The sequence below is a fragment of the Mobula hypostoma genome, chromosome 27 (assembly GCF_963921235.1).
Source record: "Mobula hypostoma chromosome 27, sMobHyp1.1, whole genome shotgun sequence".
NCBI lineage: Eukaryota > Metazoa > Chordata > Chondrichthyes > Myliobatiformes > Myliobatidae > Mobula > Mobula hypostoma.
The window spans coordinates 32,867,460-33,088,237 of record NC_086123.1 but is presented as its reverse complement, the minus strand read 5'-3'; the positions used below and the strand labels follow the sequence as shown (position 1 = coordinate 33,088,237).

Below are 220,778 nucleotides of genomic sequence, written 5' to 3'. Positions count from 1 at the left end.
CCCCCCCCAATAAACCATTCTTGCTCACATTTTCTGCTGGTTGTTCAACATTGATAAGATTAAGGACACACAATCTATCAAATATCATTTCAGCTTGTATTAGGTTGAGGAATTGAACTTTGGGGTGATTTTGATGACAAGATTAAAAGAACACCAATGAAAACTTTCTCAAAAACGTACTAAATTCATATCAAGATAATATCAGTAATGTGCTTCAGCTGAAAAAACATCAAATTCAGAGAGGCCAATTATAAATATTTTTGTTGTAGACTTAAAATGGAATTTCCAATAAGCTTATCGTATTGGTTTGCCATCAGCGTCATTCTGTTGAATGGGGGAAAAGGATGATGTAATGATAATTATGGTTTAGTTGGTGAAAATCTTATCTAATTAAGATGTTTGTGCGTTAGTCCCACTTGGGCAATTGTGTTCAATCAGAGCAGCCATATCTGAGATGAGATATTGAGCTGCAGCTCCCCCAGTCCCTGCCCATTGGTGAATCTAAAAGATCCCCTTGGCTCTATTGCAATTAAGAAAGTCCTTTGTTTTCTTCAATGGCAAGCCATTCTATTGTATCCAATTGCTACACTAAATTGGGCGTCTGATTTGTATGTAACAATTGTAAATTGACCCTGTAGAGTCATTCTGTCTTCCAGAGATGCAGCAAAATGGGGAGATAGACGAGATATTCAGTGTTTGGTTTTATTTACAACTATATAAAAAATATCCAAACAGAAGCGTTGGCCACTCAATATGAACTTTTGAATTTTCAAGGCATCAAGTCAAGAAACATAAATCTGAATATTGCTCACTGCCTTTCTTTTGCTGATGAATCAGTATCTTCCATGAAAAATATCTTTTGAAAGAAATACTTGATGTGAAAGGCAGGAAATATAGAGTCAGTTGTACAGCACAGAAGTTTGTCTTTAAGCTCAACTTGTACATGCCAATAATGATGCTTATCTATGTTAATGCTACTTGCCTGCATTAGACCTGTGTATCCTCTACTGTCCAAGTAACTATATTCCAGTGTCTTCAGTATTGGTCGGTAACTCTACTGTCCGAGTAACTATATTCCAGTGTCTTCAGTATTGATCTGTAACTCTACAACTGGGCAACTGCTAAAGGACGCAGCTGCTAGTTTAGCTCAATAAGGGTGTTGAAAGAATTACCCATGAAGCACAATGGGACAGCACCAGAACTTTTTTGCTTGGGAATGTTAAAAATATTTACTTTTCTAATCAACAGAACAGGGAACATAAAGTGGCTTTCATAATTAAAAGAATGCTCAGAAAATGTCAATACCTAATCCAAATTAATTTTTAATATAAGGATAAAAAAGAAACAAAATTTTGATATGATAGTGTTAGTTATCAAAGTACAAAGTAAATTTATTATCAAAGTACATTTATATCATTATATACAACCATAAGATTAATTTTCTTAAGACATACTCAATAAATCCATAGAATAATAACCATAATAGAATCAATGAAAGACCTCACTAACTTGGGCGTTCAACCAGTGTTCAACAAGTCTGAAGACAACAAGCTGTGCAAATACAAAAAGAATGTAATAAATAATTAAGCAATAAATATTGAGGCCATGGGATGAAGGGTTCTTGAAAGCCAGTCCATTTGTTGTGGGAACATTTCATTGATTGGACGAGTGAAGTTATCCCCTTTGGTTCAAGAGTCTTATGGTTGATGGGTAATTAACTGTTTCTGAATCTGGTGGTGTGAATCTTGAGGATCCTGTACCACCTCCCTGATGGCAGCAGAGAGAAGAGAGCATGTCCCTTTTTTTTTATCCTTGATGTTCTGCCTTGCTGATTATTGCCAGTTTTATTAGCTCAGTCAGATTTTTGATAAGACCAACAATCGAAAGACATCTATTGCATGAATTGGTTTGGTAATGGCATTGATAGTATCTGAATTTTCATATGATTGATCCTTTTTGAAGTTCTATGCATTCCAAATTATAGAATTGTTTCTACAGTATTAGCTGCCAAAGTATTGTACTCATAGTCACTCCAGTGTACAACTTTCAACTGCACCCTTCCCAGCAAGCACCACCAGAATAGCAGACTTGATGCAAATATCACTGGAAATAGTCTATGAAGATTACTAGTAATTGAACATTGTTCTACCACAATGTTCTTGTATTTAATAAATTTTGAGAGACAGGTAGTCTCAGACAGTTTTTTTCTCTCAGTTGATATTTTAAATTTTACTCACCTATTCCTCTTAATTCTTAAACATTCCTTTGGGATTGTGGAGGAATTGCTTCTAATTTAGTGTGTGGATTCTGAGGTCACTTATAAAGTCTTTGTGTGATCTGCAGAATCTGCCACAGGTAGAGACTAAGGTCATTCCTGGATAGATTGTTTGTGAGAACCTGCCCAGCTCCTCCTTAATTTTGAGAGGCCACAATCCCAGTATTCCAGTGTTGATGAGAACATTATTGAAATATTTCTCAATACTCTGAAACAGTATTAAACTGTTCTGTGTGTTCATGGACATTCACTGGATTTGTGTGACTTTGGTCTGCTTACTCCGCCTACCGAATAAGAATATTTTGTAAAAGTGGCACTGGTGGTAGCTTTCAAGTACTTTGAGCTGCCTACTATATATACCGCATATCTCTGAAAGGGTAGGGATCACTGCTGCCCCAAAGTTCATGAGCTCTGAGCCGAGTCTGAAGTCTTGCTCTTTGAAAATGCTTCTTTCCCAGATTACTGGAGAGATTGTGCATGTGTACTGGAGACAGTTGTGAGTTTTGTCATCAGTATGTGCCTTCACTGAGGAATGGCTCCCAAGGGATGGAAAGTAGTTAACAATTTTCAGCGTCCTGCTATTGAATGTTATTGTTGGGTATTGGTGGTGTACAGTGAAGATGCTCAGTGGAGGAATGTTTCCTTATGAATGGTTAATGTAAGGCCCATTGCTCCATATACTTCAGTAAATAAGTCAGTGATGATTCAGACCTTGACCTCCCAAAAGTATTACAAACACGAGAAAATCTGCAGGTGCTGGAAATCCAAAGCAGCACACACAAAATTCTAGAGGAACTCAGCAGGTCAGGCAGCATCTATGGAAAAGAATAAACGGTCAAAAGTCAGGCTGAGTCCCTTCATCAGGACTGCAAAGGAAGGGGAGAAGTCAGTGTAAGAAGGTGGGGAGAGGGGAGGTCTTCTATACTTGCACATCAGATTCCTCCTCTCCAGCTCCTTATCTCTTTCACCAATCAACTATCCAGCTCTTCACTTCACCGCCCCCCACCCCAGTTTCACCTATCACCTGTCACCCTGTACTACTTACTTCTGTCTTCCAGGTGTATGTGTGTGTTGCCCTTAAGGCATTTATTTGACTTTGTTGGATCTACACTTTAAATAATTTGTTGGTAACTATATTCTAGTTAAAGTTAAAGGTTGATAATTATGTTACAGTTTAACAAAGGTAAATTGATTGTCTATGGTATATCGCGGCATGTGATGACGTCACCTCCGGTTTCGCCGCGTCTTGTGTGTAACTCCGGTTCGGGAAGGTGTAAAGGCGGGTGCCATGCGTGCAGCGTGATCGTGAAGAGCTCCGTTTCTACCCACAAAGAAACATTATACAAGCAACGCCGTAAGTTCATAAGAATGTATTTGAAGTAAAAATATTACGCAGTTTCTGTTAAGGAAGCAGCGGTTTGGGTGGCGCGCGTGCCAGCTTTTCAATTTCAAACGCGGGGTGGGTTCGGGCCCGATGGCGGTTTGACGGGACCCCCTCGCCCACTACTCGGAGCGGCTGGAGACACTCGCTAAAAGAAGAGAGCACGCTTGGTCTCCAGAATGAAACAGACGCTGTATATGTTTGTATTTTTTTATCAACAGTTTTCACTATACGACGTTAATGTGGAAGAGTGAACAGTAAATGGTTAACCTTACTGCGACTCTGTCTTCATTGGCTCCGGTTTAACTTGGTGTTTAGTCAGAATTTCAACACACTGCACGAGAACACTACAGTGAAAAGGCGAAATCATTAGACGTTTCGACAAGTGGTACGATGGCTTGGCGATCAAGCATCAAGTCGCTTGCACTCAGCGCCAAGAGCAGTAGGACATCAACAAGTGTGGCTGCCCTCGCAAGAGCTAAAGCAGAAGCCGCCAAGGTGCGAGCGTCATACGCTAACCAAGAAGCAAAACTGAAAACGGAAAAGGCTGCCAGAGAAGCGGAAAACCAGTTGGAAAAGGCAAGGATAGATACAGAGTTAGAAGTGCTGACACTACAACGAGAAGCTGATGCGGGTGCGGTGGAAGCACAAGTGTTGGAAAACACTGAAGAAATGCACATTCCAGAGGAAACAGGAAAATCTATGTCAGAAAGGGCCAAATTGGAATGCACCAGCGAATATATCCAATCTCAAATTGACCTGCAGATTCATTCTCCCTCTCCATACTTGCCTGTTGGCATCCCGTCTCATGTGAAATCACAGGGAAGCTTTGTTGCATCGCGTCCACCTGGGGAAGACAACTCACAATTGCACCTTGCCACAAATTCAAGTATGAAAGGGCTGACTACGAATACTTCCCGACACCAAACTTACCAGATCCAGCGAGATCAGCGACAAAGGCTGAAGTCAGAACATCAAATCGCATCATGAACGTACACGCTCAGTCATATGTTCCCCAACATATCCCTCCAGCTAGCACGCCACCTGCAGCAGAACCCTTGGCACAGTATTTAGCGCGAGGAGACCTCGTCAATTCAGTACTGTACCAGTTTGACGATAAGCCTGAAAATTACCGTGTGTGGTACTCCTCATTCACCAGTGCCAGCGGCGGAGTCCAGCTCACAGCAACCCAAGAGTTGGACCTTATGACTAAATGGCTGGGAAAGGAATCAAGTGAACAAGTGAAATGCATACGCTCAGTGTACGTCAACAACCCCAAGCTAGTATTACACAAAGCATGGGAGAGACTTCGGGACTGCTATGCAGCCACTGAAATTATTGAGAGGGCGCTATTTCGACGGCTGGACAATTTTCCTATGGTGTCAGCCAAGGACCACACTAAATTACGAGAACTCTGAGATTTACTTATGGAAATTCAAGGTGGTAAAGAAGACGGCTATTTAACTGTCATATCTGGATACCTCACGCGGAGTTGGACCAATTGTGGACAAGCTTCCATTTGGGCTGCAGGAAAGGTGGGTGTCTATTGGCTCAGAGTGCAAGGAAGAGAAGGTGGTCGATTTCCTCCCTTTGAGTATTTTAGTAGGTTTGTGTGCAAGAAGGCGAAGAGGTGAAAGGACCCTAACTTCATGAATCAAGGCAGCACCACAACTCACACCAAGCCAGTCAAACCCATTTTGAACAATTTTGTCATCAATAATCCCGTCTCAGTGCATAAAACCAAAGTCTCTGCAATCAACGATGACCCTAGCAAGAATTGTCCATTACACAACAAACACCACCCCCTCAAAAAATGCAGAATGTTTCGAAACAAACCCTTTAACGAAAGAAAGGCCCTTCTCAAGGAAAGAAGAATATGTTTTAAGTGCTGTTCCTCTACCTCCCACCTCGCTAAAGAGTGTACGTTCCCTGTAAAGTGCTCGGAATGTAACAGCACTAATCACGATGGGGCCATGCATCCCGGCCCGTCACCGCAAACTGCCAAGGCTCCTCCACTCCCACAAGGGGATGGCGGGGAGGGAGAGGGTCACTCTGATACAACTATTGTCAGCTCGAGCTGCACAGAAGTTTGCGGTCCAGGTCAGTCGAGCAGTTCGTACTCAAAGATCTGCCTCACTAAGCTATATCCTAAGGAAGCCATCAAAGGCCAAGGCCATCAAAGCCTATGTAATTCTGGACGACAGAGCAACCGCTCACTAGTGAGACCAGAGTTCTTTGAGTTGTTCAGCATAAAGAATAATCCATTCCCATACTACCTCAGAACTTGCTCTGGCATCACAGAAACATATGGCAGGAAGGCAGAAGGCTTCCAGCTTGAGTCGCTGGATGGCAAAGTCGTCATCAGTCTCCCTCCACTCTTAGAGTGCAATGAGATCTTAAATAACTGATCCGAGATTCCGTCAGCAAGTGCAGTGCTACACCAGCCCCATCTCCACCACATTGCCAAGCACATCCCAGAACTGGATCCAGAAGCAGAAATACTCCTGCTACTTGGAAGAGACGTTCTTAGGGTGCACAAAGTCAGGCAGCAAGTCAATGGACCACACAACGCCCCCTTCGCCCAATGTCTGGATCTGGGCTGGGTGGTGATAGGAGAGGTGTGCCTTGGCAACGTACGCAAGCCGACAGTTAACACGCTCAAGACTAACGTGCTAGAGAGTGGCCGCCATTCAATTTCTCAGCCCTCCACAAGTATTGCGTGTATCAAGGAAACACAACAAAGGCATGAGCATAGTAAAGTAACTGAGAAGACATTGGGACAGTCAGTCTTCGCTCAAACTAAGCATGATAATAAACTTGCTCCGTCTGTGGAAAACACCATCTCCTTAAAAATAATGGACAAGAAGGTCTTTAGAGACGAAGTGAACAACTGGGTCACCTCACTACCGTTCAGAGAACCATGCCAGCACTTGCCAAACAACAAAGAGTAGGCAGTCAACCGGTTCACATCTTTACAACAAACCCTGAAAAGGAAACCTGAGACCAGTTACAGAGCAACACACATCAAAGTTGCTGGTGAACGCAGCAGGCCAGGCAGCATTTCTAGGAAGAGGTACAGTCGACGTTTCAGGCCGAGACCCTTCATCAGGACTAACTGAAGGAAGAGTTAGTAAGAGATTTGAAAGTGGGAGGGGGAGGGGGAGATCCAAAATGATAGGAGAAGACAGGAGGGGGAGGGATGGAGCCAAGAGCTGGACAGGTGATTGGCAAAGGGGATATGAGAGGATCATGGGACAGGAGGTCCAGGGAGAAAGACAAGGGTGGGGGGAACCCAGAGGATGGGCAAGGGGTATAGTCAGAGGGAGAAAAAGGAGAGTGAGAGAAAGAAAACACCAGGAATTCTGCAGATGCTGGAAATTCAAGCAACACACATCAAAGTTGCTGGTGTACGCAGCAGGCCAGGCAGCATCTATAGGAAGAGGCGCAGTCGACGTTTCAGGCCGAGACCCTTCGTCAGGACTGATCCTCTCATATCCCCTTTGCCTATCACCCATCCAGCTCTTGGCTCCATCCCTCCCCCTCCTGTCTTCTCCTATCATTTTGGATCTCCCCCTCCCCCTCCCACTTTCAAATCTCTTACTAACTCTTCCTTCAGTTAGTCCTGACGAAGGGTCTCGGCCTGAAACGTCGACTGCGCCTCTTCCTATAGATGCTGCCTGGCCTGCTACGTTCACCAGCAACTTTGATGTGTGAGAGAAAGAATGTGTGTATAAAAATAAATAATGGATGGGGTACGAGGGGGAGGTGGGGCATTCTTTCTCTCACTCTCCTTTTTCTCCCTCTGTCCCTCTGACTATACCCCTTGCCCATCCTCTGGTTCCCCCCCCCCTTGTCTTTCTCCCCGGACCTCCTGTCCCATGATCCTCTCATATCCCCTTTGCCTATCACCCATCCAGCTCTTGGCTCCATCCCTCCCCCTCCTGTCTTCTCCTATCATTTTGGATCTCCCCCTCCCCCTCCCACTTTCAAATCTCTTACTAACTCTTCCTTCAGTTAGTCCTGATGAAGGGTCTCGGCCTGAAACGTCGACTGTACCTCTTCCTAGAGATGCTGCCTGGCCTGCTGTGTTCACCAGCAACTTTGATGTGTGTTGCTTGAATTTCCAGCATCTGCAGAATTGCTGTTGTTTACCAGTTACAGAGGTTGTTCTACTTCTACCTAAAGACTGATCTAGAGACTAAAGTTCTATACCATGTTTATAGTGACCTTACAAAGGTCAGGGGGGGAGTGTGTTGCCCTTAAGGTATTTATTTAACTTTGTTGGGTCTATGTTTTAAATGATTTTTTGTAACTATTTTCTAGTTAAAATTAAAGGTTGATAATTAAGTTACAGTATAACAAAGGTAAATTGATTGTCTATGGTATATCGCGGCATGTGATGACGTCACCTCCGGTTTCGCCGCGTCTTGGTTCGGGAAGGTGTGAAGGTGGGCGCCATGCGTGCAGCATGATCGTGAAGAGCTCCGTGTCCACCCACAAAGAAACATTATAGAAGCAACGCCGTAAGTTCATAAGAATGTATTTGAAGTAAGAATATTAACGCGGTTTCTGTTAAGGAAGTGGTGGTTTGGGTGGCGTGCATGCCGGCTTTTCAATTTCAAACGCGGGGTGGGCTCGGTCCCGGCGGCGGTTCGACAGGACCCCCCCACCCGCTACTCAGGGCGGCTGGAGACACTCGCTAAAAGAAGAGAGCACGCATGGTCTCCAGAATGAAACAGATGCTGTATATGTTTGTATTTTTTTATCAACAGTTTTCACCATACGACGTTAATGTGGATGAGTGAACAGTAAATGGTTAACCTTACTGCGACTCTGTCTTCATTGGCTCCAGTTTAACTTGGTGTTTAGTCAGAGTTTCAACACACGGCACGAGAACACTACGTGTATTTATGTATTTGACTGTAAATTTGGCCTTAAGATGCGATATTGCCCTAAATGAGTTTGAGAAGATGGTTAGAAAAATAACATCTCTCTGTTTAAACCCACCCCCCCCCAAACCAAGGCATCTCTTCATAATTACCTAACCTTTTCCTCTCTCTTTCAGTACTGGTGTCATCCAATTTCTCCTAGTCTCCACCCTATTTATTATCTGTCCACTCCCACTTTTTTCTACAACTTAAAATTTGTTTTATCTCTAGCTTTCCCAGTTCGAAAGAAAGGTCGTTATAATGTATTCGGAATGCATAGAGTACACGTATAACAAATGAGGTAATGATTGTTTGCAAAGTAGCACACTTTTACATACAGAGACTGAACCCATACTACAAATTAAATGTTTATGAACCTATATGAAAATCTTACATAACACTATGGTGCATCATCCTCTGATCTCAGCAAGGTAAAGGCTATTGGATTTCTGAATTTGTGTGAGTTCCTGAATTTGGTCATTATTCTATCATATATGAAAGCCCGCTGGTTTCCTTGGCTGCGTAAGTTTAGGGAAGACACACTCCGGTCCCGCCAAACCAGTGAGATCGAGACGGCTCTCCCACCCCAAACCCAGGTTTGTGTGGATGCTGTGTAATTTGCTACCCTGTTACAACTCCGTACCAAGAAATAACAGACAGCACACTGCATATGACTATAGGAATTATATTTATGAATCTTACTTAACTAAAGAGTTAGTAAAGAAAAAAAACCAAAAAGGGCTCATTCTAATTAAACAGTCAAAGGTGCACAAGTTGGAGCTCATCTTGGACTTCTCTGTCACTCACACGCTGGGCCCTTGGTCAATGCGAAAGCACACACCACCTTCCGAACGTCGCTCGCGATCCATCTTGAACAAACGGGTCTCCCATCGGGTCATATCCTATGACCGGTTCTCCCCAGCGTCTTCTCTCTTCATTCTCAGCCAGGCAAAAGCCCCAAGACCAACCATAGTGTCCCTCTCCAATAAAACCTCCCCCCCCGCCACCCCAGTTCCACCACCATCGGGAGGAGAAGATGGCGGCGCGACGCAGCTCGCAGCTGCCACTCCGGTGGTGATGTCTGTTGTTTGTCAAGTAGGGTGCCGTGCACAATCCTGATTTGATGGAGATGGACTTGAGAGCACGGAGGAACATCTGGTGAATCTTCTGAAATGCCTGCTTCGCTGCTGCTGCTACTGTGTGGTCCGGAATCTCCGGAGGGGAAAGCCCCGAGTCCTTGGCTTTGCTTGTTGCTAGGCGGCCAGGGAGGGGTCGAAGTGCTCGGCAGAGGATGGTGCTTGGAGAGGTTGTGTCGAAGGGGCTGGTCAGAGGCTCAAAGTTTTCGGACAGACTCAGAGTCCGCTGCGGTTGGGTGCTTCCAATGGTGCATTGGCAAGTTTGCAGCGCTTGGAGTTTCGTGGCAGGGAGAGTTTCTCCCTTCTACCGTCTGCGTGGGATGATGAGTCTATCGGGACTTTGAGACTTTTTTTTACCGTGCCCATGGTCTGCTCTTTATCAAATTATGGTACTGCTTTGCACTGTTGTAACTATATGTTATAATTATGTGGTTTTGTCAGTTTTAGTTTTGGTTTGTCCTGTGTTTTCTTGTGATACTCTGGAGGAACATTGTATCGTTTTTTAATGCATGCATTTCTAAGTGACAATAAACGAGGACTGAGTGTCCTCATAATCTAATTGGATAGCCCACGTTCCTCATCATCCTTCATCTTCAACAATAACCCAAATATTCTGAAAGCAGAACAGACTGCTCTCAGAGAACTGCTTAATGAAATACCTACAGCATAACAGTAAAGATGTGAACCAGGGCATTACATATATATTTGAGAATTAAATCTTTTTCCTATGCAGTTAGATACGCTGGTAGGTGAGGTGAGGGCCTCCGTTGGCCAGAGTTGACCATGGCTATTACATCCAAGCTGTCTAGATAGGCGAGTCCTGGCACTATGATATGGAGAGCAAGCTCCCCCTCTCCACGCAACTGATAAACCCAAATGACTGGCAGAGACCAATACAGTTTGGTACCAGCAGTGTCACAGGAGTTGCTAGTCAACACTGAACTCAATGTAGGACTGTCTTAGGGACTCTAGCTCCGGATTATTCCCTTGGAGTTTGCTCCTGAAGCCTTCCCCACAATTGGGCATAGCCGCAAGGCAGCGGAGGTTTGAGATCAGAATTTTCCTCCTCCTAGATGAGCTGCCAACCACAGCTGATGAGCCCCATCTGCCCAACGTAAGTAACATCTGTCAAATGGATAATCTGGTCACTAACCATTTCATGGACAATTTGGATCCATAACTTTCTGTAAATTAGGGGTTCCTAAGCTAGGCTTGGGAATAACATGATTTTACCTGAAGGACTTGCTGATAATACCAGCAACATAGTCTACTCTCATGTTTATTTGCAAGGTTCGTAAGGTTCTGGAAGCAACACCTCTTCAGATAATCTTGTCAATCCTCCTCCCAAGCCTTTATTTTTTAGGTAAAAATAATGTTCTGTGCCTAATAGTTTGTACTCTGAGCATAAATTTATTTCTGGAAAGAGAGCTAGGTGTTGCCATTACAATAATGTAAATAAATAAGAAGCCAGTGAATCTATTGCAAAAGCTGCTTGCTTAAAAATTGCTCTTGAAGTGACCCTGCATGTTCTTAGAATCAGAGTCATAGAAACAGGCAGCAAAGAAACAAGCCCTTTCAGTCCACCTTTGTTTATTTACCAACACAGAATGGAGTAGGAACTTCCGACCCTTCAAACAGCACCACCCTAGTGACCTCTGACAAATCCCAAATTTAACCCAAACCTAATCACGGGACAATTTACAACGACCAATTAACCTGCCCAGTTCATCCTTGTACCAGGGGAGGGAGCACCCGGGGAAGACCCATGCATTCCACATGGAGGATGTACAGACAACCGGATTTAACTGCAATGCCCTGACCTGTAATATAGTGTCGCGCTAACCACTATGCTACCATGGTGATCATCTTATTTTTCTGCATTAAACCCGTCACCTTCTGTATCTTTCCTGTCCATGTATTTGCCCAAATGGCTTTAAAACATTGTAATTATAAATGCCTAATCAATGCTGCTAAGGTCCCTGCCATTTATTCTCTATGTCCTAACATAATATGACCTCCTTAAATCCATCACCTAACACGTGATAGGATTATATTCCATGTGCATTAGGTTAGAATATATAATTTTTAAAAAATTGTTTGCCTGAATTATTTTATTGTTAGGTTGCCTGGAAAGTTTGGGTGTTTATTGTGGCCTCCAGGTTTTTGGTGCTACTGCCTATTATGGACTTAAATTGTGAAGTAAGTTAACATTGGTACCGACCCTTATAGGTCTTTGATTATGCACAAACATAAATTTGTTTTATGTACAGAGGAATCTAACAAGTATTTACTTTTTTTTAACCTCTAAGCAACTTGTCTGATGAAATTCGCACATCTCTCCTGGTTTTGTGGGTTCAACACCTTCAGAGAACACCTAACAACAAGCTTCTTGTACATCAACAGCACATAATTTGTTGGTTTTAACTATGCCACTCTTGTATTCATGGCTTGCTTCAAGATGTTACACTTCCATTCAAAACTGAGTTCTAATGTAGACACAGCTTCTGCAGATGCTGGAGATCTTGAGCAGCACACAGAATGTTGGAGAAACCCTATGGAGGGAAATGAATGTTTTCAAAGTTCAAAGTACATTTATTATAAAAGTATGTATAAATTATACAAGCTTGAGATTTGTCTGCTTACAGGCAACCACAAAACAAGAAACCTGAATGAACCCATTTTTAAAAAAACCCAATGCACAGAGAGGAGAAAAAGCACAAATTGTGCAAACAGTAAAAGGAAGCAACAGCATTCAGAACAAAAATGAGCCCATGGATACGAAGCCCAGAGGAGGCCACAACCTTAGCCTCAGTCTATCACACAGCAGAGCAAAACGTCACGGAGCTCGCAGGTGCAAAGGCCAGAGCAGGCCCACAGCCTCAGCGCCACGGAGGGCACAGTAAACGTCTCAAAGCAACGAGCAGAACTGGGCTGACCCTCTCCTGTCAGGACACCCAGCCTTTTCAATCCATGGGTGGTCTCAATCTGAAAGGTTGTCTATTCATTTCCCTCCACAGATACTGCCTGACCACCTGAGTTTTTCCAGTATTCTGTGTGTTTTGAGTTGTAATGTCACTGGTTACCCTTGCCCTTCTATCTTGGTGTAAACACATGTGGTTAAATGTTCCTTTATTAGATACATGGTACATTACTTTCAACTGCAGTTCTAAATTTGATTCTCTCTCTATCTCACCCACTCCACGGATGTTCGATATTCTCTTTGTTGTGCACTTCCTAAGAATTATTTTGCAGAGCACACATTTTTTTATTTTGGAGATGCAGCATGGATCAGGCCCTTCCGGTCCACCGAGGGATACCACCCAGCAACCTATCGAATTAACCCTAGGGTATTGACAGACAATTTACAGTGACTAACTAACCTACTAACCTGTCCATCTTTGGACTGTGGGAGGAAACCCACATGCACACAGGAAGAACCTACAAACTTTCTTACAGAGGACGCCAGAATTGAGCTCCAAACTCAGATGACCCAAGCTGTAATAGCGTTGGACTAGCTATTATGCTTTTCAATAAACATATAATATTCTTTCCTCAGCCACACATGTCCACACTCATGTTTCCTTGTCTGTATTGCCATTTTGCGTTTCATTTGCAAAGTCTGTTGCCTTGTTTGGTACGGTTTTGTTGCTTTGCCTATCATGCTTCCTTGACTGTATTACGATGCCATGCTTCCTTGTGGTAAAACTCTTTAATTCCAATTCCTGTTCCTATTCTCATGTGTCAGTCCATGGTTTTTTGTGCTAAAATGAGATTAGCCTCAGGGTGGAGGGTGACAACATTTTGTATTCTGTCCAATGGCATGAATATCTATTTCTCCTGGTAAACAAATTCTTCCCCCTTCCTCTCTATCCCACTGGACATTTTACCCCTTCTCACCTGCCTATAACTATCCCCTGGATCCCCTCCTTCTCCTATGGTCCACTCTCCTCTGCTATCAGATTTCTTCTTCAGCTCTTCACCTTTCCCACGCACCTGGTTTCACCTATCACCTATCACCTTCCAGCTAGCCGGTTTCTCTTCCCGCCCCCCCAACTTTTTATTCTGCTATCTTGCTCCTTTCTTCTCAGTCTTGAAAAAGGCTCTCCGCCTGAAACGCTGACTATTTATTCATTTCCACAGATGCCGCCTGACCTGCTGAGTTCCTCCAGCATTTTGTGTGTGTTACTCTGGATCTTCAGCATTTTCTTTCACATGCAGGTTTATTGATTTGCCTATCTGTATTCTAGAGTTGGGCAAGCCACAGAGCTAACTAATCGATGTAAAAAGGTGTTTGGTGGTCCGTGCAGCATCAGCTGTGCCAGAGATACGGTTTCTATGCTATAACTTTATTTAGCCACACGGGGTGGAGTTCGCCCCACAGGCCCTTCGAGCCACGCCACCTCAGCAGGCCCCGACAGCCCTGATTCACCCAATGACCAGTCAACCTACCCAGTACGTCTTTGAACTCTGGGAGGAAGCCCACGCATTCAGTGAGGAGGATGTACTAACAGGTGGTGCCAGAATTGAACTCCAAACTCTGGAACGCCTTGAGCTCTACAGTATCATGCTAACTGCTACACTACCGCGGCGTCCTGTGACACTACAGCTCTCAGAGAAGAAGCTCCCTCAGGTTGGACTCCCAGATCTGACAAAGAATTCAATCTCTGACTAGCAAGTTCTTAAGTGCTCCAATTAACAGCTAAAAATCTTAACTCAGTTAAAAAATTATCAGAATGTTCCCCCGTTCTTGGTTGAGACCTTATTAAGCACTAATGAAGCCTTACTTGGAGTATTGTGAGCAGTTTTGGGCCCCTTAGAAAGGATGTGCTGAAACCGGAGAGGGTTCAAATGGGGTTCATTTTTTTCCAGGATTGAATGGCTTGTCATATGAAGAGGGTTTGATGGCCCTGGGCCTGTATTCACTGCAATTCAGAAGAATGAGGGGTGACCTCATTGAAACCTATCGAAAGGAATCTTGTACTGGAACTGCTCCCAGACCTTTAATAGAATACCTGCTTTCAAAATAATATAATTCATGGCAGTTGGAGGCACTGTTCTCTCTAAGCTGTGCAGGTGCATGGCCACACAGTAACTGAAATGCTCCCATGCACATAGCCTTTGTTGCCACGCAGCTGGGATTGGATACAGCTAGAAAAAAATTACGAGAAGTGCAAGATTTTCTTTGTGCTGTATTTCATTACTCCCCTCAATAAGTATAATGAAATGTATATGATTTCCACTTTTTATTCTAAATATTCATAGTATGCATATTACAAAAAATATATAAATTGATGCTCACTTTTCAGGCTGTGTTAAATAAATAAATAAAATTCCTGTTCAGAGCAATGGTTAGTGGTTAGTCACTGCGGCTCTAAAAAAATATTGGGAAAATATTGGAGGATGATCTGCTTGTCTCTGTACAAACTACTGTATTTCCTTGTTTGTTTTTGAAACTCAACATGATAGTCATTGTTATTTAACATCCTTCAGTGGTTCTCAGGTTTGCTGTATGTTCTGATGTGAGAAAATAACTCATATTGGATTGGTCTTGGAAAACTTCATAGGTCTTCATTGTGCGATTTGGTTCTTTTGGGCTTGTCTTTGCTCTGATTAGTGTGTATATCATTGTGAAGAACTGGCATTTTTAAATGGTGCATTTGTCAACATTCAACATGACCCCTGTCTTTCTGTTTTTTGCCTCATTGCATCATGGAGATGATAGTATTGTTGTTTGTCATCTGGAAAACATCTGATATACCAACTGCTACTTTATACCCTCTGTGGGCCTCCACTCTATTCAGATGAAAGACTCCTTTGCGTATTCTAAGGCAAAAGGCAGAAATTGGATGCATCGTTCAAATAGTAAGTTAAATGTGGCCAACTATTAAGATGCTTCTATCAAATTTCAGATTCCAGTAAATTTCTGGCGCCAAGTGTGTTGAAAATTTATAATTGTATAAATTCTTTCAAAATCAGGGTTGGGTAATGACCCTTTTTGGATGTAGGTTAACCTATAGCTGTACTTTAAATTTCTCACTCACCTCCAGTATACAGATTTATTGAATTTGACTATTTACCTTTTTATTGCCAAACCTCTCAGCTGTTTACTTCACCCCCACCTCCCCCCTCCCAGCCAGTTTCACCTATCACCTTGTGTTTCTTCCTCCCCTACCCCCACCTTCTCACTCTGACTGCTCATGTTTTTTTTCTCCAGTCCTGATGAAGGGTCTTGTCCCGTCCCGAAATGTCGACTGTACTCTTTTTTGCCATAGATGCTGCCCGGCCTGATGAGCTGCTCCAGCATTGTGTGTGTGTTGCTTAGTTTAACCTTCCGTTCAGATCCAGGTGAGTGGCTCGTTCCAGATCCAATGCCAAATGTTCTGCTGAGTGACACTTGGTGTAATCAATGCTCAGAACGTTTTCCTTCTTTGAGATAGAGGACAAATTGTTTCCATGCCAGTTTTGTGGGGTTTGAGGTGGATGAGTTAACCCAGGGCTTCTGAGAGATCCCAATGCATGGTCTCTAGGTTCTCACCATTTTTTTTTAAACAACTTTGAGCACTCATGGGCTAGAATAGGGTTTCTCAACCGGGGTTCTGTGAGAGATTGTGATTGAGAAAAAATAAACATCGGTTTCTGAATTTCGTGTGACGCGCGATGCTGGTGCTCGCAGTGGTGGGTAGTGACTGAGCAGCCCATCACCGTCCTTATCAACTCCGGTGACCTTTCATCTTTAGCCGCTAAACTCATAATTCCCACACCCCGTACCGCTCGGTTTTACCTCCGCCCCAAGATCCACAAGCCTGACTGTCCCGGTAGACCTATAGTTTCTGCCTGCTCCTGTCCCACCGAACTTGTATCTGCCTACCTGGACTCCATTTTGTCACCCATAGTTCAGTCCCTCCCCACCTACATCCGGGATACATCCCATGCCCTCCACCTCTTCAATAACTTCCAGTTCCCAGGTCCCAACTGCTTCATTTTTACTATGGATGTCCAATCCTTATACACCTCCATTTCCTATCAAGAAGGCTTCAAAGCCCTCTGCTACTTTCTGGACAATAGACCTCACCAGTTCCCCACCACCACTACCCTCCTCCGGTCGGCGGAACTGGTACTCACACTTAATAACTTCTCTTTTGGCTCTTCCCACTTTCTTCAGACTAAGGGTGTAGCTATGGGAACTGGCATGGGCCCTAGCTATGCCTGCCTCTTTGGTTATGTGGAACAGTCTGTGCTCCAAACCTATTCTGGTACTGCTCTCCAACTTTTCCTTCGGTACGTTGACAACTACATTGGTGCTGCTTCCTGCACCCATGCTGAGCTCGTCAATTTCATCGACTTTACTTCAAACTTCCACCCAGCCCTCAAATTCACTTGGTCCACCTCGGACACTCCTCTCCCCTTTCTCGATGTCTCGGTCTCCATCTCTAGAGACAGACTGTCCACTGACATCATCTACAAGCCCACTGACTCTCATAGTTACCTCGACTATACCTCTTCCCACCCTGCCACATGCAAAAATGCCATTCCCTATTCCCAGTTCCTCCATCTTGGCCACATCTGTTCCCAGGATGAGGCTTTCCATTCCAGGACATCTCAAATGTCCTCTTTCTTTAAGGATCGTGGTTTCCCTTCTGCTGTCATCAATGATGCACTCACCTGCATCTCCTCCATTTCCCGCACTTGGGCCCTCACCCCATCCTCCCGCCACCACAACAGGGCCAGAGTTCCCCTTGTCCTCACCTACCACCCCACCAGCCTCCAGATCCAGCACATTATCCTCCGCAACTTCCGCCACCTTCAATAGGACCCCACCACTAAGCACATCTTTCCCTCTCCACCCCTCTCCGCTTTCCGCAGGGATGGGTCCCTCCACGACTTCCTGGTCCACACGTCCCTCCCAACGGATCTCCCACCCGGCACTTATCCCTGTAAGCGACTCCCTGTCCCTACACCTCCTCTCTTGCCACCATTCAGGGCCCCAAACAGTGCTTCCAAGTGAGGCAACACTTCACTTGTGAGTCTGTTGGGGTCATCTATTGCATCCGGTGCTCCCGGTGCGGCCTCCTCTACATCGGTGAAACCCGACGCAGATTGGGGGACAGCTTTGTTGAGCACCTCCGCTCCGTCTGCCACAACAGATAGGATCTCCCGGTAGCCACCCACTTCAACTCTGCTTCACATTCCCATTTGGATTTGCCCATACATAGCCTCCTCTACTGCCATGATGAGGCTAAACTCAGGTTGGAGGAGCAACACCTCATATACCGTCTAGGTAGTCTCCAGCCCCTTGGTATGAACATAGAATTCTCCAACTTCCAGTAATTCCCTCCCCTTCCCTTCCTCTATCCCTATTTCACTCTGCCCCCTCCTCCAGCTGCCTATCACCTCCCTCATGGTTCCACCTCCTCCTACTACCCATTGTGCTTTCCCCTATTCTTTCTTCACCTTTCCTGCCTATCCCCTCCCTGGTTCCCTCCCCCACTCCTTTATCTTTCCCCTTACTGGTTTTTCACCTGGAACCTACCAGCCTTCTCCTTCCCACCCTCCCCCACCTTCTTTATAGGGTCTCTGCCCCTTCCCTCTTCAGTCCTGACGAAGGGTTCTGGCCCGAAACGTTGACTGATCGTTTCCACGGATGCTGCCCGATCTGCTGAGTTCCTCCAGCGTGTTGTGAGTGTTGCCGTTAGCAATCTTGTTGGCGGTCTCCCAGCCCAGTACGGCAGTGCGCAGTGGAACTGTGTTTACTTTGGTTGAGTCCATTCTCAGTTTTTGATGCGAGACGGGGGTGGTGGGGGGAGGCTGTTGATAATCGGTGAGAGCTGTATTGCACAGAGGGGAGGACGGTAGGTTGTTGAGAAGTGTGAAGTGAGTTTTCCAAGACTTGCCCAACTTGGTCTGTGACGCCAGCCTCACCCTCCCAAATTACCTACCGGACTTCCCCTTGCATCCGCCAACTGACTTATGGGAGCAAATAAACTACCAGTGTAGTAGAAAATTGGAGAGAAATTTTCATTCTAAAGTCAGTCCAGTGTGGTGATTTTTGAAGTTGAGGTGTGAAATGGAAGAGGAGGATTCTAGCCCTAGGCCTCTGGACAATTCTGATAAGGTTAATGATGAAGAATTACAATCTTGTGAGTCATTTCACTGGACTAGTGCAACAATGCAGTCCGTCCTTACAATGAAATCTATTTATCAATGGGTTTTATATGGACTGGTGATTCAAGTGGTCCTATTCCATTGTGACTAGTCTGTGGCAAATAACATACAAATGTAGCACTGCAGCAAAATTGAAAAGACACTTAAAAGTGCTGATTATTTTAAATGCCTTTTGAAATCTCAAAACAAACAGATTAAAGCTTTCGCGGATAGTCAGTCAGTAAAAGGGCTCGTTATTTACTAGTGTTAAGACCAGTACACTCAAGCATGTTTTTAAAAAAAACTGTGAAAACTTGGACAAAGAGCACACCAATCTCCTGCTACAGACAGAAATCTGGTGGTTTAGCAGAGGAAACGTTCTCAACAGGGTGGTTGAGCTGAAAGGTGAATTGCAGGAGTACTTTCAAGAAAGGAGTAGCCCAGATTTTGCTGAGTGCTTTGAAGATTAAGAATGGGTGCAGAAGCTAGCTGATTTAACAGACATTTTTCATTTTATGAACCAGTTGAACAAGTCTCTGCAAGGCCCTGGAGAAAATGTTTTGACTTCAAGTGACAAGATTCTTGGATTTAAAAGGAAATGGAATCTTTGGAAAAAATCATGCTGCAAAAAGAAATCTTTAGATGTTACTAACACTCACAACGCGCTGGAGGAACTCAGCAGGTTGGGCAGCATCCGTGGAAACTATCAGTCAATGTTTCCACGGATGCTGTCCAACCTGCTGAGTTCCTCCAGCGTGTTGTGAGTGTTGCTTTGACCCCAGCATCTGCAGAGTATTTTGTGTTTAAATGTTACTACTCTTGCTTGGGCTTGAGAGTGAGGAAGGATATTAGAAAGACTTCAGTCTTATTGAAAACTACCTGGAAAAACTGCAGAACAAAATTGAACAGTATTTTACCTCCCTTTCAACACAAGTGTATGACTGGGTGAGGGACCCTTTCTCTGAATCTTCTGCTCAGCCTGAGAACTTGACTTTGAGAGAAGCAGAAGAACTTGGTGAGCTGCAGTCTGATCGTGTACTCAAGATGAGATTTACTGATTTACTAACCCTGGACAAGTTCTGGATTTCTGTGAAAGAAGAGTATCCTGCCATTCATAGGAGAGCAATGACCATCTTGCTGCAGTTTTCAACTTCTTACATGTGTGAGAAAGCTTGTTTAACAAACATCAAGAGCAAGGCTAGAAGTCATCTCATTTCAGTTGAAGGTGAAATCCGTGTGTGCTTATCTGAAGTTCGACCCTGAATCGAGAATGAATTCAGTTTGCCTTGTCAGTTTTTAAATTTTATGAAATGGAAAGAAATATTAATTTCAAGAAAGGTAAGCTAACTGTTTTTTGCCGAGAAAGTTTGGCTAAAAATTCATTCTCCACTCAAAAGAGCATTGACAATTATTTTTGGATTATTTTATCTATAACTTGTGTACACACATTTACATACCATGAAGTGTAGGTTTTTATACAGGGTTCTGAGACCTGAAAATTATTTCAAGGATTCCTCCAGGACAGAAAGGTTGAGAAGGGCTGGGCTAGAGATTCCCAGGACATGGAACATACTGTACCAGCAAGCAGCTCAGGTACAAAATATGCAACATCATTTCTTACACAATCTTATTGTAAATGTTAGGCAGGTACAATAATTTAACAGTTTGGGATCTTTTGTCCTCTACCCAAACCATTGGTACAGGAAGATCAGGATTCAGTTGAACATGTGCAAAGGTTCACTTAAAAGGATTTGCAGCCTGAGAAGATAACTGCTTTTCCCCATATAAATTAATAGTAATTGCTTCTGTGCTTTATGCCATTTTGGCTTAGGAACGGTTTCATAGGAATGCTCTACCTTAGAGGAGGAAATACGGGACAAGGGCAGTCCCGTATGGGACAAACCAATTTAGCCCAATATATGGGATGTCCCGGCTAATACGGACAGTTGGCAACCCTAGTTATACAGATACTAAAACACTGAGCAATGAAATATTTTGTTAAGGTATTCATTATTTTGCACCAGATTGCTTATTGGTGCAGTACATTCCATGTCCTGGGAACCTCTTACTGTTCAAAATTGATTGGAAAGGAGGATGGTATTCTTCAATTATAACCCATTTTTTGTGTGTAGATGTGTCTTGTTCTGAAATTTGCTCTTTAGAAATCATACTAAGAGGGGTGATTGATAAGTTCGTGGCCTAAGGTAGAAGGGGTCAATTTTAGAAAACCTAGCACATTTATTTTTCAACATAGTCCCCTCCTACACGCACACACTTAGTCCAGCGGTCGTGGAGCATACAGATCCCTTCTTTGTAGAAGTGGTCTACAGCAGGGGTAATTGATAAGTTTGTGGCCTTAGGTAGAAGGAGATGAGTTATACAGCTGTCATTACATGCACATGCAGTTCAACTCTTTGACTGAAAATGCAGAAAGTTTGAAGTTAATAACTCATCTCCTTCTACCCTAGGCCACAAACTTATCAATCACCCCTGCTGTGGACCACTTCTGGAGGTCCAAGACACTGACTTCTACAAAGAAGGGATCCGTATGCTCCACGACCGCTGGACTAAGTGTGTAAATATAGGAAAAATAAATGTGCTAGGTTTTCTAAAATTGACTCCTTCTACCTTAGGCCACGAACTTATCAATTACCCCTTGTGCAATGTGTGTTCTGGTTCTATTGAAACTTTTTAAAATAAAGGCTAGTTAACTTGTGTACATTTATCATGGTAGGATTTATTTCTATTTTTGCACTACTAATTTAACTATTTTTTATATGTAGTGGAAAAGTGTGTATAGAACCAGAGGAGATAGCTGAGATACTTAATACTTTGCTTCAGTATTCACTACGGAAAAGGATCCTGGCAATTATAGGGATGACTTACAGAGGATTGAAAAGTTTGAGCATATAGACATTCAGAAAGAGGCTGTGCTGGAGCGTCAAGTTGGATAAGTCTCCGGGACCAGATGAGATGTACCCCAGGCTACTGTGGGAGGCGAGGGAGGAGATTGCTGAGCCTCTGGCGATGATCTTTGCATCATCAATGAGGACGGGAGAGGTTCCAGAGGATTGGAGGGTGGCAGATGGTGTTCCCTTATTCAAGAAAGGGAGTAGAGATAGTCTAGGAAATCATAGACCAGTGAGTCTTACCTCAGTGGTTGGTAAGTTGATGGATATGATCCTGAGAGACAGGATTTATGAACATTTGGAGAAGCATAATATGGTTAGGAGTAGTCAGCAAAGCTTTGTCAAAGGCAGGTCGTGCCTTATGAGCCTGATTGAATTTTTTGAGGATGTGACTAAACATATCGATGAAGGTAGAGCAGTAGATGTAGTGTATATGGATTTCAGCAAGGCATTTGACAAGGTATTGAGAAAGTAAGGAGGCATGGGATCCAAGGGGACATTGCTTTTTGAATCCAGAATTGGCTTGCGCACAGCAGGCAAAGAGTGGTTGTAGATGGGTCATATTCTGCATGGAGGTCAGTGACCAGTGGTGTGCCTCAGGGATCTGTTCTGGGACCTCTTCTCTTTGTGATTTTTATAAATGACCTGGATGAGGAAGTGGAGGGATGTGTTAGTAAATTTGCTGATGACACAAAGGTTGGGGGTGTTGTGGATAGTGTGGAGATAGTGTGGAGGGCTGTCAGAAGTTACAGCGGGACATTGACAGGACGCAAAACTGGGCTGAGAAGTGGCAGATGGAGTTTAACCCAGAAAAGTGTGAGGTGGTTCATTTTGGTAGGCCCAATATAAGGGTACAATATAGTATTAATGGTAAGACTCTTGGCGGTGTGGAGGGTCAGAGGGATCTTGGGGTCTGAGTCCATAGGACACTCAAAGCTGCTGCGCAGGGTTAACCTGTGGTTAAGAAGGCATACGGTGCATTGGCCTTCATCAACCATGGATTGAATTTAAGAGCCGAGAGGTAATGTTGCAGCTATATAGGTCTCTGGTTAGACCCCACTAGGAGTACTGTGCTCAGTTCTGATCACCTCAGTACAGGAAGGATGTCGAAACTATAGAAAGGGTGCAGAGGAGATTTACGAGGTTGTTTAAAAACGCAAACACGAGGAAATCTGCAGGTGCTGGAAATTCAAGCAACACACATCAAAGTTGCTGGTGAATGCAGCAGGCCCTTCCTTCAGTTAGACCTGACGAAGAGTCTCGGCCCGAAACGTCGACTGTACCTCTTCTTAGAGATGCTGCCTGGCCTGCTGCGTTCACCAGCAACTTTGATGTGTGTTACAAAGATGTTGCCTGGATTGGGGAGCATGCCTTACGAGAATAGATCGAGTGAACTCGGCCTTTTCTCCTTGGAGCGATGGAGGATGAGAGGTGACCTTATAGAGGTGTATAAGGTGATGAAAGGCATTGATTGTGTGGATAGTCAGAGGCTTTTTCCCAGGGCTGAAATAGCTAACACGAGAGGGCATAGTTTTAAGGTGCTTGGAAGTAGGTATAGAGGAGATGTTAGGGGAAAGTTTTTTACGCAGAGTGGTGAGTGCGTGGAATGGGCTGCCGGCAATGGTGGTGGAGGTGGAAATGACAGGGTCTTTTAAGAGGCTCCTGGATAGGTAAATGGAGCTCAGAAAAATAGAGGGCTATGGGTAATGTTCTCTCTAATTTTTAGTAGTCAGTGTGCGCAAAAATATTATGTTCTGCAAATTTTTTTCCTGTGACAGAAGTATGTGCACACTGAATTCAAAATTACAAAATATTTGACATAAAACTGCACAGAATAACAACAAAATAACATACATATTTAAGTCAGTTATTTTTTTCTCTCTCCTGTCTTTGGCATTTACCCATTCTTTGTAAACTCCATCTAGAGTAATAGAACTTCCATCCAATTGATAGCTTTTGATTCTCATTAACTTATCCAAATGACATTCACCTGAATGGTTTCTCAGCTTGTTTTTGAGTTGATTCATTGGGCTAAAACCTCGCTCACAGTCCGCACTAGAAGCAAGAAAGGTTCCCCCAATGCCCATTCAACTGTGCAAGGTCACAAAACTGTTCATTTTGAAGTACAAATGCCGCCATTTGAGCAAAGTTTGAAATCGGTTTGGATTTAATTTTTTCTTGCATGGAAAATTTGAAATCACTAAACTGTCCAACTATTACAATATTTTTAGCTAGAAATTCATATTGTAGACACAAGGCATTAACTTGTTCATCGCCAAATGTGAAGTCACAATCTACAATTGCAGAGAAATCAAAAGCTGACCATTCTCGTACCTCAACTTTGATCTCCTCTGGGTTTGATCATTTTCACTCTCACTCATCTACACTCAACTGTAACATGCGTAGCACTCCTGTAATGGGTAATGACAGGTTCTGTTGTCTGAGCTTTTGTACACCGTCCAAATGCGACTTACTTGCCAAATGACTCTTCAAAAAGTCAAGTTTCTAAATATCATCCCACTTCTTTCCACTAGCAAATTCTCCAGCAACTTTCACATCACGACAATACAAACCGATAACTTCAGTTCCCAAATCATACAAAATATTTCTCGTAGCTGAACGTTCATGACCTCATGAGCTTTCGGTGTAGCAGTTTCTACTATTTTGTTAAGCGATTCAACTTTAAAGAAATTTGCAGTTCTTTTGTGCTTCACGCCCTTCGCTTCTTTTGAATTCGATCTAGTGAATCAATATTTTTTCCAACAAAAACTTAGTAAGCTATCTACGGGATTTGAAACAGATCTTTGTAAACTTTACGATATGAACACAGTCCGCAAAAGATGGATGCCGCCATGATGCAGCTGTACAAACTGAAACAGGAAAGGTGAGGTGATGTAAATTAGTGACGTGCATTGTGGTATTTGAAAAACCGACTAACTAGTTAACAGAAACAGCTAAAAGATTATTTGCAATAAGTGTAATATTACTACATTATTTTAGGTAACTAACCTTTTGTGTGCAAATTAATTTCCTTTGTGCTGTGCACTGGTTGAAAAATGTGTGTGCGCGTGCACAACTTAGAGGGAACTATGGCTATGGGTAACCCTAGGTAATTTCTAAAGTAAGTACAGGTTGACCTTCACTAATCTGGCACCATTGGGACCTGAGGAGTGCTGGATTAGTGAAAATGCCGAATTACAGAAGGATCACATCAAGCATAATCAGTGCCGGATTATGGAAGGAACTGGATTACGGGCAGTCGGGTTAGTGAAGGTCGACCTGTACATGTTCGACACAGCATTCTGGGCCGAAGGGCCTGTATTGTGTTGTAGGTTTTCTATGATTGTATATATATTTCATGTAATCCGTTTTTTCTTTTTTATTATTATGTATTACATTGTACTGCTGGCGTACAGTTAACAAATTTCACGGCGACACTGATCTGACACAAACATTAACGTTTTCTGATTTAATTTGTCAATGCTGCTGGAAATCTGGATAGCTGAGGGCTTGATGACAGTTCCTGTTGACATGAGAGGTTGTACTGTACAAGGACCGGGCCCTTTTCCGAAAGGACGGCGGTGACAGATTACACAACACACGCCGGCGCCTGGCTGGCCGAGCGGCCGGCCGCTGGCGCGCATGCGCGGACACGGAGGGCGCGCGAAGAGGAGGCCGCGCCGCCGCGCCTGCGCAGTGGGCTTGGTGGTTGCAGTTACTTTTAAAAGAGGGAGAGTGTGGGTGATGCGGTGGCGGGACCGACGGGGGACCGGGCCGTGCCGACGAGACACCGGAAGGGTTGGTTACGGGAGCGTCGTCGTCTAAAAAAAACAAATCAAGCCCCGGGTCGACACGTGCGCCCGCTGCGCGGTGAATGTGGCCCGGAGATCGGCGGACGCAGAGGGAGAGAGCCTGAGCCTGAGCCTGGGCCAGGGCCAGGGCCAGGGGAGGCCGGGTGCTGCGTTATCGGACCGGGCCGGGCTTGGGGAGGCCAAGGCAGGACGCCATGGCTGCATCCAACTACGGCTGCCTCAACCGCGCTCAACTGACCTTTGAATACCTGCACACCAACTCGTGAGTACCAGGGTCGGGCGAAAGGAGCGCCGCCCCTGCCGGGCCAGCCTTTACATCTTTATTTTAACCATACAGCAGCGTTATTTTCAATTTAGCTTGCATGGTTCCTTAAATCCACTCAACCTAGTTGCATTCTTCATGGATCGTGTGTCGCTGGTCATCAGTTATGATTCCATATTGATGTGCAAGTTGGTCTGCATTTGAAATGTATTCTGTGCAAATCGTAACTTCTGGGTCTCCTGGAGGTCTTTTAAAACAAAGGCAGGTCAATTTAACTGTATTTCACAAGGTAGAACTTGTTACGCAAGGTTTTCCTAAGGTAAACTTAAAAATGCAAGGTTTAGTAGTTTTTGACTGCAGTGATCAATAATTTGAAGCACTGGTCGTCTTGTGTTGAATGTCCATTTAATTGCCTGTTCTGTATGCGGGGGCATTTTATAAAAGTGATGGAAAAAATTATATGATTCCATTTAACGTCGATGTTGTGAAGAGTGTCTAATCGGATTTTTATTTTTTATTCTGCGGTTGTCAGCCATTTGCCAGGTTAGTTTAATTTATTGAAACGCCTTATTGTCTGATAAAAACACATATACTATCAGTACTCAGCAGGTAGAACGCTCACGCTCAAAGGAGTTAACATTTCCGACTGAAGTTGCTTGTCTTTGATTTGAAATTTTTTTTTATCAGCACCGGTAGTTTGTTGGTTTTCCATTACTGTTCCTTCATGTATATAATTTATAATTTATTCTTATTTTGTGAAATGATGGCAGGTTATCCTGGTGATTTTAATAGCAAGAGTAATTGGATTGTGTTCTTATTTTTAAGACAGTTTTTTTATTAAATATAGGAAAGCCATTCCAGTCCAGGGAAGTGATAGTTGCAACTGTGCACCAATTCAGTTGCCATGGTAGCATAGCAGCTATGTTCCTGATGAAGTATTCGTCCAGCTGAAGAATCTCAACCCAAAATGTCGACTGTCCAATTTCTTACATAGATTTTGGCAGAGCTGTTTTATTTCTCCAGAATCTCGAGTTGCTCCAGATTCCTGCCTCTGTGGTCTCTTGTATCTTCACGGTGGTTATATTACTGAACTAGCATCTAGAAGACTTGATGTGTGATCCTGGGACATGTGTTCTAATTGGTTCGTTTGCCATTCTATCATGGCACAATTAAATAAGTCAAGGAGGAGTTGGTGGGGACCATGAAACTAGTAGAGTGTTCTCCACAAACTGCTTTTGGAGGAGCAAATCTTTACTGATCAGCTCCATGCACAACTCCAGTCTCACAAATACGTTTGATACTTTATTGCTTAGTAGCCAAATTACAGTAATGAGGTTTTAGTCAACTACTGGAAATTTATTACTTTTCACCCTTGTTAATCCACTTGAGTGACGCTTTTCTTGAAATTGAGCATCCTGTCTTCCATGTCTTTCCTGCATTCTGCAGGTCTTATTTATCAGACTTTCCCACTCTTGCACTGCAGCCAAAGATCTAAGCTTGCCCTCTTTATTGCTTACTTGCTAACCCTTTGCAGTATAATTCGTGATCATGTCACATCTGTCCATCTCACCACTATCTCTTTGGACCACTTAATTCTCTCAAATTTACATTTTATCTGACATTTTGTAAAATGATCAGAAAATTCCTATAAATATAGGATTGAAAGACATTTTCTTTTTAGCTTCCCTCAGGTGCAGTATTGTATATTATCTTACCAACTCACCTAATTTGTTGCTGTAGAAAATTGGAGGATTGTCTGCTTTCAATGAGTTCATAAGAAACACCTCCTCTCACTGTAAAGTAGATTTTCAACATACCAAACCAAATGAAGACACAAGGGCATTCAAGACAAGTCGGAAATTATAATAGACAAGCACAAGTCTGGGGCAGGTTACAAGACCATCTCAAAGGCACCGGACATACCTCAGAGCTCAGTACAGTTCATTGGCCGGGGGGGGGGGGGGTGATATGAAAATAAGACATCCACACTGTCTAGGCCAGGTTGACCCTCTAACCTCAGCCACCAGGGAAGAATGGCACCTGTAAGAGAGGCTGCTATGACACCAGCAGTCAGTCTTGAGTGAGCTGCAGAATTGTGGTGGCTGCAACTAGAGATGAAGTTCATGGCTCTACAATCTAAGGCTTTGCTCCAAAAGGGAAGAGTGACAAGGAGGAAGCCCTGGCTTAAAAAAAACATATCTTCGACTGTAAATACTTTGCAAAGTGTTACTTAGAATATGTAAATATGTGGAAAAGGTCTTGTTGGATGAGACTAAAGTGTAATTTTGGCATCAACACTAAGTGGAAGGTGTGGTGTAATCTAATACTGCGCATCAGCCAGGTGACACCATCCCTGCTGCAAAGTATGGTGGAGGTAGCCTCATGCTACGGGGATGCTTTCAGCAGCAGGTACTGCAAACCTGCTCAGAATTGATGGGAAGATGAATGCTGCCAAATACAGAGATTCTAGATTAAAAACCTGCTAGCCTCTGCCAGGAAGCTTAAAGAGGGGAGGAAGTTTGTCTTTCAGCAGGACAGTGACCAAAAAAGCACACCGCCAGAGCAACCGTGGAGTGGGTTCAAATGAGGAAAATCGATGTTCTTGAGTGGCCTAGACAGAGTCCTGAGCTTAACCTTATTGAACATCTCTGGCAAAACCTCAAGGTTGCTGCCCGCTACTGCTCCCCAACTAAACTGGCATAGCTTGAGCAATTTTGCAACCTGGAATTGGCTGATCTTGTTCCTTCACGTTTTGCAAAGCTAATAGAGACTTAATTCAAAAAGACTACGGGCTGTAATAGCTGTGAGAGCTGGTTCAACTAAGTACTGAGTAAGCTGATATTTCGGCTTGATTTTTTTTTCATGCTTTAAAATTTTTCCTGTTTTTTGAGGGGGCTTTACATTTAGCAAATGGCTTTGGCCACCAGTCTTCTGTTCCCTGACAATGTACTGTGGATTTAATTTCCTAAAAACTGTGAATCCCAGTCCATTTGTAACAATGCATTTCCTAAAGCTGTGAATACCAGTTCAGACGCTGCTGTCGCCTGGGATGGATGTGAGCCAGAAGGTGTGAAGTTTGCATGTAGTTTTCAAGACAGCATTATCTATACTTTGTAAATACGGATTGTCCTTCCTGTTAAGCACATAAAATACCAAATAAATGTATTGTGGATTCAGTTTGGAACAATGCTTTTTCTAAAAGCTGTGGATCCCAGTCCAGACGCCGATGGGATGGATGGAATCAGAAGGTGTGAAGTTTGTATGTATCTTCAAAAGAAAGCATTGTCTGTACTTTGTAAATATGGATTGCCTTTTGTCTTTAGCAAATAAATATCGAGCCCCATACTGAGCCAGCAGACCTTTCCACCAAAAGCGTCTCCGTATGATGCCTGCTGTACCTTGTTTTGTCGAATAAAGAAGCTGCTTTGTATCTACCAGTAACTCTCTCTCTAGTGATTTCATCCACGCATCAACAGTGTTAATACTCATTTTTGTGAACAAAGGGTTGTGGACTAAATACTTTTTCAAGGCACTGTATAGTTACCTCTTGTACCTAATAAAGTGGCTATTGAATGTATGTTCATGGTCTTTTGTAGCCCATCCACTTCAAGGTTCAATGTGTTGTGCATTCAGAGATGTTCTGCACACTACCATTATAATGCTTGGTTATTTGAGTTACCCTCACTTTCCTGTTAGCTTGGACTATTCTGGCCATTCTCTGACCTCCCTCATTAACAAGGCGTTCTTATCTACAGAACTGCCTCTCACTTCTCCTGTCTCCCCTTCACTTACCCCTTCTTATGTCTTCAACCCTCCTCTTCTTCATGGACACCCCGCTCTGGATCTCTTTATCGCTAACTGCCGACGGGACATCAACCATCTTGACTTCACCGCACCTTGTTCCCATTCCAACCTCACTCCTTCGGAACGCTCTGCTCTCCACTCCCTCCGCATTAATCCTAACCTTATTATTAAACCCGCCGATAAGGGGGGTGCTGTTGTAGTCTGCTGTACTGACCTCTACCTTGCCGAGGCACAGCAACAACTCGTGGATACCTTCTCTTATTTACCCCTCGATCGTGACTCCACTAAGGAGCACCAGGCCATTGTCTTCCACACCATCACCGACTTTATCCGCTCAGGGGATCTCCCATCTGCTCAGGGGATCTCCCATCCACTGCTACCAACCTTATAGTTCCCACACCTCGCACTTCCTGTTTCTACCTCCTACCCAAGATCCACAAACCTGCCTGTCCTGGCAGACCTATTGTCTCAGCTTGCTCCTGCCCCACCGAACTCGTTTCTGCATACCTTGACACGGTTTTATCCCCCCCTTGTTCAATCCCTTCCTACCTATGTTCGTGATACTTCTCAACGATCTTAATCTTTTCGATGACTTTAAGTTCCCTGGCCCCCACTGCTTTATTTTCACCATGGATGTCCAGTCCATATATACTTCCATCCCCCATCAGGAAGGTCTCGAAGCTCTCCGCTTCTTTTTGGATTCCAGACCTAATCAGTTCCCCTCTACTACCACTCTGCTGTGTCTAGTGGAATTAGTCCTTACTCTTAATAAATTCTCCTTTGGCTCCTCCCACTTCCTCCAAACTAAAGGTGTAGCTATGGGCACCCGTATGGGTCCCAGCTATGCCTGCCTTTTTGTTGGCTTTGTGGAACAATCCATGTTCCGTGCCTATTCTGGTATCTGTCCCCCACTTTTCCTTCGCTACATCAACGACTGCATTGGCGCTGCTTCCTGCATGCATGCTGAGCTCGTTGACTTTATTAACTTTGCCTCCAACTTTCACCCTGCCCTCAAGTTTACCTGGTCCATTTCCGACACCTCCCTCCCCTTTCTAGATCTTTCTGTCTCTGTCTCTGGAGACAGCTTATCCACTGATGTCTACTATAAGCCTACTGACTCTCACAGCTATCTGGACTATTCCTCTTCTCACCCTGTCTCTTGCAAAAACGCCATCCCCTTCTCGCAATTCCTCCGTCTCCGCCGCATCTGCTCTCAGGATGAGGCTTTTCATTCTAGGACGAGGGAGATGTCCTTTTTTAAAGAAAGGGGCTTCGCTTCCTCCACTATCAACTCTGCTCTCAAACGCATCGCCCCCATTTCACGTACATCTGCTCTCACTCCATCCTCCCGCCACCCCGCTAGGAATAGGGTTCCCCTGGTCCTCACCTACCACCCCACCAGCCTCCGAGTCCAACTTATTATTCTCCGTAACTTCCGCCACCTCCAACGGGATCCCACCACTAAGCACATCTTTCCCTCGCCCCCCCCCCGGCCTTCCACAGGGATTGCTCCCTACGCGACTCCCTTGTCCACTCGTCCCTCCCATCCCTCCCCACTGATCTCCCACCTGGCACTTATCCTTGTAAGCGGAACAAGTGCTACACATGCCCATACACTTCCTCCCTCCCCACCATTCAGGGCCCCAAACAGTCCTTCCAGGTGAGGCGACACTTCACCTGTGAGTCAGCTGGGGTGATATACTGCGTCCGGTGCTCCCGATGTGGCCTTCTATATATTGGCGAGACCCGACGCAGACTGGGAGACCGCTTTGCTGAACATCTACGCTCTGTCCGCCAGAGAAAGCAGGATCTCCCAGCGGCCACACATTTTAATTCCACATCCCATTCCCATTCTGACATGTCTATCCACGGCCTCCTCTACTGTAAAGATGAAGCCACACTCAGGTTGGAGGAACAACACCTTATATTCCGTCTGGGTAGCCTCCAACCTGATGGCATGAACATTGACTTCTCTAACTTTTGTTAATGCCCCTCCTCCCCTTTGTACCCCATCCCTTATTTATTTATTTACTTTCTTTCTTCCCCCCCCTTTTTTCCCTCTTTTTTTCTCCCTCTGTCCCTCTCATTGTATCTCCTTGCCCATCCTCTGGGCTTCCCCCCCCTTTCTTTCTCTCTAGGCCTCCTGTCCCATGATCCTCTCATATTCCCTTTGCCAATCAACTTTCCAGCTCTTGGCTCCATCCCTCTCCCTCCTGTCTTCTCCTATCATTTTGGATCTCTCCTTCCCCCTCCCACTTCCAAATCTCTTACTAACTCTTCCTTCAGTTAGTCCTGACGAAGGGTCTCGGCCCGAAACATCGACTGTACCTCTTCCTAGAGATGCTGCCTGGCCTGTTGCGTTCACCAGCAACTTTGATGTGTGTTGCCTCTCACTATTTTTTTTTGTTTTGACACCATTCTCTGTAAACTCCCGTGACTTTTGTGTGAAAATCCCAGCAGATCTGTTTCTGAGTTACTCAAACCACCCGTCTGCACGAGTAAGCCCTTCCAGCCTTTTATTCCAGACCACCCCAACAAATACGATTAACCCTAACCTAACCACAGGACAATTTACAATGACCGTTTAACTGTAGGAAACTGGGGCACCCAGAGAAAACCCAGGCATTCAGTGAGAAGGACATATAGAGACGTCTTATTGAACAGATCTGGAACTGATCTCCAAACGTGTTGCACTGACTGCTTTGCTACTGCAGAGCACTCCTTTCTTCCCCATTCTGATGTTTGGTCTGATCAACAACTGAGCTTCTTAACCATGTCTGCATGCTTCTGTGCATTGATTTGCTGGCACATGATTGGCTTATTGCATATTTGCATTAACGAAAGGAGTACCTCATGGAAACCCTTTTTACCGGGAGTCTCTTGAGATGTGGCTCGCTAGCCCCTCACTAACAGCCACTGGACTCCGGTTAGAAAACCCACCTTCCTCAAACTCCGTACATCTGGGGTTGGTATGACTTACGTCCCACTTGCCCCATGATTGAACTTGGCTTCCTTCAGTTTGAGAGAGGTGAGACCTATCTCGGAAGGTGTTGTCCTGCACCGCTCTAATAGTGTGGCAAGTACTCTTGGAGTAACCAACATCAGACTCGTCGGTAGAAAAGGCATCTTTGCGGCCTAACATCTCAGTTAAACTCCTTTTCCATTCCTTGGACATTCTGGCATATTTTACGATTCCTGTCACTCTAGCTGCTGCTCCAGGATGTAACATGACAGGTTTAGACTGGCTGTACCACACATTTCCTCCTTTCTGCTCATCCTACTTAGGAGGAACTTACACCTTCTCAAAAGCAGCTCTGAAAACAGGGTGAATGGACAAGGTTTTCAAAAAGTTCTCTCCATTTCTTGCCTTGTATGCTCCAGCAATCTTTCTCACAATGACAGTATTTGTTCCCACAAGAACGAAAGCTCCACCCTTTTCAAGCAGATCTGGGCAGACTAACACTGGCGTTAGACTGTTTCCGAAAACTCCAGTTTCAACTGCAAGTAACCATCGTATGGGTACCCATTAGTACCAGGCCCCCGAGTCTCAAGGGCACGCTGTGGCATCAATGGTAAATGCACCAAATACCAGTTGTAAAAGAGTCTATTAAGCAAAGTAACACCTTCGATCCGCGTATGGATACACCAGAGCATGATCCCACTAAACCTTCAGGAATAGTGTTTTGCATTTTAGTATTTTCCTTGAGACATTGATAGGAATTTATCCTCTCCGAAGCACCAGCCTCTTCCTTTACTGTGTCCCCCTGTAGTTTTACCTCTTCTTCTCTGATTAACTGCTGAGTTACTTTTCAAAGATTTTCCTGCCCTTTACACTCCTGCTTGAAATCCCAATCTTCTCCACAGCTGTAACAGAAACTACTGGCAGCTTCCCTAGACAAGGGACCCTGCTCAGTAGCAGCCCTCGTTCTGCTACATCCCACCAGTGGGTCTGGCTTCCTATTGCCGTGTCGTGTTTGGTAGCAGCACCAACGTATAATCATCTGAAATACCTCGGCTCTCAGATCTTTCATGACATCCTACAAAAACCCCTGCATGTGTGGTATCAGGTGTCACCTCAGAAACGGGCTACTACTGAGGACTGTGTCCTGTTGATGGGGAGCACACCTTGTGGGTCATTTAAATACATAGAGCTCTCATGTCATGTGACAGCACACCCTTCATAACTTCCTCCATTCTCAAGCAATTTCTTTCACAGTGAATGCCCAAACATTGTGACCCAAACACTGCAGCAGCTTCTCTACCCTGAAAATATAGGTAGACAGCTTCTCTCCTTCCTCCTAAAATGACTCAATTCTGCCATCCATACACCAGTTGATTTGTGACACAGTGTAGTGTTACTGCACGTCCTTAGAAATATAGTGTTTCTCTTAAAGTACAGGAGTTTATGTCCATAATATATAAATGGGCAAAAACATTGACATTTTGGAATTGTTTGGTAAAGGTGAAAGATGTCATTTGCTGAAAGCAGTGTTGATGTGAGAGGAATAAGGGGTCCCATGGGCTAAAATTATTCTCTTTAAGTGCTTGCAAGTGTAATTAAAAATTGGTGCCAGTCAATCTAAGCCTGATTTTGTTATTATGTAAAATGTTCCAGTTATTGTCCTAAGAGAATGGATTGTTCCAGATTGTTTAATGAGCATGTGTTACATCATTCTTGAATATTTGTCTTTGACATTTCCACCTGTTTGAGAAGAACTGTACCTTGTAGTGGCAGTATCTGAAGCATAGGAACCAAAATAAACAGTACTAAAGCAGAATATATAGAGTTGATCTGAGCAAAGTTCCATTTATTGGACCTTGAGTTTCATGTCTGCTCATTTAGAAATGTCTGTATGAGCAGAACCTAGTCTCCAGTTGTGAACGCCCTCCACTGGTATTGATCTGTCTACATATTTATTTGACTTTCACTGTCCTCGGGGGTCAGAATTCCAAAGATCCACTACCCTCTGAGAGAAGAAATTTCTACTCACTTGAGCTTTAAATAACTGGTCCCCTACTTTGTAATGATCCCCTCCCCCCCAGGGTCATTTATGTTTGAATAAAGTCATTCTTCTAAGCTCCAAGGAAAGCAGTCATAGTTGATTACAAAAGGCTTACAGTTTAAGACTAGGGAGGACCTGTTATGTCTTTTACAGGGTATTGGTGAAACAGTCACCACCTTGCAGAGTTTTGCTCCTTTTACCTAAAAAGAATATTGTAGCAATGGAGACAGTCACAAGGAGATTCCGTAAGATGTAGGAGCAAAATTATGCCATTCGCCCTATGGAGTTATCCTCCACAATTTGATCATAGCTGATTTATTTTTCCTTCCAACCCCATTCTCATGCCTTATCCCTGGAACCTTTCATGCCCTTACTAATCAAAAACTTATCAACCTCTGCCTTAAGTATGCCCAGTGACTTGACCTCCATAACAGTTCTATTCAACAGATTAATTTGTGAAGTGGGAATGCTAACTTTTCCAGAAAGGCTGACAATTTGAGTCTGTATTCCTTAGAGCTTAAAAGAACGTAGCTTTACCCCACCCCTCTGTTTTCTGCAGGGATTGCTCCCTCCACTATTCCCTTGTCCATTCGACCCTCCCCACTAATCTCCCTCCCAGCATTTATCCATGCATACGGCCTAAAGGTTGATTTATGCTTGTGCGTACGGGCTACGCCGTAGCCTCATTTATACTTCTGAGTAGCACTGCGCCATAGGGAGCATGCGTAGTTGTGTCTGCGTCACTCTGCAAATTCATTGCCAAAACGCTAGTTGGCAGTGGTGTTTCTATGCCATTGTGTTGAGTTTCTTCGTGAGAGACATGGACGAGGAAATGCATTTCAAATATTTTCGGATTTGACAGTTTGGTTCATCGTTTCCATCCATTTATTTGACATGGCAGAGAAAAGCAACCGGAAATGTGATGCTACCAAGTGGACCAATCACAGTTGTTGCGGTCTGTGTCACTGCAACGCATGAGTTATATTTTTGGGGAGGTGCACGTCACCCTACGGCGTACATTTGATGCAGAAGTATAAATTGGGCTTAAGTCCTACACCTGCCCATGCACGTCCTCTCTCAACTCCGTTCAGAGACCCAAAACAGTCTTTCCTGATTATGCAACACTTCACCTGTGAATTTGCTAGAGTCGTTTGTTATGTCCAGTGCTCCCGTTGTGGCCTCCTGTACGTTGGTGAGACCCATCGAAAATTGGGAGACCATTTCATCAAGCACCATTTGCCAAAAGTGGAACTTGGTGATCAAACAGTTTAGTTTCCATGCTCATTCCTGTTCCAGCATGTCAGTCCGTGGCCTCCTCTTGTGCCAGAGGTGGAGGAGCAACACCTTGTCCTGATGGCATGAATATCGATTTCTCCTGGTTTTAAAAAAAACTCCTCCCCCCCCCCCCAATTCTCCTCCCCTCTTCCTTTATTCTCCACTCTGGCCTTTTACCTCTTCTTGCCTGCCTATTACTTCACTTGCTGGGTCCCTTCCTCCTTCCCTTTGTCCTACGGTTCACTCCCCTCTCCTATTAAATTCCTTCCCCTCCAGCCCTTTATCTTTCCCACCCACCTGGCTTCACCTATCACTTTCCAGCTGTCCTCCTTCCCCCCCTTCCCTTTTTATCCTGGCATTCCTCCCCCTTCCTTCTCAGTCTTGAAGTGTCTCAGCCTGAAATGTTGATTTATTCACTTCCATAGATGCTGCTTGACCTGCTGAGTTCCTCCAGCATTAAGTGTGTGTTGCTCTGGGTTTTTAGCATCTGCAGAAATTCTTGTGTTTGAATTGTCATTGTTTCTGGTCTGCCATAAGAAATGGCATTATTTTAATATTCTATCAAAGGACTGCATTACAAATTGACCAAACTGGAGCAAAAAGCTTGCTGCTGAGGAATGCAGTATCTGTAGAGGTAAAGGAATAGTTGACATTTTGTGTTGAGACTGTGTTAAGACAGTACATCTCCATATCAACCAGCCTGGGTAGGTTATTCTCTGAAATAAATAAATTAATCACTGTTTTAACCTTACAATCTTTATTTTATTAGTGAGAGGCCACAAATGATCAGGGAAGTGGTGCCCAGTAGGATTTGAATGTGTTAGGAGTTCCTACTACAGTGCCTTTAAGATTGTTGTGATCCTTTTTCACCATTCCAACCAGCTCCTTGGGGCAGCCTTTCTTAGTTACGTGTACCAATCTAGTTATAGCCATAGCCATAGACATAGACATAGCATCTATATGCAGTTTGTTATCTTCCCATGTTGTGCCATGTTGCTTGGAACCTTTTAAGTGCCCCCCCCCCCCGAGTTCTTTAATCCTTTGTTTGTGACCATGTATAAAAGTAAAATAATTGCTGAAAGCCAGTAATGTAATCCACAGCAACTTACACACAGTGTGTACTCAAATAAAACTTTGTAGAGCAAAGTAGCTCCACGGCACTGTGTGGGTTATATTTCTAATTTAAAACATCAAAGACAAATGAACATTTTTGGGTCTGGGTGTTACTGGAAAAGCCAACATTGTCACAGAGTTATAGAGCCGTATGGCATGGATACAAGAAGCCCTTCGCCCTGATGAGTCCATGGTGTTCACACTAGTCACAATTTCTTCGTTCGGCACATATCCAGCAGATGGGTGCGTGTCCTGAGGCTCTTGTACCTTCTACCTGATGGCAGCAGCGAGAAATCATTTTAGTCATTTCTATAAGGTTGCCCCTCATCTTGCATTCCAAGGAGCTAAGTTTAGTCTTGAGCTTGGCCAATTTCTCCCTTTCATTCAGGCCGTGTAGTCATGGCAACATCTTTCATATAAAAGGGTCAGCAAAACTGAACAGACACTCCAAGTGCAGCCTGAATAAAAACAACATAATAAAAATGAAAGCCAGTGTGCTAAACTTTTTAATTATCCTGTCTACCTGTGATGCTGCTTTCAACAAGCTCTACATTTGTACTCCTAAGTCCCTCTTTACCCATTACATCTGTAGTGCCTTACCATTCATAGTATAAGTCCTACGCTGGTTTGAGGTGATTTCACTATCTATATTCAAATCCAATTGCCATTCTTCAGGCCCATGTCCCTAACTGATGAAGATCCCCTTGTCACCTGTGATCACCTATACACTTATTAACACCTCCTAATTTTGTGTCATCTACAAACTTACTGATCTTGGAAAAAGTAGTGGTAGTCGCTGACTTGAGCATTTGTGGCAAGATGCAACAATTCACCATATAGACCCAGCACTGACAAAAGATCATAATGTATTTCTATTTTAGGACAAATTTTTTCTTTGCGGGGGTGTTCTTGCAGGTGATGCTCACAGACACATAGTTCATTGTTTCTAGGTGGTAAAATTCATACATTTGGGAGTTGACATTGGATGAGCCATATCAATTGGAGGGCGAGTTATAGCATGTACATGTTGCTGGTGATGGAGAGCAATCTGGTGTTAACAAACAAAGCTGCTGTGTTTGTGTGAGTCACCTAATCTTGCCAAGCATTCCTACACATACTTGACTTGTGCATTTTAAGTAGAGTTGAGGGGAGCTTTTGTGTGAATCTCTTTTGACATCTGAGCCATCAGACCACCTGGTCCACTTAAATAAGAGATAACCCTTGATTTTGGTGGTGCGAGACTAAAATCCATTGAATGTTATGAGGAGATAGACTGTTTTATCCATCTTCCATCTTTCCTCATTTAAGTTCAGCAACAGAACATACCTTTCCTTTTTACCTATAAATGATTTTACCATTATTTTTCGTCCTAATGAATCTACTGCTCATTTTAGCCACTTCCAATGGCGATGAGTTCCACATTCTTCCTGTTCTGAATTCCCAGTTGGATTTTTTTGTGGTGATTATCCTGTTGCAATTGCAATTTTTTTATAGTGTCTTGAAAAAGTATTCAATACGGCTTAGTCTCCACTTTAGTCTCATCCGACCCCAAGACCTTTTTCCACATCTTTACTGTATCTTTGCAAAGTCTTTACTGGCAAGGATATGTTTTTCTCTTAGTGGTACATGTGTAAATCTAATACTGCACATCAGCCAGGTGATACCATCCCCACTGCAAAATATGGTGGAGGTAGCATTATACTATGCTTTTTAGCAGTAGGGACTGGAAATCTGGTCAGGATTGATGGGAAGATGAATGCTGCTAAATACAGAGATCCTGGATATATAAAAAAAACCTGATGACCTCTGCCAGAAAGCTTAGACTAGGAAGGAAATTTGTCTTTCAGCAGGACAGTGACTGAAAGCACACTGCCAGAGCAACCATGGACTGGTTTCAAATGAAAAAAATTTATGTCTTTGGCCCAGTCAGACTTCTGACCTTAACCTGATTGTAAAGATTGCTGCTCACCAACTAATTTGGCACAGCTTGAACAATTTTGCAAAGAGGAATGGGCAAATCTTGCTCCATTACATTGTGAAAAGCTAATAGAGACTTATCAAAAAGAGACAACTGGCTGTAATATCTGTGAGAGGTGGTTCAACTAAGTACTGAGTAAACAAGGATGAACACTTTTGAACTGCTGACATTTCAGTTTTTGAATTTTTAGTTATGCTTTAGCATTTCTCCTGTTTTCTGGTTCTACTGTTGGGGGAAGGAGTATTTGATTCACAAATAAGAATTCTCAGGTAAATTAATCAAATCACTGGTTGTAATACTAATGTGAACAAAAGGTTGGGGGCTGAATACTTTTGATTCACTGTATGGTCTTCCCTGAATATGAGAGCATTGTAACTGCATTCATCCTGTCATTATCCCTTCATAATTTCAAATAACTTGAAGCAATATCTGCTGAGAGATCATCTTTAAGGAAGAGAAGCTCAAGTTTGTACATTCTTCCCTGATATGTAGACCTTTGCATTCTGACGTTGGTCAGAACTATGTGCAGTATTCTGCATGTTCAAGATGGGTGGCAGAGAGGGAATCCTATTGCCTTCCTGTGCATTGATAACCATTTCATATCCATTGAAATACTGTCACAAATGTTGGATAGTTTCAGCCAATGAAAGGTATGAGAATTGTTTAAAAATCATTACTACTACAGTATTCATCAGTATTCTTTGGATAAACCTTTAAATTGTTGAACCATATGTCATCTCTTTATCCTTCAAATAGTGTTTTATGCAGGAATTATATATTTAAAGGCTGACCTATTGCAATTCCCTCACCGGGCCGTTGGGCTGTTAGCCGGCTCTGCTAGCAGCCAGGTGACTCAGTGGTGAGAAGGCCACCTTTCATAATATAGGTCTAGGGTTGATATGATTTGGGTTCAACCAAACAGGAACATTGCAATGTCCTGATTAACGAAACTGCGATATGAGCGAATGCTATGTAAATGCTGCTCATGCACGATTGTCAGTTGGCATGAGATAACAGATCACACACTGCATAAAATTTTAAAGTATATTTACAGATTTCAGCTTTATAGAACAGTTAGTTGGAAAAATAAAGAAAACAAAAGGGCCCATTACAGTTAGTCCAGTCCAAATGCCCAGCTGGATTGGAGGAGGATACTAGCGGGGATGACGGCAGTGCATTGATGGCTGAAGTTTCTGAGAATAGTTCACAAAGTGCAGGATAGACATGTCCCACAGAGGAAGAAGTTCTCAAATGGCAGGGGCAGGCAACCGTGACTGACAAAGGAAGTTAAGGACTGCATAAAAGCTAAGGAAAGGGCACACAAGGTGGCAAAAGTGAGTGGGAAGTTGAATGATTGGTAAGCTTTTAAAATCCAACTAAAGGCAACAAAAAAAAGCATAAGAAGGGAAAAGATGAAATATGGGGGCAAACAAGCCAATAATATAAAGGACAATACCAACAGTTTTATCAGTTACATAAAGATTAAAAGGGAGGTGTGGTTAATATTGGACCACTGAAAAATTATGCTGGTGAGGTAGTAATGGGAGACAAAGAAATGACAGAAGAACTTAATGGGTACTTTGGATCTGTCTTCACTGTGGTGCGCCACAGATCCATGACTGTCAGTGAGTGCAGGTGCTATTACAAAGGATAATCTCAAAGGCCTTATAGGTGGACCAGATGGACGACATCCCCGATTCCTCAGAGAGGGTGCTGAAGAGATAACTGAAGCTTTGGTCGTAATCTTTCAAGAATCACTTGATTCTGGCATGGTCCTGGAGGACTGGAAGATTGCAAATGTCACTTCACTCTTTAAGAAGGGAGGAAGGCAAAAGAGGAAATTATAGGCTAGTTGGCCTATCCTCGGTGGTTGGGAAAATGTTGGAGTCTATAATTAAGAATGAGGTTTCAAGGTACTTGGAGACTAATGATAAAATAAGTTGAAGTCAGCATGGTTCCTGTAAAGGGAAATCTTGCCTGACATCTGTTGGGGTTCTTTGAGGAAGTAACAATCAGGGTGGAGAACAGAGAGGCAATGATGTCATTTACTTACATTTTCAGAAGGTGTTTGATAAGGTGCCACACACGAGGCTACTTAAGATAAAATGCTATGGTGTTACAGAAAAGTTACTGGCATGGATAGCAGAGTGGCTGACAGGCAGAAGGCAGCGAATAGAGATAAAGGGGACCTTTTCTGGTTGGCTGCCAGTGAGTAGTGGTGTTCCTTGGGTCAGTATTGGGACCGCTGTCTTTCACATTGTCAGTGATTTTAGATAATGGAGTTGATGGCTTTGTGGCAAAATATGCTGATGATACGAAGGTGGGTGGAGGAGTGGGTAGTGCTGAGGAAGCAATGTGATTGCAACATGACAGACAAATTGGAAGAATGGGCAAAATAGTGGCGGATGGAATAAAGTGTTGGGAAATGTATGATAATGTATTTTGGTAAAAGGAACAGTAGTCCAGACTATCTAAATGGGGAGAAAGTTCAAACATCAGAGGTGCAGAGGGACTTGAGAGTCCTTGTGCAGCACTCCCAGAAGATTAATTTACAGGTTGAGTCTGTGGTAAAGAAGGCAAATGCAATGTTGGTATTTATTTCAAGGGGCATAGAATATAAAAGCAAGGAGATAATGCTGAGCCTTTATGAGACACTAGTCAGGCCACAGTTGGAGTATTGTCTACAGTTTTGGGCCCGATATCTCAGAAAGGATATGCTCTCATTGGAGAGAGTCCAGAGGAGGTTCACAAGGATGATTCCAGGAATGAAGGGGTTAATGTATGAGGAGCATTTGACAGCTTTTGGCCTGTACTCACTGGAATATAGAATAATACGGGAGGGGGGGGGGTGTGGTGAGGAGAGATCTTATTAAAACCTACCGAATGTTGAAAGGGCTACTAGGATGGATGTGGAGAGGATGTTTCCTTTGATGGGGATATCCAGAACCAAAGGCACAACCTCAAAATTGAGGGGTCCCTTTAGAACAGAGGTAAGGAGGAATGTTTTTAGCCAGAGAGTAGTATATCTGTGGAAAGCTCTGCCACGGACTGTGGTGGAGGCCAAGTCTGTGTGTATATTTAAAGCAGAAGTTGATCAGTTCCTGACTGGTCAGGGTGTCAAAGGATATGGCAAGTGTATGGGGTTGAGTGGGATCTGGGATCAGCCGTGATGGATTGCAGAGCAGACTCAATGGGCTGAATGGTCTCAATTCTGCTCCCATGTCTTATGATCTTATATGGCTTCTGTACTAAGCCCCTGAATCTTAAGGGCACTGAGCGGCATCAATGCTAAATCCATCAAATACCGGTTGTAAAAAAAAATCTATAAAGCAAAGTAACTTAGAACCTGTGTCAAGTATGGTTCTAGCAGAACCATCTTTCAATCCGTATAGATAAGTTTGAGCTTGGTCTGACTAAACCTTCAGGAATAGTGTTTTTGCACTTTAGTATTTCCCTTGATACACTCACTGGAATGTATCCTCTCTAAAGTGCCAGCCTGTTCCTTCACTTGGTCTCTCCATTGTTTTGCCTTTTCTTCTCTGTTTGGTTAACCACTGACTTTTCGAAGATTTTCCTGACCCTCACAGTCTTGTTTAAAATGTGTATCTTCTCCACAGTTGTAACAAAAAAAAACTTGTTGCCTCTCTAGTCAAGAGACACTTTTCAGCAGCAGTCCACTGTGTCATAAGTACTATGGGTGGTTCGGATTTCCCAACGGGCGTATCATGTTTAGCTGAATCATTAGCAGGCGTCCATTGCATCAGTTCAGCTAGAGGGTTTTACAACTCAGTCCACAAAAACTCTATGTCCACTTTAGAGGCTACCACTGAAAACACTACTTGTTGGCTTTTGGTAATGTCCCGCTTCTCAATCATGGTTTCCTCCTCTCGAACTTCTCTGAGTAACTTGGTAAAAGATAGAGGAGGGTGCATCTTGTGGGTCATTTCAATATGCAGAACAATCACATCATGTGACAGTGTACTCTTCACAACTTGCTCCATCCTCAAGCAATTTCTCGCAGACAGCTGAATGCCCCCTTTGTGAAACAAACAATGCAGCGTTTTCTCCAGCCTGCCAACGTAGGCAGACAGCTTCTCTCCTTTCTTCTGGAATGTCAGATCAGCTGCACTTTCAGCATTGCCAAAAGCATCTTGGATGATATGACCAATGGATATTCTGCCTTTAGGAACTTCACTATATCATCTGCCAGACCCTTTAAGCTCTCTGCCTCTCTCTGTTTTTCCATGCTATCTGAACATGGCCATTCATGCAGTAACTGAGATGTCTGCTCAGCCCAAGCCCCCTATTCTTTTTCCCTGTCGGGTGTGGACTTGACCCCAGAGAACACTCCCAGCCTACAATAACCTTGGCTCTCCGCAGAGTCACTTCTGCATTTGTCAGCCAGTGATGTAATAGCCAAAACCAATTCAGAATTTAAATTAACTGCTGAAGGACCCATTAGACCTTTCACATCAGACAACTCTTCCCTCCCTTCGCAGAAACAAGAACAACTTGCCTTTACAGTCTTTGCCCTCAGGCACTCCGGTGAATGATATCTGTAATCAGTCAAGTGGGGTGCCGTGCACAATCCTGATTTGATGGAGACAGACATGAGAGAACAGAGGAACATCTGGAGAAACTTCTGAAATGCCTTTTTCGCTGCCACTGTTACTGTGTGATCCAGAATCTCTGGAGGGGAAGGCCCCGAGTCCTCGGATTTGCTTGTTGCTTGGCAGCTGGGACAGGGTCGAAGTGCTTGGTGTCGAAGGGTTGATCGGAGGCTCGAAGTTTTTGGACGGACTCAGAGTCGGCTGTGGTCGGGTGCTTCCAGTGCATCGACAGTTGTCGGTGCCTGGAGGTTTATGGCAGAGAGAGTTTCTCCCTTCTGCCGCCTGCTATTGGGGACTATCAGGAGTCGATCGGAACTTTGAGACTTTTTTTTACGGTTCCCATGGTCTGCTCTTTATCAAATTATGGTATTGCTTTGCACTGCGGTAACTATATGTTATAATTATGTGGTCTTGTCAGTGTTAGTTTTTGGTTTGTCCTTTTTTTGTGATATCACTCTGGAGGAACATTGTATCATTTTTTAATGCATGCGTTTCTAAATTACAATAAACGAGGACTGAGTTTCCTCATAATCTAATCTAAAAATAAGGACAGTCTTGGCCCTGCCTCTCCAGGGTCTCCCAACCTGTAAAGTAGTTACTGCTACTCTAGACTAACATGACATCCTTACCAGCTGATTGGTCAAAGTGCCGTTCAATCAGCATAACTTTTCCCAAACCTTTTACAGAAGTTAGCTCTCTGAACTCCTGTTCATCGGGAATTTGGAGATCCACCCCGCTCAAAACACAGGCATTATTTGTGGGAAATCTCTTTGAATCGCACCAACCCTTAATCCCTGTGGCGTCCATAATAAAGTACTTTAGTCATTTTCCCCGCCACTAGTTTAAACACAGGCTTAACATCAAATCACTTCATCAATTCTTAACAGCAATTACACTGCATGCAGTGAATTGCCAGATGATAGCCCCACAAATGCAACCCCCTCACTGGCTCTCATGCAATGCTGGCTTATTAACTAGCTCATTAGCTAGCTCTACTAACAGCCATGGGACTCAGTGGTGGGAAGGCCACCTTTCATAAACAGTGTAAAACCAAAAGATTTAGAGCAGGAGCAGAATTAGGCCATTTGGCCCGTCAAGTCTGCTCCACCATTCAATCATGGCTGATCCTCTTTAACCCGTCCTCAGCCCCACTCCCCAGCCTTCTCCCCATGACTTTTGCTGCCGTGTCCAATCAAGAACTTATCAAGCACTGCCTCAGATACATCCAAAGACCTGGTCTCCACAGCTGCCTGTGGTGATAAATGCCACAAATTCACCACCCTCTGGCTGAAGAAGTTTCTCCGCATCATTGTTTTAGCTGGATGCCTCTTTAACCTGAGACTGTGTACTCTTGCCCTAGACTCCCCCACCATGGGAAACATCCTTACCATATCTACTCTGGGTTTCAACATTGAAAGGTTTCAATGAGATCCCCTGTCATCCTTTGAAATTCAGCAAGTAAAGACCCAGAGCTATCAAATGTTCCTTGTACGATACCCCTTTCGATCCCAGAATCATCCTTGTGAACCTTTTCTGAATGCTTTCCAATGCCAGCACATCTTTTTTTAGGTGAGCCCAAAGCTGTTCACAATACTCAAGGTGAGGCCTCACCAATGCTTTATATAGCCTCAGCATCACATCCCTAATCTTGTATTCTAAACCTCTTGAAATGAATGCTAACATTGCATCTGCCTTCCTCACCACCAATTCAACCTGCAAGTTAACTTTTAGGGTGTTGTGCACAAGGACTCCCAAGTCCCTTTGCATCTCAGATTTTTGGATTTTCACCCCATTTAGAAAATTTTCTGCACATTTATTTCTTCTACCCTAGTGTATGACCGTGCAGTTGCCCACATTGTATTTCATTTGCCACCTTCTTGCCCATTCTTCTAATATGACTAAGTCTTCTGCAGCCTGCAGGTTTCTTCATCATTACCTGCTCCTCCATCAATCTTCCTATCATCTGCAAACTTGGCAACAAAGCCATCTATTCCATCATCTAAATCATTGATGGCATAAGAAGTGGTCCCAATGCCGACACCTGGGGAATACCACTGGTCACCGGCAGCCAAGCAGGAAAGTATCTTCTTATTTCCACTCGCTGCCTCCAACCAATCCGCCAATGCTCTAACCATGCCAGCAACTTTATTGTAATCCCATGGGCTCCTTTAAGGAAACCATGTTGACTTTGCCCTATCTTGACCTGTGTCACCAAGTACTCCTTAACAATTGTCCCCAACATCTTCCCAGCCACTGAGGTCAGACTAACTGGTCTATAATTTCCTTTCTGCTGCCTTCCTCCTTTCTTAAAGGGTGTAGTGATATTTGCATCTATGGTCAATATGATTTAGGTTCAGACAAACATAAATGTCATGATGTTCCAATTAAAGAAACCTCGAATCGAGGAAACGCTCTGTAAATATTGCTCGTACATAACATATGTACAAAATAACATTTTAAAGTATGCATAAAATTTTAAAGTATGTTTACAAATTTCAGTTACTAGGGAAAAAAAAGAAAAAAATAAAATGTCCCATTACAGTTAACTCAGTCCAATTGTGCACATAAAGTTCGAGTCCATTTTACTCGTGTGCTGGACCCATGGTCTGTGTGAAAGCACACACCACATTCCCAACCTCACTCGAACTCCATCTTGAACCAACGGGATCTCTCTTGGGAGTATTGGCCCTTCCTCCTTGGAGCCATTCATCTGCAGAAAGCACTTCATGCAACAAGGACGCTCCTTTCCACGGCATTCTCGATCATCTACCCTCATCTCCTCTCCACAGCTCCTGCCATCACAAATCTCTCTCTGCCCTGCTTTCCTGAACTTTCTCCCAATTCCATCATCCTGATTGGCTGACACAGCATTCTTAGGTTGAACATCATAGCCCCTCATCTTTTTGCCAAAACCAGAATGTGTTAAAAGCAGAACACATTGCTTTTATAGAGTTGCTAAAATGAAATGCCTGCAGCATAGCAGTAAAAATCTTAACCAGGGCATTATACCATCTTAATACAAAAGGAGGAAATTATAAATGATTCCATTTGCCATTTTCAAAGAGAAACTGCTAATCAGGTGAGAACTGCACGGCCCTGTGGCATGAAATGTCTGTTTACTTATTTTGCATTACAGTGGAAATAGAATTCACCATTTGAGCCTATTTACATAATAGCAGAATACATTGACTTTTACACATGGCTTAGTCTGGGCTGGGTTACCACTTAGTCAAAAATTGATCATAAATGTCAAAACAGACATGATGGATTATATGCTGGAAATCTGGATCAACACATACAAAACGCTGGAGGGACGCTATCGGTTAGGTAGCATCTGGAGTCACTGTTGAGCTGGCAAGTGACAGAGGAATTGAGTGAGGGGGGAGGCCGGAAACTGGGGGAGAACGGGATAAGTGGGAGAGACAAAGGGTGAAAGGAGGAGATCATGGACTAAAGGGAGAGAGGTAGGGAACCAGAGGGTGGAAGGTGAAGGTGATAGGTGAGTCATGATAGGGGAGTGGAAATAGAAGAGGGTAAAGGAAAATGGGGGAGCAGAGGGGAGTGGTTACCAGAAGTTATAGAAATAGATGCTGATGCCATCAGGCTGGAGTCTACCGAGAAGGAATACGAAGTTTTGCTCTTGCCATCTATGGCTGGCTTCACCATGGCAGTAGAGGAAGTCGTGGTCAGTGTGGGAATGGGAAGTGGAATTATACTTGATCGCCACTGCGAGACCCTCACTAATGTGATGGATGTAGTGAAGGTTCTTGATGAAGCAATCCCTCAGTTTGTGTCGGGTCTCACTGATGTAGACCCACCAGATACAATAAATGACACTGGTGGATTTGCATGTGAAGTGCTGTCTCACCTGGAAGACCTATTTAGGGTCTTGAATAGTTGTGAGGCAGGTGGTGTGTGGGTAGGTGTAACTTTTAGCACAGTTTCAGGAATAAATGCCTGGGGCAAAGGTGGAAGAAATGAGTGGACAAAGGCATCACAGAGAGGGCTATCCCTGTGGAAAGTGAAAAGGAGAGAGTGAGGGAAGGTACGTGATCGTGAGATTCTATTGGAGATGGTTAAAGTTGCATTGTTTTCACCTGCCCCTTCCCCACAGAATTCGTGTCCTTGTAGTTCTATTTTGTCCTCCCACTTTCCCATCCTACCTAATCATTGATACTTTGCATGCCCTGCACCACTTGAACAGTTTTCATTTCCTACCTCTGACTGCCTCATTTCACCATGGGCGATCAGTCCTCCTGTACTACTTTTTTCCATCAGGAAGGCCTCAAGTCAAGAAAGAAGAGCGAGCCAACAGACCCGACCAGTTCCCCTGCTACCATCTTCCTCCATCTGGCATCCTCCCACTTTCTCCAGATCAAAGGTGTACTCATATGAGCCTCAGCTTTGCTTGCCTTTTTATCAGCTATGTAGAACAGTCCATGTTCTAAGCCTAAATACCCCTCCAGCTCTTTTCACTGCTACATTAATGACTTTATTGGTCTTGCTTCCATTACCCATGTAGAGTTTGTAAACTTGATCAACTTTGCCTCCAACTTTCATCCTGTCCTTATATTTAGTTGGTCCATCTCCCCATCCTTGATCTCTGTCTCCTTCTCCAGGGACATATTATCTGCCAACATCTTTTACAAACATACTGACTTCCATAGTTGCCCTAACTACCCCTCTTCCCACCCTGTACTTGCAATGATGCCATTCCTTTCTCTGGGTTCTTCTGTCTCTGCCACATCTGTCCTCGTGATGAGGTTTTCTGTTCCAGGGCGTACAAAATGGCCTTTTATTTACAACCAGAGAATGAAGTTTTTCTTCCTTTGCTGTCAATGCAACAGTCAGCTGCATCTCCCCTATTTCCTGCATGTTCACCCCCGTTCTATCTTCCCTCCAACATAACCTAGTACCCCTCAAATCTCCACTTCTAACATGTTCTCTGTATCTTCTGCTATCTCTAACAGAATGTCATCACTGGGCACATCTTCCTTTCCGGAGGGATCGTGCTCTCTGTGACTCCCTTTTCCACTTGCATCAATCACCTTCCAGGCATTTTCCCTGCAACATGGACATGACTAGGTCATTTATTGTATCCAGTGCTTCTGGTGCAGTCTCCTCAACATTGGTGAGACGAGATGCAGACTGGGGGTATTACATCACCGAGGACCTTCACAGCCAGGGTCTCGATGTGGCCAGTTGTTTTATTTCCACTTCTCATTCCCACACTGGCGTCTGTTCACAGCCTCCTCCATTACCATGTTGAAGCCAGATCCCTCTCTGTTCATCACCTATCACCTGCCAGCTCGTGCTTCAACCCCCACCCCCACTCTTTTATTCTGGCTTCTGTCATCTTTCATTCCAATACTATAAGATCGTAAGACATAGGAGCAGAATTAAGTCATTTGGCCCATCGAGTCTGCTCTGCCATTTAATCATGGCTGATCCTTTTTTTTTCTCCTCCATTTCCCGGCATTCTCCCCATAACCTTTAATGTCATGTCCAATCAAGAACCTATCAGCCTCTGTCTTAAGTACACCCAAGGACCTAGCCTCCACACCCGCACGTGGCAAAAAATTCCACAAATTCACCACCCTCTGGCTAAAGAAATTTCTCCGCATCTCTGTTTTGAATGGACGCCCATCTATCCTGTGGCTGTGCCCTCTTGTCCTAGACTCTTCCACCATGGGAAACATCCTTTCACATATCTACTCTGTCTAGTCCTTTCAACATTCGAAATGTTTCAATGAGATCCCTCCTCATCCTTCTGAATTCTGGAGTACAGACCCAGAGCCATCAAATGTTCCTCGTATGATAACCCTTTCATTCCTGGAATTATCCTTGTGAACCTCCTCTGGACCCTCTCTAATGCCAGCACATCTGTTCTAAGGTGAAGAGTCCAAAACTATACACAATACTCAAGGTGAGGCTTCACCAGTGTCTTATAAAGCCTCAGCATCACATCCTTGCTCTTGTATTCTAGACCTATTGAAATGAATACTAATATTGAATTTGCCTTCTTCACCACTGACTCAACCTGCAAGTTAACCTTCAGGGTGTTGTGCACAAGGACTCCCAAGTCCCTTTTCATCTTGGAGTTTTGGATTTTCTCCCCATTTAGAAAATATTCCACACACTTATTTCTGCTACCAAAGTGCATGACCATGCATTTTCCAACATTATATTTCATTTCCCACTTTCTTACCCATTCTCCTAATCTCCTAAATCAACGAGCTCAGCATGCGTGCAGGAAGCAGCACCAATGCAGTTGTCGATGTAGGAAGGAAAATTGGGGGACAGATAGCAGTATAGGCTTGGAACATGGATTGTTCCACAAAGCCAACAAAAAGGCAGGCATAGCTGGGACCCATATGGGTGCCCCTGGCTACACCTTTAGTTTGGAAAAAGTGGGAGGAGCCAAAGGAGAAATTATTAAGAGTAAGGACTAATTCCACTAGGTGGAGCAGAGTGGTGGTAGAGGGGAACTGGTTAGGTCTGGAATCCAAAAAGAAGTGGAGAGCTTTGAGACCTTCCTGGTGGGGGATGGAGGTATATAGGGACTGAACATTCATGGTGAAAATGAAGTGGTGGGGGCCAGGGAACTTAAAATCATTGAAAAGAATCAGAGCGTGAGAAGTGTCACGAACGTAGGTAGGAAGGGATTGAACAAGGGATAAAACAGTGTTGAGGTATGCAGAAATGAGTTTGGTGGAGCAGGAACAAGCTGAGACAATGGGTCTACCTGGACAGGCAGGTTTGTGGATCTTGGGTAGGAGATAGAAACGGGAAGTGCAGGGTGTGGGAACTATAAGTTTGGTAGCAGTGGATGGGAGATCCCCTGAGCGGATATAGTTGGTGATGGTGTGGGAGACAATGGCCTGGTGCCCCTTATTGGGGTCATGATCGAGGGGTAAATAAGAGGGGGTATCCGTGAGTTGTCGCTGTGCCCCGTCAAGGTAGAGGTCAGTACACCAGACTACAACAGCACCCCCCTTATCGTTGGGTTTTATAGTAAAGTTAGGATTAGTGCAGAGGGAGTGGAGAGCAGAGCGTTCGGAAGGAGTGAGGTTGGAATTGGAGCAAGGTTTGGAGAAGTCGAGATGGTTGATGTTCCGTTGGCAGTTAGCAATAAAGAGATGCAGAGCAGGCAGAAGACCAGAGCGGGGTGTCCATGAAGAGGAGGAGGTTGAAGACAGGGGAAGGGGTCATCGGTGGGTGTGGGAGAATCCTTGCCGAAGAAGTAAGCTTGAAGACGGAGCCGGCGGAAGAAGAGTTCAGCGTCATCTGATTGATACTAATGAAAGTTCTCGGGCCAAAATATCAACTGTTCATTTCCCTTCATAGATTTGCCTGACCTGCTGCTGAGTTCTAGCATTTTGTGTGTAGTGATATAAATGTCAAAAGGACATTACCATTTATTGTGTTCTGGATACTCTGATAGAATTTTATCAGATTTCACATAACTTTCAAAGACTGGAAGCATCTTTGGAGAAGTAGACTTAGTTTTAAGATTTACTTTCTACACCTGACTGGATTTTGCTACCTCGAAATTACTGCAGTTATTTAGAGTGCCATCACTTTGATTAAAAATGTCTTGCACGACTAGTTTGGGGTAGGAGGGGAAAGTTATAGTGTTAGTATGGTGGGATATAGTGTGAGAGACAAGAGGTCAAAATCTGGTAAAGTACTTTGGCAATATGAAATTCCCTTGGGTTATGTTTCAGTTGGATACTTATTCCTAAAGACAGAAGATAAATAAGTATGGATATCTATCTGCCTGCTCAGCCTTTATTATCTAACTTTGAATATAATAGCGAGAGAGAGATTAGAGTTATACAGCACTCTTCAGCCCACTATGCCTGTGCCTGTGCCTGTGCCTGTCCAAACTAATCTGACTTGCCTCCGTTCATTCCGTATCCGTGTCTGCCTTGGTTGGCCACTTGGAAATTTCCTGCACTACTCTTGCTATTGTGCAGACAGTATATATGTCTTTATTGTTGTGAGAATATTTCAAATTTAGTGTATCTGGTTAAATCATCACATTTTTTTGGATCTGTAATCTTGAGATGATACTTAATTTTGAGAGGAAGTTTTTTGTTCAGATGTATGACTTGCTTCCCATTGTTTTATTTGTACACTAACCTTTGCTGTTTCTAGAAAAGTATAGTTAGGGTGATACATCTCATAGAGCATTTGGTGATGTGGGAATCTGATGTAACTGAAGCAGAACAATTTAATGGTGAAACTACAGACAGGCTTTGAGTCAGAACCCCAGGGGTTTGTGAACATTTAACATTGGTGTTGCCACGGGCTTTTCAGTGTATAAGGGAAGGAAACAAAAGTGCAGCAGAGCATTTGCTATATTGCAGAAGAAAAATAACCTGAAGGGTTCAGAAATAGAGCTACTACAGACATCCAAGTATTGCAGCAAATTAGTGTTTGCTGAAATGCTGATGGAACTAATGATATCACCAGGATTTAAGACGCTCGTCTGCATTTAATACAATTACATTGTGCCCACTTATATTCAAGGAAAGCATAGGTGTAGTGCGAAATGATTTGTTACTAGACTAACTACTGAATAGAGTAACTTGATGGAGTAAGAGAATTTCAAAGATTCAAAGTACATTTATTATCAAAGTATGTATACAGTACACAACCCTGAGATTCGTCTTCCCACAGCCAGCCGCAAAACAAAGAAACACTTGAACCCGTTAAAAGAAAACATCAAGCATCCAATGTGCGAGGGGAAAGAAAAAACAATTGTGCAATTGGCAAAAAATGAGCGAATAACACACTGAATATTAAACATCAAAGTGTATCCTTGAAACACTCTTGGAATGTTTTGTTTTGTTTAGTTCATTGAACTCAGCACTGTGTCGCTTGTTGACTACAGGTTGCACAGCCAGTCCACCCCGATCAAAATCGCATAAAAATGGGACCAGTCAAGAAATTAGAAACTCATAACATGAACTGCAGAGTCCTCTTAAAAACCACTCCAATCAGTAAACCATGCTGATCAAACCTTGCCCAAGATCCAGGACTCTGGTGGCAGCAAGTGAGAGTGAGAGACCAGTTATATCTTTGTCCTCATTGATTTCAGTCTTGCTCAACACTTTGATCGGCAAGTTGGATGAGAATTGTAGCTGATCATGGGTTTGTACTCTGCTGTTAGGCCACACACTCCTTTCCCGGTCTCGCTGTCAACCATGCCAAATTCCTTCGGAAGCAGGAAAAGCGCCAGATCTTTCAGTTGGCCCCAAAACATAATAACGTAATGTAAATTACAGGCTTCGATTGCACACGGATTAGTAGCAGAAGTATATTTAAAAGAAGTGTAGTAGTAGTAGTAGTAATCCCAGGTAAAACCATGCTGTTTTAAAGTACATTGAGGTGTACCACAATACGCAAATGCTTTTTATTTGAATGCACAGATAATAGATGAATTAATGGCACAAATTAAAAGGAATGGAAATTACTTAATAAAGGTCACAGAGACCTGAGTGCAGTACCCAAGGCTGGAAATTAAATATTCATGCGTACTTCGTTTTTAGAAGGGAGAAGAAAAGTGGAACATAAAGTAATAAATAATAAAGGATGGAAGAATCATAATTTGTGGAGTAGTTTAGTTGTGCATTGTACCAGTGGCAGTACTGGTGCAGATTGTCTATAGGCCCCAAATAGTAAGCCCCTAGGGCATGATATAATTCAGAAAATAAGAGGCGCATCTAATGATGATGATAAAATAATCGTGGGACCATAGACTGGGATAACCATATGAAAGATAAGTTCATTGAGTGTATTAGAGGTGACTTTCTAGATCAGGGTGCTGAGGAGCCGGAGAAAACATGCTAATTTAGACCTGGTGTTGTGCAGTGTGATTTGTTCGTTAAAGGGATGTTAAGGGAAGCACCAGCATGATTATGTTGAATGGTTGAAAATAATTTAGTTGAATCTGAAATCAGTACCTAACAAAAGAGCTACAAAGGTATGAGTGATAAGCTGACTATGGGAGATAGGAAAACTGAAATGAGCAGTGGTTAACATTTAAGGAATTTAAACAGCGCAACAAATGCAAATCCATTTTAGGTACAAAAGTGTGAAGGATTGTTTAGCCATAATTGTTATGCAGAGACAGATTTGGTTTCGGCTTGCCACTCTCTCCTGGTTATATACTGTATTATATAGTAATATTGTATCCAAAATTATTGGATAACCTGTAGGTGTTTTTAATTATGGTAATAGCCATTGATTTCTCAGCAGTTATTTGTAGTAATTAAGTAAAGTAAGTAACTGAGAATTTACAGAAGCTGGAGGAAAGAAAACAAGAAATGCCTATTTATTGAATAGTATTTACCAGTAAGATTTATAGATTTTTGTGGTGAATTAAAATCATCACACAACTGTCTTTCTGTGGGATAATAAAATGGATCTAGTATAGGATTAGTGAAAATGGATCTTTGATAGTGCAGATTCAGTGGGCTGAAGGGTCTGTTTGTATGCTATATAATTCTACAATCTTAATATTTTACCTTGATCTCTGCTTGGTGATCCTGCAGTACTTATCAATATAACTAAAAGATCACTGTACTTCTGCAGTGATGTGTTAATATACAATATCTAAGAAACTGAACCTATAAACTTTTTGCTGGAATCAGAGTTCATATGCATATGATATACAGAAGCTTCACCCATTCATTGTTCTATTTTACACAAGTTAACAAATAATGCTCAGTATGATAATGAACTTTTTTTTCTTGCTCATCTATATTTTGAAATTCTATATGGAAGAAAGTAGATATGACTGTATCTGTTTTGTTTTGAACATTTCAGAACCACTCATGAATTTCTTTTTGGAGCTTTGGCTGAGCTGGTGGACAATGCCAGGTAGGGTCACCATCTTTATAACTGTTATCCTCTCATTTCTGTACATTTTGTGGGTGTTTGCCCTTTGTAGCTGCTTTCATTTCATTTGTGTACTTATTTAGTTGAACATCATCTGTGTTTGCAAGTGTTACATTCTTACAATCCACCCTATTTGGTTTCTGTGAAAAATGCACAAAGAACTTCCACTTCTTGGTTGAATGTTATTTGACGCTCTAGTGCAGTGTTTTAGTGATGTTGGAGGTGCCATCCCATGGATGAAACTACTTAACATTTATCTGCTTCACTGATCTGATAGATATTAAACTTTTCTGTGCTGCTGTTTCAAGATGAACGAGAAGCTTAACACCCCTGTCTCTTCATCTGATCTGTTTGTGGAACTTGACAAGAATTGAATGGCTGCTGTGCTAGTATGCACACCACTTGCTACACTTCAAAAAAAAACACAAGTGTGTATATTTCAATGTGGTGGGATTTATTTAAGCATACAGCACGTTGACTGTTTTGAATTGCTGCCTGTCAGAAAGTAGTAGGTTCCAGCAGTGGTGTCTTGATGTAACACTTCCCCACATCATTCCCCAACCCCCAATTATTTTCAGCTTTGACTATTTTCATGATGTGTCAAAATATGAATTGGCGAACATTACAGATTGAAAACAAGCATACTGTTGTTTACCTTTGGGTATCACTGTATCATTTAAAGTTCCTTGCAGAGAAGATTATTGGGGAATATGTTAATGATTACTTGTGTATATGTAGTTCTTCAGAAATGAATAAGACTGTCTAGAAACATAGAAAACCTACAGCACAATACAGGTCCTTTGGTCCACAAAGTGGTGCCGAACATGTCCCTACCATAGAACTACCTAGGCTTACCCATAGCCCTCTATTTTCTAAGCTCCATGTATCCATCCAGGAGTCTCTTAAAAGACCCTATTGTCTCCGTCTCCACCACCACCGCCAGCAGCCCATTCCACGCACTCACCACTCTCTGCGTAAAAAATAGTTACCCCTGACATCTCTGTACCTACTTCCAAGCACCTTAAAAATATGCCCTCTCATGCTAGCCATTTCAGCCCTGGGAAGAAGCCTCTGACTATCCACACGATCAATGCCTCTCACTATCTTGTGGTCCTGTGGTCTGTTTTCTGCTTAACAAAGGAACTTGATGTATTCCATCAAATCTGCATTAACTGGCAATTTGACAATATGACACATTAAATATATTTTGTGCTGTTTTATAAACATGTGAAAGCTCCAGGTTACTATTATGGTATTCCATAGTTTAAGGTGAGACTAGGCAGCTTTCGTATATATTTTGCAGTTGTTTCCAGATATTGGTATGATCAACCTGTTCTCTGGTGTTCAAATACATTCAGAATCAGGTTTAATATCGTCAGCATATGTCGTGAAATTTGTTAACTTTGCGGCAGCAGTATAATGCAATACATAATAATAGAGAAAAATGCGTGAATTGCAGTTGTGTGTGTGTATATATATATATATAAATAGTAAAATTAGTGCAAGAAAAAGCAGTGAGGTAGTGTTTATGGGTTTAAAGTCCATTCAGAAATTGGATGACAGAGGGGAAGAAGCTATTCCTGAATCTTTGAGTGTGCACCTTCAGGCTTATGTACGTCCTCCTGATGGCAGCAATGAGAAGAGAGCTTGTCCTAGGAATGATGGATGTTGCCCTCTTGAGGTATCACTCCTTGAAGATGTCCTGGATACTACGGTGGCCAGTGCCCATGGAGTTGACTGAGCTCCATCATGGGCACGTATGGTGTTTGATGCCTAAATACTAAGCCCATGTACCCAGAATAGAAAGTGACATCAAAATTTGTGAGGAATATCTCCTTAATTTAATTGTCCTTACTTGTGTGTGCTTGTGCTCTTTCTTGACCTGGCTCTCTTTTCAGAGTTCAGATTTCGCTATTGCATTTATTTTCTATTCTAGGATCAAGCATGTTGGAGAAAAATAAGCTTTTTCCATGAATTGAAAAACCTAATGCTTTGAACCTTATTTTTGTTAACTCAGTTGGAAAGTTTGGTGAACAGTTTACATTATTTGGGAGGTTTCGCTACCTCTCTCTGCAACTGGTTCCTCAACTTTGGTGATTAAAACTTCCTCCCGTCTGACAATCAATGTAGGCTGTATGCTTAGCATAGTGCTCTGCTTTCTCTACACTCACGGCTGTGTGGCTAAGCAGGGCTCCAATGCCGTATATAAATTTGCAGATGACCCTACTGTTAGAGGCCCTCCTTTGGTTGGGATAGACCATGTATATTGTACGCTAGCTGTCTACGTGATGTGTGAGCCGAGGCAGTCCGATATGGCGAGCAAGCTGTTGCCCATTAGCAGGCTCCCTCTCTCCATGCAGCTGATAAATCCAAAGGAACAGCAGAGACCAATGCAGTTTAGCACCAGTGGATTGCATGAGTTGCCAGTCAGCATTGAACTCAGCATCCGACTGTCTTGGGGACTCCAACTCTGGAGTTTTCCTCGGGGTTTACTCCTGAAACCTTCCCCATGAGTGGGTAAAGCTGCATGGCAGCAGAGATTTGAGATCAGAATTTTCCTTCTAGGTGAGCTGCCAAGCACAGCTGATGAGCTCCATGTGCCCAGAGTGACTGGTTTTAAAGCACCAGTATCCCGTCTTTGCTCCTTCTTCTGTCAGTAGAAATGGTTCAGTTGGACTTGGTAGCTAAACCACATGTGCAGGCCAGGAGTTGAACTTGGATGTCAGAGGCTATTTGAGACACACACCATTGGGGGCATGTAATAAGTACTGGGATCTTATCCCCACCACCAGCCCCAGTTATAACAACCTTAAGGAACCATGACACTACTGTTGTTGGCAAAATCTCAGATGGCAACGAGGAGGAATACAAATCGGCTAATTAAGTGATACGACAGCAAAAAAAAACCCTCTCAACGTCAGCAAGACTAACGAATTGAATATAGATTTCAGGAAGAGGAAGTGGGGAGAAGACACACCAGTCATCAAAGAGATCAGCAGTGAAAAGGGTGAGCAGCTTACTTGGTGCCTACATGTTAGAATTAGATTAGATTCAACTTTACTGTCATTGTGCCAAATATAGATACAAAGCCAATGAAATGCAGTTAGCATCTGACCAGAAATCCAAAGAATAGTGTTATTTACAAAATAACTGCGAATAAAAATTAAGTGCTACAGCACACAAATATAAAAGTACTGAGACAGTACAATATGGGTGCAGTACTGCTTAGAGCTGTGATGTGAGGTTCAGCAGGGTCACAGCCTTAGGGAAAAAGCTCTTCCTGTGCCTGCTGGTGTGGGAGCAGAGGCCCCTGTAGCGCCTACTGGATAGGAGGAGAGTAAAAAGTCCATGGTTAGGGTGAGATGCATCCTTGATAATGCTTTTCACCATGTCCAGGCAGTGTTTATGGTAGGTGTTTTCAATGGTGGGCAATTGGGTGCTGATAATCCGCTGGACAGTTTTCACCACACACTGGAGTGCTTTGCGGTCCGATACGGGACAATTGCCATACCACACTGAGATGCAGTTGGTGAGTATGCTCTCAATGGTACAGCAGTAAAAGTCCGTCAGTATCCTGGGACAGAGGTGAGCTTTCTTGATGCTTCACAGGAAATAAAGGTGCTGTTGCGCCTTTTTGATTAGGATGGAAGAGTTCAGGGACCAGGTGAGATCCTCGGAAATGTGGATACCAAGGAATTTGAAGCTTGATACACGCTCCACTGCAGCTCCGTTGATGTAGATGGGGACGTGAGTGTGACTCCTGGCATGCCTGAAGTCCACAATGATCTCCTTGGTCTTCTGGGTGTTAAGGGCCAGGTTGCTGTCGGCTCACAATGCAGCCACGTGCTGGACCTCATCCCTGTATGCCGTCTCGTCATCCCCTCTGATCAGGCCAACCACTGTGGTGTCGTCTGCAAACTTGATTATGGAGTTAGAACCATGTACAGGAACGCAGTCATAGGTGAAAAGTCATTACAGAAGAGGGCTCAGCACACAGCCTTGAGGCACACCGGTGTTCAGGGTAAGAGTGGAGGAGGAGAGGTTGTCTAACTTAACTGACTGGGGACTGTTAGAAAGTCCAAGGTCCAATTGCCGAGGGATGAGCTGATACCAAGCTGGCGAAGTTTGGCGATCAGCTTGGAGGGGATCACAGTTTTGAATGCCAAATTAAAGTCAATGAGCAGCATTCTGACATAAGAGTTGGGGCTGTCCAGGTGGGTCAGGGCAGAGTGAAGTGCCGTGGAGATGGATCCTCTGTTGACCTGTTGGTGCGATAGACAAATTGATGGGTGTCCAGGGTAGTGGGCAGACAGGATTTCAGATGTGATAGAACCAGTCTGTCAAAGCACTTTGCAGTGATGGGGATGAGTGCAACTGGACAGAAGTCATTCAGGCCCGTGGCAGTGGAATGCTTCAGCACTGGCACTTTGGTGGCGATCTTGAAGCTTGTAGGAACAACTGCCTGGGCCAGGGATGGATTAAAAATATAGAGGATCTATCCTGGGTCCGACACATCAATGCAGTTATGAAGAAGGTGTGTAGGTGGCTCTACTTTGTAAGGAGTTTAAGAATGTGTGGTATGTCATCAAAGATTCTTGTAAATTTCTATGGATATACAGTGGAGAGCATTCTGACTTTGCATCACAGCCCAGTGTGGATGTTCCAGTGCACAGGATTGCAAGGGGCTGCAGTGTTGCAGACTCAGCTGGCTCCATTATGCGCATGCCTCCCTACCATCAAGGACATCTTCACGAGGTAGTGCCCAGCAAGGCAGCATCCTTCAGTAAGGACTCTCACCAACTGGGACGTGCCCTCTTCTCTTACTACCCAGTGCGGAGGTATAGGAGCCCGAAGGCCCACACTCAACGACTCAGAAACCATTCCCCCCCCCCCAAAATCAGATTTCTGAATGACCCACGAATGCTACCTCATTAATCCCTTAGTACTATTTATTTATTTTGTAATTTATAGGAATTTTATGTCTTAGAATTAGTAAAGTTAATTCTAAATTTTCAATTATGCTTTTCAGATTCAATTTCTCATTGTGTCATGTTGAATCTACCTACATCAATCTTGATTTTTCCACAGTGAAACAATTAGTATGTTAATCTATAGGAATGCCACAATGAGCAATTAAATCTTTTGAATTTTTAGTTTCTTGTCAGTTAGGTCCAAGCTCTGATAATCTGACACTGTGTTATGGGAGTAATGATAGGAGAATTAAAATGATGTCCTGAATACCTGTATTGTTGACCAGATATCTGTGCAGGTACCATATTGGGTGTTAATATGATTTGCATTCCTTTTCTGTGTAGGTGTTGCATAAGGATAATTTGTTGCTGTTGGATTAATTTTTATCATAAGTCATTCATTCACTTGGAAATATATCAACCATGTGTAATAGATACAGGGATTAAAATGAACATAAAATTGTTAGCATTTGAAGTTGGGTTTAGAGAGTTTTCAATTTATTAGGCTCACAGTAGGCGAGGGTAGTTTTGTACCTCAGAGCTTTGAATTGAACACATAATTGGGGTTAAAATATATTGTTAAATACTTGAGCCCTTTAGCTATCTTAACTCTTAACATCTGATTTGCAGTTTAATTGAGAATAAATTCTTAACTTTATGCTACTCAAACTGCAACAAGATTCAGTGTTTTAAAAGGCCTTCTGAAAAAATTAACCTTTTTATAGTTTGGGTGCAAATGCCCTTAATCTTTCATCTCTCAAATTTCAATCCCTTCATTAAATTTTGCAGAGATGCAGCTGCTACAAGAGTGGACATCTATACAGGTAAGTGGAGGTTTAATCACTTCTGTCCATTTAAATAGGCTGGTTACATGTTTAAAAAAAAAGTCCCGCTTTTGTCACAGAATATTGTTGGAAGTTCGCACCCATCTGCCCCTGAGTGGTATCTACAGATTTCCATTAAAATGACGTTAATATGACAGGAAAGAAAAATTGGTTAGCTCTTCATTCTAGGCTGCTATCCAACCCTTGAACTGGTGGATGAATTTGACAAATGCTTGGGAACAGGTCTACAACCCATGCAGTCAGGCAGGAAATTTCATTTGGATTTGCCTTGATGGCACTCAAAAAAACACACCAAATTCATAAAGTTTGAAGTAAATTTTATTATCAAAGTACTTGTATGTCATCATATACAACCCTGAGATTCATTTTCTTGTGGGCATACTCAACAAATGTATAGAATAGTAACTTTACCAGAATCAACGAATGACTGCTGCTCTAGGGCATTCAACTAGAGTGCAGAAGACAACAAACTGTGCAAATGCAAGAAGAAGAAACAGTAATATAAATAAGCAATAAATATTGAGGACATCAGATGAAAAGTCTTTGAAAGTGAATCCATTGGAAGTGGGAGCATTTTAATGATGGGGGCAAGTGAAGTTATCCCCTTTGGTTTAAGAGCCTAATAGTTGAAGGGTAATAACTGTTCCTCAACCAGATGCTAATAGTCCTAAGGCTATTTACCTTCTTCCTGATGGCAGCAGCAAAAAAAAGAGCATGTTCGGAGTGCTTGAGGTCCCCGATGAAGCTGCTTTCCTGCGACAGCGTTTTATGTAGATGTGCTCAATGGTGAGGGGATTTTACCCATGATAGACTGGGCCTTATCCACTAATTCTAGTAGAATTTTCTGTTTAAGGATATTGGTGTAGGGAAAATTTACTTTGAACCTTGATTTTTTTTTTTGGTTTCTTGCTAAGTGGTAGCATAACTTATATGACCACTGGCAGGGGTGTAGTAGTGTAACTGGTGAACCTATTTCCTCACAACACCAGGATTCATCCTGAACTCGGTTCTTTGTCTCTGCGGAGCTTGCAAGTTCTCCCTTTGACTGCATGGGTTTCCACAGCCAATTCCGGTTCTCTCCTCCTCCCCCCATCCCCTCCCACCATGTCCCAAGGACATGCAGGTTGGTCGGTAGTTAACACTGTAAATTGCCCGAGGTGTGTACACAAGTGGTACAATCTTATGGAAGTGATGAAGTATGGAGGTAATAAAATCAAAGGGGATTAATGTGGGATTAGTATAAATAGTTGGTGGTTGGTACAGGGTTACAGAGCTTGTTTCTGTGCTGCATCTCTTTGACTCGCAATCTTATGTTGGGAAAGAAAAGGGTGAGAACACAACTTTTTTTTGACCATAAGACATAGTAGCAAAGTTAGGCCGTTTGGTCCGTTGAGGCTGCCCTGCCATTTCATCATGGCTGATCCCTTTTTCCTCTCAGCTCCAATCGCTTGCCTTCTCCCCGTATCCCTTCATGCCCTGACCAATCAAAAATCTGTCAACCTCTGCCTTACATAAAGATTTGACCTCCATAGGTGCGTGTGGCAAAGAGTTCCACAGATTCGCCACTCTTGCTAAAGAAATTCCTCCTTATCTCCATTCTAAAAGGACACCTCTCTATTCTGAGGCTGTGTCCTCTGGTTGTACACTCTCCCACCATAGGAAACATTCTCACCACATGCACTCTGTCAAGGCTTTTCACCATTCGATCACCCCTCATTCTTCTAAATTCCAGTGAATACAAGCCCAGATTCATCATGCACTCATCATATGCAAGCTGTACAATCCTGGAATCATTTGTGTGAACCTTCTTTGCACCCTCTCCAGTTTCAGCACTTTCTAAGTTGAGGGGCCCAAAACTGCTCACAATGCTCCAAGTGAGGCCTCACCAATGCTTTATTAAAATCTCAACATTATATCCTTGCTTTTATGTTCCAGTCCTCTTCAAATGAATGCTAATATTGCATTTGTCTTCCTCACCACAGACTCACCCTGCAAATTCACCTTTAGGGAATCTTGTACAAGGACTCCCAAGTCCCTTTGTGCCTCAGGTTTTTGTATTTTCTTTGCTAAGCACAGTTTTGTTTCAGGTAGCTATTATAATTTTACTACTTTTCGCTTCTGAAGATGGCTTGCTGATGCAAATCTCCAATGTGGGCTAATAATTCTGAAAAGAAAACCCACAATTGGGTACCTATTTTTAATATTGAAGATTGGTTGGTTATGATCGACACCTTGCCCTTGTCTACTCTATTGCATGAATATTCCAGCAGCACTGAAAAGTGGAATCAGTAGCTTTGTGCTGGATTTTATTTACTTTATTATTCGACTTTTTGTTCTTGCTACATGAGCACACCGAATTAAAGAAAATAATCATAAAAGTACAAGTATTTGTTATATGTTAAACAGTTCTACTTTGTAAAAATAATTTGGATCAAGGGTTGGACAAAAGACTGCAGTGTCCTTAGGTTGCTAAGAACACTTAATTCTTGTTTCCACTACAATAAATTAGAAAAAGAGCTGTCTCCTTTGGTTTCTAGAGGCTGAAGGCTCATTTATGTTAACTACCTGTAGCTTGTCAATTATTGCACTAAATTGACAGTGCCACTAAGCGATGGTGTCCTGTGTGAACTTGCAACTATCATAATGTGTAGCAGGAGCTTTATTTGCCTCTATCCATGCTGCATCTGGCATATGATTGCTTCATATTGTCACCCTAAACTAAATTGATGAATTTATTTATATATGCTTTTTTTTTTCTTTTGTGCTGTCAACTAAAATTACTTGCTTATTTCTAGTAAGGAATGTAGATTTGCGAGGAGGATTCATGTTATGCTTTTTGGACGATGGAACTGGGATGGATTGCAGTAAGTAAATGTGATATTTCAAGATGGGCACAGATGTTTTACAGAAGCATATTATAGAGTAATGAGTCACTTTCAAAATACGTAGTTGTAAATGATAGCATCGGAAATGTACTGTTTGCAATAATGTACTTTTACCAGGGTGATATTGACCATTCTGCTCGGGCATGTTGTGTTTGTCAGTAGTACAGTTAAGCTGAGGACTTGTATGGAAAAAGAAAATTCATTGCTGTTCAAAAGCAAGCTACCAGGTGTGATTTCAATTTCATGGATCTAATATAACTTGTGGAAAAAGGCCAATATTAAACAGACCAATTTGTATCGGGCATTGGTCTTAGTTAAAACAAGGTGATAAACTATTAACCACGTGGAGTCACATTAGTCTGAGATTTCTTTTGCTGCAGCAATTACTATTTTAATTTTTTAGCACGACAGTAACTAATCTGTTGTCTGTGAAATCAGATTTTTTTTACATTAGATACTCAGGGTTTTGATTATTTTTCATAGTTTTCTCATCCCAACAAAACCAAAAATTAGTTGTACCAGTCCAATAGGCTTGCATTTGGAAGCTTCTTTGCTATGTCATGACCCACTACAAAGTGGTGCTCGTGTGTCACTCTCTGAAAGGTATCTTTCAGGGAGGCATTGAACTGAGGTCTCATCTTTGTTTGGTGGATGTAAAACAATCCATGGCACTGTTTTGATGAGCAATGTGGGAATTATTCCCAGTGTTGTGGCCAATAGCTTATTCTGAAATCATTATTAAATAAAAATACTATCAGGATTATCTGACATGTTGTCACACAAAGAACAGACTTCCATTTAGTATTGCTGGCAAACTTTTTAAGTATCGTCACCAGATAGAATTATTTTTTTTAAATTATGATTTCCATCATTGAATTTTATGGGCAGAAATTAAGCAAATATCTTTTTGGGCTTCTAATGTGAAATGATGTTTGCATTTATGCAGTATTTTTATTGAATCCAAAGGCTTTGCAAAGTGTTTCAAAACTTAAGAATATTTTTAAAGCAGAATTATTTTTTATAAGAAATATGCCAGTCAATAGGTGCATAGCGAGCTTCCAAATATAGCGATGTAACGAGCACAATTTTCTTTCAACAAATATTGATTACAGATAAAAATTGGGTAGATATCATAGAATAAATCTCTTTGCAAAGTATTATCATAGCTCCTTACATTTCATTTGAGAGGCAGATGATAACTGTAGAGTTGTAAAGTGACAATTTGTGCCACTTTCCAATTAACAATTTATCAGAATTCAGGCTTATATGTAAAATTTAGAGTTTGCTAAAATGTATCATAAAAATTAAGGTCTTCCTCCTCAGAAATGACACATGGAATTTGTAGAAGAATTAATGCAAAAAAAAAATCCCTCTGGAGTTTGAGGGACCCCTGAATTGCTGCTTTGAATGTGGTGGACAAATAATGATGTACAGTAAATCAGTTAATCTATTCAGTTGCATCTTGGTTTTCATTTTGTGTATTTTGATTTAATGAATGTTCTGTGCTGCTGCTGGCTTTAGTCTGCCTGGTTGTCGAGCTGCAGCAGTGTACAAGTTTTAATTGTTTCTTTGGTTAAGGTTATCTCCAGACTACTGACATTTGACATCACACCTGACAGTTTCTGCCTCTAAGTAGTAAGGCTTTCCTGATTGATGTCCCTTACTACTTGGGTAAGCCCTGGTGATTTTGTGATGGCATGGCAAATCTTGGTGAATGATGAGAAAATGCATATGTAAGCATCCTGCTCTGCAAGACATTGCATTGCAATTACTTGGATTTGGTTATAAAAGCATATGCAAATTGTAGCTGGTAGTGCTTGCACTCTATTCAGTGTGTATTCCTTACCCTTGCAACTTGTTGCCTTCTGACTGTTTTGAATCTGGTGGTACTGTTCTTTTAAGTGCTGAGTCAAGACAGAGATTTATTATACAGTATGAAGTAAATATTTGGCATGTTTTATTTTTTTCACAAAGGACTTTAACTTAACTTCCTCCCCAACAGATGAAGCTGCCAGTGTGATCCAGTTTGGAAAGTCTGCCAAAAGAACCCCAGAATCCACTCAGATTGGACAGTATGGAAATGGGCTCAAGTCGTAAGTTTTTCCAATTTCAGTCAGATTTGTCTCCTTTTCTTAAGTTAACTGTCCACAGCAAAACATTGCTGAAATTTTCTTGGGGTAATTTATAAATGAATAATGCTACCTGCAGGGGAAGTAATTTTACAGGATTAATACCCATTTTTAGCTTTACACTATTTTAGAAATACTGAAGTAATGGGAAAGATAAATGTTTTAAAGCAAGATTTTTCCTAAAAACTTTGATAAAGTTTGCTGGTGTTGGTTTCAGCAATTGATATGAAAATTTTCAGAAATTTTGCAATTGTAAACCTCAAATTTGCAAAAGTGCAGCAAAGCTACTGTACAGATAGAAGTTAATGTACTGTATTATATAATAAATGGCCATCTGTGGAATTGCATTGTGAGAAGAGCGATGCAATCTCAGTTTAAACCAAAGTTCCAAGCCTGGGGTCTATGGACCCCTTGCTTAATGGTATTGATCCATGCCTTAAAAAAGGTTGGGAACCCGTGGTTTAAACAAAGGATTGAAGTGGTGAGAAAAAAATCAGCACTTTAATGAACAAGGGTCCGAGTAGCTAAGGGCCGTATCATTGGTAGCTGTGTAAAGGTAATACGATCCAAAAAGAGCTATAAAATAAAGTAGTGAATGGTAATGGTAATAGTAAAGCATGGTCATCTCCAGAAAGACAAACATCCCACAATGTGTGATCAAGATCAGAAATACAAACATCAAACAAGTCAACAAATTCAAATATCTTGGCAGCCTAATAACAAATAATGGCAGGTGCGACACAGGTATCAAATACAGAATAGGAATGGCGAAAGAAGCTTTCCAAAAAATGAAGACTGTATTAACAGACAGAAAGATGAGCATGCACACTAAAAACAGAATACTGCAGTGTTACATTTATTCTATCCTGACTTGTGGAAGTGAATGCTGGACCATTTCTCCAGCAATAGAAAAGAGACTAGAAGCAGCTGAATTATGGTTCTACAGGAGAATGTTAAAAATATCATGGACCACACACACATCAAATGAAGAAGTTCTCAGAAGAGCCCAAGCAGTTCGATCACTCATACCAACAATAAGAGAAAGACAACTCAGATTCCTAGGACACATCATGCGGAAAGATGAACTAGAAAAACTCATACTCTCTGGAAAGATTGAGGGGAGTATACCTAGAGGAAGACCTCGGCTTATGTACATCAAAAACATAGCCAGGTGGCTACACATTGAGGAAATGGAAGTCATCCAAGAAACGAAGGATAGATCTATATGGAAAACCATGGTCACCAAAGTGTGCATCGGATATGGTACCTAGACAGCCAGACAGTGAATGGTACATATAGAGCTTACAAAGCTGTAAGATGTTGTAGTGAAAAGATGAACAAGACCAAGGAAGAATTTGAAGATAAAATTGACAAGCTAGATGTGCCATGGATAATTTGAGGTCATTCCTTTTGATTTTTGCACTAAAGATGAATAAAATCATTTTGGAAATATTATCATATTGAAATAAGAATCCACCATAACAAAACTGCATTTGGGATTTTTGCTTGTTGCTAGAGTTCTCAGTTCAGTGCCATTATGGAGTGCTTTCAACTCTAGAACCACACAGTTTCTTGCGAAAGTTAGATTAGAATGTTAATTATAGTCATTATATCTAATTGATATAAATGGTGCAGATAACATTTGCTCCATTTATATGGCAACAGCGTGGAAATTAAAATCTAGAGTTGAGGGAAGCATAATTAATGTAACATTGGTAGGCCCAGAGATCAGGAATATTACAGAGACATTGGAGATAATTACGTAAAAGAATTGAACCTTTAAAGTGTTGATAAAATTAAAATATTAGATGCAGAGGAGTGAGTTATAAAGGGATTTCTTTAGTTATCTTTCATTTATGCTATAGGGTGTCATTAGAATATGTTCCACGATGGGAAAACTATATTTGAGTAGCGACTCAGTTGACATACGTGAAAGATCAGAATATAGTGGCTGCTATGGCTTTCGTACAATTATACATGTTGGCAAAGCCACGGTAAAGTAAGGCATCACAAATCTATTGTTTGAATTTCCTCCAGATGTTCATCATGATAAACCACAGATCATTTATTGTGTGAACAGTTCACAAGGTGTATAGGAAGTCAGTAATTCTAACATAAATTATGTAGCAACAACTTTGAGAGGATAATTTAATAATGCACATTAAAATTATTAGGTACGTAAGAAAGTAATTTTGAACTTCTGTAAACTGTCAATATTTTGTTTTCATCCTCTTCAGTGGCTCAATGCGAATAGGCAGAGACTTTATTTTATTCACAAAGAAAGAGGATACCATGTCCTGTGTTTTCCTTTCGCGAACATTTCATGAAGAGGAAGGGATTGATGAGGTTGGTTTCTCCTTTGAGTTAAAGTTCTTCTATAAATTTTACAGTGCACTTTGTTTCCCCCACCCTTCATGAGTTACTTAATCCAATTAGTAATGCTGTCAGGTGACTCAGCTGTTTTGACTTGTTTTCCATGTCGCTACATTTTTTTCCCTGCCTCCAATTTGTGGGGCTGAGAACAGTTTTAATATGGCTACTGTCAGCTAGAGTGAGACAGAATAACATTGGAAGGAATCTCAGAGGTTTTCCTCAATTATATGTCATCTAAAAAGGAAATCCTTCATATCTGCTGAGTTATGGCCCACATGTATAGAAGTGGGTGGTGGTGGCGGCTTGAATGTACTAACCATGGTTTCTTCATTTTAATTGTGTGTTCTTTTTGTTTGGGGGGCAAAATAGGTGATTGTTCCACTTCCTACATGGAATTCCAAAACAAGAGAGCCCATGACTGATAATCCTGAGAAATTTGCCATTGAAACAGAACTTATCTACAAATATTCACCATTCAAGTCTGAGTCAGAGGTGATGGAACAGTTTGATAAAATCAAAGAAAATAATGGTAAGGGCATTTTTATATTCACTATCAACAATTATAGAGCTTTTTTTTTAAAGCGTAGTATGCCCAAAATACTTTATAGATGTAGTTATGAACTTCAGGCAGGAAGTGGGATCGAAGTTAAAGGTAGTAACTTTGAGTTATTGGAATAGAATGAGAATGCAAAGCCTCTGGTGCTGATGGGCTGGGAAATGGGGCTGGTTTACAGTTGACAGGAGGTGAAATTGATATGTTGGGTTCTGCACAGTGGAGGATTAAAAGCTGACAGTAAGTGCATTAGAATGGTCAAAACTAGTGTTCACAAATAATTGGATGTTGGATTTAGCAATTATAGAATTTGTTAAGCCAAGTTTTGGGTCTGGAAATGGGTGCAACTTAATGAGCAGACATGAGCTTGTAAGCTCATTACAAAGTCAGATAGGGCCATAGCGGAGAGCGAGCATGAAAAACTATGGAATTGCTCGTGGGCATGCAGCTTCTTATGGTATTGGTTTAAAAACAATGGCTTTTGTTATTTCCCATTTTTCACTGTAAGAACTTCTGGCTCAATCAGAACAAAATGCTTTTTAAAAAAATGTTCCAAAAGCACATGATATGCAAAGAGATGGCAGTGTGAATGTAGAAATTTACCCCTGTATATGGATGGTGTCATTAAAATGTAGAGATAGGGAGGTGAATAACAGAATGGTTGAAGATTCTGATACAAGTTACCTTGGATATAATAAAACTTGGGAGCAGGATTAGGCCATTTGGTCCAGCAAGTCTACTCCGCCATTCCATTTCCCTTTTAGCCCCGTTCACTTGCCTTCTCCCCATAACTTTTGATGCCCTTATTAATTAAGAGCTTGTTAACCTCCATTGTAAGTGCACCCAATGACTTGGCCTCCATAGCTGCTGTGGCAATGAATTCTAGAGATTCACCACACTCTAGATAAAGAGATTCCTCCTCATCTCTGTTCTGAAGGGATGTCCTTCTATTCTGAGGCTGTGCCCTCTGGTCCTAGACCCCCCACCCCCCACCCCCCACCATAGGAAACATCCTCTCCACATCCACTCTGTTTAGGCCTTTCAATATTTAACAGATTTCAATGAGATCTCCTCCCTTTCTTCTAAGCTCCTGCAAGTTCAGAATTAGAACCATAAAACACTTCTTGTACATTAGTTCTTTCATTCCTAATGGTAAAGAACGCTCAAATTACTTACCCTGGTGGGGAAAAGTCATTTATATTTTCTACTTATTAGCCTCACATTTCTATGATGTTGGTGGGGTCTTTTTTTTTAAAAAAAAAGAGCCTGGTAATTAAAAAAAAAGTTTCCTGGAGTTAAATGTAGTAAGAAGATACCCAAGCATGTGGCAGTGAAAAAGTATGAAGTGCAAAGGGATATCTATTTTTGAGGGTGGGGTGGGATGGTTATTGGTAATAGAGAGGCAACAGCAGTTTGGAGGCAGGTTCAGAAGAACATTTAATACTACAAATGTAGGCTAGTATTGGAAGATGCTCTTGAACAGAAAACTGAAGAAATATATTCAGAAAGACCATAAGGTATAGCAGCAGAATTAGCCATTTGGCCCATCGAGCCGGCTCTGCTATTTCATCATGAATGATCCATTTTCTTCTCGGCCCCAGTCTCTTGCCTTCTCCCTGTATCCCTCATGCCCTGACTAATCAAGAATCTATCAACCTCTGCCTTAAATATTATTCCCAGTTACTTTTCCTTCACAGCTGCCTGTGGCAGTGAATTCCACCAGAAATTGCTTTTCATCTCTGCTCTGAATGGACTTCCCTCTATTCTGGGGCTGTATCCTCTGGTTTTGGTCTCCCCCAGCATCCTCTCCACATCCATATCGGAGCATTTCAGCATTCGATAGGTGTCAATGAGATTTCCCCCCTCATCCTTCTGAATTCCAGTGAATACAGGCCCAGAGCCATCAAATGTTCTGGAAGGATAATAGAAGGAAATAGGTGGTTTTAAAGAAGGAAAGTGCATGTTGAGCTACACAGACATTTAATGGAGGTAGCACATTATGTACACAGCACTTTTAGCTTTGTATCTAAAGGTATCAAATATAAAACTGAAGAAATACATTGAATTTGTATTTGACTATTTACTTCAAAAACTTGCTTTGATTGGTGTGCTTAAGTGGACAATGTATGAATTAAATTAATATAATTTTGCCAGGGAAAATAAAAACTTTACGGTGGGGGAAAATTTTAGAAAGCAACAACAAATGAGTCCTCAACATATGGCTCTACCTCTATGAAGTGCCATGGAATCATGTCAGTCACGAGCCCCATTCTGGATGCAGAGTCTCATCGGAAACATTAACAAATGTTCTTCTCTTGCACAGATGCTTCATGACCCACTGACTTCTTCCAGCAATTTGTTTTTGCAATTAAATCTCCTTTTGTTTTCTACCCACTGTCCTCCCTCAACTGATGAATCAGTACTTCTCCATTGTGAACAACATGTGGAAGAAGCATTGATTGTAGCAATGACATAGAGTGTACTCTTAGGTTCGGGCACTTCAATATTATCATCAAGAATGGGTCGGTAGCATCACCATTGAGTAAGCTGGCTGTGGACTGAAGAGCAGAGTTCCCAGATTAGAGCTATGGAGGTAGTTATTAAAGAACAATATGGCTAAACCTTGTCCACTCTGGCAGATGCATCTGTCCATTAAATGCTGGTGGAGTGACCACTGCGCAGTCTCTGTGGCACAAAAAGCTGAGAACATCCCCCATTGTCGTAGGATAGACTTCAAACAGATCTGGCAGCACCGAACTGGGAGTCCCTGAGCCTCTGTGAACCATTATCAGCAGCAACAACAACAACATGTCCTGCCACAATTAGTAAGAGTAAGACAATGCTGCAGGAATTTGTCAGGGGAGGCACAATCGTCTTCAGTTGTGTCCCCCCAGTACATATAGAGATGTTCGCACAATGTTCAAGTCCATTCAGAACAGAGTGGAAATGGACATAGAATTTCTCAGCAAATGAAGTAGCCCCAGGCAACATAGAACAGAATGTAGACAGTATTCAGGCATGGACTGTATGAGATCAAGGATGTTTTTCTGAGATAATACTGAGCTCAGGTGTGCAGTATACTCTTTAAGTCTTCATATTTAAGGAATATACCTTTATTGGAGTCAGAGGAGTGTTGATTGATACTGGATTGAGAGTTTGAATGAAGGGAAATAACTCTGACCTAAGTTGATTTGGAGCTAAGATTAATGAGAGTTGATTTCATTGTGACGTAGGTGTCTATTTTAAGATTGACGGTAGATGTAGAGACTGGTTTTCTCTAGCTGGAGGGTCTGGAACTTTGAGGTAAATCCTAGGATGAAGGATAAAAAAGAAGAGTTTTAAATGTTTGAAGTCGTGGGTGCGACTGCATAGTCATTTGAATATATTAAGGGCTGTGATTGGTATATTTTTGGACACTGGGTTTGGGTGGGAGAATGACACATCAACTTGCCTCTGCTTGACTTTGACTCTGGGCAGCGCTGTATGGAGTTTGCACCTTCTTTCTATGACTCTGGGTTTCCCCCTGGTTCTCAGGTTTCTTTCCACATGATAAAGAGAAGCTGGTTGATAGGTTAATTGACTATTTTAACCTTTCCTGACTGTGGTTCGGTAGTAGGTGAATCAGGAGTTGATGGGCTGAGCACTAGAGAAGTAAATAATGCATGAATTGATGACACACCTGTGAGAGTGACATAGACTCGATGAGTTGAATAACCTCCCCTTTTAACATGAGAAAGAGGGTTGAGGCATAGGATTGCTGGTAATCTATAAGCTACGGTAGGAAACTTTGTCACATGGTGTGAGCAGAATTATCTGCAGCTTAATGTGAAAAAGACTAAGGAGCTGGTGGTAGACCTGAGGAGAGCTAAGGTACCGGTGACCTCTGTTTCCATCCAGGGGGTCAGTGTGGACATGGTGGAGGATTACAAATACCTGGGGATACGAATTGACATTAAACTGGACTGGTCAAAGAACACTGAGGCTGTCTACAAGAAGGGTCAGAGCCGTCTCTATTTCCTGAGGAGACTGAGGTCCTTTAACATCTGCCGGACGATGCTGAGGATGTTCTACGAGTCTGTGGTGGCCAGTGTGATCATGTTTGCTGTTGTGTGCTGGGGCAGCAGGCTGAGGGTGGCAGACACCAACAGAATCAACAAACTCATTCGTAAGGCCAGTGATGTTGTGGGGATGGAATGGACTCTCTGATGGTGGTGTCTGAAAAGAGAATGCTGTCCAAGTTGCATGCCATCTTGGACAATGTCTCCCATCCACTACATAATGTACTGGGTGGGCACAGGAGTACATTCAGCCAGAGACTCATTCCACCGAGATGCAACACTGAGCATCATAGGAAGTCATTCCTGCCTGTGGCCATCAAACTTTACAACTCCTCCCTTGAAGGGTCAGACACCCTGAGCCAATAGGCTGGTCCTGGACTTATTTCATAATTTACTGGCATAATTTACATATTACTATTTAACTATTTATGGTTCTATTACTATTTATTATTTATGGAGCAACTGTAACGAAAACCAATTTCCCCTGGGATTAATAAAGTATGAGTATGACTATGACTATGACTATTATTGAGCAGCTGATCACCCTGAAGGGTCACTTGGCTCACTCATTTTTAAAGTTATATGATGCATGTGAGAACATAGCATTAGAATATACTTGACTTGGAAACTAAAACAAATAATGATTGAATCATTGAAGCTAAAATAGCTCTTAGAATGTCTTCAGTGTTTGTGATGAATGTTACAGTGATGTTACAGTGATATATATGCATTCAATTCTCTACTGCATTCTGTACTATTTGAATACTTTGCAGGGACTTTGGTGATAGTTTATAACCTTAAACTGATGGATGATGGTGAACCAGAATTGGATGTTACTTCTGATCCTACTGACATTTTAATGGCAGGACCACAACTTGAAGGCGTGTAAGTAATTAGTAAGGGGCTATGTACATGATTTATTTGGGGAAAATTCCAATGAATAAAATTTATAATAAATTGGATGCTATTTGACTTAAGTAATGAAACCTGCTATGAAATGGTTTGAAAGAACTTAAAGGAGGCTAACGGAGCCATGAAAAGTCCTTGTTGAATGGAATTAAGAATTCCCGCCGCTAGCTGTAAGGAGTTTGTACATTCTTCCCATGACTGCGTGGGTTTACTCCAGGTGCTCTGGTTTCTTCCCACAGTCCAAAGACCTTCCAGTCAGTAGGTTAATTGGTCATTGAAAGTTGTTGCATGATTTTTCTAGGGTTAAATCAGGCTGCTGGGCGATTAAGCTTGAAGAGTCTATTCCTTGTTGAGTCTAAATAAATCAATCAATCAATCAGTCCCAAGGCATTTGAGAAAAGCATTAAAAACAAGTAGCCAGGGAAACAGTAGGTCCTTCAGGGTCATTGTCAAGAACTTAAGTTTGGAGGTGAGTGAGGTACTAGTATGTACTTCTAATCAGATTCAGCAAAAAAATATTTAAATCGTGATCGGAGAAGGGAGTATGTTGAAATTCTAGAGCATTATTGATATCAAAGAGGAAGTTGTGCTGGGTGCTTAAAGAGCATTAGGGAGGATATGTCTCCAGAATCTGATGGGATCTATCCCAGTTTATTGAGGGAAATGAGATGGGAGAGTGCTTGGGCCTAAGATCCTTGTATAAGAGGATTGGAAAATACCATTGTTCTTTTTTTGTTTAAGAAGGGAATTAGGGATAATTCAGCAAATAATAAGCAAGTGAGCCTTGCATCAGTGGTAAGGTACTTATTGAAGATCCTTAGAGATGGGATTTACTTGTACTTGAAAAATCATGGACTTATTAGGAAGAATATGGTTTTGTGCATGGGAGGCCATATCTTACAGACTTCTGATTTTTTTTAAGGATGTGATAAAGGTAATTAGTGTAATGGATGTTGTCTATTGATTTAGTAAAGCATTCAACAAACTTTCTGGTAGGCTGATTGAAGAGATTAAAGCACATGGGATGCGCACTCAGTTTGAAAATTGGCTTGCTCATAGAAAGCAGAGGGTAGTGTTGGAAGGGCATTATCCTGACAGGAGGTTCATGACCAGTGGTGTACAAACTACTTTAATGAAAATTTAGTCAATTCATTAGTAAGTTTGCAGACGACTTGAGTTATCGATAGTGTGGAAGATTGTCAAAGGATACAGCAGGATATAGATCATTTGGAAATATGGGCTTGAGAAATAGCAGATGGAGTTTAATCTGAACAAGTGTGATTTTAAGGTACGCCCGTGGCTCCTTGAAAGAGGCAGTGCTGTGGATAGAGTTGCAAAGAAGGCATATGGCATGCTTGCTATCAGTGTTGAGTATAAAAGTTGGCAAGTTACTTTGACGTTTGAGGTGGCATGGTAGGATAGTGGTTAGCACAATGCTTTGCAATACCAGTGACTCGGGTTCAATCCCTGCTGCTGGCTGTAAGGAATTTGTACGTTCTCCCTGTCATCGCGTGGGTTCCCTCCTACAGTTCAAAGACGTACTGATTGACAGGTCATTGTAAATTGTCCTGTGATTAAGCTAGAATTAAATCGTGGATTATTGGGCAGCACAGCTTGAAGGGCCTATTCTGTGCTGTACCTCAAATAGATAAACAATAAAATTAATAAATTTGTTGCCTTTTTTGTCGTCTTGATGCTCTCCCGCCCCAAACAGTCCCTTACTACAAAGGGACATCAGGCAATTATTGTGGTTGTGATCTCTGAAGTCTACCGACTTGATGGCTGAAAGGGTTAGTATGTATGTAGTTCCTCTCCTTGGAAGCTGCATTGGCTAGCTGAGATCAAGGTTCAAATGTGGAGAAATCAGGTCACTAAAGGTCATTGTATAATTTTAGAAACTTTGACTTTAGCTAAATGAATATATCTATTTTACAGAAAACCAGAGCGGCGCTCTTTCAGGGCATACACAGCTGTCCTGTACATCGACCCTAGAATGAGAATTTTTATTCAGGGTCATAAGGTCCGGACAAAACGGTTGTCTTGCTGCTTGTTTAAACCAAGGTACCTTTATTTTCTGAAAGATGTACTTGAATCCATGATGTCCTCAAATGCTCCACAGTAAATGAATTACAGTCCACCGAGTGTTGTGATATGAAACATTTGGCAGTGATGTTGTACATAATAAATTCCTACTAGCAGGAAAATGGAATGAGTGGGTATTTGGTTGGTCATGGTGGGGGGGGAGAGGGGTATTGGCAGTACAGTGTTATTCTGCTCTTGTATATCTACTTGTGAGAATATTAGAGATAGGAGCAGAATTAGGCCATTTGACCCATCAAGTCTGCTTCACTATTCCATCATGGTTGATTTATTATCCCTCTCAATTTTATTCTCCTGCCTCTCCCCATAACCTTTTAAGCCCTTATTAATCAAGAACTTAACAAGACCCTATCAACCTGTACTTTAAATGTACCCAGTCACTTATCCTCCACTGCATTCTGTGGCAATTAAATCCACAGATTCACTGCCCTCTGGTTAAAGAAATTCCTCCTTATCTCTGTTCTAAAAGGACATCCTTGTATTCTGAAGTGAAAATTTCTGGAGTGAAAATTGAACCTGTAACTTTGACTGATACAACAGCATTTAAGTAGGTCGAGGAAAGCACAAGATGTGATGAATGAGGAATGGGAAATTGAGGTTAAGCTGATGGGTTGAAAATCCAATCCTGCTTGAATGGCAAACAGTGATGTTTTGAAATCAAGATGCCGTGGTTAAACTGAAATCAAAATTGCGTGTTAAAATTACAAATTGGATTTTACTGGATCTATGTGTAGACCAGGGGTTCCCAACCTTTTTTATGCCATGGATCCCTACCATTAACTGAAGAGTCCATGGACCCTAGGTTGGGAATGCCTGGTGTGTTCTGTCCATGCTTCAACTTCTCTCTCCTTCACAGGATGTATAAGTATACATCAAATCGGTTTAAAACTCGTGCTGAACAAGAGGTGAAGAAAGCCGAGCACCTGATGAAAATAGGTATGTTTAGTGGGAAAAGGGCATCTGTAAAATTAGATTCTGCAAGTACATATATCTCATGCAGTTTGCTTGAAGGTCTGTGGGATGGTCCCTTAATTTAGTTAGCAGATTGCAGAGATTTGTGAGGGTAATTTTGCATGGTTGACTGGGCTATGAATGACTTTGCAGTATTAGATTTTGTTGCATAGGTCAGTGTTGGATGGTTAGGTACTTACTCTGTTTTGATATGGTACTCAGTTATATAACTTCCATTATGGGACATTCATGTAGCAGTGTGGAGGGGCATATCTGCATATATTTGATAATGAAATTAAACAGATTAATGATCAGTATTTACTGAATTTTTCACATCCTCTCTACTCCGTTATTGCCTTGTGCTTTAATTATGGATAATACTTCCCACATATTTCAGCTCTATGAGTGAATAATGCTTTTCAGCATCCTATTTGTTACACACATTTAAATCTGGACAGTGCATGTTCTTAGGCTGGTAGTGGCCTCCAATCTTCAAAGGTTTCTTGAGTGTACATCCAGAAAATATCTGTGGAACATTAGGACAGTATTTGAAACCCCTGGCTCTTAATTAGTGTTAATAATTGATGACAGTATAAGGAAGATTTGCTAGCATTTTTGTTTGAAAGTTAATTTTGTAATAGAAAATTCTACAATCCCTGACCCTCAATTTCTTGGTATGAAGTAAGAACAATCAGTAAGTTAAAGGAATATATTTAAGCAAGGTATTTTAAGCCTCCATTCTGGTTCTGGTTGCCTTGGTGACTGGTAAGGCCAATGTGGAAACTGCAGGAGTAGGAGGGGCCAGGCAGATCAAGTGGGTGAGTGGTTTTGTGAGCGACTGTATGAGCTCATGATTCTCATTTCCTTCTCCATTTTGAGTGGACATGGACCAGAGATTCCCAGGAGTCAGTGGGGCCGTCGTGTTTTTTCAAAGAGCCTTTGCAAATGTCGTTGAATCTTCTTGCCCACTAATCTCTTCATATAACAGGACTTTGACTAGTGTCAGTTTCAGGAGTCTTATTGGACATATGAATGGAGTCGCATGCCTTAGAAAGCTGACTGAATGTAACTTGAGGAACCACAGTGTTGTCTTATTGCTGTGCGATAGTTCCCTCATCATTCCACTGGACTTGGAGGACTTTGTACAGATAGCGTGTGTGTATATGTATGTATGTGTGATGGAGGGAGATGGATGAGGCTGCGGGGGTGGGGGGGTGGTGAGAGAGAGAGATACACATGTACATATGAGAGAAGTGATCAGTTGATTGAGAAAAGGGTCTTTGAAGATCGTGACTTTAACAATTTGAAAATCTACATTACCATGGCTTTACACCTGACAAGACACACAGTTCTGATCTCTTTTAGTCAGAAGGCTAAAGCAATTTGCCATGGCAAGGGGCTAGGCCCATAGAGTAATTTGTAAGTAAGACAAAGGACATTTATAATCTATGCAGCTTTGGTCCGTTCGTTCAGTACCATATCAAGGAAATACCAAAGTACTTAAAGTAGTAATATGCATTTTTTTAGGGCTCCACAGCATCACAAGTGAAAATCTTATTTTGTCAACTCATTTAACTGGAGATGAGAGTTGGCTTAGATGGTTTGTACAAAACTAGCAATTTTCAGTTGTGAAAGAGGAAGTCTGAAAATTCCATATTAAAAAGGAGATCTCTTGCATTTTGTTTTACACATTAGTACTTAGTTTTAAAAATTCTAAATGCTGGTGCTGTCAGGCTAAGGGAATGTGTAGGTGGAATTATGTCCTGTATCCTTTTGTTGTTCTCAGCTGAGGAGAAGTCACGGGAAGCAGAGAGCAAAGCACGGTCTTTGGAATTGAAGTTGGGTGGTGACTTGAGCAGAGAATCTAGGGTAAGTTCATTGGACTTGTATATTAAGTCAAGTTAGAATATATCATGTTATTTGCTGTGTTGTTGCGTGAGTGAAATCACTGGAGAGAGAGAGTTACTGGTAGATACAAAGCAGCTTCTTTATTCAACAAAACAAGGTTCAGCAGGCATCATACAGACGGAGACCCTTACGGTGGAAAAGGTCTGCTGCCTAACGTTGGGCTCAATATTTATTTGCTACACACATGAAGGACAATTCCATATCTACAAAATATAGACAATGCTTTCTTTTGAAGCTGCACATACAAACTTCACACCTCCGGATTACACCCATCCCACTGACGCCAGCAGTGTCTGGACTGGTATTCCGGTATTCGCAGCTTTTAGGAAATGCATTGTTACAAATGGACTGGGATTCTGATACTCACAGCTTTTAGGAAATGCATTATCAAGGAACAGAAGACTGGTGGCTGAAGCCATTTACTATTTACTAAGTGTTAATGACCTAAACCCAAAAATTACTCTTAACAAGCTGTGCCTGAATATGTAGTTTACACATTTGGATTCGTATATGTACGCCATAGATTGAAATACAGTGGATTCCGGTTAATTGGGTCACATCAGGACAAGTACATTTTGACCCAATTAAGCAGCTGCTCCAATTAGCAGAATTTTTATGGAAATAGTTAAAAAGGTATAAAAAAAGACAAATTACTTTTTAACTATGACAGATTATATATTTAAATGAAATACAGAACAAATTAGAACACTACCAATACTACTCCTTCAGTTGTCCATCGAAATCCGATGACGAGGTCCACTCCTTTAACGGTGAGATCTTTGATGACTATACAGTCCTATCCTGGACCCACAAGCTCTATTGCAGGTGGGACATGTATATGTAATAGTGGCGGCAACCATGGCTGCATTTCTCCTGGCTCTCTTCTGTCTTCTGATTGTTCTTTCCATCTGCAGAATACGAACCTCATCCCTACACAGCTGTCGCCAAGTGGTACAGTCAGCAGCAACCTCCTCCAGGTCCTCGGGTCTGATCCTGCACTTCCTTAAAGCATTCTTCATCTGATCCTTATGGTGCTTAAAGATCATGTCGATCGTGCTCCTGTTCTTCCTAAATCCACACTGCGATTCAGGCAGCATTGACTCGGTGACGTTGCTGATGAGTCTCTGAAGCATCACCTTAGCCACGACCTTTCCAGCAACAGAAAGGAGTGATATGCCCCTACTATTGTCGCAGATGGCCTTGTCACCCTTGTTCTTATAATTGACAACAATGTTTGCATTTCTCCATTGATGTTCTCATCAGTCCAGGCCTTGGCGATGTACTGGTAGAGGGTGCGCCTACACACGTACTTCTTCAGTAACTCAACAGGGACATTGTCAGTGCCAGGGGACTTTTTGTTCTTAAGGGAATGGACAGCTGATAGAACCTCCTGGCAGGTTGGTGGTAGACTGAGGTTGTGAATAGGAGGAAGTTCAGGCAGTTCGTCCAGGATGCTGGGGTCTGTGTCAGAGTCCTGATTAAGCAGAGTGTTAAAATGCTCAGCCCATCTCAGCAGAATGGTATTCTGGATTCTTCAGAAGTGTTAGACCGTCTGCTGTTTTCAGGGGAGTAACGCATCGATTTATTGGGCCATAGATGGTTTTGACAGCATTGTAAAAATTATGCATGTCATTATTATCGGCAAAGGATTGGATTTCATGTGCCTTTTCAGTCCACCACTCATTTTGTATGGCCCGTATTACCTTTTGCACTTTCCTCCGAGCTGCCTGCCAGTGCTGCCTGATGCTGGTGGATGACGGGTTGTCTAAAGTTGCCCAGTGTGCTTTGTGCATGTCCTTAAGCAAGTTATAGAGGAATTTATCCAGTGTACACTGCCGTGTTCTTTTGATTGACTGTAAATGAACAAAATTAGCGCAGACACTAGTGCAAATAATGGACTGGCGTCATACAATGCTTTTAAGGGTTGCATCTTCAAATCTTCAGTTTCATTGTAACATTCAAGATATTTGTTGATACCTTCAAACTTGTTTATGTAGTAAAATTATTTCATTTTGACTCCCAACTGTTTCCAACATCTCCACACCTGATTGCTTGAAACCACAGTGAGCAAAACAGTTCTGAATTGTCTTACTGCTTATTTCTCACTAACTAAGTGATAAAGAGGATTTCCAGCATCTGCAGATTTTCTCTTGTTTTTGAACAGAAACACACGCAACTGACGCTATTTTAAAAACTGATCTTTCTAAGTGTAGTGTAGCGTCTTCATGGCCACGTAAGTGCACATGACTGACGCTAGTTAGAAGTTGTTCGACAATGGTCTCCTGTCTCAATTAAGCAGCATAGTGTCCCAACTAAACGAAGGGAATCCTGGCCATTTTCTTGATCAGATTTTGCTCTAAGAGTTGTCCCAAATAAGTGACTGCCTTGATTTACCAATGGTCCAATTAACCAGAATCTAATGTAGTTGGTTATTCTCAAGTTTCTGTAAGACAGTCTAAATTGCTGGATGCATGCCTTTAAGCTTCATATTGTCTGTTTAGTGACTCGTATTCAATCCTAAACAATCTTAAGTATAATTTGAAAAGCTTGGTAGTATAGTTTAAAATGGTGGTATCTTGTGTAGTTTGTGCAAATGCAGTAGCTGGTCATTTTAGTACCTTCCTTTGCAGGACAAAGTATAGAAGTTACAGGAACTTTTTTCTACTTTCCTCCTTAACTGAAAATTTGTAACTTACAACTTCAAGATTGCTTTGTTTCGTAGATTCATGTGCGACAGATTCAGGATGCTGCATCCAATCTAAGAAGAGAAGCTGACGTGAAGACGCGAATACATGAAGCCAAACTCCGGTAAGTATCAGGCCAGATTTTAAGTGTGGATATAACTCCTGCCTCAACCTCAAATCCTGGAAGAGAATTTCACATCGCAGTGTGATATATCTGTGTGAACAACTTTACTTGCTCACTTCAAACCTTAGATTTTATCTGAATTTAATGCTCTTCTGTTCTAAATCAGGGGTCCCCAACATTTTTTGCACTGCGGACCGGCTTAATATTGATAATATTCTTGCGGACCGGCTGACTGGGGCGGGGTAGATGTTAATCACGACCGGAATATAGGTGATAAGTGGCTAATACACTCAATTTCATTTCTAAAAGGGTTTATCTAACGAATTTAATATTAAACACACAGCGCATGTTTTCCTTGCATGTACATAGTGACTAGTCAATTATAACAGTGGTCCCAAACCTCTGATCGCCTCTGATCTGGGCCGACATTTACGTGTCTGGTGGCACCTAATCAATTAGCTTGTTTATTTTGGCTTTTTTCTTAAAGATGTGCTGGGTGTGTCCCAGCCACCGCTGTACCGCTGCATGCTTCGCAGCTCGGAGGTTGGGGACAACTGAATTATAAGTCAATAGCATCATAACATTTTAAGTAACGTTTGAATATTAAACACACAGCGCATATTTTCCTCGTATGAATGTATAAAATCATTGCAACACATCAATATCGCTGAATCAGTGGGAGCTCAAGGAGTTGATCTTTTTCCCGCGCTGACATGGAAGATTCACCGGAAACATTCACAAACGGGTCACGGACCCATTTGCACGTCTTGGGTCACTGACGACCTCGCGTGCATTAAAATTCAACACTGGGCGTGACGGAATGAGGAAAGGTGCAGCTGACTCATATTGTTTCATGTCGCCAAATCATATCGTCTCCTCGCGGCCCGTGGCCCAGTCACACGTGCTTTGCGGACTGGTACTGGGCCGTGGCCCAGTGGTTGGGGACCGCTGTTCTAAATCACTGAAGTTTCAGAAAAAGATGCTTCTAACTATTCTACATCTTCATAATTCAGAGGCTTCTGTGATTTTGTGCTAGTTCTGTATTTCAGCTTTGGAAAGGATCCATTTTTAAAATATGACTTTGTACTTGTGCTAAATTGATGTATCATCTCAAGGCAGAAACATAGGATAACCCCCACCCAATCCCAGGATTCAAACTGGTGAACTTTCTCTAATGTTTTTCTGGCACAGTAGTGTAGCGGTTAGCATTATGCTCTTTCAGCACTAGCGATTGCAATCTGTGTTCAATTCCTACTACTGTCTGTAAGGAGTTTGTATATTGCCCCTGTTGCATGGGTTTCCTCTGAGTGGCTCAGTTTCCATCATATTCTAAAGATGTGCAAGTTAGGATTATTGAGTGACAACACTTGCAGGCTACCCCCAGCAAAATGCTCAGACTATGTTGGTCACTGTCACAAGTGATGTACTTTTTGCCTCTGGTTTAACCCGTGCTGTGCTAAGGTGATATCTTAGACAATCTTGTCAGCTCATAGAGAGCGTCTTAGTGGTATGTGAAGTGTGATATTGTATCATTAAAATAAAATTGCTGTTAATGGTTACAATAATAATCAGATGGAGCTGTCAATGTTTGGCACATTCCTACCAAAGAGATGCTGTTGGACAGATAGTGAAGAATTCACCCCATCAAGCTCTGCTGTTATGCTCACTAATAATTGCAGATGGTGTAAAAGTTCAAATTTGCTCACTTACTGAGTAAGGGTGTTGACTCTTTTTAATTGAGTGGCCTTTGAAATTGAGGCAGAAACAGAGTTGCATGTTGAATACTGTATATTGATTTGATGTAAAAGTAGAAGGAAAATAAGGCAGCCAGTAATGGAGACGTACAGGGAAATAGCTGATTGTTTTGAGCTAATCTAACCAACTGGGAACCTGACTGAATTAGACTGCTAGGGTCTCACATAGTCTGCCCAACAGCGTTTGGATATCTGGAACTACTTTGAGTTTTGTTAGTTCCTTGCTGAGCAGCTGGGTGACAATTCCCCCACCTTGTAGTTCCCTTCCTGCCCCCTTCTCTTGGCAATCAGGTCCATGTTAGCTGGTTCTGCTATCTTTGCTTTTACTTAACAAAAATAATTTATATTCTTCATCTTTTCTTTTTGTGTGAAGTGCAATTTTCTGTAGTCAGATGTGCTTTTCCTGTATGGTTTGCATATTTTATGATCTTCTGGGAGATTCTGCCTCAATAACTGTATTTTTGAAGCTGATAGCCCTCTTGTTTTTTTCCCAGTTTATTCTCTTCTAACTTTGCAGTTAATTAACATTAGTAGATCTTGAAGTAGTTTAAAGGTAACTTCTTGATTTCTCTCTCCTTTGAGAGAGATGCTAGACCTACGTATGGTATTCCTGGCGTTCTTTCGCCAGGATGCTACAAAATTGTTGCAAGACCACTCTCTCTTGTACTGTAGTAGTCAAAGTATTTTTTTCCTTCCCAATTGTTTGCTGTACCTGCCTTTAACTTTGTGATTCTTTGTACCCTTCAGAGTCAAGCATTTAAAAAGTACTCTGCTTTTCAAATTTTTGCTGAGAATGGATATTAGATTTTTTAAATAGTTTACACACTTCATTTGCATTTTGTTCCAATGGGCATGTTCTTGTCCATTCTTAACCTCTCCATATCCCCTCTCTACATTCTTCTGAAGGACCATACTGTCAGCCACCCTTTTATTATCAGCACACTACACCTGGTCCCTTCACCTCATTGACATATATTGTGAGCAGCTGGGCATCCTTGCGTCACCACATGAGACACATCCCCCTGACTGGAAGGCCAGCGTATTCCTAAGTCTATTTTTCTGTATGTTGATTGATATCTATTGACCCAATATATTTCCTCCAAAACTGTGCACTCTAAAGTTATTAAGTTATCTCTTATATGACATGTTATCCAAGGACTTCTAATAGTCTAAAAACACCATATCAACTTGAGTAGCTGTTTTCCATTCTGCTAATTACAAACTCAATCATTAATCTCTCAAACATGGTTTCACTTTCACGGGCTTTGTTTTTGTGGTTTATACAGTATATTGTGCCTGAGGAAGATCTCTATTAAAACAGTTTGTCTTTAAATAGAATTTAATATATGGAGTATGAAAGTGAGAGCAATAAAAACGTGTTTAAGTTATTCATTTTCTGCATGGTGGTCAAATTTGAGGTTATTTTGTCGGCTGTGTGGAAAATAGCATGTATCAGTGATTATTACGCAGAAATATGAATCCTTGTTCTATTGCTTTTACACCAGGTACCTTTATGCCTGGCATTCCATTTACCATCTTTGTGGTGGTCCGATTAAAAGCAAAGTAACCTCTTTGTCCTTTATACTTTCTTACTCGATCCTTTTTTATAGTTCCTGAAAAACAAAGGTGGAACGGAGCAGGGAATGGGAGATGGTGGCGAATTAAAGCAGTGGAAAAGTGATGCCTTGGTGTTGCTTTTTAAAAAAAACAACTACTAATTGTAAAGAAAATTCCTCCTTCATTGTGCCTGAGGAAGATCTCTAGTAAACAATCTTAACTTCTAACTTTTGTAGAGCTTTGAAGGAGCCAAAGGAGATGTGTTTTATTTTTGGTGTGAATATTGAGCACCGTGACCAGGATGGAATGTTTATATATAACTGCAGCCGTCTCATAAAAATGTATGAGAAAGTGGGTCCCCAGCTGGAAGGAGGAGTGTGAGTATCCTGCGAATTCTCTGTGTATATGGTGTAAATGTCTTGTAAACTTTTAGCACTTCCTAAATACACTAACTTTTCTGTCAGTGTCAGTCTAATAAATTGCTGAAATGCAAATCAAATATCTTGTTGAAAATTTCCTGTGTCCACTTTGTGTGTAAGCATTCTCTATTTTCTTCTATCCTGTATGATGCAGTCTATTCATGTGACAAGTCACAAGTATTAAATGGCCTAAAGTGCATGAAATGGCTTTTGTTAACTGCACTAAAAATATCATAATTTTTTTGAGAAGGGCCTTAAAAATGGGGATAGTGCTCCAGAGTAGAGGAATTGGAGGAGCTTTCAGAGAACAATGGCTGAAGGGACTACCATTGAGCGTGGAGTGAGTCAAGGTGTACACTGGTAGGAGGAGAGATTTAGTAGTGCAGAGAAAGTGATGAGTGAATTTGTGTAAGGAGCAAATCAGCTCTCAGATTTCATATTCAATTCTGTTTGGAATGGGCAGTCATGGTGGTGAGCCAAGTCAAGCTTGTGTAGAACAAGAGGAAGTTAGGTGGTGATTTGTGAATTTATAGTAAAAGGAGAGTTGTTTTTGGAAGTGACTGAAGTATAGATAAAAATGTCACGGAAAAGGGGAAATAATATCTGCAAAATATTTAATTGTTTTGTTTATCACCAGTGCCTGTGGTGGAGTAGTGGGTGTGGTAGATGTCCCATACCTGGTTCTGGAGCCCACTCACAACAAGCAGGACTTTGCAGATGCCAAGGAGTATCGGCATCTACTGAGAGCCATGGGAGACCACCTGGTGCAGTACTGGAAAGATATTGGCATAGGTAAGGAAGGGATGTCAAACTTGGTCTGTCTGCTCATTTGAGCTTCTAGGTGCATGTTTTTTCTTGCACAGTTTTGAAAACTACACACTGATGATGGTGAAGGAGCTGGCTTGACGCAGAAATTTAGTTCATATAGTTAACAATACAACCCTATCGCTTATCTACAGCTTCAGCACGTTTTCTTCTGTTGTTGTGCAATTGGTATTTGCTAAGTAAAAGAAGATGGCTTGATCCTTATCCTCAGTCTAGCCCAGTGGTTTCCAAACCTTTTTGGATTACTACCCCCTTGGCTCCCAGACCACATCCCCCAGCATCCCCTCTCCTTTTCCAGACATTACATAAAAGCTAGAAAGAATTTTGATTTATTGTGCACAATGAAAGAAAATTTGGACTGCAAATTCAAAACAGTGACAAATAATTGCAAAAATTATTTAGATCCATTTAAAGCTACAAGTAAAAATATTTAATTACAGAAAAATAAATTTTCATAACAATTTTAAAGCCTGCATTAGTCCAACTGTTCACTACTTCATTGCTTTTTTTAAAATCTTTCAAAGAGATGAGTGGGCTTGGTGCAGTGATATCAGCTTCTCAACATCAAGCTTAATGTCATTCAGAAGGAATCTCAGATCCCCGCGTTCAGTAATTTGGAGTGTGTTTCATTACTTTGAAAGAACTTGGGCAATGACACTCCACTAAATGTGAGGTTGGAATAAAGAACATCTTGACCTTTTTTGACAGTGCAGGATAGCTTTCAGGGGTTTTGTTCTACAACCAAAAGCCGTGATCTGTTTTTGAACTGTGTCTTCAGCTTCAAATTATTCTGTAGAGAGATCAGTTCTTCCTCCATCCTTCCTGTTAATTCCCCATTACAAGTGTTCAGGAAAGGATTTCTTACCCTATCTGGAATTTGGATGGAGAGAAGATCCTAAAACCTCTCTGGCAAGTCTTTATACTGCTCACCCAAGTGGGCACTGTATACTTGAAGATCATTCATCTGGTCAAGATCATCATTCTCTTCCAACTCAGGCTCAGAAATTGGAAAAGGTTGCAACGGCCAATGTTGCACTTAAATAGGGTTAACTTGGACTGAAATGTGGAGATGACCGATTTGACTTTGATAAGATTCACATAATTTCCTTAGAGTTGAAGATTGATTTCATTAAACTTTGACAGTAAATCTAACAAGTAATGTCATGCTTAATATTCTTGAGTTTATTACTGAATGAAGCATTTGAGTCTTCAAAGCTTTTTATCACAGTTTCAAAAAAGTGCATAAAAGCCTCTCAGACAGTTTCCTTTTGAGAGCCATCTGATATCTGTGTGCAGCAGCAAGCATTTAAACTATTCATTATTCTCAACACAAAGCTCCTGAAAGAGGCGAGAATAGAGAGCATGGGAATTGATTTTATTTCCCACTGTGATAACAATATTCAATGATTTGTGCAGCCAGTCACTTAGGTTTTTTTGCGATGTGACGTCTGTAAATTAATGCAGTGAATGGTAAACATATTAGGTCCAGCTTTTTTTTTCAACAGATTGTGCACCATCAAGAATGTTGGTGAGCTGAATGTCCTTCTCTTTTTAAAAAAAATTGCTCAACAATCCGAATATTGACTTTGTGTCTATTTCTAGTCCCTTTGCAAGTAACAACTCTTGAACTGTGCTTTCATCTTTTATGAAGTGAACATAACCGAGAAGTAAGTCGACTGATCCAACTGCAGAGCAAATTCTGTTCTAAGTATGTTACATAATGTGTATTCCACATTCTCAGACACTTCATCTTTGAATAGAGTTGTCACTGAACAAAATTGCTTTAATTATTTGGTCTGTTGACTTATGCATATCCATGCCCAGAAGTTCCCTTACTGCTGGCAGAATCAGTTCTGCAATTATATGGGGCTTTCTAGATTTAGCAGTGAGCAATGAAATGCATAAAGCATGTAGACCATTGCAGGTAGGCTATGTAGTGCTGGCAACCATGGTTTGAAGTGTTTTTCATTTCTGAAAGTTTTCATGAAGTGAATGAAAATAAAACACATTCTTGTTTGTATTATTCTCTTCAAATGTTCAAGGAGCTTGGATAGTTTCATTGCCTCATTTGCAAAAAGCTTTTTCTCACAACTGATACATTGACTGCTGGGTGCTGATATAAATCCCGATACTCCGCACTTTACTGTCTACGCTTTTTTGTTTGGTCTGTTACTGCCATTAATGACCTCAGCTGTTTAAGTTCAACCTTGAGCTCTGTGATCAGTAAAATGGAATATGACATCATAATGACGAAGGGAAAGCCTGAAGGTACATGAAGTTGGGCAGTGATATCGTGGTTGGGATGAAGGCTAGAGAAGTGCAGTCAAGACCATTTGAAAGGGCAGATTCTTTCTGAAGTTGCTAATAGCTCTACTTCCAAGTAAATTTCTGTGAAATTTTCCTTTTCCCCTTTTCGTGGTGCCTTTGCTATTTCTACCAAGTCACTTTTAATTTATATCTTTTGCTGTTTGACCTATTGACCAAAGAAACTGTTTGTTTTCACTTTATCTAAGCTCATCTGTCAGATTAACATGCAACCTCCTTTGCAATCTAGGTGTTCTTTTTTTTCCCAAGTATCCCTGAGACCATTCCTTCCTTAAAGATGATATTTTGATTATTGTCTGTGAAGTGAGATGCAAAGATGAAAGGCCTGCTTTGGGTTGGGAGCAAGAATTGCATTATGATTAGTTAGGTTACTATTAAGTGAAATCCAGATCGCTTTTGAAACTAATTTTCTCCAGGGATTTTGGTTGTGTTTATTTTTTTTCTTAAGTTGTTTCTTGAGGACATTGGGCATTATCTGTGGTCAGTCAAACTAGTTCTGTATTGTTCAAACTATCCCCTTCACGCTCAATTTTTGAGACCTCAGTGAACCATTTATTCTGTATGTTATGGAGATTATAACAGAATAGTAATAATCTTGACATTTTAGCTTTGGAGTACAGGATTAACTGTACTTTTCCCAGTTTAGTCTGTGCTCCCTGTTCAGTGCCATTTGTTCATTAAGATTAGCCCAAATTAAATACTAACGTCTGTCTTTGTTGCTGTTTCCATCCTTTTGTTTATACCTTTTGCTTTGTGATTATCACAAGAGTGTTTAGGTGACCAGTTTATTACTTCAGTCTGCTGTTCAAGACCTTTTTGTAGCTGGGTCCTCAACACTTGTAAACTGTTCTTGTATGAAACATAGTTATCCAGCAGCCTTTTTGTCATATTGCAAGATTAATTGCAGTACAGCCATTGTTTTCTTAACAGTATGACCTCTTACGAAGTTAACAAAATAATTCTGGCCTACAGCACAGAAGGGAATAGTGAAATTCTGGGATGAATTTGGCTATTTGTCGGCCAACTGGAATCAGCCACCTTCTGACGAAACTTTATACAAGAGACGGCGTGCTATGGAGATTCCAACCACCATTCAGTGCGGTACGTGTTACCCACAATGCTTTCTGTGCATAAAGTTGTGGTAAGTTACAAGCAAGTAAAAATTAGGTTAGCTATAAATCAAAAGATCAAAGTTCTTCCTACTGCTCACAGGAAATTAATTTAAACAATAGATGCTGAGATTGTGGCTCTTGTTTACCTACCTGATTGTACTTAGAATACTTGCATAGATTTTTACCCCCTGGCCTTTTTTTGTTGATATTCTACTTTCTCTCTTTATTCCTGCATTATTGATGAATTACTTTAATCTTCTCAAACTAGCTTTCACCTCTGAGATACGATAGTGAGCTTTGGCCAACTAATTGCCCAAAGCGTGCTCTTTTGCTTGCCTGGCCTCCCTTTGAGCTTCTTGCCAAGAATTAGTTGTTTTTTGTTTTTCCCACTGTATTCCCTGGTCACCACCCCCTATATAAAGAAAAAAAAACCTAGGGTCCTGAGACTTCCTGCACATCAGCTTGCTGACAACAGTCCTTGAATTGTGGTATCAAATATCCCAATTTGAACATTTCAGTTTCATGCATTTATTAAACAATCAGGAAGCTGGCTGAAAAGTTGAGCTTGCTGCAAGTGGTACTAGACATTTGGCAAGTCCCCACCCACAAATTAGGTTTTTACCAGCCTGTCAATGTCTAGGATATTTGAACAATTTTAAAATGTGTTGTAGTCTGAGGTTGTTACAGTGTATCAAATAGACTTAAATAATTTTCAAAACTATTTTAAAAGTAAATATGTCAAAAGGCACCTTAAATTTCAAAGATTAAGTTCAAGATCAAGAATCACTTCATGACTGTAAAGAACAATATGATTATTACTCTAGATCTGATGCGCATTAAACGCAATAAATACAAATACAGAAATGATCCTATAAAACACAATGTACAAGTAACTGCAAACACGAGGAAATCTGCAGATGCTGGAATTTCAAGCAAAACACAATAAAAGTTGCTGGTGAACGCAGCAGGCCAGGCAGCATCTCTAGGAAGAGGTACAGTCGATGTTTCAGGCCGAGACCCTTCGTCAGGACTAACTGAAAGAAGAGCTAGTAAGAGATTTGAAAGTGGGAGGAGGAGGGGGAGATCAGAAATGATAGGAGAAGACAGGAGGGGGAGGAATGGAGCCAAGAGCTGGACAGTTGATTGGCAAAAGGGATATGAGAGGATCATGGGACAGGAGGCCTAGGGAGAAAGACGAAGGGGGAAGCCCAGAGGATGGGCAAGGGGTATAGTGAGAAGGACAGAGGGAGAAAAAGGACAGAGAGAAAAAGAAAGTGTGTATATAAATATATAATAGATGGGGTACGAGGGGGGGCGCATTAGCAGAAGTTTGAGAAGTCAGTGTTCATGCCATCAAGTTGGAGGCTACCCAGACAGAATATAAGGTATTGTTCCTCCAACTTGAGTGTGGCTTCATCTTTACAGTAGAGGAGGCCGTGGATAGACATATCAGAATGGGAATGGGACATGGAATTAAAATGTGTGGCCACTGGGAGATCCTGCTTTCTCTGGCAGACAGACCGTAGATGTTCAGTGAAACGGTCTCCCAGTCTGCGTCGGGTCTCGCCAATATATAGAAGGCCACGTCGGGAGCACCGGACGCAGTATATCATCCCAGCTGACTCAGAGCTGAAGTGTTGCCTCACCTGGAAGGACTGTCTGGGGCCCTGAATGGTGGTAAGGGAGGAAGTGTAAGGGCATGTGTAGCACTTGTTCCGCTTACAAGGATAAGTGCCAGGAGGGAGATCAGTGGGGAGGGATGGGGGGGACAAATGGACAAGGGAGTCGCGTAGGGAGCGATCCCTGCGGAAAGCAGAGCTGGGGGGAGGGAAAGATGTGCTTAGTGGTGAATGTGGCCGTATGTACATATGATTAGCTTGTATACATAGACTGATTGTAACGCTAGGTGCAGGAGTATCTGAACATAAGTTGACTTACAGGAACTGATGCAGTGACAAAGTGACTCGAGTAATTCTTCTAGGTAGCAGCAAGGCAGATGAAAGCACAGTAGGACAGTAGATAATTCCAAACATTTTGGAGAAACAAAAAGCACACCTTCCTTCAGTTAGTCCTGACGAAGGGTCTCGGCCTGAAACGTCGACTGCACCTCTTCCTATAGATGCTGCTTGGCCTGCTGCGTTCACCAGCAACTTTGATGTATGAAGCACATCTTATCACTACTTCTTATTGTCACCTCAAAGTTGTCCTGACGAAGGGTCTTGGCCTGAAACGTTGACTGTACCTCTTCCTACAGATGCTGCCTGGCCTGCTGCGTTCACCAGCAACTTTGATGTGTGTTGCTTGAATTTCCAGCATCTGCAGAATTCTTGTTGTTCTTATTGTCACCCCCTTGATTTGAAACTTTGACTGCTAGCTTTAGACATCACTGGCCAGGAGAAATATTGTAACAATTTTATGTTTCATTCAGTTATCATTTTTCTAATGTTGAGCAAGTATAAATCCAAAATCCTTAACCTCTCCTCCTTAGATGTAATATATTATGGTGAATACTTATTGTCCTCTGCTGTATGCTGTTCTGTCTGAAACTTTTGTTGATATCCATTTTAGAATTTAATAAACTCTCTCGTTCTTGAAAGCTACCACTGCTTGATTGCTGATTCATTTTTAAACAACTGGATAGTTTTTTTAAATTTTTGTTTACTTTTTATGTCTGTCTGTGCTTACCTGTACCACCTGCACAGTGTCCCAAGCATAAAACCTGAACAAGCAAGCAGTGGAAGCTTGTAACTCTTATAACTCTCCTGTCACTAAAAATGTCTATTTTGTAAGTATTTTAAAGAGCAGAATTAATAAATGTTAGCAAAGATAAACCTGATCTGGTCCAATTCTAATGTTTATTAATAATGCAATATTTGTTTTCTAAGCTTGTTGCTTATACTTGATTTTATCATGCAACATATAGTTAATGATTCTCTCCTATATCAATTTCTTTAATCCATTGTCTCATTTCCATTAAGCTAGATCTCTGGTCTTGATGTATCTAAATCCTAGATCACTTGAACTTCATTGTCTGTAGTGACCAACTTCATGGTTACATTGCTTTCATTTCTCTTGGTCTGACTCTGAGATACTTATTTACTCCTTCATTTTTGATTTAGTCTGTCGTTTTTGGCAAATGTAGTTGACTTTGAGGAAGATGGATGGATGTAAGTAGACCAAGACAATTGAAGAATATAAAGTTAATAAAACCAGACCTATTCAAGCAAATGACTGTGAAGACAGAAAATTCAGAGGCAAAGGTTATATTGAATACTTGGTTATTGTCACTTTGAATAATTTATAGAGTTCAGGTCTCCATAATACAAGAACGATTTTGAAGTTTAAGAGAGAGTATCATGCCGAAACTGGGTGGGCTGCGGCTACTGGAAATAGTTGAAGTAGTTGAGTTTTTTTCTAGAAAAGCTGAGCAGTGCTTGAGGGAGAATAAAAATATTTGAAGTTTGATGGATGGGACAGATTCCAACTAAGCTGAAAATAAAACCAACTAATACGTTCATTAAGGGCTTCCTCTGCACTCTGGTGTGGGAATGTGGAGTGGTTGAGATGGTTTGTCATTTTCTTTTGTGTAAAAAGCCAGTAAAGTAGATGTGAAAGAAAGGAATGGGAAGGTAGTGCTGGCATAATGTGAAATACAGCTTAAGAGGCATAAACATAAACATTGCCATAGTCGTCTTTGGCTTGTGATCCAATATAATGTTCTATAAAATCTCTGCATGTTTACTATCCTCTTTAAACTTATTTTTCAAATTTAAAAATATTTTGCTTTCGGTATATATTAAACTTTAGATCAATTGCAATTTCTTAATTTATCTTTTTAATCATACATCAAAGAGTAGTACATGTGCAACATTTCACTTCTCAGCATCTGCTTTATCTCCCTGGTATTTCTGATATAAAGGAATCTAGATTTAACAAAGCTATTTGAATGACTTCACGTATTGGCAGGTAACAGTTGGCCCCACAACACTAAGGTGACATTGAAAGTTTCCTCATCCACTGAGGAGGATCACTGAATATGCATTCTGCTATTCAATTTTCAGTATTGTTAGCATACTTGTTGATTTATTGGTGTACTTGGCAGTCAGTGGTTGTGATGTTTGCCCACAGCCTGAAGAATTGGAGCAGGGTATCCAGGAATTGTCTTGGTTAACCAGTGAAATATAAATCACTGTTTATCTCAACTGTTGAAATGTATTGAAAAACAGTGAATTGTTTCAGTCTGTGAATATTTGTAAAATACCAAAAAAAATTAGCTTGACAAGTTCATTTGGAGAGGTTTTATTTCTTGACCAAGTTGACCTCTGACAAGTCAGTGCGCTGATTTGATGGAAAGTAGCTTAAGAAAAGTTATAAAGGAAAAGGGTGAAGGAAAGTTGATTTTAAAAAACTGCCACACTGGGGGAGTTGGTTTAACAAAAATATTGTTAAGCTAAAAGGCTATCAAAATTGATACCAGACATTTTTTTTCTACAATAGGGCATTTGCTGTAAGCTAACAATTTTGGATCTGCTTTCTAGATCAGTGTTTAAAATGGCGGACCCTTCCCTACCGAGTGGACGACGTTGGTAAGGAATATCCGGACAGTTGGACGTGTTCCATGAGCCCTGATCATATCCAGAATCGGTACGTACAGTAAATGCAAAGCACCCAGCTGAGGCAAAAAGTTTGTATTATGTCTGACCCTGCTATAACTGACATTGTTAGGGTAGTGTTGGGAATCTAACCTGGCTGGATGATGCAACTGTCCTAAGCTGTGTTCACGAGTAAAGAAGACTCTGACGAGGTCATTGGTAACTTTCCAGCATTGCACACCTATTGTTAGAGGAACGTGTGATTTAACTATACAAGAATGGAGAAGTGACTGTTTACTGGGTCAAATATTTCAAGACCAAAATCTTTAATGTGCAGTATTATGTTAGAACACAGCTCACTCTTGCTTTGCTTTTTTTTTTCAGATGTAATGCTCCAGAGCAGAAACCAAATGTACCGATAGGCACACTGCGAAAGGATGTGAAATCGCATGAGGAGAAAATACAGGCCCAGGAAAAGAAGCTGGAAGCATTGAAGGTAAGGTTGAGATATATGGCTGCAATATGTAAGATCAGCTGTTGCATTGCCAAATTCTTTAGTCCATGCTGTTGTATCTTTCTGGCAGGAATCTGGCAACTTGGAGGTAGACTGATAGTCTGAAGAATGGAGGGGAGGGGTGTCTCATTGAAAGCTATCGAAAGTTGAAAGGCCTAGATCAGGGGTCCCCAACCTTTTTTGCACTGCGGACCAATTTCATATTGACAATATTCTTGCGGACCGGCCGATCCAGGGGTGGGGGGGGGGTGGGGTGCGTGGGTAGGGTTGCCAGTGGACAAGCGTAGCAGTCAAATACGTTGGGTTTACCCAGAGAAAGACTACAATGACCATGAAGCCTTGCACAGGCACCAGTGTGCATGTGTGACTTGCACATGCGTGCACGTGCCGATTATTTCTCTACAAATCGTTTTTGGCGATTCTGTTCGGGGGGGGGTGTTAATCACGACCGGAATATCGGTGATAAGTGGCTAATACACTTGATTTCATTTCTAAAAGGGTTTATCTAACGAATTTAATATTAAACACAGAGCGCATATTTTCCTCGCATGAATATAGCGATAAGTCAATTATCAGGGGAGGACACGGGAGCTTGAAGTAAGTGTTGAACGAACTTCCAGTAGAAGTGGCAGAAGCAGGTTCGATATTATCATTTAAAGTTAAATTGGATAGGTATATGGACAGGAAAGGAATGGAGGGTTATGGGCTGAGTGCAGGTCGGTGGGGCGAGGTGAGAGTAGCGTTCAGCACGGACTAGAAGGGTAGAGATGGTCTGTTTCCGTGCTGTAATTGTTATATGGTTAACAGGTTCCTGTGGCACACCACTGGTCACCGACCTCCATGCAGAATATTAACTGTCTACAACCACTCTATGCCTTCTGTGGGCAAGCCAGTTCTGGATCCACAAAGCAAGGTGCCCTTGGATCCCATGCCTCTTTACTTTCTCAATAAGCCTTGCATGGGGTATCTTATCAAATACCTTGTTGAAATCCATATACACTACATCTACTGCTCTACCTTCATCAATGTGTTTAGTCACATCCTCAAAAAATTCAATCAGGCTTGTGAGGCATGACCTGCCTTTGACAAAGTCATGCTAACGAGTCCTAATCATATTATGCCTCCCAAATGTTGATAAATCCTGCCTTTTAAGATCTTTTCCATCAATTTACCAACCACTGAAGTAAGACACACTGGTCTATAGTTTCCTGTGCTATCTCTACTCCCTTTCTTGAATAAGGGAACAACATATGCAACCCTCCAATCCTCTGGAACCTCTCCCATCCCCATTGATGATGCAAAGATCATTGCCAGAGGCTCAGCAATCTCCTCCCTATGTACAGGTCTTCAATAGAAAGTAGACCCTTCTCCCTCCAAGCATGGTAGGTTTTATCTGACCATGAGGGTAGAAAGGAGTGATTGAAACAGATTGGTGTTTGTACAGAGGTCTCTGGTAAATTCAGAACACTCCTAATCTGATTTAGAATTCTGATGGAATTTTTCAAAACAAAACTCAAACTTTTTGAAGTCCCAGGCTTCTCTAACTTGGAGAACAGCATGGCTGGCAAGGAGGAATTGACAACAGAGTTAGACTCCATACATAGTCACAAGGGAGCCCCGGGGCTAGGTTATCCGGAGCCCCCTGTTGCCAAAACGTTAAAGCCCTAGCGTTGACAGCCCAATAATAGTGTCTAAATACTGGTAATCCCAGCCCTCCTTCAGACTTGGGCTTTTGTAAATGAATTTTGGAAATCCTGTGATTCTTATAATTCCAGATGTAGGACAATATTATGGAGTCCAACTCTTTAAAGAAAGCTGATGTAAGAAAAATGGGGAGATTTTGACAAAGATAGAGAAACCTAGGAAGGGAAACCATTTTAATTGAATTTATACGACCAATCATGGATAGAGGTAGGGTTTTCCAACTTTCTATATTCTGATTAAGTTTTGAAATAAACTCCGCAAAGTTTAATTTGAATATTAATTTAGGATTTTTGGGGATTGTCAAGCCAAGATAAGTAAAGTGATCTTTAACTATTTTGAACCGGACACTTCCCAAAAAACCCCGTGCGTGGTCGTTGGAAAGGGGCACTAAGTCACTTTTTGTCCAATTGATTGAGTATCCTGATAGTCTGCCAAAAGAGGTGATTAAATCTTGAAGAAGAGGGACTGACTTTTCTGAGTTTTGTAAGTAGAGCATCATATCATCAGCATGTAAACTAATACCTCCCACTTTCAAACCCAGAGTATTTGGGTGACTTCTTATTTTTAAGGCAAGGGGCTCTACCGCGATGACAAAAAGGGCCAGTGAGAGAGGGCACCCCTGCTGGACTGAGCGGTGTAGGGGAAACAGAGTTGACTTGTAACTATTAGTTGTAATAGAACACATTGGGCTGGCATATCAGTTTTACCCAAGATACAGATGACTCCCCGAACCCAAGCCTGTACAGTGACTCAAACATGTAAGGCCACTCAATCTGATCAAAAGCCTTCTGTGCATCAAGGGACAGAATTGCTGTCCCACTAGCTTTCCCATGATCAGCATATATAGTATTAGGAGGCATCTGACATTGGAAAAAGAGAACCTCCCCGGGACAAATCCTGTCTGATCAGGATGAATGATCGATGACAAATGCTTATTTAGTCGGTTACCCAGCACTTTAGTAATTACCTTTCTATCGAAATTCTGGAGTGCATTGGGCCTATAGCTGGCCGGGTCTGCTTCCTCTTTACCTTTCTTTAGAATGAGGGAAATGTTAGCCTCATACAATGTTCTAGGCAAGGCTTTATCTCTCTTAGAGCAAGATGCCATTCTGAGGAGAAGTGGGCAAGGATATCACAGAATTTCTTATAAAATCCACAGCCAAATCCATCTGGCCCAGCAGCCTTGCTGGACGGAAATGACTTAACGGCAGAAGTTATTTCTTAAATGTGAATTCAGAATCTAAGTCCTCCCCAGCAGCATCACTAAGTTTCGGCATTACAAAAGAATCAAAGAAGTCATTCAAATCAGATTGAGTGGCATTGCATTTAGAGGTGTAGAGTTCTCTGAAAATCCTTTAAAACAGTCATTTATCTCCTTGGGGTTAGTTAACAGGGTGCCCGGCCTGGATCTAATGCAATGAATTGACCTTAGGGCCTGGGCGCCCCTGAGCTGCTGTGCCAGGAGCCCCTCAGGCTTGTCCCCCATTTCAAAATGCTTTTGTCTTAATGTTAAGAGGAGGTTATTTATTTGACTACCCAAAATACAATTGTACTCATATTTAAGCTTAATTATTTTATTATAATCTTCAGAGGATTTCGAAGCCTGGTGTGTCGCTTCGAGGGTTGGGAGAGTATTCTCAATCTCTAATAATCACCCTTCTCTCTCCCTCTTAGCAGCGGATTCATATGAAATTATATACCCGCGGATTACAACTTTTAACATCTCCCGGAGTGTAGAATCTGACACCTTGCCATTATCGTTAATTTCTATAAAATCTTTTAATCTGGTGGTGATAAATGCTATAAATTTCTTATCGGCGGGTAGGGAGGGATTAAAACACCAGGAATAGATTCGTTTGGAAAGGGAGAGATTTAGGGACATTGTCAAGGGGCTTTGGTCAGAAATTAATCTATTATATTTTGTATTGGTACCACGAGATATTGAATGAGAGTCAACCAAAAAATAGTCTATTCTACTATAAGATTTGTGTACATGAGAATAGTAAGAATAGTCCTTGTTGGCGGGCTGTTGAACTCGCCAAATATTTACTAAATTCCTAGATCTAATCAAATTATTTAGGACCTGCACTGACACGATATTTGAGGGTGGGTGGGAGAACAATCTAGCTAAATATGGATCCAGGTAGCAATTCAAGTCACCACCGATTATTATATTTGAATTACTGGCATCTGCAAGTAAATCAAAAACCTTCCTAAAAGAAATTTGACTCGTCTGTGTTTGGACCATAAATATTAAGGAAGGTTAGCGGAAACGAATTAATGGTGCCAGAGATCATAATAAACCTGCCAAGAGGATCTGTGGTCATAGAAGTGAGTTGAAATGGAATATTTTTCCTAAAGAGAATAACCACACCACGGGCATGAGAAGTAAATGGTGACTGTTAAACCTGCGATACCCAGCTAGCCCTCAATCTGCGTTGCTCAGTTACTTTGATATGGGCTTCCTGTAGAAAAATCACATCTGCAGATAGAGATTTGAGATGTCTAAAAACTTTATCCCTCTTAACAACATGACCAAGGCCCTTGACATTCCATGAGACTATTGTAATATCTTAACCGCCCCCCCAGCTGAGTTCTACCGCAAGGCCTCTGCATATGAGAATAAAAAAGAGATTATTAGAGTTGAGCACAAACATAGTAAGCAATGCAAAATAACTGGCAGCCTCGTAAAAACACAACATACACCAAAAAAAAAAGGAACAACACACACCCTAACCCACCCCCCTTTGTGTCTCCCTAAACCAGACATGTAGTTCCCCATTTCCATCCCAAAAGGAGCTGCTGGGCAGGTAACTAACATTACACAATTATCACAAACCCCCTCTCCGAGAAAATTTATAACACAAATTATATAATACCGTTAAACAGATGCTATTAGGGCTGGGCAGAGTTATCCAATGTCTGCACCTGAAGCTGAACATTCATGACACCAACTCAAATTTAACCCTTATAATAACAAAAATATTCGGAACATTCTCTGCAATTAAATCCCAGTGCGGCATACAGCATTGCAAAACTACATATAACAAGCAAGTCCCTCTCCTTATCCCAACATGGAAACCGGCACAAATATAAGCTGAATAAAGTGTCAATATATCTACCCCCTTTTGAGTGCATTATTCCTTTCCAAGAATTGTGCTGCTTCTGTTGGGTTGTCGTATACTTTAGGCACTCTTCCATCTTGATGATAAATCCGGCCTAGCTGGATACCGCAGGGTGTGCTTGATTCCTCCATCGCACAGAGTTTGCAGTGCATCACGAAAGGCACGACGTTGAGTCATCACCTCTTTAGTATGGTCCGGGAAGATCAAGACCTTATTTCCCTTGTACTCCATGGGTTGTAGTCTGCTGTGGTGCAGGATCAGCTCTTTCACTTGAAAGTGATGGATACGTGCCAAGATGGTGCGCAGCTCAGCGCCAGCAGCCAGCTTCAGCTGGAGAGAGCGATGCACAATCGACTTTAACCGGGTAAGGGAAATGCTCTTCCCCGATCAACTTGAGAATCAGTCTGGAAACAAATTCAGTAGGTTTACCATCCTCCTTGCCCCCTTGTATCCCTACAATCTTAATATTATGCCTCCGGGAACGAGCCTCTAAGTCATGCACTTTAGCTTCAAGCTGGCTATTTTGTCTCATTTGCTCTGAGTACTTAGCTTCAAGCTCTTGCACGCATGCTTCAAGGTCACTGGTAGTTAGTTCTTGATTAGCCACATAGGCTTGTAAGTCAGCCTGTGAGGCCACAAGAGCCTCAAACTTGGTCTCAAAAACATCAAAGTGATCACTAATGCTGTGCAGAACTGACTCTGAAATCTCCTGACCTAATTCCTTGCACATGGCGTAAGTTTTATCCGGCGGTATCTCAAAGACGCGGAGAAGTTCTTTATAGACCCATTGTTACTAACTTCGGTAGTTTGGCAGTCAGCGGTCTTGGCTTTAATTGCCTTCGGTATTGTCAAACTTTTCCAGACACTTAGTTTAGACATACACTGTTGGCCTATGAATGAATAAAACACGGTATCGAGGCCTCGGAGAGGAGCACCGACCAAACACGTCTAATCCATACACGTGTGCATTGGCGCCCCCCCCCCCCTTTTGTACATCTTTAGATGGTGCTCGCTTTCTTTTTCCCCTATGACCTTAGTTTTTTTTTCTGTGCGATATTTTCAATCATTTGTGTTTGAAAAGAACTAACAATATGAATTAGCGCTTTTTTTTTGAAATAGTAGGATGATACTCTATGTTTGCAATTGTAGTTTGTTTTTAAAAACATATATCTTTTGGGTTGCCTTCTGGAGAGATGGGGTTAGGTTTAGCATTAGATTATTCCTTGGTTGTCTTTTGGCTTTTTTTCTGGGCCTTTGTGGGTGGGAGGAGGGGTATTTCGATTTTTATTTTTAGTTTAGATTTTTTCAAATAGGCTGACTTGAAACTACTAAAGTGTCCGAAATGTCGTAACTTCCGGTTCCTCTTTGAACATTTCTTCCTCTTCCGGGTTCATGAGTTTGCATTCTGGTTAACCCTTTACGTGCCATCTGCTCGATTCTAATGCTATGGATAAGATTATTAATTTTGTTTCTTGGAATACAAACAGTTTAAACCATCTGATTAAACAGGGAAAAAAAATTAAAGTATTCCATAGAATGAATGCTCATATCATCTTTGCACAAGGAACTTGTGAAGAAAGAGGATAATCGGCGTTTTATCTAGGTTTGGGAAGGACCAATAATACCGTTGGAATTTCAGGCCAAAGTGAAAGGTGTTTCTATTTTTATAGATTCCTTCAATCTCGTTCATTCATTATGAAACTATTTCAGATCTGAATGGTAGATTTTTGTTAATTACTGGCCTGCTCTTTAACAAAAAAATTGTTATGGTTAATGTTTATGCTCCAAATGTATATCCCTTCCTAATTTAAATGATTATATGTTGATAATGGGTGGAGATTTTAACTGTTGTTTAAATCCCTCGATGGATAGATCTATGTCTAATCAGGTACTTCCGAACAAATCGGCTACTGTTATGAATTCTTTTATGGTTGATTCTGGAATTTCAGAAATTTGGAGATTTTTATATCCCAACGATAAAAAGTTTTCATTTTTTTCGCATGCATATCATAATTATTCTAGAATTGATTATTTTCTTATTGATTCTCATTTAATTCCATTTGTTATTGGCTGCAACTATGATTCCATTGCTGTTTCCAATCATGCACCATTGAAACTATCTATTAAGTTAATGGATACATCTTCTAGTACTAGACAATGGCGGTTCAATTCCACTCTGCTTCAGGACTCAGACTTTGTTAATTTTATTAAGGAACAGATTGACTTTATCTTTTCAACAAAGTCTACAGAAGAAATTTCCAGTGGGGTATTATCGGACACTTAAAGCATATCCGTGGACAAGATATTTCATATTCTGCTGGACTGAAAAAATGAATTAATAATGAAATGCTTAAGCTGGTTGACAAAATTAAAGAAATTGACAAGAAATATTCTATTGCTCCCAGTAAGGAGCTTTATAAAGAGAGAGTCGAACTTCAAATGGAGCATAGTCTATTACTAACATCCTTGATTGAAAATCAGTTAAAACTAGGGATCAGTTTTATATACATGGTGATAAATCTGGTAAATTACTTGCTAACCAATTGAAAACTGCTTCGGTTAAACGCCAGATCATTAAGATTCATAAAAGAGATGGTACTCTGACGGTTGATCATGATGAGATAAACAAATCCTTTCAAGAATTTTATACTTCTATATATCAATCAGAATTTCCTGATGACCCCACTACAGTGCATGAATTTTTTAAGGAAATTGAATATTCAGAAATTACCGCCCAATGAACGTTTAAAAGTAGATGCACCTATTACGGAAAAAGAAATAAAGGATGCTATTTCTTTGATGAATTCAGGTAAAGCACCTGGTCCGGATGGCTATACAGTAGAATTTTTTAAATCCTTTACTGTACTTTCTCCTTGGTTATCTAGAATCTTTAAGGGTGCATTATTTATAGATAAATTACCACAATCTTTTTATCGAGCTTCTATTTCCTTAATTCTTAAAAAAGATAAGGATCCTACTGAATGTGCATCATATTAGCCCAGATCCTTGCTGAATGTGGATTCCAAGATCTTTTCTAAAATACTGGCAACTACACCGGAGAATGTATTGCCTCAGATTACTTCTGTCGACCAGCCTGGATTTATTAAAAATCCTTATTCTTTCCTTAATATTAGGACATTAATGAATATTGTTTATACTTCTTCATCTAGAACTCCAGAACGTGTCATTTCACTGGAGGCTGAGAAAGCGTTTGACAGAGTCGAATGGACATATTTATTTAATATGCTTGAGAAATTCAATTTTAGTCTGGTATTTATATCTTGGATTAAATTGATATACCTTACCCCTTCAGCTTCGGTATTTACCAATAATCAAAGATCTCCCTTCTTTCAGTTATTTCATGGTACTAGGTAGGGTTGCCCTCTTAGTCCATTATTACTCGATATTGCCTTGGAACCTTTAGCTATTGCTATTCGTGACTCACCTAATATACTTGACGTTACCCGCGAGATAATATAGTTATCACTATATGCAGATGATTTATTACTGGGCTTCGGCTCAACGGGCTTAGGCGAAAACGGGCGAGGCGAGGAAGGTTTGGCATTCATTTTCTGTTGTTATTTGAGGAGAGGGGCAGTATGAGTGTGAGGGCAGTTTGCTGTTCTCGGTGTTGGATGTGGGAGGCCCTGGAGTCTCCAGGCCTCCCGGACGTCTACATCTGCGCCAAGTGCATGGAGATGCAGCTCCTAAGGGACCGCGTTACGGAACTGGAGCTGCAGCTCGATGACTTCGTCTGGTCAGGGAGAGTGAGGAGTTGCAGGCAGGTGGTCACGCCGGGGCCACGGGAGGCAGACAAGTGGGTCACGATTAGGAGGGGGAAGGGGAAGAGTCAGGTAATAGGGAGTACCCCGGTGGCTGTACCCCTTAACAATAGGTACTCCTGTTTGAGTACTGTTGGGGGGGACAGCTTACCTGGGGGAAGCGACAGTGGCCGTGCCTCCGGCACAGAGTCTGGCCCTGTAGCTCAGAAGGGTAGGGCAAGGAAGAGGAGGGCAGTTGTGATAGGGGACTCGATAGGGGGTCAGATAGGCGATTCTGTGGACGCAGTCCAGAGACCCAGATGGTAGTCTGCCTCCCTGGTGCCAGGGTCCGGGATATTTCTGATCGTGTCCAAGATATCCTGAAGTGGGAGGGTGAGGAGCCAGAGGTCGTGGTACATATAGGTACCAATGACATAGGTAGGAAAAGGGATGAGGTCCTGAAAGGAGAATATAGGGAGCTAGGAAGGGAGTTGAGAAAAAGGACCGCAAAGGTAGTAATCTCGGGATTACTGCCTGTGCCACGCGACAGTGAGAGTAGGAATGCGATGAGGTGGAGGATGAATGCGTGGCTGAGGGATTGGAGCAAGGGGCAGGGATTCAAGTTTTTGGATCATTGGGACCTCTTTTGGTGCAGGCGTGACCTGTACAAAAAGGACGGGTTACACTTGAATCCTAGGGGGACCAATATCCTGGCAGGGAGATTAGCGAGGGCTACTGAGGTGACTTTAAACTAGAATGGTTGGGGGGTGGGAATCAAATTAAAGAGGCTAGGCGTGAGGAGGTTAGTTCACAACAGGGGGATGGGAACCAGTTAGAGAGACAGAGGGGTGTAAAGTGAGGGTAGAAGCAAAAAGTACTAAGGAGAAGAGTAAAAGTGGCAGGCCGACAAATCCAGGGCAAGCATTAAAAAGGGCCACTTTTCAACATAATTGTATAAGGGCTAAGAGAGTTGTAAAAGAGCGCCTGAAGGCTTTGTGTGTCAATGCAAGGAGCATTTGTAATAAGGTGGATGAATTGAAAGTGCAGATTGTTATTAATGAGTATGATATAGTTGGGATCACAGAGACATGGCTCCAGGGTGACCAAGGATGGGAGCTCAACGTTCAGGGATATTCAATATTCAGGAGGGATAGACATGAAGGAAGGGGAGGTGGGGTGGCGTTGCTGGTTAAAGAAGAGATTAACGCAATAGAAAGGAAGGACATAAGCCGGTAAGATGTGGAATCGATATGGGTAGAGCTGCGTAACACTAAGGGGTAGAAGACGCTGGTGGGAGTTGTGTACAGGCCACCTAACAGTAGTAGTGAGGTCGGAGATGGTATTAAACAGGAAATTAGAAATGTGTGCAATAAAGGAACAGCAGTTATAATGGGTGACTTCAATCTACATGTAGATTGGGTGAACCAAATTGGTAAAGGTGCTGAGGAAGAGGATTTCTTGGAATGTATGCGGGATAGTTTTTTGAACCAACATGTCGAGGAACCAACTAGAGAGCAGGCTATTCTGGACTGGGTTTTGAGCAATGAGGAAGGGTTAATTAGCAATCTTGTCGTGAGAGGCCCCTTGGGTAAGAGTGACCATAATATGGTGGAATTCTTCATTAAGATGGAGAGTGACATAGTTAATTCAGAAACAAAGGTTCTGAACTTAAAGAGGGGTAACTTTGAAGGTATGAGACGTGAATTAGCTAAGATAGACTGGCAAATGACACTTAAAGGATTGATGGTGGATATGCAATGGCAAGCATTTAAAGGTTGCATGGATGAACTACAACAATTGTTCATCCCAGTTTGGCAAAAGAATAAATCAAGGAAGGTAGTGCACCCGTGGCTGACAAGAGAAATTAGGGATAGTATCAATTCCAAAGAAGAAGCATACAAATTAGCCAGAGAAAGTGGCTCACCTGAGGACTGGGAGAAATTCAGAGTTCAGCAGAGGAGGACAAAGGGCTTAATTAGGAAGGGGAAAAAAGATTATGAGAGAAAACTGGCAGGGAACATAAAAACTGACTGTAAAAGCTTTTATAGATATGTAAAAAGGAAAAGACTGGTAAAGACAAATGTAGGTCCCCTACAGACAGAAACAGGTGAATTGATTATGGGGAGCAAGGACATGGCAGACCAATTGAATAATTACTTTGGTTCTGTCTTCACTAAGGAGGACATAAATAATCTTCCAGAAATAGTAGGGGACAGAGGGTCCAGTGAGATGGAGGAACTGAGCGAAATACTTGTTAGTAGGGAAGTGGTGTTAGGTAAATTGAAGGCAGATAAATCCCCAGGGCCAGATGGTCTGCATCCTAGAGTGCTTAAGGAAGTAGCCCAAGAAATAGTGGATGCATTAGTGATAATTTTTCAAAATTCGTTAGATTCTGGACTAGTTCCTGAGGATTGGAGGGTGGCTAAGGTAACCCCACTTTTTAAAAAAGGAGGGAGAGAGAAACCGGGGAATTACAGACCGGTTAGCCTAACGTTGGTGGTGGGGAAACTGCTGGAGTCAGTTATCAAAGATGTGATAACAGCACTTTTGGAAAGCGGTGAAATCATTGGACAAAGTCAGCATGGGTTTGTGAAAGGAAAATCATGTCTGACGAATCTCATTGAATGTTTTGAAGATGTAACTAGCAGAGTGGATAGGGGAGAACCAGTGGATGTGGTATATTTGGATTTTCAAAAGGCTTTTGACAAGGTCCCACACAGGAGATTAGTGTGCAAACTTAAAGCACATGGTATTGGGGGTAAGGTATTGATGTGGATGGAGAATTGGTTAGCAGACAGGAAGCAAAGAGTGGGAATAAACGGGACCTTTTCAGAATGGCAGGCGGTGACTAGTGGGGTACCGCAAGGCTCAGTGCTGGGACCCCAGTTGTTTTCAATATATATTAATGACTTGGATGAGCGAATTAAATGCAGCATCTCCAAGTTTGCGGATGACACGAAGCTGGGTGGCAGTGTTAGCTGTGAGGAGGATGCTAAGAGGATGCAGAGTGACTTGGATAGGTTAGGTGAGTGGGCAAATTCATGGCAGATGCAATTTAATGTGGATAAATGTGAAGTTATCCACTTTGGTGGCAAAAATAGGAAAACAGATTATTATCTGAATGGTGGCCGATTAGGAAAAGGGGAGGTGCAACGAGACCTGGGTGTCATTATATACCAGTCATTGAAAGTGGGCATGCAGGTATAGCAGGCGGTGAAAAAGGCGAATGGTATGCTGGCATTTATAGCGAGAGGATTCGAGTACAGGAGCAGGGAGGTACTACTGCAGTTGTACAAAGCCTTGGTGAGACCACACCTGGAGTATTGTGTGCAGTTTTGGTCCCCTAATCTGAGGAAAGACATCCTTGCCATAGAGGGAGTACAAAGAAGGTTCACCAGATTGATTCCTGGGATGGCAGGGCTTTCATATGAAGAAAGACTGGATGAACTGGGCTTGTACTCATTGGAATTTAGAAGATTGAGGGGGGATCTGATTGAAACATATAAAATCCTAAAGGGATTGGACAGGCTAGATGCAGGAAGATTGTTCCCGATGTTGGGGAAGTCCAGAACGAGGGGGTCACAGTTTGAGGATAAAGGGGAAGCCTTTTAGGACCAAGATTAGGAAAAACTTCTTCACACAGAGAGTAGTGAATCTGTGGAATTCTCTGCCACAGGAAACAGTTGAGGCCAGTTCATTGGCTATATTTAAGAGGGAGTTAGATATGGCCCTTGTGGCTACGGGGATCAGGGGGTATGGAGGGAAGGCTGGGGCGGGGTTCTGAGTTGGATGATCAGCCATGATCATAATAAATGGCGGTGCAGGCTCGAAGGGCCGAATGGCCTACTCCTGCACCTATTTTCTATGTTTCTATGTTTCTATATTATAGCCCTGAGAAATCCATTCCGGCAGTAATATCCCTGCTTGCTCGGTTTAGTAACTTTGGTGGCTACAAATTGAATCTTAGTTAGAGTGAACTCTTCCCATTAAATATGCAGGTTCCAATTTATAGATGTTCACCATTCAGACTGATTACTGACTATTTTACTTATCTGGGTGTTAAAATTACTAAGAAGCATAAGGACTTACTTAGCTCAATTTTTTACCGTTAATTATATCAGGTTAAACCAATTTACTAAATGGTCCCCATTGTCTTCATCACTGATTGGCTGAGTCAATGCTATTAAGATGATTATTCTACCTACATTTTTATATCTATTTCAAGCGGTACCAATTTTTATTTCCAAACCCTTTTTTGATACTGTTGATTCTAAAATTTCTTCATATATGTGGCAGAATAAAAATCCTAGACTAAGTAAAAAGTACTTACAGAAGTCCAAAAAGGACGGTGGTTTGGCATCGCCAAATTTAATATTTTATTACTGGGTAATTAATATTTGATATTTAATATTTTGGACATAAGATTTGGATATAATTCCAGGTCCACAATGGGTAAACCTTGAATGTAATTCTGTACAAGGGTTCTCATTGGTTTCCATTTTAGGGACTTCGCTTCCCTTTGTTCTGTCTAAATTAAATAAACAAATGGTTAATCCAATAATTAAATGCACATTACGAATATGGTTTCAATTTTGTAAATTTTTTGGTTTGCACCAATTTATTTTATCAAGCCCTATTATATCTAATTTTTTTTCCAACCCTCTTATGGGGCAAGCCTTTTTGATATGGAAAATGCAGGGTATAATATGTTTTCGTCATTTATTCTTGGATAACTGTTTCATGTCTTTTGAAGAGTTGTCTAATAAATAAATATAATTTGTGCAGGTCCCTTTTTTTTTAGATATTTACATATTAGAAACTTTTTAAATACTACGCTACCTACCTTTCTGACTTCATATCCAACTGATATCGGAAAAAATTTTAGGTTTAAATCCTTATCAGAAGGGTTTAACAGCAATTAGTTATGATATGATTATGAAAATCAGCCAGGTATAGCTGATAAAATTAAGAATGAATGAGAAAGGGAACTTCAACTTCACTTACCTATAGAGAAATGGGAGAAAATTGTTCAATTAGTTAACTTTTTCTCTGTATGTGCTAAACATATGTTGATACAATTTAAGGTAATGCATAGGGCCCACATATCTAAAGGTAAACTAGCTCGTTTTTACTCTCATATAAATCCTGTTTGTGACAGATGTCATTCTGAGGTGGCTTCTTTGACATATGTTCTGGTCTTGCCCTCTTATGAAAAAAATTTGGAAAGACATTTTTGATATTATTTCAATGTATTGATTACAACCTCATCCTATTACCGACATTTTTGGTTTACCAATGATGGAACATAGTTATTTATCCTTTTCAGCCCGTCGGATGATTGCATTTGTTACAAAATGGCTAGAAGATCCATTTTATTGAATTGGAAAGAGATCAATCCACCTACTACATTTCAGTGGTTTTCCCAAACTATATCTTGTTTAAATTTAGAAAAAATCAAAAGTATCACTTTTGATCCTTCGGTTAAATTTGAAGACTCGGAGGCCACTTATTCAACACTTTCATATGATGTAGCTTGACCTTTTCCGAATCCTTTTTATTGACCTAAAATATATGGACAGAGGAGCGGTGTTAATGAGATTAATGATTGTATTCGATCTAATATAATAGCTTAGTTTTGTTTAGTTCAGGATTTGTTTCAGAGTTTTTATTTTGGGTTTTTTTTTCCCCTTGATATTTTTTCATTTTTCTTTTTATCATGTTTAATTATATTAAGAGCTTGGGAGGTCTAATATACTTGTATTATCTGTAGTTTTTACTTGCATATGTCAGTTACCAATAATGTAATCCCAATCTCTTTGGATTAGTACTGTTGCTATGTTTATGAATTTGAAAATTAATAAAAAGATTAAAAAAATAAAGGAAGCCTTCTCGAACACACCTCACAAACTCTACCCCATCTAAACCGCTTGCTCTGGGGAGATGCCAATCGGTATTTGGGAAATTAAAATCTCCCACCACAACATCCCTGCTATTATTACACCTTTCCAGAATCTGTCTCCCTATCTGCTCCTCGATGTCTCTGTTACTATTGGGTGGTCTATATTAAAAAAAAACACCCAGCAGAGTTACTTACCCCTTCCTGTTTCTATCTTCCACCCACAGACACTCAGTAGACAACCCTTCCATGGCTTCCTCTTTTTCTGCAGCCATGACACTCTGATCAGCAGTGCCACGCCCCCACCTCTTTTGCCTCCCTCCCTATCCTTTCTGAAACATCTAAAGCCTGGCACTCAAGTAACCTTTTCTGCCCCTGAGCCATCCAATTCTCTGTAATGGCCACCACATCATAGCTCCAAGTAGTGATCCACGCTCTAAGCTCATCCGCTTTGTTCTTGCATTAAATGCACTGATTTTCTACCTCTGCTGTCCTTTCGGGCACTTACTTTGTAATTGTAACCTTCTGGGTGAAAAGGCTTTTCCTCATCACTCTTGACTTCCCCTGATGTGAACACGTTTAAAGTAGTCGGAAGCCGAATGCAAGTATATATCCCCTATGGAAGTGCTGGAGATGCAGACTCCAAAAAGCTGAATTGGAGTAGGTAAAATGCCCAAACTCAAATCATGAGAAAGATTTTAACTTCCTGGGGTATCCATAGCTGATAAATCAGAATCACGTTGCATTATCACTGACGTAAGTTGTGAAATGTGTTGTTTTGTGGCAGCAAAAAAATGCTCTATATTACTATAAGAAATATAAAAGAGCAAGAAACCTGATGATGGAGTATTCCTAGAGCATTGAGTGTGCATCTTCAGGCTTCTGTACCCTGATTGTAGAAAAGAAGTCCTGGATGATGTTCTGTAATGATGGTTGTCAACTTGAGGCACAACCTTTTGAAGACTTCCCTGATGGTGCGGAGGCTAATGGAGCTGGCTGAGGCCACAACACTTTTCGAGCTTTTCCCAATCCTGTTCATCCTCTGGAGCCTCCATGCTAGGCAGTGATGTGCTCCCCATGGTGCATCTGTCGAAATTTGCTGGAGTCTTTGGTAACATACTAAATCTCAAACTCCTAATGAAGTCTAGGTGCTGCCATGCCTTTTTTTATGATTGCATCTATATACTACTAACACTCTCATGCTCTGTTTGTCTGTTTGTGACCTCTAATTAGCACGAACGGTGCATTTACAGTGGCCCTTTTTTTGGATAAATCGAATTAAAATGTGCTAACTTACAGAATGCAGGCAAAGTTCAGGGTTATATATTCATTTAAAATTGCTCATTCACCAAAAATCAAGCTGGCTTTCACCCGAGACCTGATCAGCCATCATGGAAATCAGGATGCAACAGCCCGACACGTGCACACGGCCAGCCTCAGCAGCGACACCTACCAGAGCAAAAGGGCAGGGCAGCTCTATTTTGCAGGGTCACATTCTGCTAATCACCATCAGCGTGTACAGGATTGGGACAGATCTAACTGCCACCCATCAATAAGAGATAATTAAATCTTACTGTAATGACATACTTCGAGACACCTGTAAAACCCCTTGCTGCAGTCAAAGGACAGCGGTGACTATATCATGTCCATTTAGGAGAGCACCACCACATCATCAAGAAAATCAGCATTCTTTGGTGTTAGTGCTTCGTATCTTCTATCCAGCATTAGGGTTAAAAAAATTAGCCTAATTATGCTGCGTGGAAAGGGAAGGGAGACATTATGGTCAAGAGATGGTGCCAAAAGTCATCGGGAAGCGGCAAGGAGAGGGAGAGAACAAGAATCAGATGAGGCCAGGGCCACACGACTCCAGGATCAAAGAGTCAGGACTAAAAAAGATGAGAGAAGAGACAGAGGAGGAGAGGCATGCACATGTCCAGGATCAGAGACAAACAACAAACAGCAGAAGAGCTGAAGAGACGGGGGATGAAAGGGCTGCATGTCTCCAGAATGACAAAAACAAGCACAGAAGGAGGAGAGAGGAAGAGACAAAGGAGCTGAGAAATGCACGTCTCCAGGATGAGAGACAAAGAACAAACAGCTGAAGAGATGGGATGAAAGGACTGCACGTCTCCAGAATGACAACGAGAGGCACGAGGGTGGCTGATAAACCAGAAATGATGCTATCAAAAGTGTTCTTCGTTAAACAAGGAGCTATATTTGCTTTGCTACATGTCGTTCTTCTTTAATAAACTGAGGTTTTCTACTTCAGTTTCCAAAACAAAGCAATACCAATAGTATTCAGGAAAATATAATTTTCATTCTGGCCACATCAGACTGCACTACCCTTCTCTCAAAGGGTGCCCTAACGGGTCACCCCGTTGTCTAGTGCTGTATAATTAGGTTGGTTCCAGGGGAGATCTTCTGAGAAGTTGATACCCAAAAATTTTAAACTGTTGTCGAAATAATTTACTTTAAATCTGTGCCCCTGTGTTTTGTCCCTTGTGCTGAGAGATGGATTTTTTTTTTTGCTGCTCAATTTAAATATTTTATTTTTCCTTTGGCATTGAAGGACCCATTTTTGCCCATTGAGTCAATGCAGGTTCACTTAGCAATCCCATTTTCCCTGTAATTTATTCCTTACATGCTCCCATCAGCTCCCCTCAGATTTTACCACTCATCTGTTTACAGGGACGAACTAAACCACCAGTTAGCATGTCTTTGTGATATGCAAAGAAACATGTCACAAAGGAAACAGCTCAGAGGAAAACTAAACTTCGTATAGCACCGGAGATCAGGAATACACCTGAGTCACTGGAGCTGATGGGCAGCCATTTCCTAGTTGAGCCACTGACCCTCAACCAAATATTCCTTCAGCTGCCTTTGTTTCAAAGTAAATATTACCAGTTTATCCTTGCTAAAACTTTCTCGGTATGTCTGCAGAGTTGTCACATCTGTGCTCAAGCTCACCATCTGTAATGTGCCTATAGAATTAAACTATTTCTGCTTGCAATAAAAAACTGGAGAAATTTAAGCAAAGGTTTTGGCCTGAAACGTCAACTATGCTCTTTTTCCATAGATGCTGCCTGGACTGCTGAGTTCCTCCAGCATTTTAGAAACATAGAAAACCTACAGCACAATATAGGCCCTTTGGCCCACAGAGCTGTGCCGAACATGTCCTTACCTTAGAACTACCTCGGCTTACCCATAGCCCTCTATTTTTCTAAGCTCCATGTAGCTCTTTGTATGTGTTGCTTGGGTTTCCAGCATCTGCAGGTTTATTTTTGCTTGTGATTGGGGAGATTTAATTTGCCTTCAACTATGTTGAATTAGTTTCAGTCTTTTGCAATTTGATTTTTGATTTTTTGTTTACCTGTTCACAGAAAAACATTCCTGTCCGCTCCCAGGCTGACTTAAAGAGACTTCCACTAGACATCAGCCGCAGTCCATCAGAGGAGGTGAGTAGTGGAGAAGTTTGTGAGTGGTTACCAAGCAATCAACAGAATAAGTGAGTCAAGATTGTGAATTATAGTATCGTAATAGGTGAGTTAGTTGAGACATTTCCATTCTGTTATAAACACATTGAGGTGGTCATTTTTATACCTGTGCATTAATTTAGAAACCTCAAGCTTATGGACTTTGTTTCCTGTCCGTAAATAATGTAGTTATTGTTGAACTGCTGAACCTTGGTAAAAGTGATGATTCCACTGTGGTGTTGGGTAGGAAATGTCGGGGTCGTAATTGTGATGTCTGGCTGAGTCACTTGGTGGTGATTGCATTTGCACATCATTAGTGATCTTGCCCTGGTGGACACTGGAGGTAAACACAAGGGGAGACATGATAGTGTAGCAGACAACAACGGTATTACAGCACCAGCGTCTCTGATTCAGAGAGATGTACAAGATAGTGGGTTAATTGTCCACATGGGTGGCACAGAGGAGAGCTTGTTACTGTGTTCACTATCAAAATAAAAGAAATAAAATTTAATTAGAATAACAATTTGTGAATGTGTTGAGACTTCTCATCTTTGCACCATTTCACATTTTGAGAAAAATGAAATTCACAAACATATCTAGACTGTGCAGGCGCGTGACGTAGAGCGCCAAAGGTTTAAAAAGAGGAATTTTCAACGGTCTTTTTTTAAATCGGAGCAAGAGGCTGAGAGTGAAGGAGTAAAAGAATCTCAGAGAGAAGTCTTTATTTTTTTACACTGCTCGGGGAAAAGAGGCTGGACTGCGCAGGCGCGTGACGTAGAGCGCCAAAGTTTAAAAAAAAAAGACTGCCATAACAGCGGGCAGCGGAGTGAGAGGGAGCAGAGTGGGACGGCTTTGGCTCAGCAGGCTTCGGCGTGAACAGGCAGAGGTGAAGGTAGGTTCCGCTAAGTTTTGTTTTGTTTGTTTAGAGTAGAGAGAATGGCAGGCAGGATGTTGGAATGCTCCTCTTGCAGGATGTGGGAAGTCAGGGAGACCTCCTGTGTCCCTGACAACAACACCTGCAAGAAGTACATCCAGCTGCAGCTCCTAACAAACCGTGTTATGGAACTGGAGCAGGAGCTGGATGACCTCCGGATCATTCGGGAGAATGGGGAGATTATAGATAGTAGCTTCAGGGAGGTAGATACACCAAAAAACCAGAGGACATGGGTTAAGGGTGAAGGGGGGAAAGTTTAAAGGGAATATTGTGGGGGGGGGTGCTTCTTCACACAGAGAGTAGTGGGAGTGTGGAATGAGCTGCCAGATGAAGTGGTAAATGCCAGCTCACTTTTAACGTTTAAGAAAAACTTGGACAGGTACATGGATGAGAGGTGTATGGAGAGATACGGTCCAGGTGCAGGTCAGTGAGACTAGGCAGAAAAATGGTTTGGCATAGCCAAGAAGGGCCAAAAGGCCTGTTTCTGTGTTGTATTGTTCTGTGGTTCTATCCAAGTAGAACAAAACTTTATTGATCTTCCTGCTCATCTTCTGAGGCAATATCTAAGGTAAAGTATTTATTTAAATTCTCTGTAGAGTCGCGCTTCTTCGAGTAGCCAGCGGCCACGATCACCACCACTGGCTGATATCATCAAAAATGCCCCAAGCCATCCACCTTCAGTAAAGTCCCAAGCTTCAATACGAGCGTCTAGATCTGCAAGCAAAGCTGTGGCTACTCACACCAATGTTACTGTTAAGAAAGCAGTCACCAATGCAGGAAGATCACAGCAACAACTGACAGCATCTGCAAAACAAACCCCTATATCTCCAAGGAACGGAGCGCAGCCATCTACTTCTGTCAGGAATGTTTCCCCTATCTCTGTTAAGAGCCAACAGGTGAAAGGAACAAAGACCTTGGGACACAAAAAGGAGACACTGAGTAGGACTATGCAGGTATTTACAATAATTTTGTGTAAAATGAATTGTCAAATGCAGGAGAAGCAGCTTTAACAAAATATAATTATCACCAAAATGACTAATTTAGCTGCTTCATGATTGGCTCTTAATTTGGAATATAGTGTATCACACAGACGTGTTAGCAAATAGACATTTTCCTACAACACACATCAAAGTTGCTGGTGAACGTCTCTATTGGGGTAAAGCACAAACTTTTAAATATTGTACTTTTTTTTAATGTGCTTTCAGAATTAAGTTGGCACTGTTTTTTGTCTTGTATTGCATAAGGATCTGGATAACTTTATTCTGGGTCCTGTATTTGGCTACTAAGGTAGGTTCGTATCCTGCTTTCAAGCACGAAGGAGGTCCTCAAATCTAACGTAAAAGCACTTAACTGATTATCAAATGTATTTTTTTGCAGTTGACAGTAGTTCTTGACATTGCATTTTTTAATAATTGGTACCTAGAAGAGAGGCAAGATGTTTCCTCTAAAAAGTGAGGGTAGAGCCTTGGGAGGAGATCCCAGAGATAACTTGGCCACCCCGGTCTTAAGCAGGTGCTTGCTGTTATTTACTCTGCTTCTGTGTTCAATGATGAGACTTACAAAAGAGGAAGAAAGAAAGAGAATTTTTACAGTCTTATAACTTTGTTCAGAACTCTCCACAAAAGCTTCCCCATTTGCAAAACAAAACTCTCTTTTAAACTAGATCATTGATAGTTGCCAGGAGATTTTTTTTTACTTACAGAGCTGCATAGTGGCAAAATAGAGCCATTGGCTCAGGAATAAAGCAACTTGCTTTTAGCCACATGGCGTTTGCAAGTTCTCCTCGTGACCATATGGTCACTTTTCCTACTGTCTCCCAAAGACGTACAGATTGGTAAGTTAATTGTCCCAGCTGTGTGATTGGTAGAACATGGGAGAAATTGGGTAAAGATTGAGGAAGAATTAAGCGGGATGAGCGTAGATTATAAATGGTGCTTGATCATTGGTGCAGGCTTAGTGGCCTGGATTCTTGCCATTTCACTGTAGAAACGATTCCAGGATATTCTTATGAAGTGTTTTTCTCTCCAACAGTCTGTGGGAACAAGAAAAAGGAATACAGTGATAGAAAGTAGTGAGGAGGAGGAGGAGGAGGAGAAGGATGAGGACGAGGAAGAAGAAAAAGAACAGGAAGAAAGGAAGACAAAGACAATACCCAAAGTTTCTGAATCAAAGCGTTTGAAGAAAGATGTGACAGATGTTGTGGAGGTAACATAAGTATAAACACTGTTTTATATGGAGTCCATCATTAGCCTCTATTATATACTCCCCCTTTAGTCCTCTCATCTGTCCCCTTTGCCATTTATTATTTGATATTCTTTGAAATGATCTGCTAATTTGGCCCCAGTCTCTGGCTTTTGTGTATTTTAAACATGCCTTCCTAAAGATGTTAACTTTTGTGATCATGATGCCGTGGTGTTGAATATCACGCTGTGTCTTGCCTGGAAATTATACTCAAATGAGTCTAAAGGATCGATTTGTCGGTTGAACCTTGCACTGTCCTCAAGTCTGCACGTGAATATCAGCTGAAGTAATATGCTGGACAACACCAAATGATAGAAAGAAGTGACATAGGGCTGGAAAGTGTTGAATCATTGTGGATAGAACTAAGGAACTGCAAGGGTAAAAAGACCCTGTTGGGAGTTGTATACAGGCCCCCAAATAGTAGTAAGGATGTGGTCCACAAATTACAACAGGAGGTAGAAAATGCATGCCAAAAGTGCAATGTTGGTGTAGTCATGGGGGATTTCAGTGTGCAGGTAGATTGGGAAAATCAGGTTGCTTCTGGAACCTGAAACAGACTTTCTAGAATGCCTATAAGATAGCTTTTTGGATCAGCTATTTTGGATTGGATGTTGTGCAATGAACTGGAATTGATTAGAGAGTGTAAGGCAGAAGAACTCTTCGGGGAAGTGATCATAATATGATGGAGTTCACCCTGAAAATTGAGAAGGAGAAGCTAAACTTAGATGTATCAGTATTACAGTGGACTAAAGGGAATTACAGAGGCATAAGAGAGGAGTTGGCCAGAATTGTTTGGAAAAAGACACTGGCAGGGATGACGGCAGACCAGCAATGGTTGGAATTTCTGGCAGCAATTCAGAAGGCACAGGATATATACATCCCAAAGAGGAAGAAGTATTCTAAAGGCAAGATGACACAACCATGGCTAGCAAGAGAAGTCCAAGTCAAATAAAAGCCAAAGAGACGGCATATAATAGAGCAAAAATTAGGATTGGGAAGCCTTAAAACTAACAGAAGGAAACTAAAAATAGTAAGTAAAAATGGAATATGAAAGTAAGCTAGCCAATAATATTAAAGAAGGTGCTAAAAGTTTCTCAGATACTTAGTGTAAAAGAGTGGCAAGAGTGGATATCGGACCAGTGGAAAGGCAGTAACGGGGATATGGAAATGCTGAACCAACTGAATAAGTATTTTGCATCAGTCTTCACTGTGGAAGACACTAGCAGTATGCCGGAAGTTTGAGAGGGTCAGTGGGCAGAAGTGTGTGAAGTTGCCATTACTAGGGAGAAGGTTCTTGGGAAACTGAAAGGTCTAAAGTTTGCTGAGTCACTTGGACCAGATGTTGTACACCCCAGAATTCTGGAAGAGGTGGCTGAAGAGGTTAGGGAGGCATTACTAATGATCTTTCAAGAATCACTAGATTCTGGAATGGTTCTGGAAGACTGGAAAATTGCAAATATCACCCCACTCTTCAAGAGGGAGGGAGGCAGAAGAAAGGAAATTATAGACCAGTTAGTCTGACGAGTGGTTGAGGAGATGTTGGAGTTGATTGTTAAGGATGTGGTTTTGGGGTACTTGGAGGCGCATGATAAAATAAGCCATAGTCAGCATGGTTTCCTTGAGGGAAAATCTTGTCTGACAAATCTGTTGGAATTCTTTAAAGAAATAACAAGCAGGATAACTGAAGGAGAATTGGTGAATGTCATGTAGATAGCCATTGACAAATGCCACACATGAGACTGCTTAACAAGTTACGAGGCCATGGTTTACAAGAAAGATTCTAGCATGGATAAAGCAATGGCTGATTGGCAGGAGGCATAGTGTGGGAATAAAGGGAACCTTTTCTGACTAGCTGCCAGTAACTAGTGGTGTTCCACAGGGGGTCTGTGTTGGGACCGATTCTTTTTTGCGTTATATATCAGAGATTTGGATGATGGAATTGGCTTTATTGCAAAATTTGCCGATGATACGAAGATTAGTGGATGGGCAGTTAGTTTTGAGAAAGTAGAGAGGCTACAGAAGGACTTGGACAGATTAGGAGAATGAGCTATGAAATGGCAGATGGAATTCGGTGTTGGGATATTTATGGTCATGCACTTTGATAGAAGAAATGAAATGGTAGACTGTTTTCCAAATAGAGAGAAAATACCAAAACCTGAGGCACAAATGGACTTGGGTGTTCTTTTGCAGGATTCTCTAAAAGTTAATTTGCTGGTTGAATCTGTAGTGAGGAAGGCAAATGCAATGTTAGTATTCATTTGAAGAGGACTAGAATATAAAAGCAAGGATATAATGTTGAGACTTTATAAAGCACTGGTTAGGCCTCACTTGGAGTATTGTGAGCAATTTTGGACCTCATTGGAAAGGATGTGCTGAAACTGGAGAGGGTTCAAAGGAAGTTCACAAAAGTCATTCCAGGATTGAACGGCATATCATATAAAGAGCGTTTGATGGCTCTGGGTGCATTCACTGGAACTCCAAGGACCTAATTGAAAGTTATCGAATGTTGAAAGGTCTTGAAAGAGTGGATGTGGAGAGGATGTTTCCTATAGAGGGAGAGTCTAAAAACCAGAGGAGACAGTCTCAGAATAGAGGGGCGTACTTTTATAACAGAGGTGAAAAATTTCTTTAGCAAGAGAGTGGTGATCTGTGGAATTTGTTGCCACGGTCTTTATGTATATTGAAGGCAGAGGTTGATAGATTCTTGATTGGTCATGGCATTGAGGGATATGGGGTGAAGACAGGAGATTGGGGCTGAGAGGAAAAATGGATCAGCTGTGATGAAATGACTGAGTGGACTTGATGGACCAGATGGCCTAATAATGCTCTGTCTTGTGGTCTTATGGTATTATTTTCTCAAGAACACTTAAATCCATTCTGGACCAGCTGTTACCCATAGGGGTTGAACCTGGCAACTTCCTGCTTTATGTCGAGCTATTTTATCTTACCACACGAGCCAACAGTAGAACTGTTTTGAGCACTTTTCCATTGTGTTGTGCAGTGGTTGTGTTTTCCCCTTGCCTAAACCTTTAGAAATTTTTAAAAAACACTTGAAAATGCAGTTGTCAGGTCTGAAAAACTCTTGAGTAACTCTGAGGACAGAAGTAAGAAATGTGCAAGATATTTTTATCCAATAGTTCCTCCTTCATATTAAGAGCACCAGGCATCATGAAATTTAGGGGATTTTCTTTTAAATGCCTTTTTCACTTGAATTAGACGTGAAGGCTTCCTTTTTTTTTGTAATTTATTTTTTATTTAAGTTCATCATCATTCAAAACTTTCCATAAGATGTATTTCAGATACTGTACATATATATCATATATTTATATTTGAAACAAATCTCCACATAATATTTATCTGAGGTATACACTTATAGAAAGGAGAGGAAAAAAAAACAATCAAAAGAAGAAAACTATGTACAAAATAGGGAGTGATCTTTTTTTTTACAACATATTCATTGACTTGTGAGAATTAAATCAGGCCTATGAGGTGTTCTGTAGTTAAACCATTTTTTCCCAGTATGAATCAAATTGTTCCAACTTACGATTAACAGTTGCTGTTATCTTCTCCATTTTGTAAATGTGCATTGTAATTTCCATCCATACATTTAAAGTTGGGCTGTCCTGTGATAACCATTTCCTGGTAAAGGTCTTTTGACCAACCACCAGCAGTATATTCATTAAATATTTATCTCTTTTCAACCATTCTTGAAGTATATACCCAAAATTTTATGGTCTTACTTTCTAAGGGTATTTCACATTTAAAGTTGTCTTGTAGGGCATTGTGTATCCCACTCCAATAGTCTTTGGTAACGGGGCATTTGATGTGAAGGTTTCTTTTCCAGGAGTTTCCTTAAGGGTGTCTCTTTGAAGCCTCAACCACCATCTTTCTTTCCCACCTTCATTTCTTCTCTTAGAACCAATATAATGCAAAAACATGCTTCTGCTTAGTTGTCAATGCGAAAGGTAATCATTTTTCTCTTCTTTGTAAATTTAAAACTAAAGCTTTGTATTTCCTGAATGAGTATCTTGGTGTTTTGTTAGATTTCGGATAGTGGAGGAGAGGTGGATGAAGAGGAGCAGGCTAACGCTCTGAAAGGTGAGGATCGGGTTTTGCACTTCTCCAGAGCATGGGATGGTGTATTGAAATGTCCTTGAATGCTCCACCATTCTGATTTGTGTAACCTGTTTTGCCATTGTGGACCCAATGAATCAAATGAACACTGTTAATTTTTATGATTCACAGCTAGTAAGTTAACAATCTGGGCATTGCAGGAAATACCAGGTCATACTCAGAGCTTCAACTTGTTTTAAAAGATTCTAATTTTTTCCCCAGTGTCATTTAAAACATCTTTCCATCAGTATATTGGGTAATCCACATTATCTTATTTAAATATTTCGTCCTTCTTGTGTGCAGACCGGGGACTTCTAGTAGAAGTAAAGGTGAATAAGGAATGGTACACGGGACGAGTCACTGCTGTAGCAGCAAGCAAAAAGTCAGTGCGATGGAAAGTCAAGTTTGACTATGTCCCAACTGCATCTACTCCTAGAGACCGATGGTGAGAAAATAGTGCTTTTTTTTAACCTCCTCCGTCCCTGCTCTACAATGTAAAGTGTCTGTATTAATGCTGTAACTTTAAATGTATGTATGATTTATAATTGTGACAGTAAAATGTGGTATTTTCCAGATGATAGAATTTTGTTTTAATCTATTACCTTGCATCTAAATATTGCTTCATCAACACTTGCGTTAAACAAAAAACTTTCTCCTTCAATGTTATTTAAGAATATGCCCGTGGCTATAAAGACACAATGACCACATGAATACAAAATTTGCAAAGGTACATAGAATATAGTTGTGTTAACTGGCTGCTCCCGTAGTAGAATACAATGGTGTTCCAAGAATGTATTGGGTAATCCACATTCTATTATTTTAAATGTTAATAGCATGAACTTGTACTGTTTTTCTCTCCACAGATGCTGTCTGACCGCTGAGTGTTTCCAGCATTTTCTGTTAACCTCAGATGTCTAGCATCTGCAGTTTTTTATGCTTCCATTAAATAGAAAGAACACTGTTTCATAATTTGCAGGGTAAAAACAAATTTTAAGGGAAGCATACTGGTAAAATGACTTGTTGGATGTTAAATAAAAATATTAGCAGCATCTGTGAATGTGTATTTGGTAGGAAAAAATAATTATGTGAATATTTTACCATCGGGCTATAAAAAAAATAACAGGGATGTGACATAATTTGTGACAGAGATGTCACAGGCACTTTCTCCAAGGCCACCTGCTCTTTCCAGAGCATAATCGAAAACCCAATAAACAAATGCTGTCTGAACAGCAAATTTCTTATTTTAAGATCATTGCAGAGCTACTCCACCTGCATTCCTTGTCTGTTCGTCCTTCCAATTTTGAAATAAGACTGCCCTCTCACTTCATAATAAAGTAAATTTGTAGACTCATGCTTGAAAGCAAATATTTGTGCTCATTTTCCTCTCTCCAACTCCTCCACGTTTTGCTTCATTTCTCAACCCTTAAAGTGAATATCAAATACTCATTATCCACTTACAATTATTTTGTAAATCGAGATATTTAACTTGCAAAATATAACTAGTGCAGTGGCACTAAAAGGTCTTATTCCAAATCTCATATTAGGTTCTTTACCCACTTTGTGGTTATCCTCCTCAATTTGTTGCTTTGCTTTTATATGCTTATATCACTGTCATCATCTTCCTGAATGATTCTATTACTTCTGTTGTGCTGTTTATTTTCAAGCACAGAAAAATGTCCCATTTTGATCCTGACTATATAGAAATCTGTGGAACCAGCTTTCTGATTTTTTTTAAAAAATACCATCTAGCTGTTCTGAAATCAGACAAAGAAAGTTTTTAAAGTTTTCTAGCAAACTTTGCCTTGTTGGATTTTTCCTACAGGTCTGCACCTTAGAGCTATTACATTTACCTTTAGTGGTAAAAAAAAACTGTTGGACAGGTTGAACAAGTGCACCAGCATCTGTGGAGGCAAAGGCATGGTCTACATTTTGGTACCTAGTGCAGTGTCTCATCCAGATACATCAACCATCAGAGGCTAGTCAACCTCCATACCCTCTGGAGGCAGAGGTGGTTGAGTTATTTCACAAGTTTGTATTTTGTTCTAGATTCCAGCATCTGCAGTCTCTTCCTGTTTCCAGACCTTTTCTTCTGTATTTTGTGCCACTCTAATCGGGAGTTCCCAACCCAGGGCCATGGGCCCTTTGCTTAATGGTATTGGTCTATGGGATAAAAATGGTTGGGAATCCCTGCTATTAACAATCAAGTAGGTAATTTAATCTACACCTTACCACTTTAGCAACGGGGTCCTTGTCTTTTGTCTTGTACATGGCACTTAGAACTAATCTGATTTCTCACTTTCCTAGTTCTGTTCAGCGTTCTTTGACGGTTTCTCTTTCCACAGATGACTGTCTTCTGTGTCAAATAGCCATTCCTATAATATATCATGTGATCAGATGTTGATTTAGTTGGCTGCTATTGTGTTTTCCGGCAGGGTGGAGAAAGGATGTATGGATGTGAGGCTGATGAAGCCACCGTCTCCTGAGTACCAGACACCTGACACACTGGGTGGAGAGGAAGACATATCGCTGGAAACAGGGTCAATTTCGGACAGTACCAGGATGGAGCCAGACACTACACAACCAACCACTAGCAAAGAGACAGTGGAAGCACTTGTGCTCAGCTTCAGGTAAAGGAGCTTCCAACTCAGATCAAGGGAAATGTGCAAGTGTAACCATAAACAATGTGTTTAAGTTTAAACATGCTCTCTTTGTGATAAATTTGTGCAGTGGTTGTCCAATTGTTCCTCTCAGGAATAGGGAATAATTTGCTTTGCAATATTCACTCACCTTAGGCAATGATTTATATTTGATGCATTAGGTTCTAGAGGCTCTCGGAACTTGCTTTTCTTCATATCCAGTCTAGCTCTTGAGTAACAGGAGCATACTATCTTCTGTGCTGTATCCTGTCTGAAACTGGTCAGTGTTGGATTCTTGTTTTTCCAGTAAGGCTCACACGAGTGATTGTTAGAACAGTAGCAGTTTTTTAAAAAATTTTGCAGTGTTCTTACTTTAACTTTGATTTCTCTTGTTGTTATGTACTTTACTGTTGTGTCACCGTAGCGGATAGAACCGAAGGCCACGTTGTTCCTGTGGTCATTAATGTGTTTATTAACACTCTTCATTCAGTTAACCATGACTGAATGGTTATGGTTGACTACTCCAGAGATTTGTGAAAAAGGTGCTCGATGCACAGAGAATGTCTTGCTGTCATTGTATTCCCTTCACTCAACTCTGCTGTAATTTTATTCATAATAGATGAGACATGAACACAATTTAATAATTTTCCATTCCTTCTATTTAGAAATACTTTGCGGTACTTTCTGCCGCCAAATTACAGGATAACAAAGGAGGAGCTGAGTTCCATGACGCCAGAAGAACTCGCTTCATTCCCTCTGGTAAGATTCCGCTCAATGTGCCGGGTACCTCCTTTAATATGCCTTATTTTTGTCTACAATGCATATATTTTGTTGTCTAGGACTCATCCATTTATGATGTATATCCTACCCTCTTTAGTACTCCCGTGCATTTATCTGGATTAAACATCTGCCATTTATCAGGCCATTTCACAACACATCACCATCACTCTGTGGATTACAAGACATCATAGCAGAATTAGGATATTCAGCCCATCGAGTCTGCTTTGCCATTCCATCATGGCTAATTTATTATCCCTCTGAACCCTATTTTCCTGCCTTCTCCCTGAAACCTTTGATGCCCCAAGTAATCAAGAACCTATCGACTTCCATTTTCAATATACTCAATGACTTTGCCTCCACAGCTGCCTGTAGCAATGAATTCTACAGATTCACTATACTCTGGCTAAAGAATTTACTCCTCATCTCTGTTCTAAATGGACGTTCCTCTAGAGGGAGACCTTTTCATTTCCTGAACTTCCTCCAGACCCTCTCCAGTGCTAGCACATCTCTTCTTAGATAAGGAGCCCAGAACTATTCATAACACTAATTGCAGTCTGACTAATGTCTTAGTAAGCTACAGCATCACGTCCTTGTTCCTGTATTCTAGTCCTTTAGAAGTGAAAGCTGACATTGCATTTGCTGATTGTGTTGATTGCATTTGCTTTCCTTACCACCAACTCAACCTACAAGTTAACCTTCAGAGAATCCTTCATAAGGACTCCCAAATCCTTTTGCAACTCTCATTTTTGAATTTTGTCCCATTTAGAAAATAGTCTACACTTTTATTCTACCCAAGTGCGTGACCATACACTTCCCAACACTGTATTCCATCTGCTACTTCTTTGTCCATTCTCCCAATCTAAGTTCTTCTGCATTCTTTGTTTCGCCTGCACACTTGGCCAGAAAGCCATCAATTCTGGCATTCAAATCACTGATATATAACGTGAAAGGAAGCAGTCCCAACACCGACCCCTGTGGCACACTGCTGGTCACCAACAGCCAACCAGAAAAGGCCCTCCTTTTTCCCCCCCTGTAATACCGTGGCTCTTATCTTACTAAGCAGCTTTTGTGTGGTACCTTGTCAAAGGCTTTCTGAAAATCCAAGTAGACAATGTTAATCGATTCCTTTGTCTATTATGCCTGTTATTTCCTCAACGAATTCCAACAAACATGTCAGGCAGGATTTCCCCTTAAGGATACTATACTGACTTGGGCTTATTTTGTCATGCGCTTCCAAGTATCCTGAAACCTCATCCTTAATGATGGATTCCGACATCTTCCAAACTACTGGAAGTCAGGCTAACTGGCATATATTTTTTTTCTTCAGAGTCCCTCCCTTCTTAAAGCGTGGAGTAACATTTGCAATTTTCCACGCCTCTGGAGTTATTCCAGAATTTAGTATTTCTTGAAAGAACATTACTAATGCCTCCACAATATCTTCAGCTAACTCTTATCAGAAACCTGGGAGTAGTGCATCTGGTCCAGGTGAACTATCTATCTTCAGATTTTTCAGCTTCCCAAGCACCACCTCCTTAGTAATAGCAACTACATTTACATCTGCCCGGCACCTGAATTTCTAGTACACTGCTAGTGTCTTCATTTCTGATGCAAAATACTTAAAAGTTCCTCCACCGTTTCTTTGTTCCCATTGCTACCTTTCCAGCGTCATTTTCCAACAGTCCAATAGCTACTCTTGCCTCTTTCAAATATATAAAGAGTAAAATAAACTTCTGGTATCTTTTTATATTGTTGACTAGCTTTCTTTCCTGTTTCATCTTTTTTCTTCTGCCTCTTAGTTGCCTATTTTTTTTTAAAGATTCCCATTGCTCTAACTTTCCTCTAATTTTTGCTATTCTATATGCCTCTCTTTTTTTCTTTAATGCTGTCTTTTACTTCCCTTGTCAGCCTCATCCTCCCTTTTAGAATACTTCTTCGTCTCTGGGATGCATCTATCCTCTGCTTTCGGAATTGCCGCCAGAAACTCCAGCCATCGTCCCTACTAGTGTCTCCTTCCAATCAACTTTGCCCAGCTCCTCTCTCATGCCTCTGTAATTCCCTTTACTCCACTGTAATACTGATACAGCTGACATTATCTTCTCTTTCTCTTTCTCAGGGTGAACTCTATCACTGCTTCCAAAGAGTTCCTTTACTTTAAGCTCCCTAATCAAATGTGGTTCATTTCACAACACCCAATCCAGAATTGCCTTTCCCCCATGAGATCAACCACAAGCTGCTCTTTAAAAAACCATCTCATAGGCATTCCCTCTCTTGGCATCCAGCGCCAACATGATTTTCCCAATCCACCTGCATATTGAAATCTCGCATGACTATCATAACTTTGCCTTTTTTTAAGATGTCATTTCTATCTCCCATTGTAATTTTCAGTCCACATCCTGGATACTATTTGGAGGCCTGTATGTAACTCCCTTCAGGGTCTTCTTACCCTTGCAGTTTCTTACTCTACCCATGAGGATCTTCCAATACTATGTCACCTCTTTCTAAGGAATTGATTGCACTTTTTACCAACAGAACCACCTCACACCCTCTGCCTAACTGCCTGTCCTTTCAATTAACTCCCAACTGTGATCTTCTTTCAGCCACATCTCCGTGGTGCCCACAACGTAATACCTACCAATCTCTAATTATTTACCTTATTCTGTATACTGCGTACATTCAATTATAACACCTTCAGTCCTGTATTCATCACCCTTTTCAATTTTACTATCATGTTACACTTCAGCATCTCACTGACTGCAATTTTGCCATATCATCTGCCTGTTCTTTACAGTCTCACTACATACTGCATCTTCTTGTATACCATTTGCCTCATCCTCAGCCCCATCATTCTGCTTCCCAAACCTCCTGCCAAATTATTTTAAACCCTCCCCAACAGCTCTAGTAAACCTGCCTGCAAAGATATTGGTCCTCCTTTGGTTCAGGTGTAACCCGTCCTTTTTGTACAGGTCATACCTTCCCCAGAAGATTTCCCAATGATCCAGAAATCTGAAACCCTGCCCCCTGCACCAGTTACCTTAGCCACACATTCATTTGCCAAATCATCTTATTCTTACCTCACAGGTAGCAATCCAGAGATTACTACCCTGGGAGTCCCGCTTTTCTACCCAACACACTATATTCTCTCTTCAGGACCTCCTTACCTACCTATGTCATTAGTCCCAATATGCACGACTTGAGGCTGCTTACCCTCCCTCTTTATAGAATGCTGTGCACCTGATCTGAGACCTGATCCTGGCACCCGAGGTCTGAGACTACCCCTCGCTTATCCACAGCTCTGCCAAGCTTTGTGTCATCAGTGAACACTGATCATGCCTCTTGCATCCACATCCAAAGCTTTTATACATATCAGATATATTCCAAATAGCAAGAAATTTTCGAATGGAAGAAGGACACTACCGTGGCTGACAAGTGAAGTCAGAGCCAAAGTAAAAGCAAAAGAGAGGGCATACAAGGAAACCAAAGCTAGTGGGAAGATAGAGGATTGGGAAGCTTTAAAAACTTGCAGAAGGAAACTAAGAAGGTCATTAGGAAGGAAAAGATGAATTATGAAAGGAAGCTGCCGACTAATATCAAAAAAGATACTGAAAGCTTTTTTAAGTAAAAACAAGGGTAAAAAGAGATTGAAGGTAGATATTGGACCAATAGAAAATGGCGCTAGAGATATTGTAATGAGAGACGCAGAGATGACAGAGGAACTGAAAGCTTATTTTGCATCAGTCTTCACAGTGGAAGACATCTGTAGTATACCAGACATTCAAGAGTGTCAGGGCAGTGAAGTATATGCAACGAAAATTATGGCTGAGAAGATGCTCTGGAAGCTTAATGGTCTGAGGGTGGATAAATCTCCTCTACCTGATGGAATGCACCCTCTGGTTCTGAAGGAAGTAGCTGGAGAGATTATGGAGGCATTAATAATGATCTTTCAAGAATCGATAGGTTCTGGCAAATTGCAAATGTTACTCCACTATTTAAACTATTCAACGATTTGAACTATGGTATTAATGGATTTGTGGCTAAATTTGCAGATGATACAAGATAGCTGGAGGAGCAGCTAGTATTGAGGAAGCAAAACCTGCAGAGAGACTTAGATAGTTTATGGGAATGGGCAAAGAAGTGGCAAATGAAATACAATGTTGGAAAGTGTATGGTCATGCACTTTGGTGGAAGAAATAAATGGGCAGACTATTATTTAGATAGGGAGAGAATTCAAAATGCAGAGATGCAAAGGGACTTGGGAGTCCTTGTGCAGGATACCCTAAAGGTTAACCTCCAGGTTGAGTCAGTGGTGAAGAAGGCGAATGCAATGTTGGCATTCATTTCTAGAGGTATAGAATATAACAGCAGGGATGTGATGTTGAAGCTGTATAAGGCACTCATGAGACCACAGTTGGAGTATTGTGTGCAGTTTTGGGCTCCTTATTTTGGAAAAGATATACTGACATTGGACAGGTTTCAGAGAAGATTCACGAGAATGATTCCAGGAACGAAAGGGTTACTGTATGAGGAACGTCTGGCAGCTCTTGGGCTGTATTCCCTGGAGTTCAGGAGAATGAAGGGGGAATCTTCTAGAAACATTCTGAATGTTAAAAGGCCTGAACAGATTAGGTATGACGAAGTTGTTTCCCATGGTAGGGGAGTCTAGGACAAAAGGGCATGACTTCAGGATTGAAGGACGTTCATTTAGAACAGAGATACGGAGAAATTACTTTAGTCAGAGAATGGTAAATCTGTGGAATTTGTTGCCAGGGTGGCTGTGGAGGCCAAGTCATTGTGTGCATTTAAGGCAGAGATAGATAGATTCTTGATTAGCCAGGGAGGGCATCAAAGGGTATGGGGAGAAGGCAGGGGAGTGGGGATGACTGCAAGAATTGGATCAGCCTATGATTGAATGGTGGAGCAGACTCAATGGGCCGAATGGCCTACTTCTGCTCCTATGACTTATGGTCTTATCAAACACCAATCCATTGGGAATATCTTGAGTACATAAATGCCCAAACTTATTAAAGTTGCTTTCCTATAATTGCTAGCCTGAAAAATGTTTCCTTTTGCTTGCAAATACAGAAAGATTATTTTGAACAATATGAAGAGGGTCTGAAGAATCTCTGCACTGCCTACCAGACCCGTGCTGAAGAGCGGGTCCGAACAACCGAGAAAAAGTTGCAACAGAATGACGCAGAGCTGATGGATGCACAGGAAAAGTTGTGCAAACTGAGAAATAATATAGTGGAGCTTCTGCGGAAAGTACAAGAGGTATCTGTTGCCTGAATGAGTTTATTGTTCAGGGTTATACAAAGATTATTACAAGCATTAAAAACATTTATGTAGCAGTGTGATCAGAGAAAAAGACAGGCGTCAAAACTGGATTTTCAGACGGGTTTAAAAGAATGATATGATTGAGTGGGGAAGGAGGGGAAATAGAAGCAGAATTCAGACCTTAAGCCATTCATGAAAGAGAGCTTATTCCAGTGGTTGGAATTGGTTGGAGGTGCAGGGAGAAAAGTAGAGTAATGTCTCCAGTGTCTTAGCTAGGAGTTCCCAACCTTTTTTATTCATTAATGGAGGGTTCTGTGGACCTGAGGATGGGAACCTCTGAAATCACAATTCTTCAATTTTGAGTGCAGTATTGGAGAGGTGTAAAGATGAAATATGGGAAGGGGAAGCCCTTAATGCTTTAAATTTGAAGTACAGATTAGGGGGCACATGTAGGTTAATGAGAAGAGGGAGAATAATTTGTGAAAGGTAAGAGGGAAGTTTGGCCAGGTAGGGACAGTCTGAGTTGGTTTTGGCACGGGTGGACGGACGTGGACTGTGTCTTTAGAATAGAAGAATACCAATAGATTTCTATAATCTTTCTACAACCTAAATACAAGAGGACGATTTTGAGTGGTATCAACCAGTTAGCTCTACAGGACTTTTGACTGATCAGCTCCTGCTCCAAGTTCTCTTAATTGGATTTAAATGTTTCATCAATGAAGCAAGGGATTTGTAAAAATAATAACAAATCCTTTTTTTTCCCCAAGAGTTTGCACAGAAATTCCCAGTGGTGTACTTAGATTGAAATGCACCTGACTGCCAAAGCTAGGAAAATCCCAGGTTCCTGCAATACGTTATGAATCCTTGTGGAATATGTCGGGTTGTGGCTGCACTTAGTGTTGATGTTGTTTGTTCTCTAGCTTTGGCATTTTTCAACTGAACACTGGTATGCATGTAAAAGATGGGCTGTGGTGACAGAGTGCTGGTGATCTGCAAACAAATTGCCTGGTCTGCCAAATTTGAACTAGAAAAAGAACACTTAATTCTGCCTGGGTAACCTATTTGCCTGTTGTTTCTCACCTTTCCTTGTTGCCCCAGTCACCAACTGGCACTCATCTCACCCCACTCGGACTCTTAATTACCTATCACCTTCATTGGGTCCCAAGGTAGGGTCACAACCTGAAATGATCAACAATTGCTCTCCCCTATAGATTCTGCTCAACCATTAGAAGTCCTCTAGTAGATTTGTGTTGTTGCTCCAGGTGCCAGCATCTGTGTGGATAGATGTGATCTCAGCTTGGCTGCTCTCCATGCCCCTTGGCTGATGAGAGAAGGCAGACTCCAGTCCCCTCCATGACCTGAAGTAGAAAATGCATTTGTGCAGCAGCATCAGGCTCTGTTGCATTGATCTTGTAGTTGGATGGTTTCAGTTTTTGCTGTTGAGGTTCATATTTATATCTTTATTTCAAGGAGCGCTCACTTACCTGCAAGCAAAGTCTATTTGATTACATGGGTTATTGTGAGAAGCACTTTGGCTGCAATAAGCCACTAATAAGTGTCATGCTTTGCTTTAACAGGATATTGAAATTAGCACAGATGACGAGCTTGATGCCTATATTGAAGAACTAATTACAAAAGTGGACTGAAGTACCCACCCCACTCCTCCCCGACATACACCTGTTACAATGTGTATTGGAATCGTTTGGTACACTGCAGCACGGTGGACTAAGTGTAGGCAGTGTTTTAGATAATTGTTACTTCATTTTGAGGTTTTACCTTTAACGTTTTACACCTTGATCAACAAGCCTGTAATTTTGTATTATATTTATTAAAAATACAGTTGTACCATTTTTGCCAGTCTGTTGTGGTCGGCTGTCTACCTTATTTCCTTTTTAAAGGCTTGCCTGCAATTATGCTGGTGTTGAATTGTCAGGGTTTGTCTTTCTGTTTTGGCATGGTTTTATTTATTACCAACACAGCAGCACATTCTTCACTGCAACTGACCTTTGTAGATGCAGGGTGAGTGTGGTGCTAGGCCCAGCTGAGACACTGACTTGCAAATTACATTGTTGAGGCTTTTGTATTTAGCAAGAGTTTTCAACCACAATGAGGTGAACAACTTTTGTTTGGGAAGAATCCAAAACAGCTGAGCTACAACAGAAGTGGCTTTGGTCTTTTTTTACTTCTTCTTAAACAGTATCTCTGTTTTGTTCTTGACTACACGCTGTCAAACCTGTTCTGAACCTGCATCTTTTTTTTTAACTTTTGTCAGGGTACTTTGATCACTATCCTACTGAATGAGACCTTTCAGTATTAGTCAGGATTCAGGTACATTTATTATCAAAGAATGAAACAACGGCATTCCAGACCAAAATTGAGTCCTCAGATCTGAACGCCAGAGTAGGCCCAAAGCCTCACTTATCAAATTAGCATGCATGAAGCACAGCAGCTGGGGCAGTCTAGTGTCAGGTTGCCATAGAAGTGTGCAAGATTCGAGACTCAAACTGTAAATAATACTGCACAAGTAGATTAAACATAGTGCATTTAATAAAGATTATTCACACAACTTCGAGTAGAAATTCAAAAATATTTGCAAAGTTGTCAGGAATAAGTCTATAAAATGTTTGTTAAAAGAATGTTCACACCTTCGAAGAAGACCGTTTAGAAAATTTGAATGACAATTAATAAAACTTGAAAGCATCTTAATGAATTTTGACTGTAGTCTGACCCTCCATCACTGAAGACGGATGAAAACTAGAGAATATATTCAAATTCCAGCTCAGGCACTGAATGAGAAATTTTATTTTGGTTTGTGACCAGTGGTCCTGCTGGAACTGCTTCGATATTGTACGGGAAGGTCTTATTGGAGTTTTGTAGATAAATGGATTCTAATAATACTTTGAAATTCTTCAATATACAGTATGATAGCCCCAGACCCTGCCTTATCCTTCATTTTTATATAGTAGAAGCCACTAAATTACCTTCATGCGTAGATGTTGGTAGAACAATGAGCCAAGAATCTCATTCTAAACAGTCTATTACTATTTTACATTAACTACCCAGTAGTACCTCAAAACCGATTTACCATATCAAGATCTGAACTTGGTACAGGGGCAGCACCAAGTTGGGAAGCTTAGTTAATTAATATCTGCAGCAATAAACTGTAGCGAGAGAAACAGTCAAGTGTTGCAGGCCAATGACTCCACTTCAGAATTGAAGTGAGAAAATACATGTTTTAAGATGAGAAGGCCTACAATAGGCTGGGGACCAAAGTTATCAAGGCAACAGTTACTTTAAATTCCAGCAGCTGGAGACAAAGGAGGAAAACATCTTTTCCTGAATTTGAACTGAGTCAGAGACTTGGATTATGCGCAAATAGAAGATGAATTGTTGTCCTCAATCTTAATGGTATTAGTCCATAGCATAAAGAAGGATGGTAACCCCTGCTTTAGGCAGGCACCAAAGAGGTTAGAATGAAATGGAGAATTGAAGTGACCAACGTCAGCAAATTTAAAATTACTGCCGTAGGCCAACCTGAGCTGTTCTACAGCATCGACACCCAACATGCAATTTGTAGGAGAGACCTTAATGTTAGCAGATTTTATTGGCTCTGCTGTTCTGTTCTGCCATCGTCCGGAAAGCAAAAGCTTCTAACCTTATCCAGTCACTTTTTAAAAGAACTAAGTATTGATCACAACAGTTCAAGAAAAGCAGCTTGCTCATGCGGGGACAATACAGAATGGGTAACAAATGGTCAGCCTACTAATGCACATTTTGGTAGTGGATAAATTGCTGGTTATCAAATCATTTACAAAAAAAAATCAAGGATTATCTGTTTTTTTATACAATGATACAAGTTTTCCCAGCAGTACATCAGTTAACTGCAGAGAACTGGGGAGGGATCAGGGGCCCTGCTGTGTCCTGTTTTTTAAACTTTTATATCCTGAATCTGGCAATAACTACCCCAACCAGCATTGAAATTCCAAAATTACATAAACAACATCTACAGTTAAAGTGTATATAGTTTTCATATCAAAAGACATACACTGATCTCTAAGAAAGCCCTGTCCTTGTTAATGTATTTCTAAACCAACTCTGGGTTTTCCTACTTTCTTCTTTACTGCTCTGACATGATCACAGTCAGCCCCACTTTTGCTTAATTACAAATCCCCCAAAATCAATCTTTCCTCTTACTCCTGCATTGTGTGCTGCTTTATCGGGGTTAAATCTATCCAAATTATAACACTCCACAGTTCTATTTTCATTCCCAAGGTTACGTCAAACACATTTTAAGAACTATGCATGTTCAATTATTCTTTCTCGGTTGACAGAAGAGTGAAAAATTAATACCCCCATTTGCCACTCATGTACAGTTGAGAAATCTTTGGGCTAAGATCTGCTGCCACTGGAGAGGATCCAGAGGAGGCTCATGAGAAAGATCCCAGGAATGAAAGGGTTAATATGAGAAGCATTAGATAGCTCTGGGCCTGTACTTGCTGGAGTTTAGAAGAATGGGGGGAATCTTATTGAAACCTATTAAATATTGAAAGATGTGGAGAGGAAATTTCCTACAGTGATGGAGTCTAGGACCAGAGGGCACTGCCTCAAATTAGACGGGCATCCATTCAGAACAGAGGTTAAATATTTCTTTTAACTAGAAGGTGGTGAATCTCTGGGATTCATTGCCACAGATGACTGTGCAGGCCAAGTTATTGGGTATATTTTAGAAGGTTGACAGATTGCCTAATCAGGGCGTCAAAGGTTACGGGGAGAACAGGGTGAGGGATAATATATCAGCCATGGTGGTCTGAAAGCCCTAATACTGCTCCTATGTCTTATGGTCTTAAACCAGGGCTCAAGTTACTCCAAATGATTGGTATTGAAGACTATTTTTTGAACTAATGGGACTGAAGGGTGAAAATTCTCCAATTTATGGTGACATGCACACTGGAATATTAAACACAGTGCTTATGGCAATATTGGTTATTATCTTCCAAAATGCCACAGACTCCAGAACAATTCCCCACAAATTAAACGATCAAAAAAATAGAAACGCTTTCAATTGTGAAAGAGTGAAAATGTTGGTGTTCAGTGGGACACTCTGTACACAATTTACTGAAAGTTGACATCCAGGTACAGTCTCAATCCTGATGGCAGATGTTTGGCTTTCACTGTCATCTTGAGTACAAGAGTAGAAACATGTTGCTCCATGTTATACAACTCACTGTCAGGACCATATTTGAAGAGAGTTAAATCGGTCTGGTCTCACTAAAAGTACTGAGCTCTCTCAGAGCTTACTGAGCCCTGGTTTTCATTCCTGACCTGAGATGCAGTGTGGAGTTTGCACGTTACCCCTTCGACTGTTGGGGTTTACTCCTCCACTGGTCCTAGTGCTCTGAGATCTTCCTCGTCCTGAAGATGTGCTGATAGGTTAACTGTGCTGAACTGGGAAGAGTTGATGTGTACATGACAGAAAATAGGTATCAAGGAATTAGGTGCTGCTGGTGGAAAAGGAAACTAATAAGTGCAAACCAAGAGCTGGCACAGATTCAATGGGCCAAATGGCCTCCCTGTGCTGTGGGAATATATGAAAATAGAGGATGATACATTTTCAATCACAGAAGTGCAGCAAAAGGTTCACAAGACTAAATCCTTGGGCAATAAGTCTGTCTTGAGAGAATTAAGCTGAATTGGGTGCATACAAATTTCAAAGAATGAATTTATCAAAATGTACAATTTTTTTGTGCATCACAGAGTGGATACAGACCACTCTGGCCGAGGTACTTAAGACAGCGGAGAGAATCTCAGAGCAAGAGTTATCCATTCAGGATCTCTTCACCCAGGAGGAGGTGAATCTTGGGTTTCTCTTTCCAAGGGCTGTGGAGGCTTAGCTGTCATCTACGTTCAAGGTGGACCAATAGATTTTTATGATAGCTGGGGGTATGGGGTTAATGGAGAAGAGTGGTACTGAGGTGAGCGACTGGCCACAATCTCTCCAAGTGACAGTCCACTCCTTTTTCCAGCTCTTTAATTACAAATCCTTCTCCATTTGGCTGTACAGGGCTGGGAGTTGAAATACAGGACATGAACATGCATTTGAAAGGACATGTGCTCTCTGATGCTTAAGTTAGCTAACTAGAAGCAAACGTGAGATGTATCCCTGATCGGGACGTTTAAACAAAATCCTTCATTTTCATCTATCAGTTTTGTAATTTGGAGAATACAGGCCCTTCAGCCTGCGATATAGTGCTGACTTTTTAACCTACTCCAAGATCAGTTTCCTGCCCATCATTTTTAAAAAGCTTTTATTCTCTTGCTTTGGGCTCTTTGACTGCATATGGATTATATTTCTCCAATACAAAACTCACGGACCAGAAAGCCCTTCAGTACCACATGATGGTCTCACTGGACGCAGTAGGAATCCAGCGGAACTTACTCACCCTTGTGCCTTTACATTAATGTTACTGACGTACACTGGTCAATTAAAGTTCATATACAAGTGCTAAAGTATTAAAAGGGAAGATAAATATAATGAAATATTGAGCTATTTTATTTTGCATTCAAGTCTATAAAAATTAATTTTCTTTTGTGCAATCTAATAATAATTACTGTGCAAAGTCTGATTCTGTATAAATAGTGGAATGGTCACAGTTACACAGGCCTTTTCTGCACGGTCCCAAGTAGTACCTCATTCCTCATTCGAAGTGTTACGGAGTGCAAATTTTCCAATGCTTTCCTCGACTTCCTCCTTAACGGAGCGTTTCCATTCCAGGACGTCCTGCTCCAGTTTCTTCACCTCGCTGATGATACGGTCTTGCCTCTCCCAGAGTTGAGAGAGCAGCATCTGTAGATTTCTGTGCATCTGCTGGATCTCCGAGTCGGCACTCTGCAGGAGAGGGCAGCTCGGAATCTTTCTAGCTGACAATCTGTGACCTTGCATATACTGTTCAAATTCCTCGTGGGTGATATTGAGAGACGGTCCATTCAACTTCTCGATAAAGGTGACAGCGCAGCACTGGAACACAGAATTTAATGTTATCCAGAGATACAATCTCAAAATAGAAAAAGAGCTTCCTTTAACTTTTTTTTTTACTTTGCACGTTCTCACAATGCGCTGGAGGAACTCAGCAGGTCAGTCAGCATCAGTTGAAAAGATTAGTCGACGTTTCGGGCCGAAACCCTTCGTCAGGACTGAAGGAAGAACTTTGGGGAGGGTTTGAAGAATGCTGGTAGTTGGAAAAAAAACAGTAATTTTTAAGACAAAGGGGTGGGGGAGGGGAAGCAGGGAGGTGATTGGCAGGAGAACAATGTGCAGTAGTAGAAGGAGGCGGAACTATGAGGGAGGTGATGCGAAATAGGGATAGTGGAAGGGAGGGAGAGGGAATTACCGGAAGTTGGAGAATTCTATGTTCATACCAAGGGGCTGGACACTACCTAGACGGTATATGAGGTGTTGCTCCTCCAACCTGAGTTTAGCCTTATCATGGCAGTAGAGGAGGTCATGTATGGACATATCCGAATGGGAATGGGAAGCAGAGTTGAAGTGGGTGGCTACCGGGAGATCCTGTCTGTTGTGGCGGACGGAGCGGAGGTGCTCGACGAAGCGGTCCCCCAATCTGCGTCAGGTTTCACCGATGTAGAGGAGGCCGCACCGGATGCAATAGATGACCCCAACGGACTCACAAGTGAAGTGTTGCCTTACCTGGAAGGACTATCTGGGGCCCTGAATGGTGGCAAGAGAGGAGGTGTAGGGACAGGTGTAGCACTTACGCTTACAGGGATAAGTGCCGGGTGGGAGATCCGTGGGGAGGGACCGATCCCTGCGGAAAGCGGAGGGGGGTGGAGAGGGAAAGATGTGCTTAGTGGTGGGGTCCTGTTGAAGGTGGCGGAAGTTGCGGAGGATAGTGTGCTGGATCCGGAGGCTGGTGGGGTGGTAGGTGAGGACAAGGGGAACTCTGTCCTTGTGGTGGTGTGAAGATGGGGTGAGGGCAGAAGTGCGGAAAATGGAGGAGGTGCGGGTAAGGGCATCTCAGCATCACACCTCAGCCGCTAAACTCATAATTCCCACACCCCGTACCGCTTGGTTTTACCTCCTCCCAAAAATACACAAGCCTGACTGAACCGGTAGACCCATAGTTTCTGCCTGCTCCTGTCCCACCGAACTTGTATCTGCCTACCTGGACTCCATTTCGTCACCCATAGTTCAGTCCCTCCCCACCTACATCCGGGATACATCCCATGCCCTCCACCTCTTCAATAACTTCCCAGTTCCCAGGTCCCAACTGCTTCATTTTTACTATGGATGTCCAGTCCTTATACACCTCCATTCCCCATCAAGAAGGCCTCAAAGCCCTCCGCTACTTTCTGGACAATAGACCTCACCCGTTCCCCACCACCACTACCCTCCTCCAGTTGGCGGAACTGGTTCTCACACTTAATAACTTCTCTTTTGGCTCTTCCTACTTTCTTCAGACTAAGGGTGTAGCTATGGGCACTCACATGGGCCCCAGCTATGCCTGCCTCTTCTTTGGTTATGTGGAACAGTCTGGGCTCCAAACCTATTCTGGTACTGCTCCCCAACTTTTCCTTCGATACATTGACGACTACATTGGTGCTGCTTCCTGCACCCATGCTGAGCTCGTCAATTTCATCGACTTTACTTCAAACTTCCACCCAGCCCTCAAATTCACTTGGTCCATCTCGGACACTCCTCTCCCCTTTCTCGATGTCTCGGTCTCCATCTCTGGAGACAGACTGTCCACTGACATCTTCTACAAGCCCACTGACTCTCATAACTACCTCAACTATACCTCTTCCCACCCCACCACATGCAAAAATGCCATTCCCTATTCCCAGTTCCTCCGTCTCTGCCGCATCTGCTCCCAGGATGAGGCTTTCCGTTCCAGGACATCTCAAATGTCCTCTTTCTTTAAGGATCGTGGTTTCCCTTCTACCATCATCAATGATGCTGTCACCCGCATCTCCTCCACTTCCCGCACTTCGGCCCTCACCCCATCCTCCCGCCACCACAACAGGGACAGAGTTCCCCCTGTCCTCACCTACCACCCCACCAGCCTCCGGATCCGGCACATTATCCTCCGCAACTTCCGCCACCTTCAACAGGACCCCACCACTAAGCACATCTTTCCCTCTCCACCCCTCTCTGCTTTCCACAGGGATGGGTCCCTCTGCGACTCCGTGGTCTACACGTCCCTCCCCACGGATCTCCCACCCGGCACTTATCCCTGTAAGCGCAAGTGCTACACCTGTCCCTACACCTCCTCTCTTGCCACCATTCAGGGCCCCAAACAGTCCTTCCAGGTGAGGCAACACTTCACTTGTGAGTCTGTTGGGGTCATCTATTGCATCCGGTGCTCCCGGTGCGGCCTCCTCTACTTCAGTGAAACCCGACGCAGATTGGGAGACCGCTTCGTCGAGCACCTCCGCTCCATCTGCCACAACAGACAGGATTTCCTGGTAGCCACCCACTTCAACTCCACTTCACATTCCCAGATATGCCCATACATGGCCTCCTCTACTGCCATGATGAGGCTAAACTCAGGTTGGAGGAGCAACACCTCATATACCGTCTAGGTAGTCTCCAGCCCCTTGGTATGAACATAGAATTCTCCAAATTCCGGTAATTCTCTCCCCCTCCCTTCCTCTATCCCTATTTCGCATCACCTCCCTCATAGTTCCGCCTCCTTCTACTACTGCACATTGTTCTCCTGCCAATCACCTCCCTGCTTCCCCTCCCCCACCCCTATGTCTTAAAAATTACTGTTTTTTTCAACTACCAGCATTCTTCAAACCCTCCCCAAAGTTCTTCCTTCAGTCCTGACGAAGGGTTTTGGCCCGACAGGTCGACTAATCTTTTCAACTGATGCTGACTGACCTGCTGAGTTCCTCCAGCACATTGTGAGTGTTCCTTTGACTACAGCATCTGCAGATTATTTTGTGTTTACAATACTCTGCTTGCTGAGATTTTTTTTTACCCCAATTAAAAATAAAATCAATGGTAAACAAACTAGAAGTTTCTAGAAATTGTTCCCTTTCACTGTTTAAATATTTATCTTATCATTACAGTTTATATGACAAAGTAAATGCTTCTTGCTGAAAAGTTCAAAGTAAATTTATTATCAAAGTACATATGTATCACCATATACAATCCGATTTCATTTTCCTGTAGGCATACTCAATAAATCTATGGCATAATCATAACAGAATCAATGAAAGACTGACCAACATGGACATTCAACCAGTGTGCAAAGGACAACAACCTACAAATACAAAAAGAAATCATAATAAATATCAAGAATGTGGTTCTGAAAGCGAGTCCATAGGTTGTGGGAACATTTCAAAGATGGGGCAAGAGAGGTTATCCCCCTTGGTTCAAGAGCCTGATGGTTGAGGGGTAATAACTGTTCCTGAGCCTGGTGATGTGAGTCCTGAGGCTCCTGTACCTTCTTCCTGATGGCAGCAGTGAGAAGAGAGCATCATCTGGGTGTTGGGGGTCCCTTATGATGGATGCTGCTTTCCTACAACAATCCACCACATAGACATGCTCAATGGTGTAGAGGGCTTAAAGGCTGATTTATACTTGTGCGTCAAATGTACGCTGTAGGTATCGCGTACCTCCCCAAAAATGTAACTCCTGCGTTGCGGTGACACAGACCGCAACAACTGTGATTGGTCCGCTTGGTAGCATCGCATTTCCTCATACACATTTCCGGTTGCTTTTTTCCCCCATGTCTGTACACCGATGCAAAATAAACGGTTGGAGACGACGAACCAAATTGTCAAATCTACCTGCCGACATCCGAAAATATTTGAAATTCATTTCCTCGTCCATGTCTCTCACAAAGAAACTCAACACAATGGCATAGAAACCCCACCTCCAACTAGCGTTTTGGCGGTGAATTGCAGAATGACGCAGACATAACTACACATGCTCACTACCGCGTAGGGCTACGCAGAAGTATAAATCAGGTCTACAGCGTAGCCCGTACGCACAAGTATAAATCAACCTTTATCTGTAATGCACTGGGCTGTATCCACTATGTAGCACTTTTCTGTTCAAGTGCATTGGTGTTTCCATACCAACCTAAAAGCACACCTTGTTTCGAACATTTGTCAACTCTCCCCTCAAAGATGCAATGACCTTTCGTATTTCTACAATGTCGTCCCCATTCCTGTCAACGTACAGACATCTCTGCGTTCGGTGACGACTGAGTGGTGCAGGGGGACAGTGCTGTTGCCTCAGCTCCTGTGACACAGGTTCAAGTGTGGGCACTTGTACCACCCGTGGGGAGTGTGCCATGTTCTCCGTGTGACTGCGGACCCCTCCCTGGACAATCCATTTCCCTCCCACGTGCCCAACACTGCACTGATTAGCAGGTGAACTGCCTACTGTAAATGACTCCTAACTGAAGTGACTGGGGTGGTGGGGGGGGGGGGAACTGCTTTGTATGGACACGTGTGGGAGAACAGTTTTAAGGATACAAGTGGGGTGGTGCAGTTAACTGCTGAGAGGCACAGGCTTGGGGGCTGAATGGTCTCATATCATAAAGAAATATTAAATATTCAATCAAATAACCCTCAGCTTTCACTCGTTCCAGATGACAGTATAATGTACTAGCCAAGAGAGACATTTACTGCTCAGGCTCTCAAACTGTGGGAATCTTAAGCCAAGTCACAACCCAGAGGAGAAAATCACCTCCTTTGATTGGCAAAAAGCCATGGTTATGCATCAGCTATCTTTCCATAACACTGACAGTGATGAGACAAGCATGAAACTTTTAGAAAGTTTCAAATATCTCACCAACCTCCCCATTCCATCTCAAATTCCACTCCTGACTGTATCCCAGAGGATGTACTGAGCTCTTCTTGGTACATGTACATCAGGACATATCGTGAAATGCATCATCGACCATTGCAATTCAAACATGTGCCAGGGCGGCCTGCAAACGTCACTATGCTTCTGCCAGCAATATAACATGCCCTCAATTTACTAACCCTACGCCTTTGGAATGTGGGAGGAAAATGGAGCAAACCCACACGATCACAGGAAAGTGTACAAACTGATATACAGGAGGTCACAAAAGGTGCAGCTCAAGTATTTTCACTTCCAAATAAAGTTCAAGAAGCATGAGGCAACATTGCAATCTAAAACTTTGGTGAGACCACACCTGGAATATTGTGTTCCATTCTGGTCGCCTCGTTACGGGAGGAATATTGACACTTTAGAGAGGGTGCAGAGGAGATTTATCAGGACACTGCCAAGATTAAGAGATTTAAGGTTGAGTGAGTGAGCAATTGTGGAACGAGCTTCCAGCAGAAGTGGTTGAGGAAGGTTCGATGTTGTCATTTAAAGTTAAATTGGACAGCTATATGGACAGGAAAGGAACGGAGGGTTATGGGCTGAGTGCAGGTCAGTGGGACTAGGTGAGAGTAGGAGTTCGGCACGGACTAGAAGGGCCGAGATGGCCTGTTTCCGTGCTGTAATTATTATATGTTATATGTTATACAATTTTTTCCTTTCGAGTAAGGAGCATAAGAGATGACTCGATAGAGGTGTACAAGATAGTAAGCATAGATCAAATGGACAGCCAGCACCTTTTTCTCAGTGGGCAGTGGTTCCACATGGTTGGTAAAGTGATGGAACTTGGAGATTGTGGAGAAATGTGCCACACACTGTGTTCTACTCACTGATAAGAGCAATTCTGAAGATCAGGGAGCTGAATTTAACAGGTTGCTGAAGTTAGTGCTGTAAAACAATTATTCTAAGTTGGAGGCAAGGTGGAAGCATTGATTGATTGGTTGCAGTTTGACAGTAAATTTTACGACATGCCGGTGAGACTAAACCTGGTTCTGATTCTCAAAGCTGATGGGAGCTGTGTCCTGCTCCAAGTAAAAGATCACAGTCACGGAATGGGAAGGAAAAACTACTAAACCAATTAAAAAGCAATAAATTCACCAAACCAGAGCACCCAGTGACAGAGATCACTGCTACAATAAATCATCAATGGTAACAAAATCCAAGCCTGGGTCTAGAGGAGGTCATAAAAAAAGGGCTGCTTAAACACAAGCCTTCTCACTTCTTTCAAGTAAAATCCTCATCTCGTTAGTCGGGGGACTGAGTTCAAGGTCTGGGCTTCCTCCGCCCACTCTGCCCGATGCAGACGTAAATTAGTAAATCCCTTACCAGGTTGGTGAAGTAGTAACCTGCCTCACCGGTCATCAGCCGCTTGGGGTGACAGAAGCGGATAATGTACTGGATGTTGGAGTGCAGCCGGGGAGGATTCACCTTCAACACCAGGTGAATCAAAGTGGAGAGGAAGTCATCTGCGGCTGCTGGCTTCTCAATGGAGATCTGGATTGCACAGAAAATGTGCCAGCTGCATTTTGAGATGCAGGCCAGCTTGTCCTGAGGAGCTCTCTTGGAATCCAGCTTAACAATCGCTAATAAAACATTTGAGAGAGAGAGAGAGAGAGAGCATTTAAATTTGTTTTGCCCAAATGCAATTGGTCCTAGTCTGCAGCTTCAGAACACACCAAAATAACCCTTCATTATATTACAATCTGTCACTTGGACCCAAATGGCAGACTTTTGGTTCATCGTTCCCAGAGCATCTCTCTGTGTCAGCCCTTGGTTCGAGGTGGGATTGGGACTCAGTAGACCAGGATACACAACAGCAGTCAAATTAAACAGCATCATACACAAATCACCTAGGGACACGAGACACAGGAGCAGAACTAGGCCGTTCAGCCCACTGAGTCTGCTCTATCATTCGATCATGGCTGATACATTATCCTCCTCAACCCCATTCTCCTGCCCTCTCCCCATGACCTTCCACGTTCCTAATAATCAAGAACCTATCAACCTCCACTTTAAATATACTCCATGTCTCAGCCTCCTCATCTCTGGACATCCTTCTGTTCTGGGGCTATTCACTCTGCTTCTGGACTCCCCCACTACAGGAAACATCCTCTCCATTTCCACTCTATATAGGCTTGTTAATATTTTCAGCAATACAATCCCAGAGCCATCAAACTCTCCAAATATACTAACCCTTTCATTCCCAGGAACAACCAACACACAAAAGCATGTGCTGGGTCTCAGCCTGAAACGTAAACCATTTATTTCCCTCCAAAGATGCTGCCTGACCAGCTGAGTTATAGAGTCTGAGAACAGCACAGCACAGAAACAGGCCCTTCAGCCCATCTAGTCCATGCCAAACTATTAATCTGCCTAGTCCCATTGACCTGCACCTGGACCATAGCCCTCCATTCCCCTATCCAAATTTCTCTTAGTGATGAAATCAAATTCGTATCCACCACTTCCACTGGCAGGTCACTCCACACACTCACCACCCTCTTAGTGAAGAGGATCCCCCTCAACCCACGAGCTCTAGTTCTAGTCCCACCCAACCTCAGTGGAAAAAGCTTGCCCGCATTTACCTTATCTGTACCTCTCAAAACTTTGTACACCTCTATTAAATCTCCACTCATTCTCCTAAGCTCCAGAGAATCAAGTCCTAACCTGTCCAACCTTTCCCTATAACTCAGCTCCTCAAGTCCTGGCAGTATGATCGTAAGTTTTCTCTGCACTTTTCAACCTTGTTTACATCTTTTCTGTAGGTAGGTGACCAAAACTACACACAATACTCCAAATTAGGCCTCACCAACATCTTATACAACTTCAACATAACATCCCATCTCCTGCACTCAGTACTTTGATTTATGAAGGTAAATGTGCCAAAATCTCTCTTTATGACCCTACCTACCTGTAACACCACTTTCAAGGGATTCCCAAATCCCTCTTTTCTACTGTCCTCCCAAAGTGCAACACTTCACACTTGCCGGCATTAAATTCCATCTGTCATTTTTTCCCAGCTGGTCCAGGTCCCACTTCAAGCTTTGATAATCTTCCTCACTGTCCACTACGCGCCCAGTCTTGGTGTGGTGTCATCCACAAATTTGCTGATCCAGTTTAATACATCCTCCAGACCGTTGATAGAGGTGACAAAAGGACCCACAGCAATCCCTGAAGTCACAGGCCTCCAGTCAGAGAGGCAACACTCTACCACCCCCCTCTGGCTTCTCCCATGAACCCAATGTCTAAACCAACTTACTACCTCATCTTGAATGTCAATTGACTCAACCTTCTTGACCAACTTCCCATGTGGGAACTTGTCACAAAGGCCTTTCTGAAGTCCATGTAGACAACATCCACTGCCTTGCCTTCATCAACTTTCTTGGTAAGTTCCTCAAAAAAAACTCCTGAGATTAGTAAAACACGACTTACCACACACAAAGCCAAGTTGACTATCCGTAATCAGACCCTGTCTATCAAAATACAGATCAAGTACCCCTTATCCAAAATGCTTGGAGCCGGAAATGTTTTGGACTTTTTTCAGATTTTGGAATATATAATGAGATAGATCGGAATCACCATCATTTCTGACTCTGAATTCAAGTGCTACCAGCCTTTACCTCCTCACACATACAGTGGCATGCAGAAGGTTGGGCACACCTGGTCAAAATTTCTGTTACTGTGAATAGTTAAGTGAGTAGAAGATGAACTGATCTCCAAAAGTCATAAAGTTAAAGATGAAACATTCTTTTCAACATTTTAAGCAAGATTAGTGTATTATTTTTGTTCTGTACAATTTTAGAGTGAAAAAAAGGAAAGGAGCACCATGCAAAAGTTTGGCCACCACAAGAGATTTCTCAGATAACTTTTACCAAGGTCTCAGACCTTAATTAGCTTGTTAGGGCTATGGCTTGTTCACAATCATCGTTAGGAAAGGCCAGGTGATGCAAATTTCAAAGCTTTATAAATACCCTGACTCCTCAAACCTTGTCCCAACAATCAGCAGCCATGGGCTCTTATAAGCAGTTGCCTAGCACTCTGAAAATTAAAATAAAAGATGCCCACAAAGCAGGAGAAGGCTATAAGAAGATAGCAAAGAGTTTTCAGGTAGCCATTTCCTCAGTTTGAAATGTAATTAAGAAATGGCAGTTAACAGCAACGGTGGAGATCAAGTTGAGGTCTGGAAGACCAAGAAAACTTTCCAAGAGAACTACTCGTAGGATTGCTAGAAAGGCAAATCAAAACCCCGTTTGACTGCAAAAGACCTTCAGGAAGATTTAGCAGACTCTGGAGTGGTGGTGCACTGTTCTACTGTGCAGCGACACCTGCACAAATATGACCTTCATGGAAAAGTCATCAGAAGAAAACCCTTCCTGTGTCCTCACCACAAAATTCAGCGTCAGAAGTTTGCAAAGGAACATCTAAACAAGCCTGATGCATTTTGGAAACAAGTCCTGTGGACTGATGAAGTTAAAATAGAACTTTTTGGCCGCAATGAGCAAAGGTATGTTTGGAGAAAAAAGGATGCAGAATTTCCATATAACCATTTAACAATTACAGCACGGAAACAGGCCATCTCAGCCCTTCTAGTTCGTGCCAAACTCTTACTCTCACCTAGTCCCACCGACCTGCACTCAGCCCATAACCCTCCATTCCTTTCCTGTCCATATAGCTGTCCAATCTAAATTTAAACGACAACATCGAACCTGCCTCAACCACTTCTGCTGGAAGCTCGTTCCACCCAGCTACCACTCTCTGAGTAAAGAAGTTCCCCCTCATGTTACCCCTAAACTTTTGCCCTTTAACTCTCAACTCATGTCCTCTTGTTTGAAACTCCCCCACTCTCAATGAAAAAAGCCTATCCACGTCAACTCTATCTATCTCCCCCCATAATTTTAAACACCTCTATCAAGTCCCCCCTCAACCTTCTATGCTCCAAAGAATAAAGACCTAACTTGTTCAACCTTTCTCTGTAACTTAGGAGATGAAACCCAGGCAACATTTTAGTAAACCTCCTCTGTAATCTCTCAGTTTTATTGACATCTTTCCTATAATTCGGTGACCAGAACTGTACACAATACTCCAAATTTGGCCTTACCAATGCCTTATACAATTTCAACATTACATCCCAACTCCTATACTCAATGCTCTGATTAATAAAGGCCAGCATACCAAAAGCTTTCTTCACCACCCTATCCACATGAGATTCCACCTTCAGGGAACTATGCACCATTATTCCTAGATCCCTCTGTTCTATTGCATTCTTCAATGCCCTACCATTTACCATGTATGTCCTATTTTGATTAGTCCTACCAAAATGTAGCACCTTACATTTTTCAGCATTAAACTCCATCTGCCATCTTTCAGCCCACTCTTCTAACTGGCCTAAATCTCTCTGCAATCTTTGAAAACCTTCCTCATCTTTCATGAAAAGAAGCCCTCTCCAACTGTTAAGCACGGGGGTGGATCGATCATGCTTTGGGCTTGTGTTGCAGCCAGTGGCACGGGGAACACTTACTGGAAGAGGGAAGAATGAATTCAATTAAATACCAGCAAATTCTGGAAGCAAACATCACACCGTCCGTAAAAAAGCCGAAGATGAAAAGAGGATGGCTTCTACAACAGGATAATGAATCTAAACACACCTCAAAATCCACAATGGACTACCTCAAGAGGTGCAAGCTGAAGATTTTGCCATGGCCCTCACAGTCCCCTGACCTAAACATCATCGAAAATCTGTGGATAGACCTCAAAAGAGCAGTGCATGCAAGACGGCCCAAGAATCTCACAGAACTAGATGCCTTTTGCAAGGAAGAATGGGCGAAAATCCCCCAAACAAGAACTGAAAGACTCTTAGCTGGCTACAGAAAACATTTACAAGCTGTGATACTTGCCGAAGGGGGTGTTACTAAGTACTGACCATGCAGGGTGCCCAAACTTTAGCTTTGGGCCTCTTTTCCTTTTTTGTTATTTTGAAACTGTAAAAGATGGAAATAAAAAAGTTTTCTTGCTTAAAATATTAAAGAAATGTGTCATCTTTAAGTTTATGCCTTTTGGAAATCAGTTCATCTTTTACTCGCTTAGCTATTCACAGTAACAGAAATTTTGACCAGGGTGCCCAAACTTTTGCATGCCACTGTATGTACTTAACTGTAAAAATTAGTCCATACAGTTAATACAATGAAATTATAATCAGGAGAATACCCGAATCAGCTGTTGAACAACAACGAACAACAGCAGCCTTTTAGTCTCCACCTACGATGCTGTGTTTTGATTAAAACATTGTAGTACACTGTATTTGTATTTCACTTTTTGGGTTTCACGTAAGGTATAAAAACAATCAGCATCGTGGACTTGTTCTGGTGCCAAAGTTCCGTCATCAGCAGACGCTTTAAGAATTTAATGCCGTGCTCTTCCTTAAATTTCTGCAACTAGCCTGCTGAATATTGACAATTACCTTCAATTTTCAGTTTGTTGTGATAGGCTTTTACTTGTTTCACGACCAGCATACCGTTAAGCAGCACATTCTCCCCAACGCGAGATCTTCATTTTTTACTTCATGCAGTGTTTTTCTATTTTTCATTAACTTTTGTTCATTACATAAGTGAGGTCACTTCTCAGAACTGTCTGTGGTGCACAAAGACACGTGCATCGCCTGGGAACCCTCCCAGCGTCTTGTGGAATTTCCCACTTGTGACTTCACGTCAGCACTCAGGTAGAATTTGGATTTCAGAGGATTTTGTATTTTGGAATTTCAGATAAGGGGTACTCAATCTGTACTTAAATCAGTCCCTTGGAAAACCTTCCAATAACAGACCCACTACTGATGTCAGGCTCGTGGGTCCATCATTTCCTGGCTTATTCTTAGAGCCTTTCTTAAACAGCGGACCAACATTAGCGTCCTCCAATCCTCTGGCACCTCGCCTGTGGCTGAGGATGCTTTGAATATCTCTGCTGGAGACCCTGCAATTTCTGCACTTGCCTACCACAGGGTCCTAGGGAGCAGCCCGTCAGGCCCTGGGATTTTGTCCACCTTGCCTCGAAACAACAAACAACTCCTCTTCTGTAATCTGTATATGGTGCTGGAGCTATTTTCCACTGACTTGCTATCCATGTTTCTACGTAGTTGAGGGGCTGGCCCAGACCCACCTCGACTTCCGGCCACCCCAAGACCCCAGGCCGAGCCACACCAGAACAAACTGAAACACCGGAATGTGTCGAGATAAACAAGAACCAGACTTCACATCATCTCCTGACCTAATGTTAGTTTACTGCTGTCTGACAGCAGGAGGCAGCTGTGTGCAGGGAACCCACTATCCACCAACACAAACGTTAAGAAACAAGAAAGCTCTTTTTTTATATATTAAAAAACCCTCAGATTAAACCAGCAGCTGCAAAAAGCTCACACGTTAGGGAACAACTTGACATTTGGTGTCAAAGTTGGGTTTTTTTTTGCTACTGAGGGAAATCTGTGCTCCCTTTGCTCATGACGGTGAGACAGGATTTAATTAACAAGACTTGTTCAGCTCCACCACCCAACCCCCCTGGAGCAGGGGTGCTGCTGTTCCTCAGTGGCAGTCATTAGATAATCAGAGTTAGTTAAAATGACAGCAGAGATCATTATCATAACAATTCAGTGATGTTTTCAGACCACAAACAACTCCCATCAGCATCAGTGCCAGCACTAATTTTGAGAAGACTAGGATGTCTTCTTGAGAAGGCTAGGATGCAATGCTGAGGCTTCATAAAGCACCAGTGAGGCCTCCCTTGGAGCATTGTGACAGCTTGGGGCCCCTTATCTAAGAAGGGATGGGTGACATTGGAGAGGGTTCAAAGGAGGCTCACAAAAATGATTCCAGATTGAAAGGCTTATCATAAGATATAGGAGCAGAATTAGGCCACTTGGCCCATCAAATCTGCTCCACCATTTCATTCTTGGCTGATCCCCTATCTCCTGCCTTCTCCCCGTATCCCTTCATGCCCTGACCAATCAAGAATCTATTAACCTCTGCCTTAAATATACCCAATCAGCTGGCCTCCACAGCTGCCTGCAGCAAAGAATTCCACGATTCACCACTCTCTGGTTAAAGAAATTTTTCTTCATCTCCATTCTAACAGAACGTCCTTCTTTTCCGAGGTTGTGTCCTCTGATCTTAAGCCTCTTGCACTATAGTAAACATCCATTCCACATCCATTCTATCAAGGCCTTTCACCATTCAATAGGGTTCATTGAGGTCACCCCTCCTTCTTCTGAATTCTAGTAAAAACAGGACCAGAGCCATCAAATGCTCTTCATATAAGCAGCCACTCAATCATGGAATCATTTTTTGTGAACTTCCTTTGAACCCTCTCCAGTTTCAGCACATCCTTTCTTAGATGAGGGGCCGAAAACTGCTCACAATACTCCAAGTGAGGCCTCACCAGTGCTTTATAAAGGATCAAAATTACATCCTTGCTTTTATATCCTAGTCGTCTTGAAATGAATGTTAACATTGCATTTGCCTTCCTCACCACAGACTCAACCAGCAAATTAACCTTTAGGGAATCCTGCACAAGGACTCCCAAGTCCTTTTGCACCTCAGTTTTTTGTATTTTCTCTCCATTCAGAAGATAATCAACCCTTTTATTTCTTCCACTAAAGTGCATGATCATACACTTCCCAACACTGTATTCCGTCTTCCATTTCTTTGTCCATTCTCCTATTCTGTCTAAGTCCTTCTGTAACCTCTCTACTCCTTCAAAACTACCTGCCCCTTAACTTATCTTCATATCATCTGCAAACTTTGCAACAAAGCCATCAATTCCATCATTCAAACCATTGACATATAACATGAAAAGAATTGGTCTCAACTCAGACCCCTGTGCAACACCACTAGTCACCGGCAGCCAACCAGAAAAGACTCCCTTCATTCCCACTCTTTGCCTCCTGCAAATCAGCCTCTGCTTTATCCATGCTAGAATCTTTCCTGTAATACCATGGGCTCGTAACTTGCTAAGCAGCCTCATGTGTGGCATCTTGTCAAAGGCCTTCTGAAAAATCCAAGTACACAACATCAACCAATTCTTCTTTGTCTATCCTGCTTGTTATTTCTTCAAAGAATTCCAACAGATTTGTCAGACAAGATCTTCACTTGAGGAGCCCATGCTGACTACAGTCTATTTTATCATGTGCCTCCAAGTACCCTGAAAGCACATAACTAATAATCGACTCCAACACCTTCCCAACCACTGAGGTCAGACCAACAGGGCTACAAGTTTCCTTTCTTCTGCTTCCCTTCCTTCCTGAAGGGTGGAGTGACATTTGCAATCTTCTAGTCTTCTAGAATCTAGTGATTCTTGAAAGATCATTACTGATGCCTCCACGATCTCTTCAGCCACCTCTTTCAGAGCCCTAGGTTGTACAATATCTGGTCCAGGTGATGTATCTACCTTCAGACCTTTCAGTTTCCCAAGAACCTCGTCTCTAGTAATGGTAACTTCAAACACTTCATGACCCCTGACACCTGGAACTTCCACCATACTGATAGTGTCTTCCACAGTGAAGACTGATGCAAAATACTCGTTCAGTTTGTCTGCCATTTCCTTGACCCACATTACCACTTCTCCAGCATCGTTTTCCAGAGGTCCAATATCCACCCTCACCTCGCTTTTACACTTTATTTATCTGAAGAAACTTTCGGTATCCTCTTTATTATTTGCTAGCTTACTTTCGTATTCCATCTCTACATTCTTAATGACTCTTTTAGTTGCCTTCTGTAGGTTTTATAAAGCTTCCCAATCCTCTACTTCCCCACTAATTTTTGTTCTATTAGATGCCCTCTCTTTGGCTTTTATGTTGGCTTGGACTTTGCTGGTTAGCCACAGTTGTGTCATCGTTCCTTTAGAATACTTCTTCCTCATTAGGAATGTATATATCCTGTGCCTTTCAAACTGCTTCCAGAAATTCCAGCCACTGCTACTCTGGCATCATCCCTGCCAGTGATTTTTTCCCCAAACAATTCTGGCCAGCTCCTCTCTCATGCCTCTGTAATTCCCTTTACTCCATTGTAATACTGATACATCTGACCGTAGCTTCTCCTTCTCAAATTTCAGGGTGAATTCAATCATATAATGCTCACCTACCTCAAAGGGTTCTTTTACTTTAAACTAATTATTTCTGGCTCATTGCACAACAGCCAATCCAGAACAGCTGATGCACTCTAGAAATTCCCTTTCCAGGAATCCAGCACCAACCCAATTTTCCCAATCTACCTACATATTGAAATCCCCCATGACTATTGTAAAATTACCCTTTTCTATCTCCTGTTGTAATTTATAAACCACATCCTTACTACTGTTTGGGAGTCTGTGTACAACACCCATCAGGGTCTTTTTAGCTTTGCAGTTCACAATTCTTCAGCAGCTTCCGACCCTATGTCACCTCTTTCTCATGATTTGATTTCATTTTTTCACCAATAAAGCAACCCCACCCCTCTACCTTCCTGTCTGTCCTTTCGATACAATGCGTATCCTTGGACCTTAAACTCCCAGCTACAATCTTTCAGCTCTTTCAACCTTGATTCAGTGATGCCTACAACATCACACCTGCCATTCTGCAACTGTGCTACAAGTTCATCTACCTTATTCCATATACTGCGCACATTCAAATGTAATACCTTCTGTCCCACATTCACCCTTTTCAATTTTATCCGCCCTTTATGTTGCAACTCATCCTGTTGACTGCAATTTTGCCCTGTCATTATCCTCTCTTGACTACACATTGCCTGTGTTTGTAAAGCAGCTACATCATCTTCAGCACTATCATCCGCCTTTCCTGGATACTTCCTGCACTGAAATATAGGCAGCTCAGGACATTAGTCACACCATGCTCAACCTTTTCATCCCCAACTGAGGACATACCAACATCTGCCTCCACAACCTCTCCACTAACTGTTCTGGCCTTCTGGTTCCCATCCCCCTGTAACTCTAGCTTAAACCCACCGGGCAGTATTCATAAACCTTCCCGCTAGGATATTAGTCCCCCCTCCAGTTCAGGTGCAAACTGTCCTTCTGTACAGGTCCCACCTTCCCTGAAAGAGAGCCCAATGATCTAAAAATCTTATGCCCTCCCTCCTACACCAACTCCTTAGCCATCTATTAAACTGTGTTTAAACTTCCTAGTTCTGGCCTCACTAGCATGTGGCATGGGTAACAATCCAGAGATCACAACACCGCAGGTCTTACTCTTTAACTTATCACCTAACTCCCTGAACTCCCTATGCAGAAACTCGTCCCTCATCCTCCCCATGTCATTGGTACCTACCTGGACCACGACCTCGGGCTGTTCACCCTCCCACTTCAGAATGCTGAGAACTCAATCCAAGATATCCTGACACGCAGGAGGCAACATACCATCTGGGGATCTTGTTCTTTGCCCAAAGCTGTCCGTTCCCCTAACTAATGAATCCCCCATCACCACAGCGTGCTCCTCCCTTCCCCTCTGAGTCACAGAGGCAGACTCAGTGCCAGAGACCCAACCACTGTGACTTCCCACTGTTAGGTCATCCCCCCAACAGTTTCCAAAGTGATACACCCGTTGTTGAGGGGGATGGCCACAGGGGTACTCTGCACTGGCTCCTTAACCCCTTTCCCCTTCCTGACTGTCACCCTGTCTCCTGTGTCCTGCACCTTGGGTGTAACCACCTCTCTATATGTGCTATCTATCTCCTCCTTCAGCCTCCCGAATGATCTGGAGTTCAACCAGTTCCAGCTCCAACTCCTTAATGTGGTTTGTTAGAAGCTGTAGCTGGATGCACTTCTCGCAGTTGTAGTCGTCAGGGACACTGGAGGTCTCCTTGCCTTCCCACATCCCTCAAGAGGAGCATTCCACTATCCTGCCTGACATCTCTACTATCCTAGCCGAGCAGATAGAAAGAAGGGAAGGAAAAAAACTCGAGCTTTTCTTTCCTTTGCTTTCTCTGAGTGAAGCCTCGAAGAGCTAAAGCCTTGAGATCACCACCCCGACTCTGTCCACTCAGACGATGGCCACAGTGCTTGCCCCGTCTTCCTTTAATTTGCTCTTGGTAATCAATCCCAAACGCCGATTGGTCGCTGGTCAAAGCTCTTTCTCGCCGTAGTGATCCACTGCTTCATTTTGTGCTCGGGCAGTGGACCTGATTGAAGTCCCCTCCTCTCAAATGTCTGGATTAACCGCTGGTCAAAGCTCTTCTGTGCTCTCGAACATTTGATGGCTCTGGGCATTTATTCACTGGAATTCAGAAGAATGAGGGGGGAAACCTATCAAATGTTGACAAGCCTCGATAGAATGGATGTGGAGAGGATGTTTCCTATGGTGGGGGAGTCTGAGACCAGAGGACACAACCTCAGATTGGAGGGACATCCATTCAGAATGGAGGTTAGGAGGAATTTCTTTAGCCAGAGAGTGGTGAGTCTGTGGAATTCATTGCCACAGGCAGCTGTGGAGGCAAATTCATCGGGTATACTTAAGCAAATGTTGACTGACTCTTGATTAGTCAGGACATAAAGGGATACAGGGAGAAGGCAGGAGATTGGGGCTGAGGGGGAAATGGATTAGCCATGATGAAATGGTAGAACAGATTCAATGGGCCAAATGGCCTAATTCTGCTCCTATATCTTGTGGTCTAATGGTCAGTGAACAAGTGCAATTGATGGGGTACTTGTGCACTTGAGACATCTCAGGGCACCTCGTCGCTGCCCATGGTGCAGTGTGGAAACGGAAGTGTCTCACCCCATGCGGGCACACACCTGTGATGGCAGACACAAGATGCTCTGTGACCTCCGGCTTGTCCTCATCAAGGGGAACGCGAAGCATCTCAGGGGTCACCCAGTGAAGAGCCCTGCGAGGACAGAGCAAAGACAAAGGTTAACAACTCACACTGGTTACACTTCTAACCATTTAGATTTGGGTTGAAGACGTTGCAGAGGTCACAGTCAGCCTCTATTCCTACAACGTGTCCCGAACCTGTGCACAATTTCAAATGGGTGAACAGGAGTGAGATACACCAGCTAATTGCGTCGTGTCGCAGCAAGAAACTTGCATGCAACGTCAACAAGACCAAAGAACTGATTGTGGACTTCAGAAAGAGTGTGACGAGGGAACACAAACCAGTCCTCAGAGGGATCAGGAATGGAGAGAGTGAGCAACTTCAAGTTCCTGGGTGCCAATGTCTCCGAGAATCCAACCTGGACCCAACATATTGGGACATTCACAAAGAGGGTACGACAGCGACTATATTTCACTAGGTGTTTGAGGAGATTTGGTTTGTCAGCAAAGGCACTCGCAAGTTTCTACAGATGTACGGTGAAGAGCATTCTAACTGGCTGCATCACTGTCTGGTATGGGGGACGGGGGAGGTGGGGGGTGTTACTGCATGGGATCAGAGAGTTGTAAACTCAGTCAGCTCCATCATGGACACTAGCCTCCGTAGTAACCAGGGCATCTCCAGGGAGCAGTGCCTCAAAAAGGTGGCATCCCTTGTTAAGGACCCCCTCCACCCAGGACATGCCCTCTTCTCATCGTTACCATCAGGAAGAAGATACAGGAGCCTGAAGGAACACACTCAATGATATACATCTTACTGTAATTCACGCTTTTTAAAATTATGATGTATTGCTTTGTTTTGGTGCCGCAAAGTTAACAAATCTCTCAACATATTTTGGTGATATTAAAACTGATGGTGATTCTAATTCTGACAAGGTCTTCGATCATTCAGTTTACCAATGTGGGGTGTCCAATACACCAACAGCAATCGAGATATGGAAACAGGCTCACTAACGTTTTCGAAGAGGGAGTGTGGGAGGTGCTGGGCTCCAGAGAAGGTTCTGGAGAAAGCCCAGAGCCTGCTGGACAGAAGCTTCATTTGAGGTGGTGTGTGGGAGACTGAGCGACTGAAAGGGCAGGAGGAGGAGAATTCAAAAGGTCAACACGAAAACAGTCCAATTAAAAGTCAAATGCTTTGTCGGAGTAAATAACACACGGAGTAAAGTTGAAGGCAAAAGGCTGACTGTGGAGATTAAAGGAGACCAGGGATGGAGATTCTCGGTTTATAATCAAGGCTGTTGTCGCACAGAGCAAGGCAATGGACAGCGATCACAGACGTGGGAGTTGAGGCAGGAAATCAGGAGGGAGGGCGAGAGACAGAAATCATCAGACAACTGATGACAGAGCACAGCTCAGCAGGGGCAAGGAAGTTGTGTACATGGTGCCCTAGAAGCAGAATAAAATGAACATTTCATACAGTTGGGCAAGACACGAGAAGCAGGCCAAAGCCTCCAGCAGCAAGATCTTACAAAAGACACAGAGCATGGCCTGAAAGTTTGCAGACTGAAATTGAGGAGTCTGGAGGTAGAGACCTGAACATCAAGTTTGCAAGTCCAGTCCGGGGGCTGGATCTGGATAGTAGGCCTGCCTGTGCATTGGCGGGTGGGGGGGGGGGAAGGGGGTAGGAAAGGTCTCGTCTTGCCATTGTCTTGTTGTGTTCTGTCGCTGTGGAACATTGTGGGCACGCTAAGCTGGTGCCAAAGTGCACTGCAACACCGGCAGGCATCATCAGGTTGTGTGGGTTGTTATCGCTGATGAGACATTTCACTGCGTTTGTGGTAAATTAATGAATCTGATCAACCCTGGGGCACAGGGCCCAGCTTTCAACCTCCATTCGGATCATCTGATCAACCCTGGGGCACAGGGCCTGGCTTTCAGCCTGCAGGAGATGAATCATTTGATCAACCCTGGGGCACAGGGCCTGGCTTTCAGCCTGCAGGAGATGAATCATTTGATCAACCCTGGGGCACAGGGCCTGGCTTTCAACCTCCAACGGATCATCTGATCAACCCTGGGGCACAGGGCCCAGCTTTCAACCTCCATTCGGATCATCTGATCAACCCTGGGGCACAGGGCCCAGCTTTCAACCTCCATTCGGATCATCTGATCAACCCTGGGGCACAGGGCCCAGCTTTCAACCTCCAGTCAGATCATCTGATCAACCCTGGGGCACAGGGCCTGGCTTTCAGCCTGCAGGAGATGAATCATTTGATCAACCCTGGGGCACAGGGCCTGGCTTTCAACCTCCAACGGATCATCTGATCAACCCTGGGGCATAGGGCCCAGCTTTCAACCTCCATTCAGATCATCTGATCAACCCTGGGGCACAGGGCCCAGCTTTCAACCTCCATTCGGATCATCTGATCAACCCTGGGGCACAGGGCCCAGCTTTCAACCTCCAGTCAGATCATCTGATCAACCCTGGGGCACAGGGCCTGGCTTTCAGCCTGCAGGAGATGAATCATCTGATCAACCCTGGGGTACAGGGCCCAACTTTCAACCTCCAGTCGGATAATCTGATCAACCCTGGGGCATAGGGCCCAGCTTTCAACCTCCATTCGGATCATCTGATCAACCCTGGGGCACAGGGCCCAGCTTTCAACCTCCAGTCAGATCATCTGATCAACCCTGGGGCACAGGGCCTGGCTTTCAGCCTGCAGGAGATGAATCATCTGATCAACCCTGGGGCACAAGGCCCAGCTTTCAACCTCCAGTCGGATCATCTGATCAACCCTGGGGCATAGGGCCCAGCTTTCAACCTCCAGTCGGATCATCTGATCAACCCTGGGGCACAGGGCCTGGCTTTCAGCCTGCAGGAGATGAATCATCTGATCAACCCTGGGGCACAGGGCCCAGCTTTCAACCTCCAGTCGGATCATCTGATCAACCCTGGGGCATAGGGCCCAGCTTTCAACCTCCATTCGGATCATCTGATCAACCCTGGGGCACAGGGCCCAGCTTTCAACCTCCATTCAGATCATCTGATCAACCCTGGGGCACAGGGCCTGGCTTTCAGCCTGCAGGAGATGAATCATCTGATCAACCCTGGGGCACAGGGCCCAGCTTTCAACCTCCAGTCGGATCATCTGATCAACCCTGGGGCACAGGGCCTGGCTTTCAGTCTGCAGGAGATGAATCATCTGATCAACCCTGGGGCACAGGGCCCAGCTTTCAACCTCCAGCGGATCATCTGATCAACCCTGGGGCACAGGGCCCAGCTTTCAACCTCCAGGGGACGAATGAATCCTCATCAGTGGCCAGTTCTGCTGAACCATCTCAGTGGAATCCATTAACCAACCTACTGATCATCGTCACGCTCCTGAAGCCAAAGCTCACCGTATACGCTGCTGTATTGCTAAATCCTTCTGCTCATCCTCTGAGCTATCGGGACAGAACACGGTCTTGTACAGCTGTGTCATGATGAATTTCTCAACATTATCCATCATCCTGTCCTTCTGTTCAGGCGGGAAACCTGCATCAAGAGGAAGCCAAAAGCAGTCAGGGTCGAGAACCCCCATCCACTCCCCCATCCCAGTCCCGGCAAGAACACCAAACCGATTGGAGGCTGCACAAGATGGAGACATCCCAAATCCCCCATCCCAGGAACGAGCATCTAAGTATAACCAGCTCCAGCTGGTACGGACTCAATACATTGGACTAAGTGGTCTAGACTGACAAAATGGAGGCTCTCCTTCCAGTCAAAGTGAAGTCACTAGTTGAGTGTTTTGTCTCCTCGTATTTAAGTCACGTCCTTTCTGCTCCTGTCCAGTTGTCTGCATGTTAACTCACCAGTTCCTGACTTACAAACATGACCTTCTGTCCCAGAGGGATGCGCACTGCTTAAAACCTAATGAATCATACGGAGCATCTGTTCAGCTACTCACTAAAAACAAATTGCTGTGCGCAAGCTCATCGTGCTCTGCGAGTCTAAGTTACCCAATGGCCCTATCTAGGAATGGTATCTCATTCCCAGAGGGCCACGGGTGGATCTTCCGACATCAATGCACAGGGATGGAGACGGCATTACCGGAGCAGACAGCTGTTATTTTATGGAATGACACGTGTAGAGTGTGTACTGTGTACCAATCGGACAGTTTTTACCTTCCCCCCCCCTCGCCCCCGTGTTCTCTGGTTTCCTCCCACACTCCAAAGATGTCCAGTTGAGGTTAGTGAATCGTGGGCCTGCCGTGCTGGCGCCAGAAACGTGGCGACGTTTGCGGGCTGACCAGCACGGCCCTTATGATTTGATATGATGCAAATGACCCACTTCACTGCACAATACGATGTTCATGCGACAAATAAAACTGATTTTTATCTGCTCTTCAGCCATTCCCAAATTCCTCAGGAAGATTGTCCTGTAGTTCGTTACAAGACCAGGACAATGCACTCACTCAGTATCCACAAGAGGATTCCCAACAGGAATGTGTCACCAGACTGAGATCAGGAACGGCCAACCATGGATGCTTATTCCCTAATTCCAGTTAATGGGTTAATCACCCCCCTGCCCCACCCTGGTTCAGTTAAACCAATCAAGAGGGAGCAGAACTTGGGAATAACCCTTCTCCTCTCACCACTCTCAGAGTAGTGGACGGAATCAGGTGTGAGATCTACCCACTCACATGCTGCTGCAGTCCCATCCAAAACACAGCTTTGCAGACATTCAGAGAAATGCAAACTTTTGTGCATTTTCTGCTAGGAGAGTCCTCGATGTGTGGCCATGCACCCACGCAAACAGAGCACGCGGAGCCTCTCGAAGAGAGGGCTTTATACGTGACAACTGAGTTAGACAAGGATAGGATAAGAATATATACAGGTACACATTCCTTTATCCGAAATTCTGAAATCCAAAAAGCTCTGAAAACCGAAGTTTTTTTCGCCAACAGCTGACGTCACTCAGGTGTGACGTGGCAGCACTTGCAGAGGCCGCCAGACGTCAGTTGTGGCTCAGCGCTCGTACTGGTTACACGTGCATTTGCTGTTCGCTGATATTTTGTGTTCACTGTTGACTTTGTGTTTAATTTCACTATGAAAATGTCAAAAAGAGCTGCAGATACCCCTATGGGTAACAATGAGAAAAAGGAAGGAATCTTCTCTATCAATAACGCAGAAAGTGGAGTTATTGCAGAAGCCTGATCGTGGTGTGTCTGTGCGGAGTCTTACTGAGGAAAATAGTGTTAGAACTACCACTGTATATGATTTAAATAAACAGAAAGACAAGTTACTGAAGTTTTATAGTGACAGTGACGTTCTACATTTATTCCAATAAGTCATTTACCATGTGTTTGATTCGGTTTGTTTGAAGCTGTATATTTTTACATTCTATTGAATGTTTTTGTTGGAAATAAAATTTTTCCTTGTCATTATCCCCTAAACAATACAGTACAACAATTATTTACATTGTATTAGGTATTATAAGTAATCTAGAGATGATTTAAAGTATACAGGAGGATGTGCATAGGTTTGGTGCGCTGCCAGGTCCTAAAGTCCGCCACACTGAGACAGGTTAAATAAGGGACTTGAGCATACCTGTTTTTTGGTATTTGGGAGTGGGGGGGGGGTCTGAAATCTGAAAAATTCTGAATTCCAAAATGCAACTGGCCCTAAGGATTTCGGATAAGGGACTGTGGACCTGTATTAGCACTTCCCTCTGCACACAGCTCGGGAGACTGCTATATACACAAGAGATTCTGCAGATCCCTGGAAATCTGAGCAACACACACACACATGCTGGAGGAACTCAAAACTCAACAAGTCCTGACCAAGTATCTCAGCCTGAAACGTCGGCTGTTTATTCCTCTCCGTCGGTGCTGCGCGCCTTGCTGGGTTCCTCCAGCATCTTGTGCGTGTGTTGCGCGGGAGAGGGAGGTCACTTCCTGCTGCCTTCGTGGGCTGCTTTCTCTGTGCCCAATTTCGGAAGCTGCACCTTCCTACAATTCCTCAGCAGGTCACAGGGAAATGCAGCAGCCCAACAGGAATCTCCTTTTCAAACCTTTTCTTAAAAACACAAATTAAAAGACATCAACCTCTGTATTGTTTTTTTCACTCACCATTAAAGTGTACAGCAACATTCTGGTAAAAGTCTTGCGCGAGTTCGGACTGCGCCTCTACATTCAAATTCTGGAAGACACAAGTTAATTAACTGGGTGGAACAGAAATTGCAGGTCCTGCAGTTCATAAACCACTTGACAACATTCAAAACTTCATCACCTCAAATCCCACCCCGCTCCCCAGAACCAGCAGCTCTGCACTCATCACAGGATGTACCAGCCTCTTTTGCCCAGAAGTGCCGAGGTCAGTTTATCTTGCCTTCCCACCGTCACAGATGCCAGTCCTCGTGCAACTCAAATTCGCTCCCGATGAGGAAGGAACGCCAAGTGTACTGAATACGACAAAGGTTGTATCCCAGCTGTGGGCAGACATGGTGGCGTTGGCCGTGAGCGCATCGCTTTACAGCACCAGCCTGCAATCGGTTCAATTCCTGTCCCTGCCTGCGACGAGTTTGTGCGTTCACCCCGGTTTCCTCTGGGCACTTCGGTTTCCTCCGAAGATGTACAGCTACGATCGGTAAATCACGGGTTTGCTATTTTGGTGCCAGAAACATGGTGGCACTTGCAGACTACCCAGCACAAACCTTGCTGATTTGATTTGATGCAAACAACACATTTCACCATATGTTTCAACATACATATGACAAGTAAAACTAATCTTTATCCCTCCTTTATGGACCCACCCATCTTCAGTTGCTTCACCTTGTTCCAGATGTGCTCCAAATTATTCCAGTGTTACAACAGCAGCATCTCCCCAACAAAGAGGAAATCTCTCATGCTTTTCATGGACAGAAACTAACTGTGCACTGCCAGCTTAGCCGGCTGTCAAACATCAGCAAGACGATGATTGGACCATTTACTGTATTATCCAGCAGTTCTTGCTCAGCTGTGGTTTTACCAGGAGTGCGTTTCTCTAAACATGTTGACCTAAACAGTGAACACAGAGAAATAAACGTCTCCCCTCTACCCCACCCCAGGGCAAGCATCTCTGCCTCAGTGCAGTACACACACACACACACACACACACACACACACACACACACACACACACACACACAGAATGAACAGATGCAACCGCTGGGGTTGATAGGGTGCCACCTCACCTGCCTCGCTTGAAGATGCTCTATAAACTGGACACAGCGTTTCTGGACCATCTGAATGTTGGGCTTCCGCAGTGATTTGAGGAAGTCTGTGAAATCCCCAGACTGCACCGGTGTGGAAGTTGGCGAGCTGACCATGGGAAACTGTGGGATCTCTAGGATAGGGACAGAGATCAGAGATTAAGACTGAACAGAAATACATCAAGAAAGGACATTTCCTTTACGGTCTAAAAGAACAGAGAGCAACCCGTGAGGATCTGGCACACTGACACAAGCAGAGGCAACACTTAAAATGAATACACCAGCACAGCATGGGAACAGGCCATTCGTCCCAACTCCTCCATGCTGACCTTCTGTAGTCACCCCATTGCCCAACATGTGGGTCCGGAGCACTCAAATCCCTCGACAATTCATGTGCTCATTCAGACTATTTCATGAAGGATCCCACCCACCCTGCTCATAAACCATTTGTTCCACTCTCTTCGGGGAGGAGGCTAGGCAGCATCCACGACAGGACCATCAGTCTGAAGAACAGGTACTTTCCCCAAGCAGCAAGGCTGACCAACATCTCCACCCAGTAGCCCTCTCCTTTATCACTTCCTATCAGAGTCACCCCATGTAGACACTCCTGTACCGACTGTCACTTTATGTACCTACAATCAATGTATCACCTCTAAGCTATCTTTTGTATTTCTGTTTGCTGTGTCTTTATTGTGTTCTCTACCTTTGTGTGTGTTTTCATATGCTACATTGGATCTGGAGTAATAATTATTTTGTTCTCCTTTACACTTGTGTACTGGAAATGACATTAAATCCTGGATATTAACTGCAGTCAGGACTCCACTGCTCTCTAGCAGTGATTTCCAGGACTCTACACTTGCTGGGTGAAGGTGGTCCCTCTCGTAACCCCTTTAAATCCCTCCCCCTTCACCCTAAACCTACCTCCTCCAACGTTATCTACCTCTGATATGGGAAGGGGTTGCTGCCGTTGACCCATCTCTACCCCAGTCATCTTTTACCTCTTAACCTCGTCTGCTCTGGGGGGATTCACCAGACCTATCTTCTCCAGGCTCTCCTCCTGACTCATCATCATAGCTTGTCACACCAGACAGCCAGCCACTCTAGTGTAGCTTGGTTGATGTTGAGCAGGTCAGTTTCAGATACATCAGGTGAGAGTGGGCAGTTGCACAGAACGTGTTCAATGTTCTGCACCCTTTCACCACACTCACAGGATTCGCTGGTCTTTAAACCCCACCTCACCATATTGTCTCCCGTCCTACAAACTCCCGCTCTCCCTCTGTTGAGAGTGCCCCACTTCCATCTGTCAAGCAGTGCCCCGTCTGGCAACATTTCTGTGGGGTCTTGCACTGTGTTGTTCGGTGGGGTTCTGGCTTCTATTTGTTGCCAGAGGTCAATCCTGTGTGTTTGGGGGGATGTTCCGTGCGGTAGTTCCTCCACTGTAGCAAAGCTTTTCCTCGATTTTAGGCGGTTGGAAGCTGGCACATGATGGTGTAGTGGGTGCCGTGGATCCCAGTTCTGTTTACCTTTTTCATTTTTGTTGCAGTGCGTCTTCAGATCTCTGGGGGAGCAATGCCTGCAAGTCCGTAAATGATGTTAGTGGGTGTGGGGCGCAGTGTGCCCGTGATTATTCGGCAGGCTTTGTTAAGCAACGGGTCTATTTTCTTCGCGTGGGCTGGCTGCATCCCAGGCAACATCCAGGTGAACGTCCTCTACGTCTTCTCCCGTGCTATCAAATCCTTTCTATACCTCGATGACCAGAACTGCACACAGTAATCCAGCTGAGTTCTGACCATGGCTTTTTTTTATAAGAAGTATGAGAATTAACCTTGTTACTTCTGTAAATAATGTCCTGACTAATGAAAGCCAGTCCCAAGTACAACGCCAACTTCCTGTTGACACTTTCAAGGATCTAAGGACTTGCGTTCCAATGACTGTCTGTTCCCCAAGGCATTACCGTTCACAGTGTATATTCTAACCTCATTACCACTCCCAAAGTGGATCATTTCACCTTTGTACAGGTTAATCTCCATCTGCTGTTCAGCAATTTGTTTCACCAGAAGAATTAGAACCCGGTTTATTAGCACTGACGTGGAGTACTCTGTAAATATCTCAGGCACACGTATATAGCTTGGGTACCTAAGAATTTTGCACAGTACTGTGGTAACTTTATGTATTGCACTGTACTGCTGCCACACAAAAAAACAAGTTTCATGACATATGTGAGTGATGATAAACCTGATTCTGATATGGGTCTCTTTTGTGTGAGAGTGGGAAGGGGAATCATGGTTGGAAAAGGGGAGGGGAGAAGGGAGGGTGTGGGAAGCACCAGAGAGACATTCTGGAATGATTAATAAATGCAAACAACAGGAATTCTGCAGATGCTGGAAATTCAAGCAACACACATCAAAGTTGCTGGTGAACGCAGCAGGCCAGGCAGCATCTCTAGGAAGAGGTACAGTCGAGGTTTCAGGCCGAGACCCTTCGTCAGGACTAACTGAAGGAAGAGTGAGTAAGAGATTTGAAAGTGGGAGAGGGAGGGGGAGATCCAGAATGATAGGAGAAGACAGGAGGGGGAGGGATGGAGCCAAGAGCTGGACAGGTGATTGGCAAAAGGGATACGAGAGGATCATGGGACAAGAGGCCCAGGGAGAAAGACAGTGGGGGGGAACCCAGAGGATGGGCAAGGGGTATAGTCAGAGGGACAGAGGGAGAAAAAGGAGAGTGAGAGAAAGAATGTGTGTATAAAAATAAATAACGGATGGGGTATGAGGGGGAGGTGGGGCATTAGCGGAAGTTAGAGAAGTCGATGTTCATGCCATCAGGTTGGAGGCTACCCAGACAGAATTAATAAAGCAATTGTTTGGAATTAAATTACCTTGTCTAGTATCCCAGGGCTGGGCATGTCTGCACCTGCACCAACCCCTCCCCATCCCTGGCACTCCTTCTCTGCCACCTGTCCCACACCCCTCCCAGAGTGCTCCCCCCTCACCATTCCCACCATCCTTTGCTCTCACCAGACTTACAAACTTGCTCCCTGCTCCACATTGACAAATACAGTCTTAGACACCCTGGCTAGATATCTGTGCCCAAGACTTTTGCACAGTGCTGAATGTCATTGGGTTTCTTGTTTTGCAGTAGAGTACAAGACATAAAATTACTCTAAGTTACAAAAACAACGACAGAGGAATAATGAGATAGTGTTCATGGACCATTCGGAAATCTGAAAGTGGAGGGAAAGAAGATACTCCTGGATCATTGGATGTGGGTCTAGCACAAGTGTTGAGGGAGTAGAGCAATGGGTTAAGGGCTAAGCACGGATCCTTGAGCTGTGCCCGAGATGCCTGTCAGCAATTATGTCATTCATTATGTGCCATGTCGTATGATGTGGATGATCACGGTCTTGGCCATGATCGTTCTTGACAAATTTTTCTACAGTCTTCTTCTGGGCAGTGTCTTCACAAGATAAGTGGCCCCAGCCATAATCAATACTCTTCAGAGATTGTCTACCTAGTGTCAATGGTCGATTTACAGTGGCATGCAGAGGTTTGGGCACCTCGGTCAAAATTTCTGTTATTCTGAATAGTTAAGTGAGTAGAAGATGAACTGATCTCCAAAAGTCATAAAGTTAAAGATGAAACATTCTTTTCAACATTTTAAGCAAGATTAGTGTATTATTTTTGTTTTGTACAATTTTAGAGTGAAAAAAAGGAAAGGAGCATCACGCAAAAGTTTGGGCACCCCAAGAGATTTGAGCTCTCAGATAACTTTTACCAAGGTCTCAGACCTTAATTAGCTTGTTAGGGCTATGGCTTGTTCACAGTCATTGTTAGGAAAGGCCAGGTTATGCAAATTTCAAAGTTTTATAAATACCCTGACTCCTCAAACCTCATCTAACGATCAGCAGCCATGGGCTCCTCTAAGCAGCTGCCTAGCACTCTGAAAATTAAAATAAATGATGCCCACAAAGCAGGAGAAGGCTATAAGAAGATAGCATTTTCAGGTAGCTGTTTCCTCAGTTCGTAATGTAATTAACAGGAATGGTGGAGGTCAAGTTGAGGTCTGGAAGCCTAAGAAAACTTTCTGAGAGAACTGCTCGTAGGATTGCTAGAAAGGCAAATCAAAACCCCCGTCTGACTGTAAAAGACCTTCAGGAAGATTTAGCAGACTCTGGAGTGGCGGTGCACTGCTCTACTGTGCAGCGATACCTGCACAAATATGACCTTCATGGAAGAGTCATGAGAAGAAAACCTTTCCTGTGTCCTCACCACACAATTCAGCGTCAGAAGTTTGCAAAGGAACATCTAAACAAGCCTGATGCATTTTGGAAACAAGTCCTGTGGACTGATGAAGTTAAAATAAAACTTTTTGGCCACAATGACCAAAGGTATGTTTGGAGAAAAAAAAGGGTGCAGAATTTCATGAAAAGAAGCCCTCTCCAACTGTTAAGCACTGGGGTAGATCGATCGTGCTTTGGGCTTGTGTTGCAGCCAGTGGCACGGGGAACACTTCACTGGTAGAGGGAAGAATGAATTCAATTAAATACCAGCAAATTCTGGAAGCAAACATCACACACACCATCTGTAAAAAAGCTGAAGATGAAAAGAGGATGGCTTCTACAACAGGATAATGATCCTAAACACACCTCAAAATCTACAATGGACTACCTCAAGAGGCACAAGCTGAAGGTTTTGCCATGGTCCTCACAGGCCCCCGACCTAAACATCATCGAGAATCTGTGGATAGACCTCAAAAGAGCAGTGCATGCAAGATGGCCCAAGAATCTCACAGAACTAGAAGCCTTTTGCAAGGAAGAATGGGCGAAAATCCCCCAAACAAGAATTGAAAGACTCTTCGCTGGCTACAGAAAGCATTTACAAGATGTGATACTTGCCAAAGGGGGTGATACTAAGTACTGACCATGCAGGGTGCCCAAACTTTTGCTTTGGGCCCTTTTCCTTTTTTGTTATTTTGAAACTGTAAAAGATGGAAATAAAAAAAGTAATCCTGCTTAAAGTATTAAAGAAATGTGTCACCTTTAACTTTACGCTTTTTGGAAATCAGGTCATCTTTTACTCACTTAGCTAATTCAGAGTAACAGAAATTTTGACCAGGGGTGCCCAAACTTTTGCATGCCACTGTAACCAGGACTTGTGATACGCACCAGCTGCTCACGACCATCCACCACCTGCTGCCATGGTTTCACTCACCCAAGGGTGACCTGCAGGCTGGTGGAGGGAAGGAGAGTCTTACACCTCCCTCGATAGAGACGCACCTCCACCCCACCAGGGGGAACTTCTTTACTCAGAGAGTGGTAGCTGTGTGGAACGAGCTTCCAGCAGAAGTGGTTGAGGCAGGTTCGATGTTGTCGTTTAAAGTTAAATTGGATAGATATATGGACAGGAAAGGAATGGAGGGTTATGGGCTGAGTGCAGGTCAGTGGGACTAGTTGAGCGTAAGCGTTCGGCACGGACTAGAAGGGCTGAGATGGCCTGTTTCTGTGCTGTAATTGTTATATGGCTCTGTTATTGTCTGACCCCAAAGCTCCATGTAATGAATGGAACTGCATGCACAGTATGCCAGACAGCCAGACAAGGGTTTCACTGCATCTCTGTACACGTGGCAATAATAAACGAATATCAATTCCACCTCGACGCTGGACTCTAGACAAGGATCTAGTTGCGGAGGAAGGTAAAGACGCCCAGGTTTTCAAACCTGTTTATTACTACCGAGGGGATCATGGTGTTGAACGCTGAGCTGTAAATGATAAACAGTTACCTGACAAATGTCTTGCTATTGTTTAGACCAGGGGTTCCCAACCTTTTTTATGCCATGGATCCCTACCATTAACCAAGAGGTCCATTGGGGAACCCCTGGTCTAGGTCCTCCAAAGCTGAGCGGAGAGCCAGTATGTTTGCATCTGCTGTAGATCTGTTGCAGAGGTGGGAAGATTGCAGCAGGTTCGAGTCCTTGCCCAGTCACGGGTTTATTCTAACCACGTCCAACCTCTCAGAGCACTTCAACATGGTACACGTGAGTACCGGTGGGCGCCAGTCAGTGAGGTGGGTCACCACGCTGTTCTTGCGCACAGGTGTGATTACTGCCCTTTTGGAAGCAGGTAGGAATCTCCAGCTGCAGCACTACGAGGGTGAAGATATGCACTCCCACCAGTTGTGGGCACAGATTTTCAGTACCCTGCCACAAGCCCTGGTAGTGTGGAGGAGCAGAGGGTTCCGGGGGTACATGTCCACAGATCACTGAAAGTTGCCTCACAGGTGGATAGGGTAGTTAAGAAAGCTTATGGGGTGTTAGCTTTCATAAGTCGAGGGATAGAGTTTAAGAGTCGCGATGTAATTTGCAGCTCTATAAAACTCTGGTTAGGCCACACTTGGAGTACTGTGTCCAGTTCTGGTCACCTCACTATAGGAAGGATGTGGAAGCATTGGAAAGGGTACAGAGGAGATTTACCAGGATGCTGCCTGGTTTAGAGAGTATGCATTATGATCAGAGATTAAGGGAGCTAGGGCTTTACTCTTTGGAGAGGAGGAGGATGAGAGGAGACATGATAGAGGTGTACAAGATAATAAGAGGAATAGATAGAGTGGATAGCCAGCGCCTCTTCCCCAGGGCACCACTGCTAAATACAAGAGGACATGGCTTTAAGGTAAGGTGTGGGAAGTTCAAGAGGGATATTAGAGGAAGTTTTTTTACTCAGAGAGTGGTTGGTGCGTGGAATGCACTGCCTGAGTCAGTGGTGGAGGCAGATACACTAGTGAAGTTTAAGAGACTGCTAGACAGGTATATGGAGGAATTTAAGGTGGGGGATTATATGGGAGGCAGGGTTTGAGGGTCGGCACAACACTGTGGGCCGAAGGGCCTGTACTGTGCTGTACTATTCTATGTTCTATACACCTGACACTTCGTGCAGGTTCATCCTCTTGAAGGAGATCGTCACTCCACAGCCTGACACCACCTTCCACACTGTGAAAAAAACTCAGCCAAAATCCATGCCATTGACTGATTACACCTCTCCCATTCACAGGCATTGCAAATAGCTTGGCCTAGTACCCAGCAGCACCGATCACAGATGGCTGCCTCAGACTGACAAAGCCAGAGGTCGAAGATGTCTGTAAACACTGCAGCCAGTTAACGAGCACAGGTTCGTCAGTACTTGGCTCGGTACGTCACCTGGCCCAGGTGCTTCCTATGGTTTCGCCCTCGCGTCAGCCTCGGAGACTCTGATCACAGAGTTGCTGAGGACAGTGGGGTATTCGTGAAGATGCCTCCATGTCGTGTCCGTCAAAGTCAGCACAAGTAGTACTGAGCTGATCTGGGAGAGAAACCTCATTGCCATTTACGCTGCTTGGTTTTGCTTCGTGGGAGTGATGGTGTACAAGACCTGCCACAGTTGACGACCATCTTTTCAAGATTTAAGTTTAGTCCAGACTTGATACTTTGCGTGTGAGATGGCCATACATGGACCTCTTGTACTTTCCTGGATCACCAGTCCTAAACACCCGATCAAGCGCTCAGCAGACTGCAAATCAACTATCGCCCGGTAGCACTCACATCGACAGTGATGAAATGCTTTGAGAGGTTGGCCATGACCAGACTGAACTCCTGCCTCAGCAAGGACCTGGACCCATTACAATTTGCCTATCACCACAATAGATCAATGGCAGACACAATCTCAATGGCTAGTCACACGGCCTTAGAGCCGTATATCAGGATGCTGTTCATCGACTATAGCTCAGCATTTAATACCATCATTCCCACAATCCTGATGAGAAGTTGCAGAACCTGGGCCTCTGTACCTCCCTCTGCAAATGGACCCTTGACTTCCTAACCGGAAGACCACAATCTGTGCAGATTGGGGATAACATCTCCTCCTCGATGACAATCATACACTGGTGCACCTCAGGGGTGTGTGCTTAGCCCACTGCTCTACTCTCTATATACACATGACTGTGTGGCTAGGCATAGCCACCTATAAATTTGCTGATGATACAACCATTGTTGGTAGAATCTCAGATGGAGACGAGGGGGCGTACAGGAGTGAGATATGCCAAACTAGTGGACTGGTGTCGCAGCAACAACCTGGCACTCAACGTCAGTAAGATGAAGGAGCTGATTGTGGACTTCAGGAAGGGTAAGATGAAGGAACACAAACCAATCCTCATAGAGGGATCAGAAGTGGAGAGAATGAGCAGTTTCAAGTTCCTGGGTGTCAAGATCTCTGAGGATCTAACCTGGTCCCAACATATCGATGTAGTTATAAAGAAGGCAAGACAGCGACTATACTTCATTAGAATTTTGAAGAGATTTGGCATGTAAACAAATACACCCAAAAACTTCTATAGATGCACTGTGGAGAGCATTCTGACAGGCTGCATCACTGTCTGGTATGGAGGGGCTACTGCACAGGACTGAAAGAAGCTGCGGAAGGTTGTAAATCTAGTCAGCTCCATCCTGGGCACTAGCCTACAAAGTACGCAGGACATCTTCAGGGAGCGGTGTCTCAGAAAGGCAGCGTCCATTATTAAGGACCTCCAGCACCCAGGACATGCCCTTTTCTCACTGTTACCATCAGGGAGGAGGTACAGAAACCTGGAGGCACACACTCAGCGATTCAGGAAAAGCTTTGCTCTTCCCCTCTGCCAGTATGTGGGTAGGCAGATAGCCAGAGGGTCAGATTTCCAGAAATGTCGTAAAGGTCAGGAACAGTAGGCGTTCTTGGTGATGTAGCAATGACGGTGGGGCCTCTGGTTCGGATGGTGGAGCAGACATTTCTTCAAGCTAGCCTGAATGAAGTCCCTGGCAAGGATATGAAAGCCGTCAGGGTAGGCTGGCTCTTGGTTGTTAATTATTGACATAATGCCTTTGAAACTGCAGTCAGCAGAGAGGTCTCTCTACACAGTTGGTACTTTATCCAAGTCAGGACAACGAGAGAGACAAGACCACGATGTCTGAGCACCACCATGACAAGGTGCAGACACTATTGTAACGGTCTGCACCTTTGCTTAAGAACCGCAAAATAAAATTGAAGTGGAATTTCAGAGTTCATCTTTGCCACATTTATCAGAGGCACAACCTATCGACTCAATTCACTGAGGCCGCACAGGAGCACCTGAAGGACAGGTTGACATGCCATTCCTGATCACCTGTGTCCTGAGTCAGCAAGTTTACATAACTTCACTTCAGTGGCTGAGTGGAAGTGTACAACAGAAAAAAAGATGGCCCTCCGCTGCATCATGGCTGTGCTAGTTCAGGAAACTGACTTTTAATTAGTTGGAAATTATTATTGAGCGTCCACTCAGGCAGAACCTTCCAGATCACTGGAGTCAGCTACATGTAAAAACACAAGAGATCTCCCCAATATTTCCCTGGTCCTTTGCTTAATAAACACATGGAACTGATTTACAGTAATTGGCTATCCTGCAACAGACAACGCTATCAAAATGTTGGAGCTGGAAGGAATTATTTAGAACTTAAAGCATAGTGGCCAGACAATAGACCCACCTCCATCTCCCTAAACACTCTAATGTTACTTTAAAACAAATTAAAAGCACCAAGAGAACAAGACAGGAGACCGGCACTGTCTGACGCACTTCCAAATAACGAAATCCCAAAGTCAAAAAAGATACTTCAATCCTTTATTACGAAACTAGCAAAGCTGAACGATCTTGTAGTGATGAAAAAACTAACAAAACTAAATTCGCATTATAACGGTCTACTAGCGATATGAAGCGTTCCAATTAGCAATCTAGCTAGCGTATTTAAGCAATTTCAGAAGAAGCACTCTATACATACTTAAGCGGTCTAATAACTATAAAAATTAGCATAACTAAGTGGTCAAACTAAATTAGAGGTCAGCAAAATAACAGAAACATGAGAAAGTTTACAGCTGCCGGAAACCCGAAGTAACACTCACAAGATGCTGGAGGAACTCAGCAGGTCAGGCAGCATCTGTGGAAATGAATAAACAGTCGGCGTTTCAGGCCGAGACCCTTCATCAGGAGTGGGAAGGAAAGGGGAAGATGCCAGAGTAAAAAGGTGGGTGGAGGGGAGGGGGGCTGGCCGGAGGGTGATAGGTGAAGCCCATCGATCCAGACGGTCCCTCACACAACTGCTTGCGGCAGCTCGCTGTGCTCAGATTGGCTGTGACGTTTTCTGTATTAGCACAGTGAGTCCACTTCAAACTACATATTGAAAGTGACGTGAAGACACTATATCAATGCAAGTCACTCCTTTAAGACACTGCATAAAATCTTAAACATTAACCAAGCTTTTGCTCACTGACCATCATGTGGTGGGGTGTCAAATCTGCCCGTGCTCTGTGGAACGTTTCACCATACTCCAACTTACCTTGCCTGGGCGTCAGCTTGGAGCCGAACAGTTTCTTCACCGTGCTGACTCGACGACCCTTCTCATTGCTCCTCTTTTTCTCGAACTTTGAGAAGTTGAACAGCAAGCTGGTGGCGCCTGCAACCAGTGAGCTTGCGGGTCCTTCATTGCTCATCCTGCAAGGAAACTGCAGTTTAGAAACGCCGGGTTTCGGCCCAAAACAATCCCTCTCCCGCCGGCCCTTCTCCAAATTTTCATTCCCACACGGAGCAGAGTACAAAGAGAGGGGAACAGAAAAGCCCAGTTAGAAAGACAGACACAAATATCAAAGCCTTTGGCACGGGATCTTTTGGGGCGCCATGGAAACGTAGCAATAGCGTGACACTGTTACGGCTCAGGGCATCAGAGTTCAGAGTTCAATCCCGGCACTGCCTGTAAGGATTTTGTACGCTCGCTCCCCGGTGACCGTGTGGGTTTTCTCCAGGCTCTCTAGATTCTTCCACAATCTAAAGACGGACCTGTTGGTAGATTAACTGGTCATTGTAAATTGCTAGGGTTAAATAGTTGAGTTGCTGGGTGGTGAGGCTCATTGGGCCAGACGGACTTGTTCTGTGCTGTATCTCTAAATAAATAAGATTCTTCTTACTTGTCAGATAGAAATGCCACACATTCAAAAAATCTCAGTTCAAACGCTTGGAGACTTCAGCTGTATGGGCAGGAATCATTCACAAATCAAATTTGACAAAAACCTGCCCCCACCCCCGACAGTAAACTCACTGTAACTTACTTAAAACTGACAGAAAACAAGTTGTCCGGGCTCACGCGATACGCTCTTTGTGCTGGTCCATCGTGTTTCTGGTCCCTCTTCTCTCTCCTTTCAGCAAAGGTGATACAAACAGGCAGATCATATCACAGTATGGGCACTTCTGCAGTGCTTAGTTTGAAATCCCCGAATGATATGGAAATGCCTGCCATCGGCATTAGATCCAACTTACACACACCTAGATACTCCACCCCTCTGACACGGGGAGGGACAGGAACTCTGGGGACTCCCCGGAGCAGAAGTGTAAGGGCAAATGAAAGTCAGTGAGGGGATACACACATGGAAATTCTTCCTCTTTCAGGATATTTGCATACATGCAGTGATCAGAAAGTGTGGTTCGTATCTCACGGCTTGTGGACATACTCAATAAATCTACAGAATAGTAACTATAACAGCATCAATGGAAGACTGTCCAACTTGGATGTTCAACCAGAGTGCAGAAGAGAACAAACTGTGCAAATACAAAAGGATAAATAATAATAATAATAAATAAATAAGCAATAAATATCGAGAACACGAGATGAACAATGCTTGAAAGGGAGTCCGTTGGTTGTGGGAACGTTTCAGTGAAGTTATCCCCTTTGGTTCAAGAGCCTGGTGGTTGAGGGGTAGTGATTGTCCCTGAATCTGGTGGTGCGAGTCCTGAGGCTCCTGTACCTTCTTTCTGACGACAGCAGCGAGAAGGGAGCATGTCCTGGGTGATGGGAGGTCCCTGATGACCGATGCTGCTTTCCTACCACAGCGTCTTTTTGCAGATGTGCTCAGTGGTGGGGCAGGCTTTACCCGTGACATACCAGGCCCTACCCGCCACTTGTTGTAGGACTTTCCATTCAAGGACACCTAGTGAGAGAACGTTCAGTCAAGCGATTACACTGTTCGAAGGGTCAGCTCACCTCCTCAAGGGCAGCCTGGGGAAGGCTGTAAGTACTGGCCTCGCATTCCGTAGAGAAGAGTTCGGCTTGCCCTGTACTGTTGCACAACCTCACCAGGGCGAACTTCAACTACCAGGAAGTAAAACTTGGCTAAAAAGCCAGTTTGGGGGAAAAACAAAACCAGCAAAGCAACAGCAGTTGGTGAGGGAACGCATGGGGTTCCCCAAAGTTTGTCACGGAACCACACCAAGTTTCATCATTTTACTGAGCTTCAGAATTTTATAAATTTTCCTCAAAAGATATTTAAATGAGTTGAACAACCAGCAGGCAGAACATTTGGAGTTAAAATATATTTGTGAATAAGTATACAGAATATAAAGTGAATTAGCAGAAGTCCATGTGATCCACTGTAATATTCAACCGACCACCTTGTTCTTAATATTGACCATTTCAATCGGTCCCAAAATCCAAATCCAAAACATTGATTGGACTTTACTGTCCCACAGTAAGATGATAAATAAATAGTGTATAACTACCTGCATTAATAAAACACCTCTAATATGGTAAATTGGTGGCAGGCTGGAGATATGTCTCTACCAAAGGAGGTGTAAGGCACTCGTTCCCTGCTGGTTACCCTTGAATAAGGTGTAGCACCTGCTTAGCCCCCAATCGGGGTCACGTGAAGCCATGGGAGCAGGCAGTGGATGGTCGTATGAGCAGCTGGTGCACGTCACAAGTCCTGGTTACGTGACCACTGACACCAGGCAGACAGCGTCAGAAGGGTACTGATAATGCCTGGGGTCACCCATCTTTTTAAGGGCACTGCCCACAAGGCAGAAATGGCAAACCACTTCTGTAGAAAGATTTGCCAAGAACAATCATGGTCATGGAAGAACCCCGATCACCCACGTCACGGAACATGATGGTAAAGATGATGACGCTGATCAGGGGTAAATAACACAATGATGTTAAGCCATTTTATGTAAAAGCCAATGATCAATGGCTTGGTTGAAGAATGCATTTTATGGAGCATTTCGAATGGAGGAAAGATTGGCTTACAGGGCATCCCCAGGTGCCGAATGTGTGGCTTGTGTTGACTACTACTACGTCGACTCAGGCCTAGGGGGCCGTCGTCGGGCACGATGACGGACTCTCCACTTCTCCATCTCCCTCATCAGTGTGTTCAGTTCATCTACATTAGCCGCGCCGCTGTCTTCCAGGAGCATGTTGACCATAGTTTTGGGAGGGCGCCCAGGGTTCATCCTCCCATGCTTGGGCTCCCAAATGATGACTAGGCTGGCAGGTAGCTCGGGGTGGCGTAGACAGTGCCCCGCTAGTTGCAGTCTTCTCGCCTCGATTTTAGTGGCGAGCATCGGTAGGTCGTCATAGAGCTCGACATTCGTCATGTGCTGTTGCCAACTCACGTCAAGAGCCATCTGGAGCATTCGTGTATAGCAACCATCTAGAGACTTTCGCATCGTCTTGGTGAGTGTCCATGTCTCGCATCCGTACGTGAGAATGGACTCTATGACTACTATGAAAATCGTCTTTTTAAGCCCTCTGATCAGGTTCAACTTCCAGATTTCCTTCATGTCGTTCAGAGCCCTCCACGCCAGCGCCTTCCGTATCTTTATGTCCTTCTCCGAACTCATCATTCTTGACCCGAGGTACTTGTAGACTTTCTTAATGGTGTCATTCTCTACGGTCTTGAGAGTACCTTCGTCTCAGTTAAACACCATGTACTCTGTCTTTTTAGCATTTAGGTGAAGTCCAACTTTATTACACTCAATTTCCACTTTTGTCAGTAGCTGCCGTGCTTCCTCCATCTGGTCAGACAGCAGGACTATGTCATCTGCAAAATTGAGATCTGTGAGCATAACTGGTCTGACCCTTTTAGTTCGCCTCGGTTTTATGGTTAAAAAAAACAGGAATAATGTGTTGACGGAATAATTAAATAGGTGGTGATCAGAAAAGGAAATGAATTTATTACAGTTGAAGGCAATTACAGATACAGGAAGAGGTGAGTCCACAGAGATATTCAAAACAAGAATGAGAATGCAACGAGCAAAGTTGCTTCACCACAAGCCAACGCGGGTCGGCAACCACAGCAGAGGCTGACAGAGAAACCCAGAGCCAGCTGGGGTTGAAAGGTTTAAGGATGAAAGTCAGACAGTTCCTTGATGAAGTCAGTGATTCAACATGAAACCAAGCAAGTGGTTTTAGCCATCTAGGGGAAGCTAGGTAGCGTAACGTTCTGCTGCATCAGCAACAGGTTCAATCCATCCTCGTACTGTGTCGGTCGCTGACGCATTTCACATGATGTTTCGCTGTACATGTGACAAACAAAGCTAATCTATCTATCTCAGTCTTCAGTCGAAGGAAGTTTCTGCTCCTCCAGCCCACATCAGACCATAGTCAGACAGAGAGTCACATGGGGAGTGGGGGGCGGGGGGGGGAAGGTGTGGGAGCTGTGTGGTCCCAGCATACATACATACAAAATATGCTGGTGGTGTCAGCTAGAGGCAGTCTCCAGATGGGAAAATGGGGAGGGCCAATACTAGAAGCAGGGAAGATTTACATTAATTACACCCTTTCACCTGCTAATTACACCCTTTCACCCTTCACTGAGCCATTCGGATGTCTCCACTGACAGCTGTCTCCTCGCCCAAGAGTTCTGGCTGTCCTGTTGTTAGTAGTGTGTGGCAGGGTGGAGATACGCCTCTACCAAAGGAGGTGCAAGGTGCTCCTTCCCTCCGCTAGCCTGCAGATCACCCTCGGGCAAGGTGTAGCACCTGCTTAGTCCCCCCGATCCCGATCAGGGTCACTGAACCCATGGGAGCAGGTGGTGGATGGTCGTACGAGCAGCCGGTGCACGTCACAAGTCCTGGTTATGCGACCACTGACGCCAAGCAGACAATCTCTGAAGAGTATAGATTATGGCTGGGGTCACCCGATTTGTAAGGACACTGCCCAGGATTGATGAAGCAGTTTATTTGTGTGTTTAAGCCAGTGTTTAAACCGGCATTTGGGGAAACTGAGCTGTGCTGTAATTATTATGGAAGTCGTGGGGATTAAGGTTTGGTGTGATTCGAAGAGGTTATCCACAAATAATACTTGTGTTCTGAGTGGGGTGGATAGTCGAATCCTTGACGAACTGCTACTCAGAGTGCTGAGTACTGTAAGGGTATTGGGGAAAGTCACACTGGCTGAACAGTGTTTTGACCAATCGGCTGGTGAGTATGTCGCGTTAGTCCAGGCTTCCAATGACGGCCCAATAAGATAGGGGAGCCCGGAGAGGTGGGACCATGGGCAGTCCATACTTTTAGAGAAGGGGGAATGTAGCTGAGGTCAAAGACTTTAAAGACAAGTTATTCTCGTTTCTGCGAAGGGAGGAAAGAGTTGTCTGATGTGAAAGGTCTAATGGGTCCTTCAGCAGTTAATTTAAATTCTGAATTGGTTTTGGCTATTACATCACTGGTTGACAAATGCAGAAGTGTCTCTGCGGAGAGCCATGGTTATTGTAGGCTGGGAGTGTTCTCTGGGGTCAAGCCCACACCCGATAGGGAAGAAGAATAGGGGGCTTGGGCTGAGCAGACATCTCAGTTACTGGATGAATGGCCATGTTCAGATAGCATGGAAAAACAGAGACGGGTAGAGAGCTTAAAGGGTCTGGCAGCTGCATGGCCTAATTCTGCTCCTCTGTCTTATGGAGCACTGTCACACGGCATGATTGCTCTACGTATTCACATGACCCATAAGATTTGCACTCCTCCATCTTTTACCGAGTTACTCAGAGAAGTTAAGAGGAGGAAAACACGATTGAGAGACAGAACTTTTCCAAAAGCCAACGAGTAGTGTGTTCAGTGGTAGCCTCTGCTGTTGAAGTGACCCCTGATGCCAGAGAGATAGAGCTTTTGAAGAATGAGGTGAAAAACCTGAGCTGACTCAATGGACGTCTGATAATGTAAGGAGGGAGGAGAAGATGGCGCGATGCAGCGCGCGCAGCTGTTCCGAATGAATATCGATATGTGTAACTAGGGGTGCCATGCACAATCCTGATTTGATGGAGACAGCCGTGAGAAGCACGGAGGAACATCTGGAGAAACTTCTGAAATGCCTGCTTCGCTGCCGCTGCTACTGTGCGATCGAGAATCTCCAGAGGGGAAGGCCTTAAATCCTCAGCTTTGCGTATCACCCGTTGCTGGGGTCAGGGTCAAAACGCTTGGCAGAGATGGTGCTCGGTGTCGAATAGGTGGTCGGAGGCTCGGAGTTTTTTGGACGGACTCGGAGTCGGACTGTGGTCGGATGCTGCCGGGATGCTGCAACGGCAAGTTGGCGGCGCTGGGAGATGATGGGACTTCCGAGAGACTCTGAGACTTTACTGTGCCATGGTCTGTTCTTATCAAATTACGATATTGCTTTGCACTGTTGTAACTATGTGATATAATTATGTGGTTTTTGTTAGTTTTAAAGTCGGTTTGTCATGTGTTTTCGTGATATCATTCTGGAAAAACATTTTTATCATTTCTTAATGCATGCATTACTAAACGACACTAAAAGGGGACTGCGTGTCCTCGTAATCTAATCATAATGCTTCAGCTGAACGTGACACGTCTGTTGGGAAACCTGACCCACCTGCAGGACCTGCAAGGCAGAGGAATGCTGTTAAGAAGGATCTCTTGATTAGAGAGGCGACTGGTATTTTCTGCTACAACCAGGGAGAAGATGGGCACTCGAAGTGGGACTGTGAGGGACAGGAAAATCTTTGGGAAGTTAGTCAGCGGTTAATCAAAAAGAGCAGAAAAGAAGCAAAACTACGGAGGGACCCACTGGCTGAGAGGATATGTTCCATTCAGTGAATCAATGGAATTACTAAAGTGCAAGACGCTATTCTTCAAGGTTTAGAGGGACCAAGCTTAGACTTATCTATACGGATTGAAAGGCGGTTCTGCTAGAACCATACTTGACACAGGTTCTCAAGTTACTTTGCTTTATAGATTCTTTCACAACCGTATTTGATGCATTTACCACTGACACCGCTCACTGCCCTTGAGATTCGGGGGGTTAGAACTGATTACCCATACGACGGTTGCTTGCTGAAACTGGAGCTTTCGGAAGCAGATGCTGGAGTAACTGAGACTATTGCGACAGTGTTGGTCTTCCCGGTTCAGCGTGAAAAAGGTGAAGCTTCCATTCTTGTGTGAACAAATACTCCCATTGTGAGAAGGCTCAGGGGAGCATGCAAGGAGGGAAATGGAGAGAGTTTTTTTGAAAACCTTGTCCATTCACCCGGTGCTCAGAACTGCTTTTGAGAAGGTGCAAGTTCCTCTTAAGTAGGAACGAGGAACTGTGTGGTGCACCCAGTCTAATCCTGGAGGAGTTGCTAGAGTGACAGAGAGCGGTCGCGCCGGTTCACACCAGCAGAGGCTGGAGATGTTTAGCAGCACCTGCTTATACGGAAGGATGCGGAGTTCAGTCAGGAGGTGGGAGGATGGGGGCCTGAGTCATCAAAAGGTGCGAGTGATAGACAGGGTGAGGCATCCCCAAGTAAACAGGAACAATCACAAGGAGAGCCTGAGGCTAAAGAAGCTGAAGATAAGATACGGAGGTCTGAGAGAGTCAGGAAATCCTCAAATAGGCTGGCACATGGGAAAAAGAGTCCATCCCAATATTGAGGTTCGTTACTGCTATTTACAAATGGATTGGGGGTCCTGAAATCATGAAATTCATTTGAATACTGTGTTCTTAAGAATGGTTTAATAAGTTCCAAAGTCATGAGGACATGACTACTTCTGGTGGGGCGTGGGGGGGAGAATGTAATGCCCTGGTTAAGATTTCTACTGCTATGCTGTGAGGTATTTTATTTTAGCAGTTATCTGTCTCAGCAGTAAGATTGCTTTGGCTCTGGCTAAAGATAAGGAGCCTTGTTGTCCAACTGAGGAATGTTGTGTCTGCCAATTGTAACGTTCTGCCCAGTGGAAGATTCAGGAGAGCTGGGCGGGATCAGATCTCTGAAGGACGGTAATCTGGTTTGGGGGTCTTTTGGTGGAAGCTGCAGAGCGGGGCACAAGGGAAGGTGCCACGTGATGCCGTTCAAAGGAGAGACCCGTTGTGTTTTGTGCAGATGAATGGCTCCAAGGAGGAAAGGCCAATACTCCTGAGAGAGCCAATTTGTTTGAGATGGATTTTGAGAGAAGTTCGAACTCTGGCTGGTGAAATTCACACAGAATGTGGATTCAGCGCGTAAGTAAAGCGATACACCCGACCACTACAGAAACGAGCTCCAACGTTTATGTGCATATTGGACTGGTTTAACTGCAATGGGCCCTTTTATTTTTCTTTCCTTTTTCTGTAACTGTTAAAGTTGAAACATTGGTAAATATACTTCCTTTATAATTTTATGTTAACTTTCTGGCTAACGATAACTTTGCATGGAGCAGTACTTACACAGCATTTGCTACAAACAATGTTCCTAAACTGGAACCTCCCAACTTCCCTGTTTGGTTGAACCTCAAATCATACTGACCCTAGACGTACATTGGTTATGAAAGGTGGACATCTCACTGTTGAGTCACGCGGCTGTTAGCCGAGCTGGCTAACGAGCCCCGGTTAGTATACAAGCCCCGGAAAAAGGGATGCATACATATAGGAAAAGACCACAGAGAGGCCACAGTGTGACTCGAAGCAGGAATGAGAATGCAAAATAGCAATGTTGCTTCACCTCAAGCCAACGTTGGTCAACAACCACAGCAGTGATCACAAACAGGGCAGAGCAACTCAGGGCCAGCTGAGAAGAGAGGTTTAAGGATGAATCAGTGGCGAGGGAGACAAATGCAATGTTGGCATTCTTTTCGAGAGGACTAGAATATAAAACCAAGCATGTCGTGTTGAGGCCCTGGTGAGGCTTCACCGAGTATTGTGAGCAGTTTTTATCCCTATATCTAAGAAAGGATGTGCTGAAACTGGAAAGAGTTCAAAAGAAGTTCACGAAAATGATTGTGGGATTGAAAGGCTTGTCATATTAGGTGCATTTGATGGTTCTGGGCTTCAACTCACCTGAATTCAGATGAGGGAAAACCTAATTGAAACCTACTGATTGTTGACAGTGGATGTGGAGAGGATGTCTCCTGTGGTGGGGGAGTCCAAGACCAGAGGGCACAGCCTCAGAGTAGAGGGGCATCCATTTGGAACAGAGATGAGGAGGAATTTGTTTAGCCAGAGGGTGGTGAATCTGTGGTTGCCACAGGCGGCTGTGGAGGCCAGGTCTTTATGAATGTTTAAGGCAGAGGTTGATAGATTCTTGATTAGTCAGGGCATGAAGGGATACAGGGAGAAGGCAGGAGACTGGGGAAACGGATCAACCATGATAAAATGACAAAGCAGACTCGATGGGCCAAATAGCCTAATTCTGCATCTATATCTTATGGAAAGTCAGACAGTTCCTTGATGAAGTCAGTGATTCAACATGGAACCAAGCAGGTGGCTTTAGCCATCTAGGGGAGGCTAGGTAGCGTAACGCTCTGCTGCATCAGCAACGGCTTCAATTCATCCTCGTACTGTGTTAGTCATTGACGCAAACAACGCATTTCACTCGATGTTTCGCTGTACAGTACATGTGACAAATAAAGCTAATCTTTATCTATCTCAGTCTTCAGCGGAAGGAAATTTCTGCTCCTCCAGCCCATATCAGAAAATAGTCAGACAGAAAGTCACCGGGGGTGGGGGGGGGGTGCGGTGGGAAAGAAGATGTGGGAGCTGTGTGGTCCTAGCATACATACAGGTGTCCTCCACTTTACGAAAGTTCGCTTTATGCTACTTTGCTTTTACGAAAGACCTACATTAGTACCTGTTTTTGCTAACCAAAAGAAATCCAAAGAGGATTTTTGCTTTTACGAGAAAAGGCGCCCGCTTTAAACTTGTGTTTACCCCAAGAAAGACTAACCATGACCGTGAAGCCTTGCGCGGGCAGGTGTGTGCGCATGCGTGTACGTGCCAATTTTTTTTCTACAAATTGCTTTTGGCTAAACCTTCCCAATTCTGATAAGTGAAACTACACTGTACATACATTATTTCTACTTTATATAGGCTGTGTATCATATCATTCCTGCTTTTACTATATGTTAGTGTTATTTTAGGTTTTATGTGCTATTTGGTAGGTTATTTTTTGGGTCTGGGAACACTCAAAAAATTTTCCCATATAAATTAATGGTAATTGCTTCTTCGCTTTACGCCATTTCGGCTTACGAAAGGTTTCATAGGAACACTTTACTTTCGGATAGCAGGGGAAACCTGTACATACAAAATATGCTGGTGGTGTCAGCTAGAGGCAGTCTCCAGATGAGAAGATGGGGAGGGGCAATACTGGAAGCAGGTTAGGTTTACATTAATTACACCTTTTCACCTTTTAGTCACAACAAAAAGTGAGCAAAAACCGAGCCATTAGATGGTTCCCACTGACAGCTATCTCTTGGCCCAAGAGTTCTGGCTGTCCTGTGGCTAGTGGTGGCTGACGGGGTGGAGATACGTCTCTACCAAAGGAGGTGTAAGGTGCTCCTTCCCTCCGTTAGCCTGCAGGTCACCCTTGGGCAAGGTGTAGCACCTGCTTAGCCCCTGATCATGGTCATGTAAAGCCATGGGAGCAGATGGTGGATGGTCGTATGAGCAGCTGGTGCACATCACAAGTCCTGGTTATGCAACCACTGATGCCAGGCAGGCAATCTCTGAAGAGTATTGATAATGGCTGGGGTCACCCATCTTGTAAGGACTCTGCCCAGAAGCAGGCGATGGCAAACCACTTCTGTAGAAAAATTTGCCAAGAACAATCATGGTCCTGGAAAGACCACGATCGCTCTCGTCATACATCACGGCACATGATGATGATGATAATGATTAATAGGTGAAGAATGACTGCCGTCAGGGCCCAGTTCTGCTACAAAACCACAGCAGTGTCTCTGTGAGACTGAGACACACACACACACACAATGCTGTGCTGCTGGAATAACTCAGTATGTCCACCGAGGGGAATAAACAGTCGACGTTTCTGGCTGAGATATTTCATCAGGGCCAGAGGGGAAGGGGGAACGGAAAGCCAGAGTGAGCAGGTGGAGGGAATGGAGGGAGTACAACTGAGTCCAGGTGAGGGCCAAGGTGGGTAGATTGGGGAGGGAAGAACGAAGTGAGAAGCAAGGAGATGATAGGTTAAGGGCTGGAGAAGGAAGGTGATAGGAGAGGACATCAGAGAAAGAGAAGGAGGGGAACCATAGGGAGGTGAGAAGGAGACAAAATGGGGATTGAAGGGGGGGGGAGTAATTGCTGAAGTTTAAAGAAATCGATACTCATGCCATCAGGTTGGAGGCTGCCCAGATGGAATATAAAGTGTTGCCCCTCCAACCTGATTCATTGTGGTGGTGGAGGATGCCATGGGTCAGTAACATTTTGCACTTCTACTGGGCTCCCTGTTTTTATTCGTTTAAAAAAAATGTACTCCCAACTCGAAGGAACTCAGAGAGTCAGGTGATCCACATTTTCAGTGGGAGGGGTGTAGGGTTGACAGGCAGTTCGGTCCTTGTAGTTCTGACACTGGGTTCATTTCCAATTCAGTTTTACAGACACCCTTCTGCCTGCGGTGCAGAATGAGCTCTGGTTGAGCTCCCAGTCTACGTCAGAATAAATACAAACACACAGGACAAGGGTTCACACTAAAATAAAATGTGAGTGATTGCACTATTTAAGTCAGTTTCACGCAGTTCAAACCTACCCTTTATCCAGCTGTGCACTCTGCTGCAGACGATTCCACTCCCTCCAGCACTTGGAGCAGTAACCCTGCCAGGCTGGGTTGCCATAGTAACCACAGCCATCTTTACACAGCAGCTCAGACTGATCAACGTGAATCCCTTGGGGTCCGAATTTAACGCTCATCCTGAAAAGAGGGGAATGAAAATGGAAGTTATCACATTTTTTTCCTCACACAGATGGAAGGAACTCAGACAATCACATCCTTGCAGGGCTGGGCCCTTGTGTTTACTGCTGATCCATATATTTCAATGTCAAGAACACTGACCTCAGATATCGACCTTTAGGTTCACACCCTAGATGAAAACATTTCAATGTGCCCCCCCTCAAAAAACCCAATGCCAATGACCTTAAACCGCTGAAGGAAATGGATCCTTTCTGTTCAGCCTGTCTAAACCTCTTATAATGGCAAGTACACCAACTAATTTCCCCTTGACTTTACTTTAAACAACCACCCAAGTACAGCCACCTGCTTCAGCCTCTCTATAGATAGTCTGTGCAACCATCTCGGGTTACCACATTCTTCCTGTAAACACACATATTCCAGCTTTGCATTTTAATCTTGTCCTTCCTGTTTGCACGTTACAAACCTCAGTCAACGAAGGCCATGGTGTATCAATACCAGCAGGGTGTTAGAGGGAGCTGGATGCAGGTTATGGGAACACAAGGGCATAAAGGACTTCAGGAAAAGGCCATTCAGTCCTCCAAACCTGTTCCATTCATGGCCATCTTCCAGACATTTAAGAGACTCTTAGGCAAATAGATGGTAGAAAAAATGAGAGGGAAGGGTTAGATTGAACTGAGAGAAGAGTAGATCTTAGAGTAGTTGGCTCACGATAGCATAGTGTTAAGCCCAACACTGTGCAGTATCAGAGACCCAGGTTCAATTCCTGCCACTGCATGCAAGGTGTTTGTACATTCTCCCCATGACTGCGTAGGTTTCCTCCGGGCGCTCTGGTTTCCTCCCACAGTCCAAAGACGTACCGGTTGGTAGGCTAATTGGTCATTGTAATTTGGCTGGGATTAAATCGAGAGATTGCTGGGCAGCGTGGCTTGAAAGGTGGGAAGGGCTTGTTCTGCACTTTATTTCAAATAAATAGATCAATACAATTCATGGGCCAAATGAATGTAACAACATTCTATCCCCATTGATGTCTTTCCATCATCTGGCCTTCTCCGCTCTGCAAACATTTTGTGTATTTTAAATGGGGTCAACGTCTATCAGAACCTCCCCCCACCCTCACGTTCTTCTGAACTCCACAGAACGGAAGCTAGCAGATGGATAAAAGCTGGCAAATGGAACTCAATCCAGAACAGGAAGTAGGTAATGCAGTCGGGGAGGCTATCCTTGACCAAGCCGGTATTAAACAGTGTCCAAGTTCAGAGAGTCTATGCAAGTTACTGAGTGCTGGCAAAAAAATGGCGACACTGCTCCAAACAACAAAACCAGGTTGTTTTTGGACTCGTCGTTCCGATGCCAGGCCAAAATGCAGCTGGTTACCGGTGCATTGCCAGCAATGCAACTTCAGAGTTCACAGTAAATTTATTATCAAAGTACATTTATGTCACCGTATACAACCCTGAGATTCATTTTCTTGCGGGCATACTCAATAAATCCAATAACCATAACACAATCAATGAACGACCGCAGTAACAGGATGGAGAACCAGTGTGCAAAAGACAGAAAAACTGTGCAAATACACAGAAAGGAAGAAAAGGAAACAAAACAACAAATAAGCAATAGATATCAGGATCATGAGTTGTAAAGTCCTTGAAAGTTGTGAGAACATTTCAATGATGGGGCAAGTGAAGTTGAGTGGAGTTATCTCCTTTGGTTCAAGAGCCTGATGGTTGAGGGGTAAGAACTCTAACTGAACCTGGTGGTGTGAGTCCTGAGGCTCCTGTACCTTCTTCCTGACGGCAGCAGTGAGAAGAGAGCATTTCCTGGGTGGTGGGGATCGCTGATGATGGATGCTACTTTCCTGCAATACCACTTCATGCAAATATGCTCAGAGGTAGGGAGGGTTTTACCCTGATGGACTGGGCTTGATCTACTACTTTTTTTTTAGAACCTTCTGCTCACCAGCATTGGTGTTTCCATGCCAGGCCATGATGAAGTTTGTTAAAGTTTTTGATGCCATGCAAAATCTTAATGCAACTTAAAAAGAAACAACTATATTGAAACAACAGCAGGATGTTTTTAAAGTCTGGTCATCTTTTATTTTCCAAAAAGAAACTACGCTCATCAGTAAGTCTGATAACACGTTCAACTACAATGGAGGAATTTGACCTGTTGTGTTGCTTTGCAAAACCATTGTGGCGACAGAAACGGCAAAGCCAAGGGAGCACACAGCCACACACACAAAATGCTGGAGGAACTCAGCAGGTAAGGCAGCATTTATGGAAATGAATATAAACAGTCGATTCTAGCCGAGACCCTTCTTCAGAACTGAAATTGAAATCTCGAGAATTTGAGCGAGAACTGTCAATCATAGAGACGGTGAGTTGTCACTGCGAAATTAAAGAGAACCGGTGCCCCCCGCCCCGCCCAAGAGTCCCCCTCCCTCCGTCCGCTCCTCTACCACCCCACCGCGACCGTGTCCCGTCCCGCTCAACCCCACCGCGACCTGGCTGCTGGAAGCAGCGCCGTACCTACTCGCCTGGCTCGGTCACCTGCCGTCGGGGGGAGAGTTCTGACTTTACCCGGAACCACACACACGCCACGCAGAACCCGCCCCTCGGCGCAACCCTGAGCTCAAAACCAAACTACCTCGGCTTCAAGTCGGAAATTACTGGGTGTTCGCTTAAAGATGGTCCTTCGAGCCGTTGCTGAGTCGCCGTCCCAGTCCGTCAAACAGGAAATTGCTCAACACATATTAATCAGTAACAGTGCCGGGCGCGCAGGGAAACGGTCTCGCATCTGAAGTAGCCTCGGGTTCTGCTTCGGATTTAGTTTGAAAACCGTTCGCTCCGCTTTTAAAACTAGCCCCCGGCAAAGAGACACGTTTTAAAAACGAACGTGAATGATTTAAGAATTCGTTTAAATATCTCGGAAGGGGCAGGAGTCCACTCCACCGAACAGGTCCCGCATTCCGAGTCTTTTCCAGCCTTGAGCGGGCTCGCCCACTCCCCGCTCAGCAATGCGGACACATCTGGACCGAGCTGCCTTTGAGAGCTCCAACGATTTTATCGGCAACTTTATAACATGAGAATGGGATTCCATATTGACCAGTTGACCGCTGACGTTCAAAAGACAATCGTTCCGAGCACGGGAGCTTTACGTGTCTTTAATAAGATATAGGAACAGAATTAGGCTATTCGGCCCATCAAGTCTGCTTCTCTAGTTGATCCATTCCCTCTCAAATCCCTTCGCCTTGTAACCTTTCACACACTGACCAATTGGGAGACTTTTAAGCAGCAACAGAAGATAACTAAAAAGGCAATGCGGGGGTGGGGGGGGGGAAGATGAGGTAAACTAGCCAAGAATATAAAGGAGGATATTAAAAGCTTCTTTAGGTATGTGAAAAGGAAAACATTAGTTAAGACCAAAGTTGGGCCCTTGAAGACAGAAACGGGTGAAATTATTATGGGGAACAAGGAAATGGCAGACGAGCTGAACAGGTACTTTGGATCTGTCTTCACTAGGGAAGACACAAACAATCTCCCAGATGTAGTAGTAGCCAGAGGACCAAGGGTAACAGAGGAACTGAAGGAAATTCACATCAGGCACAAAATGGTGTTGGGTAAATTGATGGGACTGAAGGCTGATAAATCCCCAGGGTCTGATGGTCTGCATCCCAGGGTACTTAAGGAGGTGGCTCTAGAAATCATGGAGGCATTGGTAATCATTTTCCAATATTCTATAGATTCAGGATCAGTTCCTGCGGATTGGAGGGTAGCTAATGTTATCTCACTTTTTAAGAAAGGAAGAGAGAAAACAGACAATTATAGACCAGCTAGTCTGACATCAGTGGTGGGGAAGATGCTGGAGTCAATTATAAAAGATGAAATAGCGACATATTTGGATAGCAGTGGCAGGATCGGTCTGAGTCAGCATGGATTTATGAAGGGGAAATCATGCTTGACTGATCTTCTGGAATTTTTTGAGGATTTAACTATGAAAATGGATATGAGAAAGCCAGTGGATGTGGTGTACCTGGACTCTCAGAAAGCCTTTGATAAGGTCCCACATAGGAGGTTAGTGTGCAAAATTAGAGCAAATGGTATCGGGGGTAGAGTACTGACATGGATAGAAAATTGGTTGGCAGACAGGAAACAAAGAGTAGGGATTAATGGGTTCTTTTCAGAATGGCAGGCAGTGACTAGTGGGGTACCACAAGGCTCGGTGCTGGGACTGCAGCTATTTACAATATACATTAATGATTTAGATGAAGGGATTAAAAGTAACATTAGCAAATTTGCAGATGACACAAAGCTGGGTGGCAGTGTGAAATGTGAGGAGGATGTTATGAGAATGCAGGGTGACTTGGACAGGTTGGGTGAGTGGGCAGATGCAGTTTAATGTGGATAAATGTGAGGTTATCCACTTTGGTGGCAAGAACAGGAAGGCCGATTAGTATCTGAACGGTGTCAAGTTAGGAAAAGGGGAAGTACAACGAGATCTAGGTGTCCTTGTTCATCAGTCACTGAAAGTAAGCATGCAGGTACAGCAGGCAGTGAAGAAAGCTAATGGCATGTTGGCCTTCATAACAAGGGGAGCAAGGCTGCAGGACCGGATGGTGTCAGTACCAGGGTGCTCAAAGCCTGTGCCCCTCAGCTATGTGGAGTACTTCGCCATGTATTCAACCTGAGCCTGAGGATCCGGAGGGTTCCTGTACTGTGGAGGACGTCCTGCCTCGTCCCTGTGCTGAAGACGCCATGCGCCAGCGGCCTCAATGACTACAGACCGGTGGCATTGACCTCCCACATCATGAAGACCCTAGAGAGACTTGTTCTGGAGCTGCTCCGGCCTATGGTTAGGCCACACTTAGATCCCCTCCAGTTCACCTACCAGCCCCGACTAGGAGTTGAGAATGCCATCGTCTACCTGCTGAACCGTGTCTACGCCCACCTGGACAAGCCAGCGAGCACTGTGAGGGTCATGTTTTTTGACTTCTCCAGTGCGTTCAACACCATCCGCCCTGCTCTGCTGGGGGAGAAGCTGACAGCGATGCAGGTGGATGCTTCCCTGGTATCATGGATTCTTGATTACCTGACTGGCAGACCACAATACGTGTGCTTGCAACACTGTGTGTCCGACAGAGTGATCAGCAGCACTGGGGCTCCACAGGGGACTGTCTTGTCTCCCTTTCTCTTCACCATTTACACCTCAGACTTCAACTACTGCACAGAGTCTTGTCATCTTCAGAAGTTTTCTGATGACTCTGCCATAGTTGGATGCATCAGCAAGAGAGATGAGGCTGAGTACAGGGCTACGGTAGGAAACTGTCACATGGTGTGAGCAGAATTATCTGCAGCTTAATGTGAAAAAGACTAAGGAGCTGGTGGTAGACCTGAGGAGAGCTAAGGTACCGGTGACCCCTGTTTCCATCCAGGGGGTCAGTGTGGACATGGTGGAGGATTACAAATACCTGGGGATACGAATCGACAATAAACTGGACTGGTCAAAGAACACTGGAGTTGTCTACAAGAAGGGTCAGAGCCGTCTCTATTTCCTGAGGAGACTGAGGTCCTTTAACATCTGCCAGACGATGCTGAGGATGTTCTACGAGTCTGTGGTGGCCAGTGCTATCATGTTTGTTGTTGTGTGCTGGGGCAGCAGGCTGAGGGTAGCAGACACCAACAGAATCAACAAACTCATTCATAAGGCCAGTGATGTTGTGGGGATGGAACTGGACTCTCTCACGGTGGTGTCTGAAAAGAGGATGCTGTCCAAGTTGCATGCCATCTTGGTCAATGTCTCCCATCCACTACATAATGTACTGGTTGGGCACAGGAGTACATTCAGCCAGAGACTCATTCCACCGAGATGCAGCACTGAGCGTCATAGGAAGTCATTCCTGCCTGTGGCCATCAAACTTTACAACTCCTCCCTTGGAGGGTCAGACACCCTGAGCCAATAGGCTGGTCCTGGACTTATTTCATAATTTACTGGCATAATTTACATATTACTATTTGACTATTTATGGTTCTATTATTATTTATGGACAACTGTAACAAAAACCAATTTCCCCCGGGATCAGTAAAGTATGACTATGACTATGAGTTGAGTATAGGAGCAAAGAGGTCCTTCTGCAGTTGTACAGGGCCCTGATGAGACCACACCTGGAGTATTGTGTACAGTTTTGGTCTCCAAATTTGAGGAAGGACATTCTTGCTATTGAGGGAGTGCAGCGTAGGTTCACGAGGTTAATTCCCGGGATGGCGGGACTGTCATATGTTGAAAGATTGAAGTGACTGGGGTTGTATACACTGGAATTTAGAAGGATGAGAGGGGATCTGATTAAAACATATAAGATTATTAAGGGATTGGACACGTTAGAGGCAGGAAACATGTTCCCGATGTTGGGTGAGTCCATAACCAGAGGCCACAGTTTAAGAATAAGGGGTAGACAATTTAGAACGGAGTTGAGGAAAAACTTTTTCACACAGAGGGTTGTGGTTCTGTGGAATGCTCTGCCTCAGAAGGCAGTGGAGGCCAATTCTCTGGATTCTTTCAAGAAAGAGTTAAATAGAGCTCTTAAAGATAGCGGAGTGAAGGGATATGGGGAGAAGGCAGGAAAAGGGTACTGATTGTGGATGATCAGTCATGATCACAGTGAATGGTCGTGCTGGCTCGAAGGGCTGAATGGCCTACTCCTGCACTTACTGTCTATTGTCAATCAGTCTGTATCTTAAATACATCCAATAACTTGGACTCCACAGCTGCTTGTGTCAACCAATTCCACAGATTCACGGCTCTGGCGAAAGAAATCACTCCTCATTGCATTCTAAATGGACACCCCTGTATTCTGAGGCGGTGCCATCTGGTCCTAGACTCTACCACCATAGGAAACATACTCCCCACATTCACTCTATCCAGGCCTTTCAACATTCGACAAGTTTCAATGAGATCCCTCCAAGTTCTTCTAAGTTCCAGTGAGTACAAACCCAGAGCCATCAATTGCTCCTCATACGATAAGCCTTTCATTCCCTGAATCATTCTCAGAATCACATTTAATATCACCGGCATATGTCATGAAATTTGCTGTCTTTTCTGCAGCAGTACATGCAATATATCGGCACCCAACATCTACCATAAATGCTGCCTGGGCAGGGCGAAAAGCATTATCAGGGATGCATCTCACCCTAACCATGGACTTTTTACTCTCCTCCCATCTGGTAGGCACTACAGGAGCCTCCGCTCCCACACCAGCAGGCACAGGAAGAGCTTCTTCCCTGAGGCTGTGACCCTGCTGAACCTCACGTCACAGCTCTAAGCAGTATTGCACCCATATTGTACTGTCTCAGTACTTTTATATTTGTGTGCTGTAGCACTTACTTTTTATTTGCAGTTATTTTGTAAATAACAATATTCTTTGCATTTCTGGTCAGATACTAACTGCATTTCATTGGCTTTGTATCTGTACTCAGCACAATGACAGTAAAGTTGAATCTAATCTAATCTAATAATAGAAAAAATGAGAATTACATATATATATATATATATATACATACATATATATACACACATATAATAGTTAAATAAGTTGTGCAAAAAAAGTAGTGAGGCAGTGTTCATGGGTTCAATGTCCATTCTGAAATCAGATGGCAGAGGGGAAGAAGCTGTTCCTGAATCACTGAGTGTGTGTCTTCAGGCTCCTGTACCTCCTCCCTGATGGTAGCAATGGGAAGAGGGCGTGCCCTGGGTGTTGGGGGTCCTTAGTGATGGATGCTGCTTTTTTGAGGCATTGCGCCTTGAAGATGACCCGGATGATGGAGCTGATTAAGTTTACAACCCACTGCAGTTTATTTTGATCCTGTGCAGTAGCCGCACTCCCCCACCCCCATCCCATATCAGACCTCTGAACCCTCTTCAGTGTCAGGACATCCTTTTTTAAATAAGGGGCCCAAAACTGTTCACAATATTCCACGTGAGGTCTCACCTGTGTCCTGTAAAGCCTCAGTAAATAAACAAGTAAACAAAGTTGTATATCACACAAAAAGAAACAACTTTGCTTAGGATTACTCTACCATAATTGTGAATAAAAACTGGCCAATAGGAATATTTATAAATAAGATTCCCTCTCATACATATGCAAACCAAATTAACACTAGGTCATTTACTCAATATTTATTCTAAATTACAGTCCTGTACAATGAGAATTCAGGCGTCTCCTCCTAGGCCCAACACACTTCTCACCATTTCAGCCAACATTATGTATAGATTCCAAAAGATTCTCTCAACTCCGCCATTATATAAAAATCTTCCTTCACCGTTTCTGGCTTTGAATTAATGCCGAGCAGATACAACCTCTCACTCAGTGTCAGCAAGACCAAGTAACTGATTGTAGACTTCAGGAGAGGGAAACCAGAGATCCGCGAGCCAATCCTCATCAGATGATCAGAGGTGGAGAGGATCAGTAACTTTAAATTCCTGGGTGTTACCATTCCAGAGGACTTGTCCTGGAACCAGTACGTAAATGTAACTGCAGAAAAGGCACTATGGCGCCTCACTGTCTTAGGGGTCTGCAGAGATTTGGCATAACTTTCGAAACTTTGACAGATTTCCAGGGCATGTTTTCTCACTGCTGCCATCAGGTAGAAGGTACAAGAGCTTCAAGACTCGCACTATCAGGTTCAAGAACAGTTACTACACCACAACCATCAGGCTCTTGGACAAAAGGGGATAACTACACTCACTTGTCCATCCATCGAGATATTCCCACAACCAATGATCTCACTTTAAGGACTCTTTATCTCATATTCTTGTTATTTATTGCTATTTCTATTTGCATTCGGACAGTTTGTTGTCTTCTGCTCTCCATTTGATCTTTCAATGATCCTGTTACAGTTACTACTCTATAAATTTGCTGAGTGTGCCCACAGGAAATGAATCTCAGGGTTGTATGTGGTGACTGTATATATCTGATAATAGATTTTACTTTGAACTTTGAAAAGGCTACAGGCCTGAACAGTAACTGGGAAAGGGAAGACTGTGTTTAAAGTGGCAGACACCAGGACAGAGCTATACAAAGTCCAATAGTTTTATTGCTATTTTGGGAAAGCTATTTGAATTTTAATTATTTGGTAACTTTGTTATTGTTACCTGGGTGGTGGAGTGGAGATGTGTCTCTGCCAAAGGAGGTGTAAGGCACTCCCTCTCTTCACTAGACTGCAAGTCACCCTTGGACAAGGTGTGGCACCTGCTTATCCCCGTGATCAAGGCCACATGAAACCATGGGAGCAGCTGATGCACATCACATGCCCTGGTTATTCAATCACTGACGCCAGGCAGACAATCTCTGAAGAGCATTGACAATGGCTGGGGCCATCCATCTTGTAAAGACACTGCCCAGAAGAAAGCAATGCCAAACCTTTGCCAAGAACAGTCATGCTCATGGATAGAGAAAGAAATGGGAATGGCAGTGTGAGGGGTGGTTTCCCCACAGGTGGCGATCCCTTGTAGATTAGGGATGGGTGGAGGACCACGATTGCCCATGTCATACGACATGGCACATGATGATGATGATGATGATTACCATGAGGTCCCCAAACAGTGTGTAGTTAACTCCGCTCTGCAACAGTGAATAGACCTCCAGTGTCACTATGACATGGAGGGAGGTATCAGACACCATCCTTATTTCTGGCTGCTATCCATTGATTAGTAACTACAGCCTGTTATGCCACTGGCACTTAGGGCAACAATGAAAGTCCTCCATCTGTGTCCTTGGCCATTGCGGTTTCCGTAACAATTGTTTTTTGACCAACCAGGGATGTTAGCCCTGAGTTGAACCCCCCAAACCTGGAGGACCGGTGGACCACTGTCAGTCTGGCCTCTACCCTTTGACCTGTTTGGCATGGATGACCCTACCAAGAGCCAAAACACAAAGCCCTGCCTCCAGCCAACATGGCTGTCCGGGTCATTGGGGCACACAAGCCTCCGAACCCTGCGACAAGGTTGTGGTCCTCTTGGAGGGTGCAGTCATTACTGCTGGTAGAGTGCGCAAAGAAATCGAACCAATCCCGTGTCCCCATTTATTCAGCATTCATTTTGAGAGGACGAGAATATAAAAGTAAGGATGCAATGTTGAGGCTCTGTAAGGCTCTGGTGAGCACTGTAAGCAGTTTGGACCCCTTATCTAAGGAAGGATGTGATTGAAAAGCTTGTCATTTGAGGAGGGTTTGATGGCTCTGGGTTTGTACTCACCGGAATTCAGAAAGAGTGGATGTGCTGAGGATGTTTTCTGTTGTGTGGGAGTCTAGGACCAGAGGGCACAGCCTTGGAATAGAGGGATGTCCACTTAGAACAGATGAGGAGGAATTTCTTTAGCTAGGGGACGGTGGGTCTGTGGAATTCGTTGCCACGGGCAGCTGTAGAGGCCACATCACTTAAGGCAGAGGTTGACAGATTCTTAATTAGTCAGGGCGTGAAGGGATACGGGGAGAAGGCAGGAGACTGGCGCGGAGAGGAAACCTGGATCAGCCATGATGAAATGGCAGGGCAGACTTTAGATTATGAGAACACTCAGTCCCCTTTTATTGTCATTTAGAAATGCATACATGCATTAAGAAATGATACAATGTTTCTCCGGAGTGATATCACAGAAAACAGGACAAACCAAAGACTAACACTGACAGAACCACATAATTATAACGTATAGTTACAGCAGTGCAAAACAATACCATAATTTGATGAAGAACAGATCATGGGCACAGTAAATAAAGTCTCAAAAGTCCCCAAGTCGATCGACTCCCGAGTCCCCGATAGCAGACGGCAAAAGGGAGACACTCCCTGCCATAAACCTCCAGGCACCGTCAACTTGCCGATACCTTGGAAGCAGCCAACCACAGCCAACACTGAGTCTATCCGTCGGAAAACTTCGAGCCTCCGACCAGCCGCTCCGATACAACTTCCTGAGTGCCATCCTCTGCTGAGCGCCTTCGATCTCGCCCCGGCCGCTGAAACAAGCAAAGCCGAGGATTTTGGGGCCTTCTCCGGAGATTCCGGACCACACAGTAGCAGCAGCAGCAGCGAAGCAGGCATTTCAGAAGTTTTCCAGATGTTCCTCCGTACTCTCACATCCGTCTCCATCAAATCAGAATTGTGCATAGTCCCTTACTTGACAGATAACAGACATCACCACCGAAGTGGCCGCGCGCGCTGCGTCGCGATCTTTTCCTCCTCTGGTTGACTTTATGGGCCGAATGGCCTCATTCTGCTCCTGTGCCTGTGATCTTATTCCGCTGTAAGTCAGTCTCTCACAGGCCGCCATTACAACTGTGTTTCTGCTCCCACCCACCTACACCAGGGGCAATTCACAGAAGTTCACACGTCACTGGGACGTGGGAGAAAATTGGAGCATATAGGCACAAGGAGAATGGGCAAACACGATGCCACAGAGTACCCAAGATTGGGGCTTGCTGGAACTATGAGGCCGTCCCTAACTCTTTATCTTCTGCCTGCCTTTATCCATACTGATATAGCCCACAAGCTATTGCTTACTCCATAATGTCCTGTAGACTGCCAGTGATTTTCTCCATCTCAGCCCCAGGGTGGCAACACCTTCTTCTGGAATTGTGTCTTCGGGCTTGGTCTGTTCGACACTGATACTGCAATAGTGGTCCAATTATCTAACTCCAGATCATTTTAACACAGGGGTGTAACAAATTCCCTTAATAGTCGACAATAAGAGATCTCATCTGAACTCTAAAAAAAAATTAAACAAGAACATGAGAAAAACTGCAGATGCTGGAAATCGAAACACACACACACACAAGAATAGTCTTGCACTCAGCTTTCTGAAGTGCGCAGAGCCCAGCAGAGATGTGAAGAATTCTTTTAGCAAGAAGTTATATTGGCAAAGCCAAGCTTAGGTTTAACGATGTGGAAAGTCTGGAAGGAAGGAGAAATAGAGAGCAAGGTTTCTAACTTTGAGCAGATAGTTCAATAACCTTCATTTCAACATCGTGATAAAGAAGGGAAGAGGATATGGAGACATGGGGTGCTTAAAAAGAAAGACTGAAATAGAAATCGAAAGAGATATTTTAGGTTAAGAGAGAACTCACAATCAGATAACTAAGTTCTATCTATTCTTTAGGACTGTAATGAAGGGTCTCGGCCTGAAACATCAACTATTTCTTCCTCTCCATTGATGCTGCCTGACCTGCCGAGTTCCTCCAGCACATTGTCTGTTGTCCTGAGGCTTTGCCTCCGCAGTGTAGTCATATTGTGATGTGGGACACAATTTCCGTACAAGATGTGAAACAACATTTTGGCAGAACTGACTCATAGAATGACTTAAACCTATCTACTCACACTCTTGCTGAAGTTTCTCAATCACCCTTTGTCACTGATAAGAGCCGACTTATTACTCGTATGGAATTCTCTGTGTGTGATGTCATGATTAGGGTTAATGCATTCTGGGTAGAGGCCTCACACCTCATATAAATGGAGTGGAACTTGAGGGGTGAGTTCAATAAGTTGATGTTCCTCGTACACGGTTGCATATGGTATGAAATCCATTCATTCATCTGTCAGTTAATGATAGGGAATGACTTATGAAATAATTCAGCAGAACAAAAGCTTGTTTTCTTTGTATAGTTTCCCTTCCCCTGTGGGAAGTGCTGTCTTGATCGGGAATATTAACAGTGTGCGTCAATGTGCTCCTTCTTCTGATAGAAGCCACAAGCTATTTCTTAGGTTGGGCATTTCTCTAACAAATTCATTCCTGTTCCAACGTTCACCACTGGCTCAATCAAAGATTCCTGATTCGCAAGTGGATTTTATTTTGGATTAGTCTTAGTTTGGGCCTGTAGTCATCCAAGTTCAAAGTTCAAAGTAAATTCTATTATCAAAGTAGATATATGTCACCACATACAACCCTGAGGCTTATTTTGCTGCAGGTACACTCAACAAATCTATAGAATAGTAACTACAGCAGGATCAGTGAAAGATCAACCAGAGTGCAAAAGACAACAAACTGTGTAATGCAAATATAAATAAATAGCAATAAATAACGAGAACATGAGACAATGAGGTAAAGAGCCCTTAAAGACCATAAGAACATAAGATATAGGAGCAGAATTAGGCTATTTGACCCATCATGTCTGCTCCATCATTTCATCATGGCTGATCCAATTTTCCTCTCAGTCCCAATCTCCTGCCTTCTCCCCGTATCCCTTCATCCCCTGATCAGTCAAGAATCTATCAACCTCTGCCCTAAATGTACATAAAAGACTTGGCCTCTACAGCTGCTTGTGGCAAAGAATTCCACAGATTCACCACTCTCTGGCTAAAGAAATTCCTTCTCATCTCCATTCTAAAAGGACACTTCTCTATTCTGAGACTGTGTTCTCTGGTCTTACACTCTCCCACCATAGGGAACATCCTGTCCACATCCACTCTGTCAAGGCCTTTCCCCTTTCATTGAGGTCTCCCCTTATTCTTCTGAATTCTAGTGAATACAGGTCCAGAGCCATCAAACACTCTTCATGTGACAAGCCACTCAAACTGGGAATAATTTTCGTGAACCTCCTTTGAACCCTCTCCAGTTTCAGCACATCCTTTCTAAGACAAGGAGCCCAAAACTGCTCACAATACTCCAAGTGAGGCCACACCAGTGATTTATAAAAGTCTCAACATTACATCCTTACTTTTATATTCTAGTCCTCTTGAAATGAATGCTAACATCACATTTGCCTTCCTCAACACAGACTCAACCTGCAAGTTAACCTTCAGGGAATCCTGCACAAGGACTCCCAAATCCCTTTGCTCATACACAATTCCTCAGTTTTTGGTATTTTCTCACCATTTAGAAAATACTCAACCCTTTCATTTCTTCTACCAAAGTGCATGATCATACACTTCCTAACACTGTATCCAATCTGTCATTCTCCTAATCTGTGTAAGTCCTTCTGTAGCCTCTCTACTCCCTCAAGACTACCCTGCCCCTCCACCTATCTTCATATCATCTGCAAACTTTGCAGCAAAGCTGTCAATTCCATCATTCAAATCATTGACATATAACATTAAAAGTATCATTCCCAACACCGACCCCTGTGGAACACCACTAGTCACTGGCAGCCAACCAGAAAAGGCTCCCTTTATTCCCACTCTTTGCCTCCTGCCAATCAGCCACTGCTTTATCCATGCTAGGATCTTTCCTGTAATACCATGGGCTCGTAGCTTGTAAAGCAGCCTCATGTATGGCGCCTTGTCAACGGCCTTCTGAAAATCCAAGTACACAGCATCAAGTGATTCTCTTTAGTCTATCCTGCTCGTTATTTCTTCAAAGAATTCCAACAGATTTATCAGGGAAGATTCTCCCTTGAGGACTACAACCTATTTTATCATGTGCCTCCAAGATCCCTGAGATCTCATCCTTAACATCTTCCCAACCACCGAGCTCAGACTAACTGGCCTATAGCTTCCTTTCTTCTGCCTCTCTCCCTTCTTGATGAGTGGTGTGACATTTGCAATTTTCCAGTCTTCCAGAACTATTGCAGAATCTAGTAATTCTTGAAATATTGTTATTAATGCCTCCACAATCTTTTCATTCATGACATTCAGTTCTCTGGGGTATGCACCATTTAGTTCAGGTGGCTTATCTATCTTCAGACCTTACAGTTTTTCCAAGTAACTTCTTTCTAGTTAACTTCAAACACTACATGTCCCCTGACACCTGGAACTTCCACCATACTGTTAGTGTCTTCCACAGTGAATACTGATGCAAAATACTTATTCAGTTTGTCCGCTATTTCCTTGACCCCATTACTACCTCCCTAGCATCATTTTCCAGCAGTCCAATATCCACTCTCATCTCTCTTTTACACTTTATGTATCCGAAGGAACTTTTGGTATCCTCTTTAATATCATTGGCTAGATTACTTTCATGTTCCATCTTTACCTTCTTAATGATTTTTTTTAGTTGCCTTCTGTTGGTTTTTAAAAGCTTCCCAAGCCCAATTTTTGCTCTACTACATGCCCTCTCTTTGCCTTTTATGCTGTCTTTGACTTCTCTTGCTAGCCACGGTTGTGTCACCTTTCCTTTAGAATACTTCTTCCTCTTTGGGATGTATATATCCTGTGCCTTCTGAATTGCTTCCAGAAATTCCAGCCATTGCTGCTCTGCCGTCATCCCTGCCAGTGTTCTTTTCCAGTCAATTCAGGCCAACTCCTCTCTCATGCCTCTGTAATTCCCTTTACTCCACTGTGATACTGATGCATCTGACTTAACTTCTCCTTCTCAATTTTAAGGGTGATTCAATGATACTATGGTCGTTTGCCCCAAAGGGTTCTTTCACCTTAAGGTCTCTAATCAATTCTGGTTCATTGCACAACACCCAATCCGGAATAGCTGATTCCCTAGTGGGCTCAACCATGAGCTGCTCTAAAAAAGCCATCTCATAGGCACTCTAGAAATTCCCCCTCCTAGAATCCATCACCAACCTGATTTTCCCAATATAGCTGAATATCAAAATCCCCCATGACTATTGTAGCATTGGTCTTTTGGCATGCATTTTCTATCTCCCACTGCAATTTGTAGACCACACCCTTACTATGTTTGGGGGTCTGTAAAAAAAAAACTCACAGCAAGGTCTTTTTACCCTTGCAGTTCACAATTATTCAACAACTTCCAACCCTATGTCACCTCTTTCTCATGATTTGATTTCATTTTTTACCAACAGAGTAATGCCGCCCCTCTGCCTTCCTGCCTGTTCTTTCGATACAATGTGTATCCTCGAACCTGAAGCTCCCCGCTACAATCTTCTTTCAGCCATGATTCAGTGATGCCTACAACATCATACCTGCTATTCTGTAACTGTGCTGCAAATTCATCTACCTTATTCTGTATACTGCGCGCTTTCAAATACAACACTTTCAGTCCTACGTTCACCCTTTTCGATTTTGTCCACCTTTTATGTTGCAACTCATCCTGTTGACTGCAATTTTGCCCTATCAACAGCCTCTCTTGACTGTTTGCAAACCAGCTACCTCATTTTCAGCACTCTAATCTGCCTTTCCTAAGATACTTATTGCATTGAAATTTACGCAGCTCAGGACAATGGTCGCACCATGCTCAACCTTTCAATTCTTAGCTTTATCTGAGTTCTTACCAACATCTGCCGCCACAACCTCTCCACTAACTGTTCTGACATTCTGGTTCCCATTCCCCTGCAACTCTAGTCTAAACTCCACCGTGCAGCATTAACAAACCTTCCCACTAGGATATTAGTCCCCCCTCCAGTTCAGTTGAAAACTGTCCTTTCTGTACAGGTCTCACCTTCCCTGGAAGAGGGCCCAATGATCCAAAAATCATATGTCCTCCCTCCTACACCAACTCCTTAGCATGTATTAAACTGTATAATCTTCCTAGTTCTGGCCTCACTAGCACGTGGCACGGGTAGCAATCCTGAGATCACAACCCTGGAGGTCTTACTCTATAACTTAGCACTTAACTCCCTGAACTCCCTATGCAGAACCTCGTCCCACATCCTCCCCATGCCATTGGTACCTTCATAGACCACGACCCCTGGCTGTTCACCCTCCCACTTAAGAATACTGAGATATCCCGGACCCTGGCACCTGCAGGGGTGGGGGGGGGGGGGAGGCAACATATCAACCAGGAATCTCATTCTCACCCACAGAACGTCCTGTCTGTTCCCCTAACTAATGAATCCTCTATCACCACAGTGTGCCTCTTCTCCTCCCTTCCCCTCTGAGTCACAGAGGCAGACTCAGTGCCAGAGACCTGACCACTGTGTCTTTCTGCTGTTAGGTCAAACCCCCCACCCAACAGTTTCCAAAGTGATATACCTGTTGTTGAGGGGGATGGCCACAGGGGTACTCTGCACTGGATCCTTAATCTCATTCCCCTTCCTGACTGTCATCCAGTTTCCTGTGTCCTGCACCTTGGGAGTAACTATCTCTCTATATGTCCTACCTGTAGGCTGTATCTCGGGTAATGATGAGTTTGAGTACAGAGAGGAAATTAAGAACCTGGTAGCATGGTGTGAAGACAATAACCTATCCCTCAACATCAGCAAGACGAAAGAATTGGTTGTTGACTTCAGATGGAGTAGCGGACCGCACGACCCAATTTACATCGGTGGTGCGCAAGTGGAACAGGTCAAAAGCTTTAAGTTCCTCGGGGTCAATATCACAAATGACCTGACTTGGTCCAACCAAGCAGAGTTCACTGCCAAGAAGGCCCAACAGCACCTTTCCTTCCAGAGAAAACTAAAGAAATTTGGCCTGTCCCCTAAAACTCTCACTAATTTTTATAGATGCACCGTAGAAAGCATTCTTCTAGGGTGCATCACAACCTGGTATGGAAGTTGTCCTGTCCAAGACTGAAAGAAGCTGCAGAAGATCGTGAACACGGTGCAGCACATCACACAAACCAATCTTCCATCTGTGGACTCACTTTACGCCATACGCTGTTGGAGCAGTGCTGCCAGGATAATCAAGGACACGACCCACCCAGCCAACACACTTTTCGTCCCTCTTCCCTCCGGGAGAAGGCTCAGGAGCTTGAAGAGTCGTATGGCCAGATTTGGGAACAGCTTCTTTCCAACTGTGATAAGACTGCTGAACGGACCCTGACCCGGATCTGGGCCGTATCCTCCAAATATCCAGACCTGCCTCTCGGGTTTTTTGCACTACCTTACTTTCCATTTTTCTATTTTCTATTTATGATTTATAATTTATATTTTTAATATTTACTAATTTTTACTATTTTTAGTATTTTTAATATTTAATATTTGTAATCCAGGGAGTGGGAAGCACAGAATCAAATATCGCTGTGATGATTGTACATTCTAGTACCAATTGTTTGACGACAATAAAGTATATCTCCTCCTCAGTCTCCCGAATGATTCGGAGTTCATCCAGTTCCAGCTCCAACTCCTTAATTCGGATTGTTAGAAGCTGCAGCTGGATGCACTTCTCGCAGTCGTGGTCATCAGGGACACTGGAGGTCTCGCCGCCTTCCCACAAGAGGAGCATTCCACTATTCTGCCTGGCATCTCTACTGATGTAGCTGAGGAGATATAAAGAAGGGAAGGGGGGAGAAAAACTTAACCCTGAGCTTTTCTTTCCTTTGTTTTCTCTAACTGAAGTCTGGAAGAGCTAAAACCTCGAGATGACCCCTCTGAACCTGTCCACTCAGACGCCGGCTGCTGTGACAACTGCCTTCCTTTAACTCGCCCTCGCTGATCAGTCTCAAACGCCGATCGGTCACTGGTCAAAGCTCTTTTTCGTGAATCGCCACAGACTCTGCCTCTCGATCACCACCCTGATTAAAAGGTAGCTCTCTAAGGCATTCCCTGCTGTGGATTGCCCAACTCAGCGAAAAGCGATGCGAAGCTCTGTTTTTAAATCTTGAACACGGACCTGACTGAAAGGTAGCCTCTTGCTGACTGGTCGCTCTTCAACTCAGAGAAACTGCCGTGAATCTAACTCCCTGCTGTTGAATGCCCTAAGTGAGATCATTGGTGCTGTGGGAACATCTCAATGGATGGGCAAGTGAGTGTAGTTATTTGTAAATGCAGCAGGCCAGGCAGCATCTCTAGGAAGAGGTACAGTCGACGTTTCGGGCCGAGACCCTTCGTAGACCTGACAAAGGGTCTCGGCCCGAAACGTCGACTGTACCTCTTCCTAGAGATGCTGCCTGGCCTGCTGCATTCACCAGCAACTTTTATGTGTGTTGCTTGAAATTCCAGCATCTGCAGATTTCCTCGTGTTTGCGAGTGTAGTTATTTCTTTTTATTCAAGATCCTGATGGTTGAGGAGTAGAAACTGTTCTTGAACCTGGTGGTGAGAGTCCTGAGACCCTTGTACTTTCTACCTGACGGCAGCAGCAGGTAGAGAGCATGGCCTGGGTGTTGAGGATCTTTGATGAATGATGTTGCTTTCCTATGACAATATTTCATGTAATGTGCTCAATGGTTAGGAGGGTTTTACCTGTAATGTACTGAGCTGAATCCACTTCCTCTTGTAGGATTTTCCTCTTAAAGGCATTGGTGTTTCCATACCAGGCCATGATGCAGCCAGTCAATATACTCTCCACTATACATCTATAGAAGTCTGTCAAAGTTTTGGATGTCATGCCAAGTATAACCCCTAAAACACTCAACACAATGGAACAAAGGATGTTCTAGGATTATGGGTGTCTCATCATTATTTTTGAGCTGTGTTTGTCTGGAAAAGACAGAACACAGTTTGTCTTTATGAAATCTTCCAGCACAATAGTGAAGCTCCAAAACAGAACTGAAAACAGTGAATCGGAATCAGGTTTAATATCACTGACATTCAGTATGTTACGAAATTGTTGTCTTGCAGCAGCAGTAACTGTGCAATTCTTTTTAAAAAACGACAAGTTACAATAAGAAATACACTGAGGAGTATTGATAACGGCTGGGGTCACCCGTTCTGTAAAGACACTGCCAGAAGAGGGCGATGGCAAACCACTTCTGTAGAAAAACTTGCCAAGAACAATCGTGGAAAGACCGTGATCGCCCATGTCATACAGCCTGACACATCATGATGAAATGCTCATTGCCGATTTGGAAATCTGATGGCGGAGGGGAAGATGTTGTTCCTACAACTCTGAGTGTGTTTCTTCAAGCTCCTGTACCTCCTCCCTGATGATAGCAATGAGAAGAGGGCAGGTCCTGGGTGATGGACCCCCAATGTATTTAACAATCAAATATTAGCCAACAGTACAATGAACCCTGGAGTGAGGAGCAGACCACTGCATATAGACTTGCCGCTGAACATCCCGCATGACAACAGTCAGCACAGTGGATGTGATCTTCATCGTTTAACAGCTCCAAGTGAAATGAAAGGAGCAGCACATGGCCTGTCTAAAACTTGCTAAAGTCTTTGACACGGTCAGACAGGAGAGACTTGTCTTCACTCTTCTCTAATTAGGATGCACGCTGAAATGGGACTCCACCTCAGATTTGTTATGCCATTTAAGCTATGATTCCAACCAACAAGTTGACAACAGAGCTCATCATAGTGAAGACTGGTGACAAAAAAAGGCTGCACCATTAGCCTCTCTGACAACTTGACCCCTGCAGTTCACCTACCTTTGAAACAGGTCAATTGCAGTTGTGATTTCCCTGGTTCCACATTCATCCCTGGAGCATCTGAACAGTGAAGACACTTACATTGGACTATTGACTATTGTTCGTTGACTGCATCTTGGCCTTCAGTGCTATAATTCCAAGCAAACTCCAAGCCCAAGTAGTCAACACCTCCCACTGCAATTGAATCCTCAGCTTCCTGACCAAAAGACTGCATTCATGATTATTCTCAATATTGTACTCCACAAGGCTGCTTGGACCCCTACTCCCCACCCTGTACACTTGTGACTACGTGGCCAAATTCTACTCTAGCCCTGTCAACGGTGATCAACCCGATGTAATGAAACAAGTACCACAGTTGACTCTTTTCCACCTTTATCAGCAGCAAGCTACGAGAGAGAACCTTCCTTCCGCACTCCTACAGAGTCAGCCACGGAAATCTCTCTGTCAAAGCACAGAGATACCGAGTTTTTATACCATCTTTGTCACGTATGCAGAAAACAATTTCGAGCTAACCCCCACAGTCACATGTTCATCAACTGTGATAGTCCAAGACAAAGACCACTTAATCACCTCAAACAAAATAGATATTTCAGTCAAGTGAGTGGATTATTGATACAAAAGAACATCCACCAACTTTTATGCTTTAATTAAGAAAGGAATGTCCTGTCTACCCTCCATCTGCAACCGCCCTTTGTCGAAACCAAAAGGTGTGAAAAAGTCAGGAGACATCCGTTTGTGGGTTTTGTGAGCTTTTAAACCTTATCTCACTCCAAAGAGCAGCTGCTCAAACATGCTGCAGCCATTCTCAAACCAGAATACACAGACTCAACCTTAACCATTATTTACAGGAATCTGAGAATCCCCTTAAGACTTCATCATTCCCTCCTTTTGATGATAAACTAAAGAAGTGCTGAGAATGGATCAGAGAGCTTGTTCATAGAGGCCTTACAGCAGGCGTTAAAGCGAGTCAGCAATACGCAGCATGCTATGATTATTACTATCAGTATTATTGCTCCTTGCAACAAATAAGATGTCCAAGATCCTCCTAGTAATGAGCCATCCTAGTAACGAACCTCCTAGTAAAGATCCTCCTAGTAACGAACCACCCATCCGCTCCAGTGGGTCCTCGTCTAAAACTGTCTAGTTGCTCCTGGAGTTACATTATAGGACTCATCCCTAACATGGGTAACAACACACTTGTCTCCCACAATCACACATACTCCTCCCTGTTGTGCTAACTGGTAATCCACCACATATTGAGCCTGCTGTGCATGGAGTTGTAGTTCTGCCATCTCCTGGTTGATAGCCTCCAATCCTTTCATAGTGCTGTTTCCCAGTGCTGTCAGCCCACGGGTGAGGTAGTTATGGTTCTTTGCAGCTATGGTTCCTGCCGAACCCCTACAGAGAGAGCACTCAGAAACTCATGGCCCAAAGAGGAGCCCAGAGCATTTTATAATTGCCAATTTTTCAGGGAGCAGGATAGCCTGGAGAAGGTTCTTTACTTAGGTAGCATTCTGAATCGGTCCACCAGAGGAGGTCAGGAACCCCCTTTGAGCACACAATTGTCCGAAGTCGTGGGCTACCCCAAAAGCATAGCGGGAATCCATGTAAATGTTTGCATCTTTCGTAGGTCGGTTGTTGGTCGTACTTGCATTATACAGAGATGGTGGTGGTGGTGGAAGGGAGGGGTAGATGGGAGCCATGGGTTGTTCTCTCCAGTCCTCCTCCTGCTCGGTCTAGTTATCATCAATCAGCATGGGCAGTCTAGACCGGTCAAGAGGTACCTCAGTTTTACCTTTGCCGGCCTTAACCTTCCTTTTATCCTTTTTTTTCTTATTAGTTTTGTCCTTACTACCTTGCCTATAATTCTTCTGCCCTTGATTATCATAATCCTCCCATTGACCCTTCAATGTCTCCCAAGACTTCAGATTCCCTTCGGTATGACATACACTAATCCCCCTCCAACACGCGTTGTGTCCCAACTAGTTTGTTCAGATCTATTGGTTAATTTTTCGGCCGTTTTTCTCCAATTAGACATTAAGACTTCCCATTTCTGCCTGGTGTTGCATTTCAAAATCACCTCTTTGGCTTTAAGGTATTTATCAACATCCCAAGTTCCCCGCAAAGGCCAAATATCGTTACCCAATTTCTTATTTAAGCATCCTGATAATCTACGATAGTTGTTTTCTTTTTCTGGATAATCTTTACATAATTTAAATAACAGTGTGTTATTTCCCGATTTATCTAAAGTCTGACCCATCGTTCCATACGATTTTATATATTCGTCTCTCAAACACTAATCGGCCACTCTTTTTCTCTCACCTACTTCAGGTTCCTGACCTTCGCGTGGGGGATTTCCCCTCTTAACAACCAGTCTAAGGCAGGGTGTAGATACTCAAGATGTGGCCTTAAACTGGGACTCGAACCCAAATCTTTTTGCTTAGCAGAGGAGTCAAACCTCATTCTTACTGTAGCACTCGGGTGATCCTTAATTAGGTTCTGCGGACGTCGCCCGTGAGACGTATGGATTTTCCGTGTGACTGTCTAGTGAGAGAGATCAAGGTGAATCTTACCTTTTGGGGCCCATCCGTCTCAGGTTGTCGCCACACAGATTAATCGCTGATGCCGTCTCACGGGGATCACTCGTTTGGACTCCTGGCTGGCTCGCCAAATTGTCAACGGTGATCAACCTGCTGTAACAAAACAAGTACCACAGTTGATTCTTTTCCACCTTTATTAGCAGCAAGCTACGAGAGAGAACCCTCCTTCCGCACTCCTACAGAGTCAGCCACGGAAGTCTCTCTGTCGAGGCACAGAGATACCGAGTTTTTATACCATCTTTGTCACGTATGCAGAAAACAATTTCTAGCTAACCCCCACAGTCACATGTTCAGCAACAGTGACTGTCTGAGACAAAGACCACTTAATCACCTAAAACAAAATAGTTATTCTAGTCAGGTAAGTGGATTATTGATACAAAAGGACAATCAGTTTCATAGACACTCCAGCCACTTTAATTAAGAAAGAAATGCACTACCTGGTTTGTTGGAGCCAAAACTTAATTACAAAAGGTAAGAATATCCACCAACTTTTATGCTTTAATTAAGAAAGGAATGTCCTGTCTACCCTCCATCTGCAACCGCCTTTTGTCGAAACCAAAAGGTGTGAAAAAGTCAGGAGACATCCGTTTGTGGGTTTTATGAGCTTTTAAGCCTTATCTCACTCCAAAGAGCAGCCGCTCAAACACGCTGCAGCCACTCTCAATCCAGAATACACAGACTCAACCTTAACCATTATTTACAGGAATCTGAGAATCCCCTCAAGACTTTATCAGCCCCATCTATAAACTTGCAGAGGATACCACCACAATGAGCCATAATCCCAAATAACAGCGGTCCCCAACCACCGGGCCGCAAAGCATGCGCTACCGGGCCGCGAGGAAACGATATGATTTGGCGATAGGAGTCAGCTGCACCTTTCCTCATTCCCTGTCACGCTCACTGTTGAGCTTGAACGCACGCGAGGTCATTACGCGCACGTCATCCATGTCAGCGTAGGAAGGAGATGATAACTCCTCCAGCTTGCAAATGACCACGGGCTGAAAAGTATGTTTGACATAACATCTCTGCCGGCATTCTGGATCAAGGTCAAGGCTAAATATCCTGAGACAGCCACGAAAGCACTGAAAACGTTGCTTCCATTTCCAATATATCTCTGCAATGAATGCGACGAAAACTAAATTGTGGAATAGATTGGACATAAGGAACCCCCTTCGAGTATCACTGTCTCCCATCACTCCTCGATGGCACTGTCTTGTTGCAGAGAAACAAGCCCAGGGCTCCCACTGATTCAGCGATATTGGTGTGTTGCAATTATTTTATATGTTCATACGGGGAAAATATGCGCTGTGTGTTTAATATCCAAACGTTACTTAAAATGTTATGATGCTATTGACGTACTTATATAACCATATAACAATTACAGCACGGAAACAGGCCATCTCTGCCCTTCTAGTCTGTGCTGAACGCTGACTCTCACCTAGTCCCGCCGACCTGCACTCAGCCCATACCCCTCCATTCCTTTCCTGTCCATATATCTATCCAATTTTTCTTTAAATGATAATATGGAACCTGCCTCTACCACTTCTACTGGAAGTTCGTTCAACACTTACTTCAAGCTCCCCTGTCCTCCCCTGATAATTGACTTTTCACTATATTCATGCGAGGAAAATATGCGCTGTGTTTAATATTAAATTCGTTAGATAAACCATTTTAGAGACGAAATTGAGTGTATTAGCCACTTATCACCTATATTCCGGTCGTGATTAACAACCCTCCTCCCCGCTCGAACAGAATCACCAAAAACGATTTGTAGAAAAAAATCGGCACGTACACACATGCACACAGGTGCCCGCACAAGGTTTTATGGTCATGGTAGTTTTTTCCTCGGAGTAAACACTACGTATTTGACTGCTACTCTTGTCCGTTGGCAACCCTACCCCCCCCCCCCACCCCGGGTTGGCCAGTCCGCAAGAATATTGTCAATATTAAACCGGTCCACAGTGCAAAAAAGGTTGGGGACCCCTGCCAAATAATGATGAGTTAGATCACAGGAAAGAGATAAAGAGCTTAATCATATGTTGTCATGGCCACAAACATTCCCTCAATGTCAGCAAAACAGAAGAGCCGGTCATTGATTTCAGAAAGGTGGACAGTGCACATGCTCCTGTCTACATCAACAGTGCTGATGTGGAGAGGACTGAGGGCGTCAGGTTCCAAGGAGTGAACATCGCCGGTAGCTGGTCCTGGTCCAAACACATGGTAGTCGCGACCAAGTAGGCTTACCGTTGCCTCTGCTTGCTCAGGACGCTGAAGTAATGTGACATATCCCCTTCGACCCTCATCATTTTTTATCAATGCTTTATAGAAAGCATCCTAATTGGATGCAACTTGTCTTTGCATGTCCACAAGAAACTGCAGATGGTTGTGGACACAGGTCAAAACATCACAGAAACCAACTTCCCCTCTCCCTGGCCCCTGCCTAAACTTCTTGCTGCTTCAATAATACAGACAGTACAATGAAAAACCTCTCCCATCCCAGACATTCTCTCCTCTCCCCTCTCCCATCCGGCAGAAGACACAAAAGCCTGAAAGCACGTACCACCGAGCTCAAGGCTATCCTCTACCTTGCTGTTATAAGACTATTGAATGGTTCCCTAGTACAAAAGGATGGACTCTTGACCTCAAAATATTCCTCATTATGATCTCCCACCTTATTGTCTATTGCTTTCAAGAAAGAGTTAGATAGAGTTCTTAAAGATAGTGGAGTCAAGGGATATGGGGAGAAGGTAGGAACGGGGTACAGATTGTGGATGATCAGCCATGATCACAGTGAATGGTGGTGCTGGCTCGAAGGGCCAAATGGCCTACTCCTGCACCTATTGTCTATTGTCTGCACTGTACTTTGTCAGTAGCTGTTACACTTTATTCCTCATTGTTACTGGTTTACCTTGTACCATCTCAATGCACTGTGCAATAAAGTTATCTGTATGACCAGTAAGCAAGACAAGTTTTTCCACACCCTTACCTCAGAGGTCAAGATTCAGTATACAGACAACATTTTACATTTGATTGCAGGCAAAGGCCAAATCCAAGACTTAATTCTCTCATTTATTGAAGCAAATGCCGAATGAGGGTCCTTGACCAACTTGCCCCCATTGCGCCATAGCGCCCTTCAGAAGTAAAGGTTCAATGCGAGAGCCTTGAAAGTGTGGAACATCTCATGTTTCAGGAGTCACCTCTTGCCAAAGCCAAACGTGAATAGCTGAATTCACCAATGCACCCATAGAGACTTTGGTCTATTGAGGGAAAGAGTGATGAAGATCAAACTTTTGTGCCCGAGACAATTTGTGATCTATTGGACAGCAGTGATCCCTGCCCTCCTATACACATCTGGGATCTGCATTACAGCAAGCACCTCAAGGCACTGGAGAGGTACGACCGACAGTGCCTTCACAAAGTATTCCAAACGCACGACAGGGTGAGTGAGCCAACATCCCTCACCAGGCCAAGCACTGAGGCTCCACCCACATTCAAGTAGCTCTGTTGGACAGGCTACATTAATCGTATCTGACAGCTGACTCCCAAAATACTCCCTTCTGAGCTCTGACATGGGAGAAGATTACCGGTGGTCAGAGAAAGAACATTCAAGGATGTGCTCATGACCCTCTTGTAGAAATACTACATCCCTGCTGGCTTCCAGCACTCCATGGGCAACGACCATTGGAAGAGGAGAAGGGGAATTCGGAGAACCTCATGGTCATACAACAGAAGCACGCAGAGGCCCTGTGAAAATAGCCAAAGGAGTGAACCACCCGACAAGCCTCCAGTCCCTCCCCCAACGAGCTGCTAGGTACTTGGTACCCCACCCTGTGGAAGAGTCTTTTCACGTAGGACTTTTCAGCTGCTGCACAACCCCCAGGCTCTCGGGATGAAGTGTCATCCTTCATCCTGAGGGCCAGTCTTTGCGACTACATTTCAAAAATAAGTCATTAACTGTCCATTTCCGACACCTCCCTCCCCTTTCTAGATCTTCCTGTCTCTATCTCTGGAGACAGCTTATCCACTGATGTCTACTATAAGCCTACTGACTCTCACAGCTATCTGGACTATTCCTCTTCTCACCCTGTCTCTTGCAAAAACGCCATCCCCTTCTCGCAATTCCTCCGTCTCCACCGCATCTGCTCTCAGGATGAGGCTTTTCATTCTGGGACGAGGGAGATGTCTTTCTTTTTTAAAGAAAAGGGCTTTCCTTCCTCCACTATCAACTCTGCTCTCAAACACATCTCCCCAATTTCACGTACATCTGCTCTCACTCCATCCTCCCACCACTCCACTAGGAATAGGGTTCCCCTGGTCCTCACCTACCACCCCACCAGCCTCCGGGTCCAACATATTATTCTCCGTAACTTCCGCCACCTCCAACGGGATCCCACCACTAAGCACATCTTTCCCTCCCCCCCTCTCTCTGCATTCCGCAGGGATCGCTCCCTACGCAACTCCCTTGTCCATTCGTCCCCCCCATCCCTCCCCACTGATCTCCCTCCTGGCACTTATCCGTGTAAGCGGAACAAGTGCTACACATGCCCTTACACTTCCTCCCGTACCACCATTCAGGGCCCCAAACAGTCCTTCCAGGTGAGGCAACACTTCACCTGTGAGTCGACTGGGGTGATATACTGCATCCGGTGCTCCCGATGTGGCCTTTTATATATTGGCGAGACCCGACGCAGACTGGGAGACCGCTTTGCTGAACATCTACGCTCTGTCCGCCAGAGAAAGCAGGATCTCCCAGTGGCCACACATTTTAATTCCACATCCTATTTCCATTCTGACATGTCTATCCACGGCCTCCTGTACTGTAAAGATGAAGCCACACTCAGGTTGGAGGAACAACACCTTATATTCCGTCTGGGTAGCCTCCAACCTAATGGCATGAATATCGACTTCTCTAACTTCCGTTAAGGCCCCACCTCCCCCTCGTACCCCATCTGTTACTTATTTTTATGCACACATTCTTTCTCTCACTCTCCTTTTTCTCCCTTTGTCCCTCTGAATATACCCCTTGCCCATCCTCTGGGTCCCCCCCCTTGTCTTTCTTCCCAGGCCTCCTGTCCCATGATCCTCTCGTATCCCCTTTTGCCTATCACCTGTCCAGCTCTTGGCTCCATCCCTCTCCCTCCTGTCTTCTCCTATCATTTTGGATCTCCCCCTCCAACTTTCAAATCCCTTACTCACTCTTCCTTCAGTTAGTCCTGACAAAGAGTCTCAGCCTGAAACGTCGACTGCACCTCTTCCTATAGATGCTGCCTGGCCTGCTGCGTTCACCAGCAACTTTGATGTGTGTTGCTTGAATTTCCAGCATCTGCAGAAATCCTGCTGTTTGTCATTAACTGAAAGGTACTTTAGACCATAAGATATAGGAGCAGAATTAGGCCATTTGGCCCATCAAGTCTGCTCCGCATTTCATCATGGCTGATCCATTTCCCTCTCCTGTCTTCCCCCCGTATCCTTTCATGCCCTGATTAATCAAGAACCTATCGACCTCTGCCTTCTTGTACCCAATGACTTGGCTTCCACAGCTGCCTATGGCAATGAATTCCACAGATTTACCACTCTCTAGCTAAATAGATTCCTCCTCATCTCTAGTTATAATGGACACCCCTCCATTCTGAAGCTGTGCCCTCTGGGCCTAGACTTCCCCCAACTTAGGAAACATCCTCTCCACATTCACTCTATCGAGGCCTTTCAGCCTTTGACAGGTTTCAATGAGATCCCCACTCATTCTTCTGAATTCCAGTGAGTACAGGCCCAGAACCATCAAACATTCCTCACGTGATGACCATTTTGTTCCCAGAATCATTCTTGTGAACCTCCTACATTGGGACATTCAGGAAGAGAAGTGAAGAGGCTCTATAAAAGCCATTTTAAAATTGAGGTTCAGCTTTTTGCCAGAACACTGGAAGTCACAAAGTATAGTGATTTCTATCCTTTGTTCTCTCAAGCAGAGTGAAATCCCCCTAGATCCTACCTGACCAAATGAGTATTTACAGCATTTTCTGCTTTTATTTAACAAAGTGGAGATATTCTGTGGCATTTCAACACATTCCGAACCAATGAATCTGGTAAATCGAACAGAAATGTTATGTGCAGTTGCCAATTGCATTTTGAGTATTAATTTTAGGACAGAACAAGTTTGTAATACCTTCCAGCATGAATCTAAAGAACATGTTTAAAAGTCATCTCAGTTTCAATGAATTCTCAGCTAAACTCAAGCGAGCCCCGCTGTAGTCTATCACACCTGCTCCTAATTCAAAGTTCATCATGGAACTTGGGTCTGTGGACGGATTCTCTTTGTGGACTTCAGTTCAGAATGTGCTTCGCTTACATTTATTGTTAGCATGACTTGTTTTTTTTCCTCTGAACATTGGGTGCTTGACAACCTTTTTTTTAAAAATGGGTTATTTTGGGTTTCTTTGTTTTGTGGCTGCCTGTAAAAAGATGAAACTCAAAGTTGTATAACGTATACATATTTTGATAATAAGTATAGAGACCTTTGAAATCTCAACTTTCATACTGTGTGCAGTCTTCCTTGAGCTCCTCCTGCTTCCTTCCAGTAAGAAATGTGGGGAACCCATGGCTTTCTTTATCAGTCAGATAAAGATCTCCAGTCAGCTTCCTCTACTACTCTACCACCCACCCACTCTACTAACCCCAGCCCATCCAGCCAGACTTGTAAGATTCCAGCTGCGGTGCCAGACTTGTGTCTTTTTCTAATTTCATCTCCCCTTTTATCCTCCCCAAGAGCCTTGCCCACAAACCCCATCTTTATGTAGTTTTGTTCCTATTCCCGCTAAACCTTTTCGGCTTCCTATTCTGACCTCCAGGTGAACTAACTTTGTTCATGGACCCGACCCTTTCAAATCTTCCATTATCAATCCACTCCCCAAAGGACCCAACCCTTCACTCTTTCCTCCACTCTCCTGGACCAACATAGGGAGGCTCCCCTGGATGGATGGATAGATAGATAGATATACTTTATTCATCCCGAGGGAAATTTGGTTTCGGTACAGCCGCACCAACTAAGAATAAAGCGTAAATATAGCAATACAAAAAAAAACCCAACAATCAAACACCAAAACGCAAACCATGCTAGATGGAAAATAAGTCCAGTACCAGTCTATTGGCTCAGGGTGTCTGACCCTCCACGGGAGGAGCTGCGCGTTCGATGGCCACAGGCAGGAACGACCTCCCATCTGCCAGTGTTGTATCACGGTGGAATGTAGCCGAGGTCCAACAGTAAGAAGTTCAGTGTCCAGTCTGCAAACACGTTCCTCGATCGTAATATTCTCCGGATTACACCGTCCGTTATTAACCAGATCAGTAAGCACGAAACTCCTTTACGCTTACCGCTCTCGGTGCACTGCCGGTCAGCCGGAACGGTATTACCCACCGAACTCATGTTCTCCAAAAGTCTCTGTTGTCTCGACCCGGTCCTCTTTCCTCGGCTTTGTGATCCCCCTCCGTGTGTTTTCCTCCGGATTTCAGCAGGGGTGTCCACCGCTCTGCTCGCTAAGCCGGCCGGTATTTGCTGGTCCGTGAAATACACAATGTGACCTTGCTTCTGTCCCGCGTGTCGGGATGTGTCCATTTCCAGCGCTAAAGAAAACCCAAATAAAAAAAACTCATCTTACCAAGCGTTCCTTGTCTTTTTCCTCCAGTCATGTTTCTACCCTGCTCTTTTCCCAGAGTCAGGAATAACACGCTCCCAGAAGTAAGAAGCACAGGATTTAGACGAGGGCGTGGTTATAATGTAATTAATTAACTTAGAGATAAAGCACAGTACCTTCTAATGAGGCAATTTGCACCCCTGTGACCAATAAACCTACCAATCCATACGTTCGAGGAATGTGGAAGAAAAGTAGAGTGTATTGAGTGTCACGAAGCCCGTGACGGGTTGAAAAGGACCAGCAGAAATGGAACACACTTGGAGTCTGGTTTACTATAAATTGAGACTATATTTATTACTACCTCGAATTAATATCATTAAACCGGATAATACGATACAGGTTATAAACTATTACATATATATATATCCGTAAATGTGTGTGTGGATACAAAAAGTAACAGTCCAGGAGGTAGATATCAGTCTTACGGTGTCAGGTAAGTTTATGCAGTTCAGTTCACTTTGTGATGCGTCGAGTTGAATTGATGGAGAGAGAGAGAAAGTGTTAATTGAGTTGATGTTCAAGTTGGCAGCTTTAGTTGTTCTTACTTCCGAAGTCTTCAGAGTCACTTCATGTGACCCCCACACAGACACAGATGGACAGAGCCCCTCCTAGGGAACGGTCTACTAACCCACGGCACGGGTTCACCACCAGCAGACCCCCACAGGCAAGCTCTTACCCGCACTGGTAATCACGGGTCGAAATTAATCGGTCCGTCGCCCCCACCCTCATGGCGGTCTTAAACTCCACCAGTGGTTTCTCGGGTAGCTTCCCCAGTTCTCCCGTGTCGTGTCTCCTCTGCCATTATCAGACCGAAGGATGAACTTTTTATAATCCATCCAAAATTCCAGCGTCCGTTAGCTCAACCGCTCTGAGCTATTACCATGGTGACCTCCCAGCTCACACCGCACTCTCTGTCTCTCTTTTAATTGCCTCCTTGTTCATTAGACTGCTGAACTTCCTAGCAGTTTCTCACCTGCGTGACATGAGTGCCTGCATCACAGCCTGGTATGAAATGAAGAGTCCTGGAAGGTGAGTCCATAGGTTGTGGGAACAATTCAATGATGGAGCAAGTGAGGTCATCTCCTTCGGTTCACGACCCAGGTTAGTTAAACCCAAGGATGTGATTTTGCAAAGCTCCACCTGCATTGACTGAATTTTTTAAAAAGCTGTGTGAGAACGAGATGTGGACAAGTGAGAGAAGCACAGCAGACTGTCAGAAACTAACTAACGATATCTCGGGTGTATAAGGTGATGAGAGGCATTGATCGCGTGGATAGTCAAAGGCTTTTTCCCAGGTTTGAAATGACTAACACGAGAGGGCACAGTTTTAAGGTGCTTGGAAATAGATACAGAGGAGATATCAGGGGTAAGTTTTTTTTACGCAGAGAGTGGTGTGTGGAATGGGCTGCCGGCCACCCTAGGTAATTTCTGAAGTAAGTACATGTTCAGCACAGCATTGTGGGCCGAAGGGCCTGTATTGTGCTGTAGGTTTTCTATGTTTTGATATAAACTGTTCAAAGTGGAAATAGTAGTGATTATCTCTACCCTACTTGAAAACCCCTGGAGGAGAGAGGATATTGATAAAAGGTTTGTTGAAGCTACGGCTATAACAAGCATGCTATTTATTATAAATTGCTATAAATTGCACGTTGCACATTTAGACGGAGACCTAACGAGAAGATTCTTTCTCCTCATGTATATAAGTATCTAAGAAATAAAGTAAATTCAATAATATTGGCAGAGATATGTGTCCAAGATCTCTTCTGTGTAAACCGGAATTAGTTCTGTTACATCATACCAAAGCATTTGGTCAGGTTTTTTTTGTGTCAGTATTGTGAATTGACTTTCCGTGGATGACCCACTATTTCATCCAATGAACCAAGAAACAGGAAACAATATCCAAGATCGAAGAACCAGCGTGGGAACGAATTGTTTCACGACGTAGAGGATTTAATACCTTTGGATGGATAAGTTTTGTTTCTCACTTGAAGGACCAGAATTTGATTTTCTGCAAGAACCGATTATTTTTGCAAAGACTTTGATAAGTTATTGAATGAGATTTACTTTGTTTAAAAGTTGTGACGTTGGAGAATTTGTCATGAAAGGAGTTGAGTTGTATATGATCTTGGATATATTTTTTGGGGTTGAATTTGAATCTGTAGACATACTGAGCTGAAGCTGAAGTTAACCATAATAGTTAAGAATAGTAATTCAATTAGTTTTCTAACTAATTAGGGACAAATAGAAAGGTAATTGTTAGTCTGTAAACCTTTAAATAGAGAATAACACTAGATCTAATTAGTTTGAGAAATTGGAGTAACAAAGGTTAATCTAATGAATACCACTGATTCTAACTGAACAGGAATTTGGCTTTTGTTGATATCTAAGATTTGGAATTTAAACAGAATTTTGAATTGTTCTTGCACATGTAAATATTTTGTACGTATTGTTTTTCTTATATAAAAAGCACCAGAGGTTTGTGGTCTCAATTCAGTGCCTCCTTCTAATACCTAGAACCTTCTGATGGCCTGTTAGCACCTAGTGAAAATGGATTTTCTCAGAGAGCGGTGACCAGTCACACGTGATAGGACCGGTGCCACATTGGTGTTACACAGTGCATTAGATAACCAGTAACACACTGATTAATATGCAAAGCACTAAAGGAATCCAAGTCACTTGTTCAATTCAGGCCTAGGTCAAAGAAAATAAAAGTCATAGATGAAAAGGGTGTCAAAATCCCAAAGGCTGTTTTAGTCTGTGACATAACAGGAACAGAAAAAGACGAAGAAGTATGAGACTTTCCAGAAGAATATGGCTCAGTTGCCAGAGTTATTCCTCTAACTGACCCCGTTGCAGAATTTCCCAAGTCCCTCATAGCAGAGTACAATTTTGACTCTGCAGTACAAGATCTCCAGCCCTTGCCACCGTACATTCAACAGGCAAACGGTGACCAAAGTGTTTCCTAATATGTAGTTACTTTAGCTCAGAAAGTTGGAAAAGACACCACTCAAATTTGCCTAGGTGAGTTGAAAACCTTAGCATAGTGCAGTGGGAAAGATTATAATGAAATCTTGAGAGAGATGTTAACCCAGATCAGTGAAACCCTTACTATCAAGAGTAGGGAAACGGTCACCGTTCAAACTGCTGAAGAGGTACGTGACAAGATGACAACTCTTCCATTCAGAGCCGACTCCTCTGATACTAATCAGCCAGAAACAGCTCTAGCTACGATGCAGAATAACTCAGTCCCTGTAATACAGACTAATGGAGTTGCAGTAAATCCATCCCTCTCTCCCAGTGATCTAAACCCTCCAGGTATTCAGAGTCGTAGAACAATATACATTGTGCACAGTAATGACTTGATGGCTCATGGCAATCCACCAGTAAGGCTCTGAAATTTCTCTGGTAAATTTTGTTTGTTCAGAGTAGAGAGAATGCCAGGCAGGATGTTGGAATGCTCCTCTTGCAGGATGTGGGAAGTCAGGGAGACCGCTGGTGTTCCTGACAACGACACCTGCAAGAAGTGCATCCAGCTGCAGCTCGTAACAAACCGCGTTAGGGAACTGGAGCAGGAGCTGGATGACCTCCGAATCATTCGGGAGAATGAGATTATAGATCGTAGCTACAGGGAGGTAGTTATGCCAAAGGAGCAGCCCACAGGTAATTGGGTTATTGTCAGGCGAGGGAAGAGGAAAGGGCAGGCAGAGCAGGGTTCCCCATGGCCATTCCCCTCATCAAGTATACCGCTTTGGATACTGTTGGGGGGGGGGATGAATTATCTGGGACTAGCTGCGGCAGCTGGATCTCTGGCACTGGGTCTGGCTCTGTAGTGCAGAAGGGAGGGTGGAAGAAGAGGAGAGCGGTAGTGATAGGGGACTCGATAGTTAGAGGTACAGACAGGAGGTTCTGTGGTCGTGACAGAGGCTCCAGGATGGTTTGTTGCCTCCTGGGTGCCAAGGTCAGGGATGTCTCTGATCGATTGCATGACATTCTGAAGTGGGAGGGTGATCAGCCAGATGCCGTGGTGCACATCAGTACCAATGACATAGCAAGGAAGAGTGAAGAGGTCCTGGAGAGTGACTATAGAGAGCTTGGTAGGAAGTTAAAAAGCAGAACGTCGAGGGTGGTAACCTCAGGATTGTTACCTGTGTGATGTGCCAGTGAGGGTAAGAATAGGATGCTCTGGCGGATGAACATGTGGCTGAGGAACTGGTGTAGGGGGCAGGGTTTCAGAATTCAGGATCATTGGGACCTCTTCTGGGGCAGGTGGGACAAGAGAGACAGGTTACACCTGAACTACAAGGAGACCAATATCCTTGCAGGGAGGTTTGTTAGTGCTATCGGGGAGGGTTTAAACTAGATTTGCAGGGGGATGGGAACCAGAGTGCCAGAGCAGATAGCGGAGCGGGGGTGAAAATAAATGATGCAAAGTCACAAATAGAAGGGCTGTGTGTGGTGGTAATAATCTTCTGAGGTGTGTCTATTTCAATGCCAGGAGTATTGTGGGTAAGGCTGACGAGCTGAGGGCGTGGATTGACACATGGAATTATGACATTATAGCCATTAGTGAAACTTGGCTACAGGAGGGGCAGGACTGACAGCTTAATGTTCCAGGGTTCCGATGTTTCAGACGTGATAGAGGCAGAGGAATGAAGGGTGGGGGGTGGCATTGCTAGTCAGGGAAAATGTTACAGCAGTGCTCAGGCAGGACAGATTAGAGGGCTTGTCTACCGAGGCCATATGGGTGGAGCTGAGAAACAGGACAGGTATGACCACATTAATGGGGTTGTATTATAGACCACCCAATAGTCAGCAAGAATTGGAGGTGACAGAAGTCTGTGTAGGGCAACACTTTGGTTCCAGTGATCATAACACCATTAGTTTCAACTTGATCATGGATAAAGATAGATCTGGTCCTCGAGTTGAGGTTCTAAACTGGAAAAAGGCCAAATCTGAAGAAATGAGAAAGGATCTAAAAAGTGTGGATTGAGACAGGTTGTTCTCTGGCAAGGATGTGATCGGTAGGTGGGAAGCCTTCAAAGGGGAAATTTTGAGAGTGCAGAGTTTGTATGTTCCTGTCAGGATTAAAGGCAAAGTGAAGAAGAATAAGGAACCTTGGTTCTCAAGGGATATTGGAATTCTGATAAGAGAGAGATGTATGACATGTATAGGAAACAGGGAGCAAATAAGTTGCTTGAGGAGTATAAAAAGTGCAAGAAAATACTTGAGAAAGAAATCAGGAGGGCTAAAAGAAGACATGAGGTTGCTTTGGTAGTCAAGGTGAAGGATAATTTAAAGAGCTTCTACAAGTATATTAAGAGCAAAAGGATAGTAAGGGATAAAATTGGTCCTCTTGAAGATCAGAGTGGTTGGCTATGTATGGAACCAAAAGAAATGGGGGAGATCTTAAATGGGTTTTTTACAACACACATAAATGTTGCTGGTGAACGCAGCAGGCCAGGCAGCATCTCTAGGAAGAGGTGCAGTCGACGTTTCAGGCCGAGACCCTTCGTCAGGGCTAACTGAAGGAAGAGTGAGTAAGGGATTTGAAAGTTGGAGGGGGAGGGGGAGATCCAAAATGATAGGAGAAGACAGGAGGGAGAGGGATGGAGCCAAGAGCTGGACAGGTGATAGGCAAAAGGGATACGAGAGGGTTTTTTTGCATCTGTATTTACTAAGGAAACTGGCATGGCGTCTATGGAAATAAGGCAAACAAGCAGTGAGGTCATGGAACCAATACAGATTGAAGAGGAGGAGGTGCTTGCTGTCTTGAGGCAAATCAGAGTAGATAAATCCCCAGGACCTGACAGGGTATTCCCTCGGACCTTGAAGGAGACTAGTGTTGAAATTGCAGGGCTTCTACAGGTGAGGTGCTGGAGGATTGGAGAGTGGCTCATGTTGTTCCGTTATTTAAAAAAGGATCAAAAAGTAATCCAGGAAATTATAGGCCAGTAAGTTTGACGTCGGTAGTAGGTAAATTATTGGCAGGAGTACTAAGAGATAAGATCTACAAGTATTTGGATAGACAGGCACTTATCAGGGAGAGTCAACATGGCTTTGTGAGTGGTAGGTCATGTTTAACCAATCTATTAGAGTTTTTCGAGGAGGTTACCAGGAAAGTGGATGAAGGGAAGGCAGTGGATGTTGTCTACATGGACTTCAGTAAGGCCTTTGACAAGGTCCCACATGGGAGGTTAGTTAGGAAGATTCAGTCGCTAGGTATACATGGAGAGGTAGTAAATTGAGTTAGACATTGGCTCAATGGAAGAAGCCAGAGAGTGGTAGTGGAGGATTGCATCTCTGAGTGGAGGCCTGTGACTAGTGGTGTGCCACAGGGATCAGTGCTGGGTCCATTGTTATTTGTCATCTATATCAATGATCTGGATGATAATGTGGTAAATTGGATCAGCAAATTTGCTGAAGAAACAAAGATTGGAGGTATAGTGGACAGTGAGGAAGGTTTTCAAAGCTAGCAGAGGGATTTGGACCAGCTGGAAAAATGGGCTGAAAAATAGCAGTTGGAGTTTAATACAGACAAGTGTGAGGTATTGCACTTTGGAAGGACAAACCAAGGTAGAACATACAAGCTACATGGTAAGGCACTGAGGAGTGCAGTAGAACAGAGGGATCTGGGAATACAGATACAAAATTCCCTAAAAGTGGTGTCACAGGTAAATAGGGCCTAAAGAGAGCTTTTGGTACATTGGCCTTTATAAATCAAAGTATTGAGTATAAGAGTTGGAATGTTACGGTGAGGTTGTATAAGGCATTGGTGAGGCTGAATTTGGAGTACTGTGTGCAATTTTGGTCACCAAATTACAGGAAAGATATTAATAAGGTTGAAAGAGTGCAGAGAAGGTTTACAAGGATGTTGCCGGGACTTGAGAAACTGAGTTACATAGTCAGTCATACTTTTTTGATCCCGGGGGAACAGAGAAAGGTTGAATAGGTTAGGACTTTATTCCCTGGAGCGTAGAAAAATGAGGGGAGATTTGATAGAGGTATATAGAATTATGATGAGTATAAATAGAGTGAATGCAAGCAGGCTTTTTCCACTGAGGCAAGGGGAGAAAAAAAAACAGAGGACATGGGTTAAGGGTGAAGGGGGAAAAGTTTAAAGGGAACATTCGTGGGGGGCTTCTTCACACACAGAGTGGCGGGAGTGTGGAGTGAGCTTCCAGGTGAAATGGTAAATGCAGGCTCACTTTTAACATTTAAGAAAAACTTGGACAGGTACATGAATGGGAGGTGTATGGAGGGATATGGTCCAGGTGCAGGTCAGTGGGACTAGGCAGAAAAATGGTTTGGCACAGCCAAGAAGGGCCAAAAGGCCTGTTTCTGTGCTGTAATGTTCTATGGTTCTATGGTAGAACCCCTCGTTCCAGATAATGAGGCGGATTATGAGACGGCGTGTTAGTGTTGAACTGCTCTTGCAAGACCCAAGTGAATCTGATCTTCATAGAACATGGAAAATATATGAAAGTGTTCTTCTCCAGCTTCTGACATCATCATCGTCTCCCATCTAGCCACTGCTGAATCCATTTTACTACTTCCATATTAATGCCTAACGATTGAACCTTCTTAACTAACCTTCTGTGTAGAACCTTGTCAAAGGCTTTACTGAAGTCCATATAGACAACATCCACCGCTTTACCCTCGTCAACTTTCTTAGTAACCTCATCAAAAAATTCAATAAGATTTGTCAAACATGACCTTCCACGCACAAATTCATGTTGACTGTTCCTAATCAGACCCTGTCTATCCAGATAATTATATATACCATCTCTAAGAATACTTTCCATCAATTTATCCACCACTGACGTCAAACTCACAGGCCGACAATTGCTAGGTTTACTCTTAGAACCCTTTTTAAACAATGGAACCACATGAGCAATACGCCAATCCTCTGGCACCATCCCCGTTCCTAATGACATTTGAAATATTTCTTTCAGAGCCCCTGCTATTTCTACACTAACTTCCCTTAAGATCCTAGGGAATATCTTGTCTGGACCCGGAGACTTATCCACTTTTATATTCCTTAAAAGCGCCAGTACTTCCTCTTCTTTAATTGTCATACTTTCCATAACTACCCTTTTTGTTTCCTTTACCTTACACAATTCAATATCCTTCTCCTTAGTGAATACCGAAGAATAGAAATTTTTCAAAATCTCCCCCATCTCTTTTGGCTCCACACATAGCCGTCCACTCTGATTCTCCAAGGGACCAATTTTATCCCTCACTATCCTTTTGCTATTAATATAACTGTAGAAACCCTTTGGATTTATTTTCACCTTACTTGCCAAAGCAGCCTTGTATTTTCTTTTAGCTTTTCTAATTTCTTTCTTAAGATTCTTTTTACATTCTTTATATTCCTCAAGCACCTCATTAACTCCAAGCTGCCTATATTTATTGAAGATCCCTCTCTTTTTCCGAACCAAGTTTCCATTATCTCTTGAAAACCATGGC

General features: G+C 43.1%; 2 protein-coding genes across 5 annotated transcripts; one reads left to right on the top strand and one right to left on the bottom strand.

Moving 5' to 3' along the window:
* Window positions 1-25,477: 25,477 nt before the first annotated feature.
* morc2 (MORC family CW-type zinc finger 2) lies at window positions 25,478-129,903 on the top strand. Its single transcript, XM_063034173.1, has 26 exons — window positions 25,478-25,844; window positions 54,464-54,517; window positions 60,295-60,329; window positions 63,146-63,214; window positions 65,238-65,328; window positions 67,602-67,710; window positions 68,107-68,266; window positions 73,122-73,233; window positions 75,193-75,318; window positions 76,214-76,293; window positions 78,095-78,177; window positions 80,939-81,024; window positions 84,572-84,712; window positions 85,392-85,546; window positions 88,877-89,005; window positions 93,555-93,660; window positions 93,993-94,104; window positions 111,989-112,063; window positions 113,612-113,968; window positions 115,047-115,220; window positions 119,300-119,354; window positions 119,673-119,814; window positions 121,802-121,996; window positions 122,671-122,764; window positions 127,865-128,053; window positions 129,634-129,903. Exons 1-26 carry the CDS (start codon window positions 25,777-25,779, stop codon window positions 129,700-129,702), a joined length of 3,066 nt encoding a protein of 1,021 aa, XP_062890243.1. The 5' UTR covers window positions 25,478-25,776; the 3' UTR covers window positions 129,703-129,903.
* Window positions 129,904-130,039: 136 nt separating this feature from the next.
* Window positions 130,040-204,779, bottom strand: LOC134338385 (rab5 GDP/GTP exchange factor-like). 4 transcript variants are annotated; one of them, XM_063034178.1, is made up of 9 exons: window positions 204,598-204,779; window positions 181,734-181,895; window positions 170,303-170,457; window positions 159,923-160,074; window positions 158,820-158,889; window positions 156,109-156,244; window positions 152,697-152,788; window positions 141,261-141,517; window positions 130,040-135,071 (listed from the first exon to the last, which is right to left on the bottom strand). In XM_063034178.1, exons 1-9 carry the CDS (start codon window positions 204,609-204,611, stop codon window positions 134,745-134,747), a joined length of 1,365 nt encoding a protein of 454 aa, XP_062890248.1. In that variant the 5' UTR covers window positions 204,612-204,779; the 3' UTR covers window positions 130,040-134,744. The 4 variants fall into 4 exon arrangements, with proteins under 4 accessions (XP_062890248.1, XP_062890246.1, XP_062890245.1 ...); XM_063034176.1 differs by lacking the exon at window positions 204,598-204,779 and adding an exon at window positions 184,539-185,007; XM_063034175.1 differs by lacking the exon at window positions 204,598-204,779 and adding an exon at window positions 184,421-184,543.
* Between the last annotated feature and the right edge of the window lie 15,999 nt (window positions 204,780-220,778).

Excerpts from the sequence above, each read along its gene's own strand:
- morc2 (XM_063034173.1), top strand. The coding sequence starts at position 25,777 with ATGGCTGCATCCAACTACGGCTGCCTCAACCGCGCTCAACTGACCTTT. Across the intron at positions 76,294-78,094 it reads CGAGCACCTGATGAAAATAG|CTGAGGAGAAGTCACGGGAA; the intron begins GTATGTTTAGTG and ends TGTTGTTCTCAG. Across the intron at positions 112,064-113,611 it reads GCCGCAGTCCATCAGAGGAG|AGTCGCGCTTCTTCGAGTAG; the intron begins GTGAGTAGTGGA and ends AATTCTCTGTAG.
- LOC134338385 (XM_063034178.1), bottom strand. Across the intron at positions 152,789-156,108 it reads GCAATACAGCAGCGTATACG|GGCTCTTCACTGGGTGACCC; the intron begins GTGAGCTTTGGC and ends CTGTCCTCGCAG. Across the intron at positions 135,072-141,260 it reads GTTACTACTTCACCAACCTG|TGCTGCGCTGTCACCTTTAT; the intron begins GTAAGGGATTTA and ends TCTGTGTTCCAG.